This window comes from Eretmochelys imbricata, chromosome 6 (genome assembly GCF_965152235.1).
Source record: "Eretmochelys imbricata isolate rEreImb1 chromosome 6, rEreImb1.hap1, whole genome shotgun sequence".
NCBI lineage: Eukaryota > Metazoa > Chordata > Testudines > Cheloniidae > Eretmochelys > Eretmochelys imbricata.
Genome location: NC_135577.1, coordinates 40,326,247 through 40,561,667, shown reverse-complemented (window position 1 = coordinate 40,561,667; position 235,421 = coordinate 40,326,247). Strand labels below are relative to the sequence as shown.

General features: G+C 41.8%; 2 protein-coding genes and 1 pseudogene across 2 annotated transcripts; 1 reads left to right on the top strand and 2 right to left on the bottom strand.

Moving 5' to 3' along the window:
* Positions 1-6,877: 6,877 nt before the first annotated feature.
* LOC144266661 (small ribosomal subunit protein uS3 pseudogene) lies at positions 6,878-7,306 on the bottom strand (annotated as a pseudogene).
* Positions 7,307-8,156: 850 nt separating this feature from the next.
* KIAA1549L (KIAA1549 like) lies at positions 8,157-211,369 on the top strand. Its single transcript, XM_077820236.1, has 20 exons — positions 8,157-8,373; positions 113,529-117,398; positions 119,623-119,735; positions 122,464-122,683; positions 124,927-125,060; positions 130,667-130,829; positions 135,221-135,280; positions 136,806-136,957; positions 138,541-138,712; positions 141,375-141,538; positions 147,634-147,824; positions 157,292-157,419; positions 174,751-174,929; positions 176,416-176,633; positions 182,855-182,984; positions 190,370-190,717; positions 197,518-197,615; positions 198,957-199,105; positions 205,786-205,937; positions 211,088-211,369. The coding sequence occupies exons 1-20, from the start codon at positions 8,157-8,159 to the stop codon at positions 211,367-211,369; spliced, it is 7,140 nt and encodes a 2,379-aa protein (XP_077676362.1).
* Positions 211,370-228,993: 17,624 nt separating this feature from the next.
* C6H11orf91 (chromosome 6 C11orf91 homolog) lies at positions 228,994-230,826 on the bottom strand. Its single transcript, XM_077819958.1, has 2 exons — positions 230,424-230,826; positions 228,994-229,082 (listed from the first exon to the last, which is right to left on the bottom strand). Exons 1-2 carry the CDS (start codon positions 230,824-230,826, stop codon positions 228,994-228,996), a joined length of 492 nt encoding a protein of 163 aa, XP_077676084.1.
* Between the last annotated feature and the right edge of the window lie 4,595 nt (positions 230,827-235,421).

The window sequence follows — 235,421 nt, the reverse complement described above, 5'->3', positions numbered from 1 at the left end:
CAAAATTCAGGATGAAAGCTATAGTACAAATTTGTAGCAGTAATATCTCCAGAGATACTTGCTGACATTTTGGACCTACCAGATGCTTATTGTCATATTTCCATATGCCCATATCACCACTGTCTGCTGAGGTTTCCAGTACAAGATCTCAGGGTTTTCATAAACATGTAGTAATATAAGGTTCATATTCCTGGCAGCACACCTATAGCCCTTTCCTGATAAAACTCTCATAGGGACATCATCCTGAGAAACAACGAGGTCAACATCTGGACATGCTGCAGTCCCACAGCTTTGTAATCAACGTGAAGAGCAGCTCTCTGCCACCACCCATTCGTTTTAGGTAGTCCTTCTCACCTCCCTAAAAAGAAGCTATAGCACAATCTAGATAGATGCAGCACACTGAAAATATACCTCAAATGAATGCAATCAATGAAATGTTTAACTTCCAAGTTTGTATCCTTTCACCTGAAGCGTTCAGTTCCTAGGGTATCTACATTGTCCATAGCTAGATGAAGTGCAGTGTGACTGAAGCATAAAAGGAATCTGAAGGCTTGTCTATGCTTAAAATGCTGCAGTGCTAGTGCTGTAGTGGTTCAGTGAAGACACTACCTCTGACAACGGATGGACTTCTCCCATCAGTGTAGGTAATCCATCTCCCCCAGAGGCGGTAGGAAGGATGATGGGAGAATTCTCCTGTCTCCCTATTGTTGTCTACACCGGAAGTGAATCATTCAAGGGGGGTGGATTTTTCACATACCTGAGCAACAGTTATACCTACCTAATTTCCTAGTGTAAACCAGGCTTAACAAATGAATCCCAGAAGGAAAAAGCAATCAATGGCAAGGCATGGAAAATGCAGCAGCTACAACATAAAAAATTTGTAGAGCAGCCAAAGACTACAAATTAGAATTCCTGTCCTCTGCAAATATGTCCTTTGGTAAGAAGGTGTTGCATATAGTAGTCTCCAAAAGCTGGTTTTTTATTTTTATTTTTTGAGGAAGGAGGGTATCTGTTTTTGCTTTTTAGTGATCATTTTCCCCTTCAATAATCCTGATCTTCACTGCTCACTACTTCCTATAAATCACAGTTTGGGTGGGATATGATCCAGAATGAAAAATCTGTTACTTCCATAACAGAAATGATCAGGTAACATTTTACCCCAATCTGACCCACTCTAGTTATTCTAAATTAGGATGTTAGGACTTTGGCCTTGTTTCTGAGTCCACAATGGGAGAGAGATGTACACAGCTAAAATTGCAAAATTCTTACCTGTTACTGGTTTACAGTGGAACCTCAGAGGTACAAACACCAGAGTTACGAACTGACTGGTCAACCACACACCTCATTTGAAACCAGAAGTATGCAATCAGGCAGCACTAGAGACCGGAAAAAAAAGCAAATACAGTACTGTGTTAAATGCACACTACTAAAAACTAAAGGAAAAGTTTAAAAAAATAGATTTGACAAGGTAAGGAAACTGGTTTTGTGCTTGTTTCATTTAAATTAAGATGATCAAAAACAGCATTTTTCTTCTGCATACTAAAATTTCAAAGCTGTATTAAGTCAGTGTTCAGTAAACTTTTGAAAGACCAACCATAACATTTTGTTCAGAGTTACGAACATGTCAGAGTTATGAACAACCTCCATTCCCGAGGTGTTGGTAACTGTGAGGTTCTATTGTATGGTACTAACTCTTCTTCTTGAGGTTTTTTATGGGTGCTCCACTTCAGGTGCACGTGTGCCTCATATACATTTTATTGCAGATTTTCATTACCAAAAGTTAGAAATAATCAAATTAACATAAAGAGCAAACTAGGCAAGTTATCTAGTAGAAGGCACTATACACAGGGTACCACTAGAGGGCACTGCACTAAATACATCTGCTAGAGCTAACCCCTGCAGTAATGAGTGAACTAGCCATTACAGCATACATACCTGTAAGAACCATTCAACTTTCATCTTTTCTGTGTGGATAATTACTAATAGTCACCAGATGGAAGCTAATTCTGGATAAGATGAATTAGTGATTTGAGGAAAAATTGAGTAAAATAGCACAAATGGGACACATTAGCTATTGCATAATACAACTAAGGGGTTATCTACACCACGCAGCTTTTAGCGACAAGGCTGTGTCGACACAGCCTTGTCACTAAAAGTCAGCATGTGTAAATGCTCTTTGTCGGCATTTTTGTCGACAAAATACTTCCAACCCCCCCAAGCGGCATTAGCTTTGTCGGCAGTAAAGCGTTGCCACTTGCGTCGGCAAAACTGTCTTTCCCGGAGGGGCTTTTTTAAGTACCCATGAAAGACAAAAGTTTTGTCGACAACTTCTCAGTGTAGACATACCTTACCACTTCAACGGTACCAAATTAGTAAAACAAATATGTAATTTCACTTATCAGTATTGCAAGGATCTGGGGATTTGCAGCTGCAGGTTCCCATAGCTGGGATCTATTTTCCCTCCCTTGTGAACATTTAACAAAGAGAACTCCTCTTTCCTTCTGTTTTTTAAACATATTATTGTAACAAGGAGAAAATAGTACTTTCCTTTACTTCAAGTACTGTTTTCCCCATTTAGGAAGCAATTCTACTTCCAGGACCTTGGAATAAGAATGGTCATGATTTCCCCCCAAAGTATCTTTCATCTTGTTCCACGCTCACCATAGATACCACTGTATTAGGGCAGGCCTCTTAGCCTGTAGCCCAGTGGCTCTCAACCTTTCTAAACTGTTGTACCCCTTTCAAGAAGCTTCTTTGTCTTATGTACCCCAAGTTTCACCTCACCTAAAAATGACTTGCTTACAACAAACAAAAAATATAAAAATTTCACAGCATGTCATTACTGAAAAATTGCGTACTCATTTTTTACCATATAATTATAAAAAAAATCAATTGGAATATAAACATTGTACTTACATTTCAGTGTATAGCGTATAGGGCAGTATAAACAAATTGTATGAAATTTTAGTTTTTTGTACTGACTGCACTAGTGCTTTTTATGTAGCCTGTTGTAAAACTAGGCAAATAAAGATGTGTTGCCATACCCTACGGAAGACCTCTGCGTACCCCTATTGAGAATCGCTGTTCTAGCCTCCTTACCATTCACTCACACTACCTGCTGACAGCACTGCTTGTTCCCCTCTGTGTCAGGGACAGATTTAATTATAAGGCTCAGTGGGCCAATAAGCTGAGGAGAGAGCTGGTCTACAGCAGCCAAAGAAGCAGGCTGGTACCCAGGAAACTGCATTCCCCTCCACACAGCCTGAAGGAGAGGGCTAGCCATTGCCGCTTTGGCTGCTACTAGTTGAGCTACCCCTACTGCTGTTACTGTTGCTGGGGAAAAGGGGAGTGGTGTGGAGCCCTCCCCCCATGGAATGAGGCCCATTCTACCTACTGCCCCTAAAGACCATCTGCTTGCTGACCTGTTAGCCAGCTGGCTTGCCTCCACCTGCCTACCCTGGAACTCTTGCAATGGAGACGTTATTGCAAGCATACATGGGTGAATGTACTCAACCTTGGGCTTCCTCCCCTTCCCTTCCTCCCAGTTTGCAGTAAACTGGTGTCCAACCTGCTTCTGATTGCCCACCTGCCCCACCCCTTGGTGTTTGCAATCCTCCCCCACTTTCATCTGGCTTCTCCCCAACTGGCTACCTGTCTCCGCTGCCCCCTCTTTGTTGTTAGCTGCTTCCCTTGCCCCACCCAGGGTTTCCTCCTTATTGTTTCCTGCCCTGGGGAGCAGTCCTCCCCTTGCCACATTGTTACCTACCCCGCCTGGGCCACCTTCTCCATATGCTGCTTGGTACTGGCCCTGCCTGAGTCCCGTTCCCCCTTAATATTTGGTTACCTGCTCTTCCTGGGGCCCCCTCCTCTTGCTGTCTAGTACCTGCCCCTCCCAGACTCTCCCCTCATTGTTTTGTACTCTCTTTCCCAGTCCCTGCACTTTTTGCTGTTTGTTCACTGCCCCCTTCCCTGGCTGTTTGTTCTCTGCTGTGCCCAGTCCTGTCCTGTTTCCTCCATACACCTGAGCTTCCCAGCACTTGTGATTTCTCCTCACCAAATTGTGTCATTCTCTATTCCCTGCATCCGTCTCACACTTACAGCTGCCTCTCACCAAGTGCAGCCAGAGTAGTCAGTGCCCCCCACCTCCCTGAACACTGCCTATTATGCCCCACACCCTCCTTGCTTTATTTTGTTTGCCTCTTTCTCCCCCATATATAGCCTATTAGGGAGGAGGGATCAGCCTCCATTTTCCCTACCTTCACCCTTCCCTTTAACATTTCTACCCTCCCCTCCAGGGTCTAGTCCTGTCACCTGCACTCGGTGGCAGACCCTGACTTGGCCATACCAGGTGAACCTTCCACTCCCACAGCTTTGTCTGGGAGACAGGGGGAGACTGAAGGAGGGGGAATCCCTGCCATTGCTGCCACGTCCGCTTTCTCCCCCATCTGTCCCTGCAGCTACCACCACTATCACCACTTCTGGTACTACCAGCACCCCAAGTGGACTGGCACAGAAGGCACAGGACGGGTCTTTGCTGCAAAAACTCCTGCCATCACCAAGGGACCCCTCGGCTGGCAGAAAGGGGGGCAGAAAAAAGATCTAGTGCTCTACCTAGAAGGCTCCTTTTGTGGTGACAGTTGCTACCACTGCAGCTCCCCCTCCCCTTGATGTCTCTTCTACCAGCGAGCGTCCTTCCCTTCTAGGGTTGCTCACTCTTCAGCCACTAGAGTTTATGCCCAGGTGGTCAAGGCCCCACCTACTGCCTCATCGCTATCTGCCACAACCGCTCCTCCTACTGCTGCTGCCTCCTCTTCCAATATCAATGGTGGCCAGGGTCCCTTCACCAACCTGACAAGGAAGCACTGTGTCTGTTGCCTCCTGGTGGTAGGGAGACCAGATAGAAAGTGTGAAAAATCAGGACAGGGGGTGTGTGGGGTAATAGGTGCCTATATATAAAAAAATCCCAAATATTGGAACTGTTGCTATAAAATCGGGACATGTGGGTCACCTTACCTGGTGGTCACCTTGCCCCACGTCAAAACTGATGTGCAGGCATTGGCACAGGTGGTAGGGCCCCCGGCCAGAATGGTGGCCTCCAAGAGGTATGTGAAAGTCCTCTTCTTCCTGGCATTGGAGGCCACCGCCCAGGAGACAGTGTTCCTGAGTCTCAGTCTGAGTAACACTGCTCTAGTGTTTGTGGGATGCTCCAGGCTCAGTTGTGGGGTGAAGTGGAACTGAGGAGAGAAGGAATAATGAGCGGTTCTGTTTAGTTATGCTGTAAGAAGATGGTTCTGGAATTTCTGCACCCCACTGTTGACTGAAGTCCCTTCTGTCCAGGAATATATTATTTACTGATTTCAAGAAAAACATTTCTTCTTAGTTTTTTTTTTTCTTTCTTTTTTTTTTTTGGTCGTGCTAAAGAGAAAGTTTGAACCCTAAGCAGCCCAGATGAAATATTTAGGCTTTTCAATTTCCAACTTTAGCCAGGTGTGCCACTGAATGGGGAGAAAATGTTCTGGGGGAGGAGGCTTAGCAGGTGGCTGAGGGAAAGGGGCTACTGATTGGGGGGGAGAGGGGCGGAAGAGAGGGGAAAGGAATTCCCTAGCCTCACAGAGCAAAGAGCTGTAGAACCAGGAGTCATCCTCCCTTTGTTTACAGCGGTGCGCGGGGGGGGGGAATGTTTCCGCCATGCTGCGCTGTAAGTCAGCCCTGCTATATGTGTTTGCTTCCTTACACTTTTCTGATTTTTATGCTGCTACTTCTTCTTGCTTCAGATAAGTTGGTGTCTGTCATAGTGATTTGAGGTGCTCTCTCACCTTCAGGTTTTGAGTCCTGACTTCTCAGCACACCCAGTTCTTCCTGGCCTGGATAGAGAATAGCAGATTTTGCAGTCTGAAGTACAAGGCACCTTAAATGAGTACAGCCCTGGCTGATGTCTAGTCCCTCATAGATATTTTGCATTTGTGTGTGAATTTTGTTCTGATGAAAGATTGGCAGCACAGGAGACTGAGCGTGAAATCCTGGCCCTATTGAAGTCAATGGCAAAACTCACATTGCCTTCAATAAGAGCCATCATTTCTGAAGCCCTCTGTCTCCAGAACAGCAGTAGAACCCCACTATTCCATTTAATGACATCAGTGACTTGGAGAGACCCTTTAAGGGGTGAGTTTACTAGTTCAGTGTCTATCCCCTTTCATTACTTGTTCCAAGACTGATATTGGTGGTGGTTGTATTTGTGCTTTTGACACATGACCATTAGATTGAAGCCCTCAATTAGTTCCACAGAGGCCAATGAACTCCCATCCATTGTAGTAACTTTTAGATTCCTGCCAACTTTATATCACTGCCAGAGGAATGGTATTTGAATTAATATAGCTTAATTCATATGTTAAAAAATAAAAGACCCCTGCATCCTGGTGCCTTCACATAATAAAAAAGGTTATGAGAAAGACCAGGCATATGTACTGAAACTGCCATGAGTGGGATGTCAATAGGATAAAAAAAAAGTTGGGGTAGGTGCCCCTTTCATTCCTCTGGCCCTGTGCTTGTACCCACATCATTTTCAGGTTCTTGTGTATTTTTTGTTGTATTAAAGGCTACTCTCTCACATTTGGGCTTTAACAGGCTGTGGGCTTTGCTGAGACGGTCAGCTGTAACCTCTTCCTTATGCCCCCCTTAAGTTATAGGGCAGGGCATGGTTGCAAGTAGACTAACAATCTCTGACTCATTTCTTTGTGCTGTTTTAATTTAAAATGGTCACTCATTGAAGAGAGAGGTGGAAGTAGCATTGCTGCCTGTAGGACAATACCCCAAAACTCATGAGGCGGGAGGGGGATAGTCACAGCTCAACAGTTCCAGCAGGGTGGAGGAGAAGCTATGTCTTTTATGATTTTATTAAGATCCTCTCATGGGCCACAGTCCACCTTCTCCTTCCAAGTATTGAAAAATCCCATTATGCAGTGGGAACTGGCTGAGACATGGCTGGCTGTTCTGGTTTGCCACCTTTCTGCTCCGAGATGGGTGTGGTGGGTAAGATCTCTTCCTTGGGCTCCACCATGCTGACATGGTCTGGCAGGGGTTTCTTGGGTCCAGGCTTCCCACCTGGGTCTCAAGGCACCATAATCTTTACTTTAATACCCCGCATACCCTGCCTGAGGAGGAGGTGGCGCACAGCTGTGTCGACAGAGTCGTTTACAGGGTCTCCACTGTGGATCATCAGGCCATCCACAAACTTCATAGACTTGGCTCGCTGGCCTCTGAGTTTACCGGCCACCACCACCTCACAACCCTGAGCACCACTCTCCATGAAGCGGAGGACACCACAGCAGGCTCGCCGCACTGCTAACCCTCCCCGAAGTTTGTAACGCCAGGGCCTCTGCGTGGGCAATAGCACACAGACCTCTTCTCAGCACAGAGCTATGGGAGGCCCTTGGCTGATTCACCCCAGCGTGCTGTGCCCTCCGCCCCCTTGGGCAAGGGCTCTGAGGCCGCACAGAGAAAGGGGGACCCGCTCCGAGGGAACTGGTCCTGGGCGTCAGGGGAAACACGCTGGCGGGCCAGAGCGCGCTGTGCCCGAATAATCCTTGCCAGGGCGGGACCCCGGTGCTCCACGCTGCACAGCGGGGCGGGGCGGGAGACACCCCCGGGGCCGGGTTCCCGGTGGCTGAGGCGCCCAGAAGGGGTCCCCCTCGCCCCGGCAGCGCCGCCTCCGCTGCTCAGCTCCCCGCGCTCGGGAGCGGGGCTGGAGTGGAGGGAGGGGGGAGGCGGCTGCCTGCTACGTGATTCCTTTGTCGCGGCGGCGCCCTTGCCTGGCTCAGCTGCACGCGCGCCCCAGCCGCGGAGCGCGAGCCGGAGCGGAGCAGCCGGCGAGGGGGCACCGGCGCCGCGCCCCCCGGAGCCCAGCGTGGGCGGCCAGCGGCAGCGCGTCCCCCGGCCGGGGAGAGGCGCGGGCGCCATGGGGTCCCCCAGCCTCAGCCGCTCCTCGCAGTCCCTGCGCCGGCTGTAAGGTGGCGGCGGCGGCGGCGGCGCGGCGCCCTCTCCTGCACCCTCCCCCGGGGCCGGGGGGCCATGGCCAGCGGAGCTCCGTGAGCCGTGGGGCGGGGGACTCCCGGGCGCTTCTGGAAGCAGGGAGCGGCATTGATGTGTGAGCCCCACAAATGGCTCTCGGCGCGGAGGGGGCCGATCAGAGGTGTGAGCATGCCGGGCAGCTGGGGGACCTTTTTGCCGCCTCTCTGCCTTGGGCTGCTGGCAGAGCCCTAGGATGCCCTAATCGGCGGAGCTCCCAGCCACCTACCGGCCACGGGGCCATCTCCAGGGCTGTCATGCTGATTGGGGTGATCCTAGCCCTTTTCCAGAGTGTCCAGGCTGAGCAGGGTAAGGAACACGCAGTGATCTTTGAGTCCTCTCCGGAGTGGTGAATGCACTGAGCAGGGACCACTCTCTTTCTGAGGGGCCGGGGGGCTGGTTTCTTACACGGAGGTGGCTGCAGGGTGCATATCCATATTTTTGTTACAAGCTACTGCAGTGTCAGAAACCTGCCTTCGGAAGACAGTACCATTCATTGGGAGGGGATGGGTTTGCAGGGCGGTTCGGGTTTGATTAAATAAAAGTTACAGCTACCTGCATATTCGCCGTACTTCACTGCAATGGCAAAGGGGTGTGTTATATTTAGTATATGTCTATAATACATTGTTTGGTAATGGTGAGATAAACTGATAACTGAAGTCCAACATATGCTTTGTAATATGTTAGCGTGTAAAATCCAGATTGCCTCCCCCTTCCAGCAGAGGTTAAATATAATGGAAGAGAGGCATTCTAGCTGTTTTTCTTCTTTTTTGTAGAAGTCCTACAACATAAGGAGCTCTCTGGTCCTTTTTGGCCAACACAAGACTAATATCATCCTCTTTTCCTGCGGGATAGTCTGCTTCTATTAGCTCTTGTACCTGGCAGGGAAAGAGAGACTGCAAGAGGCTTTTGTTAAACTACAGGATCATTTCCTTTGTGGGCATTTTTTTTGCTGGGGAGGGCAGGTTCTTATGAGATCTCAGTGTAAAATCTCAAATGCAATGTAGAATTCTAAGTATGTCTAGGTTATATTTTTCTTATTTCCTTGACTGTTTTGGAAGTCCATTCTATATTGTCTTTAGTTTTGATAGTAATAATTTTACTAGTTGACCTCAATACAAGAATAGTTACTGTTTGGAAAGAGCAGTGGGCATGTGTATTGAGTGATAATTAGATGTATCATACTAACATTTTAGATGCCAAGAAGTGTAAATCTAAGGCTATGCTAATACAATAGAAATAGACTAGTACCAATATAAGGCTAAATTAGTGCCCTAGCTTTAAAAAAGAACACAAATGTATACACTGCCCTATTTTTGACAAATCTCTTGTTGCTTATTGTATTTCTATTGCTGTTTCATGTTTGCAGATAAATGGTAAAATGAATACTGTAGTTGGCTAACTAAGAGGTAATTCAGTTTCTTTGATATAGAGCTCTCATATCTAGATGCTTTTAGAATGAATGTACGGTAATTGTGTGCAATTGATGTAGGGTATGGCTATAATGTAATACAGATTCTAATTTACAAATTGTGAGTTTAAAAAAACCAATGCTTCGTACTTTACTTGCTCTGAATTTACAAATACTGTAGTTTGATTTATTTATATAAGATAAATTATTCTTTAAAAAAAGAAAGGGGGTACTTGTGGCACCTTAGAGACTAACCAATTTATTTTAGCATAAGCTTTCATGAGCTACAGCTCACTTCATCGGATGCATACTGTGGAAAATACAGAAGATGTTTTTATACACACAAACCATGAAAAAATGGGTGTTTATCACTACAAAAGGTTTTCTCTCCCCCCACCCTACTCTCCTGCTGGTAATAGCTTATCTAAAGTGATCACTTACAATGTGTATGGTAATCAAGGTGGGCCATTTCCAGCACAAATCCAGGTTTTCTCTCCCCCTTCCCCCCCAACAAACCCACTCTCCTGTTGGTAATAGTGGGCACAGGATCAGGGGACTAGACATTTTTCTTTTAATCTATAAGCATCGTACTTGACAACTCAGTCTACATTTCATATTAACTCTCATATTAAGTCAAAATTATAAAATGAAATAGATCCACTTTCATAACTGAATTTTTAATTTGGGGAAGGCAATGGGATATAATGCTTTTTTCTTCTTAAGGTCTCTACATCATTTATTCTGGTTAGTAGTGAACAAAAGTATTTACAGTATGATGGCTCCTTGATCACCTTTGTGAAATGATAATGAGCTTACCTTTATGTGTAGTATTTCATTAAGAAGACTACCAAAACATTTGCAAAACTATATATGAATCACATTGCCAATAGTGGAATAAAAAGCTGATAATTTGCTAAATAGCACATAGCAAAACTACGTAACAGCAGCATAATACAGGAAGTGAAAAATACTGACCAATTTTTTATCTAGTGTAGATAGGAATGATACATAATTTTGAAATGAAGCAGTTGGAACATAATTAAACCTATTGTAGTTAGTAACATTCATGTAGAGCTTTGACTGAAGTTACAAATACAGCATCCTTATATTTATATGGACTTCTGATTAATTTATTTTATTGTCATGGTGTTGAATTTGAATTTTCATCAGCATAAAAGCTTCTGCTTTCCATTTAGATATAGGTTGTGAAACAGATTGAATCTACTGTAAATATGTGCAGCCAAATTATCTGCTGGTGTAACTGGCTCAACCACTAACCATTGACTTCAGTGGTTGTATCGGTTCTTATACTAGGCCCATCACTGTGTTATCTGAGTGACTTCCAATGGTGCAGTAAGCAATGTAACTATTATTTGTTATGTGTTATTCCTTCTCCAGGCTTCTCCGCGGGGGGGAATTTGCACAATATGTTGTTGTTGTTGTTGTTTTAATGTATGGTTTGTGTATGGCCTATTGTGTGTGAAGGCAAAGAAGTGTGCTTTGTTCATGGAGGGGAAAGAGAATATGGTCTATGGTTGCCCTGAGGTCCTGAGCAATTCATAAAGAAGAACTTTTGTGAAAGTGGAGTTGATTTTTAAATAGTGGTTATGTCCTGAAGGTTGGTGATGGGGGATTACAGCTACCAAAAATACATGTGTCCACTGACCTTGGTAGAAAATGTGACATGAACTAATTCCCCTGCAAGGAGCTCCTTACAGGATCAGTCTTTCTACCTCTGTGCTTGTACAGAGCCAAACACAACCGGGCCCCAGTGTTTTTTTTTTTTTCTTTTCCATAGATATTTAGGTCAGAAGGGACCATTATGATCATCTAGTCTGACCTCCTGCACAACGCAGGCCACAGAATTTCACCCACCACTCCTGCAATAAACCTCTGACCTATGTCTGTGCTATTGAAGTCCTCAAATTGTGGTTTAAAGACTTCAAGGAGCAGAGAATCCTCCAGCAAGTGACCCATGCCCCACGCTACAGAGGAAGGCGAAAAACCTCCAGGGCCTCTTCCAATCTGCCCTGGAGGAAAATTCCTTCCCGACCCCAAATATGGCGATCAGCTAAACCCTGAGCATATGGGAAAGATTCATCAGCCAGATACAAAGCCTTAGAGAAAGCAACAGATCCAAAGCTCTCTTGTGTGTAGGTAAGCTCAGGTGGGAGAGCATCTGGAGCTGTTTGCAAGGACTGCAGAGGGACAGGAGAGACCACAGGCCAGCTTCCAACCCAGGGCACCCACTGCAGGGAAGGGGCTTCACCACCTACTCTGCAGTGTGAGGTGGCAAGGAAGAACAGCTGGAGCTATCTAGCCTGGAAGAAGGACCTATTGGTCTGCAGTGGTGGAGCACACTGGCTGGAGCATTTGGATAGAGGGGTTGCAGCTGGTGGGCTTGGGGAACGTGAAAAAAAATGGAAACTAAAAAGTGTTGCCTTTTACATTTTGCTGATAGTTAGTCTGTTCAGTTTAGATGGTGAGCTTGTCATGGGAAAGGCCATATCTTCTCTTGTGTTTGCAGAGCATTAACCCAATGGGGCCCTACCATAAGTAACAATAATTGCATAAATAATAACGGCACATTCAGTGCAGTGCCCCTTAATACTAGCTGGAGCTTTTGTTCAATGACTCGGAGAGCACAGTGTCACCTGGTGAATTGCCAGCACTATTCTCCATAGATCTGGGGTTTTCTATGCATGTCTTCTGTCTGAGTACTGAGTAACTTATGAGATCACTGCCCAAAGTGGCATATCGTAAGTATATCTCAGTCAAAGTTCTGGTAGATGGGTGTTCACAGCACAAAAACTGCCATCAAAAATGGCACCTTTGCTGCTAGCCTCAGTGAGCGTGCCAAGGATTTAATGTGCATGGTGAATGAGCTACTTTCTAAATGCTAAGGTGGTTTTTCCAGTGCAGAGCTGACACACATTAATGAGGTACTATGAGAAGCTTGCAGTGTCACTGGCCATACTATCCTTTTTCTCTTCATTCTGTAGACATATCAATCCAGCATTTTTCATGAGCATTAAACTACTAATTTCTTTTCCTGATGGATGACGTTTAATGGTTTTGATAATTCAGATAGAACAAAATGTATGTAAATGTTTGCCCTCGGAAAATAAACAAGACAAATGAAGTTGGAAATTAACCAATGAATTGTTATTCGCAAAGTCTCAAGTTTTGGCTCATTTTAGCCAAAACACAGTAGAACCACTGTGGTTCTGCTGCATGGGATGGAGGAAGTAGGACATGGAGAGCATGCGGAAGGGTCTGTACATCTCTGGGAATTGTGCTGCTTTATATGGGTGCATTAGAAGGCATGATTGATGTATACATAGTACGTAAACCTGGTCCTTGTAGATTGAGAGCCCTGTCGGCTGTCATAGCATTTGTGTAGCCATTTGTAATCACTGCCTGTCCGAAATGAACACATATTAATTGGTGCAAAGCTAGTTTAGTCTTGATGTTTGTGTGGGGATGGAGGATTTGAGATATCTCAAATAAATTAATATCTAAATAGGTTGTATGATACCACATCCTATGTCAGGTAGGACAAGTGAATTATATTGTAAACTAGGGTTACATGTTTAAGGTATGTCGATGTTTACTTTATTAATGCCTCTACTTCTAACTGACTTTGGGGAAGTGCTTTTTTGGCACCTCCAGTAATATGCTGGACTTAGTATTCTGAATTCTCTTAATTTTCCACAGTGCTGTGCTTTGAAAGCCCCCATTATCTTATGCTTGGGGTCAGACTGATGGTGGCAGAGAATACTGTCTACTCATTCTATTCCCTCAGGAGCTGGATGTTTCTGTTGAAATGATGAGGACTGAAACAGTTAACAGTGCCAACATTTACCTTATTGTCTGGCCTTAAACTCTATAATTCTATGTTAGGCTTCAGAGTCAACCTATCACTGAAATGAATGGGGACATTGCAATCTTCTGAGAGCTGTTGTTTTAGAGTTATTCAGGGAGGAAACACTGCACTGGTTGGACTGATCCACATTTTGCTTGCAGTCATAAGCACCTATAGTGGCTCAGTTTGACCACATACTGGAAACACTTCCTATTGCTCTCATTGACACTTGCTCTCTGGCAAGAGGAAGGAACATCTCTAACAGGCTGTGGATGGACACACATCTTGGTCTCCTCAGCTAATACAACTCAGAGGAAAAATTCCATATTCAGGTATTCATTAAGGCAATAGATGGGAGATAGAAAGAGCAATTTCTGTAGTCTAAAGCCGTGGTTAGTTTTCTTGGTTCCTGTGTGTTAAGGGGTTGTGTTCTTGGAACAATGGGTCTTACAGAATGTCTCTGGAATTATTAAGGGACACTTTCCAAGGATGAGACAGCTATTTCTTCCATAAATAGTTTTTCAAAAAGTTGAGTAAATAATATTTTCATACTGAGTAGAAGTTTTTGCAGGCCTTTTCTCAGAGGAGGAGGAAGAACAAAAGAACTCCAAACTAATTTCCACTTAACCAAACAGTCTGTGTTAAATAGATTTGGCTAGGACAGAAGTAGTAGGATTCTACTGAAGTAATACCACCTGCTTGGGTAAAAAGACAACTTAGCAGATAGACGTTTCTCCTTATTAAAGCTCAAAGACTGCTGTGTATGCACCTGAGGGGAGCAGTTGGTGCTGCCACCATGAGTTGGGGCCCTCACTTCTCATCTTCCCTTAGAAGAGCGTGCTGCTGCTTCTGAATATTGGAACACTACTTCAGCTACACCCACGTTCCAGCAGCCAGTGTCTGAGCCAGCTGTACCTACTCCTAGGGCCCTCAACGCTGTATTATTTGAGCATCTTACAATCATTAATGGATTGTATCCTCACAACACCCTTATGAGGTGGGAGTATTATCCTTCTTTTACAGTTGAAGAACTGAATGCTCTTAAAATCTGAGATGTAAGTAACATGCTGGTAGGTATCTGAAGTATATCCATGAACACAGATCATGCTTTTAGATGACCCATTAGCACTAGCCCAATGAGCGTCAGTTTCATTTTCTTCTCCTAAACTGGAGAGCTATTTCAGAAACTAAAGATGAAAGTCTGCTTATGGTGTGTTCTTTGGACTTTGTGCTAGAAATGAGTTATAACAGTGTGTATAGAAAAATGGAACAAACACATAGTTTTTATATTCCTTATAGTCAAACCAGTGAAATTCCCTCTGGGATTGTGGGAGCCAGAGGGTGGTGGGGACAAATGAAAGAAGACTTGGAGCTAGACTAAAAAATCCCCTCAACTCTTAGCAGCTGCAAACTATTTCCAGACTTTTTCATACACATATTATTATAGCTCTGGGGATGCCATGTATAATATCTTGTCCATTATTTCTTCACCCATCTTCAATATACCAGTGTTGTTTTCTAAGGGAAACCTCCTGTTGATTTCAATAGACTTTGGTGAAGGCCCTAAATGAATGTGTACCTAAGCAGAATGCAAAGCAGCTTCACATAAGTCTAGTCTACCAAAGTGCGAGAGGGAGGAAGAGAAGTTTAGAATATTAACTAATTATTTTTTTCATGTGTGTTTTTATTTAGCTTAAATGTACCCATAAGTATAATTATGGGAACATCTATTATTCTGCGTTAGTAAATATTCAGACATTTGTAGAGTTTAAAGCCAGAAGAGATCATTAAATCATCTAGTTTGATCTCTTGTCTATCGCAAACCATTACATTTCACCTAATTACCGCCGTATTAAGCCCAATAACTTGTGTTTGATTAAAGCATGTCCTCTAGAAAGGTGTCCAGTCTTGATGTGAAGACAGAAAGAGATACAGAATTCACCTCTTTCACTGGTAGTTTATTTCAGCAGTTAATCACCCTCACAGTTAAAAAGTTGTGCCTGATTTCTAATTTGAATTTATTTGGCTTCAGCTTCCAGCCACTTGTTCTTGTTATGGCTTTCACCACTACATTAAAGAGCCCTTTAGTACCTGTTGTTTTCTCCTTGTGGAGGTACTTCTATATTGTAATCAAGTTACCTCTCAATCTTCTTTTTGATAAACTAAACAGATTGAGCTCTTTAAGTCTGTCACTGTAAAATATTTTCTCCAGCCAACGAATTAGTTGTATGGTTCTTTTTTGCCCCTTCTCCAGTTTTCAACATCCTTTGTAAAATATGGACACCAAAACTGTATGCACTGTTCCAATATTGGTCTCACCAGTGCCATATACAGAGGTAAAAATCACCTCCCTACTCCTACTCGCCACTCTCCTGTTTATGCAGTGTCGATGTAGCTGTGTTGGTCCCAGGATATTAGAGAGACCAGGTGCGTGAAGTAATATCTTTTACTGGACCACTTTCTGTTGGTGAGAGAGACAAGCTTTTGATCTTACACAGAGCTGCTCTTTAGATCCGAAAAACCTGAAGTTTAGGTCACCCGAAGAAGAGCTCTGTGTAAGCTCAGAAGGTTCTCTCTTTTACCAACAGAATGTGGTCTAGTAAAAGATATTACCTCACCCACCTGGTCTCTCTAACTCACTTGTTTATACATTCGGTGTAATAGAATGAGCATTTGTATCTGTTAATGCTTCAGTGACAGGGTTGCCAACTTTCTAATAACACAAAAGAGAACACCCTTGCCCTTCCCCCTGCTCACTCCATCCCCCCCTCCCTCTGTCGCTTGCTGTCCCCCCACCCTCACTCACTTTCACCGGGCTGGGGGTGCAGGAAGGGGTGAGGGCTCTGGGGTGGGGCCAGGGATGAGAGGTGTGGGCTGGAGGAGGGGGCTCAGGGCTGGGAGAGGAGGTTGGGGATGTGGGCTCCAGGAGGGAGTTTGGATGTAGGAGGGGGTTCCAACCCTGGGCAGGGGTTTGGTGTGTGGAAGGGGGTTCTGACTTGGGGCAGGGGGTTGGGGTGCAGGAGGAGGTTCAGGGTGTGGGCTCCGGGAGGGCATTCGGGTGTGGGAGGGGGTTCCAACCTGGGCAGGGGTTTGGGGTGCAGGAAAGGTTTTGGGGCATGAGCTGTGGCTGGGTGGTGCTTACCTCAGGCAGTTCCCGGTCTGCGGCGCAGCGGGGCTAAGGCAGGCTCCCTCGCTCTACATGGCTCCCCGAAGTGGAGGTATGTCCCCCCCTCTGGCTCCTAGATGGAGGGGCCAGGGGGCTCTGCATGCTGCCCGCACCCACAGGTGCTACCCCCGCAGCTCCCATTGGCCACAGTTTCTGGCCAATGGGAGTTGCAGAGCTGGTGCCCGGGTGGGGACAGCGCACCGAGTGCTTGTGGCCGCCCCTGTGCCTACGAGTCGGACATGCTGCCACTTCTGGGAACCATACAGAGCCAGGACAGGCAGGGAGCCTGCCAGCCCCGCCACACCACCGACCGGACTTTTAGCGGACCGGTCAGCAATGCTGACTGGAGCCGCCAGGGTCCCTTTTCGACCAGGCATTCCGGTCGAAAATGACGCCTGGCAACCCTATTCAGTGAATGTTTTTACAGAGGTGTGACATTTCCCCACTACTTTTTAATCAGTGTGTCCTATTTCTGTATCTGAGAATATGGTGGAAAAAGTGTATTCGTTGTCACAGTATAAATTTTCAGAGATCCAGTGTCTGGCCTGTTCGTGTGTGCTGTTGTTCGTAGTTTGGTGACTGGGTTATGATTCATTGATTAGTCCTGCTGCTGAAAATCTTCACTGCCTTCCTTATACACATGTGCATTTTCTTTCAGGATGACTGAACGTAAGATTGCCTGCCACTTTATTTACAGGCCGCACACCTGGAAACAATGTACCTGTACAATGAAATGTAAAATTTCTAAAGCAAACCAAAAAAAGCCATCTGAAGGTCAGTTAGCAAAATCTAGCAGGATTATTTGGTGGTGTTCCACCTTATAGAGAACCTAGACTATCATTACAATGCTTGTTTGTATGGAAATAAATGAAAAATCTTTAGCTAGCTAATTTAAATGGCTTCAAAGGATCTGTATTCATGAAAGGAAACCCTTTGATGGTCATTTGCTAAGAGTAGCACAGGGAAGTTGTTTTGTTATGAAGTGCAAATTGTGAATGGTGTAGAACAAATTTTTAAAAGGCAGTGGCTCATTACAAATTAATTTATATATTTATATGAAATTAAAATGAAAAATTTTTACGTTTCTAGCAAAGTTATGAAAAAATAAGATGTATTACTTTTTCACAGTTTCTTTAAACAATGAAATAAGTACTTTTTTGAACAGGGTTTTCTAAAATAAATGTAAAGGTTGCTAAAGCAAAAATGGTAAGAAAAGAGCTGGAAAAACTAGTTTATCCTTGAACAGTTAATTATCAAATAGTGGTTCTTTGTTTTGAAAAGAACAAAAGGAGCTAGCTTGTTATTTTATATGTCACTGAAGTGCTGAGAAGCTGATTTAAAAGAAACCATTATAAATTTAACTGGTCCTTTCTTTGTATAGTTTCCTTTTAATCTAATGAACTGCTGGGGCAGATGGATGTATCGCTAGTATAGGACTGAATTTTTATAAGAGTCATGGCTAGTTAGAAAATGGAATGATGCACAGCTTTATCACTTTCCATGATTGCAGGATGTTCTAAGAACTGTGGTCTTTAAACTGGAGATTCCAGAGGCAGTATGAGGGAATCTTCAAAACTCTCCTTTTCATTTGGTTTTTAGCAAACAGTGGTCTGTTTAAATTTAATTTAATTTTAGCATATTGCAGTCTGATTATGCTTCTGTGCTACTGTAGGTTTCAGTGTATTTCTTTGATCGAATATCAGAAACATTTTGGATGAGAGGTTTTTCTGCTTGTAGTAAATGGTTAAAGGCTGATTTTCAGAGCTGTTGAGAGTCCACAGCAGATTTCAGCTGGAGTTGTAGATGCCCAGCACCTCTGAAAATCAAACCGTCTTTTCCCCAAAGATATCTGAAGTGTATAATGACAGTAACATAAGTAATAGACTTAAAAAACACCAATGAATGACAATCAATATACAGGCTTCCATAACTCAGGATATGTACAAAATACGTACCAGCAGAGGTGTTTTCAAAGCTGGAGCCAGCTCAGCTAATAATACCATTACACACAGGGAATCTATTCAGGGTTCAACTGTCCAAAATAATGTAAATGTAACTAAATCTGAATGACCCAGAATCTCTTATTCTGGCTGTCATGGTTGTATCATTGAATCGCCACACTGCATAAATACCTCAGTACAAATATTGTTCATGAACCCATTAACTACTGAGGAGAACTAAACTCATTGCTGTTTTACAAACAAAAGTATACTCAATGGAGAAAATAGTTTAAAATTTTGTATCAGCCTTCCTATTCAGCACAGAGAGTGGGAACCAGGTAGACACCTGGGGTTTTACAAAGAGCGTGGGGTAGGGTTATCTCTGACACACCAGTTGGAGAAAGAAGAGATTTGGCATTAGTCAGTGGAGTGTAGACGTAGTATGGGATGCTATACTGGAAAACAGAAGGCAAGTTTTTTGGGGGGCAGGGATTGTATCCTTGTACATATTTGTACAGTGCTTACTTCCATATCCGTACAGTGATTCTTATTGGGGCATTTGGGTGCTGCTGCAATATTAATAATAATAATTGCCCTCAGTTATTTTTATTTGAAAAATAAAAAATGCACCTATACAAAGCCTTAGGTGCCTGAATACAATCCCCCAGCAGCGTTAAATAATTTTTCTGATATTATTCTGCTAGCATGCCACCTACTTTAAAAAAAAAAAAAGAAAGAAAAGCAAAGCAAAGCTCTGTTCCACGCTCTCATAATTTTGGGAAGTCCTCTTCAAAAACTCTGTCAAACGATGTATATAACAAGATTGAGAAAGGTATTAGACATTTATATGGATAACAAGCATATCCAGTGTTTCCATAATTAATGATAAAATTTTGGGGCATATTAAATCTCATGTTTCAGGGCTTAAACCAGTCTCTAGCTATTACAGATCAGGATGAGATTTATTGGAGGAGGTGGGGGGTTTAGATCTGGTTACTGCGGAGTTCTTACACCCTCCTTTGCAGTGTCTGGTACCGGCCATCGTCAGAGACAGGAAAGTGGGCTCGAACAGGGGTTCTCAACCTTTTTCTTTCGGAGGCCCCCTGAATATGCTATAAAAATTCCATGGCCCAGCTGTGTCATAACAACAGTTTTCTGCATATAAAAGCCAGGGCTGGTGTTAGGGGGTATCAAGGAGGGCAACTATCCGGGGCCCCACACCATAGGGGGCAACACGAAGCTAAGTTACTCAGGCTTTGGCTCCAGCCCCAGGTGGCAGGGCTCGGGGTCCCAGGCTGCAATCCCGCATGGTGGGACTTCGGCTTTCTGCACTGGGCCCTAGCGAATCTAATGCCAGCCATGCTTGGCGGACCCCCTGAAACTTGTTTGCGGCCCCCCAGGTGGCCCTGGACTCCTGGTTGAGAACCACTGGGCTAGACAGCCCTCAGGTAGGGTTGCCAGGTGTCCAGTTTTTGGCTGGAATGCCTGGTCGAAAATGGACCCTGGCAGCTCCAGTCAGCATTGCTGACTGGGCCGCTAAAAGTCCGGTCGGTGGCAGAGCGGGGCTAAGGCAGGCTCCCTGCTTGCTGTGGCTCCGTGTGGCTCCCAGAAGGAGCGGCATGTCCCCATTCTGGTTACTATGCTTAGGAGCAGCCAGGGGTCTCCGCACACTGCCCCTGCCCCAAGCACTGGCTTTGCAGCTCCCATTGGCCTGGAACCGCAGCCAATAGAAGCTGCGGGGGTGGCACCTGTAGACGGGGCAGTGTGCAGAGTTGCCTGGCTGTGCCTCCACGAAGGAACCAGAGGGGGGACATGCTGCTGCTTCTGGGAGCTTTTTGAGGTAAGCACTGCCTGGAGCCTGCAATCCTGACCCCGCTCCTGCACCCCAACCCCCTGACCCAGCCCTGATCCCCCTCCTGCACTCCGAACCCCTTGATCCCAGCCCGGAGCACTCTTCTGGATCCCAAACTTCTCATCCCCAGCCCTACCCCGGAGCCTGCACCCCCTCCCCCAGCCCTGACCCCCTCCTGCCCTCTGAACCCCTGGCCCTGGCCCAGAGCTCCACCCTGAACCCCAAATCCCTCATCCCGAGCCCCACCCTGGAGCCCTCCCCCTGCACCCCAACCCCTTGCCCAAGCCCTGATCCCCTCCCGTTCTCCGAACCCCCTGTTTCGAGCCCGGAGCACCCTCCTGCAACCCAAAGCTCTCATCCCCAGCCGGAGCCCTCACACATCCCCACATCCCAACCCCCAGCCTGGAGCCGCCTCCTGCACTCCCAACCCCTCAGCCCCAGTTCAGAGCCCCCTCCTGTACCCCAAATCCCTCATCCCTGGCCCCACACAACAGCCCTCACCCCCCCTGCACCCCAACCCCTTGCCTCAGCCCAGAGTCCCCATCCACATCCTGAACCCCCCATTTCTGGCCCCACCCCAGAACCCGCAGCCTCAGCCCTGCGCCCCCTCCCATACTCCAAACCCCTCAGCTTCACCCCCCCAGCCTGGAATCCCCTCCTCCACCCCAAACCCCTCATCCCTGGCCCCACTCTAGGGTTTGCACCCCCAGCCGGAGCCCTGACCCTCTCCCACACTCTGACCCCCTCCCACACCTCAACCCCCTGAGCGAGTGAGTGAGGGTGGGGTCTTGGAGGAGGGGCGGGGCAAGGGTGTTCTCTTTTGTGCATGTAGAAGGTTGGCAACCCTACCCTCAGGTCTGATCCAGTCTGGCAATTTCTACATTCCTATATGGATAACCAGAATAAATACTAAATGGGATATAAGATATATGAGGGATATAAACCCCCTTAGTCAGGGCATCAGCCAATCTTTTCCTGGGGGCAGATTATCTCATAACTGCCTAAAGCAGGGTTTCTTCCATCTTACTCTGAAACATCTGGTGCTGGCCATGGTCACTGGCAGGCTACTGGCCTGGATGGGCCACTGGTCTGATCCAGTATGGCAATTCCTAATCAGGTAGATGTAAAAAGTATCCTGCTCCTTTCAGGGCCAAACACAAATACTGCAGAACTTCTTTAACCCAAGGTAAAGGGATGGCTCACATCAGCCAGACTCCAGAAGGGAAGAGAGAATCCCATCATGTTCTGCCTTCAGCCCCAGTCCTCTTTCTGGAGACTATTTTTTTGACACGTTCTGCCAGATTTGATTCCTGTCTCCCCACAACACATCACTCTTTATGGTGTGCTGTGGAAATTAACTAATTTCCTACAATGACCGTCCTAGCCCTTCTACGCTGCAAATCCTTGCATTCAGAGCAGGTAGCTCTCATCCTCCATGTAGTAAGAGTGGGAAAGTTAATACCTTTTCTGTGAACATGTGGGTTTGTTCTGTAGGTGCCATTGAGGCTGTATCTATACAACAAACTTTGGTTAATCCAAGTTATGTTGACATAAAGCTGTCACAGTTAGTATATCACTACAAGCAGGGATATTCTTTACCAACTGGCAGACTACAGTTGGTGAAGTTGTGAAATGCCAGTAATGATCCTGGGCGACCCAACCTAGCTGTTGTTTTCCCAGCTCATGAAGCCGTACACCGGCGACCTCAATGTCACCAAGGAAAGATTCACCCACCAGCTCAGGAGGTGCTGAATGACAGTTGAATGTGTTTTTGGCACACCAACGGAATGCTGGCATTGTTTACTCATGAGACTGGATCTCAGTGAGAAAAATATTCCAGTGGTTATAGCTGCTTGTTGTGTACTGCATAATATCTGTGAGGCAAAGGGGCACAACTTGCACCATGGCAGAGGTGGAGCAACTGTCTGCTGAGCTTGAATAGCCAGACACAAGGACTATTAGAAGAGCTCATCACACAACTAGACAGCTCAGGGAAGCCTTGAAAGGTCACTTAACCAGTCACCCAGTTTGGTGAACTATACTGAGCCTGCTCTTAAGTTTTGGGGACTGTTAGGAATTGTATGATGCTTGCTACACATGTATTAGTATCACACTGTTTGTTAATGCACCTATCAGTTATGTGGTGCTTGCTGTACTTTTATAATTATTACAGTGTCACTGATCCCATGAGCTCTGTTGCCTGCACAATAACAAATTGTGTGTGCTTTCAGTAGTGCTAGGCATTCTGTATCATGCGGTGAAATAATAAAGGTAAACTATGTTCCCAAAAATAGATTTTTATTGCATACCAAAACCAGTGCATAGAAATTATGTGTAGTTAAAAAAACAAATACAATAAGAACTTCTGAAATAGTTAATGGAACAAAACTAAACAAGGGAAAACAACATTCCTGTCCATTTCAGTCCATTTTGGCTGCACATACAGCAACTGTGGGTCTCACAGGTCAGTGTATGTGAAGCTGTGGTTGTCCATACTATCCCGGCCCGGGAGTGGATTGACAGGTGAAGGGATGCAGCCCCTGATGCCACGTGGGATGTTGTGGGGCTGTAGGGAGGTGCTAGAATGGAGTTCTCGATTGACTGAAAAGGGAGATGAGTCCATGCTTGTTCAACCTGTAAGTCCACAAGAGTCTGCAGCATTTGTGTTTACTGCCAGAGAAGCCCCATTATGTCCTGGTGCATCTCCCTCTCTTTTGCCTGTTGGAATTCCTGGGCCTTTCATCTGTCCGCTCTTTCTTTCTCCATTCTTTCTGAAATATTTACCCTCCAGGCCCTCTGTTCGTGGTCTATTGCGGCGCTGGCTTTCCAGATCTCGCTGAACATGTCATCTTGAGTCCTCATCTTTTTCCTCCTTATCTGGTCAGGTGTTCTGCAAGTGTGGAGGGGGGGAACTCGTCCAGGCCACAGCAGCAGCTACAGAAAAAACACAGGGAGGCATCATTGTCAGTATAGTCACAATGGAAAGCGAAAGTTAAGATTCAAAACTCCCTTTCCTTGCTTCCCTATAGTTTTAAACACGACACGCTTATTGACACTGCAGCCTTGGAGCACTTTTGCACAGCACCACTCTCCAGTCCCAGCCATGGTGAGTACTACCCAAAAGGGGCTTAGGTGGAAGGGAAATGAGGCAGAAATTGCATGAAACAATACAATTTTGGCCTCTGTTTCCATGGGTCTGAGTGCTGGATAGTGGCACTGAGCACTGATACTATTTTCCACAGGCGGTGGTGTTTTTAACTGATATTTTGCTGCTGAAGGTAACAAAGGCACAGGAGAGCACAGCTGCTGTGGTGTCCCAAAGCCACCCGGGCCCGTATGCTGCTAGCCTGTGTACTGCAATGGTGCCTGCCGCTGAGTGGTATAGGAAAGTGCCCTACTGTGGAAGAAGAAGGCAGCCATCCCTAGAAACATTCAGGAGAGGATTGCCGAGTGTTTCCATGAAAATTTCATTGAGATCTCTCAGGAGGATTCAGGGGACCTCCCTGTGTTCATCACAAACTGCTCTGCATGCCCGCCCCCACCCCTCCCCCAACGCTACATGGGAATGAAAAGCAAACAACAGCTCTGCCTCTCCTTGTTGTGTCGCTACTTCTTCCACTATGAGTAAATTAATGAAAAGTTGATAGCTGTGTCCTGCTATGCTGGGGTTGGACGCCGTCCCTAAATTTAAACACTGTAATGGGAAATGTGTTCACACACTTGCCCAGGGTTCCTTCCCCTGTATTGGGCTCCCCCGAGCTTAACTGCTGGGCCTGATAGGACTGTGGTGGAGTCTCAGACAGGTCATGGCTTGCGGTATAGCTGAACCCCCATTACCTGTCCCCTATCCTACTCCTTTTCCTCTTCCTCCTTGCTGTTCATGGCAGGGGTCTGTGTCTTGGGCCCCTCAGAGGGATCCACTGTGGGCAGCAGGGCGTTGGTGGTGTCTCCACCGAGTGTGACATGCAGCTGGTTGTAAAAGTGGCAGGTCTGTGGTTCGGCACCAGATTGACTGCTGGTCTCCCTCACCCTGTGCCTGGAGTAGTTCCTTTGCTTTCAGGTGGTACTGCTGCTGATTCCTGTTGTGTCCTTTTTCTGCATCCCCCGGTGCAATCTGCTCACACATGTCAGTGTTCTGCAGCTGGTCCATAGCTGTGCCTACACAGCCTCTTCTCCCCACAGGCCCGGGACATCCAATATCTCCTGACTACTCCAGGCCAGAGCACCTCTGGAGCGTATTGCCAGCATGGTCGGTTGGGCAGTTGCACACAACAGGGGAGTGTTGCTGGGTATACTCGCCACACTGGCCACTCAGGGAAAAGGCATTTCACAAATTTGCAGGGTTTTTAAAGGGGTGTGTGGCTTCCTGTCTGTGTGACCCACAGTCCATGGAATTCACAATTGTGACCGGAGCTGTCAGTGTCGAGCATTGTGAGACCGCTGCTGGCGGACTGTTAGGCTTGATATAGGTCACGCAGTGTCTATACTTGCATTGTGTCAATCTCCATGTGTTGACCATGGTTCAGTGCCGCTTGGGAGATGGTGTTGCTGTAACAAGGGGCTTAAACCGATGGGAGACGATTTTAAGTATAAGTGCATGCACAACTTCACCTAACTTCGTAGTGTAGACGAGGCCGCGCCACTCTCCCACTTCTTCCTCCGCACTCACTTCACTTTCCCTTTAAAAATTCTCTCCCAAGGCCGTCCTTCCGGGATGCTCACACTTGTGCATCCGTTTCTAACCACAATGCCCCTGCCAGCAAGAGCAGCACCAGCGTGAAATTGATGCAGTTGTTGCATGGGGATTAATTTTACTCTAAATACAAAGAATTTATCGTTTTCGATGACACTAGGGTTTAGAGTGCTGCATTAGGGACCCATTCAGTTGAAAACGTACTGGGTGGAATTATTTAGATATAATGGAAGACAGTCCCTATCCCAAAGGGCGGGCATACATGCATATATAAATATAATATAGATATATGTATTTCTAAGGTGCTTACAAGTGTTGTATACAATCATTATTCAAATAATGAGTCTTCAAGGTCTCGGTATTAAGAGAACTGGGTAAGTAGCATACAGTAAGTATTAGTCATAATGTTGAGTAACTGTTATACACGAGTCATTCAGATCTCTTTACAGCCAGGTATGCATTTTCTAAGAAATGGTCAATTATTTCAATAGACTAGATAGACTGTCATCCAGAAAGCAGTATACAAAAGTCAGCTTTATTACTTATTATTTATATTACATAACACTTACTGATGCACTGTTCAGATGTCCATGTTTCCACTCTGGTTGGAGCTGTCAGCTTGAAGAGTAGCTGGAACTTTTTCAGTCAAAGTGCTATGTAATTACAATTTTAATGTCATGGACTTTTCTTATTAGAAGAAGGAAAAATACCATGAATAAGTGCCTGTGTTTGATGGGTCTTCAAGGGGTCGCTTCTTTAGACTCATATCTCTTAGATCTTCCATCCAGATGCTCTTTGACTTAAAGTGAAGAGAAACAAATAAAATGATTCATGCTTCTTCTTTAATGAAAATTCTGACTGATGGTCTGTTTGTAACCACTTTTCCTGTGGTCTTCACAGGAAAATAATTGCTGTAAAAAGCATGCTGCTTATCTCATTTTCCTTCATCCAGTAGCAAACCACAACTTTGGCTGATAGTTTTGGCCACATTAAGCCACTTTCTTTTCAATACATCTCTCTTTTTTCAAGTCTGTCTACCTTTTACTATTGGTCCTTTGGTGTGGCTTGTGGTTAAATGATCGGATTGCTTTAATTTCACCTGGTGTCTGAACCTTACCCTGAACAGCAAAATTTGACCTGCTGAAGAAGTTAAACTTAACTTCTGCTCCTAGTAGTGTATATGCCTGAGCATTCCCATGTGTGTTAAGTATTAATGCCACTATATTGTCTTTTAAACACAAGGTTAATGCTTTAAAAATAATGATTTATCCATCATTTGCCAACTTCCTCATTTGATGTCTACTTAGCGTCCAGGAAACTTCCGTCTTTCACGCTGTGCGTTGGTTCTCTGCAATGCTATTCTGTGATTTTATTTTTAAAAAAGAAAATACAACCCAGAAATCATATAAAGAAAAATAAATGCACTTTCATTATCCTATTCCCATATTAAATAACATCTTAATAGGATGTCATTGTTCCTGTGGGCATAATGTACTGATACTCTGAGTTATAATAATTTGTACATTTTCAGGGGCCTGTTCTCATGCCCAGTAGCAGGTTTGCCATTTTTTTGCTGGTGTCATACTAGCACAAATCCTCAGCTAAGGTGATTATTTGAAATGAAGAAAGGCAGTGATGTGCTGTCAATATTATAGCATGGGCTCCCACAAAAATGGTCCCACTTCACCTGTGATAAATTCTGTCTCTCAGGGGAGCACATGCACTCAGAGGAGTGGGTGAGTGACAGGAGAATGTATTCATTTGCTTCTCCATTTAAACAAAACTGGATTGTTATAACCAAGGTAGGAGAAATATCATGCAGAACATATATTGAGTGCACTTCACTAGAATTGTTTATACTTGATTCTAGAAATACATACTGAGAATATTGCTAGTGTAGCACAGGGTTGAATGTGTGTCACTTGAAATGGTGTGTGTGTGTGTGTGTGTATGTGAACTAGGGTCACAAGGTGTCCGGTTTTTGACCGGAACACCTGGTAGAAAAGGGATCCTGGTAGCTCCAGTCAACAACAGAACCCGTTGACTGTCCCGTTGGCAGCTCCACGCAGCTTGGTTGGCAAGCTCCCTGCTAGCCTCCACGCTTTGCAGCTCCCGGAAAAAAGCTGGCATGTCCCACTTCCTGCTCCTACATGTAGGGGCAGCCGGGGGCTCTGCATGCTGCTTCCGCCCCAAGTGCCACCCCTGCAGCTCCCATTGGCCGGGAACTGTGGGCAGTGGGAGCTGCTGAGGCAGCACCTGTGGACGGGGCAGCGTGCAGAGCCACCTGGCCACGTCTCCGCATAGGAGCTGGAGGGGAGACACGCCACTGGTTCTGGGAGGTGCTTGAGGTAAGCGCCATCTGGAGCCTGCACCCCTGACTCGCACCCCAACCTCTGCCCCAGCCTGGAGCCCCCTCCCGCACTCCAGACCCCTCAGCCCCAGCCTGGAGCCCCATCCTGCACCCCAAACCTCTCATCCCTGGTCCCACCCCAGAGCCCATACCCCCAGCCAGAGCCCTCACCCCTTCCTGCACCTCAGCCCCCTGAGCCAGCCTGGTAAAAATGAGAAAATGAGTGAGGGTGGGGGAGATGGAGTGAGCAGGGGGTGGGGCCTCAGAGAAGGGGCTGTGCATGGGCAGGGCCTCTGAGAAGGGACGGAGCAGGGGCGGGGTAAGGATGTTTAGTTTTGTGCAAGTAGAAAGTTGGCAACCCTAAGTAGGACATGGTGTCGGGGGAGGAGAACATCCCTTGGAGATTTTTTTTTTTAAATATGTGCAATGTGGTCCATTATAAAGGCAAAAAATTGCTCTTAGCAGTACTTTTATGAGCTCCAGGGATAAGCCATCTCCAGCAGGAAAAATGTAGCAATATCCAAGAAGGGAGTTGAATTCCATCAGATGTAGAGAAATCACGTATCCCTTCACTTTGGTGGTGGGATTTTAGCAATGGTCCTCCAGGAATCCTCGTCAACGCTCTGCTGAAGGATTATGTGTTCTCTTAGCAATAAGACCATGCATTGTCTTTAGCTTCCCTGAGATTTGGTTGCTATTAATATTTTACAATAAACGAAGTTAGTACATGAAAAGCTGTCAGGGTGACATCTCATTTTGATGTTGGGAGTCACATTTAAAGCTGCCATTAAAGCTTGAATTCCCAGATTTTCTTTTTGCACGGCACTAACTATATAGATATGTAACCAAGCAAGCATGGTTGCTATGAGAGCTGGAGTAAGTCAATAAGCCACAGTTAAACATTTATAGTGGTTTATGCAAATTAGCAGAAGAGAATTTATGTCCTTGTCTCTCTGAGTATACCCCTGTAAAGTGAGTGTAAACTGACTAAATAAGGAAGCTATGGCAGCATTCATGTTGAGTGCTTGTAGAAATAATCATCTGGTTCAACGGTAATAATGGTAATTTGCACTTTTGTAATACTTTCCATCTGAGGATCTCAAAGTACTTTGCAAACACTAATGAAGCCTACATAAACATTCTTACCATTTTAAGAGATGGGTAAATTGAGTCATACAGAAGTTTAGTATCCTGATTTTTCCAGGGTCCTCCGCTCCCATTGAAGGAAATGTGAGCTGTGACTGTTCACTAGTGAACAGTGCAATTGAGGAGGAAATGTGCATCTAGTGGAAATGTATTACTCATATCTAGCAAATTGTTGATATATTCAAGGCCTTTTAGCTGGCTGGTAATATTTCTGTGTCTAAAAGTATGCCACATACGCTATGGGTATATATATTTGTGGGCTGTTACTGCTTAGAGTTTGGTTGCTATTGACTGACTACCTATTTTTCTAATACCATATCAGCGTGTAATCAAATGCATTGTTATTCTTACTGGGCCACGTAAGTATGTGAGAAGCGTTGTTCCTGTTTTCTCTTATCTGACAGTAAACATGGCTTCTGTTTATGAGATAAGAATAGATTTGCTTATCCGTAGCTTTAATGATAAAGAATTAATTTATTTTAATAAACATTTATCCCCACTGCGTTGAAAGCAATATTTACACTCCGTAAACTAGAGCTTTAAAAACCACATTATTGCACGCTTTGCCTCTAAAATTTCATAATGATTTATGGTGCACAGAATTGGTCCACCAATGATAACTTAGTAATACACCTTTACAATCTGTTTGTTCAAAGACCCACAACACTACAGTTCTCAATTGTTTTCACTAGCACAAAAGAGGCGGTTATTTTTTTGCAGTGAGGTAAGTTACACAAGATAGTTAGTTTGCTGTAAAATCTGAAGTGGAGACCAGGCACTTGTACAGTTTATCATGAGGCAGCGAGGCGAATTTGGCACTGTACACCTTGCCTGGTGTGGTTTGTGCTATTAGGATTTTACATCCAGTTAGGTATTTGAATGTGAACACACACCTTTTCTTGTTTGGAAGAAATGCCCAATAGTTCTGAAATCCATTTAGTAAACAGTGATCTGGTCTGAAACAGTTATGTTCTATCAAGGCACCATTTCATTGAGAAGTCTCTATAAGGATATTAATATTGTAATGAACTGGGTTAAAACTTATTATGCATTGAGTTAAAACCTTGTTGAAACTGATGCGTGAATGTGCCCTTCATTTAAAATTGCTGTAAGGGACAGTTAAGGGGCCACACCTAAAACAAGGCACAATGGAGTCTGACCGGAAACTATGTCCAGGTAGTGGAGGGTTCCTCTGGGTATTGTTCTGACCAGGTGGGTGGGTGTCTCTCTGTGGGTGTGAAAGAATCTGATGGGGAGTGGGGGCAGATAAGAAACTGGCATAGAAAGAGAGAAGCAGAGAAAGAATGCCAAGCAGAAGACTGTTAGCCCAGTGTGACCCTGTGAGAAGTCAAGAGAGCACTTTTGTCTCTTGTGCTGGCTAAAATTCTTGAAGGTGTAAGAAGAGAAGCTAGCCTCTGTTCTTGGTTCCCTCCTGCATTTGGAGAAGCAGAACTTTGTACATTCCTTGTAAATAAACAAGATTGCATCAGAGTCTGGTGTTTTCTTTATCATCAATTTCTACTCTGAGTTGGATCATTCCCGAGGTCCCAAACTTTGATCATCCACTTGGGTCGAAAAGGTACAACACTATGCTAGACTACTATGGCCCTAAGAAGCTCCTGTTTTCTATAGTGTCAAGAATTCACATTTTGATGGCTTCCTGTTTATACATTTACCTAATTTGTTGTATATTACATGTTTGAAAGGCTTTATAAATTGACAGGTTTATCTAATAGTATTTAATAGTTGTCTTTTAGGCTGGTTGAGTCACAGTTTTCAGAACATTAATTTGAGTTTTACATTAGTTCTGTATCAGGAAATAATTAGAATAGCCATGGTAAATAGTAAGTAGGGCTCAAGTTATGAAACAAAATTGCCATGTGAATTCAGTGCCTGAGGCCTATCAGAGTATAGTCATCTGTTACAAGTTATTTTAATAGCTCATTCTGAATTTAATACAATCAACATAAATGTAGCATTTTATTGAATTAATATTTATTAGCACTTAGGAGCCCAAGTCATGGATCAGGACCTACATTGTGCTAGATACTGTTCAAACAGATAACAAATAGATCATCTTTGTCCCAAGAAGCTTACACTCTAAGGCTTTGTCTACACTGGCACTTTCGTCATTAAAACTTTTGTTGCTCAGATGTGTGAAAAATACCCCCCTGAACGACAAAAGTTTTAGAGCTCTCCCGGCGACAAAGAGCAGCTACACTATGCACCTTACAGTGGCACAGCTGCGCCGTGGTAAGGTGTACAGTATAGACATAGCCTAAGTAGAAGACAGGAGACATCAGATGGATACCGACTGATGGGTGTGTACAGAGATACAATGAGACAGTATTGGTCAGCATGATAGGCAGTGGCCACAGCACATCTGCAGTCTAACCATTGTCAAGATTTTGTAGGCAGGATGGAAAAGGAGGGATTTGAAGGTGGATAATGAGGTAGCTTTTCAGCTATTTATGGGGATTGCCTTCCAAGTGTGAAGGGCAGCATGGCAGACAGCATGAAGGTGCTTGTTTGAAACTTAACAACTGGCCGATGAAGGCTGGCATCATAGGCCAACCAGTACTGTGTATTGACAGCTCAATAGGAAATGAGAGATGATAGGTTGGGTGGGGACTGAATGCGAAAGGTCTTGAAAGTGAAAATAAGCAGTTTGTGTATGATGCGACAGAGAAGGGGGAGCCAGTGGAGAGATTCAAAGAGAGGGATGACATGGTCAAAGCAATGGGCAAGGGCAGTGGCTCTCAACCTTTCCAGACTACTGTACCCCTTTCAGAGTCTGAGTTGTCATGCGTACTCCCAAGTTTCACCTCCCTTAAAAACCACTTGCTTACCAAATCAGACATAAAAAGTCACAGCACGCTATTACTGAAAAATTGCTTATTTTCTCATTTTTAACCATCTAATTATAAAATAAATCAATTGGATTATAAATATCATACTTACATTTCAGCGTATAGTATATAGAGCAGTATAAACAAGCCATTGTTTGTATTAAATTTTAGTTTGCACTCACTTCACTAGTTCTTTTTATGTAGCCTGTTGTAAAACTAGGCAAATATCTAGATGAGTTGATGAACTCCTTGAAAGACTTCTGCATATCCCTAGGGGGACACGTACCCCTGGTTGAGAACCACTGGGCTCGGGAAATTATTTTTGCAGTATCGTTCTGAATGTATCTGAGCGGGGCAAGATTGTATTTGTCAAAGCCGCAGAGAAGGATGTTGCAGTAATCAAGATGGAAGATGATGAGAGCCAGGACAAGAGTTTTAGCTGTGTGAATGGATAGGAAAGGCCATATCTTAGAGGTGTTATGCAGAAAGAATTGGCAAGATTTAGACATAAGTTGGGTGTGAGGAGCTAGAGAGAGGTCCAAGTCAAAGACAATGGTTACCGGCCTGCAAGTCAGGCAGGATAGTGGTTTGTCCACATTGATCAAGAAAGGAGGTAGCGGAGAGGGTGGGAATGGAGAGAGAGAGGATTAAGAGTTCTGTTTTAGCCTTACTGAGATTGCGCTGATCGTTGGCTAAACATCCAAGGGGAGATGTCGGAGATACAAGCTGTGGTTTTAGTTTCAACAGGAGATGGACCTGGAGTAGAGAACTGTGGGTCATCAGCATAAAGATGGTAGTGTAATTTGTGTTTGCAGATGAGATTACCCAGAGATAAGGAATACATTTGGGGCTAGCCCCCTCTGGTCCTTATGAACCCAAAATTCCATTTGAAGTCAGTGGGAGTTTTGAGCATGAGTTTAGAGCCTGTGGGAGGGATATTCAGAACAATCCAAACCATCCTGGATGTACTATCCAAAAGCTTCTATCTCCTGTAGCAGTGGTGAATCCCAGAAGCCCTTTAAAGTGATCTTATACAGGTTATGTGTATCTTCCCTTAATCAGTCTCTTTATGAAATGATCATAATAATAATCTTTATAGAAAACTGGCTCTTTATAAGTACCGAATCTTAATATTACTGGCCTTAAGTAAGTAATTTATCAATGCACAACAAAAGTTTCAAATGACTGTCGTAAAAACATTAGTTAATATCTTTTTGATATGTTAGTTATAATGAAATTGTGATTATGAATATAATTCTGATAATCTCTACAAACATAGCATATCTGCAGGCACTGGTTACCTCTTCAAAGTAGGGCTGTCAAGCGATTAAAAAAATTAATCGCACGATTAATTGCACTGTTAAACAATAATAGAATACCATTTATTTAAATATTTTTGGATGTTTTCTACATTTTCAAATATATTGATTTCAGTCACAACACAGAATACAAAGTGTATAGTGCTCACTTTACATTATTTTTATTTCAAATATTTGAACTGTAAAAAACAAAAGAAATAGTATTTTTCAAGTCACCTAATACAAGTACTGTAGTGCAATCTCTTTATCTTGACAGTTGAACTTACAAATGTAGAAATATGTACAAAAACCCCCTGCATTCAAAAATAAAACAGTGTAAAACTTTAGAGCCTACAAGTCATAAAGACTCTGCATTTCTTACATCGACTGTTACTGGCTTTCAGGAGACATTCCACAATGCCCCACACTGACAATACAAGCGCTCCTGGTGAGGACACACATTGCCGACACTAGGAGCCAAGTGGGAGCGTACACTAGTGATTTAATAACTGGTGGCTGTATGCCGACATAAGTTAGGTCGACATAATTTTGTAGTGTAGACATGGCCTAATACAGTGTAACTTTAAGGTAAATAATTTCTATTATGGTGAAGGGTGTGACTAGGACGATATTTAAATATTTATATTAAAGCAATTTGAAATTAACCAAATATACTTAACCATGTTTAGCAGAAGACTAACTGTGAAAGTCTCCTGACTTTCTCATACCTTCTCGTGCTGAGCAGCACTTCCTTGTTTATTAGGGTTGCCAACTTGTGTTGGATGAGTTCCTGGACATTTCATCACATGACATTATTTTTAATTAAAGATTAATCTTTAATTCCCGGAGACCCCTAGGACAATCTTGGAGGGTTGGAAACCCTATAATGTTCATAAATCATGGGCCTAATCTGCAACTGAATCCACCCAGGTGGACCCTTGTGCCCACTGGAGCCTCACTAATTGGATAGAAGGGTCTGTCGCTGGATCCATTTTCAGGACCAGGTTCTGTGAACACAGTCCTGCAATCCACACTCAGGCAAAATTTCCACTAATTTATTTGGCGTTTTGCTTGCAAAAGGACTTCAGGAGCAGGCTCTCTGTCAGCAGATTGGCAGGATAGCAGCTTCTCTGTTGTTTTGGTACTTCTGGACTTTTATAAGGTTATACAATGAGTTTTAATTTGATAGCTGTAAGGAAATAGCAACTAGGAAAAAATAGGCATGGCTGAGACAGAAAAATCTGCTCGAAAAATTTGAGAGTTGTGAAGAAATAGATGATGGTGCAGCTTGTCTATGCCATTTATTAAAATCAGATTTTAAAAGCTGGAGGTCTAGAGTTGAGCTCATAAATCCACATTTAGGCACCTAAACAAGTGACTTGATTTTCAGAAGTGCTAAGCACCCGGCAGCTGTCATAGAAATCCATGAGATGACATCAGTGGGAGTTGTATCAGACTCATAGAACAGTCGGGCAAGTACTTTACAAACTTCTTCATCCCTCTCTGCCCATGTCCCCTTTTTATTTCCCTCATAGGCTTCTACTCAACAGAGACTGGCAGTCACTGAGTCTGTGTGTTGGTTTTCTTATGGTACAAGTGAGGAGTAAGAAGATGCCTGTAAGCTCTCATTCCCTTCTGAGCTAAACTAGGATTTAACTCTAGTTATCTGGAGGTGATTGACTATTACATTATGCCACTGTGGTACTGTTGTGCCAGACATTACAGGGATTTAATCAACGGGGGTACCCTACCACTGGGCACTGTGTGTGCATGTGTTGCATGCTATTACAGCTGAGGCTTGAATCAGCTTTTATGGTCCATTGGATGAAGTTTTACACCTTCCTATTCCTATCCCCTTTTCTTCTTCTTAGCTTTTTGGCTAAAGATCAAGAATAAAATTGTCAAAAGTGCCCAAGTCCCATATTCAAAAGTAATTTAGGCACTTAGGGCCAGATTCACAAAGGGACAAAACCCCAGAGTTTTAGGCACCACTGCAATCCACAAAACCCCTCCTCAGTTGCTGCTCAACCCTGCAGGGACCTAAGATCACTCTGTGCCTAAATTTTTGCTGTAAAAATTCCCTTGGGGCCGATGTTTCTGCTTTTTAGCATGTGCACTGCTGCCTCAGGTAGGTGCAAGGACAGCTGTCTCCTGCCTATGGCCCAGTGTGACCCTCAAACCAGGGCAAGATGGGCCTCTCCTTGCCTATCTCACCTGTAAGGTCCAATCTGGCAGGCGTGCTCAGAGTCTCCCTTCCTCGACCATTTTGTGCAGAGTTGCGAGAGCTGCTTAGCTACCTGACTCCAGGAGAGGGTTCCTGCTCTGATTTGCAAGCTGAAATAGGTGCTGAACTCCATGAGAGGTGTGGGGCATAGGACATGCCCCTCTCATCAGCTTCTCCGATTGGTTAGCTTAGCTGGCTCCTTTCCTAGTGTGCTGGCTTTTGTGGATCCCATTCTCAGGCACCTTTGCATGCACAGGGAGGCTAGGCGCCTAACTCAGGCTTTATGGATTCCAGTGATTTTCTGGGTACCTAAAAGTTAGATGTTTCAACGCTCACCCCAAGTGTTGTATGTGTTTAATATTATATATGTGATGTATTCAGGCACTAACCTCTGTGGTCCTGTTTGAATGATAGCATAGTTTAGGTTATCCTATTAGTTTTTGCTCACATCAAATCATCAATATTTGTCTTCTATAACTAAACACCAAATTCACTAACACATTATGATGCTAATACAAAACAGTGAAAAATAGCTGACATGACACCACTTTCATTTTGCATTAGTTTAACAATGCTGACCTAATCTATTTGGCTCATTCAGCACTGCCCGTGGGCAAAAAGACTGTTGCTTATTTCTGTATCTTGGACCTAAGCCTTGCATGAATTCCAAGTGGCAGCCTAAATGATCTTTTATGGTTCAGAAGAATCCTTTCACATGCATGTTGTCTGCTTGTACATATAGAATTGAATGCTATTATAATTGCTGTAGGCCCAAGTGTATTAAATAAATATATATTTTTAAAGAGGTAATTTCTCCACCTTCCCTTTCCTGTGGTTCTGCAAGGCTGGCAGATGTTTATCTGAAAGTGGTAGCTTTCAATCTGCTGCTTTTATGAATTTTTTATCAGATACAAGATTCCTTGTTCCATCATTTATGTGTTTATTGATTAACTATTACTGTAGCTTCAGAATATATGGGAGAAACTAATACCAAATCTCCCTCCTCCTCCCCTTCCTCCTTCCTGTCCCCAAAACTATATTCACTCCTGATATGAATGCAACTTGAAAGCCACCCATGGCACTACAGGCAGGTTAGTTTTACCGCTGATTGCCTTTGTAAATCAGGATCAATGTGTAGAAACCCTACAGTAGAATATAATTTTCCTTCTTTTTCTCCTGCATGTAAGCATTTTATCTCTCACTAAGGGGCTTCCAGGGAAGATTATCCTCCCACCCTCAGTTGGAAATGTATGGCCACGAGGTACATCATGTCAAGGTGGTGATTCAGGATATTAGATTGAACTGATTGAGCTGTAGGGTTTCCATCTACTTCAAGTGCATTTCCACCATATTGCGCCTTCATTTCTCCCATCATTGTCTCACAGCTACATTGCCACTGATTTACTTCACATATACACCTCCATGAAGTACCTCTTCAGCATCTGCTCCTTAAAGATTTCCAGTGCATTGTGGAACCTTTATGAAGGAGATTGGGAGGTCCCAGAGGATTCCACCCCCTCATTCTGCCCCTGCAAAAAATGTTTTAGTAAAATTTGAAACATTTGGAAAAATATGCACCAGTAACATCAACTTCATTTCATGAATCTCATGGCTCAGTGATCTGACATATCACGGAGGAGGTAATGGTGCTGTACACTAAAACCTTACGGTGTCGTCATCGTGTCTTGCCAGTTTGAAAACGTGGGTGTCTTGCTGCTGAACTCAAACCTGGTTACTGGAAGTGTCAGCGCATTTTTGGCAATGAGCGTGGCAGAGGGCCTGTGGAGCTTTTTAAACACTTCACTATCAAGGCAATTGTGTCACTTTTGGTAGGGTATAGTGCAGCGTTCATTTCTGTGTTTTGATTGTTTTTGTGGAATGGATGAGTGAGCCAACGGTCAACTTCTTCTTGTCAAGGTTTTAGTTGAATCTTCCTTACAAAATTCTTCAGGGCATGTCAGCGTTGTGGCTCATGGTTCCCTGCTTGGTGAGTGCCTTTCACACTAGGGGGAAATGTCCCAAAAATTCATAGTCAAGGTTTCTTATGTGTGGTGTTGTGGGTTTTTTTTAAAACAGATTCCTTGGTTGATTGTGTTGATAATGGTTGAAGGCGTTTGTGTTTGTACCCAGCAGCCTCCATTTATCCTCCTATTTGCTCTTACATTATCCAGAGCCACTGGGACATTACAAACACGAAACCAAGAACAAGAAGCCTTGGATTTGCTGCAGCCTCCCTGTCTCTCTTTACCTCTGTATACAGTAACCTAGCACATGATGGTGATTATATATTTCCTGGCAGTGTCTAGGAGCCCTAGTTGTGGACCAGGACCCATTGTGCTACATGCTGTACAAGCAGAGAACAAAAAGACAGTGCCTGCCCAAAAAGCTTACAATTATTATCTCTGTCCTTTCATTCTATCTGCCGCTGTTATGCTTCTCTATTGCATTGCCTACCATTTGGAATAATAGCTTCCCTAGGTCTCTCCACTTCAGCTCTCCAAATGACTGTACTGGAACAATGTGCTACAGGGTTAATATATTCACTTATATATATATTTTAAAATTACATTGTATCCAGTGAGTGCACTTACCATAACACCAGTTTGTTTTCTAAGCAGTGTTGCCTCCGTCCTTTGTTATCAGAGCAATTTTCTTTAAGTAAGGAAATAAATATATTTCTCAGTTCCTCGCCCCTTCCTTTCTGCAAGTGGAGACACTCCTGGTTTTAAGCAGGAACATTGTTAAACAGGACCATTGAACTTCTAGTTAAAATTTTTGCATCACATTATTGGGGCCATTGGATCCAAACTGGTGACTTTGGGCCCTTCTCTAATTATCATGCAAACATAATAGGAACATCCTAAAGAGAGGTTCTTTAGGAACACACCTGACACATGGTAGGCAGATCCAATGTACCTTAAGGGGCTGTGTTCTATCTACCAAGCTAATAACTTTTATCAGGCCTGTTAGAATTGTATTCAATGGATTTTTTTTTTCTGTGTACCCAGTTCTTGGGATCCTTCTGAATTCTGAATAGAGATTACAAACACAGTAAAGGTCAGATGGTTGCAGATTTATCATGAAGAAGCATAATCACTTCTGCTGGGTTGTTTCTTTCAGTGCTTTGAAGCTATAGAATGCATACTTTTAAGTTGATGGTGTCAGACAACTACATTTAAAAATAATTCAGTTTCTGTCAGAAGTAGGGGTTCCAAAACACATTTGAATAGAGTATCATCAATAATATGGTGATTCGGAAAATGCTTTAGCCCTATATTTCTATTTATGTTTCAAGACTATACAATTTAATTAAACTAACAGAGGGGAAAAAAATCTATACTCAACATTACATCAAACTGCTGTTGAAGATTTGGACTTAAAGATTGGTGTGTGAATAGTTTAAGCCTGGTGTAATAAGCTGATAAAGATTTAACATTCCAAATCAAAATGGAAGATTATACACAGCATCACACAAGTCATGTCTGTTGTAAAGTGGTTGCATTCCCTTTGAGCTTGATGATGTAACTATCAAAAGTGTCAGTGTGATCTCTTTTTCTAGTCTTCACTGTGTTCAGTGTAGTATTAATGTAAATTGCAATACGTATTGGTTACACTCATGACTCGAATATAGTGGTAGCCTTTATTTCATTAATCTTTAAAACCCTTTATTAATGTTTACAGGATGGAATACATGATGTGTTAGGGCACTGGATCTGTTTAACCATGGGCCCAGGGACTCCTGCCTGCCTTATCCTCAATGACAACAACTTTTGCACTAGCCTGCAGCAGAGCTGACCCTTAGTAAACCATTCACAGCTTTCTCCCCTGTAGAGGATGAATATAGGGCTTAAGTTTAATGAAGAGCCTTGCCTAGAACCTCCCCACCAGGTAAAATACATGCATGCATAATGTAGAGTTTCTGTATGACAACCAGGATGGAATGATTTTATATTAAGGCTTAACATGTTTGGATTGAGGCCCAAGGCTGGGTGCTACAAACACCATTAGGCATGAATTAATAGAATACAATTCTTGTGCTGGTCTCATTGCAATTATTAAACCTTCTATTAATACAGTTAATTAAAATAAAGTAATCCAATACATGTATTGTATTTAATTATTTTATGTCTAGAATGCTGGTTGTGTCCACCTTGGACTTACATACCTAACATTACATCAAAAGAACACTATTTACACCCTGTTATGTTGTTTAAATAAAACTCTCCATTATAGAAGTGAAAATAAAATATTTTAAAATTATTTATGTTGGTAATTAAGTGATGAGGTTATTGAATTTTGAGCCATAAATATACGCAGTGCAATTTACTGCTGGTGGTAAATTGCACTGATTGCACTCATGGTTTGGAAATCTTATTAGTCAATCGGATCAATCATTTTCTCTCACCTGTTTCATAATTGTGGAATCAGAAACCATTTCAAGTGAATACCTTTGTTGCATAGAAATATTATTTTAACAGAACTGTTTTCTAGTTTTTCATTTCAATTAGTATTTTATAAGAATTTAGGGTATGCAAGGAATAAGATTGGGGCTGAAATTCAATACAAAAGCTGGGACTAGAATTTAGCTCTCTAATATGGCAAACCTAACTCTCCACCACTTTGTTGCACTTCCTCTTAGAAAGAGTATGCCAGATTTAAGAACTTAGTTATGCTGCTTTTAAAATGACTACTTTAGACTGTGTATTATGTATTATGGCTGTCAACTAATAGCAGCTATTGTAATTAATCCTTTAGCTCAATTTGTAGAGTTCTGAGCCACAGTGCTGAAAGTTCAGGACTCAAACCTTGCAGACAATGGGGAGAAAGAAGGGTGGTATTATAGTTGCACATCATAGAAATGTTTTGTCTTTTTAAAGAAACCTAGGAAATTACATTTAGAAATATACATGAAAATATATTACTGAGCTTTCAAAGTCAACTATTCAAAAGATAGGTAATGCCATAATAAAGATTGCCTGTGCAGTCTTAATTCAGCCACCTTGTGTGCCTTCATTATGAATATACAGTCTTTAGTGACATGATCACATACTGGTTTTCCCACGGGAACCCTGCCTCATTTAGTGCAGAGGATGGACTTGCTCTGGGAATAAATCAGTGTTGCATAGGGAAGGAGTCTGTTGTCTGTGTGGCCCCCTACTTCCTTTATTGCAGACGTTGAAAGGTGTGTAGAGGTGGAATGAGGTGTGGGATGAGGCCGGGGATTGCAGGCAAAGAAAGAATGGTCTCATGGTTAAGGCAGTTGAATGCTGCCCTGGAAAACTAGATTCTATCTCTGCCTCTGCCAAATATTTCCTATGCAAGGTATAGGCAAATCATTTAAACCAACTTTCACAGGTGGTCACTAATTGCATGTTCCTTGTTTTTTGGATGCCTTACTGGAGGCTCCTGGGACCAGATTTACAGAAAGATCAGCATTTTCAGAGGAGACAGAATCTTAGGAGAATAATGCTGCCAAACTCTAACCTGCCTTTACTGAACATTTGCGAATTGTCATATTTCAGAGGCTTATATATTCCCAGAAGATCTAGGAATTCAATCCAGATCTTCTGAGTCCCAGTCCAGTAGCTTAACCGCAAAACTATCCTTCCTCTTTCATTAATTTTAAAGTTTGTATTATAGGCAAAAATATGGATTTACAAAAACAACTTTACACGATGAGTAGCCCTTTTAGAGGGGAATAAAAATTGGTGAGCAGGAAAACTATGTCAAGGGAGAATATGGCAAAAAACAGTTAAACCTGAAATGATATTTACAGCTGAGTCTCTCGTTAGAGATCTCTGGCTTTGTTAATATAAATGACTTATAACTAAAGAATATGTGATGAGGAGATATTGATTGATCCACTGGTATAATGAACATTGCAATAAAACCACTCTCCTTCCTTGTTAGGGAAATGCTTCTCCTGAGGTTTTGTGTCTTTACTGAGTTAGCACTGCAATTGCAGCTGTGATCTTAATTGTTCCTGACTGATCAAGCTTGTCAGTGTGTCAAAAGCAAAGCACAAGCTCTGATCAGCCATTAAGAAGAATTTTTTTGCTGGCTATTAATAGTCCAATAGATATTTAGTTTTAGGTTGAAAATGTCTAGTATGTAACTAATAATACGGTAACAATCAAGATTTGTTATGTGTATGCTCAGATTGTTTAGGCTAATAATTTAAACAAAACATAATGTTATGTTGATCTGAATGGCATCTACATTTTCTTATAGCTTGTACTAATGCTAATGCAGACCAGAACTTGTGCCCAACAGCAGGGCAGTTAGTGTAGAAGACTGAAATTAGTTAACACTAAACATAGATAAAATAATGCACTTAATTTTGATGTTTAATGTCAGTAGTAGGAAACTGCTGCTTTTGAGCTACAATTTTGGGGAAAAATTCAGCTCTTATGGAGCAGTCCTATAGAATTTTATAAGAATAGAATCACTGGGGTTCTATAAAAAGAAAAGGAGTACTTGTGGCACCTTAGAGACTAACAAATTTATTTATATCTATAGCAATTCAAAGGTGTTATATGGAAATTGATCTTAAAACCTCATAGAATTTAATAGAGAATTACACCCCAACTATAGAATTCTATAGATTAGTTTAGGAATTCTATAGAAAAGAGATCATAAGAGCATTGAGTTGCAATCTAGTTTTCTGGAACAAGTTCATCCCTGGTGTCACTCCTCTACAGTCAATGGAGTGAGGATGTGCATGGATTTGGCTCATTATTATCTAGTGCTCTTCCCAAATAGGCAAAACAATTCTTGAATTTAAACATAATTGTTGTGTAGTTTTGGTGAGTAAATCAATACACTTTCCACTAGCCTCTGAACATGGACTGCTATCAAAGATGTCATTCTCGGATCATTTTTTCCCTGCTTGTTGTAACACGTGTTTCTACTGTCAGTGGTGACTACTCATGAGATATTATGCTTCATCTCTGCAAACCATATGAGATCTAAATAGAGTGTATCACACTCAAATAATTGTATAACTGATATTGTGCAAGTGATTTAAATGTACAGTTATAAATTGTTTCAATATGAAATGTCTATCCAAGTCCATCATATTACAAGAATTGTCTCATCTTATGCAGTCCTGTTAAACTTCTAAATTAAAATCCTTTCAAGTTAAGAATAGTCATTGCAATTCTGCTGCACCAGGGCACCATATAGATCCCTAGAGAGCTCTTTTCCTTAAAAACTAAATGAAACAAAAATATCCTCTGTCATCAACTTTTTGCAAGTAGGCTGTTGCTTAACTTTTTTTTTTAAGTGCCAAACCTTTTTATTAAAACCAAATGGACATAAGGTAATGTGTTCATTATTTTAGTTGAAAGGACAGATTTATGTGCAATCTATGACTGACTTTTAAGAGATGAAGGGACAACAGAACGTTATGGTAAATCACTGTATCCATTTTATTTCTCAGGAATGTGAGAATGAGAAGTTCCATTAGTCTCACCTGCAGGAGCAAATGCTTTGAGAACTGTAGAATTTTCCGTTAATGAATTTTGCATACTTTATAAGATTTTACAGTCAGTAGCAGGAATGTATGGTACTTTTTATTTATAGCTGTTATTGTTTTATGCTTCTTGTGACGGGTTGGATCAGAGAAACCCTCTTGAGACTCTCAACTGATGTGCTGAAACTACTTCTGACCCTGTTTTCCCTGGTAGCTTGGGACTTCAGAACCCTGCCTGGTTTGTGCCAGACATGCTAGCCTGTACAAACCCAGACCCAGATCTGAACAATATCCCACAAACTGCAGGCTTAACTGAAAACAGCTTAAGAAGTGTTCCTGTCTCCCACACTCAGATGCCCAGCTCCTGTGGGGTCCAAACGCTAAATAAATCCATTTTACCCTGTATAAAGCTTATACAGGATAAACTCATAAATTGATCGCCCTCTATAACACTGATAGAGAGGTATGCACAGCTGTTTGCCCCCCCCCCTCAAGTATTAATAATACTCTGGGTTAATTAATAAGTAAAAAGTGAATTTATTAAATACAAAAAGTAGGATTTAAGTGGTTCCAAGTAATAACAGACAGAACAAAGTGAATTACCAAGCAAAATAAAATAAAACATGCAAGTCTAAACCTAATATGGTAAGAAAGTGATTACAGATGAAATCTCACCCTCAGAGATGTGGGTTTTTTTTGTTTTTTGTTTTTTTTACAGACTAGCCTCCTTCTAGTCTGGGTCCAGCAATTACTCACACCCCTGTGGTTACTGTCTTTTGTTCCAGTTTCTTTCAGGTAGCCTTTGGGGATGGAGAGGCTATCTCTTGAGCCAGCTAATGACAAAATGGAGGGGTCTCCCAGGGGCTTAAATAGACTTTCTCTTGTGGGTGGAGACCCCCTCCTCTTTCCTATCCAGAATTCAGCTCCAAGATGGAGTTTTGGAGTCACATGGGCAAGTCACATGCCCATGCATGACTGAGTTCCTTACCAGCCAGGCCACATTCCTGGGATAACTCGGATGTGGATTGGCTTCTCCAAGTTCATTGTTGGCTTAAGTGTTTCTTGATTGAGCACTTACCGAGAATAGTCTTTTCTCAGAAAACTGACCAACTGCTTCACTGAGGCTACTTAAAATTAAACAAGTACATAGCCAATATTCATAACCTCAAATACAAATATGATACATGCATACAAATAGGATGAATATATTCAGCAGATCGTAACCTTAACAGAGATATGTTACATGGCATATGTAGCATAAAACATATTCCAGTTATGACATATATACATTCTATAAGCATATTCCCATAAAGCATTATGGGGTGCAACATCACATATTATCTAATTTTAAAATGTACATGGTGTTTCCTTGGCTTCTTCAGTAAGAAACAGAACTGAAGCTGGTTGGCTAACTCAGTACGCTAATGTTCTGGCTGTTAGTGCACTAACCTTTTGTATTTCAATAGTAGGAGTTCAAGACCTGATTTGGATGCTGGTGAGGAGGACAGCTGGCCTCAGGGAGTGATGAAAATGCATGCTGTTAATTTGGATGAAGGCAGATATTCCTGTCAGTGACTCTTAGCAGAACTCTCCAAAGGAAAGAAATGTGGGATAATTTGATTGTTACTGATAGTTGTTTTACAGGTGAAGAAATGCAGTTGTACTTGTTGTTTTGTGGATATTCATAGGCTAAATTTTGCATCTTGATCTCATGTGTCTTTTCCGTCAGAGATTAATGATGATTCTTGGCCTATGGACAGGTTACTGAAATATCCAAGCATGGCTTATAATGCCTAAATAGCCATCTCACAAAGTCTGACTGCTCATAATTATGTCTCAGAACATTCCTTGCCTTGTTCCAGTGAATGCACAGCTGTAACATCCACAGGCGGGGCTCAGCAATCAGAAACACCCTTCTGAGTTGTGTGGAGAGATGAAGCCTGCTCAGGTGTACGTTGTTTGATATGGGATCAATTTCTTTAACATAAACAATTTTTCTATTGCCTCTGGTTCATGACAATTTACAGAGATATGTAGTGAGGGAATGGCAGGTCTGAGGAAAAGAGGGTATTAGAATCATAGAATATTAGGGTTGGAAGAGATCTCAGGAAATCATCTAGTCCAACCCCCTGCTCAAAGTAGGACCAACACCAACTAAATCACCCCAGCCAGGGCTTTGTCAAGCCGGGCCTTAAAAGGATGGAGATACCACCACCTCCCTAGGTAACCCATTCCATTGCTTTACCACCCTCCTCGTGAAATAGTGTTTCCTAATATCCATCCTAGACCTCGCCCACTGCAACTTGAGACCATTGCTCCTTGTTCTGTCATCTGCCACCATGGAGAACAACCGATCTCCATCCTCCTTGGAACCCCCCTTCAGGTAGTTGAAGGCTGCTATCAAATCCCCCCCTCACTCTTCTCTTCTGCAGAATAAACAAGCCCAGTTCCCTCAGCCTCTCTTTGTAAGTCATGTGCCCCCACCCCCTGATAATTTTCGTTGCCCTTCACTGGACTCTCTCCAATTTGTCCACATCCTTTCTGTTGTGGGGAAAGTGCAACAATCTCCCATTGGACTCTCCAGGTTGTTACCACTTATTTGTAGTCTCTCCCTCCTAGGGATTTTAAAACAACCAGATAAGCATTTGACACTGTAAAATCAGCTACAGGCATTCTTTGCATTGATGCAAGGACTAAAGACTACTTTCTTGTAATAAGGCAATGCTTAAGCAGCCATTTTAGGATAATGTCAGTAGTTAGCGGGGACTACTTGCTCTCACTGTAGAAATTTTGTGGCGGCAGTTCTCACGTGTTACGTGGGACTTTGTGGGTGACCAGCAAGTCTGCCATGCTTTTAAAGTGACATAATTGTAAATCCAGATCTGAAACGAACCAATGCTCTTAATTAGCGTGTCTTTAAAATTTAATTAAATCATTTAATGCTTCACCTTTTTCCCATCCCAAGGGTGATGGCTGTCCATGCTATAAACAGGCATTCAATCCTGAACCTCATTTGATATTACTCTAAAACAAAGAATCGGCACATTTTGGCTGTGTCATACCAAATAACTGGTGCCAAACCTGGCTCTCCCACAGTTCCCTTCTGTCAATGGTGAACTCTTCCTTTTTATTATCCCCATTTTTCCGTGGATTTTCTTGAGCCTCCTTTGGAAAGGTTAGAGTCTGGAACTTAGAAAAAGAGTACTTTAGAAATTTCAGGTCTCCAGCTAGGGATGGATTTGCTTCTGTTCAACAACATACATGGCAGCTGGTGCCTGACTTCCAAAAAGTACAGAGCTTACTTGTATAAGGCAGAGACCAGATCCTGGGAGAAAAGGGGATAAATATGAAATCAGAAACATGGTCCATATATTCCTGAAATATTGCTAGCTACATTGTTCCTTGCTGGCAGATGCAGCCTTCTGTAGACAAAACTCTAGATTAAAAACTAGTATTATTAATATGTCATAGTTGAAAGTTCCTATTTTTTCTCCCCTTCCTTCCTCTTTCTCTCTATTTTTAAGCATTGTCTCTTCTTTCTTAAATCCAGATGGAAGTGTAATGGTTGATTTGGCTAGAAATAGATAAAAAACAAACAGAAAAACATTTGTGTGAAAATTATTTGAAGGAGTTTTGTGCGTTTCTACTTCAGATTCTCTGCAGGGTGACGGCACAGAATTAAAGTGAAGTGGAAAATCTGAGGCAGTTGGAAGAAAACTTATAACAGTGTAGCTCCACTTGAGTTTCTGTTCCATACTAAAACTGTGTTCAGAGAACATTGCATTAGCATGGCTAAGCACTCTGGAGTCACACACTGCTACAATTTGGGTTGCATGCACAGCCTTAATGCTGCCCCCTTATGAGTAAGAATTACAATACAATTATTGTACCTCTCTCATTTTTAAAGCATGTCACCCACTAATCATAAAATGTGTATTGGACCAGATTGCACCCCAAGATCTACCTGCAGATGGAATCCTCCACACGTGGATCTTTCCCATCAGACCATGGCATCATTATCCCTTCCTAGGACCCCACTCTGCAGGAGGGAGATCTGCATGGAGGTTATCACGGGAGCAGGCTGGGGTGGGGAATGGGCAGCCCTATGCTTTGTGGGGCGAAGCCTGAGGTTCCACACCAACCCACCCCGAGGACTGCATGAGGACTCCTTGGAAAAAACCATACAATGTCAGGCGTGGGCCTATCCTGAACGCGTATTAGAGGGGATCCCTGGTGCACCTCTGGACAGTAGGAGTCCTTGGTAGTGGAGCTCCGCTGGAGGCACACTGCAAGGGAGCAAGTGGGAAGCGGGGGGTGGGGGAGGCACATAAGGCACAGAGCTGGCATGGATGGCTCGCTGAAGGTCCCACATGTGTCCCTGTGGATACGCTAGGTTTTGGGGAAGCCCTGTGATTTGTTGTGTATGGATGGTCCAAGCCTGCCCTCAATGGAATAACAGGTGAGGGATTGTATAAGGGGGGACCCTTAAAGAGATTCCACTTTAACCCTTCTCCCATATGGCTTACTGTGGGAGGGGTGAGCTTGTCCATTGTTACCAGTGGTACCCCGACAGTTTCTCATCTCCCCACCTACTCCCAACCTAGCATGACTGGCAGTGCTGAAACATTCAGCTGCTGAACTATGAGCACAAACTTCCCTCGATGGTATATTTTGTGCACGGAGGTGAAGAGGGGAGTTGGAGAAGGAGAGACAGGGGATGGCAACACTGGCTCACATATACTAATGTGCCATGTTACTCTAGTGGACACAGCTGTTATCGATGATTAGCCCCGAGAAGGATAGCTTTTTCTAGACTGCCAGCCAAATTAATGAATAGGGGAAGCACACAAATTCAGCGCTTAATTGCATGTGCACAGCTCCCATTAATTTAATTGGAATGTTCATAATCCCTCAGCAGGTGCACTAGGATAGAATTTGGCCCTGTATCTGCAGAGTCCTAGTCCCTTGTGCATTTAAGTATCAATGCACAGCATCAACCATTAAACTTTTATTGTATTGGAGGAAGGCAGCACTTCCTGATTTGGCTAAGGTTACTAAAGGGAAAGGCAATTTAACTCTAGAAGGTTATGTTTATAAGCTACTGTAGTGGAGCAATAAAATAAGACCTTGTTTATCACGTCCGTCATTAATGTAGCACAACTGAATTGTTCCCTAATGATTTTCAGCATTGGTCGTTACATAAAATGAACCAAGAGCACATAGAAACCACTATCAGCAAAATCAAGAGTGAGGAAAAAAAACCAAGTTATTGCTATCTTTCAACATGTTTCTCAGCAGTAGATCCTTTCTGCCTGAGAGATGGCTGTAGCACTTTGTTACACTGGTCACAGAAAATTCTTTCCACCTCTGCTTGAAGCCTTCATCCTACAGACTGTAACAGTTTAGATTTAAATATAGCGAAGAGCTCACTGAGAAAAGCGTTGATATATATTCTGAAAATGAAGGGGCTTCTGGGACATTCTTGAAGGCTACAGGCCAAACTCTGAGAGCTTCTGAGCAGTTGCCAATAGAAGTTGCAGGTGGTTAGCAGGAATGGATAAGGCAATCTGGAGCCCGAGGTATGCCACAACCCACAGCCCCTTGTGGCTCTGCCCCTGCGGCCCCATGCTTAAATACAGCCCCTCCACCCCCAGTCCAGAAGAGGTGGTGGCAGCTGGCAACAGGGAGCAACAGGAACTCCTTTCCTCTTTGTCCAGTCACACTCTTCTCCTGTCACTCAGAGCGTTCTCTGCTCGGGATTCCAGACCAATGGGTCTTGGAGTCAGTACCCCATAGAGATGAATAAGGCAGTTCACCAATCTGTAAGCTAGTGTTTCAGACAATCTGCTGACTCAGGCATATGATTGTTGCAGTGATTACTCTCACTTCATGTTTTCAAGATTTTCCTTTCCAGCATGAGGGCTAGAATTATTTTTATGATTAATTGTTTTTAATTGAAAGCTGAGACTGATGTAATCGCAGGACTCCAGGAACCAGAGCTCTAGGCGTGGATCTGCTATTTACGCCTTATCTAGCCCTGCTGAGCAGTACCAATGAGGATTTAATCTTCGATTTGGATAATAAATGAAGGAGACAGTTTTAATCTTGTAATTACAATACAAAACCAAGACTAGGACCTAGAGGACTCAGTTTGTGGGTAGGTCTACACTGCCACTTAAATCAATGTAACTTATGTCATTCAGGGGTGTGAAAAAGACCTCCCCCCCCCCCGAGTGACGCAAGTTACATTGACTTAAGCGCTGTCCACAGCGTTGCTAAGTCAGTGGAAGATGCTCTCCTGCCGACATAGGTTCCCCCTCTCGTGGAGGTGAAGTAATTATGTCAACAGGTGAACGCTCTCCTGTTGGCATAGCGAGTCTTCACCAGACGCATTACCGCAGCACAGCTGTATTGGTGCAGCGGCGCCAAGGTAGGCACTGTAGTGTAAACTTGCCCTGTGTGTCAATCTTTGGTTGCTGGAGTTAGCAGAGTTGCTCTTTTAGCTTAGCTGTCTGTCTGGTCCCTCATCTGGAGCAGCCAGGTTTTGCTTCAACCCCTGACTTCACTCTTCAGATAGTTGCAGTCGGTTTGTGTGATGAGTTAAAGTGTGCATGGCTGCCTCTGCAATGTGTATGTGAGCACTATATGGGCCTTGGCTGGTGTCATCATAACCATCTGTGTATAAAGTCAAACTCTGGTTTATCTGAGGGGTGAAGTAAAGAATTATGAATAATACACCAACTAGTGCTGCCAGCAGAGTTGTTTCTCTAACCTTTCTGTCAAAGCACCTGCTGATTTCTCCCTGTAGTGCAATTTAATCATTAGGACGTGAGTTACTGTGAGGTTAAAATATATTCAAGACCACTGCAATCACTAGCATAAACTTTCTCCATAATATCACTCATGTACTTGTTCCTTGATGATTTAATCATGCTTTCTTACTATAGTGTTAACATGGATAATCTTCCCTGTGGGCATGGCATATGATTTTGTTGGCATGCTATAGTAACCTGAAGCCATTATTTCCATTGGCAGCAGGAAGTGACATTTTATGTTGTCTCTCAGTACCACTGAATATTAACCCTGTTATAACTACAGCATCTGCTTTGGTGCTAAATATTTGTTAGTTTAGCCAAATATTGTTCTTTATTGATACTGTACATTCAGGCTAATTTAAGATCTGCTCTTTCATTAGGATTACTTCTCCCGGCTTCTGCATTCTTCTCTCTTTCTCTTTTCTATTAGTGCAGAAATGCTAGTGTCCATAAAGACACCCACTTGTAGCAATGGATTTGTACCCTGCAGACTTCCTTGCCAGATATTGATCTGAACACTTTGAAATAGTCTCCCTCTGGTCTCCTGCTTCCAGTTTTTTTCTTTCCTCAGGAGACAGCAGCTCTTTACAAATGATGCCAACACAACACTTAATGCCAACAGAAGTGCTGGCTGAGTTTGTTCGCTGCATCAAAATTACATGTACTATGTGTCAGAACAACTCTAGGCATTAATAGAGAAAATTACAGCTGATGCTGACCATGCACATAAAATCCTGGAATCCGATCCAGATGCCTTTTTATTTGCACCCAGAGTCTCTCAAACTATATTTATTTTGACATGAGGACAGAATACTCTAGACTCTCATGTGGCTTAAAATTCATCTTTCTCCTCTTTCAGTTCCAATTGAGGCTTCTCCTTAAATAGGCCTCTGAAGGGTTTCTAATTTTACTGTAGGTTTAAAAAAAAAAAAAGCTCTTGAAAATGAGAGTTGATGGAATTATCACTGGCCAGAACTGAGTATAATACAGCCATGCACAGTAGTTTCCACATACTGTAATCATTTCCACTGAGTCCCCGACAAACAATAGCCCTTGCTGCTCTAGGTCCAATGCTGAATTAGACATAACTGTGCCAAATAGTCTAATTAGGCATAACTGAGCCAAATAGTGGCTCTTTGATTGGGATAGACATTCCTTAGGAACTATTCTGAGACCATTACACTAACTTTAATTTCTTAAAATCTCCCTTGAATCTGTAACTGCTGCTTTGGTTCGTGTCAATACGGGAGATGGTTTGAGGAACTTGAGGGCCAAGCCACACCCTTCTCTTTCATCCCCCAAAGAAGTTCTTCCAAAAGTGTACAATTCTTAGATGAAAAATCCCAAGTTGTATGTATTTGCTGTTTCAGTGCTTCACCTCTCTCCCATTGGGGCAGATAATGAGAAATAAAATCATGCCCTACTTCCAAATTGAGAAACTACTGGGATGGGTCAGACTGGGGAGACGATAATCCCAGAAATAAAGAAATCAATTACACAACTTCAGCCCCAATCTGTGACTGATGGAAGTAGTGAGGGGTACAGTGCAGAGCAGGGAAAGGGAAGAGAAGTAATTCAGATCAGAAGATAATTTTGGCCCTTCCCCGTAGAAGTAAGTTGACTAGAGTTAATTTAGTTGGGGAGCACTTTTCTGCCAGAAGATGCTGTCATGAAGGAGAGGTAGTCAATTCACTTGTGGTGTCCAATAAATGTAGTGCTACAGAACTACAGGGCTTCCTTGACATCTTTTGTGTAATGTCTGAATCCCATTCTGTCCAGGATGCTGTTATGGATCAAGTGACACAAGTTCTTGTTCACTCAAGACTTTGATGTCCTTTGATTTACTGGTTTTAGGGCCTACTCTTGCTACCTGTGAAATCAATGGCAAAATTCCGATAGACCCCTTATTTGGAAGTTCTGTTGTGTAATAGATATTATCAACAATTAAATAAGAGCTGTTTGTCAGCATTTACAAAATGCATCGTTGTAAAAATGGAAACATGCAATGACATCTATCTGCACAGCATTTGACACACTGGAGTCAGAGCTGCCCCTCTTTCATATCAGCAGAACAGGCATTTGCTTAGGTCAGCAAAGTACTTGGGGAATGTTTACTATGAGAGTAGTTATGAGGGGTCTACATTTTCCAGCTTTCCTAAAGCATTAGAAACCCTAGAGTTGGCACCACCCTCAACTCTGGTGCAAAATCTTTCCTAATTGGAATTGTGAATATTCAGATTAATTGAATGTGGATCAGTAAAGAGGGTCAAACTCTCCTTTGCAGCAATTTGTGAGGAGATTTAGGAAACACAAATGCTGCAACCCACCACATTCCAGTTCATCCTATATAAACTCTGAAAGGATTTACCCACCCTTAGCTCAAGACTGGAGGTAATCCCACTCAGTAGGTTAATGTTTCTGTCCTCTGTTGCCTACCTCCCATTTGTCAGAAAACCTCCCAAAAATACAACAAACCCCACCCCTGGCCTGCTATATTTATCTGTATATGTATGAATCTGGATGCTTATTTCACTGATATCATTTGTTTAACATATGGTTGTTTCTTCTTTTATCATTTATATTTTTAATACAACTGAAGTGATTTTGTTCTGGCAAGAGGGAATACAAAAACAAAATTCTGCTCACACTCCCTTCTGAATTAATTGATTTCCTTTGTATGGAATTAGGAATCCTTTAATTTTTCCTCCCCCATCTAACAAAAAAGGAGAAACAGAAATAATTGATTCTCTCTTTGCTTTAATGAAATTTACTGTGCCCAGGAGTCTTTTTCAAGGTCTGTTCTGTCAGGGCACGTTAGGATAAGTTGCAGATAACACTGAAGATGTCTATCAGCAAAGTGAATCCTAAACATTAACAATACAATACCACTTTAAAGCCTTTAGGGAAACCTTTCCAGTCATCTTGGGTACATTTGTGTTCCAGTATGCAAAATGCTTTTATTTTTGTTATGAATTTGAATAATAATTACCTAAGGAAGTCTGATGCATTCAAACGATCAATGGAACAGCACAGCACAAAATTGCAATGCATTTCTAGAAGAGCTTGGGAAACCTAAAAGATTCTCCTTTGCACGTATACTGCATAAAATCCAATGTTGGAAAGATTGGGGGTGGGGAAGAGGGGAAGTACAAAGCTGGAAATTCACAGATGAAGCTGACCCATAATTCCTTTTGACTCCTCCTGTTAATTCAGACTATAAGGGTCTCAGCACGGGCTTTTTCTTTTATATAACATACGCACTACCTACAGTATGGAGTAATGTTAGTGATTTTTTTTGCCTTTGTCGGTCTGTCAGGCTCTCAGTATTACTTTACACAGATGTTTGTACCTATTTCCTCTATTGTCTTATTGACATTAAGGATGCCAGAACCAGGATGTAAAAATTGAGACCTTCCCCCAAATCCCTCCCTGAACGTTATGTTTAGGGTACAAAAATATTATTACTTCACCACATCCATGGTCTCTGTTGGAATCAACTTTGCTAAAATCCATCCTGGGATCTGAAGAAATATCTGCTGGGTTGGCTGCTATCATAGCTTATGACTTGCATGGTTTTCCAGGTGTCAGAGGGGAGGCAATGCATTCTGTGGTGTGTCTGACTCAGAAGAACCTCCAGAAAGCACAATGTTTAAATAAAGCAGTCACCAGAGTTCAGTACACAACCTCAGACCTGAGGACACCCTACCATCATCACCTCTGATTGAGGATGTGGAATAGTGGGATGAGAGAAGTAGGAAAAGGAAGGATATGTTTGCTTGTGAAGGAAGTAGAGTAGAGAGAGTGGGGAGAGGGAAGTGGAGTACAAAAGGAGAAGGGAGACATTTAAATTGTGGATACAAAATTTGATATCCACATTTTTGGCTGCTTCTTTGAGCTGAACTTTTGAGGTTCTCTCCTCGCTAGTTCATATAGAGAAAGACAGCACCATCTTAACTTCGTTATGTTACGTATACAGGTATCTTATATTTCTTTGTATTAGTTCCCTGCAATTGTCTCTTGAAGCAGGGTGATTTAGAGGTGTTAGCAAGGGTTAGGAAGAACTGAGTTCTAATCTTGGCTCTGCCATTAACTTGCTGTGTGGCTTTGAGCAGTCACTTAACCTTTTTGCCACTCTTTCCTCCATCTGTAAAGTGGGTAATAATGCTTACCCACCTCCCTCACAGAGGTGTTGTGAGAATTATTTACTTATGGTATGATTTTCAGTTGCCTTGCAGAGCTAGACACCCAACTCCTAATGGTTTTCAATCGGAGTTGGGCTCCTAACTCATTTAGGCATTTTTAAAAATCACTTCATTAACATCTAGAAAATGCTTTGAACATATTAGGTAGTAAATATTAGGTACTGTTCTTATCTTGTTGTTAGCCAGTGTGGTGTACTACCTAATACAGTGGCATAATGTAATCACCAACTGACCTTTAACCATAAAGTTACTGCTGGGTACCAGTGTGACTTACTATGACCAGTCCCTACTCTTGGCAAAAAAAATACTTCATCAGTACTGGTCACCTGTGATACTCCACTATCGGTGCTAGGGTGACCAGATGTCCTGATTTTGTAGGGACAGTCCCAATATTCGGGGCTTTGTCTTATATAGGTGCCAATTACTCCCCACACTGTCCTGATTTTTCACACTTGGGATCTGGTCACCCTAACCAGTGCTGAGTTTTTTGTTTGAAACAATGGGTTTCCTCCATATGGCAGACGATACAAATGGCCCTGGAAACCCCTCCATTTGGCCTCTGTCCTGCTCAAATCTCTGGACTATGAACTTATACCAATGGGAGCATTCTAACCAGGGAATTGAGGACCTTCTAATGATTTGGAGGCAACCAGAGACTTATTAAGCCAGCAGTTTATTCCATTACCACTACAACCCTGAATCAAGAACTTTGCAAATTACTGTATGCATTTGATTCCTTTAACCAGTTTTAACTCTACACTTTTCTCTTTCTTTTTATGAATAAACCTTTAGATTTTAGATACTAAAGGATTGGCATCAGTGTGATTTTGGAGTAAATCTAAGTTATATATTGACCGGGGTGTGTGGCTGGTCCTTTGGGATCAGAAGAACTGTTTATTGATGAGTCTGGTTGTAAAGAACCACTCACCTTTAAATCCAGTGTTTTCGGTAGTACTGCAAGGACTGGGATGTCCAAGGAAACTGTTTTTATAACTTCTTGTTAGCCCGTGGTGGTGGAACAGAAGTTTACTTTTGTTGCTGGTTTGCTATATCCTCTGGGGGATGTATCTGCCCTATTTTTCAGCAGTTCATCCTGAATTTGGTATCCTCAGTTGTGACCCTCTGAGGCACAGTTGCACACCTATTTAACAGACGAGGCATGGCTATCAATATTATCAAAAAATTGGCTAGATGTGCTTTTCTGTTTTTCTTTTTTTTGCAGGTAAATGTATTTTTTCTGAGTATTGAATAAAAGGTAACCACATATCTAAATATCTATCTGTCCTCTGTCTTTTAAGCTGAGTACATAATTGGTGTGTTAATTTTTCCACAACCCCTCAATCTCCCATATTTTTTTGAACCATTCCTTTATGGTATTTTTCTTTTTCCAGTGGGAGGCTAGCAGTGGCTAGCAAATCAGAGATTAATTCTTCATTTCCTTTTGTGTGACCATTCCCACTAGGAAGCCCCAGGAGGATTACCGAAGGATCATTATTTCCAATAATTTGTGATATTTGGGTATGGATTCGTCCCACTGCTTTAATGATTGGACATGTCTACCATATATGCATAAAATCTCTTTCACCACAGTTTCTCCAACATTACAAAGTATAACCTGACTGGTGTGAGGTTCACTGAAATAGTAAATTTTCTTCTGTCAATGTACAGACTGAGGTTGCTGGTTCTCTTTTCTAGATCAAACCCCAATCCACTGGGGTAATTTGTCAATTCACATCCTTTCCCCAGTATGTCATATATGGATGCTTTTTCATTAGGAAAGCTGTCTGCAAAGATTGATATAAATTATTTATAATTTTATTGTTTCCTAATGACCAGATGTTGATTAACCTAATTGACCATTGCGTCTATTAATGGTAGCTTTCTTCATAAAACAATTTTTCTAGAAAGTTGAGAAACATAATGTCTGACTTGGAAGTCTTGATACTAGGGAAGAGTGGGCCAGTTAAGGTTAGTTTAGGTCTCTAAATAATTTAGAAAATGTCTCTACTGAATTGCTGACCAACCATGTTTATTCCATGGCTTTAACAATCTTTGAAGATCTCTGGTTTGTGATTTGAGTTAATATCTGGATTATTTAACGGGTCTGTACAAGGTATCTGTTCTCACTCTCAGTCTGTTCCTATTTCATATAAATTTTAACAACATCCTCTGTACGTCTGCTAGGGTTTTGGGATAATCACAGAATGATTTTGAAGGAAGAAATATATCCTTGGCAGCATATTCATTTTGCCTGTGGCTATTCTTCCCAACCAAGAAATTGCATACTTTCCCCATATAAAGAGCATTTTATTAAAACTGTACTGCTCATTAACATTTACTGACATTGTAATAACTTTGCTATCACTGGCCTTGGCAAACCTCGATAACAGAGCAGTACAAAATAGAAAGACATAACATAAACTATTAGAAATAGATGGGAATTTCAATTCTGCACAATTCCAAAAGAAGTTTTTATGTAAACAGTTGCTTTTTTAGTTCTGCTTCATATGTTACTATCATAGAAATTAAAGTTGAATTATTTCCATTTGACCATTCTGAGGACATTTAAAAAAGACTATTGAAAGAAGTATATTATTTCATTCTGAGCTTTAAATATAAACTAGGATTTTAGCTAAAACACCATTGTTTCAACTAAAGACATGACCTTTTCATATTTTAATATACAGCAATGAACTGGTACCCAGTTCTTAAATTATTTACTTTTATTTTAGGGGAAAACTTTTGGGATTTGTCTTTCAGTAAATGTTTACAAGTATATTTCATACCTGTTTGTTTTCCTGTTCCTTTTGGCATCATGTTGGTACTTGAAGGTTTTTTTTTTTTAAAGGGGAGGGGTTTCTTTAAGCTGTATTTTGAAATAGCGTCTTTCTGCCATTCTAGTCTTATTCGGAGTCAGTATAATTATGTTATTGTGCCACTATTGGTATTTGTTCTGTTTGAGCTTGTTTAAAAGAATATGGTTAAAGGTCAGAGGGATTCAGGAAATTATTATGAGAGTGATTCAAGTAAACAGGTTGCATTGCTGAGAAGGCAACTCAGTGATTTCAGCACCTCTCCATACTGACGTCCAGCATTGCCCAGGAGTTTAACAATCTTTGGATGAGTCCTCACACAAATTCAAACATGCTTTTGCCACCCACCCAAAATGACCACCCTAACCCACATCCATTTTTTCTTTACCCCTATGTACTCCCAAGTAGAGCTGGTTGGGAATTTTTCCATTGGAATTATTTTGACAAAAAATACAGTTTCTGCAAAATTGAAATTTTTCAGGAGAATGTCAATTTTCCCTAAAATTTTCAGTTTTCCATTGGGAAAATCAAATTGAAATATTTTGTTTCACATGGGTTTGACCTGAATTGGACTATCTCAGATTGTTGAACTGACCCAACACATTTTGAGTCAGTTCAACATTAAATGGCATTTCCCTATTGTGATGCATTGCCTCATGGGAGTTGTGGTTCAGAGCCCCATTCCCCTGGGCTGGGACCCCTGGAAGACTACATTTGTGATGCAATATGGCCTCTGGAGGATTACATCTCCTATGACGCAGCATGGACTCTCTGACCATTTTTTGTGGTGCATCATGGGAGTCATATGACTGGAGATGTAGTCGGGCTAGGGTGTCTGGCCCATAAGAGAGAATGGGAGCATCAGACTCGCAACCTACAACTCCTATGCTACAATATGCCACGATAGAAAAATGCAGTTTAATGTTGAACTGATTCAAAACATTTCATTTTGACATTTCCAAATTGACATTTTTTGATTATTTCATTCTGCAGAAGAGTTCGGTATTTCAACTTTTCGTCCCAAGTTGGGACAAATGCAAATGTTGAAATATCTGACTTTCCCATGGGATGGAAATTCTGAATTTCACACACCTCTACTCCCAAGTCTCTGGTGTCCCTGTCCGTCTCCTCATGCCTCCCAAATCACCGGTGTTGCATCCTGTTTCCCCATCAATCCCCTGGTGTCTCTTACCCTCCCCCTACCTCCTTTTCCAGTGCCTGTGTCCATTTATTACCTGTGCTGATGACTGGCAAAAGATACCACTTCTGCCTGCTCACCTCCGGCTGGGCAGGTGGGTGTCTCTTCCTTCACTCTATGCTCCTAAAGTCAGCAGCCCCTAGTGCAGCCACAGCTGAGGATAGAGAGCAGGCAGCAGCTTTCAGCAGATCCCTGGAAGCATAGGGAGCTTTCTGCAGTGAGGGTGGAGATTTCCCAGCTCTCCTGATACATGGAAACAGAACATTGCCTTTCCATTACTTACTTTAATGGGAGTCATATTCCCCGCTGCTTAATCTGTGCCGTGAGCCTGCTCCTTCTGAGCAGACCCGTCCGTCGCGTAGCAGCTCTCACCAAGAAAATCCCATTACGGGGGAAGGGAAATATTTCCCTTTCAAAACTGCTTTGAAAATTCAATTTCAACCTATGCTTTTATTTAGTAATGATTTCAGTTCTTAAAACAAATGACTGCAGCTTGGCTAAGATCTGTCCCAAATGCTGTGAAGTGAATTATTCTGGGCCTTTCATGGTAACATTTTTGCCTTTTTTTTTTTGCCACCCAAAGCAATGAACGCCACCGCTTCATTCGCAGCATCAAGGGCAGAACTGAAAACGGATGTTTGAAAAGCTTCACTTGGTTGATGGTTTCTACAGCCTTTGGTTAAAGACCAGTGAGGTTGGTGTAATAAGGCACTTCAAAGAGCTGGTTTCAGAGTAACAGCCGTGTTAGTCTGTATTCGCAAAAAGAAAAGGAGTACTTGTGGCACCTTAGAGACTAACCAATTTATTTGAGCATGAGCTTTCGTGAGCTACAGCTCACTTCATCAGATGCATACCGTGGAAACTGCAGCAGACTTTATATATTCTCTGTGTATATATAAAGTCTGCTGCAGTTTCCACGGTATGCATCTGATGAAGTGAGCTGTAGCTCACGAAAGCTCATGCTCAAATAAATTGGTTAGTCTCTAAGGTGCCACAAGTACTCCTTTTCTTTTTTCAAAGAGCTGATTTACACATGGGCTTGTTTTTTGGGTATACAGATGATCATGTGTAAAAATCCCAAAGGAAAGATCCTGCTTGTTAACCCCAGGTGGCCAGCAGCACTAGAGATCTCTCAGAGCCCTCCTGCACAGTCTAGATTTTTTTGTTTTGTTTTTTTTGGTCTCATAGGCTGACAGGAGTTTTGATTGTTTGGATCAGACCTTTAGTAGCGGCTGTAAAACTGTATCTCATGCAGCTGAATTTTCTAAGGGATGTGTTTGTTTATTGGCTTACTCATTGCCTTAAATTGTTTATCAGGAAACTGTATTGAAGCATTTACTGATTTATTGGTCACCTGGGCCAGGGAGACATACAAAAACCCCTCTAGGAAAATTAAATCATGATTGAACTGAATTTTGTGCTGGTAAAATTTTCTCAGCTTTCTTTGTGATCAAATCCCAAGCTGAATATCCTTCAGATGTAGGTTTTTCTTTTTTCTCTGCCACTATGTGTATTTTATTATTAACAAACCCAGGGAAGGTGTTCAAATTCATAGGGCAGCCGACCTATTTGACAAACCGTCTTTAATACCCAATGGATACATTATTTTTTATATGTGAAATATTTAACTCTTCTATCTATTCTAGCAGAGCTTTCTCAGGGACACATGCAGGTCATGTGTATCTAAGGAACTCAATGAACCTTTACAAATATTAAATTAATTCTAACAAGACCCCTGCATGGTAAATGACCATTATTATACCCATTTTATAAATCTGACAACAGAGGCAGAGATTAAAGCACCAGTATACAAAGACCTTCTTTATTAATTTTAGCTCAGTTGTTAGTAGGGGTGAAAATAACTCCAGTCACTTACCGGTACGGGGCTGGGGCTGGCTCTGGAAGGGGCGGGGCCTCGGGCAGAAGGGGCTGGACTGGGGCGTCAGCATCCCCTAGCCAACCGTTCCAGGCCACCTGGCCCGCACTGCCCGGGGCTCCAGTGGCGATTTAAAGGGCCTGGGACTCCAGACCGCGGCAGCGGTGTCCGGAGCTCTGGGCTTCTTTAAATCGCCAGCCCCAGGGCATTTTCAGTTCACATGGTGTGAATATGTGAAGGCAGTTTGCTGAGTCTCCAGAGGTATCCCATGGTCCTTTTCCTGCTGAGCAGCATGCATCCTGCAATTGTTTTTACTGTGAATCGTGGGAAACCAGGTGGGTTCAATTTTCTTAAAAAAACCCCATGTTTCCTCACCCTTTTTGGGGCTGGCTCATGCCATTTTCCAAAGGCTGTTGGCCAGCATGGACCCAACAATGCTCCGCATTGCTATGGTGACAAGTGAGACTATGCATGGGCTGCTTGTATTATGGCACTCATAGCTGGATGAATTTGGCACTGGATTTTGCCCATCTCACCACCAAACAGATGACATGGAAACAGGAGACTAGTCTATGGCAGCAGCAGCTGCTCCTCTGGTAGCAGGAGCATACTCTGCAGCCATGGCAGCAGGATGAGGTGAAGGACGCCGAGCTGTTGTAACAAGACAAACAGTTCCTGGGTCAGAGCAGCATTCAGCACTGTTTCTGGGCCCAGGAAACCAGCATGGATTGATAGGAGAGGATCATGCTGCAGAGCTGGGACAGCCAGCGATGGTGAGAGTGCTTCAGGATGGGAAAGGCTACCTTTTTTTATCATCTGTGCAGAACTGATCCTGGAGCTTCAGCAACAGTATGCCAACAAATACTATCCCATACCCATGGAGAAATGAGTTACCATTGCCATCTGGAAGCTGGCCACCCCAGAATGTTACTGGTCTGTAGCCAAGCAATTTGGTGTGGGGAGATCAACTGTTGAGGCCATTTCCGTGCAAGTCTGCTCTGCCATTGATAAAGTGCCTTTGAAGTGGGTCATGCTCAGGAGATTATTGATGGGTTTGCATGGATGGGGTGCTCAAACTTATTGGGGCTGTTGGTGGAACCCAGGTGCCTATGATTTCCCATTTTTCTCCCCCAACCTGGCCAGGGTGCAGAATTTATACACAGGAAGGAAGATTTCTCCATGGCGCTCCAAGGACTGGCTGGCCCCTGTGGCAGGTTTACAGACATACATGCAGGGTGGTCTGGAAGGGTCCCTGACGCTAGGATCTTTCCAAACTCAGTATTGTTTAAATCAGTGGAGAAATAATGTGGACATTATTGGTGTGAAGGTTGGTCTGGTTACTTTGGGAGATCTGGCTTATCACCTGATGTCCTGGCTAATGAAGGCATGGACAGAAGGAAGGAACATTTGACCTATCGCCTGAGTAATTGCAGAATGATAGTAAAGTGTGCATCTGGGCTGTTTGAAAGGCAGATGCTGCTGCTTATGGAATAGGTTGGAAGTACCAGGAAAAAATGTTCCAACCGTTATAACTGCATGTTGTATTTGTGCAATATTTGTGAGAGCAAAGGGGAAAGCCTTACCGATGGGTGGGAGGCTGGAGTGCGGAGACTTGTTTGGTGGTTCAAGCAAACCTCAAGGCACCCCATAGAGAAAGCAAATACCAGGGGACTGCTGTCAGGGATGCCTGTTGTTTGTATTTTGAGCCTCATGCCTGAACACGTTAGCCCATGAGCATTGGGATGCAGACATTGGGACCATGGGGGTATTGTATGGGGGTGGTTGAAGTTGAACTTTCCCTATATGCTTTTGTAAAATCCAATGAATTATTTCAGCTTTTATTTTATCTAAAAGGGATTTGCTGTGTTAAATGCAGTGATGACTCATAATAGATGTATTGTAAATTATTATATTGTAAGTTTATTATGAAAGAACAATAAAAACAATAATATTTTAATGAAATGAATAGAAAAATAATATTTTTGTATTTGGTTAGTGAAATAAATTTCCAGTCTTCTTAAGTAACCATCTATTCACAAACCTTTAGTTACTGCAACAGTGCAAAGAAAACTCAAAGTGCAACAATAAGAACATTGCAAATACAATAATTTGTGGAGGGGAAGTGGAGCATAAAGTTAAAGGTGAGTATATGCCTGGTCTCTTCTTGTCCACATGAGTTTTGGGGTTGAGCTCAAAATTCTCACAGGCATTGGAGGGCTCAAAAGAGCTTGATTCCAAGGTGTAAGTGTTCTCTGTGCCCAGAGGTCAGAGTTGAGAGGTGAATGGGAGCCGCTGAGAGTACTTCTATGGGAAAGGAATGGTTGCCAGTCTCAGCAGCCAGCATTGTCAAGGAGCTGAAGGACATGGCTGGGTCCCAAATTACAAGACTGCAGGGCCTGCTGACCTATCAGGAACATGTTTTGCAGGGGGGCATTCAGACTCATGATAGTGTCCATGAGTTGCCTCTGCATCTCTCTTTTTTTCCATGCTCTCCTTTGCCATAGCAATGCTGTCCTTGGCCACAGCCAAAATCTCCTGGGAGAGCTGCATTTCTTTCTCCCTCTGGGTCCTCATGTACAGCCTCCATTTTTCAGCCAGCCGGGTTTTCCTTTCTGACTTTGCCATGAGTTCTGCAAACATCTTGTCCTGAGTCTTCATTTTTCTCCCTATATGGTTGACCAGCCTGTCTTCAGTAGATACAGGCCCTGTCCTTGATGGTTTGGCTGTTGCAAGTGCTGTGGCTATGGGAGTAAGGGAGAAAAGTAGTTGTTTGTTGTTCATATCCCAGAGATAGTCCTGGCTGCATTTGGATTTCAGTCTACTGTGTCTGCTTTCATGCTGTTAGCTCCAACTACACCACCCCTAGGTTTTGTTTTTGCAGTTTTGTTTGTGTGATGGAGGCATTTCTATAGTATTGGAGGTTATGAGGGGCATGGACAGTAATCCCTGCTACATCCCATCGACACTGTCCTCACTCTCAGTGACGTTAGGTTGAGGCAGCTGACTAGGAGGAAGAGACTGGTGTTATTCAAAAAGGCAAAAGGCAGATCAGCAGATAGGCTGTGAAGTTATTCACCAGGTTGTTCCTCCACAAGAAGTGCTTCAGGAGCAGAAGGGGCTGCAATATCGGGCATGCAGCTATTCCTATAAGGTGCAAAACAAAATCAAGCTATTTCTGAGGCTTATGTTCTGCTATATCTCCTCTGCAGGCATGGAGAAAATGCAGAGAAGAACAGATAGCATCCGACAATGATTGTCAGCTACAATGCGTGTTACAGGGCATTTGTACCTCAGCAGGGAGCAGTAATGTCCTTATACCTTGTAAACTACAAAAACTAACATTTATTATCCTGTAAGCACTGTCTCAAACTGTTGAGTTTAGCACAAATGAATGTTTTCATTATTTGAATCTGGAGCAGAAGTGGGCAGGGTTAAGACTGTGACTGTGCCATGCTCATGGGTGCCATTTTGAAGCTGCATGAAGCGGTGTGGGGAGCGAGGTGGCAACTCCTAACTCACATCTGCCAACAATAATAATAATTTGTAAAGATAGGTCCTTACATGCCTGAGTTCTCTCCAGATGATTTGACTCTTCAATCTGAGATTGGGTTTCTGGCTGGGACTCAAGCTTAGCCAGTTCAGGGTAAGAATTGGGGTCCATTATAGCAAGGCAGGACTGGGGCTAGCTTTCCAGTTGGCCGAAGCCACGTTCCCGAGTCCCAGTAAGATTCTGGCTGTTAGAGGACAGCTCCTCTCAGGTATCCTCCTGCTCATCCTCCAGGGGTCTCGCCAGTCATTGTTGGTGGTTTGGAGAGGAGCAGCAGGCTCTGAACGGTGTCTGGGACGGGTCATACTATAGTTCTGGAGAATCCTTTCCAGTTCATTGACAATTTTAAAAACAAGATTTGACAGTCTTTCTAAAAGATGTGCTCTACGATTTATTTTGGGGAAGTTCCGTGGTCTACTGTGTTACATAGGAGGTCAGACTAGATGATCACAATGGTCCCTCTGGTCTTATGATCTGTATACCCATGAATGTCCCCTATTGGATTGTCTCCTTTTGTCCCTCATTTCAATGTACTTTCCCCTGAGTCGCTTGTGCTTTATCTGGCACTGATTTGCAATGTCCACAGAAAGGTCCTTACTCCTGTGGCTAGCCACAAGAGTTTCCTGAACTGGTACTTTTCCTCAGATGGCAAGAGATCCAGGGTTTCAGTGAATTTCCAAGCAACTGTGTGAGGCATGTTGTGGGGCTTCTGAAGTGTTATCACAGTTATATTGCCAGAATAATGACACACTGGGAGCTAGGAGCACAGGGGAAAAATCTGGCTCTGTGCCATCTTTTAAAGGGGGAAGGGTCATCCTGCAAAATTGATAATGAGGCTGGGAGGACACACGAGTAAATGGACAGGTCAGTAAAGGTCAGCCTGCAAAACACTGGGATAGCTTTTGGTAGCATGCAAAAATTAGTGCACAGCAATTGTGTGCACACAAACAGAAGACCAAACTAACTGAATTAGAAGCAAACCTGGTCCACTTTGGAAGACTCTAGAGCTCCCAAGCATCATGTATATGCAAGCATTTTCAAAACTGATTAAATCAATTTGATCCAGTTTCATAGGTTCAGAGATTCAAAGGCCAGAAGGGACCATTGTGATCATCTACTCTGATTGCTTCTATAACACAGGCCCTAGAACTTCCCCGAAATAATTCCTAGAGCAGATCTTTTAGAAAAACATCCAATCTTGATTTAAAATGGTCAGTGATAGAGAATCCACCACAGCCCTTGGTAAATTGTTCCAATGGTTAGTTACTCTCACTGCTAACTATTTATACCTTATTTCCAGTCTGAATTTGTCTAACTTCAACTTCTAGCCATTGGATCATGTTATACATTTCTCAGCTCCATTGAAGAGCCCCATTATTAAATATTTGTTCCCCATGTAAATAGTTATAGACTGTAATCAGGTCACCCCTTAACCGTCTCTTTGTTAAGCTAAATAGATTGAGCTCCTTGAGTCTATTACCATAGGGCATGTTTTCTAATGATTCTCATTGCTCTTCTCAGAACCCTCTCAAATTCATCAACATCCTTCTTGAATTATGGGCACCAGAAATGGATACAATATTCCAGCAGCGGTCACACCAGTGCCAAATATAGAGGTAAAATAACCCCGATAGTTCTATTTGAGATTCCCCTGTTAATGCATTCCAGGAGAACAGTAGCTCTTTGGCCACAGAGTCACATTGGGGGCTCACGTTCAGCAAATTATCCACCACGATTTCCAGAGCTCTTTCAGAGTCACTGCTTCCCAGGTTAAAGGCCCCCATCTTGTAAGTATGGCCTACATTCTTTTTTCCCAAATGTATAAATTTACATTTAGTGGTATTAAAACACATATTATTTGCTGGTGCCCAGTTTACTAAGCAATCTAAATTGTTCTATATCAACAACCCGTCCTCTTCATTATTCACCCCTCCCTCAATTTTTGTGTCATCTTCAAACTGTATTAGTGATTATTTTATGTTTTCTTCCAGATCATTAAAATGTTAAATAGCGTAGGGCCAAAAAAACAACAATACCCCATGTAGACAAACCCTCAGACAACCATTACATAATTAAATTGATATTATTTGGAATCAAGCAATGATGATTGTGACACTGTCCTTGCCTCTATAGTCAAGGAATTGACAGCATTTTTATTATTGAATCTCAGGTTTATACAATCCTAATATGAAAATGTTAGTGGGTTATACATTACTGCATCTGAGCACAAGGCATGCTATGAAAAACCTGAGGTAAGAATGTCTTGACATTTGTGGGTTTAAATGAGATTTTTGAAGTTTATTTTTAAAAATGGCCTCTAACATTGGAGTACAATTTGGGCATACTTCAATTTAACAGGCAAAAAATCAGGTAAATATCTACTCACTCTGCATACACAAATGCAACCCAATTTGTAGCCCTAAAAAACTGTACATGTAAAATTGGAACCTTGATTTTAGAGGCCAGGCTCCTTCAAAATTTGATTTTGCTCGTTACATTTACAATTTTATGGTAAATATTTTAATAGTTTTATAAGCAATATTTTCACATATGTTTAGAGGTTTCACGGAATATCTCTGAGATACTCTTAAAAATATATTCCTGCTATCTCTGGTCTTTTTCAACCATCATGTGTCAACTTCTTTTCAAGTGACATTCATTTTGAGTCTTTCAGCTATTAGATCTGTCGTCAGATGTCAGCTAACAATATGGCCCTTTTGTCAGTTTATTAATCTAAGTCCAGAATTTTCCCCATATTTTACTGTCATCCATCTAATAAGATTTGTTTTAGGGATCTATCTGTCATGTTGGTAATACTTCAACTGTTACTTTAAAAAATGAGAAACAACTTACATGAAATGTGTGGATACATAGTTCTGACTCCTAGTAATCGCAACGAATCACTTAAAAAAAAATCCTGCTGGTACAAACCACCTACGTTCCATCCAGCTCCATCTGTTCTGCCTCCTCTCCCTCTGTTCCAGCCCATAACTGCTTCCTTCTCCTGTGAAAATGAGCAGCTTCCTTTTTAGTGGAAATTACACTTTTCCGTGCTTCTTAGCTGTAAGTGACCATGACTGCATTGGACACCAAGCTGTATCACTTAAATACTACCATTAGTACTTAAAAAGAAAAGGAGTACTTGTGGCACCTTAGAGACTAACCAATTTATTTGAGCATAAGCTTTCGTGAGCTACAGCTCACTTCATCCAAGGAAGCGAGCTGTAGCTCACGAAAGCTTATGCTCAAATAAATTGGTTAGTCTCTAAGGTGCCACAAGTCCTCCTTTTCTTTTTGCGAATACAGACTAACACGGATGTTACTGTGAAACCTGTCATTAGTACTTAATCCTAGTGATTTACTTTCCTTGATTTTAAGCATTTGATTCTATTCCAAGGAGAATTTGCAAATTAGCCATTAATACTCAAATTATAGAATAGAATATCAGGGTTGGAAGGGACCTCAGGAGGTCATCTAGTCTAACCCCCTGCTCAAAGCAGGACCAATCCCCAATTTTTGCCCCAGATCCCTAAATGGCCCCCTCAAGGATTGAACTCACAACCCTGGGTTTAGCAGGCCAATGCTCACTGAGCTATCCCTCTCCCCCACTTTGTAATGTAGTAGCTGTCCTCAGTGCATGAAGCACCATAACAGAACCAAAATGCTTAATGGTCACCTGCTATTTAGCACTTTAATGATTTTGTTACTTGTGCCCAGTTTGTTGGGAAAGAGACATCATTTTACAACTAATTTTCTAATTCTCTTTGGAATAGAATCAAATGCATAAATCAAGATCCTTCACGTGGTGTAAATTGGCATTGACTTCAATGGAGCCACACTGATTTACTCCATCTGAGAATCTGACTCATTTGAATACAACGAGAACCATGCTCAGATATGTGAAAGCAGAATTTCTTCTCCCATAAACTCTGGTCTTGTTTTCACCATGAAAACCAGAGTAACTCCACTGAAATCGAAGGTGTTAGTTATAGCAGTGTAAAACCAGTGTGAGATCTAAATTAGAATTTAGCTGTACCAGTTACATAATGGTCTTGCAGGATAGGATCCATAATAGCTTTTCAGGTCCCAGTGGCGCTTTATAAACAAGTTGTCTAATATTTACTTTGTACGCTAGTATTGCATTGGAAACTCTGCATTTGCATCCAAGGACAGAATATGGTCTTGGAAGTGAAGAATTACAACCACACCTCCTAATTTGATATTAAAAAGTCTAAAGTCTGCATATCAAACCAAGCTTCTTTAGAAAGTTCTGATTTTTCTGTAACTGGGACCAGACTAGAAACAGATTATCTGAGGTGCATTAAAGCTCGTTTGTGTGTGTTAAAGCCTACCAATCTGTTAAAAATCCCAAAATATTATTTGTCTGATTTTCCTCTGGACTAAAATCATCTCTTAGCGGTTTAGATCTTTGCTCAACAACAAATTTGTCACTGAACAAGAAAAAAGGAAAACACAAATTCTGATTTTTTTAAATGGATTTGTTTCAGCTATTCAAGGCCAGTCAGTAACTGCTGTTACAGAAAATAAAGGATTGCCTCTACTCATTCTAACAGTAAGATGGGGGAAAAATACTATTAACAATTTTAACTAGAGGGGAGTGGCAGCAACCCCCATATTTAGGCTGCCTGACACTTTCCATGATAGTAATTCTTAAGACTTTTTTTGGGAGAACTCTAGCACCTCAATGATTTACAGTAGGAATTTAAAATTTGGCAGGGAGGTTGTCTGAGGGTCACAGCTCCATGTAAGTCCATTTAGATTTGACTAAATTATGAGCTATTGAAAATTATTATTTCTTAATGTGGTCTTGCTCATTAAAGTTATTGGCTTGTTGCCAAAACCCTTGACATTCTGTTAGTGCCCCCCACTCCCCCAGTACCTCTGGAAGGGAAGAGACCAAATGTATCCCGTTTGGGAACCAGGAGGCCATGTATGTGAGACTCACTTCTTCTGCTGTGCTGACTGTTGTTAATAATTGTGCCTTTCCATCATCCTTTATGGCTGAGCAGGTCCTCTTGCGTCACTGAAAAGTTACAAAAGCTGAATAGAACCCTGCTCTCTAATATGGCAGACTCCGCTCTCTACCACTTTGTTACACTGCTTCTTAGGAAGAACAGGCCTAATCTAAATACTCAGCTATACTCCCTTTAAAATGAAGTTCCTTTAGACAGTGTTAGAGATCTTCTGCTAATGGCTGTCAAGAGCTTGTTCCTAGACTTGGCTATTCTAATTAATTGTTTCGCTCAAGTGGTAGAGATCTGAGCTACCATGCTGAAAGTCCAGGATTCAAACCCTGGAGACAATGGGGCAGAAGGTGGTTTTACAGTTGCCCACATAGAATTTGCTGGGTTTTAAAAAGAAAACAACTTAGGAAATTGCATATAGAAATATGCATTAAAATATATTACTTAGCTTGAAAAATCAAGCACTGAAAAGTTAGGAAATGGCATAATTAAGATTGCTTGTGCAGCCTTAAATTGACCCCTTCTGCATATGTATTGTGATAGTCTTTAATTAAATGATTATACTATTTTTTTCCCCCACAGGACCCCTGCCTCATTTGTTGCAGAATTTGGAAGGCATGTAGTGAATAAGGCAGGGATTGCAGGAAGAGAAACTATGGTCTCATGGTTTCATGCAATAGAATGCTTTCCTGGAGAAGTGGATTTCATTCCTGGTTCCACCATAAGAGTTCTTATGTGATGCTGAGCAAGTCATTTAAACCAAAATGTTTATAGGTGGCCACTAACTGTCTTCCTAATTTTCTCAGTGCCTGACTTCAGACACTGGGGGTTTGATATGCAGGAGTTCACGGCTGCAGCTAATTCAGTAGGCTCTTTGGATGTTCAATACCTCTGCAACTAAGGAAGCATGGTCAGGAGGAATGAGTACAGTGTTGGTCCTATATTTGCAAAAAGAACAGGAGTACTTGTGGCACCTGAGAGACTAACAAATTTATTTGAGCATAACAAATAACATAAGTACATAATAACATAACAAAGTACTCCTGTTCTTTTTGCTGATACAGACTAACGTGGCTGCTACTCTGGTCCTATATTTGAATCCTGTCACTTTGGGCAAGACATTTTCCCTTTCCGTTTCAGTTTTTCCATCTATAAAATGGGATCTTAACACTTACCCACCTGTTTCACAGGGGTGTTGTAAAAATTAGCTAATCTCCATGTATACCGATCTTAGAACATATAAAGTGCTATATATTGTTATGTACTCTGAAAAATCAGGCCAGCAGAGGCTCACGTTCAGTATCCAAAATTAGTGGAGACTTTTGCAAATTTTAGTCTTAATTTTGTTGTGCCTGAGCTCCCTGTCTTTGAAAACTTTCCTTTTCTGACACAGGTGTGTGAAGACAAATTCATGAACATATGTTAATCTCAGATACTAGTGATGAGCACAATACAAAACCTCATTAATAAATACTAATAGGGGTCACACATTGAATGAGGATGATAAAAAAGAAATTGAACAGCTATCTCATTCCCTGATTACTGTCCATCCTGTGCACTGAATGCGGCACGGGATCTGGGGAAAAATAGTACGTGATCATGTAATTAAAGATTGTATTATAATGCATATGCCAAGGGTCCATTTCCTAACTTTAGAGGGTTTAACTTTGCAAGAGCATGTTAATATAGTTTCTTAAAAATGTGATATATTAATAATGAGCAAAACACTTGTATATGTAAGTGTCTGAAAACATGAAAGGGAGAAAGCACTGTGTAGTTGCTCAAGCACAGGGCTGTGAATCAAGAGTTTTGACTTCCGTTCTCAACTCTGCTACTGTCTTGCTGTGTGTCCTTGGGCAAGTCATTTATCTTCTGTGTCTCAGTTTCCTTCCTCATCTTTAAAAAAGGGTTAATAATAGTACATTACCTTCTGGGGTTTTTGTTAGGATAACTAATATTTGAAAAACTTCCAGATCATCAGATGACAGGTACAATAGATATATAATATACTTTAGGTCTGTGCGTAGAAAAAGCATCTTTCCCTGAAGGGAATTAATGACCAGGGGCAAGATGGGTGTAGGAAGGGGGAGTATTTAAAACAATTGGCAGGATATCAAGAGTGGATACAAATCAGATTTCCTGTGCAGTGTATATTTTTAACATTTACTCCTGTATGCCACGACCTTTCCCTTTGTCAGAATGTTTTAAAGCCGAGTGAAACCTCGGCAATGCTGGCTCAAGTTTGCTCACATTGGCTTCTGTTTTGATTAAGCTTTGCACAGTCATTACAAACCTTTTAATGCCTGTGGCCTGTTCCTCGGGTTCATAATCTTTTTCACATTGTGGAACACTTCTTAGGATTCAGATTCTTTCATGGGCTGCCTTCCTTCTCATACATGGTTCTCAACCAAGCATACATATACCCCTGGGGATACTTAGAGGTCTTCCAGGGGGTACATCAACTCAACTAGACATTTGCCTAGTTTTACACAGGCTACATAAAAAGCACTAGCGAACTCAGTACAAACTAAAATTTCATACAATGACTTGTTTATACTGCTGTATAGTATACACTGAAATGTGAGTACAATATTTATATTCCAATTGGTTTATAATTATATGGTAAAAATGAGAATGTAAGCAATTTTTCAATAATAGTGTGCTGTGACACTTTTGTATTTTTATGTCTGATTTTGTAAGTAGTTTTTAAGTGAGGTGAAACTTGGGGGTATGCAAGACAAATCAGACTCCTACAAGGGGTACAGTAGTTTGGGAAGGTTGAGCACCACTGTCATAGACAACAGTAGATTCTGGACTAAATACAATGGGCCAAATCCCTAAATCATTAACTGGGTCACACTCAAGTAAAATCTTTCTTAACATCTGTGGGACTATGGCTTGAATAAGGATTAAGTAGGGACTCCAGGACTTGGCCACTGGAGAAAATAGCTTGCTGAAATTAGTGTCTAGTTATCTATCATATCATGGCCCAGAGTGTGTTCCCAAAATCCATATGGAATAAGGTCTCAATTGCCTCCATGACATTGTCCCTACACTCCTTCACCCATCCCACACAGTTAGTGTGCAGATAGGGCAGGCTTGGACATGGGGAGTGATTGGCCTCATATTGGGTGGAGATGCTCATTGTCCCCTCATCAGTCCCACCGAGATACTCCTTTATATGCTTTCCCATGAAACTCCATCTGTGATAGGGACTCCTCCCCCCTTTAAAGGGAGATGTAGCTGCAATACCATCTCTCCAGAAAGGTTGCTGTATGATGCAATGATGAAGGGGAGCTTTGGTCATCTCATTAATGAAATGTGGACCATTTCAGGACTGTTTGGACTAGTGAAGCTTGCGAGTCACTGCATGCCTACCCCTGCCTAAGTAAAGAACATAAATGTCCACATTCCCCTTTGTTCTGATATCTAGCATTACGAGTGTCATATCTAGACTCATTGTAAAACAATGCATCTCTACTCCTTAACTATCCTAATGGATTTTCTACTTGGTAATTGCTACTGTTTTTTTAGTTCAGTGTGCAATAGACAAATGCAATGACATCATGATAGGAACAGTTAAGTCTGTGTTATCTAGGTTAGTTTGTCCTTGAGTTTCTCAGAATTTTAAGGAGAGAAAATGCAAAACATTGTCAACGCGTCTTTGTGGCTTCACAGAGAAATGTGAAGATGCACAATAATCAATCACATGCCCAAACAGTGGTTTTTTCCCCCCTAGAAAAGCACAGCTTCCATCAACAAAATATTTAATATTTCCTGGCATTCCTGAGAGGTATTGTAGGTAGTTTTTAATCCATTTTATTTTGCCATGTCATCTTGCACACACCAGAACAATACCAGGCAGTTTAGTGTGGTATAGAGCAGGGGTTCTCAAACTTCATTGCACCATGACCCCCTTTTGACAACAAAAATTACAACACAACCCCAGGAGTGGGGACCAAAGCCTGAGCCCATCGGAGCCCACCGCCCTGGGCTGGGGGGGCCAAAATCCGAGTCCCACCACCCTCGTGGGGAGGACCAAAGCCAAAGTCTGAGCTGCATCGCCCCAGATGGGGGGCAGGTCCCAAAGCCCCATGGCTTCAGCCCTAGGAGAGGGGCCTCTAATCTGAGCCCTGCCACCCACAGCTGAAGCTATTGGGCTTTGGCCCCAGGCAGTGGGGCTCAGGCTTTGGTCCCGGACCCAGCATGTCTAACACCAGCCCTGGCAACCCCATTAAAATGGAGTCACAACCCACTTTGGGGTCCCAACCCACAGTTTGAGAACCCCTGGCATAGAGAATAGCCCATCACCATTTATTATGCTTGATTGGTTTAGGGGAAGGATCCATGGATTTTGACTCATTGTAGTTTTTCACTTGTAACAAGTTCTTTTTTTTCCCTGTCTGTTGTATTTCCTCGTTCATCTAAGGGGTTTGCTTAGAGGTGTTTGTCCCAAGGTCTAACAATCTGTAAAATGTCTGTGAATGCATTTGTACTGGTATATGCATGAAATATCATATATTGTTAAAAGTTGAATTAAAAAAATGACAGTTTTTATTTGAGGGAAAATATGGTCAATGTGCATTTTATCATTTTGCACTGTGACCTTTCATGTCTACATCACATCCACCTTTAGGGACATCTGTGAGAATGACTGGTAAACTGTGTGCAGACAGTTTTGTGCTAGATTGGGGCCCAGTTTTGCTGGGAGCTGTACAGACCTAGACAATCACTGCTCTGAGGAACGTACAATTTAAAAGACATAAAAACAGATAAAGTGTCTGTGTGGGGGCTATAATACACAAGCAAGTGATTAAGGTGTTGATTGGCACAGATTTGTTAATTATATGTTTGTAACTATGGGCCATTTCTCACTGAAGTCAATGGAGAGCTACCCATGGACTTAAATGGTCTTTGGATCAGACCCTATATGAATAACTGTACTCATGAGAGTGCCCCATTTACTTTGATGGGACTATTCATGTGGGTAAAGAAACTCACCTGTGTAAATGCTTACAGGTTCAGTCCATAAGCTTGTATTGACTTCAGTGAGAGCAGGATTGGGCCTCCATGATCTTTCCTAATTTCGTGAAATCATCAATTATGTTATTTTAGCATCTTAATTCTGTATGGCCTCTCAGACCGCAACCTGGAAAGCAGTGACTCTGGTGAGACTGCTGTTGGAATACTGTGTCCAGTTCAAGAAGGATGTTGATAAACAGGAGAGAGTTCAACAAAGAGCCATAAGAATGATTAAAGGATGGGAAAACATACCTCATAGTGAAAGACTGATACTTTTGGTCAGCTTTCTGCCTGCAGGAGCCTATGCCCTGGGATATGCTGGCTGATTGGGGTCCACTACACCAGTTCTCTCTCCCTCCCTTCATCCAATTTTGTCTTATTAGAGTTTCCTTTCACAGGTAAGTTGGCACCTCATAGATAATTCCTTCCCCCGCGCCCCCCCCCCCCCACCTGCTACTTCCATGCTTACTACTAATACAAAGATAACATTTGTTGTGTTGGTTTTCTTGGCATTATTTTATTCATCTATTCTCTGCTGAAAATTTTCTGTTGGTGTTAAAATCAATAGTATGTCATCAATGAAATCAAGGTCAGGCAATTTGCCTGGCTCTAGAGACAAAGGATTTCAGTATTCTTTTCATCTACACCTGCTCTCATTAATCAATCAGTTTCCACACACAGCAAGCAGCATACTCCCTCACAACTTTCATTTCATACACATTTCTTTGTCTCTCTGAACAGCTCACACTGCACAACAAATTTCTACTGTGAACCGAGTATTTCTCTAGTCTGAAATGCCATGCCAGTAACTCAAAGTGCAGGCTATCAAATGTCCTTTAAAAGTCTGGGGGCCAGATCCCCAATTGGTGTAAAACAACACAGCTCCACTCAAGTTGATGGTGCTACAACTATTTTCACAGGCTAAAGATCTAGCTCTGTGGTGCCAAGATCAGCTACCCTTATCTGCTATCCTCCCACACTTACTCAAATGCCTACAGTGGCTTCAAATTTCCTTGGCACCAAGTTCGAGACACTTACATTCATTTTCAAGACTCTACGCACCATAACCCTGTCTAAATCTCTTTTCTTATCACTAGGCTCTCTCCTGCTCTCTAGGCAGCACAGTTTCATTCCCTTTTCATGTCATTCCCACATCTTTGGGGCAGCTTACCAATTATTGTCTGCTAAGGGTCTGATCTAATTTCCATTGACTCTGATGGACTTTGGGTTGGGCCCTAAGTGCCCTCCTTCAAATACTTCTCAAAATAGTTGTTCCTGGAAATAGTCCACCTCTAAAGGTTGCACTCTACATTATGTGCGCTGTATTACTTCATATTATACTGGACTCCTGTTCGTGCCTGTAGATGGACAAGTCAAGGATAAGGCACAGTATTTATTTCTACACATCACATAGGGCCGGGCACATCACTATAAGCAATACAGAGGACTAAAAATCAAGATTATCTTGAATGTGTTCATGCTGTATTACATAGTAAACCAAAAATGCATCCTCATATAACCTTTTGGATATCATGTTAAATGTCCGTGAGGTGGTGGTGGGGTTTTGGTGTGTTCCATTCTAAAGAGCATAAAGATAAGGAATCCCTTTGTGAAATAGCATCACACCTTGCTGGGATTTACAGTACATGCACTCCACTGTCCCGCTTAGCAGTTCTACCCACATACTAATGTTTGCGAAGGGAAGGTAAAACAGTGAATGCATGGCTAAAACTGCTATCCTGAGCTTTACTTGCCATTCAGTAGGTAGCATCCACCATTCAGGCTCTTACTGCCCTTACTTAGCAATTCAGTCACTTCAGAAAGTCAAGCAAGCCTTTCACTCTCCTGATTTCTCTATAACTAGTGGATGGAAATAACATGTGCGTGTACCAGAAAGCTTGATCAACCAGACTGTTGCACAAAGCTGGATCTGGTATAATCAAAATGCTGAGTTTCCATATGCTTCACTTGCACTTTTATTAAGTTGCCCTCCTCATCTTTTATAAGAATGTTTGAGTTGAAACAATACTGACAATCTCAAAAAGTACAAAACTCATCAGACCCATCCTACCCCCCAATCATGAACATTCCAAAACGTAAGATTTAAAACATAAAAGATTAAAACTTTTTTTGGTCTTTCTTCTGAGTTTTAACTCCTCATGCTTGCTTGAATGTACAGTATTTGTGATAAGCAAGTGTGAGGAGAACCAGGGAGCTTCTAGCAGCTAGAGTACTAGACTGTGACTCAAAAGACCTGGGATCTATTTGTGACTATGCCACTGGTCATCTGTGTGATCCTGAGCAAATGACTTCACTTTTGAATGTCTCTGTGTCCCTGTTTGTCAAATGGATATAATGATACCGCCCTCCTTTATAAAGTGCATTGTATCTGAAATGACCATACAAATTGAAGATGTTTTACATTGAAATATGATGATAAATTACCTTATTTAATTCTGTTCTGCTGAGGAAAATGGAAGAATTTGTTGAACAGAGCAACCACAATATTGAAAAGAGAGGTGTCTACCACCTCTCTAGAAATCGCAGTTACAAAAAATAGGACATTGGTGTATTGTTTGCTAGAAGTTGCCACTCTGACAGGGAACAAAGACATAGGTTTGTTTGTGGAGGTTGCATTTAACAGTTATGATACTGTGTGGTATGTGCTTTCAGTGGGGGAACAATGGAAGCTCCCTAAAAAGCTTGTTCATGTCAATGCTTTAGTTAGAAATCACAGGCAGAAGTTTTACAGTTATAATGAATCATGCATCCATGGGCATGGTGTGATCTTCACGTGTGGAGTTTTGAAGTGATTCGGTTGGGAACAAGAAGAAAGGAATTCAAAAGTAATGTTCTCCTGTCTCCCATTGATACAGCTGTGTAACAGTAAGAAGAAGAAATACTGACGTTCTGCAGTAGTGTCTGTGGGACAGTCAGGGCCGTGGTTGGAACTGTATGAAGACACTCACAAATAATATACACACAGCCAGGGGAGTGAGGAGGAACATTTTCAATAACGGGCTTGGTGGGAATTGAGGAGCTTTCGATTTTCTTAACACTCTTCTCAGCTCAGTGGTTGCCTTGTTTGATCTGAATCATGGCTTGGCTAGTGCAGTGGTGCAGCAATATTAGGGGTGCATTAGTAGCACAAGAGGGGAAGTAGACTCTGCAGAGCTGCTACTTCTTCTCCCCCCCTCCCCCCCCGCACAGGTGTGTGCAGGAATGCAGCCTTGTCATCACTCCCCTTCCCCCCAGTGCACCCAGCACTATAGCTCTGCCAAAGTATTGGGGGGCCTATGTGCTGGTGGATACAGTTTATTCCCTCCACAGAGAAGGTTGAGTCACAAACTCCCTCCTGGACTGCATTAGGCATATTGTAATGTCACAATCTAGCCTATTGTGAGTTTATTGTAAGACTCCATTGTAGAGAAGAAGTACTAGAAACAACTCTTAACACTATGTATGTTGAAAACCAGCTACATCTTTCAATGTGTGTGCTTTTATTAATGCTTCAGCTGGCAGTAAATCAATTTAGAGCATTACTGTAAAGACTGATGCATTCTCTAGCTTCATGCAAAGACGGGTATAGACGAAACTGCACTGCTCAAAATCTTGACATTCTAATAGGGATCTAGTTCACAAATTTTTTTTAACCAGTTCTCCTGCCCCACAAGTTATATTTAGTCTATATTTATCAAGAAGTATTTGTTTCTTAATCCCTTTCCATGAGGCAGAATTTGGCCCTTTAGTTAGAATTTCATTAAGAATTTGGTTGAGACTGCACCTGCAAAAATGGACTCCATCTCCCTCTTCCACAGATGTGTTGAATCTGTAGGGCCAAACCAGAGTAAAAATAAAGGTAGTAAAACCTTTTTATTACTATGGAAGACGGATATGATTTTCAGTACACACGGAAAGCAGATCTCTTAAGATGGTTCTATCTTTATTCAGTAGGGTCGTGTGGGTTTTCACTTCTGTATTTCCTCCAAATATCAATGATACTTCTATGCTTAATTTTACTTTGCTCAAGATAAATAGCAAAATGTTCAGGGCTATGTTTTATGAAAAACATACAGGTCAATCTTTGACAAAAGCTGCATAATATTACCAGTTCCAGAGCTGTTTTTTTTTTTTTTCTTCTGGGTTGGCTCACAAAGGACAAATAATCCATACTCTTACGGAAAAGACTCCTGGTTGCATGTCTAACAGCTTGTAAATGCCAAGGACCTATTAGATGTTTATAAAATTATCTTCCAAGTAGCTTACAGAACTAAACTTTTCCTTTGAGAATGTGTGTGTTTCAGAAGTCAAAGAGCAAGGTACTTGATAAATCTTTAATACCGCATACATACAAAAAAGTTGAAATCACAGTCTGCTGACCTAAATATTTTCTAGGGGTATGCACAGGGATGCAACATACTAAGTTCTGGCCTTCTGCTGTTGAAGTTTTCAATTATTTAGATGTATAAACATTTAAAGCAACCAGTATACTTTTGGGCAATATGACCAAAATTTACAAACGTGGCACTTAAACTTTATACTGCAAATTTCGTCGTTAGCCACCTACATAGAAGTTGCTTTCCTTTCAGAAGCACTGAGCAGCCACAGCTCACAGTGAAATCAGTGGCAGCTGCAAGAGCTCACCACCAATGTTCCCTCTAATTTTTTCATCCATGTGCAGAATAAACTTTGTTATGGGGGGGAGGGATGGCTCAGTGGTTTGAGCATTGGCCTGCTAAACCCAGGATTGTGAGTTCAATCCTTGAGGGGGCCATTTAGGGATCTGGGCCAAAAATTGGGGATTGGTCCTGCTTTGAGCAGGGGGTTGGACTAGATGACTTCCTGAGGTCCCTTCCAATCCTGATATTCTATGATTCTATGTACACCAATATGGAGGTGATGTGTGGCAGGGGTGGGCCCGAGGGGTTCGGAGTGTGGGAGTGGGCTCAGGGCTGGGGCAGAGGATTGGGTGTGTGGGGGTGAGGACTCCATCTGGGGGTGTGGGCTCTGGAGTGGGGACAGAAATAAGGGGTTTGGGGTGCAGGCTGCCCCGGGATTGCAGTGGGGAGAGAGGACTCTCTCCAGCCCTCTCCCCACCGCAGCAGGGCCAGACAAGGGGAGAGGGGCCTCTTCCCCTGGCCGCAGCCCTTTGCCCCAAGCATGCCCTGCACGCCGACCCCCTATTCCCAACCTCACCTTACACCTCTCAGAATATTATTGCAACTCTCACTATGTTGGTTATTTTTACTTAAAACCCCAGCCCCTGAGTGATCATGGGAAAAATTGCAATTTTATTTAATTTAAAAAAAAGTTTCTAGCCCTCATGGTTGTGAAGGAAAGCTTTAAAACATGAACTCTAAAAGTTCTACAAAACAGAAGGCAAATAAAACACTTATGTTTTAAATCTCATTTTTAAGCCAATCTCTGGATTGTTGGGGACTGGACGCATGCTTTTTGAATAGTTGAGGTAGGCCATACTGCAAACTTATCTGAGATGCTTCCAAAAAAAGCAGGTTTTTCATATATTGCAAAGGCAGGCGTGAGGGACTATTGGGGAAAGAGTGAATAACCTGAGATCATTTTGAAAAATGAGTGGCAATCCTTTAACCTGTAGCAATCGGTTTATATTGGTTTATGCTTTTAAAGATACAATATATTCAGAGGGGAATAAAGAAAAGCAGAAAACTAAGATTCTTATTTACAGTTCCAGTTACCTGCTAATCAGGGGACCTATGTCGTTGAGCTTCATAGCAACCATAAGGCTGGTTCTGGTTCTAGCTCATCATAACTAATGTCTTTGTTTGTGCCTATGCTGTGCCGTACTGAACATAGTTTGCCTGAATAATGGTGTGCACGTACAACTAATTAACATTTCTGAAGGAGTTCCTTGGCACTTTGTGTAATTGCACTGAGGTATCTCAGACATTCTGATGTTGACAGTCACAATCATTGTACTGCATACATTACAGTGTTAGTTCTGTCTTCTCACTGAGATTGGATTTATTGTGTTGTGCTAGGCATTGGTACAATGTTTCCGATCAGAAAACTGTTCTGCATAATCTATTCATTACTTTGTCCATCTGCAGTACTTTCATCTGATGAATACAAAATCTTCATCATGGATTTTTCCAGCCTCGGCAATGTGTGAATATGTGCTTGTAATATTTTTCGTTATTAGCTTTTGCGTATCCCTTTCCATTTGACAGTCACAAACGGAGGGTTGAGGTGACCCTCCCACTAGCTAAGAGGGGTAAGAAAAAGCTTGCAGTCAAGATGACCTTCCAAATTAGATTTTTTAAAATTACCTTACCCTCCCTGAATCCAGAAATCTAAGTTGTCTCTTTGCTGGTACTCAAGAGACTTCCTTCCATAGCTCTTGTAGATGGTACCAGCTGGGTTTCTTTGAACCTCCATAGAATTCTCATTTAGATTTATTCCACTGTGGAAAGCTGACGGCCAAAATTTTCAAAAGTGGTTAGTGATTTTGGATGCCCAACTTGAGATACCTTAAAGGGGTCTGATTTCCAGAGGGTAAGTGCTCAGGACTTGCTGAAAATCATTCTCTTTTAAGGCACCTGGAGTTGTGCCCTCAAATATTGAGGCTCTCAACATCAGTAGTCACTTTTGAAAATCTAGGTCAGTGACTGGGGAAATTCATGAGAATGTTAGTTTCTGTTATGATAAAGGGGGTATGTTGCCCACTTGTCTACTTCAACTATGGGGTTGAGGGGGTTTGCCTGCTTTCATTAGATGGTTGGCAGGCAGAACAAGTGAGTTTTGTGTCTGCCGGTGGTAGTGTCTGAGATTTTTAAATATAATGTCAAATCCCTCTAATATTAGCTAGGTTGCAGTGAAATTGCAGAGAAATGTGAGGCTACAGAGCTCCACTCTGATCACTCATAGTGAGCTTGAGTCTCCACTCTTGCTCCTTATGTAATCATTTACACCTGTGCAAAGTCAGTTTAAAAGGCCACCAGATCAGAATGGCATAGCCCAATTCTCATTTGCACAAGGGCCACTTTAAGTGGCTCTGGCATTATAAAAGGGCTCTGAAGTGGGAGTCATACACTTTAAAGCCCCTTCACATGACTAGACTGATGTAAAACGGCCTGAGTGTAAAGGAGACCCAGATAAGTAGTATGTTACAGTCACTTCATATAGGTTTAAATGATACCATGTGGTGCAAGGCAGCAAGGAATTATGTTCGCAGTGTTTACAGCAGGTTGGCAGGTGCTTATGTATTTATTTATTTTTTTTAAAAAGGTTGAGCAAGAAGAAAGCAGGTCATCTGTTAAGTGAAGCCGCTTTCACTAACCTAATTGAATTATCTGCTTAGGTCAACTAGTGTCTTTGCACCCATGATGTGCAAAACTATACATAGATGACAAGAAAATTATACTGCCAGGAAAGAACACAACTCCTCCCCCCCCCCCCCACACAATTGAAAAGAATTTCAATAAAGCCTGGATTGTTCTGCCAGTACTAATGCCTTTCTTTTTAATTCCTGTAACATTCTCTTTCTTACACATATGCATACGTGATATTAAAAGTAATTTGGCTTCTAGCTAAGTGTTATACCTGTAAATTACCCTTTATAGCAACACAGTCTCGTTATATCACTTTAAAATGCTTAGATCCCATGGCTGCTGTTATTAAATGACTTTGTTAGTGCATTGTGTTCAGTCACCAAAATAGATTTTTGCCATTGTCAACATTTTTATGTGTTTATATATTGTTTGAAATATTTATTGTAGTAAAAGAAGCTCACTGTTGGGAATTGTAAAGCTGGATGGTTCATAAGAAATGAAAAATGACTGAAGAACAATTTTGACTTTAAAGTTTTAATTTTTGAGACTAAAAGATGCTTTATATCCTTTAATTCCCAATGAAAATTTTGGTCATTTAGATTTTCATCACATTTCTGAATACATCCTATGGATGGTATTAAGTATCACATGTCAGTGAATACAGCATTGTTCAATGAGGAATGAAGAAAGTAATTAATCTTTATTTAGATTCATATAGTTTTAATTTTGATCAAATGTGAAAATGAAATAAATGTTAGTCAGTGAGGCAAAATACTTATCCAGTATTAAATAGACATCTCCACTCTGCATTCTTACAAGTAAAAAGCTTCAAATATTTATATAATTTGTCTTAATTTCAAGTCAAGTGAAAATGGAGCCTGTCTTTCAGCTGGTATAGCCTTCCTCCAGGGAATGAGAAATGTAATCCTCAGTATTACTGGATCAGTGGTGTGCAATACTTGCAGTGTCAGGGCCAGATGTATTATTTCCAAAAGCCACAGATCCCTTGCAGAGAAATCCCTAGGGGGTATAGAACAGGAATCACCAGCCCCTACATCTCTCCCTTTCTTTATCCACAGCCTGCAGGGAAGGGGTATGGTTGGAGTAGACTGTACTCTGGCTATCCCCAGCTGCTTCATGGTCCCTTGGAGACCATAGCCTATTGGCGCACTTTAGAGTGCTCTAATCTGCAGACAATCATGGAGCCACAACTTCTGGCTCGTTCTCAGCTCTCCTCTTTTTCCCTCCTCTTCTGAGTTGTGCTGGTTGGCTGTGTGGAGGAGGGTGCCCACATAAGCCTCCAAGAGGCTCCCTCAGCCCAGCAGGGAAGCAGGCAATGGAGCAGTCAGAGCTACTCTCCAGGCTTCCCTGCAATGCAGCAGCTGGATAGTAGGGGAAGCTGCTGAACAGCTGCAGCAGGGAAGGGACTTGGAGGACTCCCAGCTCACACCATAGCTGCTCCTGGGGCTGCAAGGGAATCAGTGGGTGTCATTTGGGGAGGCAGTGCCCTCCGCATCCTCCCCTTAAGTGTGGTGCTGATTCAAACACTAGTGTAAAACTTACAGGCCCTGGGACAAAGTTTCAATTCACAGACAAACAGACCATTTTCATTGTCACCCAGTCATGCTCCAGGGCTACAGTTTAGAGCCTTGAGGGTCATGGTTTAGATACCACCGAGCCATGTGAATAATAGGAGCAATACATTATTTGACAATATGCAGCCTCTTCCTGCTTGTGGAAGATCTATGAGCAGATTGAGTTTTCCTCATATGTATTGGTTCAGAATTATTCAATGCAGTTTTTGCACCATTTTTTTTTACTTTATGGCTTGACCAGGAATAGTTTTCTATGAGTATTGCTTGCTATCTCAGCTATGTTGGTTAATAGTGATTGGTCAGAGAAGTCACAATGGTCTTGTTTCTTCACCCTGGTAGATGGAGGAACACAGGAGCACACCTAGAGCAAATATTTGTGCTTGCAAATGTGAACTTTGATGTCTCTGATTGTTTGTCCCTATGACTCTGAGGTACACTTTCTGTAAACATTCATGCTAGTAAACTTAACAGTGTGGATGTTGGTAAAAAAACAACAACACACAACGAACAAAAAAACAAATCCAGAAAGGGCAAGGATCTGACTTAAACAAATTCATTTAAAAACTCAACTGAATGGTCCTTTTTGTGCACTATATACCCAGCTCTAGTCCACAGAGAAAATGCCTTCTGCTTATGATATTGCTTGCGTCAGGAAAGAACCTCTGACCTCCTTAGGGTTCTGTTTAACAATATGATATAATCACAGGAGATGTTTCTCTTCAACTTCAAATCATTTGTGCTTTGAGACAACTGTCATTTAATTGTATGAGTAGTGAATTTTCAGGTGATTTGGCAGTCCTAATACACTTTACTTTTATGTCTTTGCTTCTCTTAAGGCTTTAATTTTTTAAAACTATTGCCTTTAATTTTCTCCCAAGTAATTCCTACCTCAGTTCTAAATTTCCTAGGAGGTCTTATCTCAGTAGAAATACCTTATGTGAGGTAAAGGTGCTCCTTGGGTTCTGTTCAACCTGATAATTGGGACAGATATGAAACAATCAAGTCCTTGGTTATATCCATAAAAACACAAACACATTCACAGAGTCTAGAGACAAGGAAAAGGCCTATTTAGACAAGGCGTAATTTCTCTCTATCTCTGTTCTCTTTCTTTCATATGTGAATATATAGCCCATAGGTGTCTCTCGAGATGGAATCAGAAGGCAGTGATTGGAACAGGATTTGACTCATGTTTGGACTTTAGGCTTGAGGCTCAGCCCGTGCTAGGCTTCAGGATTGTTCAGAGAGTACTAAAAGCTCATGACATTTTAGCAAAATGGCAGAATCATGTGAAATTGGTTGACATGGCTGCATCCAAACGGGATCAAAAAGCCAGGCTCTTTCTGGCTTTTTAGGTCTGACCTGCACTCAAAATTACAAGGCTAGATTCAGCTGGGGATTTGGGATGGGAGGAGTTTTGGATTAGATCCATTTCTATCTTTCTGTTATATGTATGAGAGAGAGCATGTTAGCAGTCAGAAATATATCGTCTACATTGAATTACTGTACTGGAAAAAAGATAGTTCCTGTAAAGGAAAAATGTGTCCCCTTTGGCCTGTTGCATGTTTTTAAAGCCTTCTTAGGGAGTATTTGATTTGGTTTTCTGTCAAGGATCCTAGTAATTTCTTTTGGAATCGGAAGCTTTAATTTGGAAAGTCACTAAGTTGAGTAGCACTGTTCACAACACCATCTGGAAGAAGCACCATCTTTTTGTTGTAATGCTGCCCCTTGCTCTTGGCAGTGAATCTTATTTTTGTGGGATTTTTGTGCAACCAGCTGCTTGCTCTCTTTAGTAACCATTAACAATTTACTGAGCTTACATTCAAGAATGACTTCAGCTTGCTCTCATAAGCAATTGTTCCGTGTAGGCAGACTGTTGTCATTATCAACTGTATTCTGTGACTGAAGACTCCTCTTCATTTGCTCATGTCACATGCCTACTGTTGCCTCTCTCAGAACAGGGAATGTCTATACCGTCACAATGAGGTGAGGAAATCAACTGATTCATTCATACTCAAGTATGTCACTAGAACTGTCTCTTCCGACTCAAAGCTGATGTTTTGCAGATTTTTTTTTCTTTTTTGGAGCAATATCAAGCTGGTGGTTGTGACAGCACCGCAATCTAAAATTACATCTCTGTGTCTTATCTCTGACTGTAGGTCTTTGTGAGTTTCGAGGTTGCTAAATTTAAAGTCAGTAATTTATATTCCTGCTTTGATTTCTATGAACGTTTTTACTGGATAGCAATGAAGTCTTCATAAGCCTTGTGTTAAGTTGTCTGGTAGTCCAACCAGTTTAATATTTCTCTCCTGGTTCATCTTCTGGAGCAATGTATATCCCCAGGTATCAGAGTAAATTATGAAATCTAAAAAATGTAAAATATACAACTCTGTGTTACAGGTAGTTTTGAGTTTGCCCATAATATGAATATTCAATATGCTGTATCTCTGACTTTTGGGGACTGATTTTATGGATTGCCTTACCTGATACAAGCCAAATCTCAGAATGGTCAGTTATTTTTATTACTGATAGTAGTCCTGTTATTGAGACTAGCTACATTGTTTTATGGTTTCTCCTTCGTGTAGTGATACAGCTGGGATGAGATCAGTGAGCTGCAAGGATAACCTCTATGTGGATCTAAATCTTTATTTCCACCTGACTCTATTATTGTAACTTTTTAATTCAGGGGTGGCTGACCTGTGGCTCAGAAGTTAATATGCGGCTCCTTGTACAGGCACCGACTCTGGGGCTGGAGCTACAGGTGCCAACTTTCCAGTGTGCCGGAGGGTGCTCACTGCTCAACCCCTGGCTCTGCCACAGGCCCTGCCCCCACTCCACCCCTTCCCACCCCCTCCCCTGAGCCTATTGTGCCCCCGCTCCTCCCCCTCCTCCCCTTTCCTCCCAGAGCCTCCTACACGCCATGAAACAGCTGATCGGGAGGTGCAGGGAGGGAGGGGGAAGGTGCTGCTGGTGGTGGGAGGCACTGGGGGCGGGGAGCTGATGGGGGGCTGCTGACTTATTACTGTGGCTCTTTGGCAATGTACATTGGTAAATTCTGGCTCCTTCTCAGGTTCAGGCTGACCACCCCTGATTTAATTATTTATTTACACTTATTTATTTTTGGTTCGGGTATATTAGTCTGCATAGTTAATACCCATTGTATGTTTAAAATAAAATTCTGCTATCAATGCATGTGAAATTCACTATAATAAAATTGCTCTTTTAAGGTCCCATTATAAATATCAGATTTTACTCCCATCCATGTCCTAGCATATACCATTATTTCAGGTAAAACTACTTGTGGCACTAAGGACAACATCCGACCACAAACAAGAGCATAACTTTCACCCAGCGCATAGGAAAATGTCCTGTTGTCACCAGAAAAATTCTATTTCTCTAGTTTACTAATGTGTTGTGAGGGAGTCTTTATGTGGGTGCCAACCCTGAACTGATTAATAGTCAAAAGAGGCAGTGCTCTCCCAAATAGAATGCTCCTTTTCTCAGATACACCAGCTAAATAGATATTTGGAAACACTACTGGTCTACACTTATTATCTCTCCTTCATGTTAAAGTGTCACACCAAAATAGTTAAACTTGGTTATCTATAGTTAGGCACCCTGTTTAGACATCAAAATCAAAGTAGCCTGATTTTTCATGTGTTGAGGACCCACAGCCTTCATTGAAGTCAGTCAGAGTTGCAGATGCTCAGCACTCAGGCTACATTTATGACATGGAGATCAAGAACTCAGGGAAGCCCCAGGGACTGTGGGGCTGGAGCTGGCAGCCAGCAGGTCCCCATCAGGGTTTCAGCGAAGGTCGACAGCCTCCGCAGGGGGCCCTCCTCAGGGTTCCAGTGGTGGGCGACAGCCTCACACAGGGGCGGGGTGGGAGGGGGCTCTGACAAGTGGCTGGGGATGTCCCATTTTCTCTTTAGGAAATATGGTCACCCTGCAGCTTCCAGCTGCCACGGGAGGAGGGTGGACCTTGCTCCCAGCCACCACCGTGGTGGGGGAAACCATGGAGCTGCAGCAGCAAAAGTCACAGACAGGTCATGGCTTCCATTAATTTTTGTTCATTGCTCATGACCTATCTGTGACTTTTACTAAAAATAACCATGACAAAATCTTAGCCTTACTCAGCACGTGAAAATAGGGCCACTTTTATTTAGGCGCCTACATATGGATTTAGGTACCAAACTTTAGGCTACCTAATTTAAAAATGCTGCCTTAATTTCCTTGATTGGGCAGGGATCTTAGAAATACATGGGTGCAAACTTTCTCAGTTTAGGGCTTGATCCAAAGTCCCCTTAGTTAGTGTCTCTCAGATCATTCACCACAATAAGAATAAGTAATTTGGAGGTGAAAGCAGAGCCAAACCCGCAAAATAGGAAAAAGAACAAAAAAGCAGAAACAATTATCTGAGCTCTATCTCCAGATCTCAGTAAGCTTCCTTCATTCTCAGTCCCTTTCCTTTCACTGAGATTTGGCCTATGCAGCCGTTTTCACAAGTGTTGACAATTCCAGTTGCATTTCAGTTCCGCTCATTTATATTCTTTCTTTTGAAGTCACAAATGGTTGTAAAGTTCTTTAGTCTATAACAGTTTTGGGAATATTGGCTTAAATTTGGCCTCTCGCTTTATATCCTTTGTGCACCTCAGTGTATACACAACACTTAAAGTTCTTGACTGCAGGATTATGTTGTATGGCTCTTCAGCTTCAATCCCAAATTCTTTGTCAAGGTGGTATTCCCAAAGCATGAGAAATGCAACCAAAGAAGAGAAATGCCTGGTTTATAAATACATGGGAAAGTGTTTATATTCGGAATTGTTCAGTTGCTTACATACATACATATTTTACAAACTATATTTTTGTATAATGAGATGCTAAACAATACCAATTGGTCCCATAGAAAATGCTTGTACACTTGTTTGAATTCTAGTTATCTTGTCCTAGTACTGTAGTAATATTTCCCCAAATAGGCCTTTCCTCTAAAATCTCTCCTTAACACAGCATTAACTTGCCTGCCATGTGTCCTTTCATCATAAAATGCCCCAAAAATGAAATGGAAGACCTCTAGTGATGTGAAGTTAGGTTAATCCCCACGTCCATTCAGTCTTGACCTATTTCTTGAAACTGCCAGTGGGGGTGTCATGTAGTGATTTATGTAGTGATTTTTGCAATCTAGATGCTTGCTTGCTAGGCATGGACTGAATCCATCCTCCATATAGGCCTCTAAATACTCATCAGATAATTAATTTTAGTCACTATTAACCCAGGCTGGATTCAGACTATTAATGATAAAGTCACAAGCTTCATAACTCATTACCAACCTTCTGAGCTACCTAGTTCACCAATGCTTACCATTTCTTTCACACATATAGAAACAAATGTCATATATTTGCATATGTTCATCTTTTCCACGCAGGTTTTAATTGGAGACTGCTAATATGTTAATTTCCGTTTGATTGGACAGTTATTTAACTTACATTGACCAGATTTCCCCTGTTTGCTTTTAGCCTCTCCTGCTCTGTTAATAGGGATTGCTGATTTTATTACTGATGGTAACGGTGTCATGTCAGATAGCATTTACAGTGAGTTTTCAAGAAGTGAGAAGGTGAAAGAGCTGACACACTACTATAAAGGCAAGCTATTACCTCTTTTGGGCTGCCGAGAGAAGACCTAAAAGTGAAGGTTAATAATCTATTTCACTGCCATACAAAGCACAGTGAAAGTCAAAGGAAATGAAAAACATTTCCAAACATTTACACACCACTTTCTAGCTTGATCTATAGTTATTACTGTAATGATGCAGACAATGAGCTTTACGATTAGCCTAGTTAATATGCATAGTTCATTAAGATGTCATTTTTAATTGTAGAATATATTCCACTTCATCTTAAATGGCTACTTCAGGTTATAACAAAACTGCAGTTTGATTTGTGCTCAGGAGGAATTTAGTCATTGCTTTGTCACACTGGTTTGACCTCAGTAATATCTTTTGTTGTCCTCTGAAATTGGAGTTGCCCCTCATAGCAGTGGTTTCTTTTTTCTGGAGGATTCACTTCTTTGCTTCAGTATGTGTAAGAAGCAGAATTCAAAGGGTAGTATTAAATAAACGAAAAGATTTTTGGAAAAGATGTGATTTAAAATGGCAGCTTGTCACAAGTTGGTATATGTGAATTAGAGAAGAAGCTAAAACAGCATATCAGCCGGTCTTCCATTCAGTTTATGATTTCTGCCCTAAAATAATAATAATAGTTTAAAAAATCAGGAAATGAAAAAGCAGCTCCTTGAACTGTACCCATTACTTACCCACTTGTCCGATCAAGCAAGTTCAGGAAAGAATCTTTGTAACCTAAGAATCCCACAGGTTTCAAGGATTCTTTCTTTAAAGAGAGCTCATGTACTTAGACCCATTCATTCATGTGGAAAGAGTTCCACATTTCTGTTTATTTTATGTTTGTTACCTCTTTGATGCTGGCAGACCTATGAATCTGCTACTTTAACCTTAATGTATTTTGGAGTTAAGCAGCAAATTTCTTTAGATTTAGTAAATTCTGACTCCTGAGTCCAAGATGGTTAAAGACAGGTACCATAGCACAAAACTGAACCCCAGAATAGGATTTCAGACTGAATTAGGTTCAATTCAGATTGTAACTTAGTTGTCTTTATTTGAAATGCACCCTTACAGAAGCAGTTCAAATAGGAAATAAAATGAATTATGTAGAGTAAGCTGACATTTTCTCCAGAAGAACAAGTTTTCTATTAATGAGATAATCTGAGATGCCTTTGATTTTTAGAAGTGTGGCTTTTATGCTTACAAAGCATTAACAGTAGGGCTCTACTAGAACACACGGCAGGAGGCACTGTACAGAATAAACAATGCATTCCTTCAGTCTTCACTGTTTTGTCCTTGATTGCAGATAGAATCTACAAAATGTGGACATTCTCAGTAAAGAACACAGGACAGCATAAGGCACGGGGAAATCCCTTTTTCATGTATACTGTACATGTGACAGATGGACTTTATTACAGAGTCAAATATTCACTCTGTGCATTCAGAAGTGGAGCCAGATTTTGCAACTAGTGGGGAGATGAGTTTATTGGTGATGGGCTGGAGAGTGAGCCCACTTCTCACTGACTCAGCTCCCCTCTCCAGGTGTTATGACCTTGTGCACACGGTTACAGCGTCACTCAGGTTTGGCCTGGCCTACCCTCTGTCATAAAGGAGGCCTGGACAGGCCAAATTTGAGTGAGTGGTGCTGCAACCATCGTGCATGGAGCTGCAGCGCCACACAACACCTGGGCCCAGCCCTGTGGGACAGTAGCCACCACTGCTGAGTGTGGGACAGGCTCATCCTCCAGCCCCGTGTGAAAATTTGTGTTTGTACACCTCATTTTGTCATTTGCATAATATGCTGGAAAAGGTGCCACAAATACACCTAAAGGCCATACGGGAGGTGTCACTCCCTATACACGTACCACCTCCATGTATATTACATGATAGCTCTGCAATCATGCCCTTTCCAAAGGGAGAATTAACTGCTCTCTTGGTTATCTCAAAACCTCATTTAAAACAGCCATTTTAATGTAGCTGTGTAAAAGAAATCTAACCATGCATTTGGGTTACAAGTCTTAAAAATATTAAACAGAACTTTGAAGGGCTAGTCAATTCTAAACCTTTTTGCTTCTTTTTTGGAATTTTAATTAAAATGCATTTAGTTTAAATAGTCAGAAGTGTCTTTTTTAAGTCAGATTTTTATTTTGGAGTTTGTTGGAAAACATGATTGAAATGAAAACTGATTTTACAGCTGGTTCATCCTTTTGAAAGCTGTTTTAGCAAGCTCAAAAGAGAGCACAATTTTATTTTGGTTCAGTACAAGGATAATGTGTGTGATTTTAGGAGGGATTATTTCAGTGGCTTCTGCTTGGTCTTGTACTTGATTGCTGTGTGTTAACTGTGCCTGCTTTATGCAAACAGTACGATGCTTCAGGAACCTTTGTTCAAGAAAACCCATTTCTTCTCTGCATATAAATTAAAGGCTGCACCATCTGGGATTTGAAACTACTTGTGAAAAATCAAGGAGATGCCACATTTTCAGTTCCTAAGGTGTCTAAGTACTTATTATAGGTAGCAACAAAAAATCCTTTAATGTACATTCACACTTTGGGGCTACTTCTAGTCTTACCAACGCCAAACGTTAAAAAAAAAAACAAAAACATGAAAAACACCAAAGACAAGACTTGGGATAAAATAATGAGAATTAGCAACACTCAAAATCATACAAATGAAGCCTCTTTATGTATCCTTTTGATTTCTGAACTGATGTTTATTTAGCAAAGGTTAGTACAACATGTTTTTTAAAAGCCTATGTAAATGTTTGGTTACAAATGTTAATGGGTAAGTAAAATGCTAAGGCAAAATATCTGGGTCAGAGGAGCATTGCCCCTAAAAAAAATGCTGCACTTTAGAGAAGCAAAAAAAATCACACTTTTGAAGTTAGCCATTTCCCTTATCTTCTCAGAATAATTTGACACCCAAGTAAAAATCGGGTGGTGGAAACACACATATATATTTAGAGGGCGCAAAGATAATAGCCATTATTGAAGATTCTGCATTCAATATGATTAGCTGCTATTACCCTAAAATATTATGTTAAATGAAGCTCTGCTTTCAACCCACATTTACTTCCTATATTTACTAATGATCCCACTGAACATCTGCTCTCTGAACATAACAAGCATTTATGCAGATGATGCAGCTGTAATTGCTAGTGGCAAAACTATTTCCTCAACTTCAAGGGTATGGAGTTTCACTTTGGCTCTGTGTATTGTCTTTTATCCTCTAGTTTATCCTCTATCTTTCTCTCCACACCCAGTTGTATCCTACTGGAACTCAGTGTGTCACAAAAGAAACATATTTAACCCCTTGGGAAGGATGGCATTTTGTATAACCCACATGAGCCTGTCAGTTCCTGAAGTGTCATTGATGACAGCCCTGAAGGCTTTGCATGCATGTTGTGCTCTCCTGAATATCATCCACCTTGTGTCTGGGCTAAATAGGAGATGATGACAGGGTGAAGGAAAACCTGAAGAGAACTGTTTGCTGGTTTCAATTGACGCTTCTGTCAACCACAGCTAATAGGTGGCTGGTGGTACAGGTGAAAATTTAAATGAAATACTGCTCATATTGCGTATTTGGCTGCAAATGTAGTCTCATTGGCAGTTCCTGGTTCTTTATACTTATTGAAATGGAAAACTGTATGTATGAGAGAAAAAATGTAAAAAATACTCATAACACACTATAACACTACACTGATCATTGCATGCAGAAAAATGTGACAATGCAACATAGCTTATAAGATAGGTTTTCCATCAAAACATATTTTCCATGGAAAATTGGGTTTTTCACTAAATGAAAATTTTTGCAGAAAGTGTCTGCTTTCCTCAGCAATTTGCGGGTTTTTTGGTCAGAAAACTGATTTTTTTTCAGCCAAAACCTTTTTCAGATTTGGTAGGTTTTGGTCAAAACGTATTTATTTATTTTTTGGTAATTTATGGCCAAAATTTTTAGATTTTTCATTAGTGAGAACAAAAGAATTGTTAGTTTTCGAGTTTTAATCTTTTCAATGAATAGTCAACATTTTCCATAGGGAGGGAAACCCTATTTTCCAACAGTTTCTGTAGCTAGTGACAGTTGTAATCAAAGAAAATCTCCAAGGTGAGTGCAGTTCCACTTGATCATAATGACCCATTTTAATATACCGTACTGCATCTGAATTCTGCTTTCAGGAGATCTCATCTCTTTTCTAAAATCTAATTATTTTGTTTTTTAACTCTCCCTAAAATACATAATTCAATACCTTGAATTAATGTAAACTTTTTTGTGAGTTCCAACAAATAAATTATATTAAGAAAACTACAAAATAGGGTATATTTTGATGGCTCCTTTAGATCTCTCTCTCTCTCACTCACGCTCGGTTAGATTTTGAGCTAGTGTAAATTGGTGTTGCTCTAATGAAGTCAGTTTTTCAAACCCTTCACTATCCGTTTATGCTCAAGTTAACAGAGAATTGTGGATTTCAGCTGAGGATGTGAGCATATGGTGTGTGGTGTTTGTGTGTGTGTGTGTGTGTGTGTGTATGTATGTGTATTTATTGGCATAAGTAGGCCCTGATCCTACAAAAAAAACAACAACGGTGCATTTGTTTAGCTGTATGCAGTGTGTAAAGGTAAGCTTATGTATAAGTCTCTGCCAGATGGGGGCCACAGACAGATGCATAATGGTCATCAACATGCATCTGGAATGGCAGCATTACTCACAAGTGGTGACGCCAGTAAATAAGTTATGCAGCTCACCAAAGCAAATGCCACTAAAATCTTTGTATCACATTGTCATGTATTCTGGATATGCCACATATTTTTGCAGGAAACCTATTTTTAAAATGCCTTAGAGAATATTTATGATTTCTGTTGGTAGCATTTTTCATATCCCTCCATCCCTAAAGTCTGTGTTCCCTTAACACCATGAGTACAACTGTACTGGGATAAAAAAAATATAACTAATACATTTTAGCAACCTCTAAGATGACCTCAAATAGCTTGTACATTTATAATAATGTCATGATGTTAAGGTTCAATATCTCAGGACATTTCAAGGCTAAACGCAAGTTCTGTGCATTCCTTTGGAAAGCCGGGGATCTCTTCCTTCCACTGGTATGAACTTTCTTTTTCTAATTCTGACTGCTGATGATATATTAGACCTTATATTATCACTAGTCCAGGAGTGAATATTGATCAGCCTGCACCTCGTACTACTGGAAATCAGAGAGAAAATTTAATATTGGGGGTTGGGGCGGGGAGAGAGAGAGAAATAGCTTTATGGATGTTTTTATTTTTAACTAGTGGCTCTTTGGATCATTTCACAGGTTTGGAATGTTAGCAGTAGTCCGAGAGTAGTATGATTAGAAGGGCAGAATCAAGATGAAGTGGTCAAAGATGCATGATAATGCTATTTATCCTGTGGATGTCACCATTATATGGTCTGTCTGTGTGTAATTTAGAATGCTGTAAATTAAAGTACCTTTGGAAGTAAATTTGAGCCTTCACAGCAGTTAACATTAACATAATTAATATTTTTCATTCATGTGTTGGTGCTCCTTAGAAGTTATGTTAATAATTTAATCAACCAAACTTGAAAATAAAAACTTGGTTGAAGAACATGGATTAAAATTCCTGAAGTCATATAGTTCATCTCTGACAGCGGTATCTATTAGAAGACTTTTTCGATGGCCATTGATATTGCAGCTCCTAAATATTCTCTTTCTCGGCTTCACACTTGTGCCACTTGGATATCCAGATGACCTGTGACTAACGAAGTAAGTGGGAAAACAGCCTGAGTACTTGTGGCGCAAGTCTGAATTGGATTGGCTGGGTCTTAAACATTATCAGAATCTTATGCCATGGCTCTGCAGGAGGCCAAGAAGTATTCCTGTGCCTCCACCATAGTATCTGCAAAGTTCTGATCAGTGGAGCTGTTTCCTGTGATAGACAACTCGATTAACTGTGGCTGTCTGAACCTGGTATTCTGTTGTAATTCTCACGGTGATGAGTTTTCTAACTATTTTGTGGGTAAGATAACTTAGAACTGGACTGTGCTTACTGCCTCAGTAGAAGTGGAGTTCATTTCTAGAAGGACAAATTCAGTCTTCTCTGAGTTTTGCTGGGTATATATGAAGCAGCTGATAACAGCCAACGGGAAGTAATTTGGGTCATTAATGGAAGTAATTCTCAGTGCCTTCCTAAGCAAAGGCGAGGTTTCAGGTTCTCATAAAAAAGTAATTGTTAAAACCTTGTTCAACGTATGCAATCTTTGCCTTGTAATAAATTTGGTGAGGATTATGAAAATGATTTCACTCCAGCCAGTTAGGTTTTAGACCTGAATGTTCTACAGAAACTAGATTGCTGGTGTTGATGATTGCACCCTGATGATGGATGAAGATCAGGTATCTGCTAATTCTTTTTAGACCTGTCAGCATCTTGCTACCATTACTATAGAAGTATTTTTGACACAACCACAGAAACTAGTTATGAATGGAGGATTCACTTTTGATTGTCTGTTCCTTTCCTCAGAAATCTGAAAAGGGTGGGAGTGAGCAAGTACTCATCAGTTCTGAAGGTATTCCTAACTAGGGGTTCCACAGGATTCCATCTTTCCTCGTCTTCTTCACTGTGTATTTGGTATTGCTAATGGGGGTTGGTGAGGAAGTAGGAGTTGCAGTGTCTGCAAAATGTCACCCAGCTGTATATTTCAGTCTTCTCTGATCTTTAAGGTGTTGCAGAATAATTTATCGAGTGTCTGATGGCGACTGGGACATGGTGAGAATTATCTGACAATTTGATGTGGACAATGTGCAGGAGAAATCTGCTCTCGTGTATATAGCTGTTAGGGTAAGATGCAATCCCCCTCCTAATTGTCTTCAGAATTTAGTAGCTGTCAGAAAAAGATATAAAGGTTTATTATGTCACAAAAACCAAGACTATCTTAGATCCTTGTGGAAGGATTTTGAAGCAGCAGCTAACGCAAAAAATTCTTCTGTGTTTTGGAAGATGGTGGCCTTCTGCTCTGGTATATGTACTCCAGCTGAGGAACCCCATATTAATGAAGCCTGGATAGTACATTTTGGCCAGGTCATTACTGATTTCCCCCAAACAGTTTTTTAAAATCTAATTCTACCATAGTTGATGCAATCAGGAAGCCTCTCTTTGATTTACCACTCTGACCTTCAGTAACAGACAGTGACATATAATCCTTCATTTTAGCCCAATGAAGGAAAAATCTCCAGAGGAAGATTTTCTCCCCATTGAAGTTTTTCAGCAGTATCTTAATCTTGGCCTTAATTATTTACTGTCATTAATCATATTGGATGGATTCAATCTGTCTGGAAGTCCAGTATAATAGTTCCTATTTTTAAAAAGGGGGATAGAAAGAATCTTGCATCATATAGACCTATTAGTCTGTTAGATGTGACAGGGAATTTATTTCCGATTTCTAAACTTGAAATACTGGTTTCAGAAGCTAATTTGTTACATAAAGAACAATCCAACTTTAGGCTGGTAGAGTTACAACTGATACTTGTTTTATTTTATTCTATATGGTTTATAAATATACTTTGGTTAAGGGTACTAGATTGCTTGTTTCATAGATTTAAAAATAGCATTTGATTCTATTAACTGAGATAAACTTTGGGTGAAATCAAGAAGGATGGGTATTGATCTAAGACTTGTACATTTTGGAGACTCTACACCAGGGTAATATGGCTAGGGTAAGAAGTAAAGACAATGGAGAATGCACTAAGGTTTTCCTGTTTCCACGGGAGCATGCCAGGGATGCCTTCTTGTTAATCTATTTATTAATAATGTGGTGGATGTTTTAAAGGAAGATAATTTTTCTCTGCTGCAAATTCGGGGTAGATTTATTGTGGTGGTGTTATACACCAATGATCTGGTTGTTTTATCGCAAACTCCAAGAGGCCACCGTCACTTCTCATTTTTTCCTCTTATTGTAACATTCAAGACCAGGTCATGACCTTTGGAAAGAACTCTCCACAAATTGTGTGGCAGGTAGAAGGCCACTCTGTAGAACAAGTGTGTGCTTTTACTTAACTAGGGATAAAGTTTCATCATTCAGGCTGCTGGTCCCTGTATTAAGATTTTAAATAAAAGGCCCTTGGCTCTGCTCCAGGGGTGTCCTATTTTACCCACTTCTATGGTGGGAACAGAGTTGCTCCAGTGCTAAGAGTTTTTAATGCTAAAACAATAGTGCAGACACTCTATGGGGCTGAAGTTTGGTTTAGTGGCCAAATTTCAGCCTAAGAGATTGTTCAAAATAATATTTGAGGGGACTTTTAATTCTTTCAAATTCCCCCCTGCCTTATTTTTACATGCAAAGGTGGGTGTTCCTTCTGTAAGTAGCAGAGCTTGTTGTAGTTCTTTTCTTAAATTTTGGTGTAAGATCTGTACTCTTCCAGATTATTCATTGCCCCCTCTTTACCTCCAGGAGACGGAGGAACAATCCATGTACTCCTTATTTCCATTGTAAAAGACCCTTCTGTTTGTTATAGCTAGGATGGTTTTTTCTATTACTCATTATTGTTGATATCTTCTAATCAACATAACCAATTACTCAAACAGAGAGCGAGTGATACTATCCAGCAAGAACATCTAGCTATGATTCATGATTCTACGTTTGCCTTTTGGTTTTCTACTTTGAAGAGGGCTCATGTTTTTGAACCACATTTGAATGAGTAATCAAATCATTTTTTTTATGTCAGGCATATATTCAGTTAAGACTCCAAATCATGGAAACTGCTATCCTTAAAGGTAGATATGCAAAAGTTCCTTCACATCTTCATTTTTGCCCATGTAAATCTGGAGCATTGGAAGATCTACCTCATTATCATTTGCATTGTAGAATTTTCCAGCTTCTGAGAATGCTAGATTTTACCTCTTTTGTATACAAAATAATAAGGTTTTTAGTTTTTTCTCAATCCTTGGTAATAAGCAAATTGGTGGCAATTTTTGCCCTTTTCTACGTTGTGCCAAAGGAGGGAGATTTTATTAGGTTCTGAGTGACATTCTGAGTATTATATCGCTGTTGCTGCTGTTTTAGATTGTGTATGTTTTTCTTTTTGTATTAGCAAAAGACATATGTCATATGTGAGTCAATAAAATGTAATTGAATTGGCTGTGTGGCATAGGCTGTACCTAAACGTGACTGAGATAAACTTGTAGGATTTAAGCAAATGGAGAAAATAGCCGAAATTATATCGGCACTCATGGTTAACAGGATATTTCCATCCTCTGTGTCCATAATTCATTGCCTGGGCATCTTGCTGGACTCCCAAGTAAGGAGAAGCTGTCAGGAGCACTTCCTATAGGTGGAATGTGTCAAAAGAGGTTGTATCTCTTCCCTTCACATGCAGAGAGCTCCACACCATTATCTATGCCTTTGTCAGCTCAAAATTAGATCATTGCAATGTGCTCTGCATGGGGATTGTATCTTCAAACCATTCAGATATTACAGCTTGTGCAGAATGCAGTGCTTACCATGTAAAACAGGTTTAAAGAGACCACGTTACATTTGCTCCATGGTCTGCACTGGTTACCAACTGATTTCCAGTCAATCTGTGGTGTTGATTTAGACCTTTAGAGCACTCTATGGTTTGGGTCTTAGCTATCTGAGGGTATGTCTACACTATGAAATTAGGTTGATTTTATAGAAGTCAATTTTTAGAAATCGATTTTATACAGTCAATTGTGTATGTTCCCACTAAGCGCATTAAGTCGGTGGAGTGTGTCCTCAATACTGTGGCTAGCATCGACTTATGGAGCAGTGCACTGTGGGTAGTGATCCCACAGTTCCTGCAGTCTCCGCAGCCCATAGGAATTCTGGGTTAAGCGCCCAATGCCTGATGGGGCAAAAACATTGTCGAGGGTGGTTTTGGGGACATGTTGTCAGTCGCCCCTTCCTCTCTCCCTTTCTCCCTCTCTCCCTCCATGAAAGCAACGGAAGACAATCGTTTTGCACCTTTTTTCCTGGGTTACCCGTGCAGATGCCATACCATGGCAAGCATGGAGCCCGCTCAGCTCACTGCTGCTGTTGTGAGCATTGTAAACACCTCACGCATTATCCTGGAGTCTGTGCAGAACTGGGCTAAGAGACACCAGCACGAGGACGATTGTGATGAGGACGTGGACACAGATGTTCCTGAAAACATGAGCTCTGGCAATTGGGACATCATGGCAGCAGTGGGGCTGGTTGATACAGTGGAATGCTGATTCTGGGCCCAGCAAACAAGCACAGACTGGTGGGACTGCATAGTGTTGCAGGTATGAGATGATTCACAGTGGCTACAGAACTTTCGCATGCGTAAGGCCACTTTCCTTGAACTTTGTGAGTTGCTTCCCCCTGCCCTGAAGCGCAGGAATACCAAGATGAGAGCTGCCCTGACAGTTGAGAAGCATGTGACGATAGACCTGTGGAAGCTTGCAACGCCTGACCGCTACTGGTCAGTCGGGAATCAATTTGGAGTGGGCAAGTCTACTGTGGGGACTGCTGTGATCCAAGTAGCCAATGCAATCACTGATGTTCTGCTCTCAAGGGTAGTGACTCTGGGAAATGTGCAGGTCATACTAGTTGGCTTTGCTGCAGTGGGGTTCCCTAACTGTGGTGGGGCAATAGACGGAACACATATCCCTATCGTGGCACCGGACCACCTTGCCAACCAGTACGTAAACCATAAGGGGTACTTCTCAATGTGCTGCAAGCACTGGTGGATCACAAGGGACGTTTCACCGACATCAATGTGGGATAGCCAGGAAAGGTGCATGACACTTGCATCTTTAGGAACTCTGGGCTGTTTGAGCAGTTGCAAGAAGGGACTTACTTCCCAGACCAGAAAATCACCGTTGGGAATGTTGAAATGCCAATAGTTAACCAGCTTACCCCTTGCTCCCATGGCTCATGAAGCCTTACACAGACAGCTTGGACAGTAGTAAGGAGCAGTTCAACTATAGGCTGAGCAAGTGCAGAATGGTGGTAGAATGTGTCTTTGGATGTTTAAAAGCTCGCTGGCGCTGTTTGCTGACTAGGTCAGACCTCAGTGCAACTAACATTCCCATTGTTATTGCTGCTTGCTGTGTGCTCCATAATATCTGTGAGAGTAAGGGGGAGACGTTTATGGTGGGGTGGGAGATTGAGGCAAATTGCCTGGCGGCCAATTTTGAGCAGCTAGACAGCAGGGTGATTAGAAGAGCACAGCTAGGCACGCTGCACATCTGAGAGGCTTTGAAAACCAGTTTTATGACTGGCCAGGCTACGGTGTGACAGCTGTGTGTGTTTCTTCTTGCTGCAAACCTTCCCCCTTTGTTGATTTTAATTTCCTGTAAGCCAACCATCCTCCCCCCCTTCAATCACAGCTGGCAAAGGAAATAAAGTAACTTTTGTTTTGAAGCCATGCATTCTTTCTTTATTAATTAAAAAAAAAAGTGAGAAAACTGACAAGGTAGCCCGGATGGGGTGGGGTGCAGGAAGAGGGAAGACCAAGGCCACATTGCTTATTGTAGTCACACTACAAATCAAAACTGTTTGAATGACAGCCTTCTGTTGCTTGGGCCATCCTCTGGAGTGGAGTGGCTAGGTACCCGGCACCTCCCCCCACCCCATGTTCTTGGGTGTCTGGGTGAGGAGAATATAGAACTTGGGGAGGAGGACAGGCGGTTATGCAATGGATGCAGCGGGGGTCTGTGCTCTTGCTGGCTTTTCTGCAGCTCCAAGAGACGCTTCATCATGTCCATTTGCTCCCCCATTAGCCTCAGCATCGCCTCCTGCCTCTGCTCTTCATGCTCACTTAATGCTTTCCTGGCCTCTGCCACTGAATGCCTCTATGCATTAAGCTGTGCCCTATCAGTGCAGAAGGACTACCGGAGCTTGGAAAACATGTCATTGCAAGTGCGTTTTTTTCGCCTTCTAATCTGCGATAACCTCAGGGACGGAGATCATAGGGGGAGCATAGAAATATTTGCACCTGGGGGAAGATAAAAAGGGAGAGTAAAATTTAAGATGATACGTTTCTGAGAACAAAAGGGACACTGTTTCACAGTGAATCAAGCAATTCACAGTGGACAGCACATGTGCTTTAGGTACAAGGTCGCATTTTGCCTTTTATATTGAGTGCCTGCCAGTATGGTGACACATCACACATGGCTGGACAACGGAATTCGGTTTCCAGGCAGCCATGGTAAGCCTTTTGGTACACGGGGTTGGTTTCTTCCGCCTTCATAACATGTGGGAATGATTTCAAACTGCAGCACCATCGTTTCCCATCGCAAGCAATGCCAGTTGGGTTTCACATTTAAAAGGAGGGGCTGTGGTTTTCGGGTGGATGTGCAGCACACATTTCCCCCCACCCCTCCACATGGCTATTCTCTGGGATGATCCCTTCACCCCTGCCCCCGCCGCGTGGCTATTCTCTGGGATGATCCTTTCACCCCTCCCTCTGCCGCGTGGCTATTCTCTGGAATGATCCCTTTTAGCCAAGCGCAAACAGCCCAGCATGAATGGGGTCCTTTTACTGTTCCCTTACAAAAATTCCACTATTTCAACCAGGTGATTATGAATGATATCACTCTCCTGAGGCTAACACAGAAAGATAAAGACCGAATGTTGCTTGAATGCGACCAAAACCCAGGACCATTCGATGCTATGCTTTTTCCTGCAATGATTCCAGACGACTTGCTACTGGCTTGGCGTGGTAAAGTGTCCTAATGTGGAGGATGAAATAAGGCAGCCCTCCCCAGAAACCTTCTGCAAGGGCTTTCAGAGTACCTCTAGGAGAGCTTCACTAGGAGGGTGGTGAAACACTGGAATGTGTTACCTAGGGAGGTGGTGGAATCTCCTTCCTTAGAAGTTTTTAAGGTCAGGCTTGACAAAGCCCTGGCTGGGATGATTTAGTTGGGGATTGGTCCTGCTTTGAGCAGGGGGTTGGACTAGATGACTTCCTGAGGTCCCTTCCAACCCTGATATTCTATGATTCCATGATTTTATGTCCCTGGAGGATTCCCACTCCATCCGCAGACACGTTAACAGACTTTTCCAGTAGCTGTACTGGCTGCGAATGCATCCCAATTCTTCAGGGCAAATCAAACATTAAACACTATTGCTTTTAAACCCTGTACTGTAGTTACAAATATGCACTCACCAGAGGTGCCTTCTCCAGCTTCAGGGTCAGGGATCCCACCTTGGGAGGGTGTTGGCTCCAGGGTGGTGAAAAGGTCCTGGCTGCTGGGGAGAATGGATTCACCGCGTGCCTGCTGTGCATTCTCCTCCTCCTCCTCTTCCTCTTCTGCAGAATCATCTTCCCTGTTGCGTGAGACTTGCCCCTTGCAGGTGTCCACGGACAGTGGTACGGTAGTGGTAGGGTGTCCCCCCCCCACAGAATGCCATGCTCCTGATCATAGAAGCGGCATGTATGGGGCTCTGACCTAGAGTGACCGTTTGCCTCCTTTATCTTTTGGTAGGCTCGCCTGAGCTCCTTAACTTTCACGCAGCACTGCTGTGTGTCCCTGTTGTAGCCTCTTTCTACCATGCCCTGTACAATTTTGGCATTATATATTAGCATTTCTTCTTTTTGATCAGAGTTCTGCCTGCATAGATCCTTTCCTCATACAGCAATCAGATCCTGTGTCTCCCTTTTGGTCCATGCTGAAGCTCGTTTGTGATTCTGGGGGGACTGCATGGTCACCTGTGCTGCTGAGCTCACCACGCTGACCAAACAGGAAATGAAATTCAGAATTTCCTGGTGGGGCTTTTCCTGTGAACTGGCTAGTGCATCGGAGTTCAAAGTGATGTCCAGAGCAGTCACATTGGAGCACTCTGGGATAGCTCCCGGAGGCCAATACCGTCAAATTGCGTTTGCACTACCCCAAATTCGACCCAGCAAGGTCGATTTTAGCACTACTCCCCTCGCCGGGGAGAAGTACAGAAGTCAATTTTAAGAGCCCTTTAGGTCGATGGAACGGGGTTGGTTGTGTAGACACATTCATTTTAAAATCAACCTAACGCGGCTAAATTTGACCTAACCCCATAGTGTAGACCCTGTAATGTAGATCAGAGCTGAGACGCTGATTGTTTTTGTGTGTTACCGTGACAGTTGAGATCATCTGAGGCATTCAAGCAAACAGGCCTCTCCTTGTATAAACAGGACAGAACTGGCATTCTCTGAGAGGAGTCCTTGGTTTGGAGTTCACTGCCTTCCGTAGTTAACCAGAGCTGGGATATGGTGACCTTCAGGACATGCTGGAACACCTACTTGATCTCCTAGGCTTTTCTTGGGAAAGGGAAGAGAAGGGCTGATTGGTGGATAGAAGATGCTTGCTTAGGGAAGTTGTCTTAGGTTGGGAAGATATTGTAGAAGAGCTGAGGTCTTTTTCTTTTATGATCTGTGGGCGAAAGTCCTTATTTTAGTGCCTTATTTTGATATGTATTATTGATATTTTATTAAAAACTACTTTAAGTATATTTTGTATTGCATTTAGAGCTTCAAGTAGATATAGTTAGTAAAGATGAATAAATAAATCTTGATGACCTGAATATACATTGGAAAGTAACTCTCTTCAATAAAAGTGGAAATCTGGTTTAAGTCATTTAAGTTTATTCCAGGATTATCACACCCCCTGAAGAAGTCCAGACTCCAAATGACTGAAACACTGAGCTGTTCCTTGTCTTATTAATAGATATGTCTACCCAATGAAGAATTGGTGTTTTGGGGTTTTTTAAATTTGAAAAATGGGGTGTCAGATATTGAACTTGCATACTGTATTTGGTAGTTTTCTTACAGGGACTTGTAAAAGGCCATCCTGGGGCTGTGGTGTTGAGCCACAGAATAAAAGGAAAAAATGGCACAAAAGAAAAACTATAACACCATTTCATGCAGCAGTCTCCCGGCATGGAACCTCTCTGTTCCATTTGGTTTCCAGAGTGGTAAAACTATCCTCAGAAGGCTATCCTCAGAACTGGATCATTGTGTAGAATCTACTGCCAAGGAGCCTGGCAGGATCCTTTCAGTCATTGTAAATCAATAGAAAATGCAAACAGTCTTTTCTGAGGGGTGCAGTACTCTGGCAGGGATGAAGCAGTCTATTCCCCAGTTTCTCCCGACCTCTCAGTCTGGCTGGTTCTGAGAGTCTCCAGGCTCAGTTCTGTCCTAGACTGGAAGAAAAGAGAAAATGTTCTTTATGAGAGACACCAAGCTATTTCCTCCTCTTGCTTAAAAGCCTGCTCTGATGAGTTTATGGGAGACGGAGTCTCTCTCTAATTGACAGACTGAATAGGTAGGTTCTCTAGCGTGGAGCAGGGACTTAAGCCATTCCTTACCTGATCTAGTGTAGAACATGTGTTCTGCAACTAGTTTTTTTCATATTCCCTGGCTTCTAGCATCATAAAGCAAATAGGGCCAAGTTTTCAAACCTCAGCTCTGTAAGTGTGCAATTTGCATATGTGGTGGCTTGATCTAAACGCTGTACAGAAATACAAGGTTTTATGGACATGGCAGACACACATGCGTTTTTGTTGGTTGTAACCTTTTTTCAATATAGTCACCTTTACTGTGGGTTGGACTGAAACCTCAGAATCCAGTCTGTATAAGGGGCAGTGCTTACATGCACTGCCTCAGGAGCGGGGCAGGAACCAGACCGTGGTCCTGGAGTTTCCCCCTTTTTCCAGGGAGACATAATTTCAACATCCTTTTTGATGACCCAGGTTACTTTCCTGTCTGCATCAGCTGTGGTATAGGAACTGGTGCAGTAGGGGGCAGAGTCAAAGCTTCACACACTTCCCAACCCTGCCAAACCACCTGTGTAGAAGAGAGAGTGGCCACTCATGGTCTGGGTGGGGACCGAAGGTAAGAAGGCTCCTTATGAGCTCTTACTTCTCTATGCAGGTCACAGGAGGGCTCATGATTGAGCCCTGCGTTTGTTTGTATAGGTGAAAAGGCATAACTTCCTCTGAAATTGATTGCTTTCTCTCTTTCCTGCCTTGGCACATTTTGAAATATTTCCTGTTACCCGAAATGAAAAAGTTTATTAATCAATAATGGATGTTTTAATGAGTTCACTGCTAAGTGGGTTTTAGCCCTAAGAAGAAGGCAGTAAGTCAATAGCCTGAAGTATGGTAGAACAAAAGGTCATCCTAAATAGGATAAATAACTAATGAAATGTACAAACTATGGCTCAGTGTGTAATTTAAGTGAGTACAGAGTTCTCAAGACAGAGTTTTTAATTTCATATTCAGTTCAATTTGCTCTTTAGCTGCTTTTGCCAAGTGCTAGAGTTGCTGGTAGATTGTAAAGGTCACATTCTCTCCTGGGCAGACACTTTACCACTGTAATTAGTTGTGCTAATCTGCATTTTCAGAAGCTGTTAATCTGAAACAGAAGTTGTAAATGTGGAAGGAATTTTAGTTTCAGTGGATTTACTGAAGCTGTCTCCAGTTGCTACCACTGCAACTCATGCATGCATGTCCTGTCAGGCCATGTCTGTTCCTTCATGTGTCTTGGTTCTGGTCTCCTTGCTTCCTGAGATAGCCTGTGAAAGATTTAATGTTCCAGTAGGCAGCACACCACAACTTGTGTGTTCATGCTACAACTCAATGCCTTTGCCTCGTTAGGATCTTGCTTAAACCTCACCATGTACTTATACTTTTCTGGCTGTTATTTATCTGCATTTTAATATCAAATGCATGTTGATAGTCATTATGCCTGCTCTCACCCTGCTACTAAATACATTCTGCCCTTAATTAATAATTTTTATATCTCTGCTTCTCTTTGATAGTGTTGAATATTCACTGCTATTCAAAATGTCTTCCCTGAGCTTCTGAGATGCTATTTTTTCTTGGTTCTCCTGTTTGCTTTTTCGCCAATCTTTGAATATTTGTTCCAATAGCTTCATCTCTTTTTCCCATCTCTTTGTCTGCTGTGGTGCTGCAGGGATTTATTCCTTAGCCCTCTCCACTCTTTCTCTAGTCTCTCCTTCTAGGAGAGAGCAAGACCACCTAAGGGTTCAGCTGCATTACACTCTCTATTTTACCTGTCCTCTTCCTGAGCTTTCACCCTCTATCTAGTCCCTCTTCTCCACCCACTTCTTATATCTCTGCCTGGATGTCTTCTCACCACATTGAATTCAACATGGCTACAACTGAGTTTATCAGCTCCACCTCCAAATCCTCTACTCTCCCACTTTCTCTGCCATTGCTGACACTCTTCCACTCCATTTCCCTCACATCTAGGCCCTTGCGAAATCCTGCCACGTTGTTTCTTCCTTTCCTATCTGTCCCCACTGCCAAAAACTTAACCATGCTCCAGTAATTTCCTGTCTGCTCTCCCGCAACCACATTTTTATTGGTCCCCTTGTCACCTATTTTTTCCAAATCTTCTCCATTAAAAAAGACTACAGCTAAGGTTATCTTTCTTTCGCAGTGCTCTGTCTCCAAATGTGTGCACTGATCTCCTGAGTATTAGGTTCAAGCTTTTCCTGCATGCTTTCTTAGCCTTCCATAACTCTGTCCCCTTACACACAAGTCTTCCAAACTTTTCACACAGCTTTGATATATGTGTCGTACTATACTTCAAGAAGTATAGTCATTTATGCTCCTTCTATATCTGCAGTGATAACAAGTATTCCAGGTTCCCCCAAGGCCAGTTATAGGTGTAGTTATGTTATAGACAAAGATGGGATTTGGTCCTCTCCTCTCCAATTGCTACTAAACATACGGCAGGGGCCTCCAAAGGAAGTGTTGCTGCAACCTGTATGCATTTTTATTTGTTGGTCTCCCCTCATTTTTGCTTCTTTGCTTCTCCTTCCTCATCTCTGCAGCTGTTTCTTTGTGTCCCGTTTTGGTATGTTCTGCCCACCACTCACATACACATTTTATATCTTTCTTATTATTTGATCTCAGAACGGTAGGTGCTTATGTTAATCCATCCATTCTCAACTAGGAAAGGGATTGCCCAAATGTACATGAATTTGAGATTAAACTTCACATAATGGGAGGATTCTCTCACTTTCCGAGTACCCCAGCTGCTTGCTAATGGAAGATGGCAAGTTATGTGAGAGTGGGAGACGTTTCTAGAAATGCACTGGTAGCCAGATGGAATCATAAGAAATTTCACAGCAGTAATGTGACAGTCTTTTGAATCTGCCTAAAGAACACCTGGTAAGTAGTTCTGTAAACCTCACAGAATGAGTGTGGATGCCTGGGGGATTTTGTTCACCAAAGGATGTAAAAGAAAAATTATCAGCTGGCATAGAAAAATACTTTACTTTAAAGTGAGGAGAAAAGGACTGGAGCTGGGTAGCTGTGAGTTGTGGAAGAGAAACAGCAGATGACTCCATAGCAGATGACATTCTTATTTGTTTTTTGCTACTCTAAGTTATGCCATGCTTTCCTCTATGTGTCAAACTGTGATAATGTCAGTTTGACACTATCTTGAGTCTACAGTATCTCTTGTATGCTGCTGATGAGAATGATGACCTTCAAGTGTGAAGGAACAGAGGACGAGAGAGAGAATGTTACAGATCATACGTGGATTGATGTTGATGTATTCTGATGTTCTAGAAAGCAAAGCCTGCAGAAAAAAAATAAATCTCTCTCTCCATGTTTCCCTCTAGGACTCACTTCAGAAAGCAGTAGGTGAGTCTTGTATAATGTAAACCATGCAGAAGGCTTTGGCTCTGGGTTCTGTTACAGTATGTGTACCAATAGTCAGTTAGTACAATTTGTTAGTGGTGTAACAGACTGGGCAATGATGAATTTTGAGGTCATTTAAAGCAATTTTAAACCACAGACTGGCTAAAGCCCTGATTCAGCAAAGCACTTAAACACGTGCTTAATTTTAAGCATGTGTTTGAGTCTATCCTTATTCAGCAAAGTGCATGCTAAAATTCCATTGAAGTCAATGGGACTTCAAGTTAATTACATGCTTAAGTGGTTTGCTGAACTGGAGCTAAAGGTTTGGAAAGAAGGCACCCCATAGTTGCTTTTTAAGGTCTCCTAAATGTATTTCTAATGTCAGACAACAGTTTCTGTATTGTACAGGATACACCATTAAAGAACACACTCTGTACTTCACACAGCCACTGCAACTGTTTTGGTGGTGTGACAGGGTCGGGCCAGATGGGTACAGGAGAGTAATAGAAGGCAGATATATTAGCCCCAGGCTAAGTAGGTTCCTTTTCCCTAGGTAAGGTAACAGGGAAGTTTCCAGAACAATCAGGAACCTTCTGGAGACAATTAAGACAGGCTGATTAGAACACCTGCAGCCAATCAAGAAGCTGCTAGAATCAATTAAGGCAGGCTAATCAGGGCACCTGGGTTTTAAAAAGGAGCTCACTTCAGTTTGCGGTGTGCATGTGAGGAGCTGGAGCAAGAGGCACTAGGAGCTGAGAGTGAGAATGCGGACTGTTGGAGGACTGAGGAGTACAAGCATTATCAGACACCAGAAGGTCCTATGGTGAGGATAAAGAAGGTGTTGGGAGGAGGCCATGGGGAAGTAGCCCAGGGAGTTGTAGCTGTCGCACAGCTGTTCCAGGAGGCACTCTAGACAGCTGCATTCCACAGGGCCCTGGGCTGGAACCCGGAGTAGAGGGCAGGCCCGGGTTCCCACCAAATCCTCCCAACTCCTGGTCAGGCACAGGAGGAGTCGACCTGGACTGTGGGTTCAAAAAAACGGCCAAGCTGAGGGCTCCAAGGCGAGCAAATCCGCCAATAAGCGCAAGACCCACCAAGGTAGAGCAGGAACTTTGTCACAGTGGCTAGTAATGTTCAAGACATGTAACTCGTTGAGCCACAAACAACAGGAACAGCAGCATAGAGACCAAAGTGTTGCAGTGTACTTGTCATGAAACACGGGCCTTGAACCTCAGTCCACAGAAACAACCACACTTCAGTCCTCCAGTTGGCAGCCTGCTGACAACCGCTGACCCAGGATCCATGAACCCAGCCCCAGTTTGAGGCTCCATCCCTGATATCCTATTGGGGGAGTCCCAGGGCAGCCAATAGGCCTTCTGCCTGTACTTAAGCCAGCAAAGGGAACAGGAAGCTGTCCAAAGAACTGGGATCCACCCTGCTCTGGACAGTGTTGTACTTCCTGCTCCTACTCCTGCTCCCCCAGCTTGACTTCCCAGCATCCTGTCCCAGATTGGCTCCTGCACTCTGACTTGTGATTCTGAGCTCTAGTTTGTCTTTTGCCTCTGACCTCCTGGTATCCTGACTCCGCCTGACTCTGGTTATCAGCTTGTGGTTCTGATCTCCAGTTTGTCTCCTGCTTCAGATCTCTTGGTATCCTGACCCAGCTGATTCTCAACTCCTTATTGTGGTCTGACCACTAGATCTGGTTTCCCACAACCTGGCCTTGACAGTACCTATTGTGCTGCAAGCCTTTTCATGCAGGCTGATACTCCTGAGCTGGCTCTGCAACGTCATTTCCAGCCCACCACTCCATTCTTTCCCCTATAAAATAGCATCTCATTCACTGGGTGTGGTTAGCATCCAGAGGTAGTTCCACCCCGAGGTTGGCTGGCATAGCCATATTCTAGCTGATCACGATTCCTCTGTTTGCCTAGCTCCTCTTGCTACTACTGCTGCCCTATCTACTTGCCTCTGTCTCAGAAATGACACTGCTAAAATCACTCCATCATAGGTGCAAGGCTCCTGGACCTTATTGGTTAATGCGGAAAGCCTGATTATGATTTTTGGCCCAGAGGTCAGTCCTGGATACCTTCTTGGTGCTGTGAATGGTGTTATTAACTGAATAATCCTGTTTATCATAGGAATTACTAGAAGCTAATCCTGAAAACTAGACAGCTCAGTCCTTCAAGTTTCTTCCTTCCTCTAATGATCTAGTCAAAGAATATTACCGAATGCTAATAAATGTGGCTGGGTAATCATGTGTAAGAGCAGAAGTGGTAGATTGCAAAAATTTGATGTAAATGTATGTTACTTATGTAGGACCTCAGTGGTTTGTGTAGCAATTCCCTTCAGTTCCTAGTTCTATGATTAACATTTGGCAATTAATTTTGTGTTTTCTTCATACAATAGCAATCCTATATAAATGAAACTTCACTTTGTTGGTGCTAAACTAATCCAGATGCTAATTTTGTAGGGATGTATTGTACAGAACCATGTACTTTGCTATTGACTTATAATTAGTGCTTCAGAACCAGGTGAAACCCCTGCCCTAACTATTGTAAATGTGCAAGTGTTTTTCCCCTGTTTTTTTGTTTGGGGGGGTCTTAGAGCATTAGGCATTAGAGCCCTGAATTGATTTGATTTACTTGGTTGTATTGCATGGCTAAGGGTGGCATGAGTTCTACAGGTTGACTGTGCATTGTGTGAAGAAGTACTTCCTAATGTTTGTGTTAAACCTGCTGCCTATTAATTTCATTGGGCAACCCTAGCTCTTGTGTTGTGAAGGGGTAAATAACACTTCCTTATTCACTTTCTCCACACCATGATTTTATAGACCTCTATCATATATCTCCCCCCTTAGTTGCCTCTTTTCCAAGCTGAATAGTCCCAGTCTTTTTAATTTCTCCTCATATGGATGTTGTTCCAGACCCTTAATCATGTTTGTTGCCCTTCTCTGTACTTTTTCCATTTCTAATGTATTTTTTTTTTTGAGATGGGACAACCAGAACTGCACATAGTAGTAATGGTATGGGTGTACCATGGATTTATATAAAGGCAATATGATATATTTCTGTCTTATTATCTATTCCTTTCCTGATGATTCCTAACATTCTGTTCACTTTTTTGACTACTGTTGTGCATTGAGTGGATGTTTTCAGAGAACTGTCCACAGTGACTCCAAGACCTCTTTCTTGAGTGGTAACAGCTAATTTAGACCCCATCATTTTGCATGTACAGTTGGAATTATGTTTTCCAATATGCACTACTTTGCATTTATGAACATTGAATTTCAGCTGTCATTTTGTTGCCCAGTGACCTAGTCTTGTGAGATCCCCTTGAAACTCTTCGCAGTCTGCTTTGGCCCTAACTATCTTGTGTAATTTTGTATCCTCATTTGCCATCTCACTATTTACCTCTTTTTCCAGATCATTTATGAATATGTTGAGCAGCACTGGTCTCAGTACAAATCTCTGGGGACACCTCTACTTACCTCTCCCCACTACGAAAACTGACCATTTATTCCTACCCTTTGTTTCCTGACTTTTAACCAGTTACTGATCCAAGAAAGGACCTTCTCTCTTATCTCATGATTGCTTATTTTGCTTAAGAGTTTTTGATGAAGGAGCTCTCCCACTGCTCTACAAAAGCCACCTCCACAAGGGGCGTAGCTACCAGCCCTGGTGCACTGTCTATGCTGGCACTTTACAGCGCTGAAACTTGCAGCACTTGGGGTGCGGGGGGGGGGGGGGTTCACACCCCTGAGCAAGAAAGTTGCATCGCTGTGAAGTGCCAGTATAGACAAGCCCTTAGCTTCTCTGAAACAGCCTTGTCTTCCTTGAGTGCTCCTTTAGCACCTCAATCATCCAGGAGCCACAGTGATTGTTTGGCAGGCTTCCTTCTTCTGATATACTTAAAATATTTTTTCTGTTAGTTTTTGAGTCTTTTGTTATTTGCTCTTCAAATTTTTTTTTGGCCTGCCTAATTGTACTCCTACACTTGACTTGCCAGAGTTCATGCTTTTTTTTTTTTTTTTTTTAAAGGATGTCTTTTTGCCTCTAACCACTTCTTTTACTCCGTTGTTTAGGCATGGTGCCAATTTCTTAGTCCTCTTATTAGTCTCTTTAATTTGGGATATACATTTAATTTGAGCCTCTATTATGGTGTTTTTTAAAAGTTTCCATGCAGCTTGCAGGCATTTCAGTCTTGTCACTTGTGATTGTTGCTTCCCCAATAGTTGGTGGAAGCCCTTTTGTGAGTGGATGCAAGGTATTTTTCAATCAATTGAGGGGAGAACAATGGGTGTAACATCTGTATTGTAGACATAGGGCTGTGTGAGTCACATTGCTTCTCAGGGCTCCCCCTGGGAGGTTGTGTGGTTTATGTAATACCTCCGATACAGGACTGTACTGAAGAGCACAATCTAGCCCATTGTAAGTACAATAATTTAAACTAATTTCCCCCTATATAATATTTTTCTGCCTATATTTAGGAAATATCTGAGGGTTTCATTTTGGTGCATAATATTCTCCTCTTTCTTTCATTCCAATTAAGTATGCTCCTTCCCTAAAATAATTTGTATCTGGATGCTTTATTCTCAGCATATGTTGCAACAAAGCCATTTCTCATCATGATCCAATACAATTCTTAAACAATATAGTAAGAGGAAAGGTCTTTAATCCCTGTAATGTGAAAATGCTAGTTGGACTTGATATTAGCTTAACTACAGTGTGTTAATGCTAAATGAAAATACTGTTTCAAAATAGTTTGGACTCTGCATTTAATTTTCACATTAAGATGTTTGCTATATGGCAAACAATAATATTGAGTTAGTAATAAACTAATCTGAACTACCTTTCACTCTGCAGTACTTTGTCAGCCACTTGTGCGTATCTGTAGTTAAAGTGTTTTGAATGGAAAATCTGTGTATATGGTGGGTTGGAGCCCAAATACAGGACTAGAGTAATAGAATCACAGATTTAAGACCAGTAGGAACCACTTCGATCATCTATTCTGACCTGTGTGTATGTGTACAGAACAATGTGCAGCACAGATGCTGCACAGAGAAGGAATTGAGCCTAAGGCCTTGTCTACACTACAGGGGAAAATCGACCTATGTTATGCTACTCCAGTTACGTGAATAACATAGTTGGAGTCGATGTAGCTTAGGTCAACTTACTGCAGTGTCTGCACCGTGCTGTGTTGACGGGAGATGCTCTCCTGTTGACTTACCTTACTCTTCTTCTGGTGGAGTATTGGAATTGACCAGAGAGCACTCTGAGGTCGATTTAGTGGGTCTTCGCTAGACCTGCTAAATTGACCCTCACTGCATCAATCGCAGCAGCATCAATCCCCAGTAAGTGGCCTCAGACTGGCATGATATCTTCCATGTTCCTTGCTTATTCCAGTGGAGTCATGATCTGCACTGGCCCCTACTGGTAGTAGGTTACCTCTTCCCAGGCTGGCTCAGCTGCACTGACAGGCTTATTGGGAGGCTGAGCCAATGCCCTGCCTACTTCCTACCCACTTGACTGAGTGGTGCAAAGTATTGAAAACTGTTAAAATTACAAGCTATCACTTCAAGTTTATAAGTGGTTTCAAGGGAACTTGAAACCACTTATAAACTTTAGTTTCAGAACTGCTGCCTAGGGACCGAATGGCTAGGCAGCAGTTCTGCGGAAAAGGACCTAGGGGTGACAGTGGACGAGAAGCTGGATATGAGTCAGCAGTGTGCCCTTGTTGCCAAGAAGGCCAATGGCATTTTGGGATGTATAAGTAGGGGCATAGCGAGCAGATCGAGGGACGTGATTGTTCCCCTCTATTCGACATTGGTGAGGCCTCATCTGGAGTACTGTGTCCAGTTTTGGGCCCCACACTACAAGAAGGATGTGGATAAATTGGAGAGAGTCCAGCGAAGGGCAACAAAAATGATTAGGGGTCTAGAACACATGACTTATGAGGAGAGGCTGAGGGAGCTGGGATTGTTTAGCCTGCAGAAAAGAAGAATGAGGAGGGATTTGATAGCTGCTTTCAACTACCTGAAAGGGGGTTCCAAAGAGGATGGCTCTAGACTGTTCTCAATGGTAGCAGATGACAGAACGAGGAGTAATGGTCTCACGTTGCAGTGGGGGAGGTTTAGATTGGATATTAGGAAAAACTTTTTCACTAAGAGGGTGGTGAAACATTGGAATGCGTTACCTAGGGAGGTGGTGGAATCTCCTTCCTTAGAGGTTTTTAAGGTCAGGCTTGACAAAGCCCTGGCTGGGATGATTTAACTGGGAATTGGTCCTGCTTCGAGCAGGGGGTTGGACTAGATGACTTCTGGGGTCCCTTCCAACCCTGATATTCTATGATTCTATGATTCTAAGGGGGAGTAGGAGGTCTGTAGCATCTACTCCAACATTGGTTGAAGTCGCATAGCAATGTGTATGTATGTGCAGGGAAAGCATCAGTTTTGTTACATCTGTAGTATAATTACCCACGCCCATTGCAGGGGCGGGGTCTGCTTCCTCTTATGGACTGGGTACATAGGCTGGGCCACAATCTGGCTCACAGTGAAATGGAAGAGGACAATGATAAGCTTTAGTTGATTGATTATCTCATGAAAAACAACAACAAAATGTTAATTTTAATCTTGATTGAGTCATAATTAAAATAAAAAGAATGTAAGGTTTTCTGAATTGTGATTTTTAAGCGTACTGTGTAATCATTTTAAGAAAACAAAGCTTAGGAACAATAAGGTGTAGAATGCTAAATAAATTGGTGCTGGAGATGTTTTATACATCTGCACATATCAAATAAGGAGTTTAATTTCCTCATTTGTTTTTAATCCCCCCCTAATCAATTTCATTCCTGTTGTATTTTCTTGCCTTTCTGCCTATAATTACACACGTTATTATAGCTGGCAAGATGACCATGTACAGATGCTTCATAGAGGAACCCAACCAATTTTGACTCTATTCCCATAGTGTACAGTATGCTAAATCAGTGATGTTTGGTTGTCAGAATCCATTCCCTCTGTATAGCTGCTTCTAATCCCTAATATTTTGAGCGGCAAGGTGGTTGAGGTAATATCTTTTATTGGACCAGCTTTTGTTGGTGAGAGAGACGAGCATTTGAGCTTCTCTCTCACCAGCAGAAGCCAGTCCATTAAAAGATATTGTCTCACCCACCTTGTGTCTCTAATATTCTGGGACCAACACGGTTACAACTACATTGCATATAATATTTTGACACAGTATGAAGATGATAACATCAGAAGTTGTCTCGGGTGCAACAACTTATCTTCCTATTAGGTTAAGCCATCCTAATTTATGAGCAATATTAGTAATTATTTTGTATTATCACTGTAAGTAAAGCTTGGCGTTATCTTTAATTTTTCTGTATAATGAAACAATTAGAGAGTTATGTTTTACTCACATTGCACTTCTCATGTTCATATTTTTTAACTTTCTCTGATGGTTCATTCATTATGTCCTTCCAACACAGAGAAATAAGTCATTTACCTAGGATTAAACATTTTCTATTCAGATTCACTGGCGTAGTGTATCAAGATAACACATTTTTTGCAAAATATTCATTTTAATTATTTTTTACAGGTACCAAACAACACCAAATAAATGTTGCCCCTTCTACAGAGTCTCCTGCTCACTGGAGATCTATATTTTCACCAACATGGCCTTCAACAGAAATTAAGTCTTCCTCAGTGGCTGACATGTCAATGAGACAGACATTGGAGAATGCAAACTTGCTTCAGAAAATAAAAACAACACTGACTGGCGCCAGAACTATGGATCAAACTAATTTTTCGCCCACTCTTTACCAAGGCAGCGGAAATAGTGCATCCCAGGAGCCTTCCGAGGTTTCAGCTGAATCACCAGTGAGGTCATCCTCTCAAGATGTAAATGAAACAGCTGTTGTATCAGGTTTGCCTCAAATCAGTATGTTTGCCACATTGTCCACAAAACCATCAATGACACATTCAAGTACTGCTGTACCATCTCAGCTAACATCATTAGAAACACCCTCCATTTCAAAAGAAACCACATCAGGATCAGACATTCTTGCAACTGTTCCATCACCATCATTTTCTTCATTGGTAATACAATCACCTCATACCATTATCTTTTCTAAGTTGACTGTACTACCCACCAAAGTGCCTTTATCCACAGATACTGAAAGTTCCTTCCACATAGATTCAACTGACTCTCATTTTAGTGCAAGCAGAGATAATCCACCAAGCACAGTCACTGCTGTAAATTCCAGTACATTGAATCACACATTATCCAGAAGGGGTCCCAAAGAGGTCACGGGTACCACATCACTTAATAGCTTTGGATCAACAATGATACATTCCACAAAGACAATGGGAAGAGTGTCACCCTCAGAAAGTACCTCCCTACTTTCTGCACACTCTCCAACTTCTCTGTCAGTAATTTCCTCTCAGTCTTTCCTACCAATAGCTTCTGAAACTGTGTCATGGTTTCCTACTGAAAGAACTTCATTGTCTCACTCAACAGATAACGTGTCTTCTTCTGGAGCAATACCCACCAATCTGCCATTCAAGGCAGTGGTGACTGACAGAGAGAATGACGTCAGCCCAGATGCATCGTCACCAGCTTTTAATAGTAAATCAGAGATTCCAATGGTTAGTACTTCATTCTTTCATACCGTGGGCACTATATCTGCATTACCAAAAGTGACGAGTCATCAGTCTTCAACATCAACTAATGCCATGTCGGGTTCTACCAAGGCAATATTTTTATCACCAGCTTCTAATAATCCAGTGGGACTCTCCCATTCAACAGAAAATAGGTCTTCCTTTACTGTGCCAAGAACATTTATTCCAGATGCAATAAGCACCAGCAATGCAGTAGTTCCACCACCAGCACCTACAAGTATATCAGACTTTCTTTTCAGAAAAAACACACTTCCTTATTCAACAGATAAAGAATCTTCCTTAATAACTGTGACAAATCATACCTTTAATATTATAGCACATACTAACAATGCAACAAACTCAACACCAGCCTATGAGAACACTTCTGTGTTCCCTCTAATAAATATTTCGTCCTTTCGCTCAGCAGTGTCAATCAGTCAAGCTGTTGGAAAAGAGGTGACTGATACAGTTTTTGAGGCCAATACAGTGGTATTATCAAGTGATTTTGAACATACTTTGCAACCTTCTGATGGCTCTTTAGTTAGAGAGGCACCCCATCAGTCTTTCGAAACAGGTAGTACAGCCAAAGTATACACCAACATAGATTCTAACAATGTCCTTTTTTACGGATCTCAGCATTCCAGAGTTTCTCCAGAAACTCGACCCAGCAAGCGCACAACAGGAACAGTGCTGCCTGAAAGTATTTTGAAAACAGAAGTCATCAGTTCTGTTACTACATCTGCAGTATCATTACCCACTCCCAATACAGGCCTTTCAAAATCTGTGCTCACTATTAAAGATACACCTGCTATTCATAATTCTACAACTTCACAGCTTTCAGCTATTAATGGAGAAAGTCCAGCTGTAGACTTAACAGAAAATGAAGAAACAAATTCAGAAACATTCACCATTGTCACTCCACATATAGAATATGCCCCTCTACAAGCTTTAAATAAATCTGATCTTACCACTGATGAAGTTTCAACCACAGATGATACAAAACCATGGACCACTATTGTGCCTTCAGAATTATATGCATTGCCATCATTTGTTCCAGCAACAGAAGCTCCACACAGCCCAGCGTCAGCTTTCTCTAATATTTCAAATGCTGCCTCTGAAAGCAGTTTAGATACCACAAAGATACCTATACCTATAATCAGTGCTTCAGCTTCTGAATGGACTACTACAGCCGTGCTTACTTCAGCTGGTGTTAGTGTTCTGTCAGTAAAAGAAACAACCAACATTCCAATAATGGAAGTTTCTCCAAGCACTTCTTCATTAGAAACTGGGTATCACGCCCCATATTCAACAATTTCAGGTCTGCAACAGCAAATAAATGATGTTACAAACAAACAAACTGCTTCTATCTCTGTAACTTTAGAAACGTCTACATCTGCAAAATCTAATCAAAATGTTTCAACTTCACCTTTGACTGAAATTAAGTCTCCTAATTTCACACAATTTAACATACGTTCATCTGCCCTGGAAAGGTCTAGTGTTCAGTATTCGCCCCAGGCTACCACTACAGCACTACCTGCAGCCCAGTCAAAAAAAGATACTGACACAACTCAAAATGTTACTGAATTCCTCACTCTCAGGGACACTAACTTCACTGCAAACTTTGAAGTATCCCCCCATCTGTATTTGCCTCCAGTGAAGGATTTTGCAACTGATGATACAAGTACTGCTTATAGCACTCTGAAATCTCAGACAATCCATGGTGACAATATCTCTTCATCAACAAAAGCCTTATACACAACACCATCTGAGCGACCACTGGCTTCTCAATTCACTGACAATTTGATTGTCTCAGCTAATAATGAAATTAGTTCTATCAGTGGTACACAACCAACAATTTCTTCCTTTCCAATAGCCAAACAATCTTCAAGCTCAACACTGATATCTATTCTAACTCCAGAAAAATACTTGTCTTCTGGAAATTTGACAGACTTTACAAACAGCTCTGTTTCAGAACCACCGAGTCACTTGACTAGTGTTATTCAAAAACAAGCTACGTTTAGTACAGAAAGGTGGCATGCAAATGGTACAGGTGATATTCTAATTACAGTTGCTGTACCTAATGAAGCTACCAATGGCACCCCATCGCAAACACATACCACCAATGCTTTGCAGTCAGTCATCATAACTTCTGTCCATGCATCACCCACACATATAACCTCTGCTTTTTTGCCAACAACCAACTTTACCCATTCTGTCATTACAGTGCTACCTTCAGTGTCGGCAGGTGCAATACCTACAGTAGCAACTTCAGAAGCAAAATCAGTAACAGGAAAATCTGCGCCAACTTCATCCTTGTTTTCTCTAGGCAGTGAAAATGCACCCTTGCTGTCTGTGACAGCATTAAGCACGTTGATATCAACACTAGCAAAAAATAACAGTGCCTCAAAAATGACATCAACAGTAGAAACACATACAAACTTTCCGTTTGCACCAAGACACACACCTACATCACGCCCCCACACCGTTATGTTTCTAACCAATAAAGTTAGCACAGTCACAGCTTCCACACTGACATCCACAACACACACACAAAGACAGATAGAAACCACAGTACTTGACACCAAGAAATTTACAAGCTCAGAAATCACCAAAACATCAACTGCATATCCACTGACAATTACAGCAGCTTTGACATCTATTACAGCATCAGCGAAAACAACTAGGCTCCCCCCTGCTCCAGTGGAAAACAATTCTGCTGCTCCTACAACTGCAATTGCAACTTTTGCTAATGTGACAACAGTTCCCCCTCCGGAATGCCAGCTGTCCAGTAACCTTATGGTTAAATCAGGTATGGATCTATATTCAGCTTGTTTGATTAGAAATACATCCGTTTTGTATGAAGTATAGTTCATCATAAATAGAAAAGTTGTTTAAATACTGGTTAGTTTACTAAATAACTTAAGGGCTGTAATGATTAATGTGGGGATTAAATACAATGGGGATGACTACACTAACAAGCCAAATAGATAGGTTATGGTGAGGTTAGTAAATATAGATAATAGATTTATATATATACTTTTACATTCTACTGTATACATGCTCAAAGGAGGTATCCAAATCCCATGCTCCAGGGCATGAGCTGCACGGTGGTCAAGCACATTATGATAGTTTGTTCCTTCCTCTGCAGTGCCAGGCAGAGGTAACAGATTGAAGCAGGTTAATATACTAGATAGACTTTTGTTCTGATATGGAATGGCATGTCATTCTGTAAACTCCTATGTACAGAAGAATTTCAAAGCGATGTTTATATCATAACAGTGCCTCAAAAAAGCATTTCATATCATACGTTTTCAAAATATTTTATTGTCACATGTTGACATACTAAATTTTGATAATAGCACCACTTGTCATTGCTCTAATCTTGGTTTCTTAAACTTAAGGTAAGGCCACTCCTAAGAACAGTCAATTGAATGGGTCTTTAGAAATAATTTTTTGCCAGTATAAGGGACTTATGCTGGTGGTGTAGTGCAGTAGTTATCAACCTTTCCAGACTCCTGTACCCCTTTCAGGAGTCTGATTTGTCTTGTGTACCCCAAGTTTCACCTCACTTAAAAACTACTTGCTTACCAACTCAGGCATAAAAATACAAAAGTTTCACCACACGCTATTACTGAAAAATTGCTTACATTCTAATTTTTTCCATGTAATTATAAAATAAATTGATTGGAATATAAATATTTAATTTCAGTGTATAGTATATAGAGCAGTATAAACAAGTCATTGTATGAAATTTTAGTTTGTCCTGACTTTGCTAGTGCTTTTTATATAGCCTGTTGTAAAACTAGACAAATATATAGAGATGAGTTGATGTATCCATGGAAGACCTCTATGTACCCCTGATTGAGAACCACTGGCATAGTGTATCACCACATTAGATGCTTAGCTTTGAGAGTTACAAAAGGAAGGGGGAGGTATAGATAAAAGGATATGTCAATTTATACAGGCATGAGAGGGGCTTGGGAGAGTGAAATCTGGAAATGATCCTCTCTTGGATATATTATATCCTTTTTCCTATGTCTGAGGCCCCTAAATATCTGCTGCACTAACACGACATGGGCAGCAGCTGTGACAAAATGACAATATCCTGTAATATCTTGAACAATCTTATGGAATTTAGATAAATTTTATTGAATTAAGCTAAACCTTATTGAAGTAGGTTTGATACTTTTGGGACACAATGTATTAAAATACAATTGTGTATGTGCTTTTGCGGCATTGTATGTACCTTCTCTAGGAGGGAGTGCGGATGCTAATGAACGTCCTCTGTTATCAGCCTTCGATGCCATCTCCCCTCTAAAGCTATGCATATACTCTCCCGTCAGCATCTTCACCAGATGTGCTAAAGTGGCGCAAGTGCATTGGAGTAGCTGCATCGATGTAGTGCTTCTAGTGTAGACTAGCCCTTAGTCTGTCTGCAAATTATGCTACAAAGATGCCATGGGTAAATGACCCAGTCTTTGCCCCAGAGCAAAAAACAAAAGTTCGGACAATTTCTATAATGAAAGTAACAGTGGATATGAAATGCCATTTTTATTTGTTTGTTTCCACTTTTGAGAAGTAAAAATATTAATTTGTTCTCTTTATGAAAATGTGCAGTGCATATTCGACCACACAGTCCTCCCTGAACCTTCCTGTACCATGAGCCCTGTGAGGCAATGCCACATCAGCTGTGTTAGAATGCTTCATCAGTCTGTCTTCAGATAGTCTGGTTATAGAGTACTCTCCTCAGAACAGCAGCATGCTGGTAACTCAGTGTTTTAAAATATTACTGCAACTGTTAGTCCGTGATCCCCCCCAAATAGGCCTTGTACACTGAGGACTTGAGAAATCGGGTTGTGTCTAGCCCCTGCAGTACTGAACTTCCGTGTACCTGATGCACAGCATAGCTTCTTATGGATAGTCTTTGAGTTTCGAATGACTGTGATCAAAATTAGAAGAAAAAATAAACCAACCCTCAAGCAAACAGCACATTGATGTTTCAAACTAATGTTTAACTTGGTGTTGTTCAACAGTTCTGTTCCTGAACACAAGAAGGCTGCTGATCAGCAGTTCCTTAAAAGAGAATGTGACAAAAGGACTCACCCAGGCATTGAGACAAGCTTTCAACCAAAATGTCAATGCTCAAGTAAGCAAGCTTAGTTAGCATATAGTAAAATAAGTCTCCCCCCCGCCCCCCCCCAGAAGAACTTTTGTACTGAATATTAGTAGTTTGTGAAAGATGTTGTTTTTGTGGGGGTTTTGTGTGTTTTTAATAATATGAATTAAGGGCATCCTAGTTTCTAACTCCTGTATCTCATCTCATTTCCATTAGACCCAATTCAAACAAAAAGGAATAAGGCCTCCAAGACCCACAAAACTGAGTAGTTTGCATTTGTGATACGCAGAGCCAGGTACCTTTTGATGGAATTGTGTACTGAATGGAATTCAGTCCATGAACTGGTTCTAGATAATCTAAGGATGGTATTAACTACTGGAAGATTGAGGGAGTAATCGCCTTCTCTTCCCAACTGTTCCTTATCGACTTGGCTCTAGCAGAGGGAGCAGTATGATGTGAAGTAGAGGCTGTCTGACTTGTTGCTCAGCAGGTGCTGCAATGGCCCTTGATGGCCAGCAGGCCCTTCCTGCAACCCTGCTGGATGTGAGAAATCTCAGGGCTGCCAAATGTGGGAGAGACAAGATGCATGGCACATGGCAGGCTTGATTTTGGCTATGCAGTAGTGAGCATATTTAACCCCATAGTTTACCCAATTTTTTCCCCTTCTCTTTCACCTCATCAAGGCCTGCCCCCGCACAAAAACAAAAAAACAGAAAACTGGTGTTTGGAGCTTTAAAAAAAAAAAAAGGGGGGGGGGGATTAGAATTACACATTCTGAGGCTTTTAAATTTTATTGCCAGTGACAGATAGAGAAGGAAACATTTTTCTCCAAAAACTTTCAAAACATCATTACTGTTTAATAACAACAGACTGTTTTGACTGTGCGTCCAGTTAGTGGCAAACTGTTATGTTTTGGAGAATTTATTTTGGTCTTTAAATAATACAGTTCTCCAAGCATCTGAGAACTTCACCGGTATGATTAACTCCAAATGGCAATTCAGCATTTCAAGGAACAAAGTTATACTTTAGCACGTATTTCTCCTTTTTATGGTTAGAATTTATTTAACTTGTTTTTCTATAAGTCTGATGTAACGGCTTGTTGTATAACTCTGTAGCTGCGTTTAGCAGGCTAACTTTAAATACGAGCGTATACAGTATTTCTTTGTCATTTTCAGACAGGTTTTTCTTGTTCTGAAGATACAACATTTCTATTAATCTTCTTTAAACCAGAAATAAAACTGTCTTTTCTATGAAAGCCCCTGACTTACCAGTATTTATTTTTTATAAATTGGCTGCAGCTTTATTGGACTGCTTTGTGGGCAAGTCAAGGTGGGGAATTTTATTTGCAGAAATTGGGTGCATTACAGAGGTGGCAATCTGTCTTGGAGGAAAGTGCAGGGCTTTTTGTAGCTTTCCCATGGAAGAAAGGCAGGGGTGGCCCAAACACTATGTGGGCTCTAACAATTTTAGGGTCACTTTTATGATGGCTGTCATTTTATTTTAAAAGGTAAAAAGGGGGAAGAGAGGCAGTTGTCTCTTTGGCACATTGTGGGAGATGGCTACTCACAGCAGCAGGTTCTTCCTCTTGAAAGCCAGGAATGAGTATAGCCATGTAGTGAGCCAAGTGCTTCCACAGCTTAATACGGATCAGCTGCAACAGCAAGACCAGTAAATGGGTTATCACTGCTGTCAATCCATCCAGTTTGGAAGCCTAGTACCTGATACATTCGCTTCTACAGTGACAAAAAAACCCTGCAGTTGGGAGTAAACAATTTCTACTAAAATAAATGAGTGGCATGTTCCTTACTTTCCATCTAAATGACATGAAATTCTGGGTTATCTGGAATGTAAGCCCAGAATGAAATAGATTGCTAGAGCCATATTCTGTATAAAGTGAGGGACGGAGCTCCCATTGCTGTAAACAGAGGTTCTTTGCACAGCTCTGCTTACGGCATATTGGCTGTGAGTAAAGACACAAAAAGGGAACATTGATAAAAATGATGGAGGAAGGACAAAAATCATCCTATTTGAATAAATTGTGGAAAGTCCAGTTTTGTTGTTGAGCTATAACTCTACAAATTTCTCCTTTCCCTTTCTCATGCTAAGTCAGCAGGGGAAGATGGCAGTAGTGAGCTTGTACCCCATGATGGCTATACAGGCTGCAGAGCAGCTGTACTGTTACTCCTCTCCTTCTGGGTTGTGTTCCTCTCCCCTTTAATGGAGGATCCCCACTTGATGTAGTGCTAAGGACAAGTTTTGAGCCTAACAACCCAAGAAATTGTATGTTCTTGGGGCAAAATTTTTCTCTCTATTCCTGTTCTTTGCTGTGGCTCACTGTTGTGCTCATTCTGTAGTTGATCTATGCCCAGAACTTCTGGTGATCACAATGATAGCTTTGCCTGTTGAGAGAGCTCTGAGTACACAGAACAGAGCCCCAAGTGAAATTAAGGGGGGGTCAGGCAGTAAAGAATTTTACCCTTACACTCTTTTGGTCCTGAGCCTGCAAACATTGACACACACATGAGAACTTAGTGGAACTTTTTGTGTGTGAAGTTACTTGTGTATCAGGGTTTTCAGGATGGGAACTTTAGATTTTAGATTCAAAATTAAAATTACTGTATATTGCACCACCTGCTTCCCTCCTGCCCTAAAGGAGATTGCATACAAAACCTCTAGGAAATCCCATTCAGAATGAAAAAATCCAATAGCATAGTAGTTAAAATGGAAATTAAAAAGACATTTTCCCTGTGTGTTTTAGGTTGAAATTCTGGAACAATCAAACAATGTGACAGTTGGTTACTACGTTACGAAGGGGAGGTTGGTTTTTATACCTGCTGTTGTTACTGAAATTCTCATTGCTTATGGTATTAGCAACACCACAGCGGACATAAAGCAGCATGTGCCAAATCTTCAGTCTGTTGCTGTACTGGCCTTGCCATGGAATCCATTACCTGCATACCACTTCCAGCTGAAAACAGGCAAGTAACAAAATCACATATCTGGTGTAACAGTTGCACAACTTGTGGTTAGATATTTGGTGCATGTGTATGTTCTCCCTGTGTGCTGTCCCAGCTCTGCGCAGACCGTTGGCACAGCAGACCTCGAGTGAACCGCCCAATGATCACAAGATCTTTTAAAGTACGAAGGCACCCAGCGAGGATTATTGTTGATGAAGCACAGTAATAGCACCTGGCACTCTAAGAGGATACTAAGACATGTATGCCTATGACAGTGGATGCAGCTCAGTCCGTGGTGGGACTTTCCACTGCCTCCAAGGCTGGCCAAAGACACTCCCTCTGAGATACATCTTTATATACCAGTACAAACAAGTTACGTACTGTCATCCTGACCTTATCTTTTAGGAGGGGTCAGTGTGTTTCTGTTATCCTTGGGGAATGTTTTTGTACCATCCTTAATATCGGGATGTGTTTGCATGAGTACTCTGAACTTAACATTTCTTAGGAATGTGTATTTCTGCAATATCAGCCCCGTTCTTTCCATATGATGTGAGCAGGTCCTGCCTCATAGCAGGCCTCTGAGACAAGGGCTTATGTCTCAGGCTCTTTTCCTAGTACACAACTTACTGTCAGTTCAGCAATCAGTTCCCCTCAGAGAAAACAGTGCTCTAAATTTGGTACCCAGTTCGATGTGTGCAGTCCCATTTATTCCTGGGGGCATTCTGCAGACAATATTTTAAAATTCTGCAAATTTTATTTGTCAAAATAACACTACATAATCACGTCAGTTTCAATTATTTTGGTAATTTATTTCAAAATACCTGTCAGCAAATATGTCTGTAACAATACGGACACACACACATTTTCCCCCAGGAGTAGAGAGTTAAAGAAACCCCTATGACAACCCAATTCCTGTTTCTCTGCCCTCTTCCTGCCTCTTCCCCTCCCCAAGCCCAGTCAGGGGGCCAGACACCCACAATCCCTCTCCCTCAGAGACCACCTGTGCCACGCTCCCAGCCAATGCACCCGAACACTCTCTTCCCCAGAGCCCAGATGCAGGGCCCCTTGCCCATTCACCCATCTCCCTCCCTCCCAGAGCCCAGGGATACAGAGGGAGAAACAGACTGATGCTCGGTCCCAGGCTTGCATAGAGTTTCCTGCAAGCCGCCCTTTCCTTCCCTCAGGGCATGCTGGGAACTGCAGCTGCCAGGAACCCTCTATCTCCCTCTCCCTCCCCCCAGCAGTGTCTTCTATGTGCAAGCTGGGCTGGGCTGGGTCCAGTGGCCCCTAGTGGCCCCTAGCGGCTAGCAGCACTGCAGCCCATTTCCATGGGGGAAAGGAAATTCTGCATGCACACATTAATTTCTGCAAAATTCTGCATTGCGCAGTGGCACAGAATTCCTCCAGTAGTACCCATTGTCCATGCTGTCTCTTTAAACGTGAGAACAGTGAAAACAGTGGAGTTACACCTGGGATGAATTGGGCCCAATACATTTACATTTTTGAAATCATCAGACCTTGAACTAAATGAGTGAAATGTATTCTGAAGCATATTATGTATTTCCTATGATGCCAAGAGCCCCATATATGCATATAAGGTCTGGCTGGACCAACTGGGGTCTTGGATTCCAAACATCCTAAACCTGGTTTTATCTTTTTACCCTCTCTGTAATACTACTGCAGTGCTCAGTGCAGAGTAACAGGAGAATGTGGGGGAATTGGTCCATACTTACCTTGTGTCTCCAGACTGATTCCCCATATACTAGGTGAAGTGTTGCACTAGCAGGTCAGCCTGTAAGGACACATTTTGAATTTCACTGACTGGGCTTGGGGAGGGGAAGAGATTTCATAAATATATAAAAATATTACAAATATCTTGTTGCATATGCTATTATCCAGAGAAAAAAGAATGAGAATCTGTATGATGATTTTTTCTTTCCTATGAGGAATCCATGACTTAAAGATTGTAAAGATATCATTCATGTTTTAAAATGCTTTTCGTTTGTCCCTTAGCCTCTGAACGAGAACATACAATCATACATATCACTTTTATTTATGCTTGTAATCACAGATTTTAATTCTTGTATGCTATCTTAATGATGAACTGTTTATAATGCTACTTAAAAACATAGGCAACCCTCGCATGATATTACTATCACTTGTTTAATTTCTTAAATCGATCATTTTGGTGTGACTCATTATAAGAGTTATGCAGACTAGGAATATATTTTCACTAAAACACATACATACTGTTCCTGTTCTAGAGCTGCAGTTTGTTGGTCAAACAGACAACATACAGTCATGCAAGTTTGTTCAGACCATGGAGCAACGGTTACAAAAAGCGTTCGAGGATGCTGAAAGAAAGGTCTTAAACACTAGCAACAACTTAACAGTTCAGGTAAAATTCAACCTCTTTAGCCAATCTTTAAATCACATATGATTATTCCCTGCTGTTAAGAGAGCTTATAGACATTATGTTAATGTCATCATAATAAACTTGATAGTTCCTTTGGAAATGTTTTTATATTTTCATATTAAGTTATGCTGTTTTACGTTTTGCTAAGATCTTATGGATGCAACATTTTTGAAAAAAGATAATGAAGCACAGTTGCACGAAAAGCTGTTTTATTATTTGAATAATCATTATTCATGTCACTTTTCTGAACTGAAAATTTACTGAGTTTCAGGTTTAAGTAGAGTCATCATTCTAATACTATTTATATTTATTACAAGTCAGCTCCAACAAAACTCCTTCTGATAATCAAGTGTAAGATACGTTTCTCTATATGTTTACTGAACTTTGAGGTGTAGAACATGTCATATCTAGCACTGTTACTAAGAACCCGTGAGTCTATTCATGTGTGTAAAGTTAAAGATGTGCAAGTGTTTGCAGGATCAGAACCAAGGGAATGAATCGCCTTTCTTTGTGTCCTATATGCTCCATGTTTGTAAATCTGTCCTGTACACCATGGGCTTGATTCTGCAAAGATTGTACAAAGATTTATGGGAGAGGAGAGTCCTCACATGCCTAAAGTTACTCATGTAGTTACTCCTCTGTGGTTAGTTCTATTAAAAGAAAAGGAGTACTTGTGGCACCTTAGAGACTAACCAATTTATTTGAGCATGAGCTTTCGTGAGCTACAGCTCACTTCATCAGCTCACTTCATCACTTCATTGATCTGATGAAGTGAGCTGTAGCTCACGAAAGCTCATGCTCAAATAAATTGGTTAGTCTCTAAGGTGCCACAAGTCCTCCTTTTCTTTTTGCGAATACAGACTAACACGGCTGTTACTCTGAAACCTTCTATTAAAAGAGTCACTTCATGCTCTTGACTGGGAGCCTGGTGCTGGGCTCCCATCAGTTCCCATGCTGATTTCAGGGGCCAGCAGGGCACCATCCCAGCTCACCAGGTCCTCATGAAACATGGATGGTTCCATGCTGGGCGCAGAGCCCCGGACCTAGTCAAAGTAATCATAAAATGAGCATGTAATTGGCAGGTTGCCCAAAGTGCAGTTCTTGTCCCTGGTCTTCTGGTATTCACTCTTCAGCCTCTTAATATGCTCCCTACAATAATAACCTGTCTGGAGAATCTGCAGAGCTGCCAGCTTTTTATCTGTCTGCTGGTACACGTGGTCATTCCTGGTGCTTTTGCTTTTCCACAATTTTACTGGCCTTGCACCAGAGATTCACCAAAATCTGGCTGTGCTCCTGTGACCCGGAAGCAGTTCGCTTTACAAAAGGCTTGATAGGTTCACTTTCCATTGCAAACCCAGGAAGCTCTCTGATAGTGTGCTTGCAGATTGGTGATCAGAGAAGAATGGGTTAACTCTGCCATTCGCATGAGGCGGGTGGTGGGGGCTGGCTTCTGTTTTCAGTAGAGTGGATTGCAGATTGTTGGGATAGAAAGGACTATAGAAATTGTCCCAAGGAACTGTGGGATACTTCTGACTGACTCCTGGGACCTGAGTCAAGCAGGGCTGCATCTATGCTGCCAAACAATAGGGCTTGGACTCTGGGTCCTGGCTTAACTCGAGCTCAGACCCTCCAGCCTTTGGGTCTGAGCAATTGCAATGTAGATGCAAGGGGGAGTTAGCCTTAAGCTGAGCTCAAGCTCAGGCTTATGTTGCAGTGTACTCATATCCTTATAAAGCCTGTGTTAGTGACAAATACATTAAATGTTGGGTTTATTGATTACAGTCCTGTGTGTGTTCGATATCCTGTAGAATCACCAGTGATGATCAGAGCAGAGAATTCTATTGAGTGACTATACTGTGACATATTTTGTGTGTTGACTATAACCCTAAAAAGAAAAGGAGTACTTGTGGCACCTTAGAGACTAACCAATTTATTTGAGCATAAGCTTTCGTGAGCTACAGCTCACTTCATCGGATGCATACTGTGGAAAGTATAGAAGGTCTTTTTATACACACAAAGCATGAAAAAATGGGTGTTTACCACTACAAAAGGTTTTCTCTCCCCCCACCCCACTCTCCTGCTGGTAATAGCTCATCTAAAGTGATCACTCTCCTTACAATGTGTATGATAATCAAGTTGGGCCATTTCCAGCACAAATCCAGGTTTTCTCCCCCCGCCCCCAACACACACACACACACAGAAACCCACTCTCCTGTTGGTAATAGCTTATCTAAAGTGATCACTCTCCTTACAATGTGTATGATAATCAAGGTGGGCCATGTGGGCCATTTCCAGCACAAATCCAGGGTTTAACAAGAATGTCTGGGGGGGGTAGGAAAAAACAAGGGGAAATAGGTTACCTTGCATAATGACTTAGCCACTCCCAGTCTCTATTCAAGCCTAAGTTAATTGTATCCAATTTATAAATGAATTCCAATTCAACAGTCTCTCGCTGGCATCTGGTTTTGAAGTTTTTTTGTTGTAATATCGCAACTTTCATGTCTGTAATCGCGTGACCAGAGAGATTGAAGTGTTCTCCGACTGGTTTATGAATGTTATAATTCTTGACATCTGATTTGTGTCCATTTATTCTTTTACACAGAGACTGTCCAGTTTGACCAATGTACATGGCAGAGGGGCATTGCTGGCACATGATGGCATATATCACATTGGTGGATGCGCAGGTGAACGAGCCTCTGATAGTGTGGCTGGTGTTATTAGGCCCGTGATGGTGTCCCCTGAATAGATATGTGGGCACAGTTGGCAACGGGCTTTGTTGCAAGGATAGGTTCCTGGGTTAGTGGTTCTGTTGTGTGGTATGTGGTTGCTGGTGAGTATTTGCTTCAGGTTGGGGGGCTGTCTGTAGGCAAGGACTGGCCTGTCTCCCAAGATTTTTGAGAGTGTTGGGTCATCCTTCAGGATAGGTTGTAGATCCTTAATAATGCGTTGGAGGGGTTTTAGTTGGGGGCTGAAGGTGACGGCTAGTGGCGTTCTGTTATTTTCTTTGTTAGGCCTGTCCTGTAGTAGGTGACTTCTGGGAACTCTTCTGGCTCTATCAATCTGTTTCTTCGCTTCCGCAGGTGGGTATTGTAGTTGTAAGAATGCTTGATAGAGATCTTGTAGGTGTTTGTCTCTGTCTGAGGGGTTGGAGCAAATGCGGTTGTATCGCAGAGCTTGGCTGTAGACGATGGATCGTGTGGTGAGGTCAGGGTGAAAGCTGGAGGCATGTAGGTAGGAATAGCGGTCAGTGGGTTTCCGGTATAGGGTGGTGTTTATGTGACCATCGTTTATTAGCACTGTAGTGTCCAGGAAGTGGATCTCTTGTGTGGACTGGACCAGGCTGAGGTTGATGGTGGGATGGAAATTGTTGAAATCATGGTGGAACTATCAACTGCATGAAAAAACTTGTACAGATACAGACAGACATCATCTTCCTTTCCAAATGCAAACAGATGGACATCGTACCAAAAGGACTGAAGGTAAAAAATCCATTACAATCTACATACCACACAGACTATGCTGACAGCTTGTGCCACACGCTCTCAAAGAAACTGCAGAACCACCTGATCAACATCCTCTATAGCAAACAGGGAAAGATAAAGAATGAGCTCTCAAAAATGGATACTCTCATAAAAAACCAACCTTCCACACAAACTTCCTTGTGGCTGGACTTTACTAAAACTAGACAAGCCATTTACAACACACACTGTGCTTCTCTACAAAAGAAAAAGGACACTAAATTTTCTAAACTACTACATGCCACAAGGGGCCACAGCAATAGTTCCCTCAACCCACCCAGCAATATTGTTAACCTATCCAACTATACTCTTAGCCCAGCAGAAGCAGCTGTCCTATCTCGGGGCCTCTCCTTCTGCCCCTCCACCCCCACGAACATGATACAGTTCTGTGGTGACCTAGAATCCTATTTTTGACGTCTCCGACTCAAGGAATATTTCCAACACGCCTCTGAACAACATACTAATCCACAGAGACCTCCCTACCAACACTACAAAAAGAAGGATTCTAGGTGGACTCCTCCTGAAGGTCAAGACAGCAGACTGGACTTCTACATAGAATGCTTCCGCCGACGTGCACGGGCTGAAATTGTGGAAAAGCAGCATCATTTGCCCCACAACCTCAGCCATGCAGAACACAATGCCATCCACAGCCTCAGAAACAACTCTGACATCATAATCAAAAAGGCTGACAAAGGAGGTGCTGTTGTCATCATGAATACGTCGGAATATGAACAAGAGGCTGCTCGGCAGCTCTCCAACACTACTTTCTACAAGCCATTACCCTCTGATCCCACTGAGAGTTACCAAAAGAAACTACAGCATTTGCTCAAGAAACTCCCTGAAAAAGCACAAGATCAAATCCGCACAGACACACCCCTGGAACCCCGACCTGGGATATTCTATCTACTACCCAAGATCCATAAAGTGGATCCCAAGTGGCTAAGTCATTATGCAAGGTAACCTATTTCCCCTTGTTTTTTCCTACCCCCCTCCAGACATTCTTGTTAAACCCTGGATTTGTGCTGGAAATGGCCCACATGGCCCACCTTGATTATCATACACATTGTAAGGAGAGTGGTCACTTTAGATAAGCTATTACCAGCAGGAGAGTGGGGTGGGGGGAGAGAAAACCTTCTGTAGTGGTAAACACCCATTTTTTCATGCTTTGTGTGTATAAAAAGACCTTCTATACTTTCCACAGTATGCATCCGATGAAGTGAGCTGTAGCTCACGAAAGCTTATGCTCAAATAAATTGGTTAGTCTCTAAGGTGCCACAAGTACTCCTTTCCTTTTTGTGAATACAGACTAACACGGCTGTTACTCTATAACCCTAAAAAGAGGCAGTTAAATTAAATGATGATTTATATGAATAAGCATAAAGGAAAACCTACATAAAAACAGTAAAGTTAACATTTTTTTCTTTTATACCTCAATAAGCCCCTAGTTTGTGTCTGGTATGTGTGGCAATATAAGAGGAGATGGGAGGTACAACGGAGCTTCTCTCAGCACCCCTTTTCCCTTCCTGTACTCCTTAGTAGATGCCAGTCACAGTATGGATAGAGGCAGGCTCAGAGATGGGGGTGAGGAAGGGAGCAGACAGCCATTCAACAGAGCAGTAAGATCAGAAAGAAAGGGGAGGACCTTTTTCCCATGAAGGTGGAAGAGAGAGGAGGAGATTTTTGCCACCTCAGTAGGATGATAGAGAAGGGACTGATGCCCCTTGAGGATCGCATGGGGGGGATGGGAACGTGACACCACTTTCCCTGAGTAAAGCCTTTTTAATATTTTATCTATCAAATAATCAGTCTCACCCTCCTTGTATTTTTGCCATTTTTCCATTGAAAATCAGGAATAGAATTTCTGGTCCTCACTCAGGGCCACTCCTATTCCACCTGCCTCTGTTCGGTAATGAAGCTACATGTGCTAAACAGAGCACATCTTTTTTACAGAAAATGATGATCACAGTCAACATTTCTCTGATTTGTTATTAGGACTGATTATATAAAATATGTGAACTAACGAGTTGAAATGTAGCCTCCCACCATTTCTTTACTTTTGTTTTGTTTCAGATTTTGAACACGTCAAATGTCTCCCAAGCGGTCACTTTGTTTTATGTGGTGAGCAATCAAAGTACAGCCCTAAATGGCACCACCTCCAGCTACCTTCTTAATCAGCTTTCAGCTGAGCTGGTGGGATTCTACCTTACCTACCCGCCACTGACCATTGCAGAATGTAAGCTCTTACATTATAGTGTTCTGATTTGCTGATCCTGCTTGAGGTACTTTGAAATGTAACAAATGGAAATTTAAAAGGCGTTTTATTTATTTATTTATTTATTTCAGTTTAACTTATTAAATAGACACCTATCCCAGCCTCTAGGAACCCTGGTAAATATTTAAGAATGCATAAAACTTCTTCCTCCCCACACCCGTCTCCCAGTGACAAAACAGCAGCAGATCTCACACAAGTATAAAGCCAGCACTGAATCAAGAAAACATAACAAGACATCCCTCGCTCTCTCTCTACCCCACAAGCATATCAGCCCTCAGCAATGGCCTGATTTTGCACCATTATATCAATGGGAGTTTTGACATTAACTTTAGCAGGAGCAGAATTAGAGCCCAAATGCCTGTTGAAATAGATGGACTTTGTAGTGCTCTGAATGTCAACAGATCCAGGTGCTTTTGAAACCAATAGAGTGGTGAATGGGTGAAGGCCTTGAAGTGAAGAGCAGAGGAACTGTGTTTGAAAACCTATTTGAAACAACTCTTGGTGCAATTTCTGAGTGTCTTATGCTAACTTTGCAAGACATTTCTTTAAATCACAAACAAGGTTTAAATATTTCAGGATGAAGTATTCATTTCATACTATGCAGCCTCTTATTTCCCTGTATTATGAGGAGGCAAGGATGCTGTGAATTGATGAAAATCATGCCTCAGGGCAGTACGCACAGAATGTATTTTCTTTGACCCATGTAATATTCTGATTTCCATGAAATGAGTGAAGACACAAGAATATTGGTGGCTATGGGGATTTTTGCTTGATCATTTAAATTCAGCCTGTGAAATTAGGCTCAGTATAATTACGAGTTTGCTATTCACAGGAAAAGATCAGTGTAAATGGAGACAAAGACACAATGGGGGGACATTAATATGTAATAATGGTCTTGAGTTAAAAGAGGGCAGGTTCCAGTTGATCTTATTATGCATAAGTCTTCATGATACACTTCTCAAATATTAAAGACTGTGTTGGAATAACAATAAAGATCTGGCTTAAGCCTACAGTACCCAAGAAATTCAATGATAAGGCTCAAACTCTGTCTTCGACCCAGCCTATCAGACCTATTTATTTCATGGGATTCTCAGTGTGTTATTTTCCATTCCGTATGTGTTGCAATAACTAGCCCTAACAGAGTAGGGCTAAGTACAGCTTTTTGCTCCTACCTCTGAATTATTGGAGTTTGTATCTTAAAATAAAATCCTTGGAAACTGTAATACATTTTCTGGCCTAATGAAACAGTGTTGTCACACTTGAGAAGTCAGGGAAATGTTAAATCACCTTTTTGGTCCTTTCTTCCTTCTTGAGAAATAACCATATAGAGCCATATTTTGACCCCCTTTCTCACACTGATGATGAGTTACTCTTCCAAATAATCCCCCTGAAGTCATTTGCATGAGTAACTGCTCACTCACCAATGCGAGTAGGCCAGGAGAAGCAGCCTAACCCGACTAACACAGCTGCTACTCTGAAATCAGAGTACAGGGATTCACATAGTGGATTACCATTGAGAAATAACCATATTGTGATTGTGCAAATTAGCCCAGCACAACCAATTGCCGTGCAGGGAACTGAATTACTGTGGTTGAAACTGTACAGTTTTGCATCACTAACTGTACTGCATCTCTGACTGCCTGAGACAATTCTATCTTGGGACAATTTCACAGCATCGGCCTGCTCACATGTTTATCAGTTCCAGATTATGAAATTTATGCAGGTGAAAGGGGAGTCATGCACAAGGAGCCTTTTTTCTTTGCATGGCTGACACAACTCCACATGCTTGCTGCAGATTCAGGGCTACTTCTGGTGCACAGAGAGCTTCCAGAGGGGTTGGGACGAAGGCCCTGGCCCTCTCTTCAAACCAGCCTCCGCAGCAGGATTGGTGTGCAAGGGAGAGGAGTATGCTGCCTTCCACAAAGGTGGTATAGCAGCAGGCATGCTCCTCATTGCAAGGGACTTCTGAAAGGCATTCTCTCACTGAGGCAGAATCCCTGCCAGAGCTCCCCATGGGGTAATGCAGTTCCTCACTGCCCCCAGCACAGGTCTGTGCCTAGTAGGCATGATAAAGTCCTTAGCTAGTGCTTCTGTAGCACGCCATGTAGTGGCTTCAAAGAGTAGTTGCAGGTCCTGGTTAAATTCACCCCACAGCAGGTATGCAGCTGACTGATGAACCTGCTATGCGTGCAAAATATATAGCCTCAGCCTGATACTGACTGTTCTGTAAATATTTACTTAGGAAATTGTTTTGTGCTTATTAACTTGACACCGTAATGGTATCAGTCTACCAGGTAACTATTCCTATCTTTGTGAGAACTCATTATTTCCCAGAAGGCTGTAGTGGTTCCTTCAGGGCCTTCAGGAGTTATCATATACATGCACAGGTCAAGGAACCCTGAACAGCATCTGCACAAATCATGGCAGATGTGGATACTTGCTGCACAAATGACAAATTAAGAACTCTCCAGTGTGCGAATCTGGTCACCCAGAACAGACCATGGAACATATAACGACTCAATGCCTGATTCATAAATAGGAAGGAGGCATTAGAGCGATACACTCCACTACTCCTGATGCGATTATCTGGCTCAACCATCTGAATGTAAAATTATAGTTGTTGCTCTACGTTTACATCAGCCGTACAAAGAAGAAGGCGACAGTTAAAGTAAGCAGTGATACAATTCCTTATAAAAAGTAATTACTGTGTATAGTCAGATGCTTTGCAAAGTTTAATATTTCAAATCACTTTATTTTGTTTTCTAAAGTTCTACAGTAACTAAAGCTGCTGTATGCCATAGATTAAATCCTTTCCACATTTTCCTTTTTAATGAAAAAGCTGCAGATCTAGATTGTGAATTAATTGCTCGTGAATTCCACATTATAAAGCACTTTTGAGATGTAAAAGTGCAAGTGGGTCAAAATGTAAAACATGAGTTTCTCACAGCCATCTAGTAAATTTCAGCATATATAATACTATGAATGGTGGCATATTAACCTCATACACTGAATGTTTGATGCCATATAGTTTGGCAATGTGAAATAGGGTCAGTTTTGTTTGTTTCATCTATAATTCACACACAAACAGATATATTTGATACATATATTAAATACATTATTTTTATATATTGTTTATTTAGGATAAGCTTCTGCTAGCCTTACATTAAATAGTACCTTACTCCATGAGCAGTCCTACTGAAATCATTGGTTTCAATAGGACTACGTGATGCGTGGGGCTCTATTCAATGTGTATTTGAGTAGGGCTAGTAGAATCAGACTCTGGTTTATTTTATTATTTATTTAGTACCAAATTATGCCCTGGCTTGTAAAGCTGCACAGGGGAATAAGGAGGCACTAAATGTCCCCTTACTCCCTTACACAGGCTCCCCATGTAGGAAGAGCAGCCTATGTAGAGCCTCTGCATTTGTGAGCAGGAGGAAGTAGAGAATGGCAGAGGTGCCAGCCCACCCTAATTTTCCATAATCATATGGACCTGCTGGACTACGTTAACACACTGTAGGTATCTAGAGCATGACAGCAGGTCCACAAAGGGTAGTTAGAGCACAACATGCAGCCTGTGGCTTGGGCAGTGAATCCTGTGCCCCAACCCATTTAAACTTGCCACAGCTTGCCTTTTATCAGCGCCCCAACCCAGGGACAAAATCAGCCAAAAACTCCAAAAAACAAACAAACAAACAAAAAACCATGCAAAATGGTGTCAGAAGTGCTTGCAAAGGAGTGAGTATATGGCCAATATCATGGTCACTCCTGCTCACAGAAGTTGATTTTACTAAATGTTACTTCAGCTTACCGCTGTTATTACTCTACCATGCACAGAAGTGCATCTAAAATGCACCACAAGCGTTCAAGGCAGTACCCCAGGCCACCTTTGTATATTTGGCTTCACACCTTTGGCATTTGCTGCTGCTCCAAGCAGCCTCCCTAATTCGTCCCTAATTTTTTCATAAATGTCCCTAAAAGTCTGAGCAAGGATGGTGTCTCTGGAATGGAAGGTGCCTTGGCTCCATCCCCTCCCAATATGCCAGCTGGCATAGCTGCACCAGGGCATGTATGTTGTGCTAGGAATGGACTTGGCCCAGTGTACTTTTGACCGCTGCCCCACTCCCACAAAGCAAGGGACAAATTGGGAAATAGATGGTGACCCTTGGAGTTCTGTTGTGTCTCCAGGTCTGCTCCTGGACAGCACACTAATGTTTTGCCCCATACGTGGGGCTTGTGGCAAAGCTACACTTTAGCCTTATTTCCTAGTGCTTGGTTAATTTTATATTTTTTGAGATGTATAATGTGTTGGATGTTGGAATATGATGAAATAATTTTTAATTTTTTTTAAGCTTTGGAGTATCCAAACCTTGATGTCTCAGAAACTACTAGAGACTACTGGGTGATTACAGGTACTTTTTTCTATTGTTAGAACTCAGTCCTGCAAGCATACCAGTGAGTGACTTCACATGAAAATGAACAGTAGTCATACTGAACACGTCCCATTGCATATAGCAGGACTACTCACCTATTTATAGCTACTCCCGGGCAGGCACAGTTGTGATTTTTTCCAGCTTCAGTGGTGGCAGTCTCCTGTGTCTAGTACTTGTCTCAGGATTTCTGGTTTTTATGTAGGTCTTGGATTTAAATCTAAAATTCAAAGAGGTTTGACTCAAGCCCAGAAAAAAAATGAATATTGTAGAATGTAACAAAGTTTGTGATGACTCACTTGCTGTCTCTGGATCCAAGAGTTTCTGAATCTGAACTTTATATAACTTTAGTACATCAGCAGAGAATGCTAATGATCTTCACAATACTGTATTTACAGTGTAATCATATTCACTATATCACACTCCTACTGAGAATCTTTTTTACGCTTAGAAGTCATAGGTGGGCCAGTAAAGTTTTTTTGGCATCTTTGATCCAATAGAAAACTAAATTTCACAATATCATTGTGTCAGTACTTGGAATCCTTACTATTAATTCAAAAGTGAAAATAAAATGAAACCTTACATGAAATGGATCAAATTCTATTGTATATCTCCTGTGATTTGGTATCCTTGTTCTGCTTATTTGTGTTATGTTGTGATGTTTTTGAGATGAAGACTTACCCTTATGTAAAAGATTATTGCAATTCATCACGGCCCTGATCCAAAGCCCATTGAAATCAGTGGAAAGACTCCCACTGACCTTAGAGGGCTTTGGATCAGATTCAATGAGCCTGATGCTCCAGTTCTTGCAGACACAAAACTCCTATTGACTTCAGTGGGATACTACAGATATTCTAGTTTTTTAAAATATAACTCCAACTGCAAGGGTAAGCCCTTTAAAGTTTTGAAATGACTTCAAAAATACAGTGAACATGTATGAATTGTGTAAAGTATACTGTATATGCTTTACAATTTATTGGACTTTATTAAATCAAATGTGTATTCACAAATCATTCAATGCCCTAGAACACAGAATGTTTTGTCAAACTGAATCCTGTAGAATTTCTATTTCAGATTTACAGACCCTTGGATGAAAAACTGTCCCCTTACCTGACAAATGCATATAATTGTCCTTTGATAACCTTCTTGAGGCTTGTCTGTTCTTATGTTTTTCATTTAAGGGTTTGCTTTTATTTTGCATTGAAGCTTGGTGTAGATGTAGAGATACTCAAAGACCTATTGGTAAACCGAAAAGCTGAGAACAACTGTTGGAGGATTTTATTCTCTGTGTGTAGAAATGTAGCTGATAAATTATCTGAGAAAAACTGTATAGTGGCTGGAAACAGAAAGTCATGTTATACCCACAATGGAAATTATTTAGAGTGTGTAAATTTGTTATCTAGTTCTTTATCTTCTAAACTAGCTTGTACATCTTTATCACATACGGTTGCAGCCATGTATTATTTAATCCATCCATGCTGATATGAGATTTTCTCCATTGCCACAGTTATACAAGGGGTCGACATTACGTTACTGGGACTTAACAACCAAAGCTTTGCAAGACTAATGGAGCAGCGGCTGGCCCCACTGTTCGTGATGTCCCATCAACAAGGAAGGCGATTTAAACGTGCTACTACAGTGGGCAGCTACACTGTGCAGGTGATCAATAGGATACAAGTTGTATCCAGATACTATTTCTAAAAGGCTTTGGGTGCATAGATACTGCATGGATTGCTATGCAAAATAGTTAATTGGAATGAGTTTGGACATTCTTATTCATGAATACCAAACCAGCGTGAGAGTTGTGCAGGTCACTCAAAGGAGTTTCTGTTTCCAAAGTCAGGCACGTTTTCATGTTTCTTTTCTCTTTGGAAATAGACAGTGGTTGCTCTGCAGTAGGAAATATTTTGCTCTCTGCTTACTATATATGTTTATGTAGCATGCAAAATTTAGTAGAAAGAATCTAGTAGTGAAATTAACTTCAGTAAGAGCTTTGCTATATTCTCAAGAGTGAAGAGAATTTCTATAGGTCTTCTTTCATATGGCTGTCACAATAAGTAAAAGTTGTATCTGATTTCTGCATTGTGATGAGATCCTGTGCAAAGCAATCAGGGATTTTTTTAAAATTAAATTTTATTTATTTTTTAATATGGCCTTGTTCTGTGCAGGGACACAGATCACATTCTGAAATGAGGGTCTGAAACCTGAACATTTTACGATTGATTCAGACAGAATACTGCATTGTGAAATGACCTTTGTCTTTTCTTTGGTGAGCTTTCAATTCCCAGTCAGTGTTTTCCACCAGAGCTTATTTTGTTTCTACACCAGAGTTAGCCGGCTGCCCTACTTTCATGTAATTCAAAATTTTCTGCCTGCAAAATTTCACAAGCTAAGTTGTCAGTTCTCTGCACCTTTCTCCAAACTTCATTTACTGTGAAATATTTTTAAAAAGGACTATTTTCTAGTATTTGCATTGCAAACATCTTCCCCACAATTCTCTGTGTTCTCAATATGAAACAATTAAAAGGGAGGGCATTTTTATTTGATATAATCATGAATCTTAGAAAAATGTTACATGAAAACATTGAGTCCATAACAAAATGCAAAAAAGAAAAATCCCTTTCTTTTTCATGTGATTATAAATAATTAGTACAACTCCACTTACCACAGGAAAAATAAAGAGGTGCACTTTCAAACCTCTACCAATATGACAGAACAAAACCAAAAGAGTCTTTTTGTTTGCTTGTGGGTAGTGGGTGCAAGGATTTGTTACCCACAGAATACCAGCAAAGTGTAATTTTAAATAAAAGCACATTTAAATTTCTCTCAGTTTAATTGCTTTTTCATGGCGCAGAAGCAAGCTGACACCAGGGCTACACTGTAGAGACCCCAAAAAGAGTTGACATTTTGTTTGCTATTTTACTTATATTTTTTCATTGCCTCTGTTTTCTCATCTAGGGATTTCAAATTATAAATATTTTTAAAAGATCCTTATAAAGGTTGTCAGGAAGGACTGCTGTATGCTGGGTAAACAAAGCAATACTATGAAACAATGTAAGGCCCTGAAATTCTGTGAGAAGTTTTGCATTGAGCTTTTACTTGTGTGGCATCCCATTAACTTCAGTGGAGTTCTTGACAGATGCAGAGGTCTGCCTGGAGGTGGCTCTGTGCAGGATCAGGATCTAAGTGATGGTACAATATAAACATAGCGTCTGTCTCTTTCTCTCTCCTTTTATAATAAGATGGTAAAAATGCAGCGTATTCCAGGACCCAAGGAGCCTGCTGAACTGACTTATTATACATTATACAACGGGAAACCTCTGCTGGGAACTGCAGCTGCCAAAATGTTGAGTACTGTTGATTCTCAAAGGATGGCCTTGACGTTAGGTTATGTCATCCAAGTACAAGCTGATCGTAAGAATTCTTTTCTTAAGTTTTCAATCCCCAGTTTTAATCACATTTATTGTCATTTCTCAGAACGAATATTCAAAATGCAACATTCATTACGGGACATGCTCATTAACCACACTCTATAATTTCAAATGAACTTGTTTTAGTAAAATCTTCAGTCAGGTGGCACTTCCTGCGTATGAAAGCGTAGTAATTCCATCTGTTTGGATGAAGGACTGACATTAGAGAAGCTACAAAGAACATTGATAGAAAAAGGAGAAATGGTTTTGACAAATGATTAAACTATTGGCTATAAGCATGAGATGAAGTCAGAAAAATGGCTCAAAAGGTGCAATATCAATTCCAGTGAGTACAGTACATTCTGTGTTTGGTCCTAGATTTGATCACACTGTATTATTGATTTTCAGTCTTTGTTGTTCTTCAGACAACAGAGATTTTTGACCCCTGTTTGCATAAATTACGTTCCCTCAAATTCTAAATTACATTGTTTCTCATAAAAATGCTTCAAAGTGCCTTTCCTGCTAAAATGGATGTAAATTAGAAAAACATACTGTCCTCTTATCCTCTGTACATGCTTTTACGCTCTTGAAATGGATGTTTGAGTGACTATATTGCATTTGCAAGATTTGAGCTGACCTGACCTTGTACTTGCATGGTGTTATAAGGAAGCCTTGCTCATCTGTAGGTGTACGTATTCTGGTTCTGTACAAGGTGAAGTCAAGAGTTTACAGAGCATCATTAAATGAAATTATGAACTTGGATAGCTAAGACTCTCAGATTTGATTATTTGAATGGAGGAGACAAAGCATCCCAGTACCTTGCTAGTAAAATAAAATATTCCCATTGCCTCATTTTGGACATAGTACAAGTATTTCCTTGTAATTACAAGAAAGATATTTTACACATTTTTCGTTCTGATGCATTTTTATTTGTTTTACAGTAGTGCCTGGATGAGTGCCAGTGTGATAGGTGCTGCACTGATACATGGTGAAAGAGAATCCCTGCCCTAAAGAGTTTACAATCTGAGTAGACAAGACAGACCAAGGGACTGAGCCAGAGAGATTAGGGAACTGAGCCAAAGCCCATTGAAGTCAGTGGAAAGACTCCTGTTGATTGGGCATTGAATCAGGTCGCAAGTGACTTACCCAGATCTCTTGAGTCTCAGTCCTTTGTATGAAGCACAAGATCATCCCTTTCTCACTACACTCTTCTGGAAGAACAGCACATTTTCCAGTGCTCATAATATAAACCTCTTCTACAATTGCTTGCTGCTTACAGGGGTAGTTGGTTATTAAAGTGGATGTTAGGTAAATTTTGGACTGAAGCCTTTGTTTAAAACACCCCAAACCAAAAAATAGCCCATAGTAAGATATTAATTTAATGACCTAAGGTCATTAAGTGGTGAACATTGCTTATTAAGAGGGACACTGTTGATTAAAATTCAGAGTCTACACTGCCTCTTTTGAGATCTAGTGAAACATGAAGAAAAGGAGTCCTTGTGGCACCTTAGAGACTAACCAATTTATTTGAGCATGAGCTTTCGTGAGCTACAGCTCACTTCATCAGATGCATACCGTGGAAACTGCAGCAGACTTTATATATACACAGAGAATATGAAACAATACCTCCTCCCACCCCACTGTCCTGCTGGTAATAGCTTATCTAAAGTGAGCATCAGGTTAGGCCATTTCCAGCACAAATCCAGGTTTTCTCACCCTCCACCCCCCCACACAAATTCACTCTCCTGCTGGTGATAGCCCATCCAAAGTGACAACTCTTTACACAATGTGCATGATAATGAAGTTAGGCCATTTCCTGCACAAATCCAGGTTCTCTCACTCCCTCACCCCCTGGATTTGTGCAGGAAATGGCCTAACTTCATTATCTGATGAATCTGATGAAGTGAGCTGTAGCTCACGAAAGCTCATGCTCAAATAAACTGGTTAGTCTCTAAAGTGCCACAAGTACTCCTTTTCTTTAAGTAATACAAGGTGAGATATGCATTAGTGCTGTGATGTACAGCATCAAGCATAGTGGGGTTTGTCCTAGGCACTATGGTAATACATGGAAATAATTCGTATTCCAGTGCAATTATCAATATTTCTGAAAATGATTTTTCCCAGCCCCTGTATTTACCCCCACCCCAAGTGCCACATTTTGTCCTCTTTGCGACACCCATCCCGTGACCGCCAAAAAAGCTATAGCACAACAGCAGCCCTACAAAGGGACCATTCTGCTGATGTCGATGGCAAAATGCTCAATGAACCAGATCCTTAGCTGGTGTGAGTTGTCTTAAGTTCATTGGCTTCAAAGGAGCTATGCAAATTTATAGCAGCTGTGAGTCTGCACCAATGTCTTCTGTAGGAGCAGGACTGGGTACAGTGTGCACATTTTTCACACAGAAACTATCTGAGTCCGAGCTCTGCTGGCGTTTTATTTTAGGAAAACACCGATGGCTTGTTTCATTCAACGTTATTTTACTTATATTGTGAAAGAGCCATTTGAGTGAGATCTCATCCAACTTGAAATAAATGAATAAGTAAATCTTTTGTACTAATTGTTATGTGAAGACCATTTAAGGAAGTGCCCAGCTAGTTCTTCTGTTGCTTTTACATAGCAACTGATCGTGGAGCACTGACTCTCTCTCGCTTGCGATTTTTTGCAGCTGTGGTGAAAAACCCACCAAACAACCTGTGGATCATTGCAGCAGTACTGGCTCCCATTGCTGTGGTTACGGTTATCATCATCATCATCACTGCAGTTCTGTGCAGGAAGAACAAGAATGATTTCAAACCAGACCCCATGATGAGCCTGCCTCAGAGAGCTAAAGTAAGTGTCTGTTCAATCAGGAGATGTCTAGTCTCAGCACATTCGTTAATTTTTCCAGAGTGTTCATTCTTCAAATCCTTTCCTAAACATATTTAAAGGACATTTGAGAGTTTAACTGGTCAGTACACTCAGGCTAGGACTTTCTCAGCTGTTACAGAACCTGTTTGCTTTTTCCTGGAGTGAAATGAAAGATCTATGCCTCAGTTTCTCCTGGCTTTGTGCTTATGCCCCCCCACTTGAGACCTTCGCCAAAGCAATCACCCTTCCACCCTAGAAGGGCTAGAGTCCATAGGACTCTCCTTGGACCCCATAACGACTTCTGTCTAATCATACAGAAGATGGTTATTCCCTCCCACAGGACTAAGCATGCTTCACCCATGGCATTTGTCTCTTCTGTCATTGGGGAGCAAAAGATAAAAATGGAAAATCAAATCTTGATCTGTTTCTAAGGTAGGTTGTCACAGTGTAGCTGGTCCCTGCCAGTAGAACTGAGCCCACCTACCTGTGGAAGAAGAGGTGAGCCCAATCTAGCCAATAAAGGGGACTGGGCTACCCTTAGACTGCCATAGGGCAGAAAATGGGAGATGGAAGATAGAGTGATTGGGAGAGGCTATGCCTAGGGAAGCCAAGCCAAGCCATGGTGGAGTGGAGTGGAGCAGAGTGAACTCCTGTGCAGAGCCCTGGAACCCTCCCATGTTGTAGGGTTCTAGAGCCCAGGCCCTAACCTGAGCTGGGAAGTCTGTGTAACAATGACACAGCCCAAGTCCCACAAGCCCGGGTTGGCTGGCATGGGCCAGACATGGGTGTCTATTTCCTGTGCAGAGAAAGGAGTGACATAAAGTGTTTTCACTTTGTTTACCTGCCTCTGTTAAGAGAATAAACCTTCTTAAAAGAGACTGGGCCTGGCAGTGAGTTTAGAAGTTGGGGAGAAGCCCTGCCCTGTGACAGAGATGTTCTCAATTCTATGCACAGAATTTCTGCTAAGCAGTTCCCTTTAGCACTAATCAGAGTTCAATAGTTAAAGTTCTTTGCTTTGACAGAAGCTGAGAATCTAGTACTAAATTAGAACTGTTCCAGCCAATTAGTAATGCAGAAATGCCAACCATTTCCCTCACCACCACTCTTTTCTTTTACTTGCAAATATAGATTACAGTGAATTAAGGAAATTATACTTCCCCTTTACTTAATGAGCCATGTAAATTATAGGGGCACTGACAGATAAGTCCCCCATTTGAATCTCCCTCTAGAAAATCACATATTCTGTTTTAAAGCACTATATCTCCCCATAGTGAAAAAAGCTGCCAACCTACCCAACATTACTAAAATCTCAGCTTCTAGGCTAGGCAACCCACCAAAGCCAGGACTGGGTGAGGTGTTTTTAGGCTAATGAGCATGTGTGCATATCACTATCCCTTCACTCTCCCTGTTGGCTTCCCTCTTTTCGCAGGTAGGGGACTGAAATCATAAAAACCCTGCTTGCTTTCTGAGCATTTTGATAAGGTCAAAATAGAATGTTTCAACCTTATCAAAGTGCTTCATTTTGATTTTTTTCCAAAGGATATTTTATCTAAATGACACATTCTTGAAAAAATTTTCTGATGGAAAACTCTTTTGTCAGAAACATTTCCATCAGCTCCAGTTGGAAGGTGTAGATTGAACAGATGATAGAGGTAACAATTCTGCACTGGCAGGGAGATGGACTGGATGGTTAAATAGGTCTTTCCCATCTCTGATGTTGATGTTTCTGCTTAAAATGGTCTGAGAAATATATTTTTTGGAAGATAATGAAATAAGAATATCTCAAGAAGAACAATATATTTTCATCTTAACCTACTTAGAGTTTGAGTCTATTAGGCATAACAATAAGTACCAGTGCTATAATTACTACAGAATCATAAATGATTGATGGTAACATGTATAGAATATTTTAAAGTAAACATGTACAATTTCATCCATTACAAAAGTGCTTGAAACCACTTGATTATTGCAAATCTTCCAGGCCAAAATCTGTTCAAAAAATGGAGTTGCAGTAGATATTTCCAGTTTAAGAAACAGTTTTGAAAACTCACTTCTGTATATTTTGTGTTTGAAATCTGTTTATCAGAGTCAGGGTTTCTGGTACGTTTTGGCTGTTCTGCGTTAAAATAAAAGAAATTAAAATTCTGTGAGGAGAACCCTCCTTCGTATTCATCTTATTTTGTTTTTTAGTGGTGCAGTTTTATGTGATCTGATTTCAGAAGCCTTATGTCAAAGAAAACTAGCAGAGTGGAGCTGCCTATTCATTGCTGCAGTCCTATTCCTACTGTTAATGGGGGCACTGCAGTTCTTCAGATAGAGCTGCCTATTACATCATTTCACAGAATCCTTCCTGTGTGAATGGAATTAAATTAGTGAACAAAGGGTGGAAGGGTAATAAAACCTTTAGCATTTAAATATCATTCTATAGGCTAGGTGTCACTGGGTGGTTGACACTTTAAGGGGAGATAGTAATCTGTCCACCTATGACAAGCTAAATTCACCTCTTCAGGAGGCAAGAATGACTCATCTGACTCACTGGTCACATGATCTTTAGTCAGGCCTTATATAAAGGAGAGGGCTGAGGGAGCTCAAGTGAGAGCTGGTAATGCTCAGGTTAGGGTGCTGAGAGGCCCTGGTAGGACAGAAGTCTGGGAAGCTGTAGCTGGTTTGAGGAAGCAGCTGATGGAAGCAAGACTGGTTCTTGCAGGGAGTGAGGGAGACTGAACTGAACCCAGCTGTGGGAAAGAGGCCTGAGGACTCTTGGTTCCCAGAGAGCAAGACCATTGGGATTATAACCGAGCTCCAGGAAGGAGGGCTTGGGGATTCCTGATGCAAGGGGAGAAAACAGTTTGTTTGAACTGTGGAACCAATGGCCAGCTGGCATGGAATATTCATGTGTGTATGGACTGAATAAACTGGATCCCCTTTGTAAGGGGAATGCTTTAAAATAACATGACTGTGTGAGCTATTGAGGAATCCCATGAGAGAGAAAGTGTGGCAGTTTGCCTGCAGAGTGTTGTCTTCCCCCACCCTCCCGCCATGAGGAGACATTTGTCAAACAGACAGCCTGTTACACCGGTATTTGCTGTAAAAGCAGGATTCCTGCTTCAGCATGGTAATATAGGAACCACCCTTATTGTAACTTATTGAAGGATGAATAAATAAATGAAGTTAGAAAAGATTAGCTGCTCATAAACAGTGTAGTTTATAGCAGCCTTCTTTGGAGTTGTGTTAAATCCTGTTGCCAGTCTAGATTGATTTAATAGCTGGCAATGTGTGTGCTGAGCTTCAGGGAAAAGGCACCATTACCATTTGTTTCAGATAAAGTATTGGTTCCAAAATAAAGAGTATAAACTGAGGAATGTGAAACTTTTGGAGCAGTGAGTAAATGAATGGATGGGAATTTTTTTAATAGTCTTTAAATGCTACGTTTGTATATGGGGGATTTTTTGGGCAGATATTAACTTCTTTTTCTGCGTCTCTTCAGTTCTAATTCATAGCATGCCTTTGAAAGCCATAATCTTATTGTATAGTCTGTCACCTTTTTTTCCCCCTCTTTATTTTTTTAAAGGACGAATAAGCTCTTAGATAAATATAGATAACATCCACAGTCTAAGTCCCTCAAGCAAAAATAAATACTGCAGGCCCTGAGAGAGAGCCACCGTTCATTTGTAGAGAGCATACAAGGGGAAAAAAAATCGCCTGACGCAGAGTATACATGGTCATTCTGGTATTTATCAGCTTTTACATCACCATTCCAAATAGAGCTGGCCAGGAATCTTCCAACAATGATTTTCTGACCAAAAGTGTCCTTTTTACAAAATCAAATTTTTCTATGAGAAGACTTCAGTTGTGCTATAAACACTGATTTTTTTTCACTGGGAAAATTGAAATGATGACTTATGCCACATGCATCTGGGGAGCTGCAGCTGGGCTAGGGGGAAGGCATAGAGTCTAGACACTCAGCCTCCAGCAGGAGAAAGTGAAATTTACAAGAGCCGTCAGGTGGGTAGTGGGCAAGCTGAAAAATTTGGTTTCAGTTCTCCCCAAATGGAATCTTTCTGAAAATTCTTTCCTGTGGAAAAATTTTCAAATTTTAAATTATTTTTGTACTGATTCAGTATAAAAATATTCAAAAATGTGAAAATTTTTCACAGGAAGAGATTTCCATTTTCCAGACAGCTCTAATTCCAAAGAAACAAATGTCAGCAGCAACCCATACCATCTGTTCTAGTCTCATCCAGCCAATGTAAGAAATTACTTGAGCAGTTGTGTTCAAATATCATTTCAACAGCCTTACTCAAATCCCACTCATTAAATCTTTCTCAGAAATCTTGCCAGATGATATCTTTTTCCTTGCAGTGCAGAGTAAATCATGATAACAGATCTTAGTCTTGCCAATTTAGTTTGGGATGCTAAAGCCCCCTGCTCATGGGGGCTTTTACAGAGCAGAGTTCCAAGATCAAATGTTGTTGTTTAGTACAGTATGTCAGCTAATGAGAATGTTTTCTCCAGCTCCTCCTTTAACAAAGTTTTGTCATTGGGGGAGAGGGGTAAGTAAAAACTGAAAATGATTAGATATAGCGTTGTTGGAATCAGATCATGGTTACACCACTCTTGAGTTATGTCAAAATATTTGTTTGCTGATTCTTGCCTTTTTTTTTTTTAAGACTGAAGTATACTTTGTAACATATTGATCCATTTTTAGAGGGGGGATGGTAATGTCTGTTAACCAGTCTGGTAACAGGTTTTCTGTTTTAATACCCCTTTTACAGAAATAACTAGGATGCTCTCTGCTCACAATTAACATATATAATGAATACTTTAAACCATTAATTTTACTCATTTTATTAGCGTCTAGGATCGCTTATGGTATTTCTCCCTAGCTGTCCTTCATATGAGTTTCTTGCCCTTTTTTTATTCCCTCTCCCCTTGAAGTTGATCTAATGGCATCTTTTTTGGTACTTTCCCTTCAGAGTATTGGGAAGATATAAAGCTCCCAACGGGGCAGATAGCATTGTCCTTTGCGAGTAATGGTTGTTAATGGGGCCAGCATTTCTGATATGGTGTAAGCTTCACTGCTATAATGTGCTAAGGCTTTGTTGGTCCAAATCAATGCTAGTCCATTTAGTATCTGCTTAGTGCACTTCTGCTGGAGTTGCTTATCAGATGAATATCACTGTCAATGCATCTTTAAAAATCAGCATTAGTGTTAAGTAGGAGACTGAAAATGTGACAAGCCACTTTCAACAGAATGAAAATGATCTTTTCTTAGAGATGGCAAAATTTTCAGACTCAGATACCCACAAAATATGTCTCTGACTATTGTCATGAAGGGACAGAAGTGGAACAAATGTTTATACAAAGCAGAAGATACTGTGGATAACTCACTATTTTGGCCCAACTGTAAAGTTCAAATCTGGATGGCTATTTTTCCAGAGTAACTCAAATGTTCAGTAATGTCAGAAGAGCCTGAAGGAGCCTTTTCAAGCACTAGGCTTATAATTTTCACGTGTTATTTACTGGAATGTTACTGGGCATGTTTTAGGGGTACAGTGAGGGTAAAACTGAATTGCTCTGGGAACAAAAAAAGCACCACCATCATCTCCTCATTCAATGTGCTTTCATATATGTTTATAGCATTGTGTCAACCACATGTATCCAAGAAAAAATGACATCTTTATTTTGGTAACTTAATTCAATCTATAATGGATATGAAACCTCTGTTATCTTTGTCCCTCTTTTCCTCTTTCTTTTTCTACATTCAGTTCTGACTTCTCAATTATCTTACTAAAAACAAGGACAATTTAATATCCATTAATGGTTTAAAACACATTGAATAAAAGTCTGATTAGCATGCTGCTTCACTGCCAATTATCTAAATTACGGTTATGGTTGCAACTTTTAACTGTAACGCATATAATTAAGGGTATGTGCTACAGTTAAAAATTGCAACCATAACCATAATATAGATAATTGGCAGTGATGCAGCATGCTAATAGGTAACAGCAAAAGATATTGTCTGAACATATAATGCATGTTGGAATCCCACAGTTTTGTTTTTTCTTTCTCTGCAGCCAGTACAAGGTTTTGACTATGCCAAACAGCATTTAGGTCAGCAGGGAGCTGAAGATGAGGTTTTACCTGTGACTCAGGAGACTGTAGTACTACCACTGCCAGCTAGAGATGCTCCTGCCTCCCAGGAGAGAGAAATTGCTCAGGATGGGAGCACCACTAAAACTGCCAAGTCCAATGAAACAAGAAAAAGGTATGCACTGAACAAACTTCAGCTGAAGGCAGGAATGGGCTGGATGCTGCTGGCTGTTAATGAAACAACAGTGAGGTTGGCACCCATGCAGTGCCCGCAGCATCTGGTTCCTCAGGAAAAGTGCCTGGCATATGATGATGTTTTTCACCATATGTGTTAGATTGCTAAAGAAAGTAGGATAATATGAAGTGAGGCTTTAGCAGACATTTTCATATGTGTAACTAGTTAAAGAGATGAGTGGAAAATGGACAACATATTAGCTAGTGATGGGTCAGAACCAAAACCCTGGATCTGAAGTTTGGAAAGGCTCAATCTGAACCTGGATCTGAATTTTGCAAATGGACAATAGGACAGATGCTCGGTTCATGTAAATTGGCATAGCTACACTGACAATTTATACCACCTAAGGATCTGCTCCCATATCTTTATTAAAGGCTGAACAGAACCCCAAACAACGCTTAAATAATATTAAAAGTCAGAGTCCAGAGCACATGCAACAACAACACAATGAGTATCCAGTGCTCCAATCCAATGGATTGGGGTGCTTGAAAAACTATGTAAAATTAGATATTTCTCTTATTCCTTCACAGTGAATGAGTGGGGTCACTTAAATTCATTTTACAAGTGAAGAACATGAGAATTTTTGATGTTGAAATTTTCTACTGAAGGGAATAGAGTAAATATAGATCTGTTATTTTAGCGGTGAGAATGAAGGCTAGAGTTAATGTCAGTTTCACTGGAGTTATAAAATCCTTGCTTTTTAGACTGTTTGCTTAAAGGGAGGTTATTTGGTCTGTGCAGAGAAGCTTTGTAGGAAAGAAAATCTCAGTTTATTCATCTTATTTTATACTTGCCAATGCACTCTACCAGATTTGCTTTATCAGAAACACCTAGAAAACTTAGCATGACTTAGAAAACTTAGAAGTTTCTGTCTTTTACATACAGAGAAAAAGGTATGTTAACATGTTCGCTTTGGTAATTGTCTCCTATATAATAGATTATCTAGGAGGAGGCTACTCAGAGATAGTATACATAGGAAACAGAAAAAACTAGTTTAAAAAGCCCTTCTTGGTTCCTAGGATTAGTTTGCTCTTCTCATCTAAAATCCTTCCGGCTTTTAAAGTCAGTGATGTATTAGGTACGCTATGTACAGATCATTATGTTTGTTGAAGAGCACAGGAGTCAAGTTATCCAGTTCAGATGAACTCAGTGGTACTTGTCCTTTTTAAAGTCTCCAATTCTCTGACACAATGCCACACAGGAAATTATCACTGTAACAGCTGTAGGTGCTGGTGCTATGCTCCTAAAAGATAAGTCTCATCAGGAGCTGTTCTTTAAAGATGTTTTTCAAGCCTCTTTGATTCCTGACTCTCACCCTTGTGTAAACACACACACAGAGTTTAACTCTCCCCATTAATAGAAAAAAAATCCATTAATTGCTTTGGGTATATGCAAAATCCTCTTGAAGCAGAGCTCTGTGTAAGCTCAAAGCTTGTCTCTATCAGCAACAGATGTTGGTCCAATCGAAGGTATTCACTCACCCACCCTGTCTCTCCAAAATCCTTTTGTAATAAATCTCTGCGTTCCTAAACCAATTCTGATCAGTAAGCTTTTACTGATTCAGGAATTCACTGGAAGACGGTTCCCACTGTCAGGTGGGTTGAACATATAGTACAGTACTGTTGTGATGCCTTTCTGGACAAATGGAAAGTATCACATTGGTAGATGTGCAGGTGAATGAGTCCCTGATGGTGTGGCTGATGTGGTTAGGTCCTATGATGGTGTCCCTTGCCTATTGACTTGTGAAAATGAAAAATATTACATGACCATCTGAGATACTTGCAATTTCATTCCAGGCCAATTCACAACCTGGAAAGGTCATGTCGTATCAGATTTTCATGAAGTGGCTGTTATCTGATCAGAGCAGACATTTTTTTGTCATAATTGAACTTTGAAAGAAACTTTGAAATTTCAGCTTAATAAACATGAGTTTCTTTTTTAAAAGGGGAACACTTAGAAGCTCTGTGGTGGCAGTGATCCTGCAAGGACAGCTGCCCTTTATTTGTTTCTCTGGATCCTACCCCCTTCCCACTGGCAGCAAGGTTCCTTCAAACCTTCTCCTGTCCTACCTTCCTGTGTGTTTCCTTCCTGTCTTCCCCCTATGAGTCCTCTTTAAAAGCTCCTACTTAGGCTATGTCTACACTAGCAGTTTTGTCAGTAAAACTTTTGTTGTTCAGGGGTGTGAAAAAAACACCCCTCTGACCGACAAAAGTTTCACTGGCAGAAGTGCCGGTGTGCACAGTGCTGTGTCAGTTGGAGACACTCTCCTGCCAACATAGCTAGCGCCGCTCATGGGGGGTGGTTTAATTATGCCAGCAGGAGAGCTCTCTTCCGCTGGCATATTGCGGCTACACAGGAGACCTTACAGCAGCCCAGCTGTGTCACAGTGAGGTCTGTAGTGTAGACATGCTATGTGCTTCTTGGGGAATTTCCACTCTCTAAATCCACCAGCTCGCTGTTGAGGGAAGCTGAAAAGAACAGTTTTTCCTTAGGATGCAGTTACACTTTTGTTCTCCACAGGTAAGGCCTCTGTGGGTCCTGAACAATCAGCCGTTGTCAGTGCTGTATCACTACACTTCGAAATCGTGGTCCAGCCTGGGGGCAGAGACTATAGGGAAGGCAACAAGCCCCCACCTTCAAAATGAAGTTTGCAGCTTCGTAGAGATACAGAGAGTTCATAATTGCACAATTTATGAATTCTGTGTGAGGGCAGATACCCAAATTGTCAGAATGCCCCAGATTTATTCTGCATTCTTGTGCCCTCTGTAGGGAGAATGCTGTCTGAGAATACCCCTTCTCAACACTTCTGACCCCACCCCAGCATAGGTGCTGAAATTAGGGGTACTGGGGGTGCGGCAGCACCCCCTGGCTTGAAGTGGTCTCCATCGTATGCAGGGTTTATAGTTTGGTTCAGTGGCTCTCAGCACCTCCCTGTACAAATTGTTCCAGCACCCTTGCACCCATGTCCATGGTTGCTGCAGTAGCAGCTTCAGCGCATTAAGCAATCCGTACAGTGACAAAGAAGATGGTCATGTAAATGATGTTTCATTGGGAGTGTCAGGAAAAAGTGCACTGGCTTGATAGGGTGGTGTTCAGAGGGAGAAAAGGAGTCTGTTTGTGTTTGTGAATTATGGCTGTCAAAAGCAAGGCTGAAGTGGGTTCCTTATTCCCGGTTCCTTATTCAAAGGCCAGAATTATTTAAAAATGCATTAATGTAAGATTGAAATTTATCAGATTAATGTGATTGAATGTGTTAACAAATTACTAATTACTTAGTTCTTTAATTAAATAATCAAATAAGGAGCTGGGTTTTGACTGCTGTACATGACAAAATAAGTTACCCCCAGTGACACATACCTGTGACTGTCCTACTGTTCTGAAGGAGCTGACATAGCCCAAAGCTTTGTTCTTGCCCAATATGTTGCAACATCTCGCCCCCACCCCACTTCCATGTTGTACATGGAGGCTGAATGAAGAGTTGGGCTGTGATTGGCTGTTTGTGACAAAATATATATTGGGTCATCCCAAGTGACATATGCCTGTGACTGATAATTTATGAAGAGATGAGGATATGCCATTTATTTCTGGTCTTACAAATATATTAGCCAACTCTTATTTTGTGTTTTTTTTAAGTAAACATTCAATATGCATGTAAAAATCATCAAAAATCAGTATTCATCCCCATTTGATTATTTAATAGATAAATTAGTAATTTAATTTTTTATCATATTCAGTCATTAATGTGATGACATTTCTAAAACTAACCTTGCATTGATGTATTTTTAAATGTCATGTGGTACTCAGTCTAAGTATATTATATCTATTCTATAGTGGTTCTTTTATCATGCTCATCACCACAGTATCTGAGCGCTTTCCAGAAGTGCATTAAACAGCGTGACTATACATGTCATATGTCGTTTGTTCTCTCATCCTCTCCCCAGGGATAGAAGCATATGCAGTTGAGTGTCTTGTTTTTGCAGGGTTTAACATTTATATTTAAATAATAAAAACCACAAGTTGCTATGTCAGGGGTAGGCAAACTATGGCCTGTGGGCCGGATCCAGCCCGCCGGCTGTTTTAAGCTGGCCCTCAAGCTCACGCTGGGGAGTGGGGTCAGGGGCTTCCAGCGCTCCAGCCAGGGAGCAGGGTCGGGGGCCGCTCCACACAGTTCCCGGAAGCAGTAGCATGGCCTCCTCCGGCTCCTAGGTGCTCCAATGGCCCCGTCCAGCGCTCCAATGGGAGCTGCAGGGGGGGTGCCTGAGGATGGGGCAGCATGCAGAGCCGCTTGGCTGCACCTCCACGTAGGAGCCGGAGAAGGGATATGCCACTGCTTCCGTGAGCCGCTTGAGGTAAGCGCCGCCCAGAGCCTGCACCCCTGAGCCAACCCCCTGCCCCAGGCCTCATCCTCCTCCCTCCCTCCGAACCCCTCAATCCCAGCCTGGAGCACCCTCCTGTACCCCAGCCCCACCCCAAAGCCCGCACCCCCAGCTGGAGCTTGCACCCCTTCCCACACCCCAATACCCTCCCCAGCCCTGATCCGCCCTCTGAACCCCTCAGTCCCAGCCCAGAGCACCATCCTACACCCCAAATTCCTCATCCCCAGCCCCACCCCAAAGTCTGCACCCCCAGCCAGAGCCCTCAGCCCGGCTACACCCCACTCCCCAGCCTGGAATTCCTGGAATTCATCAGCAACGAATCAGGAAAGCCCAGTCCAGGCAGAAGCTCTTCACAGAAAGTAGTGGTCCAGCAGAAAGAGAAATGGTGAGAGGTATTTCCTGATGAAAGACCTACTGTATTCCTGCAGTTACTTCCGTAGAGATACCAACACAGAGATATGCCATGTTGAAATTCCCACACCCTGAATTCCTAATTTCATTCCCCACCACAGAGCCTGCACCCCCAACCAGAGCCCTCACCCCCTCCAGGACCCCAGTTTTGTGAGCATTCATGGCCCGCCATACAATTTCTATTCCTATCTGTGGCCCGGAGCCAAAAAGTTTGCCCAGCCCTGTGCTATGTGTTAGAAGGCAAGGTGAAAGAAAAGAGCCTTGGAGCACAAGGTGGTGAGGTTTGTGATGGAGGAATTCATTCTACAGTCAGGGACTGGCCCCAAAGAAAGTTCTTTCTGCTGCACAGACAAGCTTTACCCTTATTGCAGATAATGCCATTGTGTCCGGGGAGCAGAGTTGTTAACTACACCCAGTCTTCATTCTGGAGCTTAGAAAATCTTTTAGCTATCCTGAGCCCAGGCCACTGAGATCCTTCCAGGTAGGGACCGAAACCTTGAACTCAATTCAAAATTCTATGGGAAGCCAGGGTAGGGAGTGGAAGACAGGAGCGACGTGTCAGTGGAAGCCTGCATGGCTGAGGAGATGTCCTGCGGTATTCTATACTAGTTGGAGTTTCCTAATTGCTGAAGGCTTCATGCCTAGGTATATCGCATTGATATGGTCCAGACAAGAGGTGACGAAGCACGTATAAATAAGACCATGTCATTTTCCACTAGGATGGGATGGAGTCTTCTAGCCAACCAAAGATGACAGAAAGCATTATTTGCAGCTGCTGCTATATGAGAGCTTAGTGCCAGTGAGGACTCTGTAGAGCACTCCTAGGCTACGACTCTAATTGGCCAATTGCAGATATGTACCATCAACACAGGAGACTGCACGGTGGATGCGAATGCTTTATCTTTATCAACCAAACTTGCAGTGTCAAAGAAAGAAATCAAGTTTGCTTGATAAGACCTGTTTTCCATAAAACCATTTTGACAGGAATTCATTATATTCCTGTCTTTAACTCGTTAGTAACTGAATCCCATATCAGCTCTTCTATTATTTTGCCTGGGATTGATGTCAGGCTAACCGGACTTTGGATAGCTAGGTCATACCACTTCCACATTTTGAATATTGGCACAAGATCAGTACTCTTCCAATCTTCTGGAATTTCCTGAGTTTCAAAAATTTATTAAAAATTAACAGTGGTGGGCCACAGCTCTCCTTTGTCAGTGACTGGTATGTGGGCAGTTGTGCCTAGTGGTTGGGGTAGGCATCAATCGGCCAGAGTCAGAGTCCAGGATCAGAAGCGGAGTCAGAGGCCAGATGCCAGAGCCAAGAGTCAGAGGAGAAGTCAGGAATTGGAGCTGAGAGTCAAAACCAGGTTTCCAGGGGAGTGAGGCAAGGCTGGGTCCAATGCAGGTGCAAGGCTGGGATCAAGCAGATACAGAAGCTATTGCAGCCATGGGCAAATGCTTTAAGCAGCCACTGAACTGCTGCTTAAAACATTTGCCCATTGCTGACTATGCCAACCAAAAAGGTGGTACAATCAATTAGGTTGACTACTACAGGTCAGCTGTGCTTGTTAGGTTGCCTGGAGACTACCTCTGCTGCAGGCCCTGATGCCTGACATCCTTAGCCAACTCTGAGTACACGTGGGAGCATGTTATTAGGGCTAGCTGATGGGCTCGAAAGTAGTTTGGCAGCCTCATGTGATACAAATAGAGAACAGAAATATTTATTGAACAATTTCTGCATCATCATTAACAAATTTACCATCTCCATCTAGTAAAATGCCTATAGCTTTGTGCCATTGCTAGGATTTCTTTCTTTAAAAATTCGTTATTGTCCTTAGCCCTGCCAGCCATGCTTTGTCTTTAGCTACCCATAGCGATTTCCTACACTTCATAACTTATGTGATTTGTGCCACCAGGTTTCAGTAGGTCAGTCATGTAAGTATTTTTTCTTCATCGATGAAAATTTCTAATTCTTCTTACTTGCTATCCAGACTTCTCGCATTGGTATATAAGCAGCTGAAAAATTTATTCTTTGCTCATTCTTTGCCACATCAGTTCAATTTGTTGATGGCATCTTGAATTTGAGATTTATGTCACACTTGCCTCCTTATCACGCTCCTCTTGAGTTGGTAGTTTAATGTCCTCGTAGCTGCTTCAGCTGGTCTCCAGCCAAAAAGGTTAGCCCCTACTATGAGATGTAGGCCATCCCATTTGTACAGCTTCTTCGTCCATTGAAATGTGGCCCAATGTTCAACAAAGCAAAACCTTCCACCTCACACACGTCATGCAGCCAACAGTATCTTCTCTCTTGCCTGCTCACTGGAGCAGTAGGGTCTCTGAGAAGATTGCACTTCCCTTTTCTTCCTTTCCCATCCAAGATGCTTTAATCTTCTATAATCTGCATAGTTCCATGTGATGCCATATCATCATCATCATCGGTGGAGACTTGCCAAACAACTTCATAATTCTGTCTAATACCACAGTGAAAAATCATATCCTCATTCCAGGGAGACAGCACATCATCCTATTGTCTTTGTGTCCCTTGCTGAACTCTGTTGGCTCTTCTTAATATGGAGCCACCAGTGCTGATTGTTTGCATTCTTAGAATGTTTGAAAAACCTCTCCTGGTTGCTGCTTATTTCATACTGCAAGGATCCCCCTCAGGTATGTCCTATATAGCTTTCTGTTTCATTCCTATAGAGACAAGCTGTTCTGGAGTTGACTTACTCAGTATCTGAAAATGTTTTGATACTTGAAGTTGAGTTGAATGCATCTTGCCTCTCTTTCCCCTCTTGGTTACAAATTGCCTGTCCACTTTTTTTGGTTTCTACTCTCTCCAGTTTCCTTATTGATGATCTGTCCCCTTGTGGCATCTGTGAGAATAATTTCCAAATCTGGTAGTCCAAGAAGTCTCTCGGTTCTCAGATGCTGCACAATGTTACAACCTGTGCTTCCAGTCCATGTATCTTCTCCTCCACCAGCTTGCATTTCATACTCTAGAAATCTATTTGGTGTTCCTGCAGAAAGGAAAACATGGTACATCCAAGGCAGGTCACAGCAATTGTTCTTTCACCATCCATATCTGCTACCTGGTGTAGTGTTGAGCAGTACCTAAAACAGGAATCTCACTACCTCTCCAAAGTCTCACTGAAACTGATCCAGTTTGCTGCTGTTCTTGTTCACCCGGCAATTGACTAATATTACTGCTCAGCCTCTTCCCTAGCACACAGGGAGGGAATTACCACTCAGACTTCAAACACTGCTTTGATTCAAAGCCGCACGGGTCCAACTGACAAGGCCCTCAGAGAGACAAACAGACCTTTCTCAGCTGGCCAGTTCAGGAGTCCAAAGCTCAGCCACACAACACTCATGCAGAACAACCAACCAACAGATGGTACAAATACAACACCTGCCGCCAAGTCCTTCTATCTGCAAGCATAGACTCATACCTTCACTCTGCAAAACACCCATTTGCCACTCCTGTTGCTCTGCTAAAGGGTGTTGGGGGCAGGGATGGGGTCTATGGGGAGGGGAGGGGAGAAGGGCTGGTAACATGGGCCACAATTTTTCTCAAAGAATAAGTTTCAAGTCAGGAAGTTCCACGCCTCCGGTACATCACAGCTTCATGGTTGTTGGGACAGGTCACTTGCGGTGATCTGAGACTTACTTTATCACATGTAGCTTGCCAAACCCCAGCTCCTTATTCAAACTCTGTATTCAAAATGGAAGATGGGAGAGAGGGGTGGCATTTGGCAGCACAACATGCAGGAACAAAAGCTTTCATTAGAGGAGAGACTTATTTCACATCATTTAGAACAAGCTGACAGTCACAGGGCTGTATCACTTCGGGTGACCCAAGGTGCACTTTGGTACAAACAGCCAATCAAAACCCAACTTCTTAGTCAAGCCCTGTATACTATATGGAAGTGGAGATGTGACAGCAACCAGTCCAACCCCGGCTCCTTATCTGATAATTTATTTAATAAAGAATTAAATAATTAATAATATTGAATATGATAAAAAATTTAATATGATGAATTTTCTAAACATCTAATCTTACACTGATTTATTTTTAAATAATTTTGCCCTTTGAATAAGGAACGGGGAGCCACGATTAAAGTGCTAGTACCACGATTAAGGAACTGGGAATAAGGAACCAATTTCAGCCTCATCTGACAAAACCTGTGAACCCAGATGCAGACTAAATCGTGGGAAAGTGCTTGCAATGAATCTGTTTAGCCATGTTCATGAAATAATTGGCATTAAAAACCATTTGCTTTATTTGAACTGCTTAATGGATACCAAACAAATGATGTCTTCTTTTACCTTTTGCATTATTTTCCTGTGTCTTTTTGGGTTCGTGCAGGAGAAATAATCAGTTCTGATTTCACTAAAATCCTCCTCAGGACTGAGCCTACATAAAAGTAATTTTTTAATATTGTAAGTGCATTTCTGCTTTCATTGTGTTTCTGTTGTGTGGATTATTTCCTATCTCTTTCGTGTACAAAATCAAAGACTTGAAAAGCCAATGATGCAAACTGTGCAAATGAAATAACCTTGAAATTAGGTTTATACAGATGAAACTTACAGTCTTCCTTGTTGCTATGGTTACTTACAGCAGGTCGCCTAGTCAGAATGGTTCTGTCATCAGCAACGAATCAGGAAAGCCCAGTTCAGGCAGAAGCTCTTCACAGAAAGTAGTGGTCCAGCAGAAAATGACAAAAGATGAAGGAAGAAAGAGAAATGGTGAGAAGTATTTCCTGATGAAAGACCTACTGTATGCCTGCAGTTACTTCCATAGAGATACCAACACAGAGATATGCCATGTTGAAATTCTCCTCCACTTTTGTCCTACACTTATTAGTCCTTCATGCATCAATTCTTGTTTATATCTTCTCTTTTTCTTCTGAGCCATAATATGCTGTGCCTTCCCTAAATCTGACATGGAACCGGTTGATGTTTGCACAGTTTTCCGGCCTTCTTAAGCCTTTACTGATTTTAGCAGCAAACCAGTGAAATGAAATGTAGTGCTTTTTGGTGGGATAGACTGGGTTTGGTGTGTCTCTGTGTATGCCCTAGGACACTCATTTCAATTGCTGCTACCTCTCAGCTGGCCCAGATCTGATAAAGTACATTCATCAGGTAACAGTTTTTTGTGAAAAGGTATGAGGGTTCGATGCTCTCTATTACCCTCCTCCTTTTTGCCATCTCTTTGCTAATGGCCTCAGTGACAGCTCTTCCTGGTACTAAGAGTCTGATACAGCACTAGACTTTGTTTACCAGTCCTTTGTGATGATGCCAATCTTGTGATTTAAAGTGTATAAGGTGTATCTAATAAGTGTTGGATTTTAATTCCCTTCTCTTTTTGCTTTTGTTTTTGCTTGTTTCCTTCTTCCTCTTCAGTTTTAGCCCTGTGTTCACAGCCTTGTGAAGCCAGACTCTGAGTGAGACATAATGATTGCTTCTAGAGGGGGAGAATTAAAATACACGTGACCTGCTAAGGTTCTGTCACAGGCACAAGAGGATAATTCCTGCTTTGTTCAAGATATTTCAGGGAGGGAATGGGAAGCTGAAGCAAACAGAAAATCTTAATACAAATCTTTAATCCCTTCCTACTTCAGTACATCAGTAGTGTAATCTCTTTGGTGCTTATGATACAAATGGCATAAAATCATAACATCTTCCTGTGGTGATCCTTATATGTGATACAAAATGCGGTGTGGCTTAAATATCACCTGTTTAACAAAAACATAATACCATATACACAGATACATAGAATAACAGACAAACTCGATGGTCTGTTTGGCAAAACTGCACCACATTTTCTTATTCCTTCTGCAGTTTCTGTATATTTAGTAGCAGTGCATTCTACAGGGAATATAGTATTGATACAATTGAAATGTTCTCTTTTAAAATGACTTTATTATGCATGTTAGAAATTAATGTATAGAACACATTCCTTTTCTTTGTGTTGCATGCTCATACTGTTTGTATTATTTTCTGCTGACAAAGCTGTGATTTTACTAATAAGATCCCCAATCCAGCAATGACACCTTGTCAACTGCTCTTGGGGAAGTCTCTCTAGGGGTCCTAGCTTTCTCCTAACTGGTCCCCCTTCAGTTCATCAAGATGAGACCATGCTATAACCTCTTAACTTAAACTGAGTCTATCAGCCCTTAAACTCCATGGCTTGCAGTCTCCTTTTGTCTCTCTGTCAGTTTCTCAGAGACAGCCTGGAATGGGTCTGTTGCCCCACTGCTATCCAAGGCCTTTCTGCCTCCCCTTCCCTCTCTGTTATCCCTCTTTTATAGCTGGACTTGTTTTCTTTATTGGTCACAGCTGTGGGTGCGTGTCTTCACGGTTGGCAGTTCTGGCAGGTGCGTGGGGGTGTGGTCAGCCTGCAAGCAGAGAAGACTCTCCTCTCCCTTCTGCCCATGCTCAGTCTGGGATTTGTAAACTCAGTTACACACCCATTCTGGTGGACTGCTGCACCTGTATGTTGCTCCATTAAAGGCAATGAGGTCCTCTACTTGCATACTCCTGGGGAAATTCTGAGCCAAAAAATTAAAAATTCTGTGCACAATATTTTAAAATTCTGCATATTTTATTTGTCAAAAGAACACAATATAATCATGCCAGTTTCAGTAATTTGGGTAATTTATTTCAAAATACCTGTCAACAAGTATGTCTGTAACAATACAGACAAAACAAAAAGTTTCAGGAAATGACTTTTTTTGACAAATAGATTCCCTTCTGGGTGTATTAATACAGAACATTGAGTAATTCATTTAAACTACAATACAGAAATGTATTTCCTGCACCCCTCAGAAGCAGTTAAAAGGCTTGGGGGAGTCAGGGATAATGGAGGAGCCTGAGGTAGAGGGAAGGAACCTGGAAGTGAACCTGGATAGTTGTTGGGTGGGAGAAGTGTGGAACAGGTTTTTTTGGTGGCAGGTGAAAGATTGTTTGAGAGTTGGGGAGCCTCTCCCATGCAGACCCTGGCTGACCCCTAGCCTCTCCCATTCAGTGAGGCACATCTGCCCTTGTCCCCATGTGTCCCTGCAGACCCCTACCCCTTGTCCCCATGTATCTCTGCACTCTCCTTCCCCCGTTCCCTTGTGGCCCTGCAGCCCCCCTCCCATTGAGACCCTGGCTCAATGCTGTTACCTCATTATCTCCTGTGCCTGTACCACAGTCTGTACCCCCACGAGTCTTTCTGAACTCCAGTCTGTGACACCCTCCCCCCCGCAACAGCCCCGTGTGCTCCACTCTGTCTGTGCCGTGGATCCTCATCTTCCCCCGCTGTGAGGAACGCAGTCTCTTCCCCCTCTCTCTCTGCCGGCTGGCTTCCCTCTCTTCTGGTGCCAAGGCAGCCTCTGGTGGGCAAATGGTGTAATTGCAGAACCTCTCCAGCAGAATCTATATTCTGAGGAGAAATAAAAAAAAAATCTACAGGGGACATGAATTCTGCATGTGCAGTGTTGCACGGATTTCCCCCAGGAGTAATGTGCAGGAGCAGAACCAAAATCTTTTACAGCCCATATAAAACAAGCTGTGTTAGACAACAATCTATCAATTTTTCTTAATGTCCTAATCATTTTCCTAATGTTTCAAATATTGCTTGTTTTATAGTACAAAAATGTTAGTGGTTTCCAGAGGTAAATATTGTATTTCCAGGCTATGATTTTTTTCTACATGAGAGACCATTCAGTCAAACACAACTTCATTTATTGTTCATTTATCTGGTCAAAAATATTGTGGTGGGGGTATTATATTTTGGTTTTCTTTAGAATGTTAGGTTTTAAATCATCAAAGAAAATTGGTAAGTTCTTTCTTAAACATTTGACTAATACTTAACATAATCTCTACTGATCAGAATTCTAGTGCATCTGCAGAATAGGCATAATAGCTGTCTAAAAGAAACCTACGATACTGTATAAGACAATACATGCCTTTTATTTAAAATCTCCATTTAGGTGAATTTTAGTTTAACCATTATTAGCAAACAATGACTTTGTGCTTTTCAAACTGTACCGGAAAACTAATAGCTGCTGTATTCTCTTGTGTATTTGACACTCCTTTCTCCTGTCCTTCCAACACCAAGCTCAGCTAGCTAAGTTGATGCAAGGGAACTGTCTAGGGCTGAATCTTTTTCCATTAGGGTGCAGAGTAGCAATGGATTTATAGCCACTATTTATATTAGTATATATTATACTAATATATACTATTTATACTAGTGAAAATTATAGTATAAACTAGTATATACTAATTTATAGCCACTATTACTGCCATGCTAAAGTTGCAATAGCCACTGCTGCTTGTATGCCCCTGCCCCTTCCACTGAGAGGCCATTGGCTAGTGGATCTATGTAGCAGAGGATCTACTGCCTGTAACTGCCCTAACAACTTTCTTGGCACAGGGAAACCACATTGCATGCAGGCCCTTGCATGCTGGTATTGAACTACTTCCACTGTGTCTTCGGCAGTCTGTATTTGGGGAGCAGGGGCATGATTTCCCCCTATGTAAAATAATTCTGTTGATCAGAAATTATAAATTATTAATGAAGAGCCAGATCGTATCCCCCACTCTGCCAGTGCTCACATCACACCCTTCCGGAATGGAAGAGGGCTTCAGCAATCTTCAGAGGATGATCTCCCCTACTTCCCTGGACATTGCAGAGAGTACTCCAGGGGTCTCCAGGATGCACACGTTGCAGGAGGAGGCGGTGGGGAGTGGGCAGACAGAGGTACACACATCATTCTCCCACCAGCTCTGTAGGGAACATACCCTTTTAATAGGGCTCCCTGATGCCACCCCAACAGCACAGTTACAAAGAGGAAAGATGTTGGGGGTCATAGGTCAGGCATGGGAGATAACAGGGCCTCCCACTCATCACTTGCAATCCTGCAGAGTTTGTGGGCCTGCCCTACAGTGCTTTCTTTTTTTAGGGGGGAAATCTTCCCCTTCTGATAGAACAGTTGAAGACGGAAAGATTTTCTTCATGGATATCTAAGATTCCTTCCTACTTAGCCCCTCAGGAGGGGAAGATCATGCTTTAAAATGCCAGGTTTGGGTTATTGATATTACAGGCATATTATTTTTTCAATTAAAAAACGCAAAGCAATAAGCCATCATATTCTTCATGTAATGTTTGTCGTATTTCCCTTTGCTATGATTTCAGACATTGCTGTCATCTGTAGTGGTGTTTTTATTGCAGGACTTTATCTTTATCCAAGGTAATTAGCATAGGGATAATGTGTCAGCTATTTGTCCTTCCAGATTAACAAAGAGCCTGTTTTTCTTTTAGATGTTTGCCTTCGACTGCTCAAGCTATTCAGCACAATTGTAGCCTGACATCCCAAATGTCCATGTTAGGAAAAGGAGCAGCATATTTTCTCCCCTGAAAATCAGCATCTTAAAATTGGAATGAATCCCTTGCTAGTCACATGGTTGATTTGGGGACTCCAAGTTTTATTGGCTCATTAGTTGCCATAGTAACAAACCAATTTTAGATTCTGTTCCTCACTGAAACTCAGTTGTACAGGAAAATGACAGCACTGGTTGTTTATTTAATAGATAAACTCTATTTGTCTTCTTTCAAAACCTACTCGTAATTCATGCCTACAGTATTTCAGCACTCCAAGTGAATAAACAGCAAATACGAAATCAGGATATATAAAAAGTCTTGATTGAAGGAACTGATATTACGGAGGCTTCAGCAAGGACTCTATAGCTGAGGTTGTGTTGCAGTTTCTATAGAAAACTGGGCTAAAATCCCTCTATGTTGGACTTTAATGATCAAACTCAACTGTTTGTAGGAAAACTGAATTTTTTCAGTCACTCTTTGCTGAAGAATTATTTTTAAAATGACCCTTTTTGAAATTTTGAACTTTATTCTATTTACTTTGAGTTCTTCTCACTTAAAAAAAAGTTGCACAGGCTTCAGACTTCACCCAGCAAATCATCTTTACAATCTCTTGGACGTAGTCTAGCTATTGGGACTGGAAATAACGTTTAATAGCCTTTGCTCTAATTTGTCACAGCTGAATTAGTAAATATGACACTCCATACAGATCAGGAGACTTAAGAAAAAGTGCCCACATATTTTCATAGGAGGAATAAGAATTGAGAAGAGAATCCACATAGGTGAGCAAGCAAGGTTGGGAGGGGCGGGAGTGCAGGAGAAGACATGGGAATGGTAGTATTCCCCTGTTTTCTCTACCAGAGAGACCGGCTAGAGCTTGGGATGGTGGGGAGCAAATCCCTACACTCACATCCAGATCAGCTGAGCTGTTTGCTGGCTCATCATACACCAGCCAATTAAGGTGACATGGAGAACCTTAATTCTGGCATTTTCCTAACATATGAGTGCTTGATTTTTGCAGTCGTAGTGCTCATATAATATAGGTTTCCTTGTGTGTTTCCTTCCTAGTTTTTTACAAAAGCAAATTGAAAAAATATACATTTCATCATGTGGAATAATATTTACACCAACATAGAACACAACAGGGTTGGAACCTTTAGATCACCTGCCACTTGAGCTAATGGAGAAAAATAGAAGTAGTAGGTTATCATTCTATCAGTGCTAATCATGTGGACCAGCATTAGAGCAAAATGAGACGCTAGGCACAGACCCTTCTGCCCCTGTTTCCACCCCCTCATCCTTCAAAACTGATCCTTTGTGCCTTGTCCCAGTCCTCTCTTCTCCTCCTCCCAACTTTTCATCCCAGTTACAGTCTCCTTCCCTAGCCAGTCCCAGTTTTCCCCTGCTGTTTACCAGCCTTCCTTCTCTTCCTCTCATGCCAGTCTTCTTTCTTCCCCCGCACAGGCTATTTGCCCAGCCACGACTGTGCCCCCTCCCCAGGCTTCTCATCTGATCTGTGTCCCTTGTCCATTTCCCCCTTTTCCCAGTGGCTCCTTGTCCCCAAACTCCATGTTCTGCCAATTCAGTTTTCTACTCCCTCCCCGCAAATTCCTCATCCAGTCTGTCTCCGTGACTCCCAGTTAGTCTCCTGCTGCACGCCTCCAGGCTCCTGACCCCAACCGACTCCCTCTGCTATCTCCCCCATCCATTTCAGCTCTGGTTACCTCTGTGTTTGAGTTATACTGCCTGGGTTTCAGCAGGGGGAGCATTGAGAGCTCTGGACACAGCCTGTCTGCTCTCTGACCAACGCCTAAGTGGGGACATCCTTCGTAGAACTTCGCCCACTTTCCTGAGTGTTGTATTGCTAGTGAAAGTCCACAAGTGGCAATATGCAGAGGCCATCTTGAACTAGCTAAAAAAACTGCTAAGAAAAACCTATAGCTTTGAGTTGACCTGAAGACAACAATGATTTTATTTTTCTTGGTGAAATGAAAATCTCATGTTTCATTTTGTGGTGGCTTTTACCCTTTTATTCATGTTGGGTTTTTAAAAATATAACAATTTCATTTTGAAATGAAAAGTCAAAATGTTTCAGTTTGAAAATATCAAAATCAAGTGTTTTGACTCTTTGGAATTTGTCTTCCTTCATTTTTATTCAGCTGAAACGATTTGCCAGTGTAAGCAGTGTCAGGATGAGCTCCACCCTGACATCTGGTGGTGAGGTGTGGCAAGTTGTGGAAAAGAACTACAGGGGCTGATCTCATTTGCATAGGCACACCCACCCCGCCTAGAATGAGGCCATAGCTGCCCAAATGGTCACTTTGGCTGCTGTGGGATCCCCAGTGTCTCTGTTATTGGGGCAGGAAGAATAAATTGTTGTTACCCTGATTATGGGAACTGTGCTTGGAACTGTACTTGGCCTTTTGTTATGATGGAGGGACTCACCCTCAACTAAGTAGCACTCGCTAGGCAAGGGTCATGGGTTTTAAAACTCTGTGGCTGGAGAGAGGCTGGGGACAAGTATTAATACTTGGTGGCATGGGCCCCTTGGTGAGGGCCTTACATGCTAATTGCACTTCCTCCTCTCTCCACTGTGGAATATCAGAGCTAATTTTGATTCCATTAGGAATCTAGTTACAGGCTGCTGAGCTCACTTTGGGCTAATGGTGCACCAGCACTGAGGCTCCCCTACTGCAAGCTGAATTCACCAAAGAGCTGAACTGAGAGCTGAAATCACTGAGTGTTGTGTTAAGTAGTGGTGGAGCCTGAAGATATATTGTGGAGCAGTTTGCGGGACGGCTAGAGTGCCTTGTGGACAGGCCGGTGGAGCAGTTCGTAGGACGGTGGGAGCTGCTTGTGGGACGTGGAGCAGTTTGTGGACCGGCTGGTGGAGCAGTTCGTGGGACGGTGGGAGCTGCTTGTGGGCCGCGGAGCGGAGCTGAGCGAAGGAGTTCGTGGGGTGGCTGGCAGAGCGGAGCAGAGCGAAGCGAAGGCCTATGGAGCTGTGGGGCGGTCAGCTTCAGATCATGTAAGGTGCCTCTTACCCCCATCCCATCTCCACCCAGGTTGGGAGGTAAAGCTCCGCAGAGAAATTTTCGAACTCTGGGGCTGCCCTGACCAGGGACAGAGACTTTTGGGTCACTGGACTTTTGGGACTTCGGGTGATTTGGGATTGCTGGACTCAAGAACCAAAGGGAAAGGGGCATGCCCCAATTTGCTTGGGGTGGGTTTTTTTGCTCATGGGGTGTGTTATGAATCCTGTTGGTGGTGTTTCCCCAACATAATGCCACATTGTTTCTCTCTGTTATTAAAAGGCTTTTTGCTACACTCAGACTATGTGCTTGTGAGAGGGGAACTATTGCCTCTTGGAGGCGCCCAGCGGGGGTGGTATATATTTGTCCCAGGTCACTGGGTGGGGGCTCGAGCCGGTTTGCGTTGTGTTATTGGAATGGATCCCCTAGATATTGAACCCGGCCCTTGTTGCTGCCAACTCTGACGGGCAGAAGGGTTACACCAGATTTGACCAAGATTTGCGAACAGTTCAGTTTGACCAAAAGTGCAGGAGGAATCAGCTGTTCATGGGGTGGAGCCAGACTCTCACAGTTCTTGTACAGAGATGATGGGTTAGCTCCATCTGCTGGTGCTGCACTTTGAAACTAGAGTGAAAGGGTTTTTTAAAAAAGAGAGCTTCCGTGCTTGGAAGATGAGAAGGAAGAACCCAGTTGTAATGGGTCATGAAGCACCAGGTGCCTCCTTCTGAGAAGGAAAAATTACAGATAGGTAAGTATATGTAACCTTTCTTTCTGCCCCCACAAACTTGCACTGGTCAGTATTTGTTTTAATCCAGAAAGAGGGATGGAATTATCCATAACTTTCTTTTATTCATGTTCAACTGGTTAAAAACAACAAACTAAAAGTATTGTTTTAGGTGTGGGTTGTTGCAGGTTTCCTCCCTTTCAGGCACTAATTATAATTAAAGTCCCCCTTTTGAGTGACTATTAAGATTAAAATATAATCCAAATGTTCTTTAAGTGTTCTGTAATCTCACATCCTCTCCCCTCAACCACATGTTCAGAGACAAAATGAATGTGCTGAACCATGTTGTATAGATGCAGATGAAGTAGCCCTCAAGGACTTGTAGTTTTCCATATGATCTTCCATTGGTTGGTTTACTGATAGTGACTTGGTGAGTTGTGGTTAATCAGATTCTGAGCACTCTTCTTGAATTCACAGGGAAAGACAAAAGAGAGCAAATGTGAAAGTGCTTGCTGGCAGTTCACTGCCTATCTAAATTACACCAGCTTGCTCAAATCTATAGATCTCATCTCCATTTTATCACTCACCCGGCAATGAAAAGAAGTGCAATAGAAAAAGCCACATTCATGATTCAAATGACACTTAATAGACAAATGTTAAGTTAGTGTGGAATAAACATTCAGTTTCTGGTCCCATTTGATTAGAGTTAATTAGGGCTGTCAATTTATTGCATTTAACTCAGTGATTAACTCAAAAAAATTAATCGCGATAACAAAAATAATCATGATTAATCGCAGTTTTAATCACATTGTTAAACAATAGAATACCAATGGAAATTTATTAAATATTTTTGGATGTTTATCTATGTTTTCAAATATATTGATTTCAATTATAACACTGCACACTGTGTATTATTTTTTATTACAAATATTTGCACTGTAAAAATTATAAAAGAAACAGTGTTTTTCAGTTCACCCCATACAAGTACTGTAGTGCAATCTTTTTATTGTGAAAGTGCAACTTACAAATATAGATTTTTTTTTTGGTTATATAACTGCACTCAAAAACAAAACAATGCAAAACTTTAGAGCCTACAATCCACTTAGTCCTACTTCTCGTTCAGCTAACTGCTAAGACAAACAAGTTTGTTTACATTTGTGGGAGATAATGCTGCCCACTTATTTACAATGTCACCAGAAAGTAAGAACAGGCATTTGCATAGCACTTTTGTAGCTGGCATTGCAAGGTATTTACATGCCAGACACGCTAAATATTCATATGCCCCTTCATGCTTCTGCCACTATTCCAGACGACATGCTTCCATGCTGATGATGCTCATAAAAAAAACAATGCGTTAATTAAGTTTGTGACTGAACTCCTTGGGGGAGAATTGTATGTCCCCTGCTCTGTTCTACCCGCATTCTGCCATGTATTTCATGTTATAATACTCTCGGATGATGACCCAGAACATGTTGTTCATTTTAAGAACACTTTCACTGCAGATCTGACAAAACATAAAGAAGGCACCAATGTGAGATTTCTACAGGAAGCTATAGCACTCGACCCAAGGTTTAAGAATCTGAAGCGCCTTCCAAAATTGGAGAGGGATGAGGTCTGGAGCATGCTTTCAGAAGTCTTAAAAGAGCAACACTCGGATGTGGAAACCGATGCAGAACCTGAACCACCAAAAAAGAAAATTAACCTTCTGCTGGTGGCATTGGACTCAGATGATGAAAATGAACATGCGTCGGACCGCACTTCTTTGGATTGTTATTGAGCAGAACCTGTCATCAGCATGGACGCGTGTCTTCTGGAATGGTGGTTGAAGCATGAGTCTTTAGCGCATCTGGCACGTAAATATCTCACGACACTTGTTACAACAGTGCCATAAGAACACCTGTTCTTCTTTGAGTGATTGCTCATGTGTATTCCACAATAGGTGTGCATGCTCCCCATGTGCACCGGTGCCGGAAGTTTTTCCCCTAGCAGTACCCATGGGGGAGCGCCTCCCATGACCCCTGGAGTGGTGCCTGCCTGGGGGGGTATAAGGGGAACTGCGCGCTCCCCCCACCCTCAGTTCCTTCTTGCCACCAGTGAAGGTGTGTCAGAACTGCTCTGCTCCAGCTTTGCTGTAGCTCGTCCCCAGAACTGTTTGTTCGTTCAGTGTTAGTACCTGTAGTTAGTTAGCCGTTTAGTTAGTCAGTGAGCCCAGGCCGGGGCATACCCCGCGCCCTGGGGTTTAAGTCGTGCAGCTCTTGTAGGCATTCTATGCCAGGAAGTGATCTGCATGTAGACTGTTTGCGCTGCTTGGGAGAAACCCATATCAGCAAAAGGTGCAAGATTTGCAAGTCGTTTAAGCCTTGGACCAAAAGAGAAAGGAACATTAGGCTCCAGGCCATCCTGATGGAGTCAGTGCTGACCCCAACCCCGGCATGCCGCTCCGAACCGGTACCTGGCACCGCAGCGTCGGTATGGGGTGACCCTCTGGTGCCATTGACCAGTCAGCACTGCTCTCTATCCATGGGGCATGCCAAGAGGACCAGGAAGACTCCCTCTTTGCAGAGGCACTGAGGGAAGTCTGGGACAGAGGCTAGGCCCATGTCTGGCAATCCTCGATCCCCACTGGGCCCCAGGCCTCCCACTCATGTTGAGCAGATTAGCCTGGCCCCTTCAGAACAGGCCTCTCTGGATGTCCAGAAGCCATCCACGCCTGAAGCTCTCCAGGCGGCCCAGGACATTATATCCATGCTGGTGCCTGGAGCAGCGCCGATGTCGGCCCCGTGCTCCAGAGGCAAGCTGGGATCTCCACAGTCGCTTCTGGCCTGGTACCGGTCTCAGTCGAGGGAATGTTCCCGACAACAATCACTGCCCAGTGATCGCTCGGGGCAGAGTCCAGGTGGATCGCCCTTGACACGGACCAGACTGTCCGGCTGGGTTCCGGCCGGCCGGGACTCGCAGCACTGCTCATCCTCAAAGAGCGAATATCGGCAGGACTGCAGCGAGCATCACCATCGGTCCTGGTCTTGGAGAGGGTACCGCAGTCGATCACGGCACGGTTGTCGATGCCATTCCCTCTCAGACTCCCACTCCAAGTCTCCACCAATCCCGCAGCCCGGGCGTCAATCGCCGACATTTTGCTGTCGCGGGTCTGCCCATCGAGGCCGTTCGCAGAGCAGTTGTTACCACTGGTACTGGTCCTCCACATAGAGATCGTGGTCCTGTGGCCGTCGTAGATCCCGGCACTGCTGCTCCTCCTGGTCCAGAGACAGCAGCAGATCTTACGGCAGCCTGGTCTCCATTCATAGCCGTCCTTCCATGGGCCAGGCCAGCCAACCCCAACAGATGGTGCCAGAGCAGGTGCAGTGGCACCGAGTATCGTGGCCGGCCCAATGGTACCAGTGGGCACTGTGGCCTCCAGTGCAGCCCCTGGTGGGAGCTCGCTCGGTGGCCGGAGCTTCGGAGGCACCGTCGGCCTCCCTCTCCAGACTCCTGAGAAAGGCGGTGGGACACGCGTCCTTGGCACCATGCCCGGAGTCTGACCAGGTGGTGGACCCTCCAGTGCCGGCCGACACCCAGAGCACCACACTGGCTTCTTCACACCGCCTGGAGGAGGCGATTGCAGCCCCACCCCACTCCGTCTCGCAGGAGGACTTCAGGGCCCACCAAGAACTCTTAAAGAGGGTGGCAGCAAGACTCCACCTCCAGGCAGAGGAGATGGAGTAGCCCTCAGACTCTCTGTTTAACGTGTTGTCCCCATCGGCACTGGGTAGGGTGGCCTTGCCTGTCCATGAAGGGGTGGCTAAGATTTCAAATGCTCATTGGCCCCCAGCTCTAAAAAGGTGGGACACAAGTACTTTGTACCCACTAAGGGGCATGAGTACTTGTATACCCACCCGGTGCCCAACTCCCTGGTGGTCGAGTGGGTCAACCACAGGGAACGTCAGGGTCAGCCAGCCCTGACCCCAAAGAACAGAGAAAAATTCTTGGAGACTGGACTCTTTCAGAAGGTGTCATAAATGTAAAGGGAAATCCCTTAAATCCCTCCTGGCCAGAGGAAAAGCCCTTTCATCTGTAAAGGGTTAAGAAGCTAGGATAACCTCGCTGGCACCTGACCGAAATGACCAATGAGGAGACAAGATACCTTCAAAGCTGGAGGGGGGAAAAAACAAAGGGTCTTCTCTGTCTGTGGGATGCTTTTGCCAGGACCAGAGCAGGAATGCAGGTCAGAACTCCTGTAAAGAGTTAGTAAGCAATCTAGTTAGATATGCGTTAGATTCTGTTTTGTTTAAATGGCTGATAAAATAAGTTGTGCTGAATGGAATGTATATTCCTGTTTTTGTGTCTTTTTGTAACTTAAGGTTTTGCCTAGAGGGATTCTCTATGTGTTGAATCTGATTACCCTGTAAGGTATTTACCATCCTGGTTTTACAGAATTGATTCTTTCACTTTTTCTTTAATTAAAATTCTTCTTTTAAGAACCTGATTGCTTTTTTCGTTGTTGTTAAGATCCAAGGGTTTGGGTCTGTGTTCACCTGTGCATATTGGTGAGGATTTTTATCAAGCCTTCCCCAGGAAAGGGGGTGTAGTGCTTGGGGGGATATTTTGGGCACTTCCAAGTGGGCACTTCCCCTGTTCTTTGTGTAACACTTTGGTGGTGGCAGCTTTTAACTTAAGCTGGTAAGAATAAGCTTAGGGGGTCTTTCATGCAGGTCCCCACATCTGTACCCTAGAGTTCAGAGTGGGGAAGGAACCTTGACAGAAGGAAAGTTTATTCATCTTCGAGCTTCCGGTTACAAGTGGCAAACCATCAGGCTCTCCTGGGCCAGTACGAATTCAATCTGTGGGGCTCTCTGCCCAAGTTTGAAGAATCCCTTCAGGAGCGTGATAGGAAGGAGCTCAAGGCGCTAATGGAGGAAGGGCCAGCGGCCGCTAGGAGGAAGGGCTGCGGACACGACCACACGATCAATGGCCTCCGCGGTGTCCATGAGATGGGTGTCGTGGCTCCTGCTCTCTGGGCTGTCCAGCGAGGCGCAGTCTTCCATGCAGGATGTCCCATTTGATGGGCAAGCTCTGTTTTTAGAGGAAACAGATACAAGGCTGTATGGCATGAAAGACTCCCGCATGACCCTCCAGACTCTGGGCCTCTATGTCCCGGCTCCAGCAAAACCTAAGTTCAAGCTGCAGCAGACTCCCACCCAGGCTGCCCTCCCGAAGTACGAGGCCGCCCATAAGAAGCAGCAGGACTATAAGAGACGCCCTCAGAGGCAGCCTCGGCCTGCCCCCCAGCCTGCGTCCTCCAAGGGCAAGCAGGTGGGGAAAAGGCGTTTTTGACAGGACGCTCGGGGGCACTCCACTAGTCCTCATCAGGGATCCACCCTCAAAAGAGCTTCCCTTCTCCAACTGGTTGTGTGCTTTCCTCCCAGAATGGTCGCGGCTAACCTTGGACCGATGGGTCCTCAACACCATCACCCAGGGTTACACCCTCCAGTTTACCTACGGATACTGCTAGGGAAAAAACTTCCGGCACCCGTGCATGTGGCTAGCATGCACACCTATTGTGGAGTAGACGTGAGCAACACATCTCGAAGAACACCAGTTACGGAAAAGGTAACTGTCTTTTCTCACTTTCAGGTGACATTATGAACAAGAATTGGGCAGCATTATCTCCTGCAAATGTAAACAAACTTGTTTGTGTGAGCGATTGGCTGAAAAAGAAGTAGGACTGATTGGACTTTGTAGGCTCTAAAGTTTTACATTGTTTTATTTTTGAAAGTGTTTTTTTTTTCTACATAATTCTACATTCGTAAGTTCAAGTTTCATGATGAAGAGATTGCACCACAGTACTTGTATTAGGTGAATTGATGAACACTATTTCTTTTGTTGTTTTACAGTGCAAATATTTGTAATAAAGAATAAATATAAAGTGAGCACTGTCCGCTTTGTGTTTTGTGTTGTAATTGAAATAAATATATTTGAAAATGTAGAAAACATAAAAAAAATTTAAATAAATGATATTCTTTTATTGTTTCACAGTGCAATTGATCGCACAGTTAATTTTTTTAATTGCACGATTAATCATGATTAATTTTTTTATTGCTTGACAGCCCTAGAGTTAATTTATCCATACAAATAGCACTATGTTAGATGCTGAAGATATACTTTTCTGCTCTTAGAGGTGATGATGGTATTTTTGCTTTGTGCTAATGCAAAACAACAAAAGTAGCTGACCATTGATTCTCTGCACTCATCCTTTCTCTTTTAATTGAATAAGTATGTGTCCAATACGCAAAGAAATAGTAGGTAAATAAGCACTCTTAAGTCCAGATCCTGCAATGCGTTCTGAGCAGGGTGACCAGATGTCCCGATTTTATAGGGACAGTCCCGATTTTGGGGGCTTTTTCTTATATATGTGCCTATTACCCCCCACCGCCTGTCCCAGTTTTTCACACTTGCTATCTGGTCAACCTAGTTCTGGGCAGCCAGATGAACGCCGATGCTGAGCCATTTTCAAGCCAGTAGTAGTCTGTGTGGGTGCGGGACTTTGTCTGCATGGACTTCATTACAGGATTGAGACCTTAATTAACAAGTACAATACTCTTGAAATATTTGATGACAGTAACACAGTTGTGCTCCCCTGCGCTCTCTGCAAGCAATGTGATGGGCAGGGATTGTTTGAAAACATTATTGTTCTGGAATTGAAGATTAGAGAAAAAAGACATTGCAGCCTGGGGTCATGTTTTTGCTGGGCTTTGAGCTAGGTGTGAAATTAGAATCTGAACTAAACTGAACACTTCCAGCTAAGTCATTTTCCTCTGTGATTGGCCTGAACAGTGTAGACTGGACCACATTGTTAAAAAGCAGCCATTACAAAAATCATATTTGAGCCTGGTTGGGACTAACTTTTGAAAGTGGTTTCAAAACAGTTTGGTCCAGTCAGTGCTGGCCATCAATCCATGTCTAAAACTCGTTTAGCAGGAATAGTGTTTAAATAAAGTTCAGACTTGGTTTTCACACACTGTTCATGGCCCAGTGCAGACAAGGCCTATATGATGCGGGTGAGGGAGTTAGTACCAGATTTTGTATCTTTTTGCATTTAGGTTACTGGTTAGATACTATCCAAGTTCAGGTCAGTCATGACCTTCTTGACAACCTTTCAATTGTGTATGTAAAATAAAACTCTGGTCTTGGTACAATATTTGGTACAGCTATCCATTTCACAAAAAACACCATCAAAAAGCTAATGAACTCATTTTTCTCCCTTAGAGGCAGTCCCTCCACAACTGAAGCACCTTGTTATGGCAGCATGTAGGAAGCTTGCAGTCCAACTGCTTGTATTTGTAACTGTTCTTTGACTAAACAGCAGTTTATATAGCTATTTAGCTTAAAAGCCCATGGTCCAAAGCTGTTTAATTGCATGCCTTTCACAAGCATTAAGCAATTAAAAATACCTGGGGGGAAAAAATGTCTGGACTTAATAATAATTTTTAAATGTTCTCCTATTAAGTAGTACAGTATAGTATGTAAGCTTTAGATTGTTCATCTAATACTCCTACTGTAAAATTATGTCCCTATTGAAACCAGTGGGAATTTCGCCATTGGCATCACTGAGCCAGGTTTTCACCCCATTTACTAATAAGAGTCTTCAGAATTCATGTGCTTTACTACCCTCTGTAAAAGTCTGAGAGGAGTTCCCAGTAGACTAAAATAAAGACCATTTTATCTGAGCAATTTCACAAATCCTGAGGGACATTATTTAGTGACAGCATGATATAACCTGTATTTTTCAACAGTTCAAATGATGTCAACTCAGCCTACTGTGAATACACAGAGAAAGATGAATAAGCTTATACAGTGGATTCATATTTTATGTAACTTCTATCAAACATTTTTACCAAACTGTCTATCTTAGTTGTTTAACCAGGGCTAATCTATCTCTTGCTGAGCTGCCTTTAGTGTATTATAATTCTTGCAGTGATTAAAGATTAAAACAGAATATATTTTCAGAGGAAGTAATATAGAGCATACCACTCTGCTCTTTAATGGAAGCTGATTTCTACTTCTGTCTCAAACAGATAGAATACATTTTTTTCTTTCATAGCACAATTATTTAAGGAGGGATCTCTGCAGAATTTGCCCTTATGCCTTACAGTTAACTTTTTTCAAAACAAAGATAAAATAGGCTTCAACAACTGATAATGTGATGCCCTCTTTCCAACATAAATTTGGGGGAAATGGCTAATTTGGTTTTTTTGAAGGCTCCCCTTTTAATCAGAGATTTACAAATAGAGGATTGACTGTGCCTTTTAATTGTAAACATTCAGAGTTGTTTTACATTAGTAGTCTTTTCCTTTCTGGTCACAAATTCTGACAAACTTTATGAAATGACTGGAGGTGCTATTTTTCTAAAGCAAAAGATTACATCAGCTGGGGAACTAGCAGTTACTTGAGCATACTTGCACACTCAACACTGAGCTTCATTTTAACAGTTTCAGTAGTAATCATCTTTACAGTCCTTGCTAAAATCAGTGGCTTTATTTTCATATTGACATAAAGTGCTAATGTGGGATTCTGCTGGATACTTCTATACGTGTCGTGGCATCTGAAAACTCACAGGCAATCTTCTTTTGTATAAAGTATATGGAAGGATGTGCTTTTTGTCTTCCATTATCATTTTCCTACAATTTCTTCTACATCAATCTTTTTTCTAATTTTCCTTCCATGCCATAGGTGAAAATCAGTCTTCCCTTTTTGGGAGAGCATGTAAAGAAACAATCCCCTAGAAGAAAGTTTCTCATCCATCTAAAATCTAACTGGAGTTCATCCAATGTGGAAGTCTTCAGGGTCTAGTTTTATTGAGCACTTCAGTATTAGTCTATTGCGTGTGTTCACTTAGTTGTCACGTGAACCTGTATTAAACCTATTGAGAGCATATGCTCAATAAACGTAATATGCTTTAGTGCCCCTAAGTGATGAAGAGGAGGGAGGCATTCTCTTTGAGAACATCGCCAAGTCTGCCATTGATCCCTTCGACACATCTTCTGGATCTGTACAGCTGATTGCTATCAAACCTGTAGCATTGCCTCCCGCTCACCCTGCATCAGACAGGAGCCAGGAATCTGCTATCATTAATGGAGAGGTAAGAGTAATCTGACAGTGTTTCACCTGCTGGTTTCTTGATTATATCTGGAGGCACACATTGTGATAGGACCTTAGGTTGGTGCATTGAAGAGAGAGAGGAGAAATGTTAGAAGCCTTTCACCCTTTGTGTGGCCTATGTAAAATCCTGTCACAAATGCAGTCTCTGTGCTCAGGACCCACTCTTTCCTTACACACCTATAGATGTATGGTCCCCTGAAGGAGAAAGCCTATCTAGGTACTTTTACAGCCCTCATCCTTGTTGTATTTGAACATCTGACAATCTTTAAGGGATTTTATCTTCCCAGCACCACATTTTAGAAAAAAGGGAACTGAGGCAAAGGGTAGATTAAGACATACTTTTTCAGGTTCACAGAGGAAGTCCGTGTCTGAACTGGGAATTGAACCTAGATCTCATAAGTCCTTAGACTATCCTTCCTGCTCACAGTGGGATGGGGAGAAAGCAGGGCCATGCCTTCGCTCTGTTTGTGTGCTGGCTTGCATATTAGGTACACTTGCTCCTGAGGTCCCCATAGAATCTTGTGGGTCTGCACTGGGATCTAATGGGGCCATTGACTAAATGCCGCAGCTTGGCTCTGAGACTTGTATTATTTTACAAATAATATTGTAAATATTTTTATTTAGATTTTGTTCTAGAACAAACTGCTTTTATGGGGAATGAGGGAATTTATATACCTAATGTGGAGGGAAGGCTTCTTATTTGCTCCTCCATGCTGCGCACTTATGTAAAGGCTAACTCTTTATTGGACAAAATCAACACTTTAAACTGCTAGCCAGTTAGAAATACAATAAAAGACAGTGTAGTCAAGCTACCCGCGTGAGACCAGATTAGGGCATTATATCATGTTCTACTTTTGTGCTTGTATTTTAAGCTCTAACGCGTCACAATTGTCATTTTATATCCAGCGTCATGGCATGCACAATATTCAATGCCTATTTTTCTTCCAAGAATTGTGGGCTGTGTATCATCAGAGTAAGACCTAGGAACATACAAATGCTATTCCCTTACATACTCACAGATATGATGGAGTTCTTAAGGAGATCGTAGAATTTGACTTTTTAGTTACAAACCCTAAATAAAGCAAACATTTTTTTACACAGTCAACTTTGGGCAAAAGTGAAATTTGTTCAAATATACAGAATACTGCCCCCAGGCCTCCCTAAAAATAAACATTGTTTGGATCAAGAAGATGGTTGGCTGACATCAGCTCTCTTCTTCTGTGGCTGTGGATTGAGTCACTGTTATGATGTACTTAGTTCCAGGAGATTAAAATTTATTTAACCATCTGCAAGTCGTACAAAATACGACTCTGTCCCTTGCATTTCCCTAGTGCTGACAGATGCCCTGGTGTGATGCAAGAGACACTCTGCAGAGCAAAGCGTTGCACATCAAATACACTTTTAAAATGTAGTTGAGAAATCATCAGCATGGCATAGTCATCTGAAATTCGTTCACCTTCCATTAGGTAAACAAAGCCTTGAAGCAGAAGTCCGATATAGAGCACTATCGCAACAAGCTGCGCTTGAAAGCCAAGAGAAAAGGATACTATGATTTCCCTCAGATTGACAACAACAAGGGGCTGACAGAAAGAAAAAAGATATATGAGAAAGCACAAAAGGAAATAGACCATGTTTTGGAACCAGAGGCAGATGTATCTTCTCCATTTGCAGAGCCTAAAAACAGGTGAGATGTTTTTGTTTTTATATACATCTAGAAAGTAGGCACTGCCTCAGGGCTGTAGGGCAGAAGACTTATCTGAAGTGCAAACATCCATCACTGATGATGAAAAGGTGTATTACATACTAATGTTTAACCTGTTCCGTGCCTCCTATTTCATGAAGAAAATTGATATTGCCCAAGATTATTTCTGAATGTTTCACATTTAGTAAAACCATAACATGGTTACAGAAGAAGAAGTGGAAAGAGAACAAAATTACTTGAAGGTTGCATGGTTCCAGGTCTTTTGTGAGCCATTTTTAAAGTGATCTAAGCTGAAAATGTACTCAGGTTATTATTCAAAAGACTGATTATTCTAGAAATGGATTTGAGCCAGGAATTTGCATTTGACTCCGATCTTCTGCAAAGTGCAACAGTGATCCAATCTATCATTTTGTTCTAGGCACACCTGTAATTATTTCCAGAGCTGGATCTAAGATATAGGTAACTTAGACCCAGCAAATTAGAACATGCCACCATTATGTCTGTTGATTTCAGTATCTCCTTCAGCAGTTAATGGTAACCACTTGCTACGGTGCTTTCTTCACTTCATTGCTCTGGGATCTTGGGTAGGTCATTTAATCTCTGACATAATTTACTCATCTCTAAAACGAGTAAGGGTATTGTGAGACATCATCAATGTTTGTGTGGCACTTTATAGCCCGTGGAGGCAATATACAAATGGAGAGCATTCATTTTCAGATACAGAGATGTACTACTGGAGGAGAGGGCCAGGAGCCCCAACTATATGCATTGCACCAGGGCTGGCCATCCTTGCAGGCTCTGGTCTGCACTAAGTTCCCCCAGTAGTGTACCTCGAGCACAAGTTGCCTTACAAAGCGAGGAGGTCACGCCAAGATCTCCCCTCAACAACTAGTAGAGCCGGCCTTGTTGGGAGTGGCAGCACAGTCGGCATGCTCCCCCATTTCACAGGTGAGAGAGATTGTAGCCAGGATTCTAAAAGCGCTGGTCTTGGAGTATAAGCAATAGCTGCAGACAAACGAGCTTGTTTATGTGAGGGCCTGGAGAGAGTGGGAAGTGGAGTTTGAGAAGCCTTGTCCCAGGGTTTTACCGGTAGATTAATGAAGAAAAAAGATTCTGATTAAATTGTATCTAGTGTCCTTGCTGAAGGGTCTGGGGCATCAGTTCCTTGAACAGGAATTCAGTGAGGGAGGAATACATTGTTACATATGCATAGAAAAGGTAAGATATTGAACGTGAATATTAGTATTTTACAGTAATCCTATTTTTATTACCACAATCTGTCCTGAGAATATAAGTGAGGCCTGCAGAAACATGAATATTAATGTGTACAATACAACAATCCAGTACTGAAGCCATATTTTGGATATTTATTATGTATCCTAAGGGGTGTGGGGAAACGTTTAGAACATTATACATGAAGCTTTAATATTAACCATCTGCTTTTTGTTAGATATACCAATATTTGTTTGTTTATGCACCAGTATGCTGACAGATCCTGGAATACTTTTGTTTTTCTAAGTGTGCTTTCTAATGTATTGTGTAAACCAATGGGTAAGCTATTTTAGACAAAGTTCATTGTTACGAAAAACTGCATCTAGGCAACTACTCTGAACTGTCAAGGAATGATCTCTCTGCCTACTGGGGCCGAGCCATTAAATGTTAATTGTACAAACACTAGAAATGCTTGCTGAATAGAGCTGGGCTACAGGAACTAAAAACAAAGGTATCATTCCCTGATGCACTTTCTGTAAAGATGTCAGGCATTTTCAAAATTTGGGAATGTTTCTTGCCACAGAAAAATTGACCGTTTCTTGAAAACAACCACTTTTATGGTCCCCACACCAACATCTAGAATGACAGATTTGCTGTAGATACCTAATTTGATATGCTGCAGGACATTTCCCAGCTTCAAGCTTTTCTTTTCTTTTTTTTTTTTTTACAGAATATAAGTTTATTGGATGAATACAGTAACATGATATTGCAGCCTAGTGCAACTCTCTGAGAGATGAACTGATATAATCCAATTTCTATAATAAAAACCATCACTCTTACAGCAGTCTAGTTTAGCATAAGACTAATACAGCTTGCTTTGTATCATTGTCCAGATATTGATACGCAATTAAAAACCTATATTTTAAATAGTTCACATTTTTAAAGATAACGTACTGTAGAAGTAGGTAAAATAATAAAGATTTCAGAGTTCCTGGAAAAAATGGCATGTTACCCTCTTGTTTCACTGGTATACCATTAATATTAATTGTATGTATGTGACTTCCAAAACATTATGGGAGGAAAAAAATAAATTAAATGCATTATTCAGGCTGACCTTTATATATTCAGATTTGTGGAAAACAGCATTTTAAAAATTGTTTCCAAAACACTATCACGAAATAATTTGGTTTGTACAAGAACCAACACCCTGTGCTTTCAATTGCTTTGAGCATTCCGTGCATCTAATTCATGCTTCAAAATGCTGCAGTTGTGTTCCCAGAAGACACATACCACGTGATTGCCAGTTGTTAATGTTGATACCTCCCTTCTCATTAGTGAGTCTTCCTTAAATCAGCTAATTGGCAATCTCAGGGCAATTTTTAAAAACCTTGCTGATGGCATGCACTGGTCTCAGTTTTTCCCTGCGTGGTATATAATCAGGTCAAGGGTGTGCATTTATTAGAGCACTAAATGTGTGAACCTTTTAGGAAATGTGTCCCTAACTATATAAGCAGGAGAAAATGTTTGTTGTCCTTTTGAAAGAAACACATGTAATTCTAAATGCCTTTAATTTCGGAGCATAAGATTTGCCATATTAGATCAGATCCATGGTCCATCTGATCCCATATCCTGTCTCAGGCCGTGGCCAGCACCAGAGCCTTCAGAAGAAGGTGGATAAATCCCCATAATAAACAACGGTCGAATAATATCTCTATCGGGAAAGTTTCTACCTAATCCACTCTTGAGGAAAAGTTTCTTCCTAATCCACTTTCAGTGGGACTTGTGTTCCTGAATCCCTTGGGCACTGTCAGGACTGAATCCCAGCTCTGTCACTCCGAGTGCAGAAGTGGGGCTGCAAGGATTTTAAAAATTAATACTTGTCACTCCAGGCTTCTATTAAACTCTCACGGTTACAGCTTTTCTCTGACCTTGGCTTGGTAAACGCTGCCACCGCCCAAATGCAAAAAAACCCTCTTTGAACCCAGGAAGGAGCACTTGGGAATTCCTCTCTCTGGGGTACCCTGAAGCCCTTTAACCCCCACCCCCCGGGGAATGGCTGCCAGCTAATCAAACAACATGCAGAAACCTCTGAGAACACCAAAAATCCACACCTGTTCTTAAAAAAGGTAAATTTTATTAAAAACAAAAAGAAAGAAAGAAAGAAAATACTTCTGAAACTTAGGCTTTTGTTAGATTTTAAAAGAGCAATTCCAAAAATCAAGCACCCAAAATAGTTTTCTTGTGGGTTCAGCTTAAAGGTTACAAGCAAACAAAAGCATCTGGGGTTAGCACAGAGGAATCCGCAAGCCAATAAGAAATAAAAGAAATAACCTTAATTGCATCTAGTTAAACATTCTGATCTACTTACACATTGGAGTTCAGATAAGTAGTTCTAGGCATGATCTGATGATTCATGATCATACCTGGCTTAAGTTGCTTTTAGCATGGCTGCTCTGTCCCTCCAGCCCAGAGAACAACAGACAAAGAGAAAGTTTCTTTCCCAATTTTAAAAAGTTCTACCTTCCCATTAGCTCTTTTGGTCAGGTGCCCACTTTTTTTCTTTACCTGGGGGACTTTTTAACCCTTTATAGGTAAAGCAAGTAAAGAACAGCTACCAAGAGGGATTTTACAGCTAACTGGCTGGCTGGGTGTCCGTCAAAGGGAGCTATTGGCCCCCTTTATATATCACAGGCACTTCTGAAAATTCCAAGAGCTTTGCGGAATCAGGACTCAACAGTGGGTTAGGAAGAAACTTCCCCTAAGTCATAGGTGTTTCAGCGCTTTGTTGATTCAGGGCCCTTAGGCTTGATGGTTAATATACTTTAAATATTTTATCCTAGCTAGTGTAACTGTGTGATATTCTTATTACTCATGCAAATGTCCAGTGCTTTTTGAATTCTCGTAATCTATTTGATTCAAGTATACTTTGTGGTGGTAAGTTCCGTGGACTAATTCCTCATTGTGTAAATCAGTGTATCCTTTTATCAAGTATGTCTTTTAAATGTGTTGTCTCTTAGTTTCATTGACTGTCCCCTTGTTCTTGTATCATCTAAAAGGGTAAATAGCAGTATTGATCGCACTCTGTGCCACTCTCTATTTCCCATCTCTCTCTTGTGTGGCTGTATCTGAAATAGTTCTGATCTTTTCAATCTCTCTAATATCGAAGTCTTGGCATGCCTCTAATTTTTGATGATTTTTTCATATATAGCTATTTTCAAGTCAGGGCAGTTACTTTTAAGACAAAACTTTTAAGGTCATTCATGGTTTATCTTTACCATACTGAAATCTGTTGTCTGGCATAAAGCCCTCAGCTCCATCTATAAATCCAGCCTATTTTGCCCTTTAGTCAAATCTCACCACAAAAACCTTCACACTTTCTACCATGCCATCCCTTATTTATTGGGAGGAGATCCCCTTCATTCCAGTAACCTCCTTCAGATCTGTCAAAACTCAAATCTCCTCTGATGCCCTTAAAACACGTGACAATGGCTAGGCAGCTGAAAGTGCTTTGACTGCTGATTATTACATTTATAATTGTGTGTCTCTCTCTCTCACTGGATGGGGTGGGCCAGGGTTCTGAGGTTAGACCAAGCATTCTCTCTCTTTCTCAGGTGCATTGCTGGCTAGTTCTTGCTCATGTGCTCAGAGTCTAACCGATTGCCATACGGGTCAGAAAGAATTTCCCACGCTGGTCTTGATTGGCAGTGACCTTGCGGGTTTTTCCCCTTCCTCTACAGTGTGTGGGAGTGGGTCATTTGCTGGGATTATCTGAATATATCTCAATCAGTTCCCTACCATTGCAAGGGCCTCAGGCATTGTTACACCTTGGTCCCTCCTGTTCTCTCTCTGTGGTACGTAATAGTTTAGGCTCCTGTGGGCTGTAATACTTTGGTTTAGTGTCAGTTGTTGGGTTCAGTGTGTGGGGATAGGTGATGTTGGTGGCCTGTGATATACAGGAGGTCAGACTAGATGTTCTGGGTTACTTCTGGCCTTAAACTCTGTGACTACAGAATAGTTTGTGTACTTAGTTATCCATTGTCTGAGGGTGGGGAGCTTTGCACTATACTGATCCTGGGGTTGGCTTGGTCCCCAGTGCAACTTGGAGCAGCCTCATATCATAATGGCACCTAAGGGACTCACCCAGTCAGGGATCAGCTTGAGTGCAGAGCCCCCTGCTCTCTCCAGCCTGAGGGGTTGAAAATGGGGTGGTGTAAAGCAGACATAGCTACCCAGTTAGACCACAGAAGTGGCAGAAAAAGCTGCTTAAACTTCATCTCTTCCCTGGAACATAACTATGCCAGGTGGGCTGGGAGCAGATGGCACAGAAGTTGTGCCTGGGCTTTCCTCCACACGTAGATTCCTCTACTCCAGGAAATCCTCAAGATGTCCTGCTAGTGCAGCAAGCATTTGGAAAGGGAGGAAGGGCTGAGAATCAGGCCCAATGATAATTCGCTTCACTTCTCCTGAGTTCTAATCCTGGTTTTGCTGGTGATATTCGGTGTTCCTAAATTACTTGCCCCAAATCAGTTTTCAAATGTAGGTGTTTAAAGCTAAGCACCTAAACCCACTCGGGCATCTAAATAAAATGACCTGAATTTCAAAGTTTCTCAGCACTTGCAGCACCCGTTGAACTGACAAACTAATGTTTGTTATAACTAATTATTTTAAATCCTATCAGCTATAAACCACAAAGGATCCTGGTATTCACTTGGAGCTCAGCTCCTCTGGGCAGCTCCAGTTTATGGTTCCTGTGCCCTTTAGCCCTTTACTCTTGTGTTTTAATAACGGAAAACAAAATGTATAATGATCTCTTCTGTAATTTTGCCTTCTTCCAGCATTTGTGTGTGTATAGAAAGGGTATCCTATTAAAGTGGCTCTTTTGTAATAACTAAGATAATGTTAGAATAAAGGTTATAATTGCAGAATACTGTCTGTCATTTATTTTTGTGCTTTGCCTTCATTTTAATATTTTCTCATTGGATTTTCTCCAGGCAGCAGACAAAGAACTCTGTGTACAGAAGCAGACAGTCTCTGAACAGCCCTAGCCCAGGAGAAACTGAGATGGATCTTCTAGTTACCCGGGAGAGACCAAGGCGTGGGATCCGCAACAGTGGATATGATGTAAGTTTATCAGATGCATTCAATGAAGTTTGCTCAGTAAGTCCTTAATTCAGTCTTTAAAAAAAGAAAAGAGAAAAAGCATAGAATAAGCTAACCAGAGTGCATTTATGAGTTTAACCTTAAGGTACATTATATCTCCTCAATGCCCCAAATTACTGAAATCAAATGCAAAACATTTAATGTATTTTCTATTTGCAGCTTGTTTTGCAGTGTAAGAATAGTTAACAAAACTTCCTCCTTGAAAATCAGTACTAAATTAAACCATTGATTTCTAAATCTTATTTTATTTTAATAATTGCACTAAGTCTACAACCATTTATAACCGACTGGCAATTTTATTTTTTACCCATTGTTTTGTTGCCTGAAATTAGGATCCAGATCCTCAACCCTGCCCCACACCCTGGGTGATGCAAAAGAGATGCAAAACTGGGTTACATAGCCATTGAGGGATTCCACTTGAGTAGAGGAATTCCCAGCTGGCACAAAGCCAGTGTAGTCAGATCTTGACTACACTCTTGTTTCAGGGGCAAGAGGCTGCATATTCAGAGCAAGTTGTGCTCCATTAATCCTGGACTGGTAAATGGCCCCAAAAGGCTATTTTAGCCATCATTAGTTGCATTAAGTATTGCCTCTGTGCTGTCCTCTGTGCTGTCCTGCCCTTGCAGGCCTCCTGAATCAAGGAAGCAAAAGAGTAAAACAGTGTCATAATGCAATATTTGCAACCTCATCTCAAATCCTGCAGCTCAGCCATACCACAGGATCTGGTCTTAGAGATGAAGTAAAAGATGGAGAGGAAGTTTTGGAAAAATAAGGGAGTGCTTCTGGGTAAGGGGTATCCTTTAACCTCTGGAGAGACTGACATTTTGCATGTGACTTAATAATTAACTCAACTGTCAAGCACTGGTTTTTAGATAAGTGAAGGAATTTGGCAACGTGAGGGAATATGTTCAGCAAAATCTAAACCAGGGTGGATTGATTTAAATCAGTAATTTAAATCACCAATTTTAATAATAATTTAAATCAGCAAGCCAGAAACCTTGATTTAAATAATCATTTTAAACTTGTTTTGTATTTGTACTTTTAAGTTATTTTCCGAAACAAAAGTTAATGCTCATTGGTTGGTAGCCATTAAAACATCTTGATTTGCAACCCAATATAGCCTTTACGCTCAATTTGTTACTTGTTTTTTTTCCCGGGAAGATACATTATATGTGTATGTATTTATTTAAGCATTTATACAGTTTAGCAAATATTTATTCAGATTCTTAATTTTACTTTTTTTATTATGTTAGAAAATGGTGAGTGACATCTTGCTGAACTGGCAATATGTCTGTATTTTTTATAGATATTGTGTGACTCCGATTGCTGTTCAGTTTGGTGCTATTAGCTGAATGCCAAAAGTTAAATCAAAGGAGGCTGAAAAAGGCTTGTTATGGAACCTTGCAGGAAAGGCAAAAAAATGACAGAGGTCAGGTACGCAGCTTCAAAGGCGTTAAGATAACAGTGGCTGGGCTAACAATTGGTGAGAGAATTCACCCAGCTGGGTCCATTCAGGCCTAGGATGTTTTTACTCTTCCCAAGTCTAAGACTGGGATTAAAAGGAGACCTAACTCCTCAATGATGTTATAAAAGAAAGAGGGGTTTGGCTTGGGTTGAGCTGAGAGGCTGGCCAGGATGTGACAGTGGAAAGGCTGACAGACTGAGTCACAGAGACAGGGAGGACACTTCAAGCAATGTAGGCTATTCCTCCTAGATCAGATGCTGAATGAGCCAGACCTGTCTGAGGTGCAGATAGAGAGATTAAGTTTAGGCAAGTGAATATGCATATAGGCCTCTTTGTCTATTTTAAAGCTGTTTCTCCAAGCAATGTGTATCTTTGGGGCAAAATAAGTCATTCTTTGTTCTGAAAAAGTGTTTCTGTGTATCACTACAAACATGCTATGAGAGGATCCAACTCCAGTTGGACCTATTTAATTAGTCATGCATGATACCCAAGCGGCTGTAACCTAGGTCCTGGTGTGAGAGTAGATGAAGTGTTGAATTCCACCCCAGGAAATGTAAAGGTCCAAGTCCTGACACCTGTGTGAGGTGCACTCAGAGAGACCCGGAGAAGGTACAGTTAGCCCAGTAACTGTCAGATGTATTTCTTTCTTACTATACAATTGTTTTATTCATTATTTGTGTCAAGCTGGATGGATATTGGAATTAATTAAGAATGCACAAAAACAGCATTTTAAAATTGTTTTCAGTTAGTTAAATAAACCTAATATAAATGCCAAAGTAAGTATATCAAAACATGTTTTGCATTTAAAACTAACAGATCTATTAAACAAAGAAAGCATTATCTATAGTTAGTGAACTGAATAAATTGTTTCTAGTCACCATGTTCTTCATGGTTTTAGAACTAGTAGACTTTATCTTCTCACAGTTAGTTTTTAGTTAGATTGGAAGAGAAAAATAAACTTTCCTGCTTTTAACTCTAATCTGTTTCTTAATTTTGAATGAACTGTGCATTGAATTGAGGCAGATAAATAAACTGAAATGAAGAAAATACACTTTCTGCACCTGCAGCAGAGACTAATACAGCCAAAAGCTGGTTTAGCACATCAATAAACTCAGGCTCCAGGTGCTTAGCCAGTGAGTTCCACCAGTTTGGTGGCCTAACTTTCTTGAAAACTTTGGCAGCAAACATATTGCTTGAATATTTTTTATTTAAATTAAATTTATTTTAATAGATGATACTCAGTTTAGGTCTCCACATAGGTTGTCATTATTTCAAATTGAATTCTAAATATTTTTATAGATAAACATTTATTTAATTTAAATTTACAAAATCAAAAATATTTGATTTAAAAGTCATCAATTTTTATCCACCCTGATCTAAACATGTTATACACATCAGATTTCTTAAATGTTTCTTGCATGTTGACACTTCCTATTGGATTGTATAAAGTATTTTCAGTATCTTTTAATTATGCAAGCTTCTCTAAAAAGAAACATTTAGGTAGCAAACATTTTCAAGTCCAGCCTCCCCAGGTAATCAAAAGATTGAATGACTGAAGAAAGGCAGATCTGTATTATGTGCTAATGAATAATAGATTTGGGTAGGGTTGTAGGTAACACAGCTCTGGAATATCAATAGTTGAAAACTTTCTGTAGGCATACATGGATTCCTGTCATTAACTCAAAAATACAAGAGTAAGGATTTTATGGTGCTGAATTTAAGCTATTTTTGGGCAGCGGCAGCGGGGGGGGGGGGGGGAAGTAGCGCGAGTCTTTAAAAAAGCTATAAGTAATGTAACTAATTCATGCATATTCCAAAAGGCCCTAATCTCAAACTCCATGTTTTATGTACATCAAGCATGCCTTTGCTGTTCCTCTTCCTCTCACGTTATAGTTGGCTATGGCTATATAGTAGTAATTTGCATAAAATTAGTTCTTCCTGAAGACCTCAAGTGCATCCTCTCTGATGTAACTGCCGATGTTTTCAGACCAATAAATGTCTAATCCTTCTTTTTTAGAATCCACTTCTTGTGGCAATTAATTACACAGATTAATTATTAGGTATATGCACATAGTCTTGCCAACCCCAACCATTCAAAAAAATGAATCAGGCTACCCCAAAATAATGAAATTGACTTAAAAATCATGAGATTGTTAATTAGGATTTTTTCTAACTGCCTTCTGTTTTTTTGAGCAATTAGGATCATTCGGATCACACTTTCTTGCTATTCTCTCCACCATGAGGGCTAGAAACTTATTCTTTTTTTTTAAATGTAAGCTGAGAATTCTTACATAATCACTTACATAATCACTTGTCCCAAACTGGGGTTCATGAACCCCTGGGGGTTCGCAGAACGTTACCGGGGGTTCGCCAGAAAAATTTTATTAATGGCGGCCAGAGGACCCCAGGCATTGGAAGCAGCAGGTGGGACTGTGTTGCAGGGCAGACAGCCCAAGCCCCAGGGAGAGCGGGGCAGGGCAGTTGGGGCTGGTAGCCCGAGCCCTGCCCCCGTGAGCGGGGGAGCTAGCCGCCCAAACCCCAGCGCTCTGCGCAGGGCTGGCAGCCCAAGCCCCAGGGAGAACGGGGCACGGCAGTTGGGGCTGGCAGCCCGAGCCCTGCCCCAGTCAGGGGGACATGCAGCCTGGGCTCAGTTGACCGGGGCGGTCAACGGGGTCCAGCAGCAGGAGCCCCGTGGAGTGCAGAGGAAATTTAAACTTAAATCCCTGGAAATATTCATTTTTAGGAGGGGGTTCACGAGATTTCACAATTTAGTGAAAGGGGTTTGCGGGCCGTTAAAGTTTGGGAACAACTGCTCTATCACGTCCCCTCTTATCTTTTTGCTCTCTTAACTGAACAGTCCAAAATTTTTGACTTTGGCCTGTATGAAAGTCTTTCTTTCCTTATAACCATTTTCCATGGATTTCTCTGGACTGCTATGTTTGCTATCTCCTTCTTCTTAAAACTGGGTGACTGGAACTGAATACAGTTTTTCAGGTGAGGGCATACCATTGATGTATATAATGGCATTGTAATATCTTCAGTAGTTGTCCATGGTGTTGTAGCTATGCTATGGATCACTTGATGATTACCTGTTCTGTTCATTCATGACCTGGCATTGGCCACTGTCAGAAGATGGGATACTGGGCTAGATGGACCTTTGGTCTGACCCAGTATGGCCATTCTTATGTTCTTATTCCCAGGATATTAAAAAGACAAGGTTGGTGAGGTAATATCTTTTATTGGACCAACTTCTGTTGGTGAAAAATAAGTTTTTGAGCTTAAACAGAGCTCTTCTTCAGGTTCTTCACAATTTAACATTCACACTTATTCTTGAATATTTATAATTCTAATGTTTTTCAGTGTGAAATGAAAATAAACAGTAAATAATACAAGCCCAGCGTATATGATGAATTAATGCAACTAGATTTTAAAACTTGAATAAATGTTCATTCTTCACAATAACCCCCTCCAAAATCTGCCTGGTCATCCTAATATTAGTGTTGAGTCAGGTTGTAGCATGAAGTTCTAGTAAGGAATCATTATTCTTATGGTATAGTTTTAGCACTATTTTCTTCATTTTCAGGAACGGATCAAAGCCTCTAGAAGTGTAATGGCTTAACTACAGGGCTGTAGTTGGGCACCTGATTTATTTCAGCATTAGGTATTAATAGATCTCTTGTGGGTTTCTAGTCACTGACACTTTTACGGGCTTGAGGAAATAGGTCAGGATTATACCTATTAATCTTGAAAGAGGGAGCACTGTGACCTCTGAAGCTTTATTAGCTATGTGTATACACAAAAACCCTCCATATTTTATAGTTACTATACTGGAATTTGCCTGTTTGTTCATCCTCTACATAAATAGAACAATCAGGGAGGAAATATATTTGTACAAATGATTTCTGGTGCAGTGTCACATTAACTGCAGGCAGTTAAATAGAAATCAGACTTTTGATATTTAGTGTTTGTGAGAATTGATTCTATGTAGTGATTTGTTTAATTCCAAAGTGCATTGACTTTTTTTTTCTGAAAAATAAGCTATGGCAAAGCAAGGCTGGAATTTGGAACCTCTTAGAAACAACTGTAGGTTCTTGTTTTTCACCATTGCATTCTGTGCCTGTCTCCTGCACCCAATCCTGTTTCCTGATTCCTGCATCACCCCTATACTGTGCTCCCCATGCTTGATCCTTGCCTCTCCTCCAGTTCCTGCCCTTACATCTCGCCTCCAATCATCAGTTACCAGTCCTGGCTCCAACCCTGGCCTCAGACTTCTGACCCTGAGTCTGGCTTGGCCCTTGGCTCTGGCTTTTGGTATCTGACCTCGGCTCTGACCCTCAGTTTTGACCCCTGGGTCTGGTAATTGGCAGTTGACTCTGGTGCTGACCCTTGGCATTGTTCTCTAAACTGGATACCTGTTCCACCCACTAGACTTGACTCCTGCTCTAATAAGCCCAACCGATTACATTCTGGTCCATAACACCATGGATGGATTTAAAAAACAACAACCCACCTCTATAAATGTATAACCATCCTTTTGCAAAGGCTACTCTATGGATTTGGAATAGAACTAGAGAAGATCATTTTTTTCCACTCACCACTGACACCCATTGCAAATAATCCAGATCTTATCCCAAATCACAAACCAGGGAGTTTTAAAGACTGGGAGAGCCAGGGAATGCACACAATTGGCCAGCTATTTCTCTCTCTCTCTCTCTCTCTCACACACATGCCCTTCGCAAGTGATCATGTATGGTTTTTGTAACATTTGTGGGGCTAGTCTCTCTTTTGGTACACACTGGACTCATTAATACTAAGAATTAAAGGAACATTGTCAACTTGAACTCTAATTTTTAAAAATTAGTTAAATAATTTCACCTACCTCTGAGTCTCCCTGGCAGTTTTCTTGGCTTTACAATTATATTTACCTAGTTTTTAAAAAGATTTTCTCCTTCATGTGTGGCAGGTGGAAGACCCACACAAACAAAGGAAACTGACTAACCAAAAGGGAGGAAATGATGTCCCATGAATGCACAAAGTAAATGAAATGAGAAAGATGAAAATAGCAGTATTTCTCTCTAATCTTTTAGGTGTTCCTTCTTACATTGGAAGGAAAAAACATTCTAATAGGTGTGTGATTTTTAAAGTTAACGATGTCCCTTTAAATGTGAAAGAGAGGAAGAATTAAAGCTTTCACAATAATTACCAATACACACATTTTAAAATAAAGTTTTTATGGTTGCAAAGTCAAACACTCAAAAGTTAGGACGTGCCAGAAATAGGGCCTTTTCTCATGTGCACTATGATAGTCTTTAGTTATATGGTCATACTATTTTTTCCACAAGACTCCCCCTGCCTTATTTAGTGCACAGAATGGACATGCTCTAGGGATGAATCAGAACTGTGTAGTGAAGAAGACTGTCTGTTGGACCCCGGCTTCATTTGTTGCAGAAGCTGGAAGGCTGTAGAGAATGAGGCAGAGAATTGCAGGAAGAGAAAGGATGGTCTCATGGTTAAGGCAGTTGAAAGCTGTCCTAGAGATCTGAATTCTATCCCTGCTTTTGTCAGAGTTCCTGTAACATGCTGGGCATATCACTTAAACCAAACTTTTTACAGGTGGTCACTAATTGTGTGCTCCTCATTTTTTTGGCTGCTTGACTTGAGACCCCAGATCTGAGATGCAGAAATTCTGGGCACTTACAGCTGCAACTGACATAAAAATTGTACTATATGGTTTATATGGTCTCATGACTTATACCATGTTGTGCCTGGGCATGAGATACTTCTGGTATACCTGTATTGAAGAAAATATGTAAAGAAGCAGCACAGACCACTGTTCTTATAAGTGTGTGTGTATATAAAATGCTTTTATTTTATCCAACAGACCGAACCTGAAGTGATAGAAGAAACAAATATTGACCGTGTCAATGAACCTCGAAGTTATACCAGATCCCGTCAGGCTAAAGGCCATTCTGAGACATCAACTTTAAGTTCTCAGCCTTCCATTGATGAAGTTAGACAACAGATGCATATGCTCTTGGAAGAGGCATTTAGTCTGGCATCTGCAGGCCATGGAGGGCAGAACAGACAAGATGTTCACAGTTCAGCACAACACTTACCATACTCTGAAGTTGTGACCAGTGCTCCTGGTACCATGACCCGACCCAGAGGGGGAGTACAGTGGGTGCCAACATATAGACCAGAAATGTATCAGTACAGCTTACCAAGACCAGTAAGTTCAAATATTACTTACTACACTGTACTATCATGGGGATACTGGTGTTCTGGGCTATGTTTTTAAAAGCTAGAGCCCCATGTACATGTGCATGAAACACACATGCACTTTCACTTCTGGTAACTATGTGCACATTTGTGGGTGTGTGCGTGCACACACACTTAAAAGAAGACTCCTAATTTCCAGTTTTAATAATGGGCCCCTCACCTGGGCTGTTCATGTAATAGTGTGAAGTCGTACTTCCTTACATTTGTTTTAAACCTGCTGCCTAATGATTTCATTGAGTGACCCCTGGTTCTTGTGTTTATGTAAAGAGGTAAAATAACACTTCCCTAGTCACTTTGTCCACAGCATTCGTGATTTTATAGACCTTTATCGTACCCTCCTCCATCTCTTTTATAAACTGAACAGTCCAGTCTTTTTAATCTTTCCTTGTATGAAAGCCATTCCATACCCCTAATCATTTTTGTTGTTCTTCTCTGTACCTTTTCCAATTCTAATATTTATTTTGAGATAGGGGGTGACCAGAACTGCACACAGTATTCAAGGGGTGGGTGTACCATGAATATATACAGTAGCATTACGACATTTTTTGTCTTATCTATCCTTTCCTAATGGTTCCTAATGTTCTGTTGGCTTTATTTTGACTGCTGCTGCACACTGAGTGCATGTTTTCTGAGAACTATCCATAATGACTCCACATCTCTTTGTGTGGTAACAGCTAATTTAGACCCCATCATTTTGTATGTATGGTTGGGATTATGTTTTCCAAAGCACATTACTTTGCATTTATCAACATTGAATTTCATCCCACACATTCAACACAAGTACAGTAAGTGGCTTCTTGTTTTTTAAAATGGTGGTTCTCAACATTATGGGGGCAACTGTAGCAGTTTATCAGACCAAGGCCTCATTTACCTGCTTTTTCTTATTCATTGTTCACACACTAGCACATCAGTTAATGACTAGGAAAGTCAGATTTGGAGAAGCTCATGTTCATAGATGGCTGGAGAATACACAGCTGGACAGGGAGCTGACAGCAGCTATACTTAGGATACACGGAGGGTTATCTTGGCAGGAGGGCCTAGTGTACCAGTTGCAAGGACCACAAAGTGTGGTCTATAAAGGATAGTCTTGTGCTTAAGCCACTGGTCTGGGACTCGAGCTGGGTTTAGTTCCGGCCTCTGCCATTGATTTCCTGTGCAACCTTGGGCAAGTCAGTCTGTGCCTCATTTTTCTCATCTGTAATGTAGATATTTCCTGCCTCTCAAGTATTGAAAGGATAAATTGATGAATGGCTGGAGTGCTCAGACACTGCAATGATGAAGTTTGAAAAGTATGTAGATAGCGGTATCAGAACGGCTGTCCATGATCCTGGTTGAAAATCACTGTTTTAAAGTTCCCGATACATTAGAACCTCTGAGTTATGAGCACCTCGGGAATGGAGGTTGGTTGTGACTCTGCAATGTTTGTAACTCCAAACAAAACATTATGGATGTTCTTTCAAGAGTTCACAATTGAATATTGACTTAGTACAGCTTTGAAACTTTACTATGCGGAAGAAAAATGCTGCTTTCTACTTATTGTTTAGTAGTTTAGAACAGTACTGTACTATATTTGCTTTTTTTGTTTATCTCTGCTGCTGCCTGATTGTGTATTTCTGGTTCCAAATGAGGTGTGTGATTGTTCAGTCAGTTTGTAACTCTGGTGTTTGTAACTATGAGATTCTACTGTACTGTATGTGAACATTACAAAACAAACATTTTCTTTCACAAGTATCATAAGCAAAGCTAAACCTGGGATTAGTTTTGTCTGGTGAAGTAAACAGAACAGCAGTCAGACTACTGGCAATGAAACTGAAAAATAGGCCCTTTAAGAATGTGAAATTACTGAAAACACCTGGAAATTTGCTTCAGAAAGAGAAAAATCAAAAGGCAAAGTTGTTGTTAAGGCAGGATTTTTTTGCCAGGAATACATATTATTCTGAAAGAAGGCATTTCTAAAGTTATAATAGAAATAAAGACTCTTGACTCTGTCTATATTTGAGTAATCTATTACTCTTAGAGAGAAATTGTTACAACTCAGAATCATCATTGATATGTTTACCTTCAATGGTCAGAAGAATGTACAATAAGGGATGCTTTTTCTGAACAATCCTTCATGGATAACTTGAAGCCAGTGGTATTAAATGCTCACGTTCAGGGAAATACTATTTAAATCACAATAAAAGTACTCCTGGCACTTTGAAATTCCCCTACTGCAGTTCATACTGCATTTGATCATTTTTTATGGTTGGAATTAGATTAGCAGTTGTGTTGGTCATTAGATGTCCAGTCAAATTACTTTTATAGTAAAGTAGGTCTTTCTGAAGTGAAATAAAAGTTATATGGATATGTAGTTTTGAAGAGAGACTAGTCATTCTGTTCTCTGCATCTTAGCGTTAATGCTTTATAAAGGGGATCTACAGGATTTTCACTAAGATTTGAAGTTGAAATTTCTCCAATGTATCTCTAAATAAAAACTGGGAAAATGACATTAAAATGCTATTTTTGTTTTTCTAAGTAGGTTGTAGTGTTTAGCTGCGTGATTCCAATAAGAATCATGGTAGGGGCTTTATAAGGTTTTTCAGGCACTTCATGCAGCTGCAAGGGTCAGCTGGAGCCTATCTTTAAGTGTTTAGCTAAGGGGCCCAACATCTGTAGTTTGGGTTGGTGGTTTTTTGTTTTTTTTAAGACCCTTTCAAGCATTCATTTAAGGATACTAACATTGTAGTTGCCACTTCAGAAATCCTGACAGCTGCCTGAACCACGCTGAGAACGGTAGTCTGAAAAATGGCAATTATTTTCCTGGAGACCAGAACTAAAAACCACAGAATAACAGAGCCTTGTTAGTTTGGACTCTGGGCAAGCTACCATCTCTCTCCTCTTTTTAGTGCTCTGCAAAGAGGGAAGATAATGATAAAGGGGGCCTGATTCTGATGTGAGAACTAAGACTAATGAGGGAGAACTGGTCCGGCTTTGACTAGCTGATATTCAGCCAGCGTCTCAAAGATTCTAGACCCATGCTGCTTATTGAAGCAAATGTGAATCAATATCAGTTTTGTAAACTTTTACAGCTATTAAAATTAAAATCAAGGAAACATATCCCCACAGCTAAGCTACCATTAATAATAATAATAAAATAATAATAAACTGAACTATTAAACCAAAATCAAATCACGGTCAAATCAACAGGTTAGTATCAATATTGGATTGGAATCAATTTAGTTGAAGTGTCAGATTAATACATAGTAAACCCTAAGAAGGGATATAAAGAGGTGGCTGTTCATATATATATATTAGATTCTAGGATTGTAACTCTGAAGCCTAAGATATCCGAGTCAGTGTAAAGTGATGAAAGCAGCTACAAGCATGGTTGAGACCTTCTCTTTGTTCAGAATATCAATAGGTTGAATCATCACTGGGTTTTGTGGTCTGTTACCATCCAATTTAAGTTTTCAGCTATTTTGACTTTATGAATTACACCCATGCTGTAATAAGGCATCTCTGTATGCCAGGCCAAGGATCCTAGATCATGATGATATCAGAGATAACTCAGCCAATCACTATCCTTACTCTGCAGCTTATCTGCATGCAACAGTTTCATTGGTTGTGTGAGGGAGACTGCATTACTTGACCCAACGTCCACACCCATATACCTACTGCCACTCTCACAAATCAACACAAATGTCCCAGCACAAACCCCCTTAGACACAAATCAACACAATCACCAGCACACATGATAACCCCAAACTCATAAGTCCTCTCTGCAGCACATACCTCTCATTTGCCACCTTCACAAATCCACCCAGCTTTCACAGCCCAGCCCACCCGGGGAATAACTCCAAATATCACTCTGAAGCCTAGAATGTCAGAGTCAGTGTGAAGTGAAAGAAACAGCTACAAGCATGGTCGAGAGCTTGGAATATCACAGGTTCAATCATTACTGAGATGCGTAGTTTATTACTGGCCAATTTTTTAGTTCTCAGCCGTTTTTGGCCTTCTTCTTTAAAGCACATGGGCTTATGAACTATAGCAATGCAACAACACAGGCTTTCAGCTACTAACTGGGTTATAACCCTCAACTCAAAAATGGCACCCAGCTCAATTGAATCGATAACCTGAAGCTGATTAAATATTAATACTGAAATCAAATCATCTAATGTCTGAACCACATTAGAGCCAATTACAAGCCTTCCTCTTTAGTGCCAGCTGTACTCAGCCTCCCCACTCATTCTTGCACACTCCCCAGAGTCCCATCACAGCTGGGGATCCTCTGAATGACTGGTTTCCCCTCTTTGGGGCTTCGTGAGGGTCAAAGCAGTAACACAGACTTCGCAAAGGAATTTCTGAACCAGCTTTATTCCTAGACACAGCACAAGAAATATACATAGCTATAGAAAAATAACAAAACCTGCATATAAGTCCCTGCCTCAGTTTCTTCACCTCCCCTGAGGGCCCTTAGGGTTTTAATGTCCTTCCAGGGCAGTTAGGATTCCTCTTTTTCCACCTGCCCAGCTCTGTGTTCTTATTCTGGTCTCCCCACATTTGGTGGAGAGAGGAGAGTCCTTTTATAAGGTTTCAATACCCTCTGTCAAGTGACTCCTCTGAGTGGCTTCAAGTGCCTCATCAGGTGATTCATTGCTTGGTTAAGAGCCCACCTGGGAGAACTGGTTCCTTTGGCCTGCAGTTAGTTCATTGTTCTAGGGTGTTTCCATTTAACCTGAATGGTCTTCCAGTCAACAACACTTGATTGCCCTCTGTTAGCCTCTGCTGGGAGCACATAGTCTCTGGTAACACATCAAGGAATCCCAGTTCAATATGGAGGTTAAAGCAACAGTGAAGGCACCTTACTGTTTCCGATAAAAAATTTTGTTTGTGAACACCATGAGCTTTATAGTTCAATATAGATATAGACAAATCTGTCACAAGGGCAAGAGTCTCTATTTTATCTTAAAAAAAAAAAGGACTTGTGGCACCTTAGAGACTAGCAAATTTATTTGAGCATAAGCTTTCATGAGCTACATCTCACTTCATCGGCATCCAATGAAGTGAGCTTTAGCTCATGAAAGCTTATGCTCAAATAAATTGGTTAGTCTCTAAGGTGCCACAAGTCCTCCTTTTCTTTTTGCAGATACAGACTAACACAGCTGCTACTCTTAAACCTATTTTATCTTTGCAACTCATTTTTGGAATTGGTATGATAAAGGAAAATAGATGCAATCCGCTAAAACACAAAAGTAGGATTAAGAAACAAACACATAATCAGGACTTCCTTGAATAAATTCCTGCTTGAACTAGCGTATCTCTTAGACAAACATCCAATCCTAATATATGAATTGCCGGTGATGGAGAATCTCCCACAACCCTTTAAATTGTTCCAGTGGTTAACTACTCTCATTGTTAAAAAGTTCCACCTGATTTCCAGTCTGAATTAGTTTAGATTGAATACCAAAGTGAGTGCCATTGACATTTCTACTCAGGGACATGAACAGTAGATTAGAGGGAGAATAGTTTTTAATGCTATTATATCTACAGTTGTCTGCATCAGAAGTCAGTTTTTCACAAGGTATCTGTGATACCACATTTTTGCAGATATTTAAAACAGAAAATAACTGTGTGGGACCAAAAAGATTAAGTTTTTATTGATTATCACTGTAGGATGCTGCTGGCTGAAGACATTTGGACTTCAGCCTCTGATTTCATAGGTTTGAGGAGATTAGACAGTCTCCTAATACCTTGTCATGTTGTATCATCTTAGTTGTGGTTCAGTTGCATTAACTGTAATCCCATGCATTGCTCTAAGATGTCTTCAGTACCTAGACTTGTCTGGGAAAGTAAATCAGGGAGTGTCTGAGAAGAGGTTCAATCTACTGCTAAGCAGAATTATACACGATCACTTGTATTTCCAAGCAGATTAGATGAAGTTCTGACAAATAATATTTGTAGCAACAGTATGGATAAAGGTGATACGTCATTCTTTGGACCATGAGCTGATGGCCATGAGGGTCAGGAAGATGTTTCTGTTGACATACAGTAAGCATTGCACAGTCTCTAGATGTACTAGAGATGAAATGCTCGATTTCATGACTCAACAGTCTGATCCTGGGTTTCTCTGAATTACCTTGCTTTGTGGATTTATTTGGGACTTCCATTGCTTTAGAGTGTTGTGGTTTAAGAACCTTGGTTTTCTTGCCTAGGAGAAAATGGGGGAAAAATCCCCTGAAAGGCCAGAAAAAAGAAGTTCAAATATCAAGTAATTGCTTGCAGGCAGTTTCATTTCAGTATATGTTGCTTTGAGGATACTTCCAGATATACTGACTTAAAAACACTTAACTTTCAGAGGGGCAAAAAGTACTGTGATCTCACTCTCTGGGGGTTTTCAGGAAGGGATGAGTCTTCCAAAATTGTGAAGGATTTACCTCTCAGGTTGGATTACAGTGACTGAGGCATTATTTTCTTATTTCTTCTTTTTTAATTGCTCAGCTGTAGCTGTGTGATACCATCTGTGTGTATGCTTTCTGCAGTATTCTAAAATCACTCGGCCTGTTATAAAATCTGAAATAAAATACCTACTATTATGGGCACCACCAAAAGTTAACTTCCTAGCAGCCAGCGATTATAGAACTGTTCACACAATTTTAAGGGCTGTTGGAATGAATTTAAACAAATACCTTCACTTTTTAGGTTCTCATGTTGTTGTTTTTTAAAATAAGGTCAATTGATGTTTTAGAAAATATTCATTTTTCTCTTTCACAGGCGTATAGGTTTTCTCAGCTTCCTGAAATGGTAATGGGCTCTCCCCCACCCCCGGTTCCTCCCAGAACAGGTCCTGTGGCTGTGGCATCTCTCAGGAGGTAATTCATTATTATTTTGCTACAGCCAAGAACTGTAAATCTCTATTGCTCTAATGAGAATGACTCCATAACTATAACTTCTAGTAAAAAGAAAAGGAGGACTTGTGCCACCTTAGAGACTAACACATTTATTTGAGCATAAGCTTTCGTGAGCTATTTTGTTAGTCTCTAAGGCACCACAAGTACTCCTTTTCTTTTTGCGGATACAGACTAACACAGCTGCTACTCTGAAACCTATAACTTGTAGTGGCATGTAGTAGCCACCTTCCTCATAATGAAGAGATGTTAATGAAGTTAGGAACTCTCTCTTTTCATTTCCGGTGCTTAAATTTCAACATGGTAGAAGAAAATAAACACCAAAGGATCCCATATTCCACTATTAGCTAGTGAGTTGTCCAATAAATTTAGCAAATCTATGCTCTGATATCTCTCAAGCCATAGTTTAACTCGACTTTAAAAAGACAGACAAAATAGCATATATTGTATAAAGTAGTGGATATTTCACACTCACATCCTCTCTGCTTTTTTTTTCTAAGTCGTCCAGCCCTATAGAATGGAAAATGATATGGATAAATAATAAAATGGCTTTTGGAACTCAGGACTCAGTCACGGATTGCTGACTGACTGCTGGATATTTCTTTCCCATGTTCCTCGGGACTAATAAATGCATGTCTGTTTTCTTTACTTTTAATATATACATTTTGTTTCACCATAGCAATAAGGCATTTCTGAGCAATTATTGCCCTTTTCAGGTGGATGAAGTCACTTGGCCTTCAGCCATGTGCTGTATAACATCACCTGGGGCAAACTATGATCCTAAAGGACATGTATGCCTGCTGGCTGTTACTGTGAAATTCCGTCAGAATGCCAAACACTAATGGAGCTCTTCTGATTGGCTGCCAATGATATCATCACCTCAGGAAATGCATAGTTCTCATTGCTTGGCTTATTTTTGTCAGTTAAATTTCATGATAGGAGACAATTGACACATGGCATTTCTTAGGGACAACAGTGCTCTACACATAGCTAAAATCACTCAGTCTTCTGCTTTATAACACCACACCAAGTGGTAATTATCCAGCATTGTCTGTTGTATCTTATTATTGGATCCATTTTGGAGTTTTGAGTGAATGGGCTGTAGAATTGTAAAAAATACTGTAGAAGATAGAGGCCAAGGACAAAGGAAGTTGCTTTCTATTGATATTCCTGCAACCAGGGATGCCACAGAAAAAGCAAATAGTTCCCTACGGTTTTCTGCTTGGAACTCCTGCCTCCCTTGTTGAGGATATTGCTTATCAGTCAGAATTATCAAAGTTTCTTGCTGTTTTTTGTGATGCGCAGGTCAACATCAGATATTGGCAGCAAGACAAGAATATCTGAATCCAGTGGGACAGAGCAGGGCCAACAGCATGATCCTGCATCCTTTGCCCCAGGTTCAAGAGCTCCAGTATCTGTGGGTCCATTGGATCAGTCAGCATTGAACTACTCAGGTGAAAACGAGTGTAGTACAAACAGAAATCACCTCCCCAATCTGTGTTGTGTACAGATGAGTGTATGGGATATTGCAAGCACACATTGTTATTTGTTGTTATGGAGAAGGATTTATTAAATGCTTTTCTTGGTGGCTTGAGGGTCAACACGGGGTACTCTGTCTTGCCCCTCTTGTCACATGCACGTCAAATAATTCATATTTACCAGGAAACCGGTGGAATTTATGGAGTGGAGATTGTGTGGCTTGGTTAAGGGCCTGGGAGTTCATCAGAAGCAAGTATGGCCACACTGCTTGTTGAGTCCTGGTTTGTAGGAGGCAGTTGCCATGCAAAGCTTCTGAACCCTGCTAGAACTACAATCCGCCTGCCACTCTCCTAGCCTTGCATGATTGAACACTGTCTCTGAAAAAACAATAGCAGCAACCCAGGGTTAAAATAAGGGGAGAGCAGGGGAAAATGCAGCTTCTACCTATCTCCTAAACACAGAGCTCTCCTGCCTCCTTGTCCAGTGCTGCTAAAAGTATAGAAAGAGCTCCCCTTCCTCCCTGGCTTGTGCAGTGAGAGCTCACTGTCCTGTTTCAATATGTTTTAAATCCCCAGCAGCAGCAAATATCAACTGCCCCTTCCCCCTATTCACTGGAATGAATTATAACTTTCTGAAGTCAGATGAATTAACTTCTGACAGTAGAGGCTAGAGCAGCTGGAGTCCCATTCAAGGGAGGTAGTGTGGTCAGGTAGAGAGGGCACAGGACTAGGAGACCAGGGTTCTGTTCCTGGTTCCACTACTAACCTGCTGGGTGACCTTGAATGAGTCATGTCACCTCTCTACCTCTGTTTCCTCTGCTATGCTTTATCTGGCTTTTTTATTTTGATTGTAAACTCCTTGGGGAAGTGACTGTTTCTTATGATGTGTTTGTACAGTGCCCACTGCAACGGGGCTCCAATCTCAGCTGGGGCTTATAGGTTCTACTGTGATAACGTTTCCCCACCTCCTCACACACTTCTCGTGTCAGAGTCTGTACCACATATTCCTGATTAACTTCACACCCAGCAGGACATGAAGAAAAAGTGACTTAAAATGTCTTTTTGATTGTTTGTTTTTGTTTCCAAAGCTTTGCCATTGTGGAAATACCAAAACTGTTAGTATCCTCTGCTACAGTGCAAGTCAGAGCCTGGATTAATTAGTGTTTCATTGTGTGATGCACTAAGAGAGAAGATTCTTGAATGACTCAGTAGTCAGTTAACCTTGCTGCATAATTTAGCCCTGTTCCATCATAAACTGGGGGGACTTTGCCACCTAATGTAGGTATAGAGTGCAGCAGAGTACAGGCATCCTTGTCTGTAGTGATCAAAACAAACAAGAGTTAATGGGAGCTGAGTCTTTTGCACTTTGACCCCAGAAAGGAGCTGCTTGCAAAACAAAACACTAAGTTTGTCATTGTTCTACTTGGAAACAGAGGAAAAGAAAACCATGAATAAAAGGGTGAAATATGTTTGAGGAAATCAGGCCCAAAAGAGAGACTTTCTCTCCCTCTCTCTTCTCCAGCACTCGTTGCATTTATTTTACTCCCTTGTTCTCGCTAGTTTAATGCAATTCCTGTGGTCCACTCACTAGCTCTGCTCACTCCCCTCACAGTGAGAGTTGCGGCTCTTTGCAGCCTCAGGCCCTTCAAGCAAAGTCTGAGATTCCCCCCCTCCCCGCCCCCCATAATATTGTAACACCAGTCAGTCAGCCAGCCTAGCTGTCTGTTTAATAAAACAAATCTAAACACCTTCTCCACTTGTGTATTGACCTCACTAATCCCCCCCATCTGCACACACACTTACACTCCAGACCATGAGTGAAGACCTCATCAGAAGATAGACTTTAGTTAGGGTGGGGATTTCTCTGAATTTGGTACTATAAAAACTTCCAATATATGAAATAAAATACCTTAGTAGTTAATTTTGTTTGCTGCTTGCACTAAGCCTGAGTCTAGCTATGAGGATCTGAAATAAAGAGGTTTTGAATCACCGATCTTCAGGGCGTTAGTTTGTTGGTCTGCTCTCTGATAAATCACGAACCACCCTTATTACATGCTGGTATGGGATATGTCATAAATATAAAGGGAAGGGTAAACCCCTTTGAAATCCCTCCTGGCCAGGGAAAAGCTCCTCTCACCTGTAAAGGGTTAAGAAGCTAAAGGTAACCTCGCTGGCACCTGACCAAAATGACCAATGAGGAGACAAGATACTTTCAAAAGCTGGGAGGAGGGAGAGAAACAAAGGGTCTCTGTGTCTGTCTATATGCTGGTCTTTGTCGGGGATAGACCAGGAATGGAGTCTTAGAACTTTTAGTAAGTAATCTAGCTAGGTATGTGTTAGATTATGATTTCTTTAAATGGCTGAGAAAAGAATTGTGCTGAATAGAATAACTATTTCTGTCTGTGTATCTTTTTTGTAACTTAAGGTTTTGCCTAGAGGGGTTCTCTATGTTTTTTTAATCTAATTACCCTGTAAGATATCTACCATCATGATTTTACAGGGGGGATTTCTTTATTTCTATTTACTTCTATTTTTATTAAAAGTCTTCTTGTAAGAAAACTGAATGCTTTTTCGTTGTTCTCAGATCCAAGGGTTTGGGTCTGTGGTCACCTATGCAAATTGGTGAGGCTTTTTATCCAACATTTCCCAGGAAAGGGGGGGTGCAAGTGTTGGGAGGATTGTTCATTGTTCTTAAGATCCAAGGGTCTGGGTCTGTAGTCACCTACGCAAATTGGTGAGGCTTTTTACCAAACCTTGTCCAGGAAGTGGGGTGCAAGGTTTTGGGAAGTATTTTGGGGGGAAGGACGCGTCCAAACAGCTCTTCCCCAGTAACCAGTATTAGTTTGGTGGTGGTAGCGGCCAGTCCAAGGACAACGGGTGGAATATTTTGTACCTTGGGGAAGTTTTGACCTAAGCTGGTAAAGATAAGCTTAGGAGTTTTTTCATGCAGGTCCCCACATCTGTACCCTTGAGTTCAGAGTGGGGGAGGAACCTTGACAGGATAGTATGTTGATATTAACAAGACCACTCACAAAAGAATAACTAACAAATAAATAGCTGTACTGTGCCCAGCAGGAAGGGCTCCTTTACACTTCACTTAAATGCCTTTGGCCCTAGGCCTACCCTTAAAAGTTTTGCTGACATAGCTCTATTGCTCACGCGTGTGATTTTTTTTCCACCTCATTTGACATGGCTGTGCTTGCAAAAGCCCGAGTGTAGATAGAGTTATACCAGTACAAAAGGCCTTTTGGCAGGATAGCTAACTACAGTCAAGGAACTTGTCTAAGCTATACCAAAAAAAAAAAAAAAAAAAAAAGAGAGAGATCATTTACAGGTATAATTTTGCATCTCCACTATGGGGTTTGCTGATCTGGCAAAACCAGCAAATCCAGTCAAGTGTAGGCCAGGCCCTGCCTCAGCAAGACATTTAAACTACACTTAACTTTAATCACATGGATACTCTCATTGTGACTTTAAGCATGTGGATAGTTCCATTGATGCTATCAAAGTACATAGAGATAAGCATGTGTTTAAGTGTTTTGCTGGATCAAGGCCATAGGTAGCACCACAGAAACATCTCCATTGTAGGCTTCACGGTGCTTGGCCCTGAACAGATGTGTAAGGTAGGGGAAGAGAAGGGTGCAAGGATCTGGGCACAATGACAGTCCTTGCATGCACCAGAGCACATGGTTGACATTTTCAAGGTTGACTGAGATTTAATCACACAACTCTAATTGAGAGAGCTAAATCCCCTAGTTGGCTTCCGAAATCTCAACCCATGAGCCAAGAGCCTCCCAGAAGGGATAGGAAGAAGTGATCCCACCCCCACTCCCAGCACACCAGATTGCATGCGGTCAGTGGGTAATGCAATGGCTTTGCTCCCCTCTGTGTGTTTTGGGGCATAGTGCCTGACTGAGGCACAATAGTGCAGAGACCAAGGGGCCATATTGTTTTGACACTATTTACCTGGCTAACATCTGCCTGAGAAAATGGCTTCCCATTGACAAAATATAACTATTAATGAAAAGCTACAAAAATTTGGCTTTCTAAATTCTAAAGACTAAGACTTTGGGTCTTGAAATTGACAGGCTTATTAGACATCACTTCTTTAATGTTTCTGAACAGTTTGTCTTGCAGCCTCCTAAGAAGTATTAGTTATCTGCATCATATTCACCATGTACTACTGAGTATAAAAATTTGGATACCCTAAACTGTAATCTGTTGCCTGTAACTTCTGTGGAACATAAGTATCTAAAAGGAAGCACTGAGGCTCAACCCTATAATTTTAAAACATTTTGAAGTATACAATATCCCACATTTTAGAATGCCCCTTCTATATACTGTGCCTTTGGTAGGATATGTGTCCTGCAGTTTCAACTAGATAACATTCTTCACTTCTTCTCCTGTACTCTGGAGATTTATTGCTGTGCTGTATTAAAAGGAAAATCATATATTTTTCCTCAGAGATGCTGCACTTCAGTAGAGGATAAAATGATCTGTGTATATTTGGTTTAAGTTTGTATAAAATGGGCTCCTTGGATGAAAGTATCATAAGTACTTGGACAGCTGAGAATGCTTGAGTTGTCCTTCAGTGTGAGAGTAGTCAATGGAATGATTTAGGGTCAAAGAGATTCTACCTCTCTGATTAGATAAGCACCAGCTTTAAATATATCTATATTTTGCCCCAGATCCTGATTCTGCCTGGAGCAGCACAAAGTTGCCCTAATTTAGGTGAAAATCCTGCTCGTTAATTTGAAACTAAGAAATTACAAGAAATTCTTAAGTAAGAATTACAATAAGGTATCACACAGGATTATCATTGTACACTTAGTATGTATGTTTGTTTGCCTTTTCTTAATTAGATGGTAAGCTTTTTGGGCAGAAGGCATGTTTTAGTGCAGGATGGCCACCCCCTTATCTGTGCATGGTTGAGCAGGAAGCTTCTCCCCCAGCCATGCACATCGTCTTACAATACCAGTCATCATGTGCTCTATGCTCTGGGATGCACAGAGGCACTTGTCCCTCTTCCTCCCTCTACCCTGGCAACTCCTGGAGCAGGTGCTCTGAAAAGGGAGCCGGGAAGAGGTGGCTTAATGGCCCAATACTTCACTCTTTGCTCCTGGAAAGGGACTGGAAAACTGCAGGTAGCATTCTGTGCCAGTCATAATGACTGGTATGAATTGCACACCTCCCTGTCCAGGGACCAGCACCAAGATGACTGTACTTGCCTAAGACAGTATCCCCAATGCTTTTCCTGCTGTGGTGCAGTTCCACACCACTCCTTGCTGGGGGCTTGTGCCTAACTGCCACAATCTAGCCCTGTGACTATAAAGAGCAGTGTAAAGGTACAGCTCCCTATAAATCTTTCCTAACAATAATGGTCCTAGAGAGGGAAGTTAGCAGTAAAATGTATCTTTCCCCTCTTTATGAGCCCTGAATTGCATTCTCAATCCTTCCGGCCTAGGGCTGCATTAAGCTCCACTGGGAGCTTATCTACTGCTCTCCTTAACTGGGTTGTAGAGTTGTGTTGAGTGTGCCCTAGGGCACTCCCCTAGAGGCTGAAGTGCACTGCCTGAGTCTTCCCATTTCTGAGCATACCACATCTACAGTACTCCAAGCATCTGTCAGTCCTGGCAGCTTAACATTCTATACAAGTCTGTTTAAAAACAGAGGCTGAGGTGGGACGTCAGAAGAGATTGTATGCCATCGTTGTGATCGACACGCTGAAAGACTGTTTCTTTTTTTTATGCCAACAAAATAGGTGGAACTAGCTGCTGCCAGTTATTCTCAGACAAAACAATACACTAGGTGAAGTGTATTTTCCTCTGGGAGATGTGCTAAGCACCGTCTTGGCCTTGGCAAGTTTCTCTCCCACAGAAAGAACTCTACATCTGCTACTTTTGCCTGCTCGTCTCCAGCTTAGCAGGGTTCTTCTTTTTAAACCCCTCGCTGGGGTTATTTTTAGCTAATTTCCTGTCTTGTGTGGAGGCTTGTGTGCCCTGTTACGCTAGTCTTTTGTAATGACTTTCAGCTTGAATAGAAATCAGTTATTTGAGAATGGGTCTGATCCGAGTGGGGTCTTCTTTGAGCCTACAAAGACAAAATATGCGTGTCAGTTGGGAGAAGGGGCAAAAGTAGTGAAAATCCAGCACAAAAAGACCTCTGCTCTCTCATGAATACTTAGTCCTGCCATGAGTGCAGGGGATTGGACTAGATGACCTTTCGAGGTCTACAATGCTATGATTCTATGAATGTTGTAGATAGATATTGGAGGCTGGTCATGAGATAATGAGTGTATGAGGGGCATGACCACTAACCCATGTAGGAAGGGAGAAGCCATCCATATCTGCTACATATCACTGAGCTCTCCTCCTTCTGACACAACTATTGTGCATACTTCTTGAGACAACTTTACAAATACACCTCACTTCTGATCTGCAACATACAGTCCTTAGCTTCTCTAATATGCTCTGCCTTTTTAGAAAGGGGCTCTGTGCAGCTGATGGGAGTAATCATATTCTAGTTTGTTGTTATCAACATTCTCACAAACACTCAGAGTGTCTCCCTAGGCTGCTTGAGGTACACTTTGAAATGATCCTCTAGGTTTATAGCTAAGATTATCAACTATTAATCATCTCTACCCCATTGCTTCATAGGAAATACAGTACCAGCAGTGTTTGCCATACCAGCAGCAAACCGACCTGGATTCACAGGCTATTTCATCCCAACACCACCCACAGCATACAGGAACCAAGCCTGGATGCCCTATGCTGGAGATAATGAATTACCAGGGCAATGGGCAGACTCGGTAAGTGTTCTTGTTTTTCTCTATTATAATAATATGTCATATGGTTTACACATAGAGGGCATAACTGGTGTAAAGTGAACTTAAAGAGGCTGGAAATTTGGACAGGAGAATTCTCCCAGTGTGCGGAGAATCTTCAGCAATGTAAAGATGTAGTAGAGATGCCATAGGAATGGGAAAGAGGGGACAGGCTGGGGAAATGCCCGAAACAGGGTGGGAAGGGGAGCCAAGCTCCACTGCACCTGATCCCTCACTGGATGCTCTAACTTCTGCTTGAATAGGGCATCTGGGGGATTGGGAAGCCATAACTGGCTCTCTACAGCCACCATTCTTCACTATGTCTGATTGTAGCTCAGAGGCAGTGGAGAACTGCGACTGTTAACTTTAGAGACAACATGCAAATAGCTAACTGACTGTCTTACATCCAACTGTATTGGGATCAATTCAGCAAAAAGCCACCATTCCATTTATGTGGGGCAACCTGCCCCAAAGGGCTTTTTACACAAGATGTGTATTGCAAAGGTTCAAGGGAAGCCTTGGCCATGCCCATGCCCTTTGTTCCAGTCATAGGCACGGGATGTGGCATAGGAGCTGCTATGGTGGATCCTTACTTCCTTAGTATCCCCCCGGGCAAGAGGAATGGCACAAAACAGCCAGGGCATTGCCTGGGATCAAAGGCATTTATACTATCATGAGACAGATGTGGTATAAGAATCTCGCATTTTTTAAAAAGCTTCGTGGAAGAATTGTATTTTGGGGAGAGATTTGAAGAGGAGCAAGAGGTTGGCTCATGAAAAGATGGGAATGTTCCACAGCTAAGAAGTAGCATGGGAGAGAGTGTGAAGGTGAGACTGGGAAGAGGATACAAAAATGGAGCATGAGAGAAGTTTTAATTTCCCTTAATGGTAAACAGTACGTTTTTATAAAACAGACTAAAAAAAGACTAGGCTTTCTGTTGCTCAGTTAAGCCCAGTTGAGCCTGAGAGTAAGTAGCTGAATGATACTTAAAATCAGAATAGATAGTGTTCAGTAAAAGTAAAATAAATTGTTTTATTATTAGCTGTTTGTACTGTAGGCTATGTCATTACAAGTTAACGCATGCTCTAGATATGTGAGCACAAATTCATTATAATATTTAGCGTGACAGTCCATAATCTAAGTAGCTTTGTAGAAATACAAAGATTGTAAGATGAACTTGAGTTGTTTTTCATATTTGAAACCATTTCTCACAATTAGACTTTGTTTTCCCACTTTCCTGTAAAATGACCTTTTAAAAAATGGTAACTTCTTACTCAACAAATCTGCTACCTTGGTGGATTCAGTTTACTCCTGTTACTGCAGAACCAACTCAGCTAAACAGAAAGGGAGATGTGTTCAATTTCTCCCTGTAGATCAATAGAACTGTTTAGTAAATTGCCATTACAGGGCCAATAAGTTACCCCATGCAATGCCACTGGAAACAATGAGGTATTGCTGAGGACCCCATTTGGCCTATCAGACCTTTATTACTGCCACATGAGAAGGAAAGAACCAAGCTGGACTCTGATTCCAGGTTGAATTTGTAGCACGGGCCATTGGACAAAGTATCTTTTGAAGAGTCCTGGGGATATGGTGCCCTGTGGTGTCATTTTTAAAGTCCCTTTTCAGAGGAGAATTTCAGTTATTAAATTGTGGTAAGCCTGGTTTGTAACCCTACTGACTCTTTCAAATTTAGGAGGCCCCTTGGAACCATATCAATGAGTTTAGACTTCTACTTTGAAAAACATAGGTGAAGTATTTAATTTTTACCTCTTTCCTTCCTATGGTCCTACTTTCTGTCTATAGCCTAAGGAAGTGATGGCCAGATCTTATTTGCCAAGTAGTGGGAACTGGTGGCTCTAAAGAAGGTGAATGGAGCTGGAGGGAAACTCCGGCCTGCTATTCCTTCCTTTGAAAGGGGATACACTTTGGTAAGGCCAGAGAGCCTGGGTGGTGGAGAGAGGGTCACAGGAGCGGTATTGGGGCAACTGCTACAGGCAGTAGTCCCCAACTTTGTATATGAGGAGGCAAAGAGGAAGCATTGGGGGAGGGAGGGCTCCCAAAAGATCATTGTGGCGGGGGGGGGTATGAATCCCTCTCCTAGAGGAGAAGGCAGCAGATTTCCTTCAGCTACATTTACCCTTCAGAGCTTTTAGCCCCTACCTCCTCGTAAACAGGGGGCTGGCATCTCCTTATGAGCCCACAGCCAGAAAATGGGGTTACTTAGTAGGCAAGAGAAAGAAAAGAAACAATGTGGAAAAAAATCCCCCCCCCTTTTTTTTAACCAAGATTCTGCCCCCAAATGATTTATATCATGCCCAGGGATCTCCTGAATCTGAAAATTGTCACTATGGAATAGAATCACAATATTGCCAATTCAATATGTTCAAAAATATTGGTCCTCATGAATTGGTCCTCAAAATCATGAAATTAAAAATAAAACATTTTGAGTTTCTCTGTCTTCTGGTTTGTGAGTTTTTAGAATGCACTTGAGTCTTGGTTTCATGCTTTCTTTTTGAAATCACGAGGGCTAGAACCTTACTTTTTTAAAAAATGAAAACTGAGATTCTCCACTAATCGCATGCCTCCTGGAGCTGGGGCTTTAAAAAACACCAAATATGGGTGAAATTGTGAGAATTTACTTTAAGCTTCATTTACTTTAATGCACTTCTTTCTCAAAGAAAAGCAAAGATTTGAAACTTTATATTTGGTGGAGGAAGGGAAATGTATCTGGCGGGGCTATGATCGTCCAAGCAAATCTTCAGTTGTTGCTGAGTAAAAGCCATAAAATAGTGACCTCTAGTGGTTTTTATATATTGTTCAATAGGAATGCTTCCTATGTGATCAATCCAATTCTGTACTAAACAGGGGTGCAGCCTCCTGGCTGTATTTAAATACAACTTTCATCTAGTACTCAGGCAAATACTGTGCCTGGTGGATTTTATATTTTGTGCAACAAGTGAATGGAAATACCCTGAATCGTGCAGCACATATGTCATATGAGGGACCAGATTTTCAAAGATACGTGCCTGAAGATGCAAATAGGCATCTGATGGGATTTCCAAAAGGCCCTAAGCAGTTAGGTGCGTAACTCCTATTGATTTCAATAGAAGTTTGTCCCCTCTCCAGCCCTAAGCAGTTAGGCGCGTAACTCCTATTGGTTTCAATAGAAGTTTGTCCCCCCTCCCCACCTGTTTAGGTGCTTTTCAAAATCGCACTGGGCACCTATTTGCAACGTTAGACACCTCATATCTTTGAAAATCCATCCCTTAGTGACCAGATTTTCAGAAGTTCAGTATCCAAGAGCTCCCATTTATCACCTAAATAAAATGGCCAAATTTCCAAAGGTGCTCAGCTATCAACAGTTTACCCAACAGCGATGATTGCTCTCAGTGGAAGCTGCTCAGTACCGAACACTTTGGAAAATCTGGCAACTTCGTTTAGATGCCTAAATGGGAACTAAATTTATTTGAAAATCTGGCCCTGTGTCCTTTTCTATTTAAAAGTAAAAGAATTATCTATTTAAAAGTAAAAGAATTTCTATGTTTATGCATTTTAATGGCTTTTCTATTGATTTATGATGACCATAGGATTCTGTGCCAATCACTTCTTCAAATCTGAAAATCAGTGAGATTCTTTTTCATTTTTTCTAATTGGATTTAAAATGGTTACTCTGTATCAGTAAACTCTTGGGTAAAGTTACTTTGTCTAATTAAGAAAATGAACCAGAACTTTAAACACAGTGGCTTAAAACATCCCTTAAAACTAAGCACTGTCGTTTCTTTACCAATTTGCTAAGCAGTTTGCAAAACAAATAAAATTAGTTAGAAGCTGAGTTCTAAAACGTCCTCAAATTCAGTTTTTGATAAGAATTTAGAGCTTGCCATTGTGGATCATTGTGTTGCACCAGCAACGTTTAGTATCCTGTAGGGACGAAGGGCCTGATTCCTCACTGCTACTCTAGTTTAAGCCACTGAAACTCCACTGAAATCCACAGAGTTAGGGCAAAGTAAAACTGAAATGTAACTGTGGCATATCTGGTCCAATGTGGGAATAAAATCTTCCAATTACCATTATTTATGATTGACACGATGGACCATATTCATCTCTGGTATAATTGCATTTGAGTTAAGAGTTCCACCGGCATTGAATTTGGCCATAAAACCTGATGTTTCAGAGAAGTCAAAGCTCCTTGTCCAATAAAGCACATAGCCAGCTGTGTAATGATGGGTTTCGGGGATATATAGAGAGAGGATTTTCATCCCAATTTTAGCAGACAGGTTGAACACTTCATTTTCCCCTTAGTAAATGGTGAGGCAGCTCCTTAGTGTTGAACTCATAGTCTTTAAGGTCAGAAGGGACCGTCATGATCATCTAGTCTGACCTCCTGCACATTGCAGGCCACAGAACCTTACCCACCCACTCCTGTAATAGACCCATAACCTCTGGCTGAATTACTGAAGTCCTCAAATTATGATTTAAAAGACTTTAAGTTACAGAGAATCCACCATTTACACTAGTTTAAACCTGCAAGTGACCCATGCTTTATGCTGCAGGGGAAGGCGAAAAAAACCCAGATAGCCTGTCTCTAATGCTATGTCCACTGTCAGTTTTTATTGGAAGCATTAAGACTCAGAACCTGGCTGCTTGCTTGATGTGGATTAGACAGTGGTGCTTCAAGCCAGCAAACTCCTTTCTTCTTTTCTTGGCTTTTTAAGTATAATTTATGCCTTAGATTTATCACAGTATCCTGAAAAATATCTCTGTATTGAAATCAGCTATAGGAAAACAAAGCATCATACAAAATAATAAAGGGACACTCTTTCAACAAGGCATCCATCTGCCCTTGTAGTGGTGATCAGTTTAGCATGTACAGGTTTTTTTCCTCTGCAAAGAGAATTTGTTCACACAATTTGAATAGCTAGGAACTTAACAGTGATTGTTGCTTACAAACAGCACATACAAAAATGTACACAGTGAAGTGGCACTATGAGTATGAAGTCTGCTTTCTGTTAACTTGGACCCAAGAGGCATATGTTCATTTGGATCCGACTGCATGGAGTTCTCTGGAGTGTTAGATTAAGTAATAGGTGACCTGAAGGCCAGCTATTTTGTGTGATTGCTCTCTTCTATAGGTTCCGCTCCCTGGTTACATAGAGGCTTATCCACGATCACGCTACCAACATAACTCTCCTTCAAGACTTCCCCGCCAGTACAGTCAGCCAACAAACATGCATCCTAGTCTGGAACAGGCTCCGTTGCCTTCTACTGCAGCTTCTCAGCAGAGCCTCTCAGAAAACGACCCTTCTGACGCACCTCTTACCAACATTTCTACAGCTGCTCTAGTGAAGGCAATAAGAGAGGAGGTTGCTAAACTGGCCAAGAAACAAACAGACATGTTTGAGTTCCAGGTCTAATACCTTTGTGCACAGTGTTTGTATCACATACCTTGTTGTAGCCAGGGAAGTAAGTCTTAATTTTCAGTTAAAAACTTGCTGCAACTTGTGCCAAAGTGATGGAATTTTTCTCCTGAAAGATCAACACTAGGTTATTGTGAAATGGAATGAAATAGAACAAGAGGACTTGAAGATACGCACTCTGTTTGTTTGCTGGATAAGGGTATGCTGCCAGGCAACTCTTTAATACTGATAAGTTCTATTTATGATATGCAATTGTTTGTTACTTAGCTCTTGTCCTATGAGCCCTTTTTCACTAGGATGCTATTAAACATATGTCTGTGTAATACTACAGTCTATTAAGAATCACAAGAGGCACAAAAGTAGAACTGTCTAAAATAACTTCTGCATGTCAATTTTATTTCTGTGATTAAAGAAGAAAATACGGTAGTACTGAGTAAACTAAGGGCCATAAATCTTCTATGATAGAGATAATATTAATAGTTCATTACAGAATAAGCAGGGCTGAATGCAACAAAGCAACGTCAGTCTTTTCCTTCTAGAGACCACATTCAAACCACAAGAATTTGATGTGAATAAGTAATATAAACAATGTACCCTGTAAATAGTCCCAGCTCTCATGCTATTATGAGTACAAAGGCCAGAAACAAGAGAAGACTGTGAAGAGAGTTAATTGTATTGGGGTAATTGGTGGTTTCAGTGTTCATTAATGCCACTGTTGAGTTACAGAGAATGTGTTTGCAATATTAAGAGAGCTTATGCTGCATGATGGTAAGAAAGATTAACAAAGGAAGTGGGTGCTAAAAAACTTTCAGAAACCCACAAATGAAAAATAGTTATTTGAGTTTTGCCCTACATTCAAGAGGTATTCATTCTGAATGCATTGTGAAGCTGGTAAATTTGAGAACCTTGAGCAAATCTATCCAGCCTGGAATAATGAATACACCTGCTTTGACAAGAAAGCCTCTATTTAACATAGTGCTTTGTACTCTTTCTTGAACAATGACATCTAGTAAAGTGATGCCAGAGAATGCTACCTGAAGCTGTGACTGACTTTGATTACACTGGAGCAGTGAATACACGAACTCTAGAATTCTCAGTCTCTGTAGGAATTTCTGAATGTAGAGGACCTGTTGATTACATTAAAGTGTAAATAAGTAAACAAGTATGTGGATTTAACAAAATATTATTGTTCTGTGAAAAAGGGGGGTATTTGCTGAACCTATGATGACTGTAGACTGCTCAAGATAAAGATTATACTGCACTGTTATATGAGTCCAACCGCCACAAAAACCTAAACAGCTGAATTTGACAGTATTCATCTTTTGCAGTCTCACAAAATAGTTAGGAGATGATGCAAAATACTTCCAGTTCCTTCAGTAATAATTTAGATTTGGGAACTGAAGTTGCTTATGGGATGCTGTGTTCGGGGCATGTTTGGCTAGTGAAGTTAAAGGTAATGTTCATCCTGTTAATTTATTCAGCTTCAGATGCATATGCTATTTTATCTGGTCATTCCATTTTTGTAATGAGTTTCTTTGGTCTTTACTGAGGTGAGAAAGGGAGCTTGGTTTAGCTTTATGGCCATTTGAAAAAAACCTGACTGGACAGGAAAAAAAAAGATTGGAATGAGACGTTGAAATTGTTGAAGCACAAACTTTTAAAACAGAGCTATTTTTTCAAAAAATTAAAATTAAAAAAACTCATTCCAGATAGTGATGCATAGCTACCCTGGAAAAAACAGATGTCTCTTGCTCTAAAGACCTTAACTATTCAAAGATTTTGGAATGCTAGTTGATCTTTAAACAAATGTGAAATTTCATTTTTGTTACTTAATTAGATATAAATGAAATGTATTTTTGTAATCTCTATGTAAATATGCTGTATATTTATACACTTGACCAATCTATTATGGACAGAAAATTACCATAAACCAATTGCAAAAAAGGGAAAAATCTTGAGCAACTTATTGATGAAGATTCATACCTGATGCCTAGAGTACACAAATAGGCAGTTGGATAACTTGAGTGAACAAAGCACCAAAGAAACTCAGCCTTTCATATAAATATGAGTCTAATGAAGACAGACTGGTGTCTCAGTTCCCTATCAACCAACTAATACTAATCTCATGAGCATAACACAATGCATCGAAATGTCTTTTTGTGTTAATTGTTGTCTCCCTGAAAATATTGCATTTGAAAGTGAAGGCTTATAGATATTGGGTTTGCCGTAAGCAGGACTATTTCCCATTGGCTTCAGCAGGAACTGCACACTCTCACACCAGGCTGAATTTGTCTGTTAGGCCTTATCTACACGCAAGTTTCACCAGTATAATTTTCATTTAAATTTTAGCTTAGCATCCTCCTAGAGAGAAAAAACTATGATGGCAAAGTTAAATCAACTCCTCCCCCTCCCCGCACCCCCACCCCGCCCCGCCCACCTGGGGAAGAACTGTTAGATATCCAAAGTTAATTCTGTTTGGGATTGTATTGAAGATGTGCTATCTGTTGAAAAATTCCATGATTTACTTCGAAAAACAATGTGGTGCACTTTATTCACAGATACATTTTAATCTCTTTATTCATAATGGCTTTTTATCTTGTTTATAACATTTCGCAGTTTTTAAAAGAACTACAGGAAAAGGTTATATGAAAACAGTAAGGACATTTGTGGAAAGAGAAATCATGTTATAATTATGCTATCTGAGCACAATGCAATGACGCAGTTAAAATACAGTGTACAAATAATTTGTAATATAATAAACATTTTGTATGCCAGCAGTTGCAATATAGTTTTTCCAACAGTGATGTAAAAGAAGGAAATAGACTTTATCTACCAGTTAGAGCTGCAGTCTCATCAGAAGTATGTTGATGCAATTTTTACTGGAAAAGACCTAGCCTGAAAGTGACTTCTCAGATCTGCCCACAAATATTTAACATTCTTTTAAATAACATTTCCATGTTAACATTTTAGGATTTTGTTAATAAGAAATGGTGATATCCTGATCAATGTCTTGTCTTCAGATGTGTAAATCATTAATTAAAAAAAAAAAACCTCTTCAAATTGAAAAATAATACTGAACTACATTACAGTATATGTGCTACAACACTCAATAATCTGTCTCTAATATGTGTTCTTTGTAATTAACTGTAGAACAGTAACTTGAGGTGGATAAGGGGGTGTGATTTGTTAAATAGTGGTTTTTTTTCTGAAGGAACTAATTTATCTGGGTTTTGCAAGAAGTCTGAACACAGCAGAAATGTGAACAGTATTTGTATCTCATCATGTCTCTGTAGCATTGAATGGAAATCCTATCTACTCTGTAAAAATGGGGAATGGATCCTAAAGAACCACAGTGTCCTTGTGCATATGACACAGCTTCAGAGTAGCCGTGGCCACAGAATGGTTAGGGAGAGAACATGTTCAATATAATATCAAAAATAAGAGTATCTATGCACTCCGGGATCTATAGCTCCCTTTGGGCATGGTGATTCCTGAAGATCAGAAAATTCTGGGGTTACAGCAGCTTCACTGTTTTTTGTTGCTGAGGATCACTGAACATCCAATTAACGTAGGGAAATGATATCCGTTATACCTCATACTATCCCAAAATAGCCTGTGAATTAAAACCTCCAATTACCACTATTCTCTATGGCCACAATAAGCCATATTTATTCTTGGAGCAACTCCATGTAAGGCAATGGAATTACATCAGGCTTCTGTTTGGCAGAATGGCTTCTAGTTATCAAGAGTGTGCATGACATGACATGTATAATGTGTACCAGCATGTTACATGTCACTCTAATATATTTTGAATGTATCCTAATGTAAAATTTAAAAAGCAGTATCATACAATACACTTGTTATAATATGGTCGCAATCAAATGGATTTTAACCCACTTGTACACTGATATACTGTAGCCTTATTATAAGGATGGTGGCATTTCACACTCATTGTAGTCACACTGTACTGGTATAGATGCACAAGGCAATGGTGGGGTAGGCTCATTGTGTTCAGTGTTGTGTTCGTCTAAGTGTTCACAGGGTAACATCCTTTATTTACACCATGGAACCCTAAAGAATCCCTAGGGCTGCATGGACAACACTGTAGGAGGAATCAGGCACATTGTCTGCACCAGGATTTTTGCCTTGATAGGGATTGCATTTCTGGGCCTGAAGAACTGTTGGAGTAGAGTGCAATGGGTCCAAAATACAATGGGGGAAAAAATCACTCACACAGAAATACCATGTATTCTAAGCATTCCAATATATTTGTACCCAGTATACTACCCTGGCTCCAACCTGTCAGATCAAAGACTATTCCCACTACCCCGCATGCCTTTTCTTTTTTTTAACGTTTGTGCCAAAATACAGCTTTTGGAGTAAATGATACACACTGTTCAAAATGTGTGTGGAACCAGATCGTTTGTAACCAATCCTCTGCAATAGCTCCAAAGAAAATTATTGGTGTGTTGAGCAATTTTCTCAAATGGGTGAGAGTTCAAGGTGAAATGTATATCAGCATTTGTGTTATTTACAGGTAGTATTTTGTGTGTAAATGTCCTAGCAGTGCCAAACACTGCCAATATAGCTAACGGTCAATCACAATTTCTCTGCCAAACTCTCTCTTCCAGGAGTTTAACCCATGGTCAAAATAAACCTTTGCTCTCGGCTGAAGCTTGATTCTTGAACTGTGAGCCCAAGAGTGAGATATTTGTTTTACCAATTTACAGAAGTACGAAGTTGTTTTTCCATTTTTTTTTTAAATTGTAGGAGTGCAAAAACAGAACAATAGATTTCCTTGATTTGAATGCTTTTTTGAACACTACATATCTAATCTGACCAAACAATACAAAGCCTTGCTTGTGAAATGAGATTTATAAGTTTTTAGCTTAGCATATGTACTGGGTGCTCATTTGCTATTTTAAAAAATGAATTTTAACAAAGATGACCAAGTAATTGGTTTTTGAAAATCATCCCTAGCTACCACTACAATAGCTCTGCTGGGAAATGACACAAAACTAATTCTGGGCTTAATGCTGTTCTCACTTGCACCAGTAACTCCACAGAAATTAATAGGTCGGATCCTTCTCCCTCGCCCGAGTATAGTGGCTTTGTACTGGTGAGGCAGTGCCAAGTAGTTAGAAAACTACCCTAAAGATGCAGCTGGTGAGGTCCCTTATATAGGGAATCCTCGTACAGTATAAAGCCAGTGTAGCATAGATGCCTTGGTGGTGGTGGGACAGGTGCTGACGGGGCCTAGACTGGGTGGACTGGAGTGTGCTCTGTTACAGCTGCTTATCATTAGCCATTATAAGCAGATGTGAATTAAAGCAACCCTTAGGCCACCAGCCAGCCAGCCTGCCTCATAATCATGGGGCAGAAATGTAGTTTAGCACCAGATTTTTAGAAGTATTTAGGCACCTAAATTTAGTATTTAGAAGGAGATAGGTGCCCAGTGGGATTTTCAAAAGTCAGTAAGTGCCTAATCCCCACGGAAGCACCTAGGTGTTTCTGAAATCCCACTAGGTGCCTATCTGCAGCTTTAGGCCCCTAAATACCTTTAAAAATCTGATCCTTAAAGCCATCTTTGCTACATCAAGCTCTCCGCAGGCATGGCAAAGGATTTAGCCCCAAGCAGTTACACTTGAGTAAAGCTGCTGAAAGCATCAGGCCCTGAGCTGCTAGTTTATCAAGTATAATAATAATATGTGGTTTGACTATGGTTTAAATACAATACAGAGATATTGTAAGAAACCTTACATTAGGTCAAAATAATGTTTGTTTTTAAAAGTGCCTGAATATAGTTTTCAACACTCAACTATAAGTTCCCAAGAAACAGTTTCAATCTATTATAGTCTGTAAATAATTAATAAATATGCATTTACATAGTAGATAATAAAGACTCCAAAGGAGTGTAAATGATACAGAAAATTGTCTCCACTGAGTGACACATTTACAAAGGAGATCAAATTCAAGGATATGCCTTAGTTTGCTGTAGCTGAATGCATTTCTATGCCTGTAAACTGTTCTCAAAACACTATGGCATATAATGTCATCATTTAAAGTCACACACCTGTGGCATGGAGCACTGGATTTAGCAGACTCCAATGGGATAACGTGAAGAGTGCTGTGTACATGATTTCTTTTAAACAGCTCCTTCTGACATATGCTCTTAGGCTCAATTAAATGACTTACATTTTCAAAAAATGGATATTTTAGCATAGATCACATGGACCAGCAAAATAATGCAGCCTATGCCAGCTGATTGACCAGGACCTAAGAAGCCTGTCACCACTGTAAAACAGCAAGTGGCAGGATCTCTTGATTCTTGTAGTGCATGGGATCACAGGAAATGTGGGTTAACATACATTGGAAAGTGGCAGCACTATTGGTTTGAACAGAGCTGTTTAAAATTAGTTTTATGTACTTTTTTTTAGCGGAGCATTTGTTCCCTTCTTCTTTTTGTTTAAAACCCCCCCCTCAGACAGGAAAAATCTGAGCGTAGGTAAATTCTGGGTGTACACACTATCTTTGGCCTTGTCTACATTCTGAACTGTGAAAAGTGCAAGAAACCACTCAAAGTTAGTTTCCATAGAACTCTGCATGCCACAGAGTCTGCAAATATTTAGTTTTTTTTCCTCTGACTTGTTCATTCAGCCCTTAGCTAGTATAGTACCAGAAACACAGTAGCATCATTGAGAATAACAGTAGTGTCCAAAAACTCAAAACCAAGATGGAGCTAGCTTTTGGATGTGAATGATAGGTCAGAATTCAACAACGCAGCACCGTTAGCCCAACTTCAAGTAACATTTTCGCTATGGTTGTATTGTTCTCCTAAAAAGAGAAAATGGATACAGCATCAAAGGTTCTTCAACTTTTTGCTTGATATAACACTTTACCTGCTGTAGACACGTATTTTATAATTCTGCTTTCACACGAGTGTAAATCAAAAGTAACTTCATTTAAAACACTGGTATAAAATTGGTGTGACAGGAGAATCAGGCCCCAAAGGTAATGTATATATTAATTAACTGCTGTGATATTCCATAGATCAGTGTCTTGTTTGCTGAAGCTTGCTGATGTTGTGGTAGAAAATGCATTAAAAGACAAATATAATTCTATTCCTCCATTGAAGCCATTGTCAAAATTCCCCCAATTTTTCAAGGGAGCAGGCGTGAGCCCTTGTTTCCATCTGTTTAGGCTGGATGGTCCTGTGGTTAAAACACAGGTTTGGGAGCTGGGAAATCTGAGGTCTGTTCCTGTCTTTTCTACAGCCTTCCTGTGTGACAATGAATCATTTCTTGCTAAGCATCAGCTTCTCAATCTGTAAAGGGAGGGGAGGGGTGTGATAATATTGCCTTTCCTCTCAGGTGAGGTGTAATTCACTAATATTGGTTAGGTATTTTGAGATCCCTGGGTGGAAGCTGTTATAATAGTACAAAATGTTTATTGTTGTGAATTTTTTTCAACTGTACAGGAGTCTCCAAATTACCAGATGTTTTAAAAACATTGGAAAATGCAGTTATTTAAAGGGAAAAACTCCACCTGAGGCTGTACTCATATATGCTAGGAAGGCTTTCCAGTATTAGCTTCTAAATTTTAGAAGATTTTCCTAAGATAAATTATTAACTACATAAATTGCTTCCTGTTCCATGCAAATCAGCCTACTTTTCAATTAAAATGTATTTTTTGCATCTTTGAGTTATCAAAAGGACTAGTCCTGCATATGATGAAAATAGTCGTTTTATCTTGTTCACAGCATGATTGCTCTTCACTGTAAAAGGTTGTGTAAATGAAAATTGTTCATAACTTCTCAAGCCAATTTGCCCATTTTAGATTTCTGAAATCAAGAAAAGTTGCATAATTAAGAGTTTGGGCAGCAATTTGTTAGACAAAGTCTAGAGACTAAATTGAAAGAGAATAATGACTATTAATACTATACTATGCAATTAAAATGAAATATCCAGGAATTGTATCCTTTTTGATTAAAAACATGACATGTACTAATGCTACAATTATACATATCATTGACAAATAACCAGTTAACATGCTTGGGTCATTACAAATGGATTTGGTTTCATTCTGAATTGTAGCGTGATTACAGAATAGAAGCATATGGTTTCATAGAATTTGTTTTTAATGTTAGTTGATTTCGCTAAGCTGAAGTTGTACATGTTCTTTCTTGGCAATTTTGGCAAATTAAATAAAACATCTTAAAACATGCTTTGCTAACTGGTGGTTGTTCCTGATGTGTCCTTTTCAACAGATGAGATGCTCTGGCTGCCTGCTGGAGATTGTATATTATCATCATTATTGTGGAGCATGTCTCATTTTTCTCCTTTTGATTACTATTTCGCGTTCTGTCTCACCCCCAAAGTAAAGCATGTAACCGAAACAGTTATTTGCAGCATTTTATATGATCTTTTGAAATATGCTGCTCTAAAGTTTAATGGTGATTATGCAGCTCTCTTGGAATCGCTAGAGCTTCCAAGGGCATGGAGTGACCTCCTTAGGTCCTGATGCTCCCCTCACATGTAAAAACTTGAGTGAGGGAGAAAATAAGGCTAAAAGAGCCACATGTTGGAGTTTTGCTCTTCCCTCCGAGGAGGAGGTGTGTGCAGCCTTGAAGTGGGGCAGGAGCACAACGGCCAAGCATCACAGAATATAGGGATGGCGTGTAGACCCCGAGTCTCCTTTCTGGAGTTTCCCTCTCAACTTGGGATCTTTGTTGCAATTGGCTACTTCCCTTTCAGGCAGGGCCAGAAGCTGCAAAGGAAAGTAATTTACTCTTGCATGGATTTCTTTTCTTGAAGGGAACATGCAATGAAGAGGGGCTGTTGCCTGATAATATTCCCTTCCCGCTCGTTTTGTGGGACTCTTGACGTTGTTCTATGCAGCTGTTATAGCCATGTTGTCCCAGCATATTAGAGAGACAAGGGGGGGAACTGATAATTGCTTTTATTGGACCAACTTCTATCAGAGAGAGAGATGCACACAAGCTTTTGAGCTTACACAGAGCTCTTCTTCGAGTTTGGGAAACTAACTCAAAGTGTCACTGCTTAGTACAAGCAGTTAACACACATTTCAAGGGACCATTCACCTTGGTGGCATATAGAGGCTGGAACTGTGCCAGAAAGACCCAGGAGGGAATTTCCCCCCAGGACAGACACAGAATAGGGCCATTAATGGAGTCCCAGTAGAGGACACCACTACAATGTTTCTGGACTGTAGGTCAGACTTTGGGAGGCTGCTGTAAAAAATTAAATGACACCTGGAGTTGCTCTATTTTTATGCTGTGTTATTTTTTCAGCCCATGTAGTGGTGTAGCATATATCTCCTTATGTAAATCAGTGGTACTAAACAACTGACTAGTCTTATTCATGACTTGCTTCAAGATCTCAACCTGTCCTATCTACCAGCTCCTAGAAATCATGCTTGATCTATTGATTAGTGACTCCTATTTGCTATCAAGCCCAGTCTCCAGTTATCAACCACCTTCAAAATGGCCAGTTTTCCTAGAGTTAAGGGATAGCTCTTAATTTCCTTGCTTTTAAGTATGGATGCTAGGCCCTTCGCCCAAAGTTTTCAAAAGTCAGGTGACTAAAACTCTGCACACCTCTTTGAAAATAGAAGCGGTACTGGTATTGTAACGTACTGGTTTTGGATTTCGTATATCAGCTGTTCCAGGGTAAATTAGAGTAGTTCTAGTTTAAGACTGTTTTACTCTCTAATGATCCCTTATGGTGAGGTCAGGCCTGTGTTTGGAACATTTTGTCATAGTGAGCTCAGAAGAGGAAGAGATTTGAAAGCTGGTGGACATGGTTGCTTGTTGCAAAGTACTTTAAAATACAGCTCAAATGTTTTCTTGTCTCTGAAGTCCTAGTATCTAACTGTTCCACAAAGCAGCCAAAGCCGCTTCAGATTTCTGAAGTGAAATAATTAACTGCATTCCATGGAGGAAACAATGGGTATCACTATGGACACACACTGCTTTCAGAGCAATGGGTATCATTGATCAACCCTGATGTTGGCTGTGGAGATGTCACAAGCTGCTCTTTGAGAAGCCTTCCTTGTTAAAAAGCTGGAAATGAAAGGGGACACCTTGCTGACATTTTGAAAACTTTGCCCGTAAATCAAATTGTTGCTTTCCTGAGTGCAGTGCAGATGGATTGGTTGATTCACCAGAGTGCTTTACAAAATTGGTCTGAGAGGCACAAACCTTTAAATGTCTAGTTACCTTTTCCTAACTAGTGTCTGCATCAGGCAAAAACAATTTAAACACGGTGAATAGTAAGTTGGTATTCTCTTCCCAGTTCGTATATTTTTATGATATCTATAAAGGAAATCAATAAACATAAGGTTTGCAGATGCACTAACTAGTATAAAGAAAGAATGCACTATATGCCGCCATAGTTGAGAAATTATTTGTAACAAAATCCAAGGAAAACAGGAAAGAAAAATAGAAAAATTTTGCATGTACAAATAACCATTTTTATGTCATTAATGTTGGTTGTTTTGTTTCCATGGGTCATTAATGCAATTGTATTCAAACTGTAGGAATAGCATATGCAGTTTATGTGCACACACACATTGCAGGCAAGTGCATGCCTACAGTTCTGCAAACGTCCTTATATTTCCAAGTTCGATTAACAATTATGCTTCATTTCAGTGGCAGATTGTGGCAGAGGCCCATTTGTGGTTCACTACTCCATATCCAGCAACTCTTGTCAGTCCTTGCATGCTCTTTACACCTCACACATTGGTGTCATGATATTTATTTAAAAGGTGATAGGTAATATCATTTAAAATCTAACACCACACTGGTCATTAATGACAGAATGTTTGTAAGAAATGTTTGTAACAGCTTGGTAGGTGAAATTATGGATACTCTGACATTATGTCCTGAAGATTGTAAACAGACAAAGGTGACAAACCAGGTTTCTTCCATATGAAGGGGAAAGAAAATATGGTGGCAGCTGCCCATACAGGAAAGGGGGCTCTGGTTGGCTGCCTTCGTGTCAGCAAGTGGCTAACCTTCCTGCAGCTGTATAGGGGAGAAAGGTGTGACCCTAAGAGCATCCCAGTGCCAGAGGCTCACTGTTATCAGGTAACAAGTTTCAGCTGGTCTGATGGGTTCAGTGTACCTCAATTCACTATGGTTATAATCTGTATCATTGGAAAACCAATAACTCGCTAACCATTCATATTCTTGCATGATGTATGCCCAGGGTGTACAAAAACTTATGAATATGCTAGAATTATATTTTTAAAATGTATTTGACAAGCAAGGCAAAGGCACAGTCTGTCTTGGACAAGGTCTCATGTGTATTTGAGTCTTTGACCACCCAGTTTTCAGGCAACAACAATGAAAATCCATTTTTACATATTAGGTAAACAATTCAACCCAAGTGGGAGAGGAGACAAAAGCATGAGAGAGAAGCTTAGTCTGACTTACTTTTCAAAGAATACGTTGCAAAGGTTTACTATAAAGTTGGGGGGCAGCTGAGGGACCTGAACTTAAAGTGATAGGCAGTTGAATCAACTGATTGTATGCAATATTACTGCATTATAGAAGTGTATATAATGAGGTCTTTTTTTGAAAGCCAATAACACACCGGTGATTAACACTATAAGGAAATAACACAGTGCTGGTATGCTTTAAGGTCTGTGGCCAAACAGGGAGAAACAGGTTTCCTCCCTGTCACAGGGTCCACTCACCATGAGCAGTACCTCCTGCTGGCTGTTCTGGGGATTAGCTCTGCCAGCTTGCATTGTCTCCGGGGAGGTCTTCTCCTATTTTGTCTTACCCTGCTCACTCCTGGGTCTGCAGCTTCCTCTCTGTGGCTTGGCACTCCGGCCAGGTCACTAAAGTCCTCCCCTTCCAGGGAAATTCAGTCTTTCCAGACCTGCTGGCTGGCACCTACAACACCCTTGCCACTCTCCAGTGGCTGGTAGGTGAGCCCAGGCCCACCCTCTACTCTGGGTTCCAGTCCAGGGACCCTCAGCTCAGCAGTTGGGGGCTTTCCTCTTTGCTCACTGTTCCTTCCCTGGACTGCTTCTTAACACGCTTGGTTCCCCTTCCCTCCTTCCATCTCTCACACCACAACCCATCTCCCTTTTCCCAGGGAGTGACTGCTGCCTGTTTTTCTGAAGCCTTCCCCAGCTGCCCCTACTACAGCCAGCTACCTGGCTTTGCACAGGTGATCCTGTTTCTAATTAGTTGCCTCCAGCCTAAAGCTCCCCTGCTTGCAGTCTAATCCAGTGCTTGCTAGGATAGTGTGGGGAGTTCACTCCTGTACACTCCCAGACAGGAGATAAAGTAGCTCTTTACCTATCTCCTATGTAAATTAAGAATTGTGGAAACAAAACAATGGAAGTCTCATTTACATACAGGGTGATAGGACACCGTCATCCTGCCTCTTGAAACAAAAGTTATTGACCTTTGGAAGATACAAGCAAAGAAAAAAGCCATCTTTGACATCCCTTGCTACACAGACACAAGGGAACAGCTCTTGTAAGCTGAGAAAGATGGGCCCTTCAACCAAGGCGGGGTGTTTGAAGTCCCTGAAAGCTGAATATAGGTAAGAAACCATCTTGAACAAAGTCTGTATTTTGCTAGATTAAATTCTTGTCTTCTAGATATGTTTTCACTTTTATTTGCATGTAACCCTTTCTAACTTTATTCCTTTTACTGGGCATAATCATTTACCTCATTATGTCCTCTTAATGCACTTGTATTATTTTAACTGTAAACCAACTCTCAATGCTGGAGTTTGAATGTAAGGGTGTATTCACACCAGCTGAGTTAATAAGCTATGATATGCTTTTGTGTCTTCAGAGGAATAAATGAACCCTATTATTTCCCTGAGCTGTCCTGGAGAGTGCTAGACACTATAGAGCACACCATTTTGGGGAAGTTTGGAACGGGACATGTGTTGGGGTCACCTTGCTGGTTAGAAGCCAGAGTGGGGCTGTGAAGGTGTAGAGAGGCTGCTGGGGTCAGAGTGGCTGAACCTGAGGGGCTGTATCTAGCACACAAACATTTCAGCATGTGACTTGCTGGCTGGTTGTGAGCATCCCAGGCTGGGAGCTACAGTAGCAAAGCATTGTAAGACACCCAGGGTTGCAGGACAAGTGTTGACACAACCCCTCGCTGGGCTGGATTGCATCCTGAACCCGTTTCAGAGTAGCAGCCGCGTTAGCCTGTATTTGTAAAAAGAAAAGGAGGACTTGTGGCACCTTAGAGACTAAAACATTTATTTGAGCATAAGCTTTTGTGAGCTACAGCTCACTTCATCGGATGCATTCAGTGGAAAATACAGTGGGGAGATTTATATACATAGAGAACATGAAACAATGGGTGTTATCATACACACTGTAACCCGGTGACCAGATATTTAATAAAATATCCCCCATTTCCCTTATGTAGTTGCTTGACTTTGTAATTGATGATTTATACATACTGGGCCATGTTCACCTTTTAGTGAACAACATAGGCTCCATAGAAGTCATTGCACTACAGCAATGTGTCCTGCTATGTTTAATAAAGTTGTAACTTTCATAGTCTCATAGGAGCACTCATTTGAGGGAAGGAAGGTTGACAAAGTAACCTAATCCTTTGAAAAGCGAGTGCCTGTGCTCATAATATGTCTTTGTCTTTATCCTCAGCACCCCTCTGAAAGGTACTTTTATACCTATTCTTCAAATAGTTTCTCTGGGCCTTAGTTCTCTAAGGTCCAGATTTGTAAAAGTGTATAGGTATTGCTCTGCTCATCATTGTAAGGCACTCAGTAGCTTAATGGGGGGGAAGGATCCGAATTTACATTGCACTCTCCATCTGTATTTGGCCCAAACCAGGGAAGCTAATGATCCCACTGGCAGACCAAATTTGGTGATGAATCCTGGTCACGTGTCACCTGCGGCCTGTTGCACGCATGCTAAGGAGAAGTGGCCTAATCCTCACTGAGTCCGTGGGACTCCTGAGGGCTTAAGTCACTTTTGAAAATGGGAGTTAGCCATCGGAATCACTTTGGCCTTGCAACACTGAGCAGAACAATGCCTAAATATCTTTAACAATGTGGGCCTAACTGTATTGTCCAAGGTCACCCAGGAAGACTGTGGTGGAGCAGGAGTTGTCTTTCAAGTTGCAGGCTAGTGTCCCAGCTACTGGATCATATGTCCAGGGATATATTAAACCTGGAGGATTTGGTTGTTAAGACTTAGGTGCCTTGAATTCTGTGGTAATGGGTGTGACAGGACTGTAAAGCATAAACCTGAATTATGTTTAATCTTGATTCCATTGGTTTCACCTGTAATCGTTTCTTGGGGGATAAATATCCTAACCTTTGGCTCATACTGATTAATACAAGGTCTTGGTTACTAAAGTTCAACTCTGTATTTGTATGAAGGATGAGACCCTTGCCATTGCATGTATCACTGAAACCTGACTAGACAATATTGCAGAATTTGTTTTGGCACAGTTGGTGCTAACCAGATATATGGTGCAGCTTATATCTAAGGGAAGACAGGCAACAAGGTGGTGGTAATATGCTGTTTGCGTCCATCCCAGAGTTCAGATAGTCTCCTGTCCCAAAGCTGGGCTGAATAGTTTGTTCACTTTGTTAGTCCCAGGATGGAATGATGATGGGATTGGTTTTGATATATTAATTACCTTGTTGCACTCTAAAGTCCCGCCTTGAGCTGCTGTAAATATTGGTTCATACCGCCATCTAGTGGACATGCACCAAGCTTAAAAAAATCTGTTATTTCCTACAAGAAGTCATATAATTCTAGATAATCATGTTTCCTTCTTGCTTCCTTCCTTGTGCTCTTCTTGGATTCACAGTAAGCAGCTCTATGCACTACTTGTAGCTATTCTCTTGGCCTTCAATCTCCCTACCATTGTTGCTTCTGTTTTTGCTTGTGAAATGACATTCCTTTTGAACACCGTTTTCAATTAACAGTTAGTCCTCTCAGGTGCACCAGGACATTTATCGCTCTGAAAATGCTACATACCTCTAAACAACAATAAAATCTATTATGGCCCCGGCAATACAAAACCCAATCAAACACAAAAAGTCATAAAACATGAACTTAATCAAATAATTTATTAAGAAAAAAATTTACCTTTGTAGTTATATGTGAGAAGCTCTGTTTTACTAACATTTAATTAACTGAGCCTTGCAGTTACCTGAAGTAGATTGGGACGCAGGCAGAGATCATGGCCAAAATCTTCAGTTAATGGCCTCTAGTTTTGGGTGCCCAGCTTTAGACAAATATGGCCTGACTTTCAGATACTGAGCAGTCACAACTCCCATTGACTTCTAATGCAACTGCAGGTGTGCAGATATTAGGAGACTGGAGCTGAAGGAAGGAAGAGGAAGGCACTCAACATTCGAGATCCACTTCTGAAAATAGAAAAGGAGTACTTGTGGCACCTTAGGGACTAACAAATTTATTTGAGCATGAGCTTTCGTGAGCTACAGCTCACTTCATCGGATGCATTTTTTTTCCACTGAATGCATCCGATGAAGTGAGCTGTAGCTCACGAAAGCTTATGCTCAAATAAATTTTAGTCTCTAAGGTGCCACAAGTACTCCTTTTTCTTTTTGCGAATACAGACTAACACGGCTGCTACTCTGAAACTTTTGAAAATGTGGCTGTGACTTGACCAAGAACAAATAGGAAGTCTGTGGCAGAGTTAGGAATAAAATTGAGGTCTCCTGACTCAGTTCTATGCTTTAATTACAAGACCATCCTTCCTCTGCTGCAATGTAACTATCAAACTGGCCTGGTCTACAATGAGCTTTTTCTTAAGTCTCCCACCATTGTAGTCAGTCGTGCGTGGCATGATGAAAGTGTGTGAGAGAAGTGCATTCTTTAGTCAAGCAGTACAAGTCCTCCGTGTAAGTGCAGCTCTGAAAGTATATCTTTTGTTTTGCCAAAACAATCTCAGGTCCTAAGACCTGTGGTCTGCAGTACAGCTGCATGGTCAACAATGCCTATAGTAAATTCATTTCTTCCTTTTGATAAAACTCATTTATTTTTCTGAGGCAATAGCAGCTTCTGTAGCCAGGGACCCATGAATCATTTTCACCTAAACTGCAGTCAGGGTAATATATTTAGTTCAATAATATCCTCTTTTTCCATTGTCCCATTCACTACATCATGTTGTTTTTAAAATGATTTTTGGAAAATATGATCTATTGTTTATAGACTACATCTGTTCTGTGCTCTACCACTACAAATCTAATGATTCAAAACAGCTAGAACAAAGTAGTCATAGATTTATTTTCTTCTCCCTCCCCTTATGGATAACATTATGCTCCACACTATATGAAAGATGTATTTTGAGCGCAGATGGAACGCAATACTGAAATTAGTATAAAAAAACCTGTCCCATATTAGATCCAAGAGGACTGGCTTTTCAGGAAAAGAAAAACCTGCTATTATAAGCCATCTAGGAATTGACCAAATTCCTAGGCTTTAGGACAGTGGTTCCCAAACCAGGGGTGCCCCTTGTTCAGGGAAAGCCCCTGGCGGGCCAGGCCAGTTTGTTTACCTGCCGCATCCACAGGTTCAGCCAATCGTAGCTCCTGGTGGCTGTGGTTTGCCGCTCCAGGCCAATAGGGGCTGTGGGAAGTGGCGGCCAGCACGTCCCTCGGCCCACACCACTTCCTGCAGCTCCCATTGGCCGAGAACAGTGAACCGCAGCCACTGGGAGCTGCAATTGGCCGAACCTGTGGATGCGGCAGGTAAACAAACCAGCCTGGCCCACCAGGGGATTTCCCTGAACAAGTGGTGCCCCTAATTTGGGAACCACTGCTTTACGGTAATCACTGTGGAAAATGGGGTGCTGTCTTCCTTCTAATGCAAACCCACATCTACCTGCACCCTGAAATCCTTACATTGCTGTCTGTTGGTCCTAGGCCCATGAACCAGTTAGTGAGAAATGGGTCATGCTGGGGAACAAGACAGGCTAGGATGGAAGGAGGTGATGATGATATTTTTGTAGGGAGTTAGATAAGCTCAGCTATTGCATCATATTGTACATCAGAGAGACACTGGGGAAAAGTTTCTTGTTCTTAGTATGTATTTTAATATATTTTGGGGAACTGCATGGTATCTTAAAATTATTGTGCTTTCTCTGTCATAAGAACATACGATTTTACCATGCTGGGTCACTGGACTAGTATCCTGCCTCCAGCAGTGTTAAATTCCTGATATTTCTGAGGAAGGCAATATCCATCCCCTTTGTCTTCAATAATATACCTCGTCAATTTTGTAAAGCTGTAACCAGGTGATCAAGATCAGCTCTCATCCTGAAACATAAGCAAGATGTCACTTTTTCTCTTTTTTTCTCACTGCTATTAGGGTAAACCAAACATATATTAATATTAAAGTTATTTTATAAAGATTAATACCCAAAAAGAAGTATTGTCTTTTTGACACATTCAGTATTGGACAAATAAAGTACAAAAAGCCAAGTAGAGAATATATACTGTAAATTTCTAACTTGGCAATATAACTGAATAGCATATAATCAGTAAAATAATATATCACACAGTCCATTACAAAGCTGTAAGGTAACATAATGATAGAACAGCTAACTGAAATAATCCTTATGATGATGTAGGTGTCTGTTTTTTCAGATTCTGTCTTGTCTTTATGCCTTGAACTTTTTCATCTTTTAGTGCCTTCAAAAGCTTATCTAGAAAGGAATGGAACAGAACATTAATTTGTCTCTACTACTTAAAAATGTAAATACAAAATATTTTTTCATAAAAGAACTCTCACTTTCATGTGAAACTCAGTAAACCACTACAACTCACTGAAGATAATCATATACTAAAGTGGAAAAAGGTATCCACTATTTTGAGACACACAATCCATCAATTTGCTCTTAGGTAAAGTAATTGAATTAAAGTTAATGTTACAACTTCTTTTAGATATTTTAGAGGTTTTGTATCTTATAGATTTAAATTTTCTTTTTAATTTTTGTGACTTTAGCTCTCCTGAAAGATTTCAGATTTTCCTGCTAATGTGATTCTGCTTGGGGGAAGAGATGAGAATCTTCATGTCCAATCAATGATTGGCTTCTCTGCTGAGACTGCCAAAAATGGATATCAGCCATGTTTCTGTTTTATTCCTTTCCTGTGGACATTTTGCTCACTTGGAACTGAAATGAAAACGCCAAAGGCATTTCACCACTAGCCTTCAACATCAGGTCACTACTGACCTATGCTGGTTTCAGTAGTGATCTGCTGCGTGCTTCTATATCCCAGTACCAGTGCTAGGGCCTGTTCAGCTCTTCATGCCCAAATACATTTGTTAGTCTCTAAGGTGCCACAAGGACGACTTGTTGTTTTTTGCTGATCCAGACTAACACTACTACCCCTCTGAAACCTGTAAGAGCAAGGTAACTTTCCTTCCATCTGTCCCTCTACATTCAATAAAGGGAAACGCCATTTTTCACAGGAGGGAAAAAAGCCACAGTTTTGTTTCTGCCTCTACTCCGTTTTTCTGGCCAGCATGAGCATTTTCAGAGGTGGGAGCAATCCTGAGCACCTCTCAAACCATCTAAGGCTGTGAGGCTGGGAAGTTGCATGCAGTCTGTTCACAAGGTGCTGGCCTGATTAAGGACATAGGGGTAGCCCCCAGGGAGACAGCTCCTTCAAGGGCACGGATGCAGAGATGTGCCTGTCCAGGGATCGAGATACGAATGCTCCTGCCCAAAGGATGGGTGAGGGGAAAGGGCGGAAGGTCCAGCCCCCTGCGCTGGGGGGTTCTCATGTGGGGACTAAGGGAGTGAGTGAGGGGTGCTTAGGGCTGGGGATGGTGCCCATGCCTCAGCTAGTGGGTAGGGACAGCTGCAGCCCAGGACCCGCCCTGATCCAGAGGATTTGGTCGGGGCACTGGGGGCCAGGCCCGGCGGGGGCGGGGGCCTGTGCTCGTGCTCTGGGCAGGAGGCGAGGGTAGCTTGTGGGTGGCTTAGCGGGGCCGGGCCGGGGGTAGCAGCCCCGCTCCGGGCCGGCCCTGCCCGCACACGCACACTGCTGCGGGTCGGAGCCGTCCCCGGTCAGCGCCAGCAGCTCCAGCTCCTTGAGGCGGATGCCCAGCTCGCAGATCTCCCCGTCCGGCGGCGGCGGCTGCTGCTGCCCGGGGCCCCGCGGGGCGGCGCCGCTGTCGGCCGCGGGGCAGAAGAAGCGCAGCGGCTCGTAGGGGATGGGGGCCAGCCCGGCCGGCCAGGGGCGCGGGCAGCTGCGGGCGGCGGCAGGAGGGGGGCCCAGGCCGGGAGGGGGCCGCTGGGGCCAGGCCGCGCCGCCCCGCAGGGGCACGAAGAGCTTCCGCCAGAGGCCGCAGTCCGCCAGCGGGGCGGCGCTGGGCGCGGCGCGGTCGTAGAGGGACGGGAAGTACAGGGGCCGCGGCGCCCGCTGCTGCGGCTGCTGGCTCATGGCGCCGCCGACCCCGGCCAACCGCCGCTGCCCTGGCGACAGTGGAACGGCGGTGGAGCCGGGGGGGGGGGCAAGGGGAGAGTGGGGGGGGGTGATGGGGCAAGGGGGAGGGGCAGAGTAGCTGAGGACGATGGGGAGGGAGTCGGGTTGCCAACTCTCATGGAGACTCCTGGCCACTCCTGGAATTACCTCGTGATGAAATCTCCAGGAATGCGTCCAACCAAAATTGGTAACCGTCGGTGGGAGGCCTAGGGGGAAGGGGCACCAGGTGGTGGGGCAGGGGGTGAGGGCACCAGCCGGGAAGAGGGATTCAGGGGTGGGGGCAACTGTGGGGAGAAAGGCACTGGACACAGAGGTGCCAGCGGCACCTGCGTGGGGGTGGAGCCCCTTTGTGCCTGTGCTGTGAGAGGGGAGGCTTCATTCCAGGTGGGACATTGAAGCTGTTCCCGGCCCCTGCCCTGGCCAAAACCCCAAAGCTCAGCCTGGCACAGGGCTCCTCTGACTTCCCGTCCCTCTAACTCTGGGTCAAGGAGCAGGTGCCAAGAGCGCCTCTTTCTCAGTGACCTGCTGGTAGGGTTGCCAGGTGTCCGTTTTTTGACCAGAACGCCCTTTTGAAAAGGGACCCTGGCGGCTCACTGGCTGGGCTGTTAAAAGTCTGATTGGCGGCGTAGTGGGGCTGGCAGGCTCCCTGCCCTGTGCAGCTCCTGAAAATGGCTGGCATGTCCCCCTGGCTCGGGGGCAGCCACAGGGCTCAAGCGTACTGCCCCCACCCTGAATGCCAGGTCCACAGCTCCTATTGGCTGGGAACCACGGTGCCCCTATATCCATGGAACTTAGTTACTGATAGCGATAAATGGCCTGCAACAAATGAGTATCAACAATATTGACAGAAATTTGATGGGTATGAGATTCTGTGTTTCATCCAATATCACTTCCTCACAGAGACGTTGTGTGTGTCCCTCCAAGGCCACAGCCTGACGCTGAGGAGAGTAACTTGAAAGGGATAATGCTCACAGAAACAATTCTGGTGTATATTGATTAAATTCTGGAAGGGAATGGCCATAGATAATCACTACTGTTACAGATCACTTTGTGTCAGAAATAAGTTAAAGAAATTAGTCGGTAGAAAAGACCTATTTCTGTCTTTGAGCAGCCAACCAAGTGCCCCAAGAACATCTGGATGCCTAGTAAAAGTGTACTTTAAAGGGACACTGTTAACTTAAAAATTACTTTTGTATCCTTTATTGTTACCAGTAGCACCTAACTTTACTGAAAATCGCTCAAATGTGTATGGAGCAAATCCTGCTACAACTTCCATGCCTCCTGAGAACTGTGCATGTAGTGAGACAAGGGATCTTCTGCACACTCCCTTTATTGAAAATATGGTGTTGCCTGTCAAGGATGCATGATAGACTCAGAAAGCAGCGTTTTTGCAATTACTTATTGAACAGTATAGTGCCTTAAAAGAATAGTCTTTTAGCTGTCTATCCCTAGGCCCACCCATGAATAGGGGGAAGTGGATTTTTGGGGGTGGGGGAGGACCAGGAGGGAGTTAGTAATGACATTATAGTGGCATTCGCTTTTAGATTGCTTGTTCAAATTGAACCCAGGTTGAACGTGTCTGTGGGCCCAAGATTGCATTTCTTCTGCAAATAAATCCTCCATTGATTTCAGTGGGAATTTTGGGAGTTCAAGGACTCCAAGATCTGGAGTCATTATGTCATTAACATGAGATGGCAAGTTGGTGGTCTGTGTGAAATCAGTCCGGTGATCTCAGTCCTGAACTCAGTAAACAGGTGTTCCCATAACAAAACTCCACAGATCATGTGGCAGTAATTGGCAGTCTTGGTGATAATCTATACTGAGAGACGAACCTTTTCCATGGGATAGGAAGCCTGAAAATTTTAGTGTTGTATCTGTTCTGTGGGTGAAAGGTCTTTAGGGCTTGTGGCCATATCACAATTAGTAAATTCACATAGGGTGAAGCTAACCACAGTGCACTGAGCTTGCACAAGCCCCATTGAACTGCTGATGTAAGTTTAAGTGTTGCATGGAGTCCATGCATTGAGGTGAATTCAACCCATCATATTTTTTCATTCTTTTCTTGAATAAAATGAATAGAGCCCTGTGCGGATTCACAAATGTATATCGCATCCGATCCGCTATCCGCAGAAATTATCTGCAGATATCCTCATCCGTGGATGCAGATATCCGTGGATTTGAAGGGCTCTACACTGGGGGCCACACTGAGGCTCTGAGACATCCTCCCCCCCAGCACCAGAGCTCAGTTGGGGAGAGCTGCAGGCAGCTGTGGGGAGCCTGAACGGAGTCGCGGACTCTCCACCTGCCCTCGGCCGGCCAGGGAGCCTTGGGGGCAGGGACATGGCTGGGGGGGTTGCTCTCAGCCCCTCCTCTCCCCACGCACAGCGGGCCAGTGGGAGAGGGGAGACCTGTGGAGCTGCCCGGGCTGCTGCTCGGGCCCCCTGCCCAGGGCAGGTGGTGGGTCCACTGCGGCTCCCCACAGTTGCTCGTTCGGCTCTTATCATTGCTGGGCTGTGGCTCCAAGCCGCCCCCTCCCCGGCAGGAGCAGGGTCAGGGAAAGCTGCACTGGCAGCTGTGGGGAGCTGTGACGGACCCTCCATCTGCCCTGGGTGGGGGCCCAAGCAACCCCCGGGCAGTGTCCCAGCCCCCCGCCCAGAGCAGGTGTAGAGACCCAGGCTCTCCACAGCTGCCAGCACAGCTCTCCTGGACCCATCTGTGGCCAGGGAGGGGAGTGGCTCGGAGTCGCAGCCCAACCATGGTAAGAGCCAGGCGGGCAGCTGGGTAGAGTTGCAGCAGACCCTCCACCTGCCCTGGATGGGGAGCCCGAGCAGCCCCCGGCACGTGTCCCTGCCCCCCAGGGCAGGTGGAGGGACCCAGGCTCCCCACAGCTGCCAGCGCAGCTCTCCCCGACCCGCCTCTGGCTGGGGATGGGGCGTGGCTCAGAGCTGCAGCCTAGTCACAGTAAAAGCTGGGCAGGCAGCTGTGGGGAGCCGCGGCGTACCCTCCACCTGCCCTGAGCGTGGGGCCCAAGCAGCGCTCCCCCCCCCGCCCAGGGCAGGTGGAGGATCCGTGCCGCGGTTCCTCACAGCTGCCCGCCCAGCTCTTCCCATCAGAGCCCTGAATAGATACAAAATTTGTATCCACTATCTGCAGATATAAAGCAGATATCTGTGGATTTACAGGGCACTAAAAATGCGTATTTTGATATCTTGCTAAAAACAGGCAGCTTTCTTCTAGTTGTAATATTCTGTGCTGCTGGCTAATATACGAGTGGGTGTTGCTTTTGAAATTTTGCAGATACAGACAGTAAATATAAAAGCAACTGACGGTGCCTTTGAATACGATTAGAAGCTGAAAGATAAAAGGCTGGGTTCATGCCATAACTTTATTTCCCTTTGTATTATTTATGGAATATATTTAATTTAACTGGATAATAAGAACAGATGTATTATGGTGGTATGTGAAAGGTGCTTCAGCTAGTAAAACTCTTTATTCTTCCCCAAGTGTTACGCTAAAATATTAACACCACTCGTGTTCTTGAGGAACTGAACACATCTTTATAACTCTATTTTAGAAGGGTACTGGATGGTTCAGAAGTCTCGGTGATGAGAGAATCTTTACAGATTTCAGTCCAGTTCATGTTAGTAGTGACCAAAAATAATTTCTGTATGTTGGTTCTTGAGTGGCTTATGTGAAATGAGTCGTCAGTTTTAGCCCATTTCCTACTGGGCAGGTATCCGCATCTTGGGAACCACCACATCACTTGTCACTGATCGGCAATGTCAGTAGAGATGCTGAGCATTGAATGGACATAGAGTAAAAACTACCCTTTTCTCTAGAGATGGTCATTCCCAGTTAGATTGGAGGAACATTGGATTGGTGGCATGCAGAAGCTCAAATGGTTGCACCAAATTGTCATTCCTTGACAAATAGATCTCGCTGGCTCCTCCATGAAGTCCATGTTTCACTTATGGATGTAAAAACATCTTTGCTCTGAGACAAAGTTCAGAATCTATCAAATCTGTATACTACCTCTTTTGCTAAATGGGTCAGAAACATGAAACCTCTTACAGGCAGACTTGGAGTGGTTAGAGGCATTTCATAGACACAGCGACAAATCCTGACCATAAAATGGTTTGATTTTAAACAAAATGTCAGTCTGTCAGACATCTGGCTTTCTTTCATTCACTCGTATTCAAAAACGGCATTGTATGCATTTCATCCACATTGCTAGGTTGGACAAAAACACCCCAGCACACCGTGCTCTCAGTCTCTCCGTCAGTGCATGAAAAGGTGCACGTTGAGCCGACTTGATGCCATCCATGAGGCGGCCCCAGAGATCTGTGGATTTGCAGGACTGTGCTGGATTTGGGAACTCCACAATGCCTGGGGTGAAGCCATCAACTGTGGCCACTGGCTGGTGCAGTGGTCCTCAATAAACTTACTGTGTTTCATGATGAAATTAAATAAGAGTCCCTTTTATTTTATCACTATTTGTGTGTTTGGCTCTGACGTCATAAAAGTATTCTAAGGAATTTACTGTAAATCTGACA

Coding starts and splice junctions, on each gene's coding strand:
- C6H11orf91 (XM_077819958.1), bottom strand. CDS start 230,826: ATGAGCCAGCAGCCGCAGCAGCGGGCGCCGCGGCCCCTGTACTTCCCG. Junction 229,083..230,423: donor CGGCTCCGACCCGCAGCAGT/GTGCGTGTGCGG, acceptor ATTCCTTTCTAG/ATAAGCTTTTGAAGGCACTA.
- KIAA1549L (XM_077820236.1), top strand. CDS start 8,157: ATGGCTCTCGGCGCGGAGGGGGCCGATCAGAGGTGTGAGCATGCCGGG. Junction 135,281..136,805: donor AGACTACTGGGTGATTACAG/GTACTTTTTTCT, acceptor CCATTGCCACAG/TTATACAAGGGGTCGACATT. Junction 141,539..147,633: donor GCCTGCCTCAGAGAGCTAAA/GTAAGTGTCTGT, acceptor CTTTCTCTGCAG/CCAGTACAAGGTTTTGACTA.